The following is a 204,217-nucleotide window of genomic DNA, read 5'->3' as shown; positions in this document are numbered from 1 at the left end:
AAATCGTTCACTAACAACAACTCATAATATTTTTATATATTCCTATTTATAATTAATTACCTAGTAATCTTATGGGACGTTGAGAATTATATATGGATTAGAGTCCCTCTGTCCATTTTTGCTAATTTAAACTCTAATCATTACTTTTTCTAATTAAAAATGCATGACTATATAATTACGTTAATCTAAAATTTAGATGGTTCAATGCTCAACTACTAATGTCTGTCGCCACTTATCCCAAGACCTTTTAAACCTTGGGAACCCTTCATAGACTGAAATTTTTCAATGTAATATACTCATAATACTGAGAATTAGAAAACTATAAGTCTTTCATCACGGAATGGTTCAACTAAGATTTAAAATTATTAATTATGATCAAAAATAAAATTGTAAAGCTTCAATGCTAACCATTTCAATTATTATTATTATACCTATATAGTATATCATTAACAATTTTCTAACCCCTCCCTTCAAATCTCAAACACTATTAGTGCCTATGTTAATGTGTGATATTTACATAATAGTATAATTAAGTCTATTTTTTAACTACAATGATTTTTACTGCAGGTAAGTTATTTTCAGTTGTATTTTACGGAATTTAATATATATATATATATATATATAACTAACCATATAAAAATAATATCTCTAACAATTATTGATAATTAAATAAACAAATAGTTTACCTATATATAAAAATAAATAAATAAAAAAGTAAATGCATAGCCTGGAGTATTATTATATTTGTAAAGTATGACTGGTTTTCAATTAAAAATGCATCGAGTTTTTACAAAGTCATTAAAATCCCAATCCTCAATTTTATTAATTTTTTGAGGCCCGCTCTGACCTATATGGCCACCTATGTTATACAAACTTGCTACTCCCATTCCCCTAAATTTCATATCTCAACACTGTCCAGAGTTTTGTTAAACTTCAAAAATATTTTTAAAATTATTTTTAGTCAATGTTTAAATCATGATTTATATTATGTTTATTATAAATTATTATGATAATTTTTTCTGAAATTTGATTTGTAAAGCCGTCTTAAATTTTCGGCCACCATTGTTTATTGAACTCATTACACATTTGATTACCGCGGCTCTGGACTTTATAGATATCTGGCGATGAATTTTTAATTAGAAACCGGTCATACTTTACAAATACAAACTATAAAAATTAAATTTATTTATTTATATATTAATTTACGATTATTAACCCTTTAATAATTTTTAATATTTATTTTATTTTTGAATATTTTATTAATAATTATAACTATGTACGGACTATGGAATTCATTAATATTCAAATAACTTTATTTTAAGCAATCAAATCATAGAAATATAAGGCTATAAACACAGTTTGTTCAAAGGTCTATGAACTACAAAAAGAAAAAAAAGGTAAAGGTAAAAGGTAAAGTGCCTTTGTTGTAACCATATATATAGTGTAGTGCTATCTATGTACAAAGCACAAATGTTAATTTCCATGACCTTCAATGATATCATGAATTATACAAATAAATAATAATGAGATAAATATAAGATATAAGCACTGATATAGATATTAAGTAATTATATAATATTAGTATCTAAATCCATGAATATAAATACGATCTGAATATATATTGTAATTCTAGTTGTATTTTAATTATTGAAGTAAATTTTATCATTGAAGTATTGAATAAAAGCTGATATCGAAAAAATAAGATCTATTATGCATTAATACGTTGTAGATAATAATATGAATACTTTATCATGACTTTATTTTGATCTCTTTCATTGAATTGGTCTATTTTATATATTACTAATCATCGTTAGATTGTCACATAGTAGGTGTTTTTGTTCAGAAAAAAAAATATTCTTTCCCTTAGCCCATCAAAATGGGTATGTTATTTGGTAAACCTAAAGTCAGTCGAATAACCGACCATGATCGAGCAGTTCTGGTAATAATTATAATATCTTTCATTTTTATATTTTATTTGTCTTCTTGTATCAATATCAAATGCATTAAATTTACATTTATTCATTGACATGCCAGCCCATTGTGTTTTAATTATGTACATTGATGTATAATCTTGAAATTTTTAACTTATTTCATATCATATTTATATTTTTAGCAAATGAAGCAACAAAGAGATACTTTAAAGCGATATCAACAACGAGTTGAAAAATTACTAGAAAAAGAAAGAGAGTTGGCCAAAAGACTATTGTCTGAAAATAAAAGAGAGTATGTCTGAAATAATTTTCTATAAAATGTAATGTTCACCTGTATGTATTCTTCAGAATAGAAATCCTTTAATGATTTAGTAATCTAAATTATTAAGAATTGTACTTAAATGTCAATTAGATACAAATTGAATAAATTTTACAAGGTTATCGACTTTTTTTGGATTTATCTAAGTATTAGATCTTTTAAATTCATAATTAATAAAGTAAAATTATATATTATATATATATATATATGTTTATATCGTATATAATAATAGTTACAACTTTACAAAATATTTTAATCCATTTGTTCGTTTTTTTAATATATTTAGAAAACAAAAGCTATAATCCTGTTCTAATTTAAATTATTTTTGTATAAGTAAATTAGTAAAAACTAACGCATTGTATTATTGAGAATTAGTAAACTTAATTTTTAAATTGCATGTGTACATCCATAAACTCTGAAATGAAAACAAAAAATATTAATGCTTTTTTAAATGGTAAATAATAAAATTGCTATAACATGAAGTTATAAAATATCTATTTATCAAGAATTTACAACATAAGTTAACAGTTGTAATAACAAAAATTTAATTTCATTTAATATTTTGTTAATTTTTATTTTAGTAAAGCCAAGTTATTATTGAGGAAAAAAAAGTATCAAACAGAGCAGCTTGAACGCACTGAAGCATCTTTAGATACTGTGGAAAAATTAATACAAGATTTAGAATATTCCCAAATAGAAACCAAAGTATTTATTATAAATATTATTTTAATGATATTATATTTTATTAAAAAAAAAAATGTATTTAGGTTATTGAAAGCCTTAAAGCTGGAAGTGTTGCCCTGAAAAAAGCCAATGAATTATTAAATGTTGAAGAAATTGAACAACTTTTGGATGAAACTAAAGAAGGGATTGATAAACAAAGAGTAAATTATTTAATGATTTTATTCCAAATATGTTTTATACATTAACATTAAATGATTTATTTTACAGGAAATTACTGATTTACTTAGTGGAGCTTTGTCATCAGAGGATGAAGAATTAGTTGAAGCTGAATTGAATGAACTAATTTCTAATGAACACCAAAAGGCTATGGACAAATTACCAATTGTGCCATTGGATAATTCACCATTTAATGCTCCAGGTAATACTTTGAAAGTTTCTAAATTTATTATTATTTTATCAAATACTGAAGTTTATTTTTATGATACAGAAATAAAAGAGGAACAAAAATCACCACCAAAAAAGATTGCATTAGAAGCTCAATAAAATAAAGTTAACACTCAACAAATTTAAATTTACCAAATTATATGACAGTTAAATTATTTAACTTTGAACCCCTAATTTTTAACTGTTATTGTATATATTATTATGTATAACATAACTATTAATGTCTTTGCATTTATTTATCTTAATAAAGTATTATTAAAAGTTGATTTTTATTTTCTAAGTAGTTTTCCCAAACAAATAAACTAAAAAGGAATGAACTAGGACAGTTTATTCTAGAATGTAATATGATCAATTTAAGAACAAAATTGTATGGCATTATAATTATATGAAAGAACATAGTATTAAAGAAAAACCTTAAATACAGCAAATTAATTGTTTTTATAAATATTGATAAATTTTTATTAATTTTTTTAATTAATATATTTTCTTTCAATCTGCACAAGATGAACAGGTTTTTTTTTATTCATTTTCAATACCTATTTATTAATATTTAATTTCACACTATAATATTTAATGATAGTAAAGCCCAGTGATACCAAAATCACAAACCTTGGTGCAATTATTTAGGCCATCCCACCCACTTACCTTACAAGAATAATACATTCTCATTTAACTGTTTCAGTGCACTGTATACTATTGACCAACAGTTTTATTATATAATTATAAATACTATTTGGAAGATATAACTTGTAGATGAATTATAAGGGAAATATAAAGTTGTTGGGATCCGAGGATACCCATCCCTACCATATATTTCTAGGGCTAGCATAATTGCATCAGGTAAACATTCATAACTACACCACTGGTAAAGTCTACTTAATAGTAATATAAATTATATAATGTCAAAACTACAATTAAAATATGTACAGGAAATAATAATTCTGTTCTATGAGGTAGTTCTGATTTGTAACATTTCATATTTTATTACTTACATACTAAGTTACATTACCAGAAATATCCCATATTAGTTAATTTTATAGGACAATAAAAAGATAAATTTAACTGACAATGTATATTATATATACTGTTACCACTAATTATTATTCAGGATATTTATGTATATATTTTATAACATTAATTACAAATTTATACAAAATTCAAAGACTTTAAGTGTAATAATTGTTGTAACCACTGTAACACATAAATTAGATCCAACTTTAGATTCTAAACATAAATTAGCTGATATTATTTTTATTTTTTATTTAATTGTAGCAACTTTGTTGACTCAAATCTATTAAATTGTATCTTTTAATATCCTTGCTTATAATAACAGCTCAACCACTGTATATCAAACAAATGAATGTAATAAATAATGTAAATGTATCAACACATGGCATAAATTAATTGAAATACTCCTTTTATAGCCATTGGCACAACTAATGGATAAGTTGGCAAAGTAAAACTTTAGGACTCTTGATTTATTGGGGTCCCCTAATAATGTAAGTGATTGGTCAGCGGACAACCAATAAAATTGGATTTTTTCCCCTATATTTTACTATAAACATTTACATATAGCTTAAAATTATATATTTCTGCTATAATTATACAGTTATTGTCATTGTTATTTTTAATATCCTATGGATTATATTAACTTTTATTACTTTTATGTATTTTTATTAATATTGTTATCATTTCTAAGCTTTTTTTTTTGTAATCAGTCTTCTGCGAGCTAAATTAATTTGAATAAAGTAATATTATTACTTTTACTATTAATATATTAAACAATAAAAAAAAATATTTTTCTAAAAACATAATTTGAAATCAATTTTCTCGTAGACTTTCAAAACAACTTGTAAATAAGTTTATAAACTTAAAATCTAGATTAGAGCAAATAATTAAGATTTTTTTTATTTTATTTTTTTTTTTTTGACACAAATTAATCTAAATAATAATTTTATTATTATTATTATTATTATTATTATTGTAAGTCATATGGAAATAAAAAAGATTAATAATTGTTTTAAATACAATTTTAATGATCATGTACGTAAAAACTGATGAAATATATATAAGACATAAGAATTTTTTTAAGAAAAGTACAAAATAAAAATGAACTTAAACAAATAATTATACATATTAATACACATTAAGCATAAACATCTTCACGGTCAGCTCCAACACCATCTCCATCTTCTAAAGATGAAAAATTCAAAAAATGAGCAGGTCTATGAATTTCATGATAAAATTCTTTTGGATTGGCTAATTGTAATTCATACTTCATATTTGCATCATGTCGAACACCTAAAATAAAAAAATTTAAATTAGTTCGTTCATCAAAAAAGTTGTAATACACATATTTTAATTAATTAAGTTAAAAAATTTCAAATATCATAAAAACGTATATATATATGTAATAAAAACCAACAAAAACAGAATTCAAATTGCAGGTCTCTAATCAAATATTATGTGTTTTCTTAGTTTGCGTTTACATACTGAATATAAAACTATAATACTACAATATATAATATAATATATAATTATATACTATAATATAAAATTTTATAAGTTTTGAAGTAAATGTAATATACATTAGACACTCACATAAGATATTAATCTTTAATGACTAATTTATTATTTAGTAATTTATATTTACCCATAAAGTTATAATTCCATGATCCTTGGGCAGGCACCATAAAGAAACCAAGGAATCTATCTGATAACAGCATTTGTACCTTTTCATAATGACTAGGTAAATAGCCTTTTGGATTGTTACCTTTATCAGTATTTTGACGTCCCCATTCAAAACCACTAGATAAATATTTAAATATTTTAGAATAAATAAATATGAAAATATATAATTTAGTAATTGCCATACCTAGGAGTCAATTTATAAGCTGTCAATGAGCATGAGCCAGGAGTAAAACTGCAAGTAATTATAACAGTTTTTTCTCCATCCCACGATGAATTATCTGACATGATTTTAGCATGAGTACTTATATCCTATAATACATTAATTAGGTATTGAAAATATAATTATAAAAAACCATTTATAAATGTTAACTTACTTGTGGTGATAGTTGAGGTAATTCATTGGGTTGTGTATGTATCCAACCAAGAGGTTCCATATCAGTGAGGTAATGATGGTTATTGGGTAATTGTGATGGCACATGTATTGTTTGATGTGTTCCCCATTGTGGAGGCATCACTAGGCACCGAATTTCTTTTACTTGAGGGTTATCAGGAGGACTTACACCATACAAATATGCACATATCTATGATAGTAAAAAACACCATTAAAATATGAAAAAAATTACAATTATATTTGAATTTGTTATAAGAACAATGACAGTTAATTTGATCGATAATATTTATTTATTTTTATTTATTTAAATATGAAAATAAATAAGTCACGGAATTCTTCATACTAGATTAGATTAAAACCATTCAATGGTAAAATAGCTAAATAACCAAATTTGATATATTTAATTTGTTAATAATTATTTTTATTCTTTATATCAATTTTACACCACTTCTATATCACAGCTCCATTGATTTAAAACTTGTGATGACTGCTTAGAACTGTGACAGTTTGAATACATCACCTCTAATTATATTAAAAATTTACTAGGGCAGCGATCAAACTCCCCATCAAGCGGTAATGATTTTCATATATAAAAAAAATGTTTTACACCAACACAGAAATTGATTATCAGGATCATTCTTAATATAAATAAAGTATATAGTATATGAACCATTCGAAGAATAAATAAGAAACTTTATGCACAATTTTATCATAAAACAATATACCTGAGCACGAAGATCTGAAATGGTAACAAACTTTTTCAGAACATTTTTAGGTAATATATACGTATAACCCGTTTCTTTGATGTCATCAGATGATACATATATATGATTTGTACGTAAATGAAGATTTGTAGCAGATATTGCACGAACTCTCCATTCAGTCTTAGAACTAAAATATAGAACATAATTTATTCAAATTGATTTTTACACTAAAATTTAAATTATAATTATACCTAAAAGTTTGAGTTTCATAATTTGAAGTAGTGGAAGTAATAATATCATCCCCATGCTTGTTAACTGTTCTAGTTGTGGTTGCTGTTAATTGCGACTGCTCTTTTGTTTGTTTCTCAATTTCAGCAATTTGCTGCCTCTGTGCTGATGGTGCACTAATCTCCATTCCCAAAATAATATCACGAATTTCTGATTGTGTTAAAGATGCAACATTCACACTAAAATAAAATAATTATAATTATTAAATTCTTTAAATTAATCTTTTTATAAAAATAAATTTAACACTAATACTAATGCTTACTTATTTTTTTTCCCATAATCAGCTAAAATCAAATCTTTTAGTTGCACTTCAACTTTGATCCATTCATCATCACTTAGAGTTGGCCAAATATGATGGGGTTCAGTTATAGTTGTTTTGTCTGGTTTTAATATAACTTTGGTACGTTCAGTATTAACATGCAAAGCTCTTAAAATCAAGATTAACCGAGAAAATGCCTAAAAATAAAAATAAGATAAATAATTAATAAATTAAGTAATTTTAAGTTTTTTTTTACCGTATAAGAGGAAATTGTTTTAAGCCAATCATCATATAAATTGAAAAGAACCATCTGAGGTTCAGTTGCTTTCAATATGAGATCACCAAACTTCTCCACCTTTAAACATGCTTGAAATGGAAGTTGGAGTTCTGATCCTTTGATAACAATATTTGGAAAATCTAACAGATGCACCTACGAAAAAAATTAAAATTTTTTTAAATCAAATTTTTTTTTTACAAAGTAAAAAGTAAAAAGTAAAAAGTAAAAAAAGTAAAGTAAAAGTCATTAAAGCAAAAATAAAAAAATAGTGAATATACCTCAAGAGGATCTAACATTCCTTTACGTGTAACAATAATTTGTTTAGGTTGTTCTTCAACAGGTAATGAACGAATTAAAGCTGCTACTTCTTCGGCTGTTTTCCATTTAGCTAACTGAAAATTAATTATACTCAGATAATAAGAAAAATATTTTAATATAAACATATTTACTTGTCCTAAACGTTTTTGACCAGCCCATACTGATGTATGGATGATTTTCAAAAATAATTGACCAGTACGTGGGTTAAAAATAAATATAGCTCCATTAATAGGCTTAGTTGTTAAATTGCCTTCAAATGTTTTATGAATTGTTACTCTGTAGACATTAGTGTCATCCACAAACCTAAAATTATATTATTTTTTTTTATAATTTTGTATAAAATATATTAAACATTATAAAAATAATTTACCAAATAATTTGATTAGAAAACAGTTCACCATAGTTTTGACTAGACAAATATGGTTCAGTTGGTTCTGAAGAATATAATTGTAAAGCTTTTCTTATACGTTCTCTCAATACATATAAAGCAGGATTTGCTTTCATAATTTTTGCCATAGCTTGTTGAATTAAAGGTTTACAACCAGGAAACCAATTTCCATAAGCACTAAAAATATTAAGTAAACAAATAAATTAATAATAGTATAATATACTATATTATGTCATATAAAAGTTCTTTTAATTTATTTTTAATACTTTTCTTTGATTATAATAAATATACTTAAGGGGATAGAATGGTTAAAAGGAATATAACAAAAGTGTCAACCCAAAAATACCATTGCTGATTTGAACCCCGCCACAGTCGACTTATCTTTCTGGACGAACAACTATCCAGAAAGAAAATTACCAATCAATTTTTCCTCCTACACAGAAAGTAATGAAAAACCACTGCATACAAATTTCCTAAGTTTACAAATGTCTAACTGTTGCCGACCAATTAACAAACATAAAAAAAGAATAAAATTAAAAACTACTAAACATATTACCTATGCAAATTGTAAGCCAAATCAATAGCAATGAGTACACCAGTAGGGGATGGGTAAATAGACATATTATCAGTAGTATAATCCAAAAACTTGGCTCTTGCATAGCGCTCAACATCATGTGAATCATAATCACCCCATCTTAGTTGAACATCTAACCAATATTTTTGTGTAGTAGTATTATCCATTGTATCTCTAAAATATAGAATAATATTAATAAATGTAAGCATTTTTTTGGTATAGATAAGTATAATTACTTTGAATCTGCTAAAAGAGAGGGTCTAGAAACATTCCATTTATAAGCAGCAAAAAGTAGTATGTCTGCACAAGAAGAGTTCATTTTATACGATTTACGGGGATGAATAGTTTCTTTCTGTACAGTTTCTATTTCTAAGGCATCTAATTCTTGATCAAACACCTAAAATTAAAATGTTTATAACATAATAATACATGTAAAAGAGGGAAGTACAATAAGCTACTTACTTGACAAAGATCCATAACAATAGATTCATGAACTTTTTGCCACAAATGAGCTCTGAATATTTGAATCAGAGAAATTTTAAGAGTAGGAATTTTACCATGCATAAATATTCCGGTTAAATCAAGTTGTACTTGGAAACCAACATAAACGTTGGCACGATTAATTGTTGGTGACCACCATAATGTAAAACGACGATTAGGTATTTGATTCAAACCAGAACGCTGAGCATTTGTCAATTTTTTGTATTTCATAGATTCTTCAAAACCAGATGCTTTTTCCCTAAAAATTTAACACATATATAAATTTAAATATAAAATAATAATATCTACTAAATTTAATTTACCAAAATAGACCTTCCCAGGTTGGGAAATAGGTTCCTTTGAACAATGTATGTTCTAATATACCCTCAACACCACCCAATGCTTGAATCATATCAGTTCGATAATTGTTTAAATTCCATAATTTACCATCATGTCGTTGATGAGTCCACCAGAAAGGATTCTGTTTTAGAACCTATATTTTACAACATTTTTTTACATTTATAATAAATAAATAATATTATACTAAAAGGGCTTTTGATTTTTTTTTTTTTTTTTTGCCAAAAACCGATAATGTAAATTTTTAAAATTTTTCTCAAAAATTAAGAAAAGTATTGTGAAATTAGTAAAATTAAGTCACATGAGATTACAACTAGATCAGCGGTTTCCAAAATTTTACAAACACAGAATACTTAGAAAATAGTTTAATATGTAGAATCCTCATGGTCTAATTAGCTCCAATTTTTCAATTATTTATTGAATAACCAATATTCCAAAAAAAAAAAAAATGATTTTAAGAGTTCATGATTAATGTTTATTACAATTACTACTTTTGATATTCATATAATCTTGCAAAGCCCTTGATATAAAACCACAGAACTTTTAGGTTCAGTTTAGGTTTAGTAACACACTTTGGGAATCGCTGAACTAGATAACAATTCTTATTAGAAATATCTTATGATAATAATAATCAATCCTTATAAATTAAGCCTCAATATTTTTAATACAATACCTGATACTGTTTAAACTCTGTTCTTATTCTCCATCCTTTATCATAAGCTAATGTATGTCTATCTTTTTGGAAAAGTGTATTTATTCTAGGTATACCACGATCCCAACTATCTTCTAAATCTTCCAATGTCAAACGCCTGCAATAATAAACAAAAATAAATCATAAAATGAACCAATATATAATTATGGTGGTAAAAAGTATTTTTATATTTTTCTACCTGTTTTGGGCATTAGCTTCTTGTCTTTTTAAAGCATATTCAGCCCATACCCTTTGGGAGTCAATAAATTCTGATTCCCACGGTTGTATATAACGATATAAATTAGGAATTAACTGATCTTCATCATGACTCATACCAGAACGGAAATGAGTAATACCAACATCGGTTTGTTTTGACCACCTTAAATCGGACTAGAAAAAAAATGTACAATAACATATTTATAAAATATCTTTTTTATGATTATTTACCTGAGGAATAAGAACATGGCCCATGGATAACATTCCTAAACCACCAAGTTCTTTTGGAGTATAAAAAACCACAGGAGGGAATCTTGAAGGCATTTTAGAATTAAGGCCAATTTTAATACGAGTTTGAATTTTATTTTCACATTTTACTAAAAGATCCAATAGTTCTTGAGTATTAACCACAGCTTCTCGGAAATATGTCATGAGACCAATTAAAGCTGTATTCCACTTGTTAACAATCTATGGATTAATGTTAATTTTGAAATTAAAAATTAATTTTAATATGAATACAATAATTTTTCATCTAATACAACCTTAGTAAAAGTTGTTGATCCACTGGCCATTAATATTTGTCTAACACGATTATGGAATCTTTGCAAGGATTCATCATCAACTCTTAAAAATGATTGAGCAGTTCGTTCTTTAGTAATTTCATTTTGTAAATTCCATATTCCATCTCTATGGGTCAGTTCGTCGTGAATTGTACGACACTAAAAATTAACAATCTTAAATTTATTATATTTATAAATAGTAATAGAAACACATGTAAAAATAAACTTACTTTAGGTAAAATACGACATTCAAAGCCACTCATATTAAATAATAAATTTGGATTATCTTTGGAATATACACTCACAAAACTATTTTCCCATTGAATGGTGGTAGTTGAACGAGGTAATCTATTTTTAATGTCCCAAAACACAGCTCGTCCTCTAAAAAATTAGAATTTATAAACAAAAATTAATAATGAATAATGTAAAAAAATAATAAAATGGCTTACAAGTTAACATCATGTTTCATTAAACGCATTCTAGCATCACGAGGCCAACATTTCTTATTATTATATCCCACAATATTTTCATTATTAGGATCTGGATGTTCAGTTAAATATCGTTGAATAAGATCTTTTGCTTCTTCAGCAGTGAATCTAAATATGTATAATTAAATAATTGATAATGTCAAAAATTTTAATTTAGTAACATTGGCAAAATATATATTACATTGATTTAAACAAATAAAATGTTATATATGTATAAATATTATTAAGTATTTATAAATTTAAATCAATCTATAAAATTAAAATTATTCTAATTTAATATTTAATAAATTATATGCTCTAAAAAAGAAATTTAACTAATAAGAGTTATTATTAAAATTTACTATATTCATTTTATAAAAATATATATGTAAATATACATTACCAATAACCAATTTTTATGCTATTAATTAGTATTAAATACCTCAAGAAAATGTGGACTCGATCAATGTAACGACAATAAAGACGAACTGGATGAGCTATTTCAGTAGGGACATCTTGAAATGTGAGGAAATCATTAGGCATTTGAGGAGGCCCTGCCATTTCTGAAGATCTTTGTAATCCTAAGACTAACAGATCCAAGACCAATCCATAGTATTGAACAATAAAAGAAGAAAATTGTAAGCCTCTTACTATACCATAACTATTTGTATGATTCATATCCTGTAATTAATTTAATTCAAATTTCAAAACTAATAAAAATGTTAATAATTGTATTTATTTAATATTTTAAGGCAAACCTTATAATTAATTATAACGTTGCTTTTTGCTGTCATATAATCAGCAATATTATGATCAACAATCAATCTTAACAATCGATTAAGAAGTGTTAAGTCAATTTTTTCATAAATTTTTTCAAATTTGGATTCAAGTAATACATTACATTCACCTTCACTTACATCCCAAACATCTTGTAAATTATTTACACCTTTAAAATATTAAACAATAATAAGTTTTATAAAAATTAAAAATAATAAAAATAAAACAGCTTATTTAAATTTTCATATTTATAATAATAGATTATCATTTAAAAAATATATAAACTTACCTTGACACCATTTATAAACAAGCAATGGAGGAGGCTCAGTATCAGATGGTTTAATCCAAGGCGGAAATAAACGTCGTTTATCAGCTTCATACCACAAATATTGATCTAAATAGGCATCAGTTATTTTTTCTAATGGTTCAACATCATACACAGGTACTAAATGAGAATATAAGTCCATAAACTCTATTCCAACCTAATAAAAACCAGAATATAATTTAATATCATAGTTAATAATTTTTTTTTTAAACAGGTCAACTACAATATTAGTTTCGTATAATTATCAAAATAAAATTAAATAATTTATAAGAAATATTTTCATTCCTAAAATTTCGAAAAAAATTTTAAGTTATGAAACAAAAAATTTTAAATTTTTTACTACGATAATTTAAAAAATAAATTATATAGGATAAAAAATATTAAAATATAGAAATTAGGTTGAGACTCCGTGGTTAAGTGAAATATAGAGATAGATGAATTTTATTGGTGTTGGTTACTCAGAATCTAAAATATAAACTACAGAAATTTTAACCAAAAATCTTTTAATATATATTAAACTATATATTTACACAGTAAAAAAAAAAAAAAAATTGATTTTAATATTTAGTAATTTGTTCAAGTACATAATTGTCCAAATGATATTTATAATTATAAATAAATGTTATCAGTCCATATTCATATAAATATCAGACTACTGTGCTAATCATCACAACAAAAGAACTATGCCCAGTTAAGTGCGTATTACTATTGATTTTAAAACAGACACACCACAGATGAAATTACTTTAAAAACCAATAGTTGGGCATCATTATGCATCCAATATCAGAGCCCCTACACAGTTCATCATAGTTAATAGTATACATTTATTTTCAATTAGTTACATACAAAAATTACACAATACTATTAATTGATTATTTAACTTTCCTCACCAAGATGAGTTATCATAATAAGAAAGATTATTGAAAAGATATGGATAAAATGAGTATTATTCAGTATTACTAGTTTACTATATTTTTAAAATATAAAACTTAAGTTTTTTTTTTGTTAAATAATTGTCTAATTGTTCATAATTATCAGCGCTAAATTAAATAACTCTTAATTTAATTAGCTACAACGATTATGATAGTTATTGTTACACACATTAGTAAAAACAACAAATATTTTTTTGAAGTTTTCAAAACTTGTATGTTAGATTTTAGTCAAGAACTAAAATAAACTATCTTTTAATCTTTGTATTTAAACATTTAAGTTATTATGAATAAAAAATAAAAACCTAATTTAAAATGAACAACACTTTGCTGAAAATTACTTATAGTTAATCGTCATCAGCCGAACATTTAAAATAGGTGTAATATGTGTGATAATAGAATCTATTCTATAATCAATGGTAATAAGTAAAAAAATAAGTGTAATGGCGACCATGGGTCATCATTAAAGTGCAGATTTTTATGTAATTACATATATTTATTGAATGTAAATTTCTCAATTCTAATCAAAAATAAGCACGTTTCACAACACCCTGAATAATATGAAACCTATTTTATTTTAGATATTTTCACATATTTTGATGTAAATACATATTTTGTAAATATTTCACATTTTCATACCATTTTATATGCAGTTTTTATTTAATTTACAATTATTATATTGGAATTAAATGAAAGAACATATTTCAAATCTTGATTCAGATACTACAATTGCTATTACTTCTGATATTATATAAATTAATAACTTGCAAAATAATTTAGCATATATTTCCAAAAAAAAATTTCCTTGGTTAAAATAATAAAATATTAGAAACATTGAATCTAACAATAATTGAAAATCTCGCGATAGTGGAAAAATGCAGAAATTCAATGAAATAAGTTCAAGGAGAATTTGGAGTTATAATAAAAATTAATTAAACTACATACTAGGTAATACGTTGGTTTACAAAAAAATTTAAATTATTAGATATAATCTTACTAATATAAATAAAAATATGTTAAATTATATTGAAGAACACCATTCGACATATGTGGTATGAAATATGCCCATTAATCTAGGTTGACGTTGAATGCAGACTCAGCAGCTAGGAGTTGACTCTGAAATCTAACCGCCGTACATTAAAATTTGAAAATCTTTTAATATACGTCTTATCCAAATGTTCCGAAGAAAACAAAAATGAAGATGATTAAATGAATAATTATTAATTAATAATTAAAAATTAATGGAAAATACCGATTTTTTTTTGTTAAATATTTTACGTTTTTTATACATATTTTAGCAAAAATAAGAACATAAATATTTACATATTTTGATTTTTTTATTACATAATAATCTGCGCCCTAATCATCATCAAAAAATATAAATTATACTTATTGATTGAAATGTTTAAGTTAAGTATTAAAAAGCATATATGATTTGATCAATAACTTATGACACTAAGTCTTGGGTTTAAAATTAAACATGCCAAATATAAAAATAAAAATAATTTTTTTATAATCATAGTATATAATTTGTACAAACTTCTTTAAATGTTCTTTGAGTTAATAAATGACGTTTAATTCTTGAAAGAGCTTCGTGTGGATTATCATAAGCTTGTTCAATTAATCCTAGTTCTTCCCTTTGACTCTGATTCAAACGAGATTTCACACTACAAAGAAAGGGAATATACAAAATTATAATAAATAACTATAAATTTAATTATTGATACTAAACTTTATTCTATAGAAATATTAGAATAATATTTTATGAATATTATTACCTGTAAGCTTCTTTCAATCGTTCAAGAGCTAAAATAAGTAGTTTTGTATCATGTTTATAAGAAAGTGGAGGAAATGGTATTGGAGCAAAACGCCGTGATTCTAACCAATGTACAGTTGTTGTGTAAATAGCAACAGCTTCTTCAGGGGAAATATAAGGTCCATCCTAAAATACAAATTTATATAAATATTTAAATAATAAATATAGTGATAAATAATACTTTAAGATAATTGTGTTGACGTTCTTGTTCTGCTTTCAAATATAATCGAGTTAAGCGTCCTAAATTCTTTTTACAAACAGTTTTGTCAACAGTAGCTCCTCTACGAATACGTTCTCTATTATAATGCGCTGTATTTGTCCACCAATCAGCTTTCATTTTCACATACCGAAGAATCATGTTTTCAATTGGAGTTGGTAAACCTGGAACCTATAAAAATAAATTTTAAAATAGTTATTACTAAATTATTTGATTATGTTAACCTTCCATGGAATATTTGCTTTCCAACATCTCCATGCTTCAGATAAATGTTGTAAAATAGTTCTAGCTTTATTTTGTTTTATACCTTCTGGCATCATATCTACAATATCATGCATTACCTAGATAAATAAAATATTATTTAAATAACAAAGAACTTAAAAAAATATATGAAGATATTGCAATAATAAAATACTAACAGAAGCCCTAAGTTCCAAATCAAAATGACTCTCAACACGCTGTTTAGTAACAGTTTTGGCAACACCTTTTGAATGTCTTCCTTCAAATTGACGAGACAATAAATTACCTAACCATCTTTCTAATAATGGTGTAATACCACGCATAAAAAATAACCATACACGCCAACCAGGTGCCCAAAAACCACATCCTGGGCCTTTACCTACTGGTCCCTATACATAATATTTTTTTAAATAATTTTGTAGTTAAGTTTAGAATGTTAAAATTACTTACAGTATTAAATCGATAGTAAATAAGATGTTTTAAATCCTTACACATACGTATTTGTCTCATTAGTTTATACTTGTACCGGTACATGCCAGTTAGTTGCCCAACGTGAGCAAATACATATTGTAAACCATCTGCTAACTGAAAAGCATCAATGTTGTTTAATCTGTACTGTACGTGTGAATCAATGATCAATTTTGTCAAACGAAGAATCTCCCGACACAAATGAAAAGCTAAAACATAATTGTAATAGTTAATTTAATAATTCATTTTTAAACAAACATAACTAATAAATTACCATTTCCGAATCTAGATTTTTTCCTTTCTTTAGTTGTAAGTGTTTTAACTGGTTTCAAATTAAAATTATAATCCAAATGTAAGTAGTTGAGATTTTTACGATGAATTAAAAGATTTAACATATTATATCCTTGTCTGCATACTTGTAAGCCAGCTTCTACCCAATCTAATGTTGTAGTTTGGAAAAACTTTGTGAATTTAAATGATCGGAATAAATATCTAATAACCAAATTTAAAATAATAAGTTATAACAAAATTAATTATTCATACCATTGATTATAGAATAAATAAAATTTTTATTTTATTCTATAAACAATATTTATACTAACAACAAATGTATAATAATAAAACCTTTTTTTTTGTGGTTTAGGCGGTCGATGTTTTAAAGCATTCAATACATAATATTTTAATAGTTTCTGATAGCTAACACGCACTTTGACAGGTTGTCCTGGAGGACAATGTTCTCGATACCAGCTTTTAACTAAAGGTACGTCAATAGCTCTTCTACAACGCCCTGAAAAAACAAACATTGTATATAAAGTATATATTATGGATTATTTTTTCAATAAAAATAACATCTAACCAGAACGCATATTAAATGGTCTAGGTGCCCATAACAATGCAATTCCATTAGCCGTGTTGTCAGTGTAAACTGGAGTTTCTTGTAAAAAAGGTTGAACTTCTGGTGGTAATTCAAATTCTTCATCATCATCAAATGCAGGTTCATTAACCTATAAATGTATTAAGCTTACATAAAAAAACACTTATTTTTATATCTACAAATATTAATTTTAAAATTTGATCTGAAAATTGATATAAGTAAAAAAAAAATTATACAAATATAATAATTTAAAAATGGAGCATTATTTATTTAACTAATTTAAACATTATGGATAAAAATTGCATGCAAAATTGTTGTTAAATTATTATATTAATTATGAATACATTGATGAAACTATAATTAACTAGATCAGTAGTTCCTGTTTAGTGCGAAGCCACAGACCCCTAGCTAAAATGTATCAAGGACCTCTTCTTTGTAAATATTTACTTTTCAATTTTGTTTAAATATGGAAGTGAAAAAAAAAAAATTTATTTTAATTTTACATACCTTTTTGTAATAATATAAACACAGATTTTCTCAAAAAATACAACATAATAGATTTATTTGATTTAACACTTAACATATAATATTATTGTAATTAATTTTTACAATTTAATTATTAGTTATTATATTAATTTTTGAACTTTATGAGACAAGTGAAATCTTTATTTTTGTTCATAATCTCATTCAAGTACATCTGTATGCTAGACATTTTCACTGATAAATCAGCATTAATATTAAGTCTATTACAATATTTGTTTTTCGTGTAACAGTAGACAGAAAAAGCTTCTTCAAATTAAATGTACTTTATTTTACCCAACATACATTTTATATGCTGAGCAAAATAAAATTTTAACTGCCTATAAAACACCAGGAATTATAAATGATTATGAATTTAATAATTTCAATAAAATTAAATTAAAATTAAAAATCACTACAAGCACTTTAATAGCCCCATAACAAACACCTCACATCAACACACAAACCACTAATTGGGAACCACTGAACTAGGTTATTCATTATACTCAAAACTTTTAATTTACAGTTTATTAATTCACATATTAAGCATATTTAACCCTTATTCAATAATATTCAATCTTTGTTTAAATAGTCTTTTATATGTCAATTAATATAAAATATACAAAAATCATATAACTTGAATTACATTTAGAGTACCTTCAAATATATTTTTATGTTAATATTTAACTAAGTAGTTAGTATGTTAGAAAACTCAAATATTTAATTCATTTTATTCATGGTCAAGTAATAGTAATATTTATATAAATTCATTATTTCTTATTTTGTTAAAACGCCTTGAATATATTGGGTTTTTGCCCGTAACTTATTTAAATAAATAAATAAATAAATTTTTTTGTAGCTGAGCATATGAGTAGAACAATATGCCAAAACAATGGTATTTTATATACATATCGCACTTCCGCTTAAAAAAGTGACACAACTGAAAAAATGTGACTCTTCAATAAAGTTAATTCAAAACTTTTGATAATATTGTTTCAGTAAATTGTTATATTATTAAGTGAAATTTTAGCCATCTGTTGGTGAAAAATTAGGAATAAACTTATGACTTATTTGCACAATATAAAAATTATATTTATATAACATCTACTATAATAAGCTGGAAAATTGTGATTTTTCAGTTGTGTCACTTTTTAAGTGAACATACGATATAATCAAAATATATTTCCAAATAATAATTTTAAATATTTTAAGTATCAATAATATTATATCTCACTTAAATAAAATAAATTTTAAATACCAATTAAAAAAATTAATAAGGGAAAAAGAACATTTGAAAATCACAATTAAATAATTACCTTAACCGAATGTCTGTGAGATATGGGATTAATTAAGGGATCAAAATAAAATGCAGGCAAGTCTGGATCTTCAGTTTTAATGTAAACAACATTTGGAGCATGATACCTGAAACATTTTATGTTATAACCTATGAATACAATAGCATATTTATATTTAATTAAATGTGTACTTTGGTCATTAACTAAAAGTGAATGGAAAAATATGATAAACAATGTTCATTTTAATATTTAGTAATTTGTTCAGATATACATAATTGTCCAAATGACATTTATAACAACAGATCACTGACCACGTTATAAATAAATGTCATCAGTCCATATTCATATAAATACGGATATCAGACCCCTGTGCTAATCATCACAACAAAATAACAATGCTCAGTTAAGCGCATATTCCTATTGATTTTAAAAAAGACACATCACAGACGAAATCAATTTAAAAACCAATAGTTGGGCATCATTATGCATCCAATATCAGAGCCCCTACGCAATTCATCATGGCTATTTAAAACTTTATTGTAAAATGGATTGTAGATTTATAACAAAAAATAATATTAATTAATTATTACAAAATTGAAATATTTAATTCTGATTGATTTAAAAGGTTACTAACTTTAAAAACTCAAATGATTAATTTTTAAAGCAAAGTTTTCATACCTAAAATTACACAATTTAAAATAACATTTTAAACTATAAGACAAGATATTTATTAAATTTTTCAGCACAACAATTTAAAAACTACATTAAGTAAATTAAAATATAATAAAAAAGGATGAATCTACAAGGCCAAGTGAAATACTAAGATGAATGAATTGTATTGTTGTATTGGTTACCCAGAATCTAAAATAATATTTAGACTACAGAAATGTCAACCAACATTTTTTTTAATATATATTTACATATAAAAAAAAATTTACTATAGTATTTAGTTCAGATATACATAATTGTCCAAATGACATTTATAACAACAGATCACTGACCACGTTATAAATAAATGTCATCGATCCATATTCATATAAATACGGATATCAGACCCCTGTGCTAATCATCACAACAAAATAACTATGCTCAGTTAAGTGTATATTCCTATTGATTTTAAAACAGACACATCACAGACGAAATCAATTTAAAAACCAATAGTTGGGCATCATTATGCATCCAATATCAGAGCCCCTACACAATTCATCATATCTTCTAATATATTTATTTATAGTTTAAATTCATTTTCTTTTAATTACATACAATAATTACTCAAAGGACTATGAAAGGAAAAAAATTAATATTTCTTTTTTAATTAAATAAAAAAATATTACTTATGTTAAAAAAATATTAGTCCATACAAAAAATGTTCAAGACTTTTTATTGGCAATATAAAGGTATTTGAAGTTGATGTTTAATGTCATAGAATCTATTCTCATGGTGTTTATGCATGTAAATATTACGTCTTTAACTTTATACATCCATTATTATGAGCATAATATTCCATTTAACAGGTTGGACCTTAAAAATATTTTTAAAGTTTATAATTTTCTAGTAATTAGTTTATAATTTTTCAGCAATTTGGATTAATTAATTTTAAAAAATTACTTAATCAGTTTTTCATGAACTACGAAATGAATGGTTGTTTCAATGGATTTGATAAAGTAGTTTCATTTTTAAAAATGTTTTTTTCTTTGATTTTCTTTTATTTGTCTAGTAATAAATACATTTATACTTTATAAAATATTATAAGAGTAACAATAAGAAGATATACAAAAATTAAAAATACTGTGTTGTATACAATGTTATTCATCGTATTCTGGCATAAATGTAGAATTTTTTTTCTTTCCCAAGAAAAGATAAACATCCCAGCAATTTAAAAAGTGGGTGTCTTTTTGTTAAACAATTTTGAATTTTAATCAGGTACCAGAATGTTTTGAACAATTTATAACTGAAGATATGAATAAAACACAAAAATATAAAATTTAAAATGCATCAATTGTAATATTATATATACGTGGTAATAACTGGAGCCACTGCAAGAATAGATCCTATGACGTTATGCTCGTTAAAACGTTAAATGACAATAACTTGCAAATGAAAAGTCCAAGATAAATTTAGTTTGGACTTCTGTTTTTCTTTAATTAAGAATTTGTTGCATTTTTTTCCTCTCTCTTATTATATAAATTTATTATTTAACTTTATTATTTATATTAATTATAATATATATATATATATTAAATTTATTATTTAACTTTAATTATCCTCACCAAGATAAATGAACATAATGTGGAAGATTGTTGTATAAATATGGAAATGCAATTCTGTACTCAGTTCTTACAGGTTGTCGTATGATTATTTTATTAATATCATTGAATTCATTCCAATCTTCATCACGAACAAAACTATAAAAAAAATGTTAGGTATTCTAAATATAAGCATTTAAATTATTAACTACTAGTATTTACGCTGGATTTGAATCTTTGATAAGTGGTTCAAATTTAGGTCCACCAGGAATAGCCATGTTCAATGCTTTAGCAGTAAAAAATGACTTTGGATCGAATAGGTAAAAATAATTATCATCAACAAGATCAGTCAAAAGCTGATTAGCCAATCTATATAATGTAGCCATTTGTGGTAAAGTTAAATTCCATTTCCGATACGTAGATCCATTAACATGCCTAAACATTAATTAAAATAAGTTAATTTTAATGATGTTAGAAAGACTAAGAATTATCATACAAATAAGTGTAAATTTATTTTAAATAGTTTTATTAAGATCACAATTAAGGTAAGAGTTCATATCACTCTATAACTTTTAAGCTTCATAAAAATTACGATGTAAAATTGTATACAGAATTAATGTTCACATATAAAATGTAAACTTGTTTATGGATGTAACAAAATTATTGAACTAGTAAAAAAAATATATAATAAAATTAGACATAAACATTGATGAATTGTATACTTTTATTAATGCATAATATTTATTCAGGTGAGTTCAAAAGTATTAATGATTATTTCAAATGATTTTATTTATGTCTATTATTTAGGATACCTTGTGTTAACCAGAGGTTTATGATCATAAAACCATTTAGCAATAGCAGCATCTTCTTCTGTATCTAAATCAATCTGGATGGCTTCCAAAGGTTCAACATCTAAAACATTGTCTGCGTAATCTAATGGGGGCTCCTCATCATCAAACGGAGGGAAGCGCATCCGTTTAAAATGACGTCTGTCACGTTTTTCTCTTCTCATCATAATCCACATAGTTCTTAAAGAAAAAAAATCAGCTACACATCTAGCTAAAAAATAATATTTAATGTAAAATAATAAAATAACTTACCCCCATTGTGCTATATAAACTGGCTCAATAACCCAAGGTATTTCATTCACAAAAGTAATTGCACCAGTTATATGATATAACACTTTAACATCACGAATCTGTTCCCATGGCATGGGCATATTTTCCAATAGTTTTAAAACAGCATGTGGCATGTATTTCAAAGCTCTAGCAATACAATATTACTTTTAAAATTAAATTTATTTAATTTGACACGAAAAAGTAGATAGGAATGACTATTTATCACAAATTTACATCATATTTGAATTATAATATATACCCCAAATAAACTCTTTTATCATGACGATATTTTCGGCTGCTCATATCACCATGATCTCTGATAATTTTACGAATATGTTCAGGAGGCATATCTTCTTTTTGTGCATCAACAAAACCAAATTTTCGTTTGGGTGCAAATCTTTTAGACTGAATTTGTTGCCATTTTTGTGCTGTGTATGAAAAACATAAATTACAAATAATAATCATAGGTTAATATGCAATAATTACATTTTTCTTGTAATTTTTCTTCACTTAATGGTTCAGGTATTCTGTGTGGTGGAGCTGATGACATTTGATGCATTGCCATTTGTTGAGCAACATGCATATTATGTACAGCAGCTGCTTGTGCATGGGCAGCTTGGGCTTGTGCTTGTGCCTGCACAACAGCAATTTGTTGTTGTTGTTGTTGTACAATCATTTGCGCCCATGGGTTTCCTCCCAACATAAAAGGTGGAATAGACATGATCTATTCAATTTAAAGTATGTATTTAGAAAAATATATAATTAGTTAAATATATAATAAAATGTGTTTAATGATACTTTAAAAAAAAAAAACTTACTTTTGATATTTAACTACTGAAAATATGAAACAATATTACATTTTATCTAAAGAAAGTTAAATTCAATAGAAAAATTAAATTACACTCAGAAATATAAACGAATTACAATGTAAAACAATTGACGAAAAAAAACGCCAGTGTTGAACGGTACTAAACCGGAACGTCGGTAAACGCATAATGTAATCATCTAACCCATTTATAACCTCACTAGCCAAAGAGGTTATAAACTTAATTCCCATATTTAATTTTTTTTGTAAGACACTAAAAAAAAGGGAATTCAAATCATACAAGCCTGATAAATAATCATTTTAGTTGTCTATAATTTTTATAAATTTAAGTGAGGTTAGATTAGACAATTATAGCGAATCAAAAAAAAATTTCAAATCGAGTTTTTGTCTTAGACTTTAAAGCATTGCTTCCCAAACTTTTTTGTCCCACGGCGCCTATTATGATCTAAGGTTTTTTCAGGGCACCCTTCCTTAAATCACAGAATAACTAATTATACGGAAATTTTTAGACCAGATAGTATTCATTTATATGAATATGATAGTTTCCATAACGGCGCGGCGCCCCTGAACAAAAATCGTTGCGCACCAGGGCGTTGCGGCACACACTTTGGGAATCGCTGCTGTAAAGTTATATTAAATAGCATTTAGCAATTATTTTTAATATAATATTTCATTAATATACTTCTGCTTTCTGTATGATAATAATATTAAGTTGAAAGCGTTAATTGTTTTTTAAATCTCATAATTAAGATACATCATTTTCCAGTGGACTCTTTTTATTTTATATAGTGTAAACTAAAAAGTTTATTAGATTTATTCTAAGACTTGTAAAAAATTGCTTCCATTACAATTATGCAATTTTGAAGAAATTAGTATGCATGCATTTATTATTCAATCTATAAATAATAATTTTTCTATTTTACTAAAGGCATAAATTGATAATTTCATTACCTTAATACTCTTTGGACGTTAAAGTTTCTATGTTGTTTATTTGTGTTTCTACAATTATAACTGATATAAAAATTATATTAATATTTTTGTTAGAAAGTTATCATTTTTTTATGCATTTATATACACTTATAGATTTATAATACCTGGGTATATCCACAGATATATAAAACAATTAATATATATATATCTGTGGGTATATATCAACCTCTACTTTTATAAAAATGTGTACTACACATTTTTTAATGTTCAATGATAACTGGGCTTTTTACCCCCTTCCATATGATTATAATTTTTAGTACAATATCAGTAATAATTTTTAGTAATAGTTCTTTTTTATAATAAAATTGCACATTATTATTCGATAATTACCAATTATTATTATTTTTTAAACTGAAAATATAGTTTTGTCTGGTATAAATCGCGAAACTATTTACAAATTATTTATTTTAATGCAAAATATATAATTTAAAATGTAATAGATAAATTTAAATCCTCATCAGCTGTCTTGCTTAAACTAGTTTCTTGGAAAACACCTTCATAGTAATCTTATTTATTAGTATTTAATAGGTACACACTTTTCGAATCCGTAGTGTACACTTCCAGTTCAGGGGCTGACCTATATATATATATATATATATTTATGCAGGGTCGATATTAAAAATGTGCCAATTTATAAGAATGCCGCCCGAACACAGTTATTTTTTATTCGTGCAAAAATAAATTTAAGATTATCACAATTATATAAATATTTAAGTCTCATGTAACTTAACATGTTGTAATTATTTTAATCATTATGAGATGACTTAGAAATAATTTAAATAATTAATGGGAAATAATTAAAAAATTACAATGCACACGAGTATGACCCATGATTATGTATTGATGTACGTAATGCTTGGTGCAAATAATACACAATAATAAGTACCTATTGTGCGAACGAGTATATTATCTCAGTCGTATGTTCATAAATTATACTAAAAAATAGAAATGAAAGTTACTTAGAGTATATTTATTTTATTTATAATTTTTATTGGTATTATAAAAATAGTGATTCGAACTATTATTGAAACACTTTTCTTGTCCTGACATTTGCGAAATCATTAATATTTTCTGTTTGTTTATAATACAGTGAAAAATTTTAAATTTAAGTCTTAGTAACTATAAGTATTGAAAATAATCTCGGTCATTTTTCGGTCCTTACAATATTGCCGCCCCATACGAATACACAGCCCGCACATGCCTTCCGCCGGCCATGAATATATCGGAGTTGCCCGATTGCGGCCCGAATCCAAGTAGTCGTATTTTATCCCAAATATAAGTATCCCGATTGCGTCCAGACACACATTGGTTCACAAAATGTTTAATATTTATTTTAAAAGTATAATTACAAGATTGCAGTAACAAATAGTAAAATAGTAAAATAATAAATTGTTTACAATATAAAAAGATATGAAATACAATTATGTCAGTAAATAGTCAATAAATAGTCGAATTTTAAAATAATAAATTGTCTACAATAAAAAAATAGTTAATAGTTGTTGTATACATCTATGGAAATGGAAAGACCCTAGACATGGTATTATGTGGATAATAGATCCATTGCAGCAAACAATGAAAATAACAAGTTAAATATGACAAATATTTGGGGGGCTAAGCCCCCAAGCCCCCCCCCCCTGATGTCCGCCTATGTGCTAAATCCAAGAATTTTCCACTTGGGACACTTGCTCCTTTTGCACCTCCCCTAAACGTGCCACTGCATACATTAATAACGTATGTACAATTTACGTCAATGACAACTGTCAAACGTCAATGCAAACTGGAATAAACTCATTCTTATAAACGCGAAATAATTTTTTTAAAAGAATATTTTTTACTCCCTGACACCCTCGTATGTGTGCAAGTGCACGTGACCCGACTTTACTTTTTCGACCACAAATTTATTTTTAAGTATATCAGTTACCAACTATGAAAGTGACTGATCTTTTTTATACTAGGTATCAATGATTAAATATAAAAACCATTGTATGATGAATGAGTTAAGACTGACATCATCTGTTCTTTCTATAGACTGTATTTTGACAAGCAATGTTTCGCTTTAAAGAAATTATAAAAAAAATGTACATAGACAACATTTTTTTAAATATTTACTTGAAATCAGAAATTTATATTAAAATAAGAATAGTGTAATTATTTTCTATTTCCAATAAAAACTATTTTATAATCGTTGAATAATACTCAAGTATAAAATAATCTGTCAATTGAAAAACGATAATACAATTTAAGATACCTATTTACAATTTTTAAATAAATATTACATAAAAATTATTACTAAATTTGAATAAAAAAAAATTAAAAATAAATTGTTTAGGTGAAAGTGATTTACCAAGCTTCATTGAAATGATGACCGTAAGCGATCGATAATTCTTATAATGTACAGTTAAGTTATAATATGGTAAATTCATATGCGTGCGCAGACGATAATTTCAGGGAGGGGATTAAAATATTTTTGGGCTCTTTTCGTAATTTAAGTCCTATCTTAACAAAGTATGTACATATTTAATAAATATATAATAAATAATAAATAAATAAAAATTAAATAAATATATAAAATAAATATAATATATTACAAATTATAATGTATGAATAAGTATTACTTACATTTTTTTTAATATTTTTTTAATATACACGCCTATGGGTGAATTGTGTTAAAATTGTAAACGTAATTAAACTAAAATTTAAAATTGTGTTATTTAATGTTGAAATTTGAATATTTGTGATAAAAAATATTTCTCTAATTTTATGAACACACGATTATACTCCAATCATTGTCAGTTTTCAAATACTATATAATTTTATAGATATTTTAAAAAAATGTTCACTAGCCATGTATGAAATGGGTATAAATCTAAACTTTTCTTGTTATAGTCCCTATATTGTAGTATTAACAATTCAAATGAACAAAATTATTTTTTCTAATTTTCACAGTCGTGTTATTTTCCTATTTATTTGTATATTATATATAGATGTATACCTATTATATATTATATATGTAGTATATTAAGTAGGGGGAACTGGTTTGTGTTAACTAGGTTTTGACCTTGAATGAAAACTAATTTACAAATATTAATGATAGCTTTATTATTTAGGTTTATGCATCTGTATTTTTATTTGTTGTCAGTCTTCAGTGTCCTACTTGGCACTTACTACAGTTATCACTTAGGTATCAGTAATGATTTATAGTTCGGAGAAAGTGGACACGCTTACAGTTTTTTTTTTAATAATTTTAATTGAATACGTTTAGTTAATTATATAATTAAAACCATTATTAATATTTCATAATTAATTATATATTTTAGTTAAATATTAAACTTATCAACAAAATAATTCAATAAATTAAATATAAATTTAAAAATATTTAATATTTGACAGTGTATAAAGAATTTTAATTATTTCTGAAAACTTTTAATTTGCAACATTAATTACCGATCATATATTTATGTCAAAAATATTATTTTTAAATAATGGTAAGTGTTTTATATAGGTTTAATTAATTTTTATTTGATTTATTAGAAATATTTATAATACTTATATAAAGGTTTAAATAATAATACAACGTAGTATCTATGATTAATCTGAATTTAATACTCAGCTTGTAAATTTATGTTTTATTATAATAATTATATTACCTACTTAAAACATATAAAAATAAATAATTCTAAATTAATGATAAGAAAAAAATTAGCCAAAAATTATAAATAAATAATTTTCTGCATACAGCAATATAAATTACACATTATTAATAAATATTAATACATTTGTATTATATTATTTTCTCGTCTTCTTAACATACGGATTTGTAATTGAAGCAATCAATTAATAATATGTTAATGAGCAGAATACTTTCAAGTTTTTAACTTTTCAATTTTCATCTTCTGAAAAAAACAACCAATCACTTATCTCAAACCTACATGCATACATGTTTAATTGTTGTCCATAGAATTTATTCCAACTAAGTTTGTTTTATCAAATCGAATCGAAAGCTACTAATAATTTTTCAAGAAATTTAAATTTAGATTTGTTATACAGTTTAAAACGTAAATATTTATTCATGCGAAAACAATAATTATTTGTATATATTTTTATAAAACAATTTAAAGTAAAAATAAATAAAATTAAGAAAACTTACTTTATAGATAAAATACTTTTCTTCGAATTTCTTAATTATTAATTAATCTTTAGTAGTATTCATTCTATTGTATTTTATATTTTTTATGTATAGAATTCGTCGAATAGAAGTTAAATGTAACATAATTAATGATTTATGTACAATATATATATATATACAGGCGTGTACACAAAGAGGGGTTTTAGGGATTTAAACTCCTCCCGAAATTCTAGGAAATTATTAAATATGTTTATATATAGTAAAAGTGGTATATAGATTATATAATTATGAAAATGTACAACCTGAAACTCCTTACAAAATATTTCTTGTGTATACGCCTGTACATATATTCGTATGTGTTATTTCCATTATTTTGATTATAACAATAGATATTTATTAAATATTTGGGTACATTTAATGATTATTTATTATATTTATATCAAATTACATATTTTTAACGTATAATCTTTGACAGTTTTATTATTATTATTATTATAATATAATAATAATAATAATAATAATAGTAATAAGAATGAAAGTGCTCTTTATAATAGGTCATAAAAAAAAAAAAAAATAAGAAGATTATCCATATGACTAGTAAACCGGTTTTTGTAATAATAAATTTAAAAATAAAAATATTGTATATTGCTCCTCAAAATATCTATTATACTATATGCCGTATATGTGCAATTTGATAAAATATAAGTAAATAGAATTTTCATGCTTATAATATTGAGAAATAATTGTAAGGTGGCGATGAAGTACATACGCGGAGACAATACAAAAAAAAAAAAAATATAATCTAGAAAATGTAAGCTAGGGAAGAAAAGACCAGACGCTTCCGATCTAAAAGGGCAATGACAAATTTACGAATTTTCGATTTGTCAGTCTAGGCTAGAGGTTAGGTTAGACTAGGTTTTGAGAACAGTAATTTTCTTGATCATAATTGAATCACTGTGTAATTAGACATAATGTTATTTGTTTTCTATTACCCTTTAAAGTTTGAGTTTGAAATTCATTTAAATTTTTATTATTTTTCCTTTAATTATTACTATAATTTTCATGAAAAATATTATTTTACAGAGTTGCTGGAGTAGTAATAATTTAAAAGTTAATAAAAATTAAAAACGAGTTTATTAAATACACGTTTTCTGTCTACCGATTATCATAACGTTGAAGTCATTATTGGACGTGGAAGGCATGTCGTTTTTATCAACCGTGTTTCTTAGTTAAGATTTCGTTTGAAAATATTTTATTCAAATTTTAGTTAAGGATACTTTTTCTGTCAAGACAAGACTCATCGTTTTTCAAAACAGGTAGATGGGGAGGCATAGCTTTTTAACAATCATCGTCCTCAGTAAAATTGTTTTTAAATTATTTTAAATTATTAAAATATACCAAAAATATAATTTTTTATTGTGCGGGACATTATGTCAGAGTATATACCACAATGCATTTTAAAAATTAGTATTATGGTTTATTTATTATTTTCTTTTAAACTTTAAAAATAGCATAGATTTTTATATTTTATAAAATATTATCGATGCATTTTGAATCAGAGTAAATACTATTTACTTAATCAAAAACAAATTAATTAAATTAATTTATTCACTGTCTTAAAAGTTCTGTTTAGGTTAGAATTTATGTAAATTTAATTTTATACATTTCTGTAATATTTAATATAAGCCTAAGCTTATAGGTCTTACCTGATATTGAAAAAAAGATGAATAATTTCATTTATATTACAATTATTTTAAAAATACGTTCATAATATTACATAAAGAAGATATTAAAGTGCGAGTAATTTTAATATTAATTACATGTTTAACATGTTTACATTTTAATACCCAATCATAATTTTCATTATTTTAATTATGAAATAAAAATTAATATTTACCTTATAATAAGCACTCTAACTAATATTTATGTTATACATCATTATTTTTTTTTTGTTTTATATTTTTATACGTAGAAAATAAATATTATTTTATACTGATACATAATGAACAAACATTTGTATCTGAAAAATATTAAGAAATGTGTTTACAAAGCAATTATACTCTAAATTAAATCAATAATTGTTTTTGACTGAGGCATTAAAATAAATAAACACAAGTAGTATTAGCAGTAAAAAGAGCACTAAAGTATTAAATTATACTTATTATAAAACTATAATTATTTATAATGGGAATATATAATAATCCGTTAAATAGAGTTATAGTGGTTTCATTAAATAAATAAAATATTTTAATACAGCAAAATGTATAAGAAATGTTTTTATAAATTTAAATGATTAATAATAAGTATAATTGTATTAATAGGCATATCCAAAATCAGTTTGGTTTATTATCTGCACCGAGTTTTGTGAACGATTTTCCTACTATGGACTCCGGAGTATGTTTTTATTTTTATGGTACCTAAATAGTATTAGTTCATGTTTCTTGTTATGAAATTTCTTTTTCAGCTGTTTTAGTCTTATATCTTACATCAATATTGCAATATGACGAAGACGAATCTACTATTATTTATCACTTAATAGTTTTCTTGGCCTATTTTTCGCCAATATTTGGAGCTATTATATCCGATTCTTACCTAGGAAAATTCAAGTATGTACCAATACATTATATAGCAATTAAGATAATATAATGTAATATTTTAATTCCTATACATCAATGCCTTATAACTTTTGAATTTAGTTTAGTTTATACATTTTAATTTATATTTAAGGTTACAACTGTACAAGATATTATAGAAATATGTTAGTATAAGTAAATTATTTGATAATTATATAGTATTTATAGGTACGAATAAATAAGCATGTGGTATTATTTTTTTAAAACATAACTGTAAAATGTATATCCAATTTATAAATTGATATCTAATCAAAGAGGATAAAAATTATTACATTTCTAAGAAATTGCTTATAAAAAATATAAAGATTATAAATGATAATTTATGACTTTAAAATATCTTTAAAGTCCTTGTTTTCATTAGCAATATATGCGTTGCAACCACAAAGTATATTTTTATTGTTTCCCACATTCTCGGTAAAAAATAGATAATTTTATAAGTATAACATTTTAATTATAGACAAATTATATGATCACTAAAAACAATTTCTAAATTCGTAACTAGATAAATTATATTGGTGCCAGTGGTGTATATAGGGGGGGTTGGGGGTTCAAACCCCCCCGAAATTTATGGTTAGTACGACCCACGTGTGCATTTCTTTAACCTATGTATTAATTAAAAATTATGTTGTTATCAATGCATTTTTTAGACAAGTTTTTTTTTCGTTGCTAGAATATAATAGTTCTAATTTTGAGCTTGGTGTTTTTTTTACTTTTTGAACGGTTTTTTGGGGATTATTAGTATTTTTTTTATTTTTTTTTAAACCAAGAACTATAATGCTTATATATTATAAGTACTTATGTATTATTACTAATTGTTATATATTAATACAATCATCATTATCATTAGGTCTATCAATTATAAATTTCTCTATCGAACAATACTCACTTGCAAAGTATGTTATATCCCCAAAAAAAACCTTACGGTGAAAAAAGGCCAAGTTCCAAAGTCCCCCCCCAAAAAAAAAGTCGACCTATCAAAGTAGTGAAATCTACATTGTGGCCAAGTCTGGTATTTTTTAATTCATAATTCACTGCACTTTTACATTAAAGAGCAATTCTCCTATTTTATTTGTATTGTTTGACACTTGGCCAGTTTCTGAATGAGGCATAAAACATCATTATCGAATGTACTCATTTGTGAATAACGTGGGTGATGGGGAGAAGAGAACTTGGTTATGAGAAATTGGGTTCAGGTTTAACTAAAATGAAATAATAAATAAGTAGTATAGTACATTACAAAATCAATGGTAACAATATTTTACGAATAAGGACAAATGGACGTAGCTGTTTGTACGTGGGGACATATGGACGTCAAAAAAAAAAATTATATATATATAGGTATATTTATAAGTTATAAAACCATTGATATTTTATGTTCATAATATAACTAATGGCATAGTATCATAATGTCACACCTTATCGAATTTTATTTTTTTGGCAATAGGTACCTTTTATATCAATAATATATATATATATATATAACTTATTCGTTTTTACAACTTGTAATAATTATTACACTTTATAAAAACACCGTGATACACAAAATGTCATTAATTTAAATCGCGATGGTGAAGTTTTTTGAATGAATATTTTTGACATTAAAATTTACATCTTATAATAAATATAAATAACTTTTTTATTTTATTTACTGATTTATATATATATATATATATATATATATATTTTGACATCCATTTGTCCCCTCATCCAAACGGCCACGTCCAAACGACTGCGTACATTTGTCCTAGATCGAATATCTTATAACATGTAATTCGAAATCAACTAAAATGAATTTCAATAGTTTTTCTTAATGACATCAGAATATTGATAACTGAAGATCGTAAGTAATTGTTAGAATTATTGTTAATTAAAAAACAGTCATTATATCTGGTTGATTTAATATAAATTTGAAAATTGAACAACAACAAATAAAGACAATAAATGGAATTATTTAATAATTTAGATAAAAATGTATAATAGAGGTAATTTCTTCTTTTGTTCAATGATTCTGAATTAAAGTATGATAATATACCAGTATAATCAGTATGTCGTAGGCCTACAACTTTGAATTGAAATGATAGAAAACGGAGAAAGCGATTTTGAACTGCTTCTGAATTTTGAATTGCACACATTTTATCTGAATACTTAATAAGATATACAAATTCTCGGCGCAAACCATTTGCGCCCGAAATATTTTAAATTAAAATGTATTTAACCTATAAAAAGTTGCCTAACTGTACTCTGGAATACAAACAATACCTTTTAAAATTAATACTATAGTACATATTATTAATCAGTTTTAACTATTTTTAATTTTTACGTCACACTCTCTTATATATGTAGTGCAACTTTACACAAACAACAAATCCTAAACTAGAGTATGATACGGAAGTTGTGAGTGTATACAAATGTATTTTAATATAATAAATCAGGGTTTGAAACCACTCCCGGGAAAATTGGTTATCGGGTCTAAAAAACCCTGAAATTTTTTCGGATCCAGTTACTAGTCTTCGCAATTTTTAGACATCGATTCCCGGTTACCAAAATAACTATATGAAATGGCACTATGCGGATATCTGTTGGGAAGCGGTTTTAAATCATCAAACTTACCTATCAAACATGCTATCCTAATCGAAGTTCAAACTTAACATTTGAAAAACTTAAAATAATTAACAAAAAAATTAATCTGTGTATTCCATAATGTATTACTGTATAATGTATACTTATAAAAATAAAAGTATAAAAGTATTTATCAAAATAAAAATAATCTATATTATGAATCACAATGGCGGCTGTAACACGATTGCGCCCGTTCTACCTAACTTAACCTAACTTACCTTTTTCCACGAAAAAAACACAACACGATTGCGTCCAGCAAAGTAGCTCAATAGCGCTCCGTGAAATATAAGGTCATTTCTAACAATTTTCAAATATACTATTTAAAAATACAATTTGAGTGTAAATCTCAAAGTTTAAATTAGTTTAAATTATCATTTTAACAATTTTCCTTCCCAATTTTACAAGCTTAGGGCTGACAATTTGCTGTGCTACGTAGTTCTTGTCTAATTATTTTATTCGGTCTCGTAAAGAAGTCGTTTTCACATTTTTTTTTTATTCTACAATTTATTATTTGTTTACTAACTATGTTTTCTGAAATTATGTGGTAATGGTGTTCATTGAGCACTCTAAGATCTTTTGTCACATCATTGTCAACATAAATACTCGATGGAAAATTGATAATCTAACCTAACTTAAACTTTGAGTTTTACACACTGACCGTATTTTTAAATAGTATATTTGAAAATTGTTAGAAAGGCAACAAACCTTATATTTCACGGAGTACTATTGAGCTACTTCACTGGGCGCAATCGTGTTGCGTTTTTTGCAGGTAAAAAGGTAAAACCGGGTGCTATCGAGCTAATTAGCTGGGCGCAATCGTGTTGTGTTTTTTTCATGTAATAAGATAGGATGGGCGCATCATGTTTCACCGCACAATGGCAACGTTGTAAGTGAAATGGTCGCATATGGGCTATAAATGGGCAGGTACCTTATCTTTCGTGCGCATCTCATCCGTACACATCCCTCGAGGCGCAAATAGGTCAAATTCTAACTATGATCTCACAAATGAAAAATATAAATTTTTAAAACCATCGTATTATTGAAATTAGAACAATTACGCGTATAAAAACCTAAATTTAAGAAAGCTTTATTTGTTATTTTCTCAATATGACTGTTGAAACTAGTAAGCTAGTTCACTATCTGACATTAAAAAAAGCATGGTCTAGTTGAATGTGCTAGTAAACTAGCAAACTAGCGTGCTATTTTATCCGATGCAAGTAAAAATAGTAAGTCGACAAATGATTTAACTGATTCTATAGAGATATTATTTAGTGTATATTCATAATCATATGTTATCAAATGCTTTTTCGAAGTCTGTAAAAACAGTATCCATTTGAGAACCAGTTGAAAAAAACTTAATAATTTTGTAATAATAATAATAATTCGTAATTAATTATCGAGTTGATCTAAGACATCTATAAAATTTATAACATTAAATCATTTAATGTTATCTCAATATTATTAATACAGAAAGGTGATTCTATAGTATAATTGATTTGTGTCAAATTTGGTAGGAGTTTTTTATATACACTTGAAAAAAATTGCTAAAAAGGTCAAATATACCTTGTCCTTTATCTACGTTAAAAATATTATAATTAATATGTGTATAATTAATATAAATTAATGTGTTTTGTGATTTTTTGTCTTTAAAAAATTTCCAAAAATATATCGGATTGTTGTTAAAATAATTTTGTACATTGTTTATACGAGTATATTTAATCTAATCCCTATTTTTTATTATTTTTTTATTTTTTTCTTAAGTTAAAATATTTAATATAATCAGAAATATGATTAGATTTCTTAAAAGCTAAATGTTATAGTTTATTTTCTTTAATAATGTATTCATGGCTAAACAATAAAGAAAAGTTATAATGATTAAGTAATGTAAATTTTGAAACATAATCATTTATGATTAAAAAGATATCTGAATAAAATAAACATATTTTAGAATTTACATTGTTGTTCTGATAGATACTGTTCCAATTTAAAGCGCCTAAATATAGATTAGAATCATTATGTACGTTATACATTCGTTTTGAATAGTGTCAGATTTATTCCTTCGCCGGTCTTTAGCAAATAAGTCAGACGGGCCTAATTGGCTATAAAGAGCAAAAAAAGTATATACCTATCCTAACCGTGTAACTACACACTTTGTTCAACTACAAATTGAAAAAAAAGAAATTCAATTTTAATAATTTTATGTATGAATAAAAATAATAATAAATACATAACCGAGTCAAATGAATATTTAAATTGTAATAAAATACTAAAATATGTGTGTATTCATTATAAAATGTATCACTATCATTGTTGTAACTGTTTACTTGTCCGAAATCTGGATGTAGTTTGACTATTTTTGTCGGCCGAATTTTGTCAACGATATATGGTCGAATATATTCGTCTGTGATTAGGTATATTCGTAGTGTGGCAATCCACAATTTTTAAATCTTCTTAGTAAAAAAAAAAAAAAAAAAAAATATAAAAACTGAATTTTTTCGCGGTCATTAAGCAGTACTTAATTTGTCTATAGGTTAATCCGGCATTGGTTTTGAAATATTACGATGTACATTTTTTTCATTTTTATTTTTTTTTGCCTTAATAACAATTATTAAATTAATATATTGATTTACCATTAATTTTCCAGAACAATTTTGTATCTGTCAGTAGTTTACGCGATTGGAAATTTGGTTGTGACCGGAGCATCCTTGGCTGTATCGTTTAGCTTAAGTAATCAAAGGTAAGAATATTATTATTTATACAAAAATAAAAAATAAAAAAAATAAATAAAACTCTCTTATTACTAGGGCTAGAATTTTGTAGCATTTGCATTTTCTTTCATAGTACTCCAGGACATAGCTAATCAAAAACAAAATTCGATTCATTCATCACAGAGTTCAATATGCAATTTTATTTTTACATTTTTTGCTTTTTTTATAATTCGTAATTACATGCTTTTTTGTACTGTTTTGTCAGTTTATTAGCTTTTTAATTAGTTTTTGTTAATGATACGCATATTTAACACTTTTAATACATTTATGTACATTTTTATTTAAATTATTATTTATTAATTTATTTTAATTGTATTAATATATATATATTTCGTGATTTCGTAGTGAAATATGAAATATTATTGCCTTATCGGAAAATATTCCTGAAAATAGATCTTTCGATTTTGTCAGATTTCCGAGCGGGAAGTAGTGGTTACGTAATACGTTGACTGTCTGGACTTCAGACGCAATGAGAGCGATATTTATTGACTTGTCTACTATGTCTATCTATAGAATGGATTGACTAAACTAAATTACTTCACTTAACTACTTGACTAAATCGATCTGTTCATACATGATTAGTTACTAAAATACTCGCTATTTGACTAAATTACTGGCATAGTTTGAACAAGCCTTTAATTTACAATAATATTATTTAGTATTCACTAATTTTAGGAATTTCCATGGGGGTTTATTTTCGAGTGCCTAGCGTACGGAGTATTATCGCGATTCGCGGAATCACGATATCAGTAATCGTTAATACATTGTACCGACAAATCGTTAGTCGTTTTTTCATGTAATCGCGTGTGGTGTTACCTACTTACTAGGTAATACCTACTTAGTTTGTGTTTGAATTTATTTAAAATATTTTTAAAACTTAAAATATCTAAACTTAAACAATCGTTGGCTTGTCGTTTACGTGCATGTGTGCGCGAATTCGATGATAACATTTATACTACTGACGGGACAATACTTTATTGCAAAATTTGTGACATAAAAGTTGCAGGTGAAAAAAAATTTCATATTTCTCAACATGTTGCACGTAATAAACATATGATGGGTACAGAAAAAATAACTCATCAAAAATCATCTACTACTCAGACTTTATTAAATGGCCCATCGACAGCATCCACATTTAATTACAATCTATGCAAGGCCCTATTATATTCAAATATACCGCTTTATAAACTATCTCAACCATGATTTCGAAAATTTCTTGAGAAGTATACAAATAAAATTAAACCAGATCAATCAACAATGCGTAAGAAATGTTACAGAATGCTACACAGAAACAATAATATAAGAGCAAATGCTTCTGAAAATAAAATATGGGTATCGATGAACGAGACGACAGATATAGCTGGTCGTTATGTGGCAAACGTAATAATAGACACCTTAGAAATTGATAGCTCAGGTAAAATATTTCCTTTAAATTCGGAAGTGTTAAAGTGATATAGCTTACTCTAAGATAACTCGACAATAAGTCGATTATTTGATAAGTAGCTTTTAATTTTATGGCCTGAAGGGATTAGGCATGACAATATTTTGTTATTTTTATCGGATGCCGCACCACAGGGACGCCCGGATGGGGGGGGGGCAGTGAGGGCCATTGCCCCCCTGAGATTTTCGCGTCCCTTACAAAATTGGAAGTTATTTTACATAAAGCTGATCTTGGGTATTCAGTGACTATTCGACAATCCTTGTATCTAACAAGTATCTAACATTTTTTTTCATCAATAAATGATGATTCAATTAATTTATTTGCTTCAAACAAAAGGAGATTGTCATTACTTTTTGAATAAAATAATAAAATATGATGCGAATTCAATCAAATAAAGTTGTTTTTTGTTTAAACTTTATTATATTTTTTCTTATAAATATTAAAACTAATAACTAATAATAACTAATAACTAATAATGTAATTTTATATAAACTTAAATGAGTTTTGATTTTTAAAAAATTATTAATGATAGTAATACAAAATATGAGTAGATGAAATATGTAGCAGTAAATCTTCCTATAAGTATTTAGGTACTTACAATTTTTTTGCCTCCCCTGAACTACATTTCTGTGGGCGTCCCTGCCGCACCATATATGGTAAAAGCTGGCAAAACTATTAAAATGTTTAATCCTAAAATGGTACACATTACTTGTGTAGCTCACGCATTGCATCGAGTATGCGAGGAAATTAGATTATAGTTTCAAAAGTTGATCAGCTGATTTCAGATATGAAAAAAAAATTTTAAAAGCTCTATCTCGAGAACAAATTTTTCAAAGTATTGCACCAAATATTCTTTTACCTCCAGAGCCCATACTCACAAGGTGAGGAACATGGATCAATGCTGCGATTTATTATTGTGAACATTTTTCTTTAATTAGAAGTGTCGTTATTGAATTGGACGAAGATGATGGTATTTTAATACATTAAGTTCATGATTTGATAGAAGATTCTAATCTGAAATATAATTCAACATTTATAAAATCAAATTTTGGTGCATTAACAAGTGCTATTTTGTGTCTTGAAAAAACCAGTTGTCCTCTGTCCGAGTCAATTAAAATTGTATTGGATGCATAAGCGGAAATTTAGTGAAATTTGCGGGGGGGGGGGGCTGAGCATTATTTGCTTATTATACTTATAGATACCACTGTGCGCAATTATTTATTTCAACAAGGCAATTTACGAAGTTTGACAATTTGACATTTTTAATCAACAATTTAATCAAAAAACCAATTAGGTGCCTTATCTTAAACATTTTTAGAGTAGGTATTCTAAACAGAAATTATTAATTAATTACATTGAACAACCTATAAAGGTATTATTACATATTATTAATATTATATTAATTGCAATCGTTCCAAGTCATGACAAGAAGTTTGTAAAATCTTACAAATTTGATTTAATTTTTATCACAGAATATTTTTTTTTAATTCAGTTATTAAAAATGCATTCTACAATTATAATAATTATTGTATTTTTAGTCACTAAACAATTTATAGGGTTAGGGGGATTAAGACCTGTAATTTATATTTGGGGGGGGCTTAGTCCCCTTAAGCCCCCTCGATTTCCGCCTATGATTAGATGTGCTAAATACAATTGATAACGTGCAAAACAAAATTGGTAAGGCCGTACAACCAAAGATGGAGACAGTTTAAGAAAAAAATACTGGATTGAAGTCAATATATACAGTCTCAAAAATTTTGTACAGCGAAGAAGTTTCAAAATTGGAACTGCCAGAAGACTTAAATCTCGATGATATGACATATTTGAGATTTGCTCCGACAACATCCGTGGACGTGGAGAGATCATTTTCTTCATACAAAACTTTGCTCACTGATAATCGCAGATCTTTATATTTGAAAATTTGAAAGAATCCCTAACAGTACAATGCAACAATAGAAATGCAATTGAATATTATGTATCTATAAACATTAAATAATATTTTAAATTCTAAGTTTTTTATAGTAATTTTTTTAATTCATTTTTGTTTTAGAAACATAGTGTTGAATACAAAATTTCTTTCAAAATACAAAATATCAAAGAAAATTATAATATCTTATTGTCTTATTGAATATTTAAATAATAAACAGGTACCTAAAATTTAATAAAACAGTTTTTAATTTTTTTTTTTCAATATTTATAAATTGTGCTTAGTTGTTCTAAGAAATAATTCGTGTGAACATATAAAATTGTGTTTAGTAAATTATGTTTTGATATTAAAAATATTTTTCAGTTAAACTTAAAAGTATTTTTTAGTTGCATTTTACCGGTTAAAATGCTTTTTTTTTGTAGCATTATTGGCAATTTTTTAATTCCTTTATTGTAGGTTTTTAGTGCTTCATTTTCCTAGCTCTACTTATTACTGTTTAATTATATTGTAATTTTAATAAACATCTAAAAAAATTATTTTTTACACTTTTTATGTATTTAAGAACCAACGATTTATTTGAGTATTAGGCCTTAGGGCTTTATATACCCTAAAAACGACTCTGAGTACTATTCAGATGTATTTCGAGAGTGGATGTGGTAAATTCTTATACTTTTGGGTCATCTACCGAAAAATGAGAACATAAATGTAGGAAAGGAAATATTGGGTTCATCCAATTTTAAAGACACAACTTTCTTTTAGTCTTTATGTTACGTTAATCCGAAAGATAAATATCAGACATTAACGTATCTATGTCAATTACTAGGGTTCGATACTTCATGCATTTGCATATTGTTTAATAATGATTGCAGAATAGTCTAGTTTGTTTAAGTCATAATGGACTGAAATTCAAAAACTTGAATAGCATATTTTCGCGTATTTCACCGTTTTCTGAGCAAAACACACATTTGACAAATTTTGGCAATTTAATTGTTATTTATAGCATATTTACGCAGTTTTCATTTGATGTTAAGTAAATTTATTTTATAGGTTAACATTATTTTATTTTTTTTTTACTTTCATGCATCGGTCAATATATACAGTGCGTTCCATAAGTTTTGAGTCAACCGTTCTAAAATTAATTCTAGTATCTAGATAATTATGAATTTCTGGGAAGTTATTACGATAACAGTCATAATCATTCGTACAAAGGTTCACGTGCATAGGATAATTTCTGGCAGTATAACCGTATCTGTCGTGAATGTATGTTTGTGATCGCGGTTATAATTTCAATATGGAAAACAATCTTGAACAACGAATTGCAATAAAATGTTGTGTTAAATTAAAAAAAAGTGCTACAGAAACGTTAAAAATGATGATCAAAGCTTATGGTGAGTTAGTTATGTCCCATGCTACTGTATTTAAGTGGCATAGTCAGTTTTCATCCGGCAGGGAGTCGTTTGATGACGAGCAGAGATGTGGAAGACCAAGCACAACGAAAACTGACGAAAACATTGCTTGCGCCTTAGCTGTTCTGAACGAACATCGAAATGCTAATTGCAGGTTAATGAAAGAGTTAACTGACATTCTAAAAACGATTGTTCAACGAATCATTAGAGAAGATTTAAGGAAAAGAAAACTTTGCACGCGCTTTGTTCCTCGTGCGCTAACCACGGAACAACGACAGAGACGTGTTTCTCACGCAAAAGATTTGCTCCAAATGGTTGCCAACACTCCAACTTTTTAAAAATATTATTACGGGTGACGAGAGCTGATGTTTTGCCTATGATCCGGAAACCAAACGGTAAAGTGCACGGTGGGTTAGGGAAAATTCGCCACGACCAAAAAAATTCTGTTTCAAAAATCCAAGATCAAGATCGTGTTGATTATTTTTTTTGATTTCCAAGGAATTATACACAAAAAATTCATGCAACCGGAAATATTGTTAATGTCGAAATCTATAAAAACGTTTTGGATAGCCTCGGTAAAAAAATTGCACGCGTTAGGCCCGCTTTGTGGAAATATCGATCTTTTTTTGCTGCACGATAACGCTCCAGCACACACCAAGGCAATTGTCAATCAATTTTTGGTCAAAAACATGGTTCCAGTACTCGACCACCCCCCGTATTCACCAGTTTTGAGTCCTCCGGACTATTTCCTGTTCCCAAAGTTGAAGATGGAGCTCAAGGGGCACCATTTTGCCACCATTGAAACGATTCAAGAAGCGATGACCCAAAAGTTCAAGAACATTCATAAAGTTGACTTTTCACGGGCCATGGAAAAATTGGGCGATTGTGCAAGAAGTTGAATAGAATGTAATGGTGACTATTTTGAATAAAAAATTGCTTTAAACAATTTTTTAATTTTTTTTTTTTTTGTAACATCAGTAACCTCAGTCTCAAAACTTATGGGATGCACTGTGTACTTAATCATAGAACGAGTCGGGACAAGGCAACAAATACCTTGTTCCTACGTTTAATATCGTTTATCGTAAATCGTTTAAAGAATGTGAAAGAAAAATAAGTATTCAGTTTTTTTTCATTGTAGAAGGAGATGAAGAGAATGAAGTCGAATATACACAGTACTTTAATGTATATAGTGTTATAGTTAAGATATCTTAATTTAAATAAATAAATCAAAATCTTTTAATTATCATTAAAAAAATATTCAACCACCAAGGGAAACCACCAAAGCCTAATTACCTTTGAAAGAAAAATATTAAGAAAAATGTATGGTCCTCTACATAACAGAGAAACAGAGCAATTTAAAAGAAGTCATAATAAAAATTTACGGGAGCTATACGGAAGACCAAAAATTCTGTCCTATACAAGAAACAAAAGACTCAAATGGTTAGGATATGTATGGAGGGTGGATGGCGGAATTATTAAACAAGAACTGATGGCTGAAATGAAAGGTAAAAGATCTCTGGGCAGGCAACAAGATGGAAGGACTCAGTCGTAAAGGATCTAAGAGTAATTCAAGAAAGGGTTCAGTTAGATATAACGTACAATAGAGAAGAATGGTTGCGATAGCAGCGTTGGATCTCAATGGTCCCTTAAGCTATATGATATATGATGATTAAAAAAATATTCAGTTGCATATTTCGGTTGTTTGAAGTGCATATTTCCTGAAATGTTTGTACAATAAGTCCCGAACATTATAAATCACCATATTTTGTAAAAAAGACACATTTTTCTCAACCAAAAAAAGAATAATTTGAATATTTTAATTTGCAATATTACACACATAATCGCACAGAAATAAAAAACTGCGTCATTATTGTGAACAACACTCGTGTATGTCTGTCATGCCCTGTTATGTGAGCAATATTGGGACTTATCTAGATAATTATTTAGTTTTCTTATATTTTATTTAGATAATTAGTTGCATGTTATCTAAATAATTATCTAAGATAAAAATTAATTTATCTTAATAAATTTGTCTGTATACAAAAAAAGAAAATACAAATTTATATTGTCATTTTATTTTATTGATAATTAATACTTGAAATTTTGAATTCTTTCTTAAATAATGCCGGTAACAAAAATTACAAAATAATATACTTATATTATTAACTTTTTCGTTAAAAGACCAGGGTCCAATGTTCAAATATACGAGTAGAGTAAATGTTATTGTTTTGTTATGTTGGTGATTTATTAGTTATGCTGGTAAATTAATGGAAAAGTGATTGCAATTATTTATTAATAAGAATTACTGGTGTCTTCTCAGCCAAACCTAACCTATTTAATTTCGTCTTATATTATTACATTTAACAACAAATAACAAGGGTCATATATTGATTAATATAAATTTAAATACATACTAAAATTCTTATGAAGGTTCTCAATAATAATAATTTGCTTTGATTAGTCACATGTGTAAAATATTTTTTTTCTTAATATTTATACTTAATTTTTAAAATGTTTGTTAATTTGTACTTGTTGAATATTGAGTAAACATAATGTCTACTACCAACTTTAATTTAAACAAATACTTAGTCTATTTTCAAATAATATTTAAATACTGAGTATATCTAAGGTAGGTACACTCTAAAGAAGTTTTTTTTTTCAACGGACGTATTTAGGTAGGTGGTTACAATATGTTTTTGTGTGGCCATACTGTTGACAGCGATGGCATTGGACTAGGTCTCGTCTTATGTGTGGGGCTTCAAATTTGACTTTATTGAAACATATATTGTTTATGTTGAAGATATCTTTGTTGTTTGAGGATGGGTTGAGGTCTACAAAGAATAGTAGAAGGGGCTCATTTATTTGAGATTTTAGAATGTTAGTTTTTTACCAGAAAACCGTGTTTTTCTATTTCTTCTTTAATATAATCAGTAGGGATTGTATGATGCAGATTCCTGACTACGACTCTGTAGGATTTTTCCTCGTGTGTTTTATACGTGTGGTATTCAAGTTTGTGCTCATTGAACAATGTTATAGCGGCGCGGTAGGAACTGGCTGAGTGAAGATTTATTTTTATATTTTTTGAATTAGATTTGCAAAGGAAGCCTTCGGTTTTTGTTATTTGTTCCAGGTTTTTACACAGAGTGATGAAATCAATCGGAGATGTTAAGAAAATTGGTGGTAGAGGGGGTGGTGGTGAAGGTGATTCGTTGATTTCTGCGTTAACTTCGAGATCCATACTATCTACGTTGGTATCGAGTAGAGAGTAGCGGTTTGGTGAGGAGAAATTTGACGGCTCGTTGGTTTTTTTTTGTGCGAGGCGAGGTAGTATTATTAGGTGACCTAATGCGTTTGTTGTTGTCAACAGTTCTCCATTCTTGGTTGTTAACTGAAGTGGCAGACGGAGAGGTTACGTCCTGCGTTGTGTGAGAAGCAGTCTTCGTGAAAATTATCGAAGATAATTTCGATTTGTTTTTAAGTTTATTAGTGTCTGAGTGGTTGATAAGATGTAGGTATCGGCCTACAGCCGATTTTGCGACGATGGTGATGGGATTAGATTATTTTTTTTTTTTAAATGCGTATGGAAATTATACGGAAAATGATGATATTAAACTGAATAATACGATTCGATTTAGTACTCATTAATTTAATGATGCGATAAGCGAAGGTCACGACGATCGACAGACGTGTGCTAAAGAAGTTAGACTTTAATTTTAAAACAAATTTATCTTTTTTTTTATTACCTTTAATATTTATCTAAATATATTTCAATTTAGTTATCTTATATCTTTATCTATATACATTTTTATGTATTTAAAAAAAAAATACATAAGAAAATAAGAATATTTATATTTCGATACGATCATATAGAAGATTATTAGACCTTATAAAAACAATAATAGCGGTGGTTGAATTGAAAATCAATTAAATTTTGAAAATTAATATTACATGAAACAATTTAATGTTTTTAATAATGAACGACAGGTATCTTAGTATCTAGACACTTAAATACAAGTAGATACATCTCAAGTATTAAGTATTTTCGGATTTAAATACTTAATTATGAATACTTATAGATCATTTAGTACCGCTAAATTCATATGAGTAGATGGTAAGTATGTAGTTTTTATACACTAAATTTATCTTGAAAGTTATGTTTTAGTTTTATAATTTGTATGTAAGTATATTAATGTTATAAAATATTAATAGATCCATATATTTGAGAAATGATTTTGTGTGAACAAACCTAAAATTTATCTCTTTAAACTCAAAATTTAAACTAAGGTTTAAATTGTTTTATGTTAAAATTGTTAATTATATATTAGACATTAACAGTGGCGTAACACAACAATTTGAGCCCCCACTAAAAATAAAAAATGGGTTTACTCGCATTTTCGATATCTATATTAATGTTTTGTACATTTTTAAAATGGTTTTTTATATTATACTCTGTATTATTACATTTAGAATAAATTTAAAAAATAATGTACCTACTTTTTCAGTGAATTTCATAGGCAGAAAACCGGGGAGGGGAGGAGATTGAGGGGATTAAACCCACCCAAAAATGTAAAGTACAGGTCTTAGCCCCCTTTTTTTTATTTGAAAATTTACAATCTGTATTAACAAAAACACAAAAAGTAAGTGTGGTAGTGTGTACAACAAAACAATATAATAATATAATACAATATAATAAACAGAATGGCGTGATAAGGGAGACTATCCAATGATAGAACCCTTCAGACTTGAATTAAAAATAATTTATTAATTTTATTTTGTTATTTTAGTTTTATAATTATATATATATCATAATTGATCTCGACACCAGCGCCTTTTTAGGTGACAAGGGGGTTGTCAGGTAGTTTAAGTGAGGACAAATGGGAAATCAAATGATTTTGGTGTTGCTGCAATTTTTTATGAAATTTAATGTAATATTGTTTGGTTAGTTGTTCAACGGTTTGTGTTTTTAAGTCCTTGTGGAGTGCGTTATTTGTTTGATATCAACACCTTGCAGATGAAGGGGTGGAGAGTCTTTTTTTCTGAGTGTGAATGGAACATGAAAAGATTTGTCGGAGTTTATTTTAACTCTCCATCTAGTTGCCCAGGTACTTATTAAACCAATGTGGTTTTGGAGAGAGGAGGAAGCTATATCAGGATCTATTTCGAAAGTAAAAATGGCTAAATCATCAGCATAGGTTGCGATAATTTTGTTAAACTGTTATGGGAAAATCGGATGTATATATATTAAACAGATCAGAGGAGAGATCACTTCCTTGCGGGACTCCAGCTAATATTGAAAAATATGGAGAGGTTGAGGTGCCTTGCCTAATTGAAAAAGTTCGGTTAAGAAGATAAGAACGGATTAGCAAATAGTATAATGTTGGAAGGAATTTTTTTAACTTGTAAAGGAGACCATCATAACGATCAAATACCTGGGTTAAGTTTAGGAAAACTCCAGGGCAGTATTTTTTATTTTCAAAAAAGATTGCAATTTTATCAGTGAGACGGTGGATTTGGTGTATTGTTGAGTAGTTAGTTCTGAAGCCAAATTGTAAGTGAGATATTATATTCTTGGATTTTATTATTGGTCTTTTTATTATTTTTATTATTATTCTTTTCAAGATAATTTTTTCAAATATTTTTCCTAAAGTAGGAAGAAGACTAATTGACCTATATGAAGATATTAAATGTTTTGGTTTATGAGTTTTGTGTACAAGAATTACTATTGAGAACTTCCATGTTAAAGGAAAATAAGAGAGTCTTAACATGGAGTTGTAAATTAATGCGAGAAGAATAATTGTTTTATTTGGTAGATGTTTCAGCATTATGTTAGAAATTAGATCGTATCCGGGTGATTTTTAATTTATTAATTATTTGCTTAACTTTACTTGGAGAGGTGTGCATTGCTAGGAGATTCATGGGTAGTGGACTATTCAAAAAGTTATTTATTGTGTTCAGATGTTCAGAATTTAGATTTATGTTTGGGTGGGGAGTAAATATTTTTGAGAGATAATTTCCAAAAAGATTGGCCTTATCATTGTCTGATACAGCAAGTGCATCACTTGGATCATATCATTATATAATATAATATAAAATAATATCAAAATTACTATTCGATAAACTACAAAAATCTTGATTTAACGGAGTTATTTTTCAATTAAATTTAGCTTGTATGTTTGTCTTGAGAGAAACATATTTCTATGCTGTATATCACGGGATTGGTTTATTGGAATTTTGAGGTAAATAAATAATTGAAATCAGCTTTGTAACTTTATAGTGAAATATGAGAAAATTAATATTATGAACAATTATGAAGACTTAGTGCAATCTTTGGTATGAATTACTTTTTCTTTTTTCTCTCATTTTTTTCTTACCGACAAATGATTTCTTCGGTCCCACAATTATGAATTCTGAGACTCGTGTGCAAGGATTTATTTGGAGGCCCCAAATTAATACTACATTTTTTTACTTGATCTTTGTATTACTACAGCAATTACTATGTATTTTTAATATTATAACTTCAATTGAGTCATCTGTAATCTGATAATATACTATACTATAGTATAGTTAACTATATAATATAGTTAACTATACTATAGTATAGTTAACTATATAATATAGTTATTTAATATAAAACTCATGAAATATCCAAAATAAATTTTAACTCATGCAATTTATTCTTTTTATTGATATTAACTGTATATAAATAATATAAAATTATTAAATATAATTAATATAATTAATCATATTTTTATTTTTTAATACAACCCTTCAATTACAATATAATAATCAACAATTTATTAATTCACCTTAAATTTAAATTATTTTAAAAGTTTTTTTTTTTTAGAATTTGTATTGGCAAAGTCTGTTATAATTTTATCAATATTGAATTCTCGTGTCCGTTTGTTTTCTATATTCAAAATGCTTTTATTTTTCAATCGATCTTGAGATAAAGCATTACGAAAATAATTTTTTACTAATTTAAACTTAGAATAGCTGCATTCTGCAGACGCAAGTTATTGGTAATGTTAAAAATAAAAGACATGCAGTTAATACATCTGGATAACTTGAAGACAAATCCATTTCAATAATAAATATACATAGATTATTTATGTTTTGAAGGTTTTGAGATAAAATGATTGTTTTTAAGCATACAATTTGCCACGTGAAATCTGCAGTAATGCCGCCACTAGTAATAACAGATAGATGCGTAATTTCTATAATTTGTACGTCAATAAAGTCGTGGCACTCAAAAGTAATTATAACCGATAATAGCAACATTACAGACAACAAAACTATAAATAGGTACTAAACTACGAAATAATATAAGTAATATAACAGTCATGATCTTACTATCGCACCGGGTTTCTATGAAAAAGAATTACTGATAACTTTGATACCGGTTTACTGTAAAACTGAATTATTTATTGATCCATTTTAAAATACTAGGTACTTGCATAATATTATCATCTTCTTATGCTAATAATAAATGTATTGAAAATCAACTACAAAAAATCAAAATATTTTCGAAGCATGAGCCATGAGAAAGCAACGAATACCTATATTGGCTAGATATATTTTGAAACAGACTATTTTCAATTTTTAGTTTTTGCTTTAGAAGGCCTTTTTGAACCGTCCGTTGAAAAGGTCCGTATGCATTGCACACTTTGTACACCCAATTGTTGTAGCACTGGCCCTCCTACTCCATTCTAGATTCCCTCATTAATATAGCGCTACACAATCAGCTATATTTCTGGTATCAGTATTCAAGTTAAATATTGTTCCAAATATAGTAAAAAATAATACTAAAACATTTTTTTTTATTTTATCAAATTTTTTAAAAAATCAAATCATATTTGTAAAACAGATCTAACGATCTAATTGTTTAGGTCCCTTAAAAGTCATTATAAGTGAAATCAACCATACATATCGTACTATCAGTGCAAGAGGGCTATGTATCAAAAATATTAAATTGTTCAGGAGAGCATTTCTAATGTTTGATAATTTATAGTAGTTTGTAATTTTCTTCTGCTAAATATCAATAAGACTAACTAGACCTTATAATATTGTTATTAACAAGTATAATTTAAAGGCCAAATTTCGTATTACGGCTTTATTGTTTTCAGCTACCTCTCGATCTATCTTAGTGCAATATGTTTATTTATATATCTGACGATTTAAAAATATAATTACATAGATCGCGCACCACTCTAAAAAAAAAAAAAAAATACGAATTCAGAGATACCAAAAACGTAGATTAAAAATGTTTTGATATATGGCCCTCTTGCACTGATAGTGCGATATGTTATATACGAGTAAGTAATGTAATATATTATTACAAGAATTGTAAACAATTTTTTAATACTTTCAGCTTTTTTATGCATATATTTTTATACTTTGGATTTTTAAGATATAAACTTGTTTTAATGTAGAATAAATATCATGTCTTTTTATTTGTATGGCACTTTATAAAATAATATTTTATTGTTTTATAGATTCTTGGCATTACTGGGATTAGTTTTAATCGCAATTGGTACAGGTGGTATAAAACCATGCGTTTCCTCATTTGGCGGTGATCAATTTGATCTTCCTGCACAAGAAGTATATCTACAAAAATTCTTTTCCATATTTTATTTTTCTATCAATGCTGGTTCTCTTATTTCAACATCCATAACTCCAGAGTTAAGAAAAGACGTCCAATGTTTTGGTCGGAACACTTGTTTCCCATTGGCTTTTGGGGTACCTGCTTTATTAATGATAATCGCAATATGTAAGTATGATATAGTATAATATTTGTATATAAATTTTTTTCCTTTTTTATTATGAAATATTTAAAAATATCTATATAAAATGTACTTAGTGCATTATGAAAATATACAGTGCTATTTTTATGAAATATTTCTGTGTATTAAACATAATTTTTAAAATTTCGTTTTTAACATACCTAAAAAAGTATAAACAAAACAGACTTAATGAAACAAATTAAAAAAAAAAATTAAACCATATCCTTTTAAATGTATTCTTGTTTGATAAAAATATATTTTCTTTTATTCAAAGGTCTTATACAGTATTTAGGAAATAATAATCTTATTAATATTCAATAGATTATCTAACTTGAAATTTTATCTAAAGTATCACTTTAAACGTGGTTATGATTAGGATTAGGGACATATAGCTCTAAAAAATACACAAATATGCTTCTAAAATCATTAAAATATGCATTTATATGCATTAAAAAAAAAAATGACCACATAGTACATAAAATAAAACGTGTCCATCGAATGTAAATGTATCTTTAAACTCCGAAACAAAAGTTTGTAGTCGGCTACTCGTAGACTGTTGTACTTTCGCCATTACACAATGTTACAAAATACGTATGACGTTTTATGTATGATTCGACGTTGCGTAGTTGCGAGACGCAAAAATAACGAGGGATAATAATCAACTGAACTGAACACTAAATAAATAATCTATTATTCTATATCAACTATTATCTTTATCGACATCCGGTCCAGATACGATCGATACGGGTTTATAGTATTATTTATACTTACACAAAAATTATAACGAGATATATGAGGTAGTTTGCAGATATCATATTATTGGAAATATTAAGTACTTATTATTAAGTACATTTTTATTTTCGATCGTTTGAAACATGTATATATAGTTCTATGTATTTATAGTTAATAATTTTAAATTTAAAAAAATTGTCAAAATATGCAAAATAAGCATAACAATTTTAAAATATGCACTTTCCTGCAAAATCTATCAAATATACAAAAATATGTACATTTTAAATCTGATATCATGGCATCGAGAAACGAATTTATTTCACACTCTGCTATAATTAACAATAATTAAAAAAAGTATGCAAATGCATACTAAGCTAAGCCTAATTATGATTATATGATTCGATATGCACGACAATATTTACGAACTTATATAATTTTATCACAAATAAGCATTAAATTAATCGAGTGTTTAAATATTTTAATTTACTATAAAATATTTCGTTTTTTCATTTATATAAAATTGTAATTTATTCATGTAAATGTTTGAAACTTCTTTTCTATTTATATTGTTTAAATTGAAATTAATTTTAAAACACATCTTTAAAATTCATAAATTTAACAAAATATTGGTGTTTGATTTAAAAAATAACGAAAAAAAAATTTGGACTAATTTGGCAATTACTTAAAATACCCTCCATACTCAGAGTTTTTTCGACAATGAAATCTGATTTATATTATTGTTAATTTGGTCAATTTAACATATTTTCAGTGGTCAATTTGGAAAAATTAAAGAAGAGGGACTCTATTTACTTAAAAAAAAAGTATTCTTAAAACTTGTCTAGCATTATAATTATAAAATAATAATAGTAGGGGGACGCTAACATTTCTGAAAACTAGTTGGGGTACTCCGTTCCCCTGTGTCCCACCTTCAAATCGAACACTGCATATTTTAGTCATAAAATCACATAATTTATTTACCTACCTAAAAAGTATTTATTTTAAATTATAGTTGTTTTCGTATGTGGCAAATTTATGTATAGAATCAAGAAACCAGATTCTAATGTCATTGTAACATCATTTGCATGTATTTATGTAAGTTATTAAAATGCATAATTTGATTAAATTTAATAAATTTTTAAATATTTCAGAACACTCATTTTAAAATCTAATTTATTAACTAAAACAATAATATTTGTGAATGTATATTTATTTTAACCTTTCTTTAATAATACTAAAACCATGATTGAATATTTCTGTAATTATAAGTTAATAACTAATTGTAATATACATTATTGTACGAAATGTAAACGCATACACAAAGGGTTTAACTCCCATCCTCGAAATTCAGTAAAAACATTAAATATATTTTTATAGAGAAAAAATGTTAAAAAGCTTATAATATAATCTTTTTAACATTTTATAATTTAAGCATTAAAATTTACAACCTAAACTTCCCAAATTATACTTTTTGTGTACGCGCCTAATCAAATTAATAATTTTTTTAATAAATGCATTGTAAAAAATTATAAGAACAAAATTATTCAAATTTATTTTAATATTTTCTAGAATGCATTAAAAAATAGATTATTATTAACTACATCAAATACAACGAAAGACCATTGGTTACAATACGCAGATGACAAATTTTCAACAAAAGAAATTTCAGATGTACGTGCTGCTCTTGATGTGATGTATTTATTTATTCCATTTCCATTCTTCTGGGCTTTATTTGATCAACAAGTAAGAGTTATATCTGATATTAATATTAAAATGTATAAGTTATATTGTACCGTAGCATTTGTATTTATTATTTAAATTAATTATTCTAAAAATAACTAAAAATAACCTAATCATAGCTATTATTTTATTTTATTCAAATAACTACTTATAGTTATTAACTTATTTATTATATATCTAGTTTAAAACTTGAAAATCAATACCCATAAAAATATTAATATCCTATTCTAACGCATTTGTTTTTATTTTACATACCATTTGATATTTTTAAAACAATTCAGGGTTCTCGTTGGACATTACAAGCCACTTTGATGAATGGTAGAATTGATTTTCTCAACTGGACCATGAAACCTGATCAAATGCAAGTACTGAATCCTCTATTAGTTTTGTTATTTATTCCAATTTTTGAAACAGTAGTTTATCCAGCACTAGCCAAAATTGGTATTCGAAAACCATTGCAAAAAATTGCATTGGGTGGATTTATAGCAGCCTTGGCATTTGTTCTATCGGCTTTTGTACAAAACAAAATTATTGTAAGTAGTATTTAAAATTATTCATTAAATGTAATTTAGATAAGTATTTATATCTTTCAAAGATTAAAATATAATACCAATTTATTTTTATTAAAAATAAATATATTCAAATATTCTCTCAAATTTTATGAATAATTATGACTTTTAAATTTATATAACTAACAAAATAATAACTTAAACCATTTACTTTTTATCTTGAAAAAAATCGATAATACATTTGCCACCTGGAAATTCTGTTAAGCAGTTCTTCAGGTGGTGGGTCGTCATAGTTTATTAGAAACTTTACAACAATAACAATTTTGGCGAATTGGAACAATCATCCTCAGTCAACCCCTCACAATATTTTTTTATACAACTTTAGTTTGGAACAGCCGTGGATATTTTCCCGTGACCTGCTCCTTACAAAAATAGTGTCCTAACCACCAGTGAATGGAATGCGTTGATCGAAGGACGGCGAGATGGTCCTGAGGATCACGATCTCTAAGGTGTTCATAAAATCTGATTAAGGGGTTTCCAATAATTTAACACCAAATGAAAAGATTATATATTCTTATTTTTATTGTAGCCTTTAGACTATACTGCTAAACTCAAACTTTGCCATCTGTTTCTGTCTTCCGCTATTAATCTCCATTTGATATCAGGTTCTATATTGTTAGCGTCTTTCTTCACATAATCTTCCCATCTTAGTTTAGGTCTACCTAATGATCTTTTTTCCATACGGTATTCTACAATCACCTATTTAACTAACGCTCCCGGCTTGTTCCTTTCATAACCTGCCCACCTTATTCTTCGTTCGGCAATCAATCTAACTATATTAAATTTCTGAAAAAATCTTTGTTGTTCAACGTTTTCTTTCAAATATCATTAGTCTTCTGTTTTTCTCAGTTTTATATTATTTATATTATTTTATATAACTTATATTTTAGATATTATACAACTTTAATTTTGTATTTTTTTTTATGTATTTGATTAATTAAAGAAATATTATAATTTCCTAAAATTAACGATTTAATTTATATGAATATAATTTTTGTATGCATTAAGTAAGTATATATTTCATACTTACATAATATTGGTAAGATATATATACATAGGTCGAATAAATACATTTGAGATTAGTGGTTTAAAATAGGTTGTGCACGGCTGGACTAAACGATGTCTCCGCACCGCTTTCCTTCTCACGCACCGTGAGGGTACTATCCCTTGCCGAGCTTGTCTTTCGCGTTCTACGTCGTTCTTGGTGGCCCTCATTTCTGCCACGAAGCGGATAACTATATCCCAATTGGACGGGTTTTACAGCATTAAATATAAAAATGCAATCTAAAATTTATAATTCGTCGTAGAAAAATGTGAAAAATTAATGATTTTATTTATTTATTGACACTAGTTACTGAGCTGTCCTATATTTTTTTGACTAAAAAAATCTCCATAGAAATCTCCTGCCATCTTAACCACTTATGAAAATATTCCTGGTAAGCATAAATGGGAATAGGCTTAAGATCGATTTTCATATTTTGTTTAATATCATCAATGGTTTGAAAACGACATCCTTTCAGTATCGATTTTAACTTCGGAATCAAAAAAAAAAAAAAAGTAGCACATAGCCAGACCGGGTGTGTAATAGTTGAGGAATTACTTCGCTAAAAATTAACGAATGAGCAATTAGCCGGAGTGAAATTGCAATGATCTATAAACCAGAATGTTTTCATGATGCAACATCTAAGAACCACTTTTCCACCTTTCTGCCCTTTTATTTCTAATATTTTCACGTAATTTTTTGACAAGAACATTGTAAAATTTCCACGTCTTTTTCGACTTCTCCAATAGTTAATTTACGATTATTTCAAATAATTTCACGATCACGAGCAACGATTCCATTAGTTTTACTGGTTAAGGTTTATCCTTAATATATACCATTCTTAAACCGTTTAAACCACTCAAAATATGTTAGACGAGACAGAAAATCATTTTCATAACTTTGTTGAGAATTCAAATTTCAATTGAACTTTTCTCTATTTTAAAACAAAATTTCAGTGCCACTTTTCTGGTCGCGCAAACTTCTGAGTGACGTTGCTAACTTGGTAGCGCTTTCATGTATGAAAAAAAAACTTGTGGGTGGCGCTTCTCTGGTAGCTTCGTCTGAAAGAAGCCTTTAAGGTGTGATTCCTATGCATGTGTCTAGAGACGCGTAGCTAATGCGGAGCGATTTAATTTTAGTCGCGCATGTATAACTTTACTTGTTTTTAAATATAACCGATTTTTAAGACCGCGGCCGTCGCGTGCGGCGACGACTATTTCGAGGACAGTCAAATCACACGATCCGCGTGGCTATTCATATTTTAATTTTACAAAGTTTGATATTTTATGAACATTGTGTGACATAAAATGTCTTCAAAAGCATTATTCACAATAGAAGAAGATACACAACTGAATATCCGAAGCGCAGATTTATCACATACAAGCTTGTTGTGCGTAGTAACGTCCATACTGAGCACACACAACACACAAAGTGAGCACACATGCTCGGTCTATGTGTGCTCTAGTGTGTACGCGGCTTTAGGCGTTTCCAATATTTATCATTGCGTGGGCAATCTATGTATATTTAATCAATACTATCTTGGAACTAATCATTAACTCTAATAAACATTTAAATGTTGAAAAATCTTATGAACCACTTGTCTTTTAACACATATCACCCTGCATTAAATTTATATTAAATCACTAATATTTCTTTTCCCTGCTGTGATCGCAGTCATTTGTTCTACAATTTCAGGAAAGCTAATTACAATAGTATTCGCAAATTTATCTCCTCTTTCGATTGGTATGCCACATTTCTCCCTCACAATATTAACTCAGCTACCTACCAATATATTTTATGATGCTTTGCATAAATCAATCATCGACTTTGTTCCTCAATGTAGATTTTACGAATCTATTTATTCTCCTTAGTTTAATACCGAGCTCAAAAAATATTATGCATAAAAATGAAGTGCAATCTAAGTTTAAGTCCTCTTCCAACATATCCCATTATAAAAAATTCTCATATCTTCGTGCCAGTGGCGTACATAGGAATTAATTTTGGGGGGGTTATGAAAAAATATATACTTAATGAAGGTTATAAATTAACTTACTTTTAATAACTATGAAAATTAGAATACATAAATTTAATTACAGGACAAAGTCTGATTTTCAAGGTAGATTTGCAAAATTATTTATTACTTCTTCAGTGTTTATTGAAATACTTCGATGGTTTGACATGAGAACTAATCCTGTTGTTCGATTTTCGCTTGTACTATTCTCAAGTACGATTCCAATCTTTTCAATGTCGAAAACGATCTTTCTGATGACACTGTTGAGACTGGTCAAGTTACTAATACCATATATTTGGAAAAAAATCAACGGATAGTTTATTCGATAACAGAATTTGGACATTCATTTTGAGGAATTTTTTTCCATTTTTCTGTACAAATTTTAATTCTGCTTCAAATGTATCGTAACTGGGTAAAACATTTTCATAAAAGAGTATACATTTTTCAAAATCATTATAACTGGGTTTAAATTTGTTAAGGAGATTTGGAATCAACTTTTGTAATATAGAAATAATTTCATTATGTTTTGATAATCGTTCTATTAATTGATTTTAAAAATAATCAATAAATGGTTTAAATATCGTTTGGTTATAATACTGCTCCGGTGATTCAGCTGGCATATTACTACGAGACTATTGGCACCCGGTAATTCGAAGTATTTGAATAGTTTCATCCAATACACTACATTTTTTTTTCGGCTTCTAAAAACAAACTGACATTTTTTATCGGCATTTATACGAATAGAAGATAAAACTTCTATACAATTTGTAACATTTTCACAACATTCAGATAAATCACAATTTACTTTTTGTAATGCATTACATAATGGCAATATAAATGAAAATAATTTTTCTATGACATATAATGCTATTATAAATTGAGACGCACGATGAGTTTTAGATAATTGAAAAGCTACTTGTGATATTTCTAAATTGTGATTACTTTCGAGATCATTTAATGTATACGCTATAACTTCGCTATAAATTCTTTAAATCTTAACATACTTTCGTGACGATTTACCCAACGTTTTTCACACATTTTTATAAGAGTACACTGTTGAGTACTTGGAATATGTTTTTTTATACATTTTTTTAAAACTGCAGATCTCATTGGAGATTTTCGAAAGAAATTTATAATTGTAGAAGCTGACCCAATACAGTTTCGTATTTCAGGAATGGTACACGATTTTCCGATTGCTAAATTAAGCGAGTGAGCCGCGCTAATATACTTTTGGACACCATTATACAAGCCACTCATTGCACTCGCCTCATCGTAATCTTGCCCGATTAAATTTTCTATTTTAAGTCCTAGTTTTCCTATTTCTCGAATAATTGTATATGCCATACCTTTTCCACTAGCATCATAAATAGGGACAAATTCTAAAAAGTCTTCTCTGATACAACCATTATCAATATATGTTACACACAAAGACATTTGTTCGATACGAGATATATCACATGTTTCATCTGCTAAAATAGCAAAGAATTTTGTTTGGTTCACTTTAAATACAATTTCTTTTTGAATAAGAGAGCCACATATTTGTATAATTTCATTTTGAATTATGGGACTAATGTAAACCGATTTTCCCGATGAATTCATCAAATTGTAGAGTCTGATCACCACTTAATGCTTGAAATCTTAACAAAGATCGAAAGTTACCGTCATTATTATCTTTCTCACAATTAAAAATTGGTCCATTATCGTTGTGACCTCTCATAGCTAATTCTTGACGACCGCAAAAAATTATTGTTTCTATTATTGATATTAATTTTAAGCGATTTTCGATAACTTGAGCTTTTCTAAAAGAATCTACTTGTGTTGTTACATCAAATGTTTTATTTTCTATTATTTTAACAAACTCTTCCGCTCTTAAAGTTGATAATTTATGATAATCAGTATTTGAATGCGTTATAAAACATTCCATAGCATTTTTCCATTTAATGGACTTATCAACTAATGCACCTACTTTTACAGAGCTACTTTTCCCCGATGTTTCATTTGAAAATAATACACACATTTTACAAAACGCACCTTTTAATTTACTCGAATATACTAACCAGGAGAAACGTGTAATCCATGATAATTGAAATTTTAATTTTCTTGTTGAAACTACTGGAAAGTTGTATGAAGAAGGTGGCTGCCATGGTTTTTTCAATAAATCATATTTAAACTTATCGTCAGATATTCTTTTATTAATATATAAACCAATATCACGAATATCCGTGAGATCAGTGGTATCAGTATTAATTTCATTACTTTTTTCAGGTTCGGTTACAGGTACTTTTTTATTAAAAAAATGTAATAATGAACGTTGAGATGTCATACTTAATATTGATATCTCGTCACAGAAATCACGACAAAATACACACGCACCAAATACCGAAACAACCGATGTCCGAAAGGCGAAAACCAACTAAATAGTAGATAGTAAATTCTGTTCGTCGTAAATCATAATAATCCTAATATCACTAATATCTAATAATAGTCCCTATACCTAGAATAAGGTTGTTTATAGTTTGACGTCGACATCGCGCGACGGTCCATTATCTTAATTCATAGAAATCCGGAATAAATAATAATAATTTTACACATACACAAGTATACGACAAAATAATAATCTCAAACTCCTTAACCGCTATAATATTATGTAGATACGTATACTTGAAACAACTTTTAGTATTATATTATGATATATTAGTTTATTACGTTGAATTAACTATTTTTTTTTTATACGTCTGCACTCTTAATTTTTCCCATACTAGACAGTTTGGTTTTAATTAATACATAGATTAAAGAAATGCACACGTGGGTCGTACTAACCATAAATTTCGGGAGGAGGGGGTTGAACCTCCAAAACCCCCACCTATATACGCCACTGACTTCGTGCTAAATTTTAATTTACTTGCTAAAAATGTTTTCGTTATTACAATGCGAATGTTGAAAAACAACTTACAGACAAACCCTATGCATTTTGGAAATACATTAAAGGCAAACGTTTTTCTAGCAATATACCTAAAATTATGTCTTATAATGACGTGAACTCCTCTGACGCAAATAGGGACTAATAGACGTAGCCATTTGGACGTGGCCTGTTTGGACGTGGGGACAAATGGACGTCAAAAAAAATATATATATATATATATATTTATAAGTTATAAACCATTGATATTCTATGTTTATAATATAACTAATGGTATGGTATCATAATATTAAACTTTATCGAATTTAATCGTTTTGGCAGTAGGTACCTTTTATATCAATATAAATAACTCATTGGTTTTTACAACTTGTAATAATTATCATACTTTATCGAAACATGGTGATACACGAAACACGACAATACACATTTATAACCCTGTTAGTCGAGTACAAATTTCATTCAAGTGTACATTTAAGGCTCGATGCACACGTGCGTTTTTCGCCTCTGCGGTGCCGCTAATACGGAAAACTTTATATGTGATCAAATCGTGCAATGCACATGTCTTGCGGCGCCGCTGCGTCACCGCTGCGTTCGGTGTCTACCGCAGATAACAACGTCGCCGCAACGGCACCGCGCACGCAAACCCGGTTCAGAAGTACATTGTTGTATATCGACTCATGCATACGTTCGATTTTTCCACGCAAAATGTCCGAAATCGACGATGTTGACATTGAGTTGTTGATCGGTGAAATCAAAAGTCATAAAGAAATTTGGAACATCGCTGATAAAAATTATCACGATAGGACCAAAAAAAAAGTTCTTGGATAAGCATCTGTCAGAATTTTTTTCTAGTGGTGGTATAGAGTCTCATACACGTTTCTTGAGAGATTAGCTTTGGAGATACTTTTGTTGCTAGTTCGTCAAACGAGCGAACACTCATTCGAAAATAAGTAAAAAAATTTTCTGGATTTTCTCTTATATCACTGAATGTAGTATAAAATTCACCTCTTAATAATCTTGAATCTGTAAATGGGTGCACCCAGTAACGTCTATCGTACGTACATATTTTTTGTGCACCAAGTAAGCTAAAATTGCCTTTTTTTTGTAATAAACCTCCATAGTTGGTAACTAAATGGCAACTAAAAACTAAAGTGATGTTCCATGCTGAAGGCCGTCTCGGGCGACTGGATGACGTGCGGTTACCGCAACAAAAACGCAATGGTGTGTATTCAACAACTGCGGCACCGCAGTGGCGAAAAACGCACGTGTGCATCGGGCTTAAGATATCAATAGGTTTGTTCATTTAGGAAAAAAAATTTACACTAATTAGTGTAATGTCTGGGTGAAGTGAAAGTACTTTTTCACAACAAGTGTACACTTTTTTGTAAAAGTTTTAAAAAGTGTAGTTTTACACGTTATTTGTTTTGTGTATCATTAGTGTACACTTTTTTCGCACTGACCCAAGTGTAAGTGTAGGCACAGCGTTTATAGTGTAGCGTTGATCGTTATCAAATTAAGCCCTTATCAGCTAAAAATGTAATCTGCAATTTCAAATAAATGTAGAAACACGACTAACTAAATATTAAATATCAAATACCGACTATTATAATCGTTTATAGTATTTGGACTCACGAATACTGTGGTTGAGTTATAAAAATAATAAAATATATAATATATGATATTTTTATATTTTATTATATTTATATATATTTGATTATAAATAATATATAAAAATAATTTAAACAACTTTCATAGTCGTCATCGTTTACATACACAGCTGCTGGGATTTTGATAGGATTCCACAGCTCTAACAATAATTTGTCATCGGAAGAGTCACAAAACTCCATCACGTGCAATTTTTGTATTTCTATTTCTTTTAATATCATAATTGTTAATTATTAATATTAAATATTACACAAAAAATTTACTTAACTATTGTTCAATTCTACTACCAATAGAAATAAATTATTATTAATTATTAAAATTGATAGCAAAAGGTCAGCTGATTAATCTATACCAAAACCGTTTGTTTTGAAGACAGGTATTCGATCACACCCCTTACACTTCACCCAGACACTACACTAATTAGTGAACACTTTTTTTTCCTAAACGAACAAACCTATTAATTAGTTCAAATCGCAATGGTGAAGTTTTTTTGAATGAATATTTTTGACATTAAAATTTACATATTATACTTAATATAAATAACTTATTTATTTTATTTACTGATTTATATATATTTTTTTTTGACGTCCAAACTGCTGCGTCCATTTTTCCTAGATCGCCCCTGACGAACTTACGACTGCAAATATATTTTCTGCCTTCTTTTCTTCGGTTTACAGCACTAAGAAAAATGATCGATCGATCGACTAACTAGATATTCCCACTTTTGATCTACCTAACAACTTATACTTTAGTGTTGATGATGTTTATCATAAACTATCTAACCTATGGGGTGTTGGTTTTGTTGATCCTGACAGGCTCTCCGGTACATTTTTATATAAGATTAGGGAAATGTTGACATATCCTCTATGGATCTTATTTAAGCGTTCTTTAGACGATGGCTTATTCCCATTTATGTTCAAACTTAGCTCAATTATACCGGTTTTAAAGTCAAGGTCTCCTAGTTTAATTTCAAAATATCGCCTAATAGCCATACAATCTCATATATCAAAAATATTTGAATCGCTTATCCTTAATGGAATCCAAAGACCTACTAATAACATTTTAATGGAAAACAGCATGGTTTTCGTCCGACCTGGATGACCTGTTTAGCTTACACCTGTAATCTTATATTTTCCAACTATATTTTTAATGTATCCAAAACCAATCACAAGTAGATATAATATACAATGACTTCAGTAAAGCTTTTGACTCAGTGGATCATAAGACCCTTATTCTTGCCCTCAAACAATATGGTTTTGGTGAACTACTACTGTCCTGGATTAGATGTTATCTCAGTCACCGATATCAATGGGTTATGATATTTGGCATCAAGTCTAATATATTTTTAGTTCCTTCTGGTGTCCCTCAGAGAGTAAGTTGCATATAGATTATATTTGCTCAAAGCGTTTAAAGCACTAGGTTTTATTATGCTTTTGTCTAAAGATTTCAGGCAAGGAGTGTCTCTTAAAGTTTTATTCTGTATAATATTGTCAAACCTATTCTAGAATACGGTTGTGTAGTATGGGATCCTTCTAATGCCAATGACTCACTTCAGCTTGAACGAGTTCAGCGAAAGTTCCTACGCTTTGTCAGTTACTCACTCAATATACACTGTCTTATACACAATTATACCCCTGTTTCTAGTTTGATTGAACTATCCTCAGCTGAGCGTAGGCGCAATGATGGAATTAAATTCCTAAATGGTCTATTGAACGGTAACATCGATTCACCTGTCTTAATGTCTCATATGTTTCAAAGTACCTCAGCGGGCAACTAGAAATAACGCTCCCTTCTTTATCCCCCATTACTTAACTAACTACATAAAAAATGAGCCACTTAGGTGCCTTATGTCTAATGCTAACACGTACTTTTATGGGGCAGTTCGTCCTTTATTTAACTATGGTGGTGGGTGCCTGATGTTTGGGTGGGTGTGGGTATGGGGTGGGTTGGGTGGATAAATTTACACTCTAGTTAGTAAATCTTAGGAATGTACACATTAAGTGACCATCGATCTGTAGATGGGTAGGATAATATGATGCGATAGAGCAATTCGCCTATTAATGCATGTCTTTATACCATATCAAGTATATTACATATATTCTCATTTATATCTATTATACAGCATGCAAATACATCTTTTAAACATTTTAAGATGGATACTTAAATTATCAATAGCCCCGTGAAACATTTTTGAAACAACTTTTTTTAAATTACAGTTGTTTAAAAAATGAAATAAACTGTATTTTGTTTTACATTTCTTTAATTTTAATAACGTATTTAATATTTAAATAATTAAACCTATATTTATATACCTACGCTTCAAATTTATATTAAGTGTTTTTTCTAAAATCACTATGAAGAAGGTAGCAATAAGTTAGGTAAATATGTAATAATTAATACCTAATTTATAATTATAATTTTCAGTCTGTATGATTATTGATTTATAATAAAATATGAGGCATTTTACTCGATCATAATTTATATTATTATTACTATAATTATGCGCTGTTTTAAGCGAAACATTTAACAATAAGGGCTGGAACCCGATTGAGCACGATTGATCTTTTTCGTAATCCGATTGAGCACGGTGGCAACAAAACAATAGGAATCAAAAAAGAACCCAAAAACCACACGATTGAGCACGAAAATGGGTGCGACGTTGCCGCTTTGTACCGTAGAATATTATTCAGTGTACCGTATTACTGTGTATTCAAGATTTTTTTATAATTATTATGTAATTCAATTTTAGATTTGTAAAGATTATTTCAAAATTTAAAATTTTAACGGCTCAAGTTTTCTAAAATAAATAACTCTCCAATAGAAAAACGACAAGACACCTTTTTTTCGCATTTTTTATATTGTTAGTGTATAGAGCTCGGTGCTTCCATATTATTATTACAAAATAAAATACATTTGAATATAATTATTTATAATTAAAAATCTTTTATTGAATTTTAATCACATGTTATAATTACACTTTTTTTTTCATCTAAAAAATAGCACTCATACAATTGTCATGAAAAAGGTAAAACTTTAAATTTTTTTCCCTAAATATATATTTCCAACTTTCAATAAGTATTTAAGTAGGTTGTCAGTATTTTTAAATTCAGAGTACTCACGATAAGCCTTTATAGCGGTATTTTTAACGCACGATAAAATCAAGGTGAACGTGATAGTTTTCGAAATATCGTGCCATAATTTTACTGCGTGACACTCGTGTGTTGTGCTCTATTCATTTTAATTTTCTTTAACAAAACGCTAATGTGTTACTTAATAGTTTTCAATCTGACAACGTTGTACACAATATTTTTTTTTTACCGTGCTCAATCGGGTCGTCAAAAAGGTCGGTCGACAACGACCGTGTTCAATCGGGTATCACCGACAATAAGTACAATAGTATTCTAAAATAGATTTAATAGTGCGGGCTGTCGGTTATAATCGCCTACCTTCTCCTGGATACGCCATTGCTAAATAGTATCTACCTAATAGATGAAATTGGAGTGATAAATTGCGAGTGAACCGAGTGACTTTATGATAATTAAATTTTCAATATAATCATTCAATCATGTAACCTGTCATTATTTTGCTCTAACTTTTTGGGTGGTGGTATTAACAAATTTTTATACTTTGCCCCACCAAATAAAATAAAAGTCGGCGCCACTGACCATACCTGTAACTAAAAAAAACAAAAATTAGTCTTAAAATTACTTCTTTTACAAGAAGTAGATGAAAAACAAGGTATCATAAAATATATATTGTCAAATGAAAAAAAAAGGAATTGCATGAAATGTTTTTGACCAGGAAAATGAAGGATTTTTCAGTGTCACGATAACAAACATTTATGGCAAGTTAAAATCAAATGCCGGGAATTTTTTAGATTCAACTGGGATCAATTTAATTATGTATTAAACTATATAATTCCACATTTTTATCAAGTTCTCGGATCACACGGTTTGTGCACGTCTTGACTGCTCTTGTCAGAATCGGTTACAATTATAAACAAGTAGTACCTGTGTGGCTAAAATTAAATCGCGCCATGTCAGCCGCATATCTCTGGACGTGTGCATAGGAATCACATCTGAAATGTTTATACTGAGTATTTTTCGATTATACCTAATATTGTTAATATTAATATTTATTATTTTAGTGTGAGGAGATCCAAATACCAAAGGGTGAAGGACAACTTAGAGTATTTAATGGTTTTGATTGTAATGTGACTGTTAAGTCTACTATCTTATCGGTACATAACTTGAATTCAATGGAAACATTAGATATAAGATATACTCCAGTTTTTAATGAAATTGCATTTCCCATTGATTTTATTTTGGACCCTTCGTGTTTGTCAAACTTACCAATAAATAATTTGACGAGTAATGTTTATATTACAGAAGGAAAAGTTAGTACCTTTAATTAATTATTTTATTAATTTGTAAAACTTTTTTAATGTACTCAATGATTAATTTACATTTATAAATTACAGACAACTTCCTATTTTTTAACTCGCAATAAAGATAAACTTGATTTAAGAAGAATTGGTACTGTGGATAGTTTCAGTAAACCTAAAAATGGAAATTCAATTTTAAGGTTAACAATTTTTATTTGCATTTATACATAACTAATAAGTAATAATAATATATTTATACATGCAACTGAGTGCTAAATGTATATAAATATAAAAAACATTTTTAATAGGCATAAGCTTGCGCACGGAGTAGTCAGGGTAGACACTCGATAACTCTGTGAACCTTCTTTTCCTTACCAAAATATTCAATGTTATCACAATAATAAATAACCATATTATGTTCATCCACTTCGAAACGTCCGTAAACGGTAAATACATTTATAAGAATATTGAAAAAATATAATTATTAAGTTAAATGAAATTACCTTATCCAAATTTATTGTTAATACATATTAAATGTTAATATTTTATCTATGACTACCCTGGCAGTAATGTCTGCGCACGTTTATAGGTGTATAGAACCTAGTAATATTGTCTCATCCACTTTTTTTTAAATTGTATGTATAAATATAGGTTTAATTAGGATAATACCATACTTTTTGTATGGTTTTTCTACCATATTATAAATATTTTACCTGTATTATACATTATTATTGTTGTATTATTTTATATAATTTGAAAACAATAATTTGTATTATAAATATATAAGTGTGTTAAAAAAACTATAACAGTTTATTTTTATAGTATCTTATTAGTACGGGTATTAGTGATTTATTACATACCTACTTAAATTTTACATGAGTACTTACCAATTGGATAAACATCTAAATGATGAAATAGTTGACATAAAATAAGATCACATGGGTACAGGATATTAAGATAACACTTTGACATTTTTTTTAACTTAAATATTTCAAATTGTTTTCAGGTTAATAACCAGCGATGATTTAATTAACAGTGTTATTACACTCAAAGATAAAGAAAGCAGTAATGCGACGATTGAAATTAATTTAAATTCATTGTCAACAGTTATTGCAATACCCATAAGAAAGTAAGTTATTTATACAATTACCGTCTTCTAAATATGTTCACGTTCCTAAATAAATGTTAGGTAAAATATTTATTCCTATCACTCATAATAAAAATGTAACATTGATAAAAGACATTTAACCATTATATTAATATTTTTTGAGTAAAAAATTATGAGGAAAATATACTACTATTATGATTTAAGAGTCTTGGAATGATATACATTTTAAAAATATAACATGCTTTATCAAACCTTTAATATTTTTTTCTTAATATATACGTTTATATTATAAAAAACTTTAGCAATATTTGTTATGTTTTTAAAATAACTAATAATATCTCAATTCTAAAAACTTATTGTAAGGCTTTATGAATTATTTTTTGTAAGAAACTAAGATCATACCATACTCTTCAGTCTCCAGTTTATGTTTGTATACTTATGAATAAATGAAATCAATATTCATTACCTATCATTTATGGTTAATCTAAATAGGTAATTAATATATTTTTTAGTATCTGATAAAGTAATAAATAATTATTGATTATTATTTATAAGCTAAAAAGCAAAAAAAAAATTGTTTCTCCTATCTTAAGGTTTCAAATATAATGTTATATTTATTATTATTTATAATGTTAGCAATTGATGAAAAAGTAGAAAAATAATATTAGATTTAATCGGATAACGAGTGGTTTGTATTTAAATTCCGGTTCAGCGAATTATAATTCTTATTAGTTTTTTCCCATTTCTTTCATTATAGATTTAAACATTTGATTTTTGAATAATATTTTATAATAATTAATATGCATATAAAGTCTAAATAAGAAAACTAAATAATAATAATCACATTATTTTTCAGATATAGTATTTTCTTACAAAAAGAATTTCTTCTAGATTTCAATTTTTTACCGGCTAGTGTAAACACACTAATATTACAACGGAATTCTGGACATACGGTAGATTTTTATAGTAACTAATTTAAACCAATATTTTTATGTAATTACATTTTAACAAATTAATATTGTATAGAATTCAAAATTGGAAGTATTAGAGGAAGGAAGTTTTATTAGTTTAGCATGGCAATTACCTCAAATTATTGCAATGACTACTGCAGAAGTTATGTTCTCGATTACATCTTTAGAATTTGCATTTACTCAAGTAAAATTCATTTTTAAAGATATTATATTATGGTTTTTAAAATTATATTATTTTACAGGCACCTTCGAGTATGAAGTCTTTATTGGCAGCTGTTAATTTACTGACTGTAGCATTTGGAAATCTTATAGTTGTGTTCGTTTCCGAAGTACGATTTTTCGAGAATCAAGTACGGTATAAAAATTGTATTGTTTTATTTAAATGTCTTAACCTAAACATTTTTTTAGGCATATGAATATTTACTTTTTGCTGGTCTGATGGTAATTGATATGATCATATTTATTTTAATGAGTTTTAAGTATAAATATAAAAATATCAATGATACTGACCTAACTCTTTCATACAATGAAGAAAACAAACATAACTAAAGTAATGAATTTGTGTATTTGATAATCTGATGTGATGAACTTACATTTATTTTAAATTAATTTTTTTTGTCTATAATAATGCTTCATAATATATTGTATTTATAGTTTTGTACAAAAATAATCTTATCAATATTTATCAAAATTATACATATTAGTATTTATTTAGTTTCTACTTTATATCATATATTTTATACTTTTTTCAATTCCTTATCATTTTTACACTGAATTGGCTAAGTATTTTTTTTGTGATATCAGTTTTTTTATTCTTATTATTTTTACAGAAGCTATAGTGGCACAAAAAATTATTTTTCTTAATGTGCCGATCCGTTTCGGATGTTGGCGATTATCAATAATGTACGAGTTTTATTAGATACGTTGGAGAAGGTCATATCTACACTTGTTCCGCATATGTCCTAAGTACTGAAGATTTCTGCATTCAATTGTTACAACTAATTCCTTTTCCTTTTCCATTATACGCAATACCTCAGTATTGGTAATTTTCTCAGTCCATGATATTTTCAAAATTCTTCTGTATTTTCTGTATTCCATAGTTCAAAAGCCTTCTAGTAATCAACCAAACAGACATAATTTACATCTCTGCATCTTTGGAAGAGGACCTGTACACTGAATAGTGCTTCTATTGTGCTACCCGCATTCAATAACCCAAACTGATTAGGTGCTATTTGTTCTTCACATAGCCTATGTATTCTCTTATGAATAATCTTTAAAACCAGTTTCAGAAAATGGCTCATCAGCCTAATTGTTCTATAATCCCCACATGTTCTTGCGCTCGATTTTTTGGGCAAGGCAATAAACTGGGATTTATCCAATCCTCAGGAATTATACTTGACTTATATACTGAATTGAATATTATTGAGATTCATCTAATTTTCTCATCATCCAGTAATCTGATGAATTCGGAATGTATTTTATCGGGATCGGATACTCTGCCTTCTTTTATTTGTTTAATAGCTGCTTTCACCAGTGGCGTATTGACCATGATTTTGAAGGGCAATTGCCCGATAATTGTATAGGGGATAAGTGGGTGAGTACTAGATTTAGTGAGACATTTTTGTCACCTGATTATGATATTTAATAAGAATTATAACTTCAATAATAACTACCCAGTAAGTATAGGTACTAAGAAAAGTTATCCAATAGAGTGCCACGCAGGGTCTATTCTAAGAATTTTTATCAACAATGCATTAAATTCCCTCTACCTCTCTATCAAAAGTCACATTTATAACTCTACTCATAACTAAGTATACTAAATATAATTCTTTATATGAATAAACACTACGCTAGATATTAGGTGCACTCTCAAACTAATACTGTTCTTCAAATATGAATACATTATACCAGTACAATAAATAGAAAGCCGACGATTTGTAAAATAATTATTGGTGGAATTACTGGAACTGAATCGAAACAAACCAAGGCTCGCATACCTATTATAATGTTATTTCATAACTAGGGCTAGGGACTTCATGCCCTTAAAAACCTTAAAATATGCATGCATATATACCCTTAAAAATTATTATAAATGCTATTTAAATTTACAAAAATGCTAAAATATGCTCTAAAATATTTTTTTATTTTTCGTAGAAAACTTAAAGAAATTACAAATTTATAAAGGTACACTTATACTTCATTTCTTCTTTATGCTTGCCTTTAAAGAGAAAAAAATACAAACATTTCAATTATAAATGCATATTGTTTTAATGATTTAACAATTTTTTAAACCTTACCGAAATGAATTGCACTGCGTCACTAAAATTTGTTTTATATTTTCAAACGTAAATGATCGGTGATTATTCGCCAGTAAATTTTTGTACCTTGAAAATGAACGCTCGACATCAACAGATGTTAGTGGAGCGAATTTATAGAACTGTAAATCGTTGACTTGCAAGTTTTCAACATTTTCCATAGAACTGTCTATTCCTTCTAAAATATTGGAAATTTTTTCAATAATTTTAAATTCTTCGTTTTTTGACAGAACATTTTCCAATTTTTTGTAAATAGCCTTTCCTTTTTTCTCCTTGTGGACTTTGTAATTTTTCCTTAACAGTTTTTACGACGGAAATAGACTCAGAGAGCGTCATGTTTTGTTTTTCCAAACTTGTAAAATAAATCGAAAGAAAACTATAGTTTGAAGAAATAAATGCCAAGTTTGCTTTCAAATCTGGGTTGTTAAAAATATCTTTAGCTTTTTTTATGCTGCTCGCGTCATTTTCATCTAACTTATTAAAAATATTTTTTATTACTTCATAATTCTCACAATAATATTTAGCCGCATCCAACCATGTTCACCAACGAGTTAAAATCGGTTGAGGTGGCATTAAGATATCAGGAGCTTTATTTTTAAATATACGAGTTCGAGATGGTGCTTTCAAAAATACTTTTTTTACACTTGATATAAGTTGGTCAACTGTGTTAAAATATGAACGTACTTCTTCGGCCACTCGATGAAATCCATGTATTATACATGTTACATGCACCATCTTTGAGTAAATTGCCTTTCCCGATTTCACCATATACGGTGCAGCATCCGACAAAAATAACAAGACGCTATCATGTTGAACGCCTTGTGGCCATAACAAATTCATGGATTTATCAAAAAGTTTAAAAATAGTTGATGGTTAGCTTTTTCTAATTTTTCTGTATTTATCAAAAATATCTCACCCGGTCCGTCGGTTAGTAAAACGCCTATAATAATATTGGCTACGAAGCGACCTTCGATGTCAGTCGTCTCGTCAATAGATAGTATCTATTAGATACCCATATTTTGATATTTGATACGTGATTTCGTATTTTTTCTTAAGTATTTTTATAACAGTCTTCTACGTAACCTTTATGAAGAGTAGCTTCCTTTGGAATTTCTTTTCCAGTATACTCTTGTAAAAATTCTCTAAATTTTACATTATCTAATTTGTATAAAAGAATATTAGCAAATAACATAGCTTCACATAATCTTTGTTAAACTGACATTTTTTAGTTGGCAAGATTAAATTCAAGAAGTTGTTGACTTTTTTTTGGCTTATCAATGCGGTTAACTGACTTGACATGTTTTTCGGTTTTAAGATGTTGTAACACAGTAAAACGTTTTTGAGCACTAACTTTAACTTCACAAAGTTTACGAAATAGTACTGATTCATCAATTAAAAACACAGAACTACCGAATTCTGAAACATATGACTGTAGGCGACTACATGTATTTGTTTTTACTTTGGGCATTTTTAATTTAATCTTAAAAAAAAAACAATACGAACAGACGAACTATACTGACGCAAGACGAAAACACATATGATACAAACGAATAAACTAATTGACTTCAACTGACCGTATTCGGCATATTTCTTATCGACCGACACATACTAACAACACACAAATAATTGGGAAAACACATTACACACACACGGTATAGATTAAATAATAATTTATATTTATTTTTATCTAATTTTTCCAATTTCTAGAAAATTCATATTAAATGTTGTATAGTACATATGTATAAAATATTGTTTTTTGCCGAATATTATTTTAATTTTAATAAAATATGTAAAATATGCTCTTAAAATAGAAATATAACAAAATATGCTCTTATAGGGAAAAAACAGCTGAATATGCAAAATATGCAAAATAAAAATGATTACTTTAAACTCCTAGTACAATGAAACACATTTTTATATCACTTAGCTATGTTTAGAATAATTATTGAAAAATATGCAAACTCCTATAAGTCCCTAGCCCTACGCCATTACGCATATAAATAGTGTATTATATAAAATATACATAATACTAAATCAAATAAGTACAATTAAGGAAACAATTAAGAAACTACGTCTATGTTCGGCGTAGGCAAGTACTGATAAGGTAATGGACTTCCGAAAAATAATCTTTAAAATAATACATATAACTGGTAAAATAATTTAACATGTAATATTAAAAATTTAAAAATCACTTCACTAAAATATTAAAAATATTTCCACAAAATTATGATATCGGTGGTTTTTCAAAAATATAATTTTCAAACCATTTTACCCAGGCCCGTAGCCATGGGTTACAGGTATAGTAACACCTCCCCTTAACCGCGTTAACATTATACTGAAGTCTAATAAAGTTAAAAATTGATTATAAACCATGATGAAAACATATTTATCATATCGAAATATATACATAACAATAATGTAAAGCTGGGATCCGGCTTCTCATTACATCGTATGGTCTAATAAACCAAAGCCGTGGTTTTATGTCGTATCATGCGCGATTTAAAATAGATACATATGACAAAAATGTACATTTGAAATTTTAATATGATAAAATATTTAAATACTTAAGTATTATTGTATCATACAATAGAACATTACACATGAATAGATATTCATGTGTAATGTACTAATGTTTTTGTATTCTTGTACAATAAAGTATACGTAAAGTATTTATTTTGTTGTGTATAATTTTGAATAATACCCCCCTTTTGAAATATCTAGATGCACGACTGAGTTCACCAACCTTCTCACCCATAATATTATCATTATAACATTATCAACATAAACTTGTACTTCCAAAATCGCAAAAAAAGTTCTCGATATCCCAATCAATGCTCAACAGCGCCTTACAATATACCCTGGTGCCACGATATTGTAAATAACAACACTGATTAGGGCTATATTTAAATAGCAATATAGATAGCATTATAATTTTAGTTTTAGTATCTACAACTCTTATACTGTACTACTGAAGTAGCTTATAAATAAATAAAATCGTTATCGTACAACATGAATTCTCAATTCTTCGTGACCTGCATATGACATAATATAATTTAAGCTGTAAAGTTGTTAATGATAAATATTAGTTTATTTTTTATTTTACAGTTATTGTTACATGACCTTCATATTAATTACTAAGTGTAATTTAATATAGTAATGAATATTTCAATTATAATAGTTCAAATAAATAGATATAATATTTTTGTTGTACAAATATTGTAAGCGTCAAGACTTAAGGAGTGGTAGCATAATTGGAAATCCTGGAAAGTATTGAGGGGGCTAATATATCTGGTAGCAAACAGCTCTGTGGGGCATTAGCTTTAAATTATAAATTTGAGGGACTTGCTCACCTATCACTACCTCTGGGTAGGTCATTCAAAAAAATGAATTGCCCGATAAAATATTTCACTTCACCACGTCATTGGCTTCCACCTCATCTAATAATCTGTTTAGACCCGTTCTGTGTCCAATTTTGAGTTCTTAGTATGCTCTACCGTCATAAAATAGGTTTTCTGAATATTTCTTCCATGCATGTTTTTTCTCATTAAAAAGTAAAAAGTAAAATTAAGTAAAAGTGACCTGAAAATACCTGTTTGCCCGGTAAGAATTTTTGGGAAACTCAAATTGCTTCCCGTAAATAATTTGAAAAAGATAACTCGAATTGCCTCCCATTTGAAAATTGTCCATTAATCGAATCATTTCAATCGATATAAACTATCGATTTATGCAATAATACCATCGACCATTATAACAGTTTTTCCCTTTTTACTTAAAATTATAGACATTTTAGTAAAATAAATTATTTAATTTTACTATTATTTAAAATTATTAAGTTATAACGAAAAATATACCACAACTTTATTATTAAGATAGTTCACAAACGAATACTGACACGATAGTGCAGATATAGTACCTGGTGTCTGTAGTTTGAAAATTGAAAACCAAAAAAAGCAACATTATAGTGCTCTATCATACCCCATTTTTGTCTAATGGCAATTGGTAAAACCAATGTTAGCAACAGTAAGTACGAAAATATGGCACTTTTATCTTTATTATACTCAAGTATATATACGTACTAGCTGAATTACCCATCGTTGTCGGGTTTAAGTATAAAAATCTATGTAACCTAGCAAGATTAAATTTTGTTTAATCTATTGAAATTTAAATCAATCAAGATTGTTGAAATAATATATTATTTACACATATTAATTTATTTTTTAAGATAGTAATTATTATCATAACTAGTGCCCGATTTAGAAGGGTACCTGGGTGACTAGTCAAAGGATACCCAGCATTCGAGTCAATATTTAAAAAATCTGCTCAAAACCAAATCATATGCAGAAGCCACCAACAACCAAAACAAAATCACAGAACAAATATCAAATAACTCTTCAAAACTCATATCCAATTTAAGCTCTTTAATTAATCCATTAATTTTCCTCCTTACATCAGTCTTAAGTGTCCCATACACGGAACGATCTATCGTCAAACTTGTCGTCAAACAAAGTTTGACAGACCAAATTATCACGTGTATGAACGTGTTTGAAAGTTTGCCGTCTGATCGTCGGTCGAAAGTTTTAACGTACCAACCGGACGACCAACTGAACGATGACAGACGCGGTTTGTGCGTGTATGGAACTGTCTGACAAAGTGAACTACACAACATTGTTATCACTATTATTATCATTGATTATTACACAATGATTAACACTACATTTTAATTTTTATTCCGAAATCTGAATTTCTTTTGTGTTTGACGTTATATTTTAATATTCCATTTACGTACCGCTATAAAATGGATCAAAACAAACCATTTGTGACTGAGTTTTTAGAAACCTACAAACGTCATCCAGCTCTGTGGAATGCCAAAAGTAATGTATCCAAAAATAAACATTTGAGGAACTTAGGTATCGAAGACTTATTAAAGGTGTGTCAAGAAAAATTTAAAGATGCTAATACAGCTTTTGTAAAACGTAAAATAAACAACCTACGGACTGTATTTAGAAGAGAGCTAAACAAAGTTTTGAAATCAAAAACTACCGGCTCATCTGTTAATGAAATTTACATACCAACGTTATGGTACTACGACTTATTGTCTTTTACTACGGAAGATGAGAGTGACAGAGTGAGAATATCTAGTTTAGATGCTAACTACAATTCACGTAGCAAATTCATATGCGAATATTTTCGACGTTCTAAAAGCCACTGTTTTGACCATTTCCTCTTTTTTTGTGTATCGTCATCATCATCCATAGACAAAATAAGAGCAGTTGTTAGCAATAATTTTCTCTTTCGATCTATTTTGTTCATTGTGCGCAAAAATAAACAAAGCGAAAATGAAAAAATTCCATAAACTATAAAATGCAACCACTCGAATAATATTTCGATTATCAATTGCGATATAAACCATTTCACATTATCACAATATAAACAAACAAAACAAACTTCACCAATTAAAAAGTTAGGTTAGATATCGTCAAACTAATCATTTGGTGTATGGACTGCGTCAAGTTTGACAACTGATCGGCCGATTGGTTTGACGATAGATCGTTCCGTGTATGGTCCCCTTTAAACACACTAATAGCTAAAGGCATTATCTCTCCATAATTCTATCGCACACCGTCTCATAATACCTTTATAATCTTATCTTTTCTCAGACCTATCTTCATTAATTTTATTTCAAAATGTGTTTTGTAACTGAACTCCTTCCCAAGTGATATCCAGTTTTCTAGATGCTAGCCTATTTTTCAAATGGAACGCACATACTTGAGTCTTCAGTGGGTTAGGTTTCAGCTTCATACTTTTTTAGTATGTTGTCATGGTTTTAAGTAAAGACTCCAGTTTAGTTTCTACTCCTTCAAAGTTATTATCTTGAACTGCTATCGGTGTATCATCGGCGTAGATGAAATACCTGGCACCTGGAGTTATCGGTTGGTCGTTCGTATAGATATTAAAAAGGATCGGGGTCAGGACACTGCTTTGTGGAAGCCCATTTTTTTTTGCCTTCTCCATCTACTTTTCTTGCTTCCTAGTGTCACTTAGTATCTTCTATGTTTGAGTAAAATCTATCTATCTATTCTATCTGCGTAAAATTTTAGTCTCTAGTTAGGTTGTAGATTTTCTCGAGTAAAATTCTATGGCTGACCGTATCATAGGCTGCTGACAGGTCTATTAGGGCTACTCCAGTAATATATTTCTTTTCGAAACAGTTTTCAATAAACTGGGTCATATTTAGTAACTGTCCAGTATATGATTTACTTTTCCTGAAGCCTGCTTGTTCCTGTATCAATTTTTCGTCAATATGTTCCACTATGCGATTGTGTACTATTCTTTCGAAGGCTTTGTATAAGTGACATAAAAGTGATACAGGCCAGACATTTTTGGGACTTGTTGGTTCTTTACCTGGTTTTAAAAGGGCTATTATGTGAGCTTTTCTCCAAATTTTAGGTAGTTTATTAGTAGATCTAATTTCATTAAACAGCTCTAGTATTCATTGTTTGGTCTTGGAACCAAATTCTCTAACTTGTTCAACACACATATCATCCAGTTCAGAGGCTTTCCTATTATTAAGCATCTGTATGGCTTCGTTTAGTTCTTATATGTATGCATTTTTTGGTGTTTATTGATTTTTAAGTCATTTTTTGAAATTTTTTTTCATTTTTACTGATTTCACACTAGTTCACTAGTTATTGTTTCTTTTCGACCGTTATGCCGATAACTTAAGATTTGTCCGATTTTATTTCGCTGATTACGTTCGTAGTTGTGTTGCAGTGAATATTATTATACCTACATTTTATTATTTTTTCCTATTATTCGATTAGTATCCGAATTTATCTCGTCGATTACAGTCGTCGCCTCGTTGTCATATGACAGTGAATAATACGTATTATATCTAAATTTTATTATTTTTTTCGTACCTAATATTTTCAAAATGACGAAAATTAAAAGTCGGTTAATGTTCGTCTGTGCCTCCCAATCCCTTCAGTGTATGTGGAGAGAAGTTTTTCCAAATGTAAGTATATATAAACAAATAATCGTCGTTCATTTACTTTTGATAACATGAAATACGCTCTAATTTAACGCAATGACTTTTATTTTTGTGTAATTTGTAAGCTTTGATAAATTTATAAAACAAATTTTTGTAATTTTTTTTTCATATTTCAAGGACATTTGTTGTCATTTGTATGTCATATTTTGAGTAATTTGTAAGTTTTGATAAATTTATATAGAATTTTACTGTAAAATAGAGTAAAATATTTAAAAAAAATGTGTTTTTATTAATTTAAAACAAATATTTATCATTTTTTTAGGTCTTTTTTGTCATTTTTTTTATCATATTTACATCTTTTTATAGTTCATTTTTTAATGTTTTTAAGGTCATCAACTTCCGAACCCAACTAATTACTCATAATGTACAGAAAAATAGAGTTTTTATTGTATAAATATATAAATTTATTATTTAAATAATGATAGCGGAAGTTCGTCCTTCATCTTTTCTGTTCTTGAACTGGATAATAATAATAGGTAGATTTTGAAATCCCTAAACTTAAACCATCATATTGAATAACTCTTTTTTTATTTTGATATGAAAACAAAACAAGTATATAATTTTGTAATTTAAATATTTATTAGCTAATACAAAAATACATTATTATTGTACGTAACCATACTAACTAAATTACCATAATATAATAATATAATGTACAATATTATTCTTTGTTTTGTTATTAAATGATATAATATTAAATGTTATTTTCTCTCAGTTTCTAAGACCGGGATAAATTAATGATTGGCCAAGACACCGAGACGAGTGGCAAACTTAGTAATAAATATACTGAATTATACTGAAATTATAAGCCATTTCTTTATCAAAACAGTTCTGAGCAAAGGTTCAGTATAAAAATCAACCATTTATAAGTATATTTTACTTTTTTTAGTCTGATTATCGGTAGGTTCTTTTTTTTTATCAACATGTTTAACATTTTATTGTTTGATGAAGAAATTTTTTTTTTAACCAAATATTTATCTGTACTCAATGTTTCATTGTGATTGGGTGGACCAATTTTTTAATAAACATTTAATGTTGAAAATTGATGTAAAAACAGTATAATCCGTAAAAATTGTAGGTATAAAAATTTACTTAATTGCTTATGAAATAAATTTTAGACTAACGATTTTTAAATTTTTTTTAGTATCGGTAAATAAGTAGGTACTCGTATATGAGTAAGGTGATATTACATTTCACAAAAAATAAAAATAAAAATAAAAATGTTATTACATAAAGACTTTAAGAAAAAAATAGGTACTTTTAAAGTTCTATGTTTAAATCAAAATCGGTATTTGAAAATTTTATCAAATATGAAAAAAAATATTTTTGCTACAGGGTAAAAGTTTCAAGTTTCTAACTACAAGACTTTTGGAATTATGACTAAATAACTAAAATCTGAAAAGTAAAAGTCTTATTTACAGCGTATTTTTACCGTTTCAGGACAGTTTTTTCCTCACGCCTAGAAAAACTATTAAGATTTAAAAAAAATTATCTATCTAAAGTACCACCGCATGTCAATTTAAAATCTAAAAAGTTCCCAGAAAAAACTTTTGGACCAGTATTTCTATACGAAAATGTTTAAAAAAATAAAATACAAACATCATTATAAAACCATAATATTCTTCGATTCAGTCAGAATCTATAAGTGATCATGTGATGAAACATTTGAGTTTACAGATGGGTAATTCCGTTATATGCGCAGTAAAAATATAAAATCAAAACGGACAATTTAATTTTAGAAATATTCAAATATTTATCATATATTTTAGTAACTGTTGAATTGTACGGGTTGCGGGTATAACCATTAAGGAACATGAAAAAGATAGAAGGGATTCAGCACCCTCAGTTTTTTCATTGAAATTGCGCCTCTGATTAGTATCCAAAATGAGTTTGGATTGACCAAGTGGTTCATATAGAAAATAATATTATTAGTGTTGATAGGTGTAAAGTTGATTCAAGTTTATTCATGAAAGATAAATAATTGGATACTAATAAAAAAAAAGTTTCTACCATGCCCCCCCTCAATGATCGATAATTCAGATAACCGAATGGACCACCGCTATCGATGGTTTGTTCGGATGTCGGCGTTTACGTTGCTACACTATTGTTGGCCTCCTATTGGTCAAGAATCAAGACATATTCGATATCTGACAACTGTGCGTCTTCATAATTTGGCATTGATATAAATTGAAAGATAGTTTAGTTTGGAGTTATTGCGAGATGCTACGAAGATTATTGACGAGTTTGCCAAAATGAAAAACAGGAGAATTTAATATACAATTTAATTTAAATAAATATTATAAAAAGATATTTCATAAATATATATATACTACGAGTACATATGACTACAAAGTAGTAAGTACACCTTAAAAATAAATTAAAGTTTCTCGTAAAAAAAAAATCGTGTATCTTATACAAATTATTCTTATAACCAGGGCTCATAATTTATAGCTCTAAAAAAAGTTGTTATAAGCGCTTAAATATGCTCTAAAAAGTATTCATATAAACGCTTAAATATGAACTAAAAATACTAAAAAATGCAAAAAAAAAAAAAAAACGTTTGTATACAAAAACTATTATTTTATTATTATTATTTATTATATTATTTTATTATTTTAGCTTTTATTTTTAAAAAAAAAAAAATTTAGATACTAAATTTACGAAACGAACTAGCATGCATATAGTACGAAAAATCGGAAACGACAGCAAAATGTTAATGAAAAATAATCTGTAAATAATCTGAGAATGATGATATCGGAATATCTAGATAATGATATCGGAATACCCGAATACCTAGAAACTTTAAAAATAAAATACTACAGTACAAGCTACAATTATAATGGTTTCCTTATTGATGGGATTACGAAGTTTGGACGTACACTCTCACTACGTCGTGCGTCGCTTAAACTCGTATAGGTATCTAGTTTATCTAATATTATATAAGTTATATAAGAAGAAAAATTAATTAACACGAATTAATTACTAATATGAACAATTAATATGACTATAATTACTTGTTATTTTTAAGAAAAAATGTTTTAGGCTACTAAAAAATATTTAAAAAAAATCAACGATAAAAATCATGCAAAAAAAGAAAAATAGCACTTATACTCCGAAATATGCAAAGATATGCAATATAAAATTTTGTATTTAGCTTCTTGGTTATCTGAAACAAATTTATAGCTCACATAGGTACCTCTAAGACCTCTCAAAAAAAATATACAAATGCTAAAAGTTATGAGCCCTGTTTATAACCAAGCCCATTTTGAATGTTTACCCAGGACACGCCCCTGAATATTAACACTATCAATACAATTTAATTAAACACTGACACACGGCCTACGAAAATGTCATAAAATAAACTAACTCACGGGCAACGCCGTGTCGAGTCAGCTAGTAAGATAAATATCAATCATTTTTACCTATATAATTTACTTATTTAAAAACAACAATCAGTAATTTTTTAAAAAAAATAGTACAGGTATTATATTTATCTATAGAATGATGAATAAAGTTGAGGAGATATGCGTTTGAAGTCTTGATCACTAAGCATTTTCCAATTTTCCAAACCCAAAGACAACGCGATTTCTTCTTCTACTATTTCATATGATGTACTAGATTTTTTTAACCATTGGTAAAATTCATCAGACCAATCATTTTGACGAGGCCAATCACATCGTAGAATAACAGCATTGCGACGTACGTATAAAGATGTTAACGAATGACCATAATATGAAATTAATAATAATGTACATGTTGATATTTTTTCTCTTATCATCTGTATGAGAAATAAATAATAAATATATTGAATAAATATATTATAAAATACTCTCACCAATGTATCCAATTTAGGACAAATTTGGATTAAGTTTACCAAACATGTGTCAATACGATCCTTAAATGACGATGGTTGATAGAATTTTGGCAAATCCAGGTATCCAAATGTAAGCAACTGATCTGAGTATAGTTCCATAATTTTATTTGAGATGTCAGCACTCATCTATTATTAAAAATACACTTTTGCTGAAATTTTTACTTACGCAAATATATTTTGTTTAGCTAACCCGTATATTTGGCGACTTATATATTATGCTGGAAACAGGAGCACCGGGTTGCCATAGAATTTGTCTTTCCCTGATGGATTCTATTCGAAGGTGTACTTTAAGTATAGAATTTATTTTAGTGCAATGTTTCCAGTCAGAAGAATGTACAGATTCTATGTCAATAGGCGTGTAGCGATTTTGAAGAATATGCAAGTGCAAGAGTCTCATTTGGCTCAACATATACAATAAATCACTTCCTAGATTTTGAGGACTAATTACTAATACCTGTATAAATAATATATGTAATAATTAATAAAAAGCATTAGTGTATATAAATATTATCAGTAGGTAAACCATGGTAGATACAATTGTATAATAATCATTAGTATGTAAGAAATATTGATCAATCTTCCTAAATCCTTACCTGCAAATTTATAAAAACTCCAGGATGAAGCAATTGACATACATTTTTAGTGGTGTTAACTAATATTAGGGTTTTTAATGTAGTGCAACAGCAAAAGCAAACTTGATCCAACAATGTTTGCGCGTCTTCATTATCCAACATCAAATCTATCAATTCTAATCTCCGGAGTGACGGTAAATTACCCATCAACCTTTTAAGCGCTTCCAATAGCTTACCTGAGTATATTTATAAAACGTGTATTCGTGTGTTAAGACTTAAGAAATAATGAATAATGAATTCTATATGCCTTTAAGTTCGTGAATACAAACCTCCTGTACCGTACAGAACGGATTCATCGATACGTGATGTTGCCATGTTACACGGGAATGTATATTGCAGAGTGTTTACTCTAGATCCAATTTCTCGGCCGTGTTCCGCGTAGAATGATATCATATTCATGAATTCGTATAAGTTATAAAAATTTGTTATTGGTTTAAATACCAAAACTTTAATGTAAGTACCAATGGATTGAAGACACAATTGAACTCGTAGATGATCTAACATGTACTATATAGGATATTCAAACGTGTTTTTAATTAATATAATTATAATTATTTAAATCGTAATAGTTGGGAAAGATCGTTCAATAATTAGAGAATCGGCTATTAATTCTAGAATTCTTATTTATAAATTACATAGGTAATTCGATGAAAATATATTTTTTTTTATTTTGTTATTAATTATTCTACCTAATTGTTATTTAAGCAAATAAATAATACAGTCAAATTAATACAAATCTGATTTAATTGTATAGCTGTGTAGTTTTATTAAAAAGGGCAACAAAAAAAAAAAAAATTAAAAAAAATCTATAGGTACAGAAAATAATTTAAATTATTAATACTTTAAGTTTTTAAAAAAAATAATTATTCAATAAAATATGTCTGATAAGATTTAAAATGTAAGTTATTGAGGAAAATGATAAATCGAGGTTTAAGTTTTGTGTTTTAATAAGTAAATTACTTTTAAATTTAATTTAAAAAAAAAAACAAATCAAACCTTTTAAAATGTTAGTGTACAAATGTATTATTTATTTATTTATTTATTTATTTATTAAAATGTATGCATAAATATTTAATTAACATGTATACACACCAAATATTTTTTTAAATAAAAAAAAATAATAAGAATCTATCTCAAAACAATTACATAAATAAAATAAGTTAAATTATTAAAACTTCTTAAATAGGTAAAGGAATTACCACTAATCCAACAAGCTTACCTGCCATCCTGAATAATAGTTAAATTTTCTTCGAGTAAGGGTCGTGTCATCAAAAACAAAGGTGTGCCATGAATATGGTAAATGAAAAATTGAGTACCAAGAATGACATGTAGACGAAGCATTGTATTTCTCTTTGATATTTAAAAATGAAAATATATTTTCCAATAACAAGTCTGGTAAATTATTCCAATCTCCTTTATATTTAATGGTAGTTTTACCATTCTTCAGTTTAATTTCTAAACAATTAGTTAATAATTTACATTTATATATAATGAGCATGCAACAATCACACTAATTTAAAAAGAAATATAGGTAAGTAATAAATATACAAACTTGATTGTTGTTTTATGAAAGTTTTATAATTTTTTTCGTTTTGCACTTCCATATTATTAAATGTATTAATGCAAATACATTTAAACACCAGTATCTACACAGTACCTACTCTAAATTGGGCCAATAATTAATTTTGGCACTTGTTCAAGATGTTCCCATCAGTACAAGATGTCTAAATTTAACATGAACCTCCTAAAACTTTTGATAGTCTTTATTTTATTGTAAATATTCTATTTATAATAACAAATACATAGTATGCAGGATATAAGTAAAAATGATTAGATAAATTAAAACATATTTATTTGTCAGTAAAATTAACAGAGAACAGTAAGGTGATCAACTTTAAATAATATTAGATAAAGTTTAAATTTAATTAAATCATAGGAACTTTTATAAAACAAATGTAGTATATATGTATATATATGTAAATATTATAAACATAGTTTATTTTGCCTATTATTAAGTAAATATAAAATTGTCATAATATAATATGTAATTTATTAACTTATTTGTAAATTTCAAGTAAAATTAAATTATTTAACATTGATTCTAACTACAATATTGAGGAAACTACAAGTTTCTAGCACATTTAGTAATATTATAACATAACATTTTTAAATATGTATAGGATTTTTAAAATAATTTATAATTAAAACATAATTAACATAAAATAAATAGGTAGTCTTCAAAAGTAGTCTCTTCAAACAGTTTTCTGCTAATGAGTTTGCAACCAATATAAATATATGATCAATTCAACATTTAACAGGAACAAGTTTGATAATAGCATTATCTGGTGATGGAGTAGCCATTAAACGGCGAAGAATATAATAAGTACCCAATAGTACAAAGCCATGTGTAATAAGGCTTACCCATGGTAAGTTATTAGTATCTCCTACAGGTACATACATCACTACATCTTTGTTAACTTTAACATAACTGGCCTAAAATGATAATAATATACAAGATATTATACTTATAAAAATGAATAAATTCATTTCTTTAATTATTAATCTATTATTATTAATTTATTAGATGGGATGGTCTTGAAAGGCCTTTAACCAGAAGAAGAAGAAGAATTATTAATAGATTTTAAAATTGATTATTTTATGTAATTTTTCCTATTATTTATATTTAAAAACAAAGATTTATATTAATGATTTTAAAATACTTACAGGAACCCATTCTCCTGTATTTAATGGGAACTGTTTCCAATTAGAATTCCTTGGCCCTTTGCATAAGTATAGCACTTGGACATCTGAATAAGCATCACCAAATCGAACCTCTTTATAACGACTATCTTCAGCAGCTTTTTGGTATCTTAAATGAATTGGAAATTCAGTTTCTATCAATTTATTCGCAGTATCTGGAAGTGTGTAGTTAACAACATATAGAACAAATGGATCAGATTTATGAGCTGGTGTTTCTACATCAATGAATTTGTTATCAACATAAAACTCCACCTGAAAAAAAAGTAGTAGCAACAGTTTATGATATTTAAAATATATATTATAAATACCAACTTTTCGATTGAAAGCAATTGTAGCTAATTCATATTTGTCCACATAAATATCGGCTGGAAAGTCATATCGTAATGTAACTGCACAGTCTTTACGATTTGATGTTTCATAGTCAGCGGTGACTGTTGTATGGAGAATTCTGAAATTTATGAAAATTTAACTAATGTTTTAAAAAATAACATAGATGTTAAACCAATATTGTGAATTATAATATGAAACATATTTTATACCTATGGTAACCTTCGTTTTTCACTTGAAGATTAATGTTACCCGAATGCACTATTAGGTAATGTAATGAATCTTGACTGCCTTTAAATCCATAGTACGACACAACAGATGTGACGAAAATTAACGAATATACAGCAAACAGAGTGATCCTGGTCTTCATGTTCAAACTCATCGTCGTAAATCCGTAGTTATGATTTTTAATATTGATAACTGCTAACTATACTTTAATGAGTATATAGAATATCAATCGTCGATGTAAATAAATCAGGATATTTAGTTATTCTACTTCCAGTTATAACAAATCAGCTTACAATTGTTATCTATACTTTTTGATAAGAAAAATTATTATTTTAACTATTGACTTTTTAGTTTTGACGTGATACACGGTTTAAGACCGTAAAACTGTGATATGATATGAGTGCCTAAATTAGGGATAGTTAAGTTATACAATTAGAGAAATAAACTATTACAGTTATATTAGTAAGTCAACTGGCCTTTTATGAGACACAAATAATATGTTTCACATGGTAATTTCAAATACGAGGTCAACTACTTTTATTATTACATGTATGATTCATATATGATGTACATATATGATTAATTTACTTTATTATTAGTAATAAATTAATTATTAATTTTTATTCCATAATTATTTAGTTGTTATAATTAAAATTTATAAATCTATTTAGAAAATGTACGTTTAAGATTAATACCTAAAGTGTAGTATATAATATACACAATGGCTATGGATGAAAAGAATTTCTTTCAAAAAACCATTCAACATTTAGCTCGATCTTTAGCTTCACAAAAGGACATACCATGGAAAAAAGTAATAATTTGAAAGTTTTTCTTTAAAAAAATAAAGCATGAAAGATATTTAATTAATGGTTTGTTATTTAACACATTCAATAGGTTCAAACATTGTATTCACTATGTCCTCAAGAAGGTCATCAAGGAATTTACAAAATAGATCAAAGAGGCCAAGATTCAATAATAGCATTAGGAATTTACTTACTGGAATCAAATTTTCAGCACATTGATCAAATACTACCATACTTGTTAAAATTGCTGAATGCTTTAGGGAAAATGCAATGGATAGATGAGATTAAGTACTTTCCTAGAGAAAGTTAGTAATATTTGTTTCATAAATAGTATTTATTTTATGGATTCAATATTTTAATTTATTTTTATTAAAGGAATACCAGTTTCTGAAAGAATGAGTTTTTGTTTAAACACATTATTGACAGATGTTGCAACTCGCTATCCAGCTTCTACAGAAAAAATCATTGAAGCACAAATAAAATGTCTTAGTAAATTATCAAATATGATTAGATCGGCTAAATCTGATAAATTAAATGATATAGCTAAAAGTATGTTTTTATTACTTTTAATGAGTTATAAATTTATTTGAATCTTTAGATATTTTAAAAACATTCTACATATACATATGTATACATCTGTACAGATATGTACATTTAGGGGTTGTGACGGAATGTAAAATATTTTTAATTAAACTTAACTTAAAGCAATTTTAACAAAATAATTAATATTTTTTTCTGTATAATTAATTATTAAAATATGTGTTAATATTTAGCAACATTATGTAAAGCAACTATTCCATGTTTCATCGGCTTAGCTAGATCAATGGGACGAGCAACATTGAGTGATCCTCCATTATTATGTCGTTTGTTTCCAAAACCTAGTGCTCCTATTCAACAAACTCCAGTCCCTATTCCTGATCTTAACATAGCTAAAAAGAAGAGTTTTTCAAACTTTCGGTAATATTTGTTAATATATTTATTTTATTGATAAATATCTATCATAGTTTAATTTATTTTAGTTCAATCATTCCACGATCATTGTCTTTAAATTTGAATTTGGCTTCACTTGATATAATGACATTAAGTTCACTCGATCCAATGAATGACCTCAAGTAAATCATCTAATTAAAAATTAGAACATTAAATACATTTTAAAATGGTATTTTTATTATTTTTTTATATAGTAATAGAATGGTATACAAATCCGAGTGCAAATTGGGTTCTCAAGCACCAAGTAATATGTCAAACTATTTTTTTTTTAAATACGGATCAAGTTTTAACCAATTTCCATATACAAGATTTACTGATTCATCTATTGATCACAAATCATCTACTTTAATGTTTCCTTTGGGCCATCTACAAGTAAAAAATGCAAATTATTAATAAACAAGTTATTTTCTTAATTAATTGTATTTAGACTGTTCTATCTATTGCTAAAAAAATTCTTACCTCCGACGTACTGGAATTTGTGGATAGTTTGGCTCTTGAATTTCATATATCTGGTGAGAGTAAAACATTTTGCTATCGTAGTTTTAGTGAAATATTAAATTTGGTAATCGCTTCCTTACTAAGAGAATTACTTCAATATCAACAAGGTATTTATTTCAAAGTTTGATACTAAATGCTTATCTATTAATTGTTTTTAAATGCATTTGTTATAGATTTACCATTGCCATTTACTAAAGATGTTCAAGAGTTTATAAAAGATTTATTTTTGAATGGTCAAACTGAGTTGCAATCTGGTGTATTACAAGAAACATCTGACCGGGAAGAAAAAGAATCTCATTTAACAACAATAAATAAGTTTAAAATTAATGTTTTAGCAAATGCTGCATGTGTGGATTTATTGGTTTGGGCTACAAGGGATGAAGCTGGTATATGATAAAACATTTAAATAATTTTTTACAACATATTAAAAAAAAAAAAAAATTAATTAAAAAAATAGTATCTATATAATTTTAATTTCTTTTATTTTTTTTTAACATTATTTCATAAAGTATTAATTATTTTGTATACTTATACTATTTAGGCGCTGATAATTTATGTGGACGTTTAATGGAAAAAATAAACTCCAGTAATAATGTAAAACAAGCATTAGCACACATGCCATTGATTCTAGTTTGTATGGAGGTATTAATTATTATTTAAATTTTAATTAATTATAAATTGTTAAAGTCACATTTTTAATATGTTTATTGATTGCAGGGCTTAGGTAAATTATCCGAGAAATTTCCAAGTATAGCCAGTACCTGTATTCAGTGTCTCCGGGACTTTCTTGTTCAACCATCCCCAATTTTATCAAAATTGAATAAATTTCATTCTGAAAAACAAACACCCAAAGGACTAACAATCACAGGTAGGAAAAATAACCTACTAAATGAATAAATATAGATTAGTATCAGTTCATATTTGAGACCATGTTTTATTACTTTTTCAACACTAAAGGCTTTTTTTTTTAATATTATTTCACCATGACATATATTTGAATATATTCAATTTATTAGGATCATATTATTATTTTGTTCCATACATAAATATATAAAAAAACTGATTTATTTTTTTATTTAAATATAAAAAACTGTGATATTGTGTAGCAAACTATTAAGTATTTTTTTATGCTTCTCTATAGGATCAAACTTCTAGGTAAAATTTGACTAATAAACCAACTGTCTTTAAGTCAGGTATGTAGGTTATTACCTATATTTTTATTAATCAACTATTTTGATTTTGATTAATTCATTGCTTTTCAAATATTCCATATTAGATTTCCAACTTTTAGTATATAGTATTAAAATGTATTAGATATATTCATCTTTTTTCTTTTAATATTTAAGTAAATTAAACCCAAATAGACTACTCTGATTGAGTTAACGAATTAGAAAATATACATATAAACTTTAGTGTAAAAGTATATCAAGGTCTATAATACTAATTTGGAATTCAGTATTATTTTACAGCATTTTATACTCTAAAATCAACAAAAATAAATAAAATCTATTAGTTATATAACTAATAGCTTATTATGTAATAACAAATTATATTGAAATTGTTTAGTTAATGGTGTTAATGAGATAAAACCAATATCAGATCATGTTGAATCACAGTTTGAAAGACTTCGAAATTCATCTATTGAAAATCTTTGTATTGCATTAAGAGCAGCATATACATTAGATCCTTTTTGTGTACCAGCATTGTTAGCATCCTTATCAAATCGTTTATACACTGCTGAAAAATCTAAAAAGTAATATATTTTATTTGAACCATTACATTAACTAATTTTTTAAAATGTTTTTAATAAAATAATAATTGTTTTTAGTGATTCTTCATTAATACAGGCTAATACTATAGTGATGTTAGGCCATATTGCTGTTAGTTTAAGAGACACTGCTAAGACATCAGATACTATTTTGCAATTTTTCCAACAACGATTCTGCCGTGTGCCTAGTTCTATTGATGTACTTATTGTTGATCAGCTTGGATGTATGATTATAGCGAAATGCGATGTAAGCTTTTGATATTATTTTATTCTTTAACTTAAAATTATTTTAGATCAATAATAATATTTAATTATTTATAGATGAATGTTTATGAAGAAATAATGCGCATGTTTTCAACAATTACTGTAGAAGCAGGTAATGCTTTATACAGTCATGATCAATCAAATCAATATAGGTATTTTTAATTATAGTATTAATTATTAGACTTAACATTCATACAATTATTTGTTATTAAGGCATGTTTCCGGTGCAGTTATCAATGCCTTAGCTAATATTGCTGGCAATATTAAAGGTGAAAATGAAATGAATGAACTTCTTGTTAGATTATTAGAATTATTTGTACAACTTGGTCTTGAAGGAAAACGAGCATCAGAAAAAGCACCAGTTGCAAATAAAGTGAATAGTTGATTATATGTATATTAATACATACAATAAAATAATCTATTAATTTTGTATTTTCTTAGGCTTCTAGTAGTGCTGGAAATTTAGGAATGTTAATTCCAGTAATTGCTGTACTCATACGCCGTTTACCTGCTATTATTCAGCCAAAACCGAGATTACATAAGTTATTTAGAGATTTTTGGTTGTATTGTGTAGTTATGGGATTTACTAATGATTCTGGTAAATATAACTGTAACTATGTTTTCTAATTTAATTTTAAACTATAATTAATTGACATTTAAAGGATTATGGCCTAGTGAATGGTATGATGGTGTTAAGGAAATCGCTATTAAATCCCCATGTCTTGTTACACAAACTTCAACAAGATCACAAATGCGTGAGCTTCAATATACTTCTGCTGTTAGAAATGAAAGTGTTTCTTTGGTAAGCTCCCTATTTTGAAATTATTGACAGTGTTTCAATATGTATTTTATACATTAAGAATATAGTAGTGTTACGGGGAATATTATGTTTAAAACTACCATTTGGTTATTAATGTAATGTTCCTACATGTGTGTACTATGTAATAAGTAATTATTAGTTATAATTATGTGTATCCTTAACAGTAGTTTTTATTTTTTTACAGAATCAGTTGCAAGAACTTAAGTCTCAAATACTCCAACATCTCAATCCTGCTCCACCTGAAGTAACAGCAGCTGTTAATAAATTATCATTTGCTCAGGCAACCTATCTGTTGTCTGTTTATTATTTGGAAACTATGCGAATTCAAAATTCTAATGATCCAAGTCTACAGCCAATTTTTGATTATTTATCAGACTATGCTATACAGAAGGATAAAACTGGATTGTGGCATTGTGTTTCCAGTGTTGGGGATAAAGTATTTTCCTTATTTTTAAATGCCATGTCTACACAAGCAAAAGATGAGACTAGAGAAAAAAAATTAGAATATCATGCCCAATTATTATTGGTTAATTTTAATCATATACACAAATTAATTCAATGTGTTGCTGACAAATGGCTTTCTGGACTTGTTAGCAAGTATGTATTAATATTTTATAAAAATAATAATTATTAATGTATGGAATGTATGAATGTATGAATGTAAATAATTTATTATTAAAACCTGGAAAATGCATACCAGTACAATTAATTTCATGTTCTTATTATATATAAAAACTATTATGCATAATAATAATTAGAATATTAAATTTAAATAATTTTAATATAAATGACAAAATTAGTTATATATGTGCATAAAAATATTAAATATGTAATTAAATATATACTCATATATATAAATAGTTAACTTTAGTAATGATATGGAGATAATAATGATATGATCTTAAATGTTAGTAATTTCATTGCTTTAATAGTTTCAATATGAGCGACAAATATATTAAGCAATTGACCAATTATTTTGATCCATAATTAATGCTGCTTAGTGTTTTTTACGTTCAATAGTGGTAGAACCATGTCACTAATATATGGAGGGTAAAGAAAGTAGCTTTATATTGTTGTTATGTTAATTTTACCTATCATAGAGTTTACCTTTAGATTCTATGGATTCTATTCAATGGATATAGCTATGGGTTAAGTATTTTTTTCTGAGATGACTAAAAGAGTAAGTGCTATGTGCTGAGCAAGTTTAATATCATGATATGTATATTTGATGCGTACATCAATTTATGATTATTATATATAATAAATAAGTAAGAAATATTCTCCAAATTACTCCTTGTTAAAATAGGCTGCAACTAATTAGTATATGCAATAATATAGACAAGAGCTCCCTCCATTGTATTTAATCTTAGAATTTACTACTCTTAAGAGTAATCTGTTACTATTTATCTAAAATAATATATATTATCGATATGTATTAAAATGTATCACTTAATTAGTCAACTATGTTTTGTTCTATCTTCTATATGTCTGGTTTACAAAATTTTATGTTAATAATAATTCAAATATTTTGAATAAGATTAATTTTACATTGCAGATTTCCACATTTATTATGGAATCAACGTGTACTTTGGACTATGTGTGATATACTTCAAGTTTTATCATATTCTTTAGAATTAAATCCTAATAATGAAACACCTAGTATTCAAATACCATCTTCTCCATTTACACTCATGTTAATGGATACACTTGAAGCAAGAGAAGTAATGAATTTACCTACTCTTCCAATTAAAAAAAAAAAACACTACATTCAATATTTTTCAGAGTACCACTAATGACTTTGCTGCAAGATCGTTAGGTTTTATTCAAGAAGCAATGAAATGGGCTCCAAGTGCTACTAGATCACATCTACAACATTATTTAACTCAAATACCCAGTTCTTCATATTGGCATCATTCAGGCCTAGCATTAGCAACTGAAAGCGTCTTACAAAGCAGTGGCCTTAATTTTCATGCAGCACCATTATCAGTATACATTAATATTCATAATACAAATATTTAGTTATAATTATGATTTTTTTATTTAGAAAACGACATTGGATAAAAGACCCCGTTGTGTGAAAACTGATTCTTCCTTATACATCACAACTTTAGGGCTAAGAAGTCATTTTGCAGGTATTGTAGCTGGTATGATTTCAGCTTCTGAGAATAGCCCTGAACAATTAGTAGACAATGTGATTGCCAAAGTATGGGCTGCTTGTAACAATGACATTAATAATATGCACCATAATGCTCTATGGACTGCTACAGCTTTACTTATATCAATTTCTGGTAATATATTTAATATTTTTTTCTTGTTCGAATACATTTTTAATAAAAATTTGATATTTCTACCAAGGATGTACTAGAAAATTGGTGCATGTTGTTGCATGGTCACAAGTTAAATTATTTACCACTAAAGCAATGAGAACTGCAGTTGAATGTTGGCAATGGTTAACTACTTCTAGACCAGATCTAGAATTGCAATTTTTACAGGAAATGTTTGCTGCTTGGCAGGTATATGTATAATTAATTTATACTGCATAATTATTAGTGATGCACAATGATGTTGTATTTCTATATCAATATTGAAATATGACATTGTAAGTAAATATGCAACATTTTATCGATATCAAAAATGGTATCAATTTGAAATTTCTATTTTTTATTTATATAAGTTTTGACAATGAATCAATGTCAAAGAACGAGTAACATTAATGATAAGCAATATGATAAAACCCTTACAATAGATGTATATAACTGTGACTGTTGGATTTTTACAATTAGTGTCATTTTTTCTGTTGCCTATGTTGAGTTAGTACATCGTCTCTGATATTTACAATTAAATAACAATTATCAGTTCTATTAAGATAGTACCATTACCTCCATTATCTTGAGGTCGTAGTGACATATACTAATAAAATAATTAATTGCTAAATACTTAATAATTTTAAATGTATGCATATTTTCAGGAAGCAATTATACAATATTCGGAGTACCTATAGTACCTATAGTAGATGAAAAATAAATAATGTACTTGTAGTTTTAATTCAATTTTAATTTTTTAACTTTTTTTTATAATAGAATTTGAAAACTTTTTTATACTTATTATTTATTCTTTTTGAATGTAAGAAATATTAATACCAAAAAAAAAAAAAAAAATCATCAATCAATTTTTTTTTAGTCTATAAATTATTATAAATTAATAAATTATATCGATATATCGATTGTTTTTCGATATCGCGATATGATATTGGTATTAATAAACCGATATCGATAATGAAAAAAATATCGTTGTGCATCACTAATAATGATACATTTTATTTTATAAATATGATCTTAATGTAAAACTAAAATAAAAATATTTATGATTTACTATTTTTTTTTTTAGTTTACAATAGATAGCCGTATTGGTTTATTTGCTAAAGATTTAGAACAAGTAAGTCCACTTGCAGTCTATGAAGGTTGTACTTTAGAACCAAATTCTCCTTTTGTTAAACCTCATGATATTTGGGTACAAGTAAGATTAACTTTTTTTTAAAAAAAAAAATATTCTCAAGACTTTAATCTACAAATTTACTAAAAATATTTTTAGTATATATCTGAAGTGGTTGACAATGTAAAATCTTGTAGTCAAGAAAAAGTAGAAATGTTAGCTATGATGCTGCATCGATCATTACCTATGTGTGTTGGAACTTCAGATGCTTTCATAAGTAGACAAATAGATGCAATTGGAACACGATTTAGGTAATAAGGAGAATAAAATTTTTAATTTCTTAAAATTTATATTAATTTAGTATTGTATTTCATAGTTATTTATAAACATTTTAATATTCTAAATCAACTGATAATTTATATAAACATTGTTATTTCAAAAATACATGTTTAATTTAAATTTTATTATTTTATCTTATATTATATTTTTCTAATTTTGCATATTTAAATAATATAATAAGACATGCGTTTTGCTTAAAGAAAATTATGGGTTTGAATCAAATATACTTATAATGTACATAACTTAATATACAGTCGACTCTCGGTAACTTGAACCTTGATAACTCGAAATTCTCGATGTCTCGAATAATTAGAATTCTCCTTCAAATAACAATTACATTTAATGTTTAAATAATCTTGGTAACTCGAAAATTAATTTGACAAATTTTCGACATCTCGAATTTTCTTATCCAAATTTAGTACTAAAAATAGTTTATCAAGACGATTATTTTTCGCCTAAAAAAAATTATATCGGCTATAAATGGTAACAATCAAATCATAATAAACATATTGGATGCTATACGGCTATTCGATAATGCATGGCGACACGTAAAAAAAGGAACGATTGTAAACTGTTTTACAAAATCAGGTTTTAAAACTTCAATTGAGAACGATGAAAACACTCCTTATGAACCTTCTGATGATAATAACGATGAATGGATCAATTAATGGAGAAAATGAATATTGATGAAACCTTTACATCATATGTCAATGTCGATGCAAATTTGGATATTTGTGGAGAATGGACTGAGAACGATATTATCTCCGATATATTGGATGAAGATAACCAAGAAGAATTCGAAGACCAACAAGTACAATCCACCATTACAAATAAAGAAGCAACACTTGCATTAAAAACATTACGTAAATATATTGAAGGCAATGAAGGTATGGAAGATTTATTTAAGCCACTCGGTATTTTAGAAAATATAATTGAATACAATATAGGTTTAATTAAACAAAAACAATTAACTTTACACCAATTCTTTAAAAATGAAAACATGTAAAATTTTTTTTTTATTTCTTTAATGTGAATATTATATAAAAATAAAAATATACTTTTTAAAAGTTTTTGATAACTCGAAATTTTTAGTAAGTCGAATTTTTTTTTTTTCCTCTTGAACTTCGAGTTACTGAGAGTCGACTGTATTAATTATTGTTATTATAATTGTTATAAAAGATAATATTATTAATTAAAAATCATAGTACATTTTATTACCGAAATTATGAAATATTAGTTTGTGAATATAATTAATTTCTTGGAATTTACTCCTGTTAAATAGTTTTTTTATACTTATAACATTGTATTTATATTAAAATGTAAAATAATTATTTGTATTATAAATATTCTATTCGATCTAAATAAATATATTTGTGAAAAATGAAATATGTCTTATACTATTCTTGAGAAGTTTTACATTAAATATGTATATTTTTTATAAACAGAAAGTTTGCCTCCCAGAAATATATAATTATTATACTTTTTATAGTATTTTATCTATAATTAATTTATTTTAACGTATATAAATAAAAAACTTGATTTTTCTGAAACTTTTAATAATGAAACTAACTAATCTTATACTCAATCACATGAAGTTAATTTAAAAATATTTTGATTCTAACATTTAAAACATTTCAGGTTACTACAATGTGGATTGACTTTATTGCAAGGAGAAGTATTACCAAAGTCACTAGGAAAAAATATTCTTAGAGAGAGAGTGTATTGTGCTTGCTTTGATACATTTACTACACCTGTTCAATGTCCAACTCAACGTGGCTCAGAACTACGAGATGACATACTTGCTCTCACTAAATTTTGGCAAACAATGCATTCAGATAAGAAATATTTAATGGCTAGTGTTATTGGAGGTAAATGGGATTATAAAATACAGTTATTATATTTTAAATTGTATAGACACTGCATGGCTTATTCTAATTTTAAATACAGACCAACTGGCAAGTTATTGATAAAATCAATTAACCAGTACTTCTTACATTATTAAGTATTATGATTTTAAGGTAAACCTTAATTATTTAAAACTGTTGTAATTTACTTCATTCTACAAATCTAAACTATTGCCAATGAAATTATAATTTTGGCATACTATTTTCTGTTTCCTTAATTATTCACTAAAATATCAAATAAAATTACTAAGTATTTAATAAAATATTAAAAATTAAATAAATATTAAAAATTATTAAATAGTTAATACTCATAAATTGATATAGAAATAAGTAAATAAATAAAAGCTTAATCTGGAGTATTATTATATTTATTTTTGTTTATGACCTGTTTTGAATTCAAAATTCATCTTCAGGTATATAAAAAATCAATAAAATCATGACTGAATATGAAAAAATTTAGAATTGAATACATTGAGGAAAATGATTGTATTTAATAATACTGAAGGTTAAACTTTTATTTATTTGTGTATTTCTATTTATAAACTATTTGTTTATTTATTTATAAATTTATAAATATTTCTATAAATTTTACTTCTTTTACTATTTTTTTAGATTTTGATCTTCAAGGTGGTAGTTTACAAACTTCTGGAAATTCGAACTATGACCATCAACTAACAATTTCATCATTAAATGAATTAACAGTTTCAAGTATTGGAGCTGTTTCTGGTAATTCTGGTACTACTCAAGGCTGGATGAATACTGTACCATTATCGACATCTGCTACAAATACATTAAACAAACGTACAGCCAATAATTTACGAATGAAACGCCAACATGTTAATGCTAATCAAGATTTATATGTTAAAGATTACATAAAAAAGCGAATTCTCATATTAGATCTTTTGGTAAAACATAAGAATATTAATTATAAATTGAAATATTATAACAATTTGTTTTACCTTAATAATTAAGTATATAGTAGTATTACAGAATGTATCTGAAAAGACATACCTAATATTATCGTTGCCCAAATAAATAATAAAACAATTTTTTAAAATAAAAATAAAATAATATTTATAAGCTTAATGGTTTTATAAAAAAGTTAAAACTATAATTTTTAAATTATTATGGAAAATAATATTGCTTTAATTATTATTATCAACTAGTACTTTTTTTCATGCTCGCTTTCCTAAAGTGAAATTAATTAAATGTATAAAATGTATTTAATAATGTTATACAGTTAAGTTTAATTATGTAAGTTAAAACATGTTATTCTGTATTTTATAGCTAAATATTTATTTGTAGGCTGTTCAAATTGAATTTTTAAGTACGTGGCAAAATCCAACTGGTCTTTCTGAACTTAATGTACCCGGAGAAGAAATGGTTGCTTCTTGGAAATCAAAAAATGTTCCTGATAAATCCTTACGTGAAAATACAAGGCTTGCATGGGAAATCAGTCCTGCTCTTTGTGTATTTCTACCAGTAAGATTAAAAAATGCAGACTGTATAGTTAAAGAAGTATGTAGAATGGTTAGAGCAAATCCAATGGTTGTTTCACACATACCTGAAGCTTTACAATATTTAGTGACAACTGAAACTCTTTTAAGTGATGCTCCTGAAGTATGCGAAAACTATACACTTTTTTATAATTTATATTTTATTCAATTGTTTTTAATGTTTTAGCTAGTTTACATGTTGACATGGGCAAGGGTTACGCCTATCCAAGCATTGTCATATTTTTCTAGACAATATCCACCACATCCTATATCTGCACAATATGCTGTTCGTGTATTAGCAAGTTATCCTGCTGATGCAGTGTTATTCTACATTCCACAATTAGTGCAAACTCTTCGACATGATACTGTATGAAAAACCTTTTTTTTTAAAAGACCATGTAATTTTATTATACTTTTATTATTATTTTTTTTTAAATAGATGGGTTATGTTTTGGAATTTATTAAATCAATTTCATTGCGGTCCCAAGTAGTTGCTCATCAATTAATTTGGAATATGAAGACAAATATGTACTTGGACGAAGAAATGCAGCACAAAGACAGTAAGTTATTTGAATAATTTATATTGCAAATTTTCTTCAATAATTTAATTTTTTAGCGGCTCTTTATGATACATTAGATTCATTAACTAATGCAATCGTAAATTGTTTATCCGGACCTGCTAAGAAGTTTTATGAACGTGAATTTGACTTTTTTTCTCAAATTACTGATATATCAGGCAAAATAAGACCTTTCCCTAAAGGTAAGAAAAAAAATTTATTTTATACTATAAAATTTATCTTTATGTGTAAAATTCATAACAATAGTTTAAAAAAATCTAGGACCTGAACGTAAACGTGCATGCTTAGAAGCACTGAGCAAAATTGAAGTTCAAGCAGGATGTTATTTGCCTTCAAATCCGGAAGCAATGGTTATTGATATTGACTATAACAGTGGAACTCCAATGCAAAGGTTTATGTTTTAGTAGTGATTTATAGTATTTTTAATGATTTAATGAAATAACTTACAAGTAATATTTTAGTGCTGCTAAAGCACCATATTTAGCTCGGTTTCGAGTAAGAAAATGTGGTATAAATGAATTAGAACAAACTGCCATGGCTATATCAAATCAACAAACATCAGTTAATTATGACAAATGTATTGATTCCTCTTCTATGATGGGATTAGATACATGGCAGGCTGCTATATTCAAAGTATAATCTTTATATTTGAATTAAAAAAAGTGTTTATTTTATAACTAATATATTAAATCATTAAGGTTGGAGATGACGTACGTCAAGATATGTTGGCTCTTCAAGTTATTAGTATTTTTAAAAATGTGTTCCAACAAGTTGGATTAGATTTATTCTTGTTTCCATATCGAGTAGTTGCTACTGCACCAGGGGTAAATATTATTAAACATATTAATTTTATATTTTTTTAATGGGTTCTAATATTAGTTCATAGTTGGAAATATATATACATACATAAATAATTACACATTTATAATAATCACTAATATAATTTATTAAATATAAAATGTATATAATGAATGACTGTATAAAATTATTAATATTATTATAATACAACAGTAAACAGTGTGCAGAATTTTAAAATTTTTTACTTTAAACATATAAAAGCATTATTGCTCAACTCTATGCTATATTATTAGATCCTAACCTTATACATTATTTTTTTCGTTATTTAGAAATTATTTCTTAGTATTTAATAATAATAAACCTTTGAAAATTGTAGTGTGGTGTCATAGAATGTGTTCCTAATGCTAAATCAAGAGATCAATTAGGTCGTCAAACTGACTATGGCATGTATGAATATTTCATCAAAACTTATGGCGATGAAAATACAAAAGAATTCCAGGTATAATCTTATTACAAATTTGTGTTTATCATTATTTTTTTATAATTTATCTAATATTAATTGGAATACAGTACTTTGAAATTATACAATAAATTATCAAGTTATCTAAAGTAGCAGTTCTTAACTATTGATACTTATAGAACTAGTTGTGGACATGGAAATTTCAATGATTTTACACAAAACAAATTATAATTAAAAAAATAAATTTATTATTATTAATAATGAATATCAAATTAATAAACTTGTGTATACCAACTCAAGTAATATGTGAACAAATTCCTAATTCATAAGTGGTACTAATACGTAAACATTTTTAGAACTGCTATCCAAAAGCTATAATATTATATAATTTTGAATCTTTTAAAATAAATTGTAATTTTCTTCTGTCTTTGTTCTTAATTTGAAATTAAAGTATTTGATAAATATAATCATCTATATATATATATAATAATATTATTATAGTAATTATATGAATATGTATATAAATATATATATTCATATAATTACAATTGGTCATGAATTAAAAATAACTATATATTTGAATGAGGAAAATGAACCTTAATATACATTTTGTGTGGTTTACTAAAAAATAAAAAATATACATATTCATGTTGTTTTGATTATAATTTAATATTAATAAAAATCTAGTTTTTAATTAAACAACTTAATAAACTATACCTATATGTTTATAGTTATAACTGTACATATAGAGTTGTTCTATAATATCTTGTCTAGGATTATTTAAACAATATCAATTTATTCAAAACATGAATAAAAAAAATTATACATTATTTAGTTTGAAAATAAATTTTAATAAACTTTTATTAACAAAATAAATGTAAATGTACATCTTATTAGAGAAATTACTTTTGCTCTATAGAATTATATTTTTATTAAGTAAAAATATATATGAAGATTTAAGATTTAATGTATTACATTTTAGAACGCCCGTAGAAATTTTGTTAGATCTATGGCAGCTTATAGTGTTATTGGATTTTTATTGCAAATTAAAGATAGACATAATGGAAACATTATGTTGGATACTGATGGACATATTATACATATTGGTAAGTCAGCTTTGCATTTAAATAAACAACTTACTAATGTATATTATTGTACTAAAAACTAAAATTATTTTTCAAATTACTTACGTATAATAATAATTTAATTCTTAATTGAGTTTGTATTTAAAAATATTAAACATGATATGATAAGTGAGTATTGATACTTACTCAATTTTTGTTAGTGACTTGTTATTAAGCGATTTACCATATTATAATTTTCAATAACGTTATTTTACTGTAAGTTATTTTATTTTAAGTTATAAATTTTGTCTTTGAGAATAAAATATATTTGATAAAAAATACAACTGAATGTCATAAAGAAAAAAAATTTGAATAGTTATAAGTCAAGTAACATATATATGTATATGTTACCAACAATATGGATAATTTGGCTATTTTGCAAAATGCCTAGGCATTATGCAAATTGCCGACCCATTTTAGGCAATGTAAATAAAACATATAATTTTCAATATTATTTTACATATAACCTAGGTATTTTATAAAATACCTAGGCATTATGCAAAATATCAATTTTTTTTTAGGCTAAATACAAAAAATTTTATTATATGTTTTATTACATTATAATTCTTATAATTATTATACATTATTACTCATATTACGGACAAAATTTAATTTTTATCTATTATTATATTATTACTATTATATAAATATTTTACTTAAACTACTATTTACTTATCATAACATGTTGTAGAAAAGTGACATTTTGAAGTGCACAAAATGTTATTTTTAAGGCAAATACACTTTTTATTTTGACACATAGACTTACAAACACATTTTAAAAATTCTTGGCTGATTTTTGTGGATTGAATTTTTATCAACTCATTATACTATTCATTAGATAAAAAAACTAGTATTAGGGCCAAATTTTTAAAAAAAATTTGTAGTTTGGTATAAACATTTTACTTCCTATAAATCGTATGCATGTTGCAACACAAAAGTGACGATAAAAATTATGATATTGTAATGAAATTATTAGTATGTTCTATATTGTATCTCAGAATTATTATTATAGTAATAAAAGAATATTAATCTGTATTGCATTAAATTGTGCACTCACATTCATGATAAACGATAAGTAAAGTGTTTGGTAATAGGTGATGCCCAATTTTGTTTGTTTTCATCATATTGCCTACCCCACGTTTGGCATTATACAAAATACCTTATAGGCAAAGCTCATATTATATATATTGCCGGTAACATATATAGTATATAATATAATAATTTTAGTTTTTTTGATAATTGTAACTTATTTATTGTAGCTATATTTATTTATCATATTTGTTCTTCAGATTTTGGATTTATGTTTGAGTCATCGCCAGGAGGTAATTTAGGTTTTGAACCAGACATTAAACTTACTGATGAAATGGTAATGGTAATGGGAGGTAAAATTGATGCACCCCCTTTTCGTTGGTTTACTGAATTATGCGTACAAGCCTACTTAGCTGTCAGGTAATGAAGATTATATCCAAACTATTTATGTACCAATAATAATATTATTTTCATTATATTTTAGACCTTATAAAGAAGCTATTATTTCATTGGTATCTTTAATGTTGGATACTGGATTACCATGTTTCCGTGGTCAAACAATCAAATTATTACGAACTAGATTTGCACCTCAATCCACTGATCGTGAAGCTGCAGTATATATGATGAGTGTCATTCACAAATCTTTCCTTAACTTTAGAACAATAGCATATGATTATTTACAACTTTATCAAAATCAAATCCCATGCTAGAATATTTTATTTTTAATTAATTTATTGTAGAATTAATAAAACATTTATAAGTGAATAAAATTCTTAATGTACTCTTATAAATAATAAATCTTGTAATTTCTTTTGATGGTTAATTATTATATTAAAATAACTTTAAATGGCTATGGTATTGTTTTTATTTATTTTCATTCTTTAAAAATGACCATTTACATCAATACATTTTACTATTATACAATATGGCACATTTTTATTTATTTTTTTTCTTCTTCACCTTACATCTTTATTTTAGCTTGTAATATTAATCATTAAATAATTTCCTTTTTTAAATAATACATTCGTACCAAAAACTAATATCAAGGTTAGGCTATGGTTACTATGTATGCGAGTTCTGACGAATAATTGTTCTGACGAGTTCTGACGTATTCGTCAAAACAAACAAACGCCTGTTTTTCAATGAGATCGTTTACACTGGTAGCGTTGAGTCGTCACAACATACACGACGTCGTCAGAAACAGTTGAGCGTTCAAATAAGTTTGATTTTTTCGTCCGAAATGTGAATGTTTTGACGAGATTTGATTATTATATAATTATTATTACAATTTATTTATTTATTTGAACCATGGATCCCGATAAATTAATCAGTCTCGTGTATGAGAATAGGTGTTTGAGGGACATGAGTGAACTTTGTAATACTTTCTTCTATTTTCTCCAGTATGTATTTAAATGTTTCTGGTTTCATCCTGAAATACTCGAAAAACTTTTCCGGTTGATCCCACAATTCTTGAAATAACATTTCAAACTCTCCTTTGTCGTCTCTTCTAGAAAATAACTCGTTGACATGCTCTGTTTTTCTACCATTTAACAACAATAATTTCAATAACGGACTTTCAAAAAAATACAATTTATCAAGTTCGTCCATCTTTGCCTGGGTGGCAGAAACATACTGACCATCAGAATGTCAAAAACCGCGCATAGTGTAACTGCTTTGTTCTGACGACAAATTCGTCAGAACTCGCATACATAGTAACCGTAGCCTTAGATAGATTAAGGTAGATTTCATAAGTATATTATACTAAGTAAGAAGTGTAGGGCAAGTTAATAATAATCATTATTTATAATAAAAGGTGAAATAAATTAGCTCTATAGTCTTTTCTATGATTTTAATATTTAATGTTGTTCCTTTTTTTTATACATGATCATTTTATTTACACTCTTAATTTTTAGTAGAATTTATATTTAATTTTAAATTTTTCACCCTTAACAAAAAATGATACTACTCTTGCTGTAACTGATGAAGATAAAGCCGAAGTTTTCCGTCAACACCTTTCTGAAATATTTAAGCCACATCCTGATATATTTAACCCGACTCTCAGCGCAGAAATAACTCAGTATCTTGACTCTCCCTTGCCTCTTTATCTTCCCGAAAAAAGTTTTACACCAAACGAAATTAAATCTACAATACAGAAGTATACCCTTAAAAAATCACCCGGCTTCGACTTAATTACCGCCGAAGTCGCTACCAAAAAAAGCTATTCTATTCCTAACCCATTTATTTAACTCAATCTTACGTCTCTCATACTTTCCACTCCTATGGAAATTCTCCAATATAATTTTAATTCCCAAACCTGACAAACCACTAGACTTACCTTCATCATACAGGCCAATAAGCCTATTGCCATTTCTAGCAAAAGTATTAGAAAGACTAATACTTAAAAGACTTTTACCCTACCTCGATAAGAATAAGATCTTACCAGACTCTCAATTTGGCTTTCGCTCGGCGCATAGCACAATACATCAAGTGCACAGGTTGGTCGACGCAATTTCGTTTTCCCTAGAAAAAAATATTACTGCACCTGTGCATTTCTCGATATAAGCCAAGCGTTTGATAGAGTTTGGTATGAAGGCCTTCTGTTCAAATTAAAAAAATTTCTTTCCCCCTCCTTATACTTACTGCTTAAGTCTTATTTAACAAACCGCCATTTCCAAATCAGGGTTGGATCTTCTGTATCGGAAATTGAAAAAATTTTCGCTGGTGTCCCTCAGGGTGGGATCCTCTCACCCCTTTTATTCAATATTTATACATCAGACCAGCCTGTCTCTCAAAATAATATAGTAGCCGATTACGCGGATGACAAAGTCATAATCTCAATTGACAAAAACCCCCAAATTGCATCTTCGAACCTTCAAATTCATCTCAATTTAATGTCAGAATGGTACTTGAAATGGCGAATTAAACCAAATCCAAATAAGTCAGTACATACAACATTCACTTTATGTCACTCCATCTGTCCAAATGTCTCTTTAAATAATGTTCCTATTCCAACGTCTAACACAGTCAGATACCTAGGACTCAATTTAGATAAACGCCTTACTTGGAACGCCCACATCCGTATCAAAAGACTTGCCTTAAATGCCCGACTCCGCAGTCTACGTCCCTTGCTTACAAATAATAAACAATCAAAACTAAAAGTTAAAGTTCTCATGTATAAAGCACTACTAAAACCAATGTGGACTTATGGTCTTCAATTGTGGGGTACTGCTAAAGTATCTAATACCAAAAAAATCCAACAGTTCCAGAATATTGCTCTCAGAAAAATTACAAATGCTCCACCTTTTGTGTCCAATTATACTTTACATAAAGACCTCACAATGAAAACCGTGACAGAAGAAGCTGTAAATTTCTACAAACGCTTTCATAATCGCCTACAAACCCACCAAAATCCATTGATAAAGAGCCTCTACACTCAAAATATACCGGGAAACCCCGGGCGTCGTCTAAAAAGGAAATGGTGCCGTGACTTGTTATATAAAAAAAAAAAAAACAACGAAGTTCTAGACTCTAGACAGCGTTAATCCCCAGCCAAGTGTCACCAATAGGTGACTTCTTAATTCAAAATACTCATGTTAATATTATAATATCATATATACTTATTTTGCTACATTGTACAGATTGTGTATTTAAAAGTGTAAAATAAAAAAAAAATAAAAAAAAAAAAAAATTTCAAAATATTTTTAAATGCCAGGGATAAAATGTTTTTTCTATTCCTTATTCCCTTGCTTTTTTCTGTTATTTATAGTGGTATAGATTATCTTGTACTTGTCACACAGATATAAATATCTATGACTTAAGGCGCGTTGACAGTATTGTCATGACAGTACTATCGTATAATTATACGATAGTAAAACTGTCACGCAAAGAATACTGTTTACACGAAAACAATACTTTCATATGAGATTATATGACAGTTACTATAACATTTATTCTAAACTGGAAGAGTGGTTATGTTTGTATTTAAGTATTCAAGTGTTTAAATTTTGAAATTTTGAAACTAACATCACATTTATTTTAATTAATAATATTTAAATAACTTAATTTTTAATTATCCCATCTAAAATAAAGGCTGAAGCAGTTTTAAGTGCTATGATTAGAGCTGTTGGTGAGATGATTGTTTTGAAACAAAAACAAACCAAATAAGGTAAAAGAAAATGGATGAGAAAATGGATTGGAAGCTGCTGTCATATAACCGCGGTAGTACTGTCAACTATCTAGCACAGCTAGATATTATCATACTGTCATAACAACTACTACCGAATGATTTACACCATGGCAATTGCATGGCAATAACTGCTGTGACTGTGACTGTCAAGGTTTACTGTCATCCAAGGTAAAAAAAAAACCTAGACTGTCACCGTGTAAGCGCGCCTTTATCACTGTTGTTATCATTTATCCTTATCACTCCGGAATAATCATAAAATATTCTTATCTATTTTAACTTGTTATCTAATAATTATTTGTTCTAATCATTGAACTATATGATATAGTTATCATATAGTTCAATGGTTCTAATTTACTTGTATTGCCATCACCACGTGTTTTTAGTTTACACTATTAAGTGGTTTTATAACAGTATTTTTCTCAATCTGTGTTTGTTTTAAGTAATAAAATAATTTTCCTTCTAAAAAATGTCAGACTCTGAACATGAAAGTTTTGATGAAATGATCGTAGATGGTGAAAATGACGAAAATGATCAAGATGACCAAGAGCTTGATGACGAAGGTGGAGAATCTTCTAATTTCACCAAAAAAGAACCGCGTCAAGTGTACTTACCTGGTAATCAGATGAAAGAGGACGAATCTTTAGTATTCGACCCATCTGCTTACCACATGTTACACGATATTGATTCTGGTATACTTCAGTATTTTATTTTTTCACTATAATTTACTTGTACATTTTTACTTAATATTATTTTTATAATTATAAGGTTTACCATGTTTGAGTTTTGATGTTATTGTTGATGACTTGGGATATAATCGTAGTGACTTTCCCCATTCAATGTATTTGGTTGCTGGAAGTCAAGCAGAGAAACCAAAAGATAACTGTGTTATTGTTATGAAAGTATGAATTGTGTACATTTTTCAAATGGAAATAATAAAAATTATAAATGGGAATTATTTTTATAAAATTATAACCTATTTTAGTTATCCAATTTAAAAGCCATGAAAAACGATGATAGCACTTCATCAGAAGATTCAGATGTTGAATCTGACAGTAGTGATGAAGAATCTAAAGACCAACCTGTATTGCAAATATCATCTATTCCTCATTTTGGCACTATTAACCGAATTAGAGTATGTTATTCCTCTTTGGTAAATTTTGAAATCTTGTGAAAAAACCCTAGTATCAAATAAACATTTTATTTATTCATTTTTAGCCCCTTTAGTTCATAAGCTATTGTTTTATTGATACAGACAAAACATTCCCTAGGATAGTACAATGTGTATAATCAGTTACCCATGATAAAATAACTAATAAATATTTATATGTATACAATTAATTATTTATAGAATACTATGGTTGATAACAAAGTGTTTGGAGCTGTTTGGTCGGAAAAAGGAATAGTTAATATTTTTGATTTAAACAGCAAGTTAAAAGAAGTCGAAAAAGCCAAACGAAATCGTAAAATTGGAAGTGTAGAAAAAAAAAAAAAATTTGTTAAACCTACTCCCAAAAGGATTATATCTGAACATAAACCATTACATTCATTCTCTGGGCATAGAGATGAGGGTTTCGCTTTAGATTGGTCTACCAAGTCTCCTGGTAATAACTATTGAAATTTATTTAAAAGTAACATGATGCTTATTTTTTGTTTTTTTATTAGGATTTTTAGCTAGTGGTGATTGCAAAGGAAACATTCACATATGGAAACCTTGTGAAAATGGTTGGGTTGTTAATTTACAGTCATTGGATGGACATAAAGAGTCTGTTGAAGATTTACAATGGTCTCCAACTGAAGTTAATGTGTTGGCGTCTTGTTCTGTAGACAGATCGTAATCAAAATATTTAATTAATATTTTATTTTATCTTTCAAATATTTCTTTAACTTTTAATATGTTCTATATTCTGTTCAGTCTTAGAATATGGGACACACGGTTAGCACCTAACAAAGCAAATATGTTAACAATAGCTAATGCTCATGATAATGATGTTAATGTTATAAATTGGAACAAAAAAGAACCATTAATAGTTTCTGGTGGTGATGATGGTAAATTAATGATTTGGGATCTAAGACAATTTAAAGTATATATATATGTTTTTTACAATATAAAATGTGTTTCTAATTATTATTCTATCATTAAAATAGAAAGGTAATGAACTAGCTGTATTCAAACATCATACTAGTGCTATAACAACAGTTGAATGGAGTCCAGATGATAGTTCTGTGTTTGCTTCTGGTGGTGATGATGATCAAATAGCTATTTGGGACTTAGCCGTTGAAAGAGATACAACACATGATGTAGATGACATAAAAGTATGCAATTTTTAGTAATCCGAAATATTTACGAAATTTCATATTTATGTAATTGATATTGCATATAATATATTCATAATATTCTTATTTCTTATAGGAAATCCCACCACAACTTTTGTTTGTTCATCAAGGACAAGAACATATAAAAGAACTTCATTGGCATCCTCAAATTACTGGAGTTCTCATAAGTACTGCACAAACTGGTTTTAATGTTTTTAGAACCATAAGTGTATAAATATGAAAATAATTAAACAATAATTCAGTATCAACTTATAACAATATTTTTTTAAAATTTACAGAATATACATATTTATATACAATAAATTAATAATTATATTGTTTTTTATTTTTTTGTTGGAATGATTCTTTTTCATCATTTAGTGACTAAAATTTTATCCTTTTTTTTGTTATTATGGTTCATGTATGCTAGAAATGAACTCCAGGCTAGACTACATAGACTAACAAATGGAATTCTATTTTTTTCTGAAATCATTGTATAATTGAACACTTGTAATATAGGCCAAACAATTATACCCACCTGTGAACATGTACATGACATCAATATTTTAATTGTATATTATTTAAATTATGATGTTAATTATATACCATTTAAAATATACCATTTTTATGTAGTACATAATGTTTCGTAAATACAATAAAACATTTATACTATCTTTAAAAACAGTATATATATATTTCCATATTGTAATGGTATTTTTGTTAATCAATTGTAAATGGTAAATTTGTTTAAACTATATTAAAGCTTATAATATTTAAATTTTTGAACGTAAAATTTAATAAATATGTTTCATTTATAGATGTTGAAAATATAAATTAGACTATTAATTGACCACCAATAATATATTTAATACCTGTCAAATCTATAAATTATTTTTTTATATCCCTAAAAAAAAAAATATACCAATGGTGATTATTATTTTAATTTATTATTAATATGATAGAGTGAGATCTTATAAAGGTTTTTTCAAGTTGTTAGTACAATACATTTGAATTATTTGACTATGTTTTATCTCTTATACTTTTTGAATTTATTTTATTTTAATAAAGCAATGCTGATTAAAACATGAAAATATATTTTATTTATTTTTATAATGTTAAAAATATTAAAGCCTTAAATTTTAAAAATAGCCATTTTCTAAGTACTATTAAATTATTAAAACTATCAATATTTGTTTTTTTCTTTGTTTACAGTTAAAATAACAAACCATGTTATTAAAATTAATAATTATTATTATTTTAAAACTATATCTATTTTAAAAGTGAAATTTATGCTTTATTAAAAATGTGTTAATTTACTTACACATTAAATACCCTGCCTACTATTGTAGGGAAAACATAATTTTGCTCTTCAAACTTACCCCAACCATTATTATTTCAACATTTTATATCCACCTATTAAAATTGAAATCAAATTTAGATTACTTCAAGTAGGGTCTCCTATTAACAAGATATGGCTCCTTTACTTTTTTACTTTCTTTAACAAACTTGAAATTATTAAGAATCATTTTTTGTATTTTCCTCTAGCATGAACTTCAGTAAAAATCTATCAGTATACATAATAACTATACAGTTATTTATTTATATATTTCTATGTGTATGTATATGTAAATATTAATAGCTCAGGTGTAATGTTATTGCTTGTAGAATTTGGTAATTGTATAAGTTAATCTTATAATTTAATAATTTATTTATCATATAATTTATTATAATTAAGATCTACTATAATTTAAAAATATTTGAAAGGCAAATAAAATTTAGTTTTAAAAAAGACTAATATTAATTTATAATAGTCATTGCTGTTGTTGGTTTTCTAATATTAATTACTCATTTTTCTTAATTCCTTCAATAAAAGTGATTGTTGAAAAGTCTAACCAAATAAAAAAAAATGTGATTGATATGATACGAACTCCACAATCCTTGCTAAATTTGTATAAATTTATTTGTTATTTTTATAATGTTAAAAGGTGAAATTAAAAGCAAATAAAGAAACTTTTTTTTTTAACTATTTGATGATTTTAAGTAATATTCATATTAATGATCTAGCAAGTCTATAAATAATAACTTTGAATTTACACCTTTTTGTTTTAAAATTATTTTTACCTACCTACTGTGTTTTATTATCATTAACAAAAATTGTACTTACCTTGTATGTAGGCAAGAACTTTTTTTCTACTTCTTTTTTCGCTTCACTGACCGTCTTACCCTCCAGTAAAGACATTCCGAAATGAAAGCTCACCATAGCACAAGGTGAATAAGTTACTTGTTCTATAAGTGCCTAATAATTTTTCAATTTTAATTATAAATACTATTCGTGAGTGTAAAATGTATAAGCTCACTTTTATAATTGCACTTCGAAGATCATTCTTTGGATACAAGTAACGTGCAACAGTTAGCCAAGCATTTAAAGTTGGAGCCACATAAAATGCTCCAAAAAGTCCAAATCGAGCGGCTCTGGCAAGGTCAAATTCATCATCTCCAAATGCTACTTGTTGTATTAAACATCCGGTTGGCCATATAACTGCGTATGAAGCCATTCCTCGGGTAACTGGGTAAGCAATAGAAAACTTAACTATTCGGGAAAAGATAGTCGTCATTTTCGGTGAGCTTGACGCGGGTGTGTGGCAAAATAAAACTGATATGAAGTTCTCATTATTTTTGTACGTTGTCATTATATTTAGATGTGTTAGTTGCTGCCAATTTCAAAATTGGGTGATCTTGAATAAACCTTGAAATTGTCCAATGCCAAAAAAAAAATATATATATTTGTATACTAACTATTTACATATAGTGTATGTATTCTGTGTTGTTAATTTTCAATATTTTAAATCAAAATATTTATTTATGATTTTTTTTTACAATTATTAATGAAAAATTTATTTAATTTTAAAATAATGTTGAACTATTGAATACTTACCTACATAATTATCGAATTTTGTTGAATTAGTTATACAAGCATAAATGTAAACTTGTGTCATATTTTTTTATAAGACGATTAGTGTTTTACTATGAAGTTAGTAATGACAGTATAATATGTATTCAATAGCATAGAAAGACTAGTTAGCGTCCCTAGCAAAGTTAGAAAAAAAGGGATTTTTAACCGATTAAAATTTGATGTTATGATATTTTTGTAACCTTTTATTTTACTAATTTATTTTAAGCATACAATTTATATTTATATTTATATTTATAATATAACGGAAAAAATTCGATTTGATGGTAGGATAAAAGTACGACTTTTGCACTCCTTTGCAATTCGCGCTCCTGGCTTAGGCACAGTTCGCCATACCCTTTTTACGCCACTGTATATATTAACGATGTTAATACATATGTATACTATACTACATATACATATATACTTTATACACACATATTACTATGTATTAACGAATTTATTTAAATAATTTTAATAATTACATTTCTGTATAAATTAAAAATATATACCAGGCACGTCGTCAAAAAGGGGGCCTTAGTGGTCCTGGTCCCCTAAGAAAAATCAGTGGCCCCGAACTGGCCCCCTTGATTTTGATTTTTAAATATTATGGTGTTTAGTTGTCCCAAACCGGCTAAATCCTGAATGTATATTCCATATGGGCGATTGTAAACTCTGTTAGAATATCGGTTTGATAAAAAGATAATAAAAGGTCCAGTGTAAACTCCGCCAGTTTTTTTTCTTACCTGTAATGGGTAAATGTAAATTCCTCTAATTTTTTTTTGTTTACCTACCTGCTTAGTGCTCACATTGCATGTGCCTTCTCACTTTAAATATGTTGACATCTATTGCGATGATGTATGTCGAAATTGATAAAATTATTGTCATGGTTCGATTTATTTCAAGGTGGATATACATATATCCACATTGATTCATTTATTAATAATTTTGTCTCCATATTATCTGAAATTAGTATTTCCAATGATGATATCGGTAGTAGGTAAGGTATACGTAAAGTATACTTTGACGAACATTATCATTCGTAGTCTGTGTGTCTCCGTGTATATTTTATATTGAACTAAATATGTCACAACAAAGTAATAATATAAAATTAATTACTAGTCAACGAGGCAATTTATTGGTTTTATTTAACAACTAAAAATATTACCAAAATATAAAATATGTGTCTGGTGAAATAAAATGGAGGTATTATATTATATAATTTTATAATAATAATATTCATTTATTATTACTTATTACGTATTACTTTTAATAATATATTATATTAATTTTATGATACTACTCGATTTTCTTCACCGGCGGAGTTTACATGTAATCAGTTTTACCTGATTTTTTTTAGTGGCGGAGTTTACAGTAAAAAAAAGTACTTGTGGCGGAGTTTACATGCGCTCATTCCACATAATTAACGATCGTATAACAAAAATTAAATTCTGAGATTCTATTTTATAAATATTCGTCATTTGACAATTTGAGATAAGACAATAGTATGTGTATTAATAAATTGAAAACTAGGAATTCCAAATACGGACATTGAACGCACATTTCATAAACATAACTACAGAAAGGGGCCAAAAAATATTGGCCCCCTTATAGAAATATGTCTGGTTACGTGCCTGATGTATACGTTTAAATTTTTGTCAATATTTACATATCTTTTCCACCACTACCAATACCGTCTGAATCCTAAAAATGTACATATTCTAACACTCGTCAGCGTAGTATACTTTCAACAAAATTGATAGGAACATCACTAACAATAAACGAACAGTAATGAGACTCAAGTAAAGGCATTAGATTAAATGAAGTAGATATGTGATTAAAGAGACGAACAATTTTTGAGAGCTTTACAACAAACATACCAAGATCATTAACAGATTTATCAAGTGAAAATAAATGTAATAAATTAATTCTGTTAATATTATAATTATACATATCAAAACATCTGCTACGTGTAAAAGTTTAGTAAAACATTTAGCGATAATAAAATGTAAACTAAGTTTATTAGGCAAAAAATTAAAATTATTAAAATCGTTTTGAAAAATAGAGAATAATATAATTATTAAATTAGTAATGAGTATACAATGCATTCCGGGGGGGAAGTGACCGACCTACGTTACATGAAAGTACACCAAAAATTATGAAGAAATAACTTTGAAAAAGGGGTCTAATTTTTTTACTTTTTAAGTAATGGGTGAATAATTTATTTTATGACATAAAGATTTAAACAATCAAAATTTTAGAACATATTTTTGCATATTTAGATATTAACCCATTTATTTTTATTTTATGTTTTTAATTACATATTTTATCTCTTAGTGTATACTTCAATGCTTTTTTTTTGTTAATATTTTTGAAATATTTACTAGGTATTGTAATATAACGGGTAAATCTGTTAATAAAAATGTAGAAAAGTATTATCAAAAAATGAAGGCTACGGCATACTAAAATATTAAAATTTTTAAATTATGAACGTGAATCAATTCAAACCGACGGTATTTTATTTCCAAATTAAATGATATAAATATTTCAAACACGCACCTAATACTTTTGCAGATGCGAAAAAATAATTTTCAAGGTATAAAAATTTGTTGACTGACACACGCCAATCAATGGTTTTAGAAAATATAACTAAAATTATTGTCATACATTGCAATATGCATTTAGGAAAGAAAATTTTATTTTGGATATATTTTTGATATTAATTGATTTCTTTTTTCCTTATAGATAAAAACTACCTACAAAATGATTTTAGTTAGTATATTCCTTTAAATAATAGAAGAAAAAAAAAGTATTTACAGTTCCATAATTTTAAATGTTGTTATTTTATGTATTATTTTAATTAAATATTCAAAAATTAAATATTTTTTGCTAAATTTCAAGTGCATATTTGATTGGTTTTTAATGCATATAAATCCACGCTTCAGTAATAGCTATAACCAGCTGTTTTGTACTTATTTTAAAACAAGGTATGTTAAATATCAGAAAGGGTATTGCCCCTCCTAATTTATTCTAGGAGAGGGACAATGCCTCCTCAGTTAATGCCTATGTCTAGAGACTTATAAAAAGATAGAAACGATATTAAAAGTCAGTGGTGGTACGAAGTTTTGTGAATTAGAGCAAATATATTAAATTAACGAATTCTAACAAAATAATTAATAATAATAATATTTTATGTCAAATGCGCAAATTATGTATCAAACTTTTCTGACAAAAACACTACTTAACCATCTAATAGTGCTTCGATAAAACCCGCTTCGCGTCGCCACTTTCGCCATCTGTTAAATAAACTTATGGCATATCCTATCTTCAACAAAGGACTGTTACTGTTAACGACTTAAGATTTACAATCAGATCCTATGGCGACTGATACCGCTGGCCTTACGAGGGGAACGTTTCAACTATGTCTATAGTTAAGGTACATTTGACGTACCAGAAAGAAGTGCGTTATTATTTGCGACCTTTATACATTGCTAAGTCTGCTATTCTCTTTTATTTATTCGTCAAAATACATAAGATTTGTTATCCATATAAATCTATGTCGTTAATTTATTATAACTATTAATGAATAAATTTAACTCTCATAAAACCATGTCAAGAAACAATTTTCAAAGTAAGTTTGTTTGCCTAATTTTTCGATTTAATATACAATTACCTAATTTCGATAAAATGTTGGATTAATTTATCGCTCATAGTTAAAAAATGCATTATGCATAGTTAAATTCTCAATACAAGAAAAAAAAATATCATTATAAAAATAAAAATGATTGGAAACTAGCCATATAATCAATATAAATGTAAAAACGAAATAGACTACTCATTGCAAAATCGAATAAATATTTTAATAATTGCCAATGTGAAACAATTTTTAAATATTTCTATGCCAAAACAGAACATTAATTCGCATTTTCATCGAATAATTTTGCCAAGCAATTTTAGCAGAGAAATACCATGCATAATTATTTTCTGTACAAAATTGTTAATACAAATTTATCAAATATTTTAATCTTTTTGGTAATTAAAGTACAACAATGACAATCGACATTATTTCGGTTATATATTGATTCGACAATAACTATCTTTAAAATATTTCTATTTCACCGATTACACGATACAAGAGAAAATATAGATTTGAATTAGATTTTATGCATATTCTTCTAATATTTTACAAAAAATAAAATGTATTTACACTTTTAGAAAACCGAATAATTCAAGTGCTTATAAACATCACAAATTTGATCCGTAAACTAATAATTTGAAATTTCTCATCGATTGATTTTCTCATTTTGTTTAATTTAAAAAATAACCGTATTTAAATTAAATTTTCACCAAATGTTTATTTTATAAATGTCTGTATATAACACAATTTAAAAAGTACTTTTGATTCTTTTTGGATTACTTTTAGGCATTTGATATTTTTAATTTATTTTAGTATTATATTTGAAGACATATACTATTTGTGATTATTATTTCAGCTACCATTTTCGAATGTTCGTATTCATTGTTTATTGACCTAATACTGTAATTTATTATCGATTGCACAATAAATAAATAACAATTACCTATCTATGTTTATCTACGTATTCGAAGTATAATGTAATATATTAATTATCATAAACTTTTTTTTTTTGCACGAATTGCCTTTATTCTGCGAAGTTTGCAAGAGAGAAATGGTTAGAAGAAAAGTGCCAAGAAGTGGAACAATTGCTAAGGAAACATAGGATGGATTAAGCGTATAATATAATTAAAAAATTTTCTGAGGGAAAACGAAACATAACAGCATATTAAAAGATATGGATGGAAACTGGATACTGGCCTCGAATTAAGAACATAGTAGAAAAGAGTTAAGCGATAATCAATTCGGATTCAGATGAACATAGGTACCAAAGATACAATCTTGAGCTTGAAAATATTGATATAAAAACAAATAGAATTTAGTAAAGATACATTTTATAGCATTTATAGATCTTGAAAAGGCTTTTGAGTTACCGTAGGAAAAACTATTCTAAACTTTAGAAGGAATTGGAGCTGACTATAGAGATAGGAGGATAATATATAATTTATACAAAGACCCATCAGATACAAAAAAAGTAACGAACAAAAAGGAGATAGCGATAATTAGGAAGGGTGTAAGACAAAGTTGTCTACTCTCGTCAATTCTATTTAATATCTGTATCGAACAATCGCGCCTACCGCGCGACACATATGCATTATCGCGACTACCTCATATTATGGGTTATAGAACGCTGTTTTATACGCGATTCTATTTCTAATTCTATTTTTTCCAGTGTCGTTACAATCGCACTTATCGCAATTTTATAGACTAGCTATTAACTTTTAGGACTTTTGTAGACATTTAGTCACAATCACGTTATAGTAGCAATAACTTGTTGTACAGTTACGATTATTTGGCAATGGATCTGTGCAGGAGCGGATCCAGAGTCGGGGAACTGTGGGTCAAGCCATTTTAAGAGGCTATTTATTAGGGATGAAACAGAATTATAAATGAATACCTTGTAAAAAAAAAAAAAACACTATATGCTCATAAAAGTGTATATTTATACTACATTTTAGAATTAATGATAGCACTGATAATGACTTATTTATGATTAATAAATATAATCTAATTTTATCAGAGCAACAAACGTACGAAATAAAATATTACTTAACTTTCTACTAAAATGATATAATTTAAAATATAAATTATGAATTGAAAAATTTAAAATTTTGAATATAGGTACATGACATTAATTTTTCAAGTAACTCCGATGGGCCAACTGTCCAAATCAAGGTCTAAAAAGAGAAAAAAATTTCCAAGAGGCCAATTTTGTCAACAAATATTAACTGTGGGTCAGCTGACCCCCTGAACCCCCCCTAGATCTGTGGAGCTTGCCAACTACATTGACTTTTAGCTTTGGGTAGTTTTGTATTGTTATAAACCTATTAAAAATATGTTGCGTATAATAATGCGTTCGAAATCAAGGTAGTCGCGACAAATCGGCGGTAGGCGCTATAACGCACAAGTACCCAGGGACCTTGTGTCGTGAACTGACCTATGTACAGTTTCTGCTGGCTGGGGAATCAAATTAAATTTAATTAAACCATAAAAATGTCTGTGTCTGTGGCTTAGATTTGAGCACATCATATTTTTCACACGGACAATTTTACGTAGCGTGCTCTCGAACCATCCAGTTTGTTTGTGTTGGCGAAAGATGGGATAACAAAAATATAGTACACTCTGTTGCATTAAGGGATTGATATCGGTTTTTAGTAAAAATTATGACAATATTAGTAAAAACTTTTTACTAATATTGTCATAATTAGCGATATATATAATTTTAAAGGATCTGTTTTAATAAATTATTAAAAAAATAAATGTTTGATTTTTTTCATTTTTATATTTTGTCACCATTCACAGCACTCCATACCTCTTCCACTTATACATATACCACATCCTTACACACTTAAATGAAATTAGTTATTTTTTTCTAGCAAAATATTCTCTAGAAATAATTTATATGACAAAACAACGTTTGTCAGGTCAGCTAGTATATATATAATCAACACAAAATATTATTCAGAATTATTTATTAATGTGATGTTTTATTATTGCATTGAAATATTTACAAATGAATTTAATAATAAATAATAAAATTTAAAACAATATATAATTCAACAATATACAGTTAGTCAATATATTAATTGTTCTTAAAATGCAATTTAAACAAAAAGGTAATTACAGATTTCATTAAAGTCTTCTGCGGTTATATAATTATTATTATGAAGCTCAGTAATTTGCAATACATTGAAAACATTGCCTAAAACCCAAGCACATTCATCATTTAAGTTTATCTGTCTATTTTTTATTAATATATTTCTTATAAAAGGTCCACTGTTTTTCAATCCAATTATAATTTCATTAGCTGAATAACTACTATTATCTTTAGCTACAATATTGCCAATTGTTCTTAAAATAGCTACTAAACATTTTATATCAATAATATCTTCATCTTGAACACTGAAAAATAACTGTTTTATTAAATTTGCATTTAATAAATCACAGTCATGACGACAAGAAATTTGGTACACAATCCAAAATGATTCTTTCCAAAAATTTAAGCGTTCAAAACATACAAGAAGTAATTTATTGAGTTCTTCAATCCTAATGACAAAAATTGAATTGGTTATATATATACACATTTTTTTATAAATCATTAAATAATTTTTAACTTACTCTAATTGGTAAATATAAGTCTTAAGAAAAAGTTTTAAGGCATAAAAGGTATTTAAAATGACTTCATCACAAGTTGAATTTTTTAAGGATTCGATTAAGGTACAAAAGAAATTTTGATTTTGAAGCAGTTTACAAGACTCCTCATTAGAGTCACACAAATTGCCAAGAGTCCAAATAGACATGCACTAAAAATAATAAAAAAATTCTTTATAAATAATTATAAAATATATATATATATATAAAGTACAGCAAAAATATAACTTTAAACATTAATATAACAACTAACGCTTAAGTATCAACACTATAATCCTAGGAGTAGTACTTTCCTAGAAGATAACTTAATCATGAATTCTTTTAATTGTATATTAATTACATTTATTATAACAAATACTATATTAATCCATTATATATTTCCATATATGATATTTCTTTGTACAGTATTTAAAATATTAATCCAGTCATTATAATAACTACCACAAACATTACATGGCTGCGGATTTTCTGAGATAAATCACAGCAAACCCCGACTATAATATATCATCAAGGCTGGATTATAAGGGGGGTCTAGCCAGGGCAGTAGCCCCGGGCCCTCTAGAGTACCCAAGTGAAAAGGGCCTAAACAATTTTAAGCCGATACACATTTTTTATCATACTAAAATTAGTAGTTTTATAGACATAAATTTTATATACCTTTTAATTTTATAATTTTATAATGCAATTGACAATTTGTGAAATAGTTAAAAAAATGTATCGTTTTGCGAGCGTAGCGAGCAGCTTTGTAAAACATGTTTTGTCAAAAGGGCCCATTTAAAATTTCAGCCCCAGGGTTCAATAGGTGCTTAATCCGACCTTGTATGTTATATAAGTATATAAAAACCTATTTTAACTTTCTATAATGTTATGCTCTTGTTTGGGAATTTATATTAATTGCAATATTTGGATTAAGAATATATTATAATTCAGGCAATTAATAATTGATTGACAATTTTCGGTACCACCATAAAATTAATTTTTCAAGATAATTTACACATATATATAATACATCTAGATAAATTTATTAAAAAAAAAATTGAATAGCAAAAATAGAATAAAGAGTTACCTAAATGTGAAAGTATTTAATATAAAATAGTTAAAAACTTACTGATAAGTTAAAATTCCAACTATTAATATAAATCATCAAGTATGGAGTTATTATTTTTGTTAATTTGATACATGTTTTTTTATCACCCAATGCCATATTACAAATACATTCAATAGCAGCTAATTGTACACCTTCGTTTTTACCTAAAATGAAAAAAAATAAAGGTATGTATAATAAATCATTATTCAAATTGAATAAGCAGAAATATTTTAATAAGATAAATTATTAAATGGAACATATTAAATATGTCTTATTTTATAGTGATATGGTAAAAATTTACTTGACATAAAATGAAGTAAAGAATCAACAGCCCCTTGAATTTGATAAAATGATAAAATAAATTCTTGACCATTCAGCAAAGCATGTTTTAAAACTTTTAAATGTTTGATAGTAACTTTTCTTCTGTGTTTAATTTCTAAAGCTAAGTTTTTCATGTCTTCAATAGTAAATACATTATCTATATCTTCTTCATATACTATTACTCCACGTCTAGAATTCAAAAGAATTTGTTTATTTTGCTCACGGTGAACATTTATATCATAACGAATCTTTTCTTTTACACTGACTATTGATGATGTAGAACTCATAATAACATAAATATTATAAAAATCTTAAAATAGTACTTTTTATCATAAAATCAAAATCACGAGATAGTATCACAGTTTAAATAAAAGTATACAATAATTCAAGTTATAAAAAAAATTAAATTATTGAAATTCAAATTCAGATCTTTCATAGTTTGAAATGTTGATAATTACTTTTTTTAAATAAATCATTTTTCCATAGATAATGGACTTCTATTATCTATGAATTTTGCTAATCATACCATAGAGCACGGTCTTAAAAGATAAGGTCGGATCATAGAGTAATATTACTCTATGGGTCGGATCCATAGATAATAGAAGAATGGATAGGCCAATCATATATTAACAATACAAGGGGTCGCGGTCCGGAATGTGGATGAGAGATAGACTGCTTTTATATAGTGCACTCACTTTAGCAAGGGGTTTTATTTCATAATGATAATAGAAGATATCTATGATGATAACAAATATTTTTATTGTTAACGCATTTTATTTTAAAATTATTTAACATTTTTACAAATTGAAGTATTCCCGATTCTGTACGAATTATCATTTGTCTTCAAGCTATGGTTCGTACTTGCATTGTTTGTCATCTATCCTCTAAAGATAATACAGGCAACGTATCATTTCATTTGTGAGTATTCAGTGGCGGATTTAAGGGGGGCCTCGGCCCCCCCACCCCATTGGTATAAGTTAGGTTTTATTATTTTTTATTATTTTTATAATTTTATCTTTTATATTGTTTCGCTCAAACACATTATATTATAAATTAAGAAATATTATTATTACATATATTTTATATTATTATTATATTATCATTATATAAGAAATTTTCCCAAACATATTACTATTACGTTTATTATGCGGGTATAAAGGCATTTCGCCTTAACGCAGACGGCAGACCGGCTATTTTTGCCATGTATCGTTCCTACTGGCCATCTCCATCTTATCTTATTTTATTTGTAAGACGATTCTCACTAATCCATTTCTATATTGCTATTATCGTTTTAAAATGTTAGTAATTTTACAGTCGTCGTGTCACTCGTGTGTAATTCGTATTTCGTGCTGTACTCGCCTGTACTGCTGTTGTCCGTAGTGTTTTCGTTTGTAGTTTCGTATTCAATTATTCTGTTTTAAAATGTCACAAAAACGACAAAGTGAAATAAACTTTTTTTTTAAAAAGTTGAAAACAAGTGACGAAAATAATCCATCTCCAAGTGAAGGTATAGAAAATGTAAGCGTGTTACCAACAGAGTCAGAGCCAGCTACATTTTCTGATTCGTGTGAAGTCGATTCTAACAGTCAATATGATATCGCATTTGCTATTGAAGAAAATACAAATCTAAAAATTCGAAACGATCCAAATATGCTCTACAAATATTTAAAAGAAACGTGGTCACCTAAACAAAATTATATTTTCCCTGTAAGTATGAATAAAAAAGGTCATAAAAGAAGCTTTCAAATTGAATGGCTAAATAAGCACAACTGATTAGCTTCTAGTCGTAATAGAGAAGAAGCGTTTTGTAAAGTATGTGTACTTTTTGGACCAAAGTTTGGTGGGATTGGAGGACAAAGGCTTGGGGTTTTAAAAGAAATTCCTATGATAAAATACAAAGATGCTTTACACGATTTTAAGATACATATGGAAAGAGAATATCATAAAACAGCAATTGTGCGATCTTTAGAATTTATAAAATGTTTTAAAGGCAAACCAAAAACAATAGAAATCAACTTGATGACCAACTAAATGAAACTGTCAAACAAAATAAAAAGAAGTTAATTCCTATAATTAAACCAATTATTTTCTGTGGTCGTCATAATATATCTATAAGGGGGCATAGAGACGATGTTAATTTATCAAATCTGATTTCAAATGACCAAGCAAAAAATAATTTTAATATTGGAATATTCAAAGAATTGTTGATGTTCAGAATAGACGCGGGCGATGTAGATCTTCGCAATCACTTAGAATCGGCTTCAAAAAAATGCAACATTTGTTAGTAAAACTATTCAAAATAATTTGATCGATATATGTGGCTTGATTATCACAGACAAATTAATAAAAGAGGTGAATGAATGTAAATTTTTTTCAATTTTATGTGATGAAACTTCTGATTTATCACACATTGAGCAAATAAGTTTATCGATTAGATATGTTGATTTAAAATCATGCTTGATAAAAGAAAATTTTATTTGCTTTTTTCCGGTTAATGAATGTACTGGTGAAAATTTAGCAAATACAATCGTCCAAAAATTAAAAGAAATTGGTTTAAGTTTGGAATTTTTACTAGGGCAGGGATATGATGGTGGAGCAAATATGTCTGGTAAATACCGCGGAGTTTAAGCTAGAATCTTAAATTTGTAACCAAAGGCAACATACACTCATTGTGCATCGCACCGCCTAAATCTAACTTTAATAAAAGCATGTAATGTATTATCTATAAAAAAATTATTTTCTACAGTCAAAGAAGTATCTAACTTTGTGCGTGATTCTCCCAAAAGAGTTGATTTATTTAAAAAAAAAATAAATGAAATTTTGCCTTCATCTAAATCAGTTTTGCTAGTAAAGTTGTGTGAAACTAGATGGGTAGAATCCCACGAGGTGATTATTCGGTTTTCCGATATGCTTATACCTATTGTACAATTTTTGGAAGACATGACAGTTAATACGGATGGAAATATACTTTCCAAATGTAACGGACTTCTTCATTCAATATTGACTTTTGAATTTATTTTGGCCTTAGAAGTAGCAGTAGAAATATTGTCTTTGACTTTGCCAATATCACGTAAATTACAAGACCCTGGTTTGGATTTGACTAAATGTATTGAAATCATACAGACTGTATTAGATGTTCTTAAAAACAAAAGACAAAATGTAACATTTAACAACATTTTTAATCGAGCCGTATCAAAAGCCGAAAATTTAAATATTGAAGTTAAAACACCACGAATATGCAAACAACAAATAAATCGATCAAACAACATTACTTCAAGTCCTGAAGAATATTTTAAAATTACGGTATACTTCACAGTTTTGGACAATTTCATAACATCTATTCAATTCATGTTTTTTGACAACCAAAATCCAATATTATTTAAAATCCAACAACTGATACCTTATTGTTTACATAATAAATCTGAAGAACATATTATAGAAGGTGCCACTTTTTATGAAGCAGATTTGCCTGGATCCATAGACGAATTAAAAGGTAAAAACAATAATTATTATAATAAATCACTAGGTATTACATTTTTGAAATAAATTATAAATGCATTATTACAATTATTTACAGGTGATTGCATTGTGGCAGCTGCATTGGACTCAACCACCAGTAAAAAAGGAAAAAATAAATACAGCAATAGACGCATTCAAAGAAACTGAAGATGGGTATTTTCCAAACATTCGTCAACTTTTACTAATTTTAGCAATATTACCAGTAACAACATCGACAAGTGAGAGGTCTTTCTCAATGCTAAAACGTATAAAAACATACTTGAGAACAACAATGGGGGAAAACCGTTTAAACGGGTTAGCTTTGCTTAATATCCATAAACAAATTGATGTAAAACCTGAAGAAGTGTTAGATATGTTTTCAAAATCTAATCCTAGGAAATTACAATTATCTTTATCGTTATAAATATTTACAATATTATTATAATTTAAATATAATCTTCAACAAATAAAACAAATTTTACGTAGGAAAAAAATGGTTTATCTTGATCACGCGAAACAGCTGATTGGTATGAAATTCATAACTGAATTAATATTATTCGTAGCTAACAATAATAGCATGACGATATGGAACGTTTTGTAACGTTCCGATCAACTTTAAAACATAATAACCTTGCTCTACGATTTCTCGATAGTTGGTTGTATAATACTTTTTTTGTGGTATCACAATATGGAATAGAAGTTAAACATTTTAATTTGTAATTTAAATATTTTACTCATAAACCTAACTTAATCTTACTTCCTTATCTCCACTAAACACCTGCAGGAAATGCTTATTTTTTCCGAATTCACTAATTTATTTTGAAACGTCATATTTCAGTCATTGAGTCAAATACTCCAAATTACCAATTCGGTTTCCACATGAATCACAGTACCATTCACCAAGTCTACCAATTAGTTGAAAAAATATTATAGGTACTCATTAGAAAAAAATTAATATGCTTAGGTGTTTTTTTAGATATGGCTCAGGCCTTTGATAAAGTATGGCACCAAAGGCCCCTTTTTAAAATAAAAATAATTTCTCCGCCTTACTGCTATCTATTATTTAAACTATACCTTGATATAATATGACTAAAATGTTAAAGGTAAAAGTTAAATATGTAATCTAAAATAATATGTTCCTAAAATATTATCTAAATGTAAAAAAGCTCCACTCTAGTGTAGAAATTAGGCACGATATTATTTTTAAATAAAAAACATAAATTAATTAACAAGATTATAGTGAAATAATTTAGTTTATTAAATATACATTATATAAATTTTCAAACAAAAGCCAGAAATAAATAAATGATTCAACGAACGCTGTAGGAAAGGAATAAAACGTAATAATGCTAGGATTAAAACAATCCAGTTACCTACACCTGAAAACATAAGAGAATTCGAGATTAAAAGGAAAGAAGTGACAAAACTAATATATTAGTTATAAGAAAAGAAAAAAGAATGTCAGAAAAAGCAAGGATCGAAGATATCGAAAGGTATAAATACAATCCAAGAGAATCTTTTAAGAGGTGCAAGGCAATTAAATCTGGCTTTTTTTCCGCATATATTATCCCTAGTAGATGATAATGGTGCACTGATATCTGGTCCAGAAATGATAGCTAACGAGTTCAGAGAATATTTCAGAGAATCATTAAATAAAATGCCGGATAATGACAGTAATGACCAAGAAACTAGAGCTTATTATACAGTAGACCAGGAAGTTCTAGCCCCTAGTTTAGATGAAACAAAAACTGCAATACACACTCTGAAAAATAATAAGGCATCAGGTGAGGATTAACAGGATTAACTCAGCATTTTGGAGGATAGGAGGTCTAGAAGTAGAAAGGGAATTTCATTCAGCAATTCTACAAATATGGGAAGAAGAAAGGCTTCCAGAGAGTTGGAATGAAACACTTATCTGCCCAATATTCAAAAAAGGAGACCGAAGAAAAATAAAAAACTACAGGGGGATAACCCTATTAAATACAGGATACAAGGTACTATCATTAATAATATTAAAAAGATTAGAAAAATACGCTGAAGAAGCCGTGGGAGAATATCAATGTGGATTCAGGAAAGGAAGATCAACAACAGACCATATATTTGTAGTGAAACAACTAATGGAAAAACACTATGAATACACAAAGGACTTGCATATAGTTTTCGTGGATTATAAACAGGATTATGATAGTGTAGACTGGGGAAGGCCATGGGAGGCGCTCAGGGCATTTGGCATTCCTATGAAAATTATCAAAATGGTAAAATTATGCAACAGTAAAACGTATAGCAGAATAAAATTTGGGAATGAACTATCTATGGCTTTTAAAATTAAAAGTGGACTACGACAAGGGTTACCCATACTTTTTAACGTGGCATTAGAAAGTGTAGTCTGAGAGATGTCAAACAGAGAAGCCTGGTCACCTGATGGAAGAATGCTACTTGTGTACACAGATGATATTATAATTACTGGAAACACTCGAACAGAAATTTCAAATAAATCTGAAGAAATTAATAAAGGCAAGTAAAATTATGGGTCTAGCAGTAAATGCAGAAAAGACAAAATATATGGTAGTAACAAGAGGGCCAGAAGATAGCTCCAACCTTAAAGTAAGAAATAATGAATTCAAACAAGTTAATGAATTTAAGTACCTAGGAGTAACTCTTAACAACAAAAATATTATGCATGAAAAAGTAAATGTGAGAATGAATAAAGCAAATCGATGTTATTTCGCAATGGAGACTCTCTTTAAATCAAAAACGCTATCAAAAAAAGTCAAAGAAAAACTTTATATAAGATACATAACACCAGTACTGACATATGCATGTGCCACATGGTCCACAACCAAAGGTGACGAAGAGAAACATTGAAATTAATACATACTCAATGGTTTAATAGTAAATAGTATATAGGTAGTGTAATTTAATTTCCCATTATTTTCAATATACAAAGTTTATAGATTATATAATATACCAATAATGTATAAACCATATTTAGTTAATACTGCTTTTTTAATATTATTTATTATTGTTAATTAAATAATGTATTTTTTTATAACATTTTACTACCAAATAAAAATTGATTTCAAATTATAGTACCTACCTATTATAGTAAACCTTTGTGCAGAATATGTGTGATATATGTATAACTATTGTGACTATTACTATAGTTATTAACAGTAATTTGTTGGTATTAAATTAAACTATAATTATAATTACAAACCAGATGAAATAAAAATGTTGATTCCCCCCTAAAAAAATCCTGGGTACGCCACTGGTTCATTACCTACAGCTTATGTTCCTGTTGCTCATTTGAGTGAATAAATAAAAATACAAGTGCCAAATTGAATTAAATATTTATTTAATAAATATATTTAAACACTGCCGAATTAAACATTTGTGAGCCCCTAGGCAATTAAAATGTTGGGCCCTACAAAATCATTTTTTACATACAACTTTAAAATTACAATCCAATAATTAAAATAAATAGCTTTAATAATAACCAACTAATATTAATAAATAAAATCATGTTTATTAAATTTTTGTATTTGCAAGAAAAATGAATGAATTATTATATTATTTCTATTTTTTTTCAAAATAATTTTATTATTACTGCATATAACACCTACAATTTAATATATATTATATTTCATAACGAATTTTATCCTGTAAATTTGTAAATAAAATACAGGTATTATTATATAAAAAAAAATAGTTTTCCGTTTTCACAGGGCCTCTGAAATGAGTGAGGCCCTAAGACGGGCGCCTCCTCTGCCTAATCCCATCTCCTCGTACCTATTTAAAATCTACTGCATATACATTAAGTATTAATAATAACAACACAAATAGTTCTTATATTAAACTTGTACCTTCAGTCTGAATCTAACAAATTATCATAGTAGTAATACTATCTATTAATTATTTTTTAAAAACTTTAAAAAACAATTAAGATAGGTTACTTAATTTAACAACTATCTAAGTAGAAAACATAAGGTTGGTAAGTAGTCAAATAACAAATTCCAAATTTCTTGTTTTAGTTTTGGTAAATTTGTTTATTGTTTCATCAATGGATACAATAATATTTTTATGCACACGCAGCAAAGCCAAACCTGTTAGTCTATGCTGGCCTATTGATCGTAACCATGTTTTCAATTTTCAAAATTATATTTTTGGTCAATATTTGCAAGTAAAAGGATATGGAAACAAATATTGTCAGTTATTATGATTATTATTTGGGTTAGGGACTTCTAGCTCTATAAAATACACAAATATGCATACATTTGTGCACAAAAAAAGACTAAATACCTATGCACAACAAAAAGTACTAGATATTGCGTTGTAAAAAAAAAAAAAAATAGGCGAGTAAAATTATTAAGGACTCATATAGCTCTATTAAATACAAAAAAATACAATATGCATAAATGAACCAAAAAATGACTAACCAGTAAATATATTGTAAAAAAAGTGTTATTTTAAATTACTTTATATTATTTGATAAATACCTCGGCTATGGTCAGGGGCGTATTTATGGGGGGGGAGGGGGCCCGGGCCCCCTCCGAAATGAAAAACACCATTGTTAAAGATTGTTATTTTTAACATGGATATGACTTAATGCTGGGGGTTTACGAAAATTTGTCGCGACACTGAGAATGTTGCTTATACGATAATTTAAAATTGTATATTTATAAAATATGTTTATTCTTTTAAGCAAATATGTGGGGAATTTTGAGTGACTCTAATAAAAAATTTGTTTATTACAATGAAGTTTTTATACTTTTAAAAAATAATAAATCATTAAAAAAATTGAGTTTCTTATTTTTCTAATGGTGTAAAGACTGTCAAGAAGTCTTATAGTATTAATGTAATTTTTTTCGTAATAGTGTGCTTCCTCCTTCCTTTCCACCCAAAAATCAAATACATAATCAGCCCCCTCCGAAATGAAAACCTATTTACGCCACTGGCTATGGTTGTAAATGTCTATAACCGTAGCAATATTCGTAGAAGATAATATCACTATTCGTTCCACAACCAAAAATGTTATGATATATGACAGAGTTGGGCAAAATTTTATCTAGATAATTATTCGAATAAATAAGTAATCGGATAAAAAATTATTCTAATGATTAATTTACAATTCTTCCAATAAAAAATTATTCGACTAATTTAGAAACAATATTATTCGAATAAAAATTTATTTGACTAATTTAGAAACAATATTAATCGAATAAAAATGTATTCGAATAATTTGTGATCATAATATTATTTGAATAATTTTTAAACATAATTATCCTATCCTAGTATATATAGTAGTAGTTAGTACTAATTACTAAATATGTATCATGAAATAATGATTATAATTCTTCTAGTTTGTCTACATGTATTTATTATGTACCTTAATAGTAATTAATTATCAATATTGAAGATGTTATTATTATATCTAGTTTAGTCCAGTTTCTGTACTATATTATATAGTCTCAGATATTTTGGTACTATGTACTAACTATGTATGTTCAATGTTGTATTTCATATTTATAAGTTCAAATATATAGAGCTCTACACAAAATTATAAAGATACTAGATAGATATGGGCATGTAGCTATAAAAATTATCTGTTTGAATTTATGATATCTAAACATCGAAGACGTGATTTTATCAAATGTAGATTATCTTATGATTACTTGTGTCGTATTTGCCGCGTTAGTTCTTCTATGCGCAAGTCCGCGATAATGTGTTTGAAAATTAGTCGAATAATAATTTATTCGAATAAAATGTTATCTAAATAATCATCTAAATAAAATTTTATTCGAATAACGCCCAACTCTGAAATATGAAGATAAACAAAAAATTGATACTCGTGATCAAATTCCAATATTATTGAATTTATTATCATACTATAATAATAGACTAGTAATTTATATTCCTAAATATTTATACATTACATTTTTTAAATAAATCAATGTATTATATTCAAAAAAAATACGAGCCATGAGGGGGAATGCCCTCAAATACGCCCTTGTTTGAGCTAAGAAGTATAAGTTGTAGATTTTATTATATTATTAAAATGTAAGGAAATCTAGCTATAATAATGAATACTAAATTCATGAGCATTACTAGGATTTAATAGTTACAGGGACTAGAGTCCTAGAAAATTAAAGTTTAAAATAACCTGTGGTGGCAGATCCCCCCCCCCCCCCGATGTAAGCATCACATGTTTGTATTATTCAGTCTTATCATATTATTCCTTATCATATTTCAAAGTTTTGCCACGAGCAAAAATGTAAACATTAAGTATTATGGTTAGCTTTTTACTATAAATCTGCCTTAATATATTTATTAAATATAATATTTTTAAAGTCACTCAAGATTAATTGGTTTATCCTTAGTTACTATAAATAAGGTTTTTTTATTATGGAAAATGTTTATTAAATTATTAAGTATAAAAAATTTAAGTTCTTAATATTTGTCATAAGTCAAATTATTATGTTTTCTACACTAAAACGTTTAACAAACAAAACTTCAGACAAAGATACTACTATTACAACTACTACTCATCCAAAAGTGTTATCTCAGGATTTACAGCGATCTTTTTCTAAAGGAATTCAATACAACTGTATTATTCATATTTTATTTGAACTGTAATTTAATTTTACTAAAAGTAACTTGTAATGTGTTACCATTTTTTCAGTGAAATTAGTCATTAAAGGAGATAGAAATGTAGGAAAAACTTGTTTATGGAGCCGGCTTCAAGGAAAACCATTTATAGCAAATTATGAAGAGACCAATGAAATTCAAGTATGGGCATATATAATATAAGTGAACTTTTACTATAAATTATTTATTTAAGGTTGCTCATATTCAATGGAACTATAAGAACACTGAAGATGTAGTAAAAGTTGAAGTATGGGATGTAGTTGACAAAGGAAAAAGACAACCTTTGTCGTCCTCGAAATCATGTGATGTTCTAAAAACTGAACATAATAAAGTAAAATTATCTCCTATACCATTGGAAGATACTCCAGTTTTAGATGCCGAACTAGTTGATGTTTACAGATATACAAATGGTGTATTACTTGTGTTGGATATTACTAAAAGATGGTATTAAAACTATTTTATTTTAGCTATCTATTAAAATTATTATAATACAGAATAATCTTAATTATTTATGTTCATATTATTATAATTTGATGAGTAATGATTAAGTAAATAAATATTAATACAGTACTTAAAAATATATCAATCTATTTTTCAATTTAGTTTTACTTTTTCAGTTAAATTTAACTGGCTTAAGTATGATTTTAAAGATTTATTTTGAAGTCTAATTTCATAAATTCTTTGATTAAAGAAGCGATGTCTTATATGTAACTTCTATGTGTACAGAACTATTTTCTTAATCTCTAATTTAAACATCTTTTTTAAATTGTCTTTAATCAATCTTTAATTTATTAAATTATTTTTAGGACATTGGATTATGTATATAAAGAATTACCGAAAATTCCAGATAATATTCCAATTTTAATATTAGGAAATCATTGTGATATGAACCATCATCGTAGTGTTAATGGAGATGAAGTTATTTATTATTTGAAGACTTTAGGAAGGTATTTATTATAAGAAATTGAAATTAAATTATGTAAGTTAATTATTTAAATATTTTAGGTGTGCACCTATTCGTTATGCTGAAGTTTCAATGTCTAATGGATTTGGCTTACGACTTATTTACAAATGGATAGGTATTTCATTTTTACAACTTCAGCGTGAAAATATAATGAACCATTTAGAAACTAATGGAAGAGAAACCAAAATTATGACAATGGAGTTAGATGTTTATCAAAAAAGTGATGAAGCAAATTATGATATGTGAGCTATTTAGAAATTCTAATAATATTTAATTTATAAGTTATACTAAAAATAAATATAATAATCATCCATTAATTATTTAAATTTTAGATTTTTATCAAGGTTATCAAAACAGCGTCGAGTTGATGCAGAAAACAAATCAGCTACTCCTACATTGCCATTACCGTTGTTAAATAAACCATCACCTAATGCAAAAGAATTAAAACTTACAGTTGAAAGCCAAAATCAAAAATCAATAGATTCGAAAACCCAAGATATTGCCCAAAAAATGTTTCCTACAAAGAAATCTTATATAGTACAAAATGAATCAAGTAAGGTCCTTACTTATAATATATATTAGGGAAATAAGTTTAAAATTCTTTGGATAATATAAATATAGTATATTCATTTAATATATTAATTATTATTAGATAAAGAAGTGGAAACATTTAAAGAAGAACCTGTTACAAAATTGTCTTCAATAGGGAATATTAATCATTTAGATGATTTTGTACCTGATGATGTATTAGATAACTCATTCTTGGAAGATGCAGGTCATGGTGATATTATTGTTAGATCATCAAAAGAAACTGAAATGGATTCAGATGAAAGGTAAGTAATTCAAATCTAAGTGCATTTATTTTTTACTGTGAGAAATTTATTAATTTTATGAATTTATTTACTATTTATTGGTAAAATATTATGTTATATGGTTTAAATACTCTACCTAGGGGGTCGTAAACTGATGTGGATTTTAACTCTCAGTTTAAGGAACATTTTACAAGAAACTTATTCTGACTTTAAATATAAAAATTGTTTTGTTTACATACAGTATTCAGTTTTGGATTTATACTTTGAAGGATTGAATTTTAATGAATCTTATATTTATACAAACTTAATCATTTACTTATCTAACTTATGTTTCAAAACTTGTCCTTAAATATTTTTTTTTTGAGTTTTTCCTAGTTTATTTTTTTTTATGTTTTTTTATTAGTGATAATGACTGTGGAAATCCGATGGTAGCAGGTTATCAAGCTGATGTTGATCCTGATGATTTTACTCCACTTCCTGCTAATCTGAAGGTTAAAAATAACAGTTAAACGTAAAAAAAAAACTTTTAAGTAATTTGATTATTTTTTAGATTGTAAAGAACAATATGGAATCAACTGACCATGATAATTGGTCTTCAATTCATAATACTACTAGACCAAGGCCAGAAGGTGAAGAAGGTGAAGAATCAAAATCGCATGTTGATGGATTAAGTAGTACTGGTAGTAAAAAGGTAAAGTAAAATAATTAATTAATATTCTATTCTACATGGTTAGTAATAGGTCTTAGTTTATAATTATTATGTCATATTATTATAACAAAAGTAAATATTTTACTTTTTTTTAGTTATAATAAATGTAATGAAATACTTCAATAAAATTTCTAGATAAGAGAAAAAAAAAGCAATCTAAATAAGAATAAAAAAAAGACCAATAGTTCAAAATCTGAGGATGAGAACTTGGAATGTTTTTTGAATGATGAATAATGTTATGCAACATATGTTACAATCTTTTATGTTTTTCCCATAATAATATTGTTAATGTTATTTTGTATTAAATAAATTCTTCGATGTCAACATTTTCTTTTACTTCTATTTGTGGTATACAAACTTGATAATTTTAATTTTATAAAAATCACTTAATGATCTAGTTAAAACTTACCCAAAACATCTACTCAATGAATATTTTTTCAAAATGTGACCAGAATAATATTTGAATTAATTTTTTTATTATATATAATTGTACATTTTTCTTGGTTATGAATTTCTATTATTTAAAGTGTAGGTGTAATTATGAAATTAATTGTAGTTTTAATATTATTTGTTTTATCAGAACATCTTTAATAGATTTTGTTTACTATACAATTTTTGTTTTATTAATATAAAACAATATTTTAAAATTATTGTAATATATCAATATAATTTAAATATATATTATAAATTTAATTAATATGTATACTATATTTCTTTATGAATTCTAATATATAATTTAATTGAAAACTATAAAATAAATTTTGTTATATAATATTTTTCTACTTTAATATTAATTATGTTTTTATTTTATATTTACCTATGTAACACTGATGTAGATTTCATTATTTGCAATAAGTGGAGAAAATATGTATATGTGATAAACATTTTGATTGATTTTTCAATTCATTAACTTTATATACAAATATGTACGTTTTCTCATATGATATGCATAAATATATCATTAAATGCATAAATTAAATTTCAGATTAAACTTCATCAAATATTCACTGTGGCTGTTGCCATGGCGGCCTTAATATTATACTTAGTGTTGCTACCGCGCCTCTTTACTATAGCATGCATTATCACATTGGGTAAACTACATTATATAATTACACTCGTCATAATGAGTGGCTATGAAAATTAAAATAACAAAAATTAAAACAATAATGATAACAGACCTATATCAACAAAAATGTATCCATTACATCATCTCAATCCAATGTTATTAGCACAGCATCAAACAAGGCATGGGTAGTTCAGAAAAATAAAAGAAATCTCTCAAGCTCTTTGACATCTGATTCTCAAAATTCACATAAATCACCAATTCAATCAATTTAAAAAAAAAAAAATCATTATTTGAAACTACAAACCGATTTGAAGCTTTAAATCAATTTGACCATGTTGTTGATTTTCAAAACACAAACACTTCTAATAAAATGGAACATAACAACAGAAAATATCATAAAATCCCCACCTATTTTTATAAAAGGTGTGCAAGATTTTATTACACTATGCACAAGTTTAATTAAGATGCTCGGTGTTGAAAATGTTATTTGTAAGTGCTCCTCGGATCGAATAAAAATTCAAACTAGCAATTCTAATACACTTCCTTTAGCAAGAAAAAGGGGAGTTTCATTCATATCAACTCCAGCAAAACAAGCCAACTCGTGTAGTGATCAGAAATCTACACCCATCAACTCCCACCAGTCTAATCAAATCCGAACTAAAACTTTTTGAGGTACCTAAGTAATGTTACTAATGTTCTCCACAAAGTCAATAAACATTAACTACCAATTTTTTTCGTTTATTTTTTAGTATCTTTGTTAGAAAGAAAAAACTAAAAACACCTAAAATTAAGAGTTATACTATGCCTAAACTCAAATTTTACTGGTTGAGGTGAGTGATTACCTCGAAATATATATTTTCGACACCCTTGTCAAAAATCTACTGTCCGGGAGAAGTTGTTAATCCCCTACCAGGAGGACCAGATCCATTTCGATCGCCTTTTATGATCGATATGGACTACCGTGGTATATTCTTCCCCCCACCTACAGGGTTTTTTTTACAATCTTGTACTGTTTAAATTAATTTAAATAATATTCCAATAACAGTTGCAGTAATTTATTTCATTTCCTAAATATAATGTTACTTGTGCGAACTTTTTAAACTATTTTAACACAATAAATAATAATTTTATCTTAGTCGGTGATTATAATGCGAATTATCAAAGCTGGGGTTGTTGGGTGAACAACCCAAAAAAAATAAATATTCAAATAATAAGTAATATTTTAAAATATTTTGAAAAAAAATTCAAAATATTTGCCCCTCCAGGACTAACCTATTAGCCAACATCATCCCATCAAAAACCAGATATTCTGGATATTTTCTTAAAAAAAAACCCTTCTAATTTATCATATAATATTGATAATATTTTGGATTTAAATTTTGATTATTAATCGGTCATTTTCACGATTAATGACTATCCGCCAATCAATTACGAACCACTAAGATTATTTCATCACACTACTGACCTATTCAAATTCCATGATCTTGTCGACTGGAATCTTCAATTAAATGTTGAATTAAAAACCAGTGATGATTTAGATTTAACTGTAAACAACCAAACGAATATTATCCAAACAGCAGTTTGATTTGTAAACACAGCAACCAATATACATATAGCAAAAAATAACTCGCTTCCGACCAATATCCGTATCCTCATAGGAGAAAAGAGAAGAGCTCGAGCTCTCACAAACCAATCACAAAATATTATATAATAAACTAGGCAACTCTCTTAAAAAAGTCTTATCAAAAAACAAAAATATATCCTTTGAAAACTCTGATGAATTTATCTACAAATAATGGTAGTCTTTAGAAGGCCTCCAAGTAAGCACTCCACTACAAAATAATTAACTCGTTTATAAGAAATCTGATGGAAGTTTTACCTCGTCAGATTCTAAAAAAGCAGAATCATTTAAAAATCACCTCTTAATCTTTTACAAACTCAACAAGATACTTCTAACAATATATGCCTTTACCACATGCTTTTCTAGTTAAATCTTTTTGACCAAGCGATATTAATTATACGATTCAAAAATATTCTCCTAAAAAAATTTCGGGTTATGACTTAATGACTGTCAAATTAGCTAGATGCCTTCCTAAATGCACCATTGTCCTACTCACTAACTCACTAGTATATTTAAGGCTATATTGTGATTGTCGTACTTTCCACTCTTATGGAAGTTTTCAAAAATCATCATTTTTCCAAAACCCAATAAGCCTCTGGACTTGGAAACATCATACAATTAGTTTATTTCATTTCTTTGCCAAAGTTCCTGAAACATTTTTATTGAAGCGCATACTTCTCCTTATTAGTGTAAATAAAATTATGCCTATCAATTCGGTTTTCGCGCACAACAATCAACGAGTTACTAGTTATACTGCCAAGTCAAAAAAATACTGCACTTGAAAAAAAATGTACTGCTTCTATATTTTTCTTGATATATAACAAGCTTTTGACAGAGTTTGGCATGACGATTTTCTATTTAAGCTAAAAAAAATGGAAGGCCTTTGGTTGCATTGCATAACTTGCAAATTCATATCTTTCTTATGAAGGACTGGTATAATAAATGGAGAATAAAGGTCAATTAAGATAAATCAAATCTCATCACCTTCACTATTAAGCTTAGATAATGTCCACCCGTTACTCTCCAAAATACTCAAATTCCAATAACTATGACTGTAAGACTCTAGATCGACGACTCACTTGGGCCCATCATACACGTGCAAAAAGACTTCAACTAAATCTGCGATTTTGTAAAAATTTACTTATTAACAATAGTAATACAAACCTAAAAATAAAACTACTTATGTATAAGTCCCTTATTAAACTCATTTGAATTTATGAACATGAGTTCAATGATACAAAATCAAATGTAAATTGAATTTAGGCATTTGAAAATATTGCGTTAAGGAAATTAACAAACTGTCGCTAATATGTATCAAATCAAACCCTTTACACTGATTTAAAAATTAAAATTGTAAAAGAAACAACAATTTTTTATAAAAGATACCACAATCGTCTAGCCTCTCATTCCAATCCCCTAATTAAAGGCCTCTCAACAAATGTTATTCTTGGTAATCATTCAAGGCTTTTAAAGCGAAATTGGTGTAGAGATTTTTTTGTATCTTAATCTGAACAAGAGAACAAAATATAATAAGATTACTAAATAAAGATCTTAAAAAAAAAAAATCTTTGAATAAAAGTGATATCATTGGGTGGCTTTGTTATCAAGTTTTATTCATGTTATTTATTATTTAGCAAATACTCTAAATGTGCTAGTAAGGCACAGATTTTGTATGAATCGATAAAAATAGAAATAAAAATTAAAAAAACTAAAAAAATTAAATTTCGAACCCTAGAAATCTAGATACATAAGTTACGGATCCATTTATTATTTTCTACTTTTCACTGCTGAATTGGTATCCGTGTGAGCAGGGCCGCAGCCACACATTATTCTAGGAAGGGCAAGCTCTAATTTTGCCGCCCCTCTTTCCATCACTCAGCCCCAATAATTAACAAATAAATTTCAGTGTTGTTATTACAATATAAGTTTGAGAAAATTCTAAAATATTTAATATTTATTTGGATGTTAAGTGACAAATATGCTATTATACTGTTGTTGAATGATAAGTTAGGTTTTCTGAAAAATTAAGACATAAAAATGCATGCTAAAACTTTTATTTGTATTTCAGGCAAAATATACATAACAAAGCTATTCTTAAAAACTAAAAGTGTATATTAAATATTTATAAAAATTTGATTTTTCTTGATTTTTTGGCTGCAAATGTTTTAATTATTTCTTCAAATGAGATTGATGATGCTCTTTGATGTTCAATTGATATTATACTTAAATTGTTTAATCTTTGTTGTTTCATAGTGTTCCTTAAATAATTTTTTATAAGTTTCAGTTTACTGAAGCTTCTTTCCGCCGAAGCAACAGAGACTGGAAGTGTTAGAAATATTTGTAGGGCTATCGTAATATTTGGGTAGATCTCTTCTAGATGTTGCTCATAAATAACTTTAAAAGTAGACTGCGCTGTCGCATTTCTCAGACTTTTGTCAATTTCAAAGGCATGGAATTTAAAACTTTCTATTTCACTAACAAGCTCTTCTTTATTTAGATCATCCGGGTAACTGTCAGCTAATGTTTTAGCTCTAACTTGTAAAGTTGTAGAATCTATTTCGTTTATTTGAGAACCACTCAAAAAACCAAATTTACTATTAACATCTTTCAATGCATCAAATCTGCATTTTTTGATTCCAAATATTTCAAAATCGAAAATACGATATTTCAATTATTGAACCTTAAAAACGCTCTACTGAACAATTTAGATATTGTCACATAGAACTCTTTGATTCCAAGCCCACGATATGTAACTATATAAACGGTTGGTTTAACGCATGGCTCAAGCCACGTTTTACAACACACTTACGAATTTTTTTACCGTAAATAAATTTTAATTATTAAAAATTTTCTTACCGTATTTACAACTCTAAGATGTTGAATATGTAGACACTTTGTACACTTTCACGTTACACGTCAGTCGTCGAATCACGAATCATAAAAATAAATGATTATAGTGTGATCGCGCTAGTACATTAAAAATATAAAATGATAATCAAAACTCATGAATATAGATCTATGTTCACAAACAACCGCACGATCAAAGATAACATTAATGTACTAATTTTTCCCAGAATACGACGATAGCTGCAAAACTTCCGATAACATTATATTATTACCTATACTACAGAATAAATGAATTACAGTGACAAATATTAATTGTATTGTTATTTTGCCATATCAAAAATTGCGGCTTGCGGATACCCGACGTCGACCGTCGTTATTGTGGTATAAATAAGTCGGCGGTACGCGCGTATAATTATCGTAGCATTTCAAAGTGTTAGAAAAAAAAATGTTTTTATATTTTGCCGCCCCTAAAAATTTGCCGCCCGGGGCAAAAGACCCCCCTAGCCCCCCCTTAGCTGCGGCCCTGCGTGTGAGGACTACGTGAGCATTACTTCCTTCAGACTACCATCATCAGTCCACAATTTATAACTAAACTAAGAAAATAGAAGTTTTAATTTTTTGTCTTCAACCATTCTCACTAGTACCTATACCTTACACTATCAGCTTTCTAGGTAGTGATTGGAGTTTTTCTTTTATTCTTGTCATGGAACATAATGGGCCACTTCTTAAAAGCCTTTGATCTTCTGGCCATTGTCTCCGCGGGTGATGCCCATTTCCACCAAAAGTGTATCTTTCTTTTTTTCACCAATAGCTATTTCCACCAAATGAAATATTGACCACGTTTTTACCAAAACAATTGTATACTACGCTTAAATTAAAAACTATAGCATAGTAATAATTTTATTTAACAAATACTATTAATTCAATAAATGTAAAGGCATTATATAATATATACAACATAGGTTGGAAAATTTTGAATTTTTTTTAAAAAAATAGTCAGATATAAAAATGTGAAAAATATGATATATTATGGTATACGATACCTTAGTTATGTAAATAATTTACATTTATTTTATATATAGTTACAATTATTGTAACTATATACAAAATTAGTTGATATTTGTTAACTGATTCAATAAAAAATTTAAAGTTGTTTAGTACTAGTGTTTTGTTTCCACCTTTACTTTCGATAACTTTAACCATCATAGAATTATAATTTTTAAAATGGACATTTTATTTTAATACACAGGCAGTTGTAATGCATTATTTAAACTGTGCCATCTTTTAACTTGTTCAAAAAATATTTGATTATTTAGATATTATTATGGTTAATCTAAATAAAAGTACATACATAAGTACGATAACGGTTTAACATACAATTAAATACAATAAACGTACAATATACATTGATTACATTGTGTGTATATTTATATATTATTTTACATTAATCCGAAAAACTCATGAAAAAGTAAATGTATTCTATCTCATTTGGTGGAAAAGGGAAAGATACGCTTTTGGTGGAAAAGGGAAAGGTCTACTTTTGGTGGAAACGTGTTACGCCCGTTTCCAAAGGATATGCACAATTCACCTTGTTGTTGTATCAAAGGTATCTGATACAACCAACCAAGGTCTGACCTGTTGTCTTGTTCTCATACTAAAAGGGGGTAAAGTAATGAAGGTCTGGTCGGCCATTGCTAAACCTTCGTAGTTGCAAGATGATGACTGTAGTCAGCCCTCTATATTGAAACCGGTTTTTAAACCGAAACTACCCACTGCTGTTTTTCATCTGCAGTTTTAAAACCCATGAAATGGTAACAATATTAGGCGTAGGACAAATTATATTGGGTTTTTTTTAGGTTGATTTCCTCATTTCTGCATCTTGATTCAAGTGCCTGGGGGCTTTCCTTCCCTTTGAACGGCTGTCACCCAAGGCTGAAGAGCTCACCCTAGCCTTTATGAGAACCACTTTTATCTGCCCCAATTACGTCGACCTATACAACATGGGATACATTGTCGGTTACTAGGAGCTTATTGGAACTATCGTTGGCATAGCTCTCAGAACTATTGAGGAATATAAGCCCACCTATCACGTACAAGTGGATCCTTGCAGAGAGATGATACAACCATTTAAATATTAATCTTCCATAATATTTGTTATAGACACTGAATATAAGAGTTTTTGTTTTCGCCGATTTTGTCTAGTGTGGAAACTTAAGTTAAATGTTTCTTCTAAATTATGCAAGTTGACAATTTAAATTTGAATTTTTAATGACAACATTTTTAAATTAATTGTACACCTACAATTCCTAAATTTTGCTTATTCTTCCAAACTAAACAAAAGCATACTTCTAAAACTTTTATGATATTAAAATTATCTTATAATATTAATTAATCAATGATATAATTGAAAAAACATTTCAAAGTTTTGGAGATATTATTGTTATATTATAGACTTTATAATATGGTTATCCAAAAAGAAATAATGTAAGGTCTTAGAAATTCCATAAAATACTTAAAAATTTAGTATTTCCAACATTTATAATTTATAAAATTTTTATAAATGTTGACCATTCACGTTCGAAATTCATGATTCATTTGGTTTGTATATTTTAAAAAGCTTGAAAATTTATTTATTCATATCGATTCATTTTCATTATATTATATATTATTAAATTATCTTTTAAAATATAAAAATTTATCTAATTTTTTCTTTGTTTTCCGTTATCTATTTTTCTAAATTATTATCCTAGTTTCTTACACGAACCGTAATAAATTTAATTTTTTTTTTAAGAGTTAGGTACTGTTCTTCCTTAAGTTCGTGGAACTATCTACATGTCAAAACCTAACAAATTATCAGAAAACTTAACACAATTCATAATTCAAGAATATGGTTACACATATAATTTACGTAATGTAATTTAAAAAAACGAAAATAACCGTTATTTGTCATTAAAAAGTGCAAAATATTAATAAAGGAATGTTTCAGGTTATTACAACAAAGTTATCCCTTTTATTACAATATCTTTTTTTTTTCTCATTGATTATAATCTTAAAACTACTACAGTTAAGTGTTCGTATATGAATAAATAATTATAATAATATAAATACTTAAACACATAAGAACTCATCTTGAACTGTTATTTAAGAAAATCAATGTACACTATGAAAGTATGTTGGTACAATTGTTGTTCTTATCACGTTGGCTTCTTTCATTTCACTGCTACATGATAATATCATAACTCAAAAAAATTATTTTTCATTAATTTCCTACTTTTAATTTTAATTTTTGTTGAATTGTGGTTGTGTTTTAGGTAATTTTAATAACCATTATTAAAGTGTATATATACAAAAATATATTTGTTTGCAATGATAATTCAAGAACCAATCCAAGTAAGTAGTTTTCTCAGATAAAACTGTCGATGGTTTAATATTTTGGAAGTACCTAAAAAGTAAATAAATGTTGTTTATAATTATTATTGTTTAATGTTATAAAAAATTTTTTCGGAAATGATTTCTTTGTTTTTGCTAATATATTTAAATTAACCATTTAATAGTATGTTGAAATATACTAAAAAAATTTAAACAACTACTGTATAGTGTTACTTGTATTATTTTTTGTGTTAAAATATAATTAATTGTATAAATTAGTCGCTTAATTATTATTTATTTTAATTTTTATACTAGATTTATTATTTATGTCTATTTAAATATTTTTGAACATAATATTTATTTGAATAGGGCTCATAATCTTTATTTTAAAAGATTATCAAAATATTATAATTTACGTAGTTCTTATATCATGAATATCATTATTTTATATTCATAATACAATACTAAATTCTATTTAACTAATATTTATATATATTTCATTGTAGATGTTTTTAGTAAAATGTTCATTCTTATTCTTAGTTCAAATTAAAAATATTTGTTTTATTTAAATACATTTTAAATATACAATCATCAAGTCAATAATAAAAGTTGAATATGTAATTTAAACACTAATATATTATGTATTCTTATACAAAATTAATTTAATTTTACCTGTTTACATGTTATTTTATAAAATATAGAATTTATATTAATATTATTTATGAATTATCTAATTTGTATTTTTTTTCAGGCCGCGATTTGGCATTGTTTAAATCATTATGCTTATTCAGATGCAATATTCCTTGCAGAACGATTGTGTGCTGAATGTAATATTTTTAATATATATTTTATTCCTATGAGACTTATTATTTAAAAAGATTAAAGATATTTTTGTCAAACATTTTGGTCTTTTGAAAATAAATACATACATATTTATATTTTAAATTAAATTGTATCTAATTATATATTTGCATTTTTTCTTAATATATATTTTTACATTTGTCGTATTGTATTAGTAACAGGGTTAAAATTAATAAAAAATTTAGATAAATTTCTGTTATTTATTTATTTGTGTTATACTTCTTTATTTTATCTTCAATGAAAGTTTCCAGGTTACAACTTAATTTTTAATTTACTAGCTTAATTTGGGAGATTATTTATTATATTTATACTTGTGTATTGTGATTGGAATTAAACTCATCTAGTTCTATCTCAAAATATTTATTTACTATGAAATAATTAGTTAACATTATTATGTAAAATAAATTTTTTTATAAATATTTATTATTTTAAAATTGAATTATAATTTGTTTAATAAATTAATTGATTTATTTTAATTATTATTCTTTATGATGAATTTATATAGTTATAAACTGTAATATTCAATTAAACTAATTAAAGTTTTATACCACTGGTCATATACTTAAACTTAATATAGCTTATTACATGTTTATATTATGACTAATGCATACACTTTTGTTATTTTATCTGCCATTTAATATTTTCTTATTATTTTAGGATTATGTAGGTATTTATAGATATTAAAACTAATATGATGATTCAATACATTTTTTTTAAATTAAAAATTAAAATTAATTATTTTTCTATTACATAATATCAATAGTAATAAACCTATTTTAAAAAGACCATATTTCAAATTTATACTGTTCTATCTTATAAATAAATGATTAAAAAAACTTTTATACTAATTACCTTTGAAATGTGTAATCATATAAACAATATACTTAAATTCATTTATTTTAATAATTAATTATTTCTTATTTTATTTTTCAGTTGACTCTGATGAAAGTATATACCTACTTGCTACCTGTTATTATCGATCTGGTAAACCATCTCAAGCTTATTCAATTCTTAATGGAAAAAAAATAGTATCGGAAAAATGTAAATTTTTATTAGCTCGTTGCTGTGTTGATCTTCACAAGTATGTATTTATATGGTTTTAAATTATATTAAATTCATAACTTTTGTTTTAGTTTCATTTCATAAAATAAGCAAGTACTTATATTTTTTTTATATTTATCAATTACATTGATTTAATATTTTATTTTATTATTTTGTTCTTATTTTGTAGTGTTATTATATTTTAGTATCTTTTAGGTTTATTAATTATATATATATATAAATATATATTTTTACTAATAATTTTATTCATGAAATTAGATTATCTGAAGCAGAAACTGTGTTGACTGGCAATGTTGGTGATTTGATATCAACATCAACATGCATGTCATTTATTGAATCAATAATTTCTGATTATGGCGATAGTGCTCCATTTGCATTACAACTTATTAGCCACATATGGTGGCGTTCAGAAAGATCACATTTAGCTGCTGAAGCTTGTCGAAAAGCTCTATATTTAAATCCTTTTTTGTGGAAATCATTCCAAGATCTATGTGACAGAGGGGTCAAACCTGATCCTGAACCCACCAAAATATTTAAAGTAAATAATTTTAATTATTACAAAGAGTAAACGTTGACCAATTTATTTATTATTCTTAGGTTGACAATTTAGACAACTTTAATAAATGTTTGGGGTCAAATTCTAATGTCAATTCAACACCTTTATCGACATATAATCTTTCATATGAATCAATAAATACTTTTAATAGGTAACATTATAATTATTTAAAACTTTTATTATATTTATCTTAATAATATATTGTTACTAAATTCTAGTAGTACTCCGGCTCAAAAAATGGTTAATATGTCAGTACCAAGTAGTAACAGTTCCATTTCTAGTGGTATACAACCATTCACACCTGATATGAATAATGCTAAAACAATATTTGTCCGACCTATAGGAAGGAAAGTAAAAGTGATAAATGAAAATGCATATAGTCCATTGACACCAAGGTAAATTAAATAATGATAACTTATAAGTTATAATTGTATACTGTCTATTGACAAATAGTACCATAACTTTATATAGTACAGTTAAAGCTTCCTATTGATTTAACAATTAATATATTTATTTTATATATAATAATAATAATAAAAATATAGACCAAACTTATGATTATGTATAATAATAAATGTTATAATATATATTTATTTACTTTTTAAATAGCTTTGGAGTATTTCCTTTGGAAAATTCTGATAATTTATCTATTTGTTCATCTCAAGCAATGGTTTTAGTTCCTTCTACTGCATTAAATGAAACTAATGATCAGAAATTTATATCTAAAAGAGTAAGTTTAATAAATATTTATTTTATACACTACTTAACTAAACACACATATATCTATTTTAAATAGAGTTCTAAACCAGTATTTAGCCAGTCAGGAAATACGAGTAACATTAATAACTTGGGTACACAACAAATAACAATGCCTTCAAGTCCAATGTCTCATGTTGTAAGACGTAGTAGTCGAATAATCACCAACAATTGTTCTGTTAAAGTAATTTTAATCATCAAATCAATTAAAATGTTAATAATATTATAATTTTTTTTTTTATTGTAGGAAAATACCAAAAGTCCTAGTAAAAAATTTGTTAGCCCAAAATCAGCTACACGAAAAATAAAAAGTGGCTTGATTCCAAAGAAATCAGTTTTTGCAGATATAACAGAACGGAATCCAAAAGAGCGTGGAGTTATGGAAGTAGAAACAATGACACTTGCTCAACAAGCTTTAAATTTACAAAAAAAGACGACTGGTACTTTTTGTTATTATTATCATTTATCTTGTTTTTTTATAATTATTTATCCATCACTTGTTTATTATGATTTATTAGAAGGACTGTTATCATTATTAAGAGATATTGGAATAGCTTATCTTCAGTTATCAAAATTTAATTGTAGAAAATCAATCCAATTATTTCAAAGTTTACCCCCGCGACAGTATAAGACTGGTTTTATTTTGTCAATGATTGGCAAAGCATATTGTGAACAATCTGATTATCAACAATCGATTAAGTAATGTCTTTATTTATTATTATGAATATTTGATTTATTATTCATTTATTTCAGTTAATAGTATTTTATTCTATATTCATATATATTTAAAATCATATTTCTTAGATATTTTAGCGAAGTCCGGGAATTGGAACCATACAGGGATACTCTAATGGAGCTTTATAGTACGTCTTTGTGGCATCAACAAAAAGAGATAGCTTTGTCAGCTTTAGCCCAAGATATGACTGCTTTAGATAGAAATTCTTCATCTACCTGGTGTGTTGTTGGTAATTGTTTTTCTCTACAAAAGGAACACCAAACTGCGATTAAATATTTTCAAAGAGCAATACAAGTGAATAAATATTATTGTACAACGTTAATTGAATTTTTAAATTTTTCATTTTATAGTATAAAATTAATTAAATTTTCTTATTTTATTAGGTTAATCCAGACTTCCCATATGCTTATGCGCTTTTAGGTAATGAGTATTTAGTCACTGAAGAATTAGAAAAAGCTATAACTTGTTTCCAGAAAGCTGTTAAATTAGATCCTAGACATTACAAATCTTGGTAATAGAAATATTTAATATAACTTATCAAATGGTTTTTATTTTTTGAGAATATTTATCTCTAATTATTATGTAGATATGAATAAATTTTATTATTATTAAGTCATTTAAATCCAGACACATTGAAGCACACTAACACTGCTATAATGTTATTCTTGTTTCATTAATTAATTTACATTTTTATAAGGTATGGGATTGGTGCTATTTATCAAAAACAAGAACGATATGAATTAGCTGAAATGCATTATAAGCGAGCTCTTAGAATAAATCATAGTAGTGCTTTAATTATGTGTCATATTGCTGTTGTAAGTATAAGAAATTGAATATTTACCTATACAATTAGTTTAAATTATAATTATATTTGTCAAATTTATAAATATTTTACAATACAAACAAATATTGTTATTAGGTACAAAATAGTATGGATAAACCAGACCAAGCATTACATACTTTACATATAGCATTAACATTAGAACCTAAACATCCAATGTGTAAGTACCAACGGGCACAAATATATTCTAAACTTGGTAAATTACCAGAAGCACTTTATGAACTAGAAGAATTGAAAGAAATTGTGCCAAAGGAATCTCTAGTCTATTTTTTAACTGGCAAAGTATGATCATGTAATTAGAGATTTCTATTAAATAAGATGTAAATAACGTTGTTTTTAGGTACATAAAAAATTAGGCAATATTCATCTGGCATTAATGAACTTTAACAGAGCAACCGACCTAGATCCAAAAGGGGCCAGTAATCAAATTAAAGAAGCAATAGATCCTACCAATAATCAATCACCGTTGGATGATTCAGGTTAGCACCTTAGCTTTATTACATGATTTTTTTGTTGAATAATTTTCTAAAAAAAAAAAAAATAATAAAGATATTTATTTTATTTTATTAATTTTTTGAGGAGCTACCCAATAGGTTTAACTTTAAAATATATTCATTTGTAATGTTACTTTATTAAGTACTCAAATTGGAGAATTAACCTTTTCAATAAAAATATTATTGTTTGTTTAGTTGCATAAAATAATTTTAAACTTAATATCTAAGATATTATAATACATTTAAAACATTATACTCATTTTTTATTCTATATAATCAATAGTTACAACTTAAAAATATTTTATGTCTTATTTATTTTTAATAAACACATTTCAACAAACAGACAAACTTAATATAACTGAAAGTAAATATATTACATATTATACATGAAATAAATTTCATTGTATATACTTTAAATTGTTCATTCAATTATAAAATAACTTAATCCTTTTTTTTTCAGATGACCCTTAATGCAGTAACTTATTTGTTTTTATTTTATGTATTTATTTATTTTGTAACATTATAATCTATATTGTCTTCTTAACTAATATTTTTAAATTGTTTATTGCCTTAAAAATATATTTTTAGTAGTTATTATTAAAGTGTAAATTTAAAAAGACTGTTAAGATGCATCATTAAAATGAAAGCTGTTTTTGGGTTAAAAACTACAAATACAATTTAATGCAGCCCCAAACTTATTTTTAACAATTCCTATTTTTTTTATTTAATTAAATTTAACTTTTTTATTTTGAGTTTTGTGGCTTATAATAAAGTTCCTGATTTTTAGAGCTTATTGTTATATTAAACTATAGAATATTTTTAAATCATTTATATTAATCTAAATTTCTTGGTTTTTATTAAAATAATGCTAATAATTGTCAGTATTTGATTGTTTTTTTAATTAATTTTGTAATTATCTTATTAAATTATGATTCAAACTAAGTTTTTAATTTTTATTATATATATTTAATAGTTTACATAAACATTAAAATTAAAAATTTGATATAAATTGTTACTTAAGATTTAAAAAAATGTTAGAAATTATCATCATTCTTATGTACCTAACAAATAAAAAGTATACAGATTTATCGTAACTATTCAACAAATTTAAATATATGATAAATTTCATAAATGATTATCAACTGATATTAATATCTTTATAAATAATATAGCTCTAAAAATATAAGCCACAAAATTAGTATAAAATTATATTTGGCTATAATAAATTTACTGTTATAAGGTTAATATACAGTTTTATAATATTAACTGTCCAACCGGACTAAATATTTTCATACAATTTTAATTGAATACATTTTAAATTTATTTGTGTTCAGCTATATATTCAGAAAATGTTTACTTATAAATAATAAAAATATCTTGTAATAATTGCTATTAAAAATCTATCAACATAATTAAACATGTTGATGTTTCAGATTGACAACATTTTATTCTTTTAAAAATGAAAATATTATATATCTATCATACTTAACTCAATAAATAATTATTTATTGTTACTTTAGTCAAGTATAATTTTATATTTTATGTTATAAATTGTATTACTAAAATCATTGTATACTCAATAATTATTTATAATAATTCAGTTAAATATTGTAAACGTGTAACATTCAACTACACATATTTAAAATATATTTTATTTCAGTTAAACAAACCAAAATGTACAGTTTTTAATAAATTTACTTTCACATTTAAATTAAATTAAAATATATTTGAACTTAATATTACACATTGAAATTTGTTATTTACATTGGTATAGAACATGTAATTAATTATGATTAATTTAACTTCTGATTGTGATTAAATACTTAATATAAGTTTAATTTTATATCTGTATTAATTAATAAATATTGATTGTATAATAAAGTTGTTTTACACTTAGATAACTAGATGATATATAATTAAAAAAAAACTTGTAATACAAGTTAATAACAGTGATTTATTTTAAGGAAAAAATGTTCTTTAATAATAGAAAAATATTAAATTTCTCAATGATAAGAATAAATTTGTTCTAAGATACAATCATATGTGATAGCATTTTTTAAATAATAATATATGATAATAAATAATAAAATCATTAATTTATTTATTTTATTTATTTTTTTTAATAAATTTTCATTCATTTTTAATTTCAAATAGTGAAGCATACTTTGGTATTTTCAATAGATAATCATAAAACCGCTTCAAATGTATTAAATTTATCAATTATTTATGGTTTTGTAAATTATTACATGATTAGTATTATTATATATAACATATAGCTAGCTGAATTACACGTTGTTGCCAGGTTTAAGTATATAAATGTATGTAACCTGCCAAGATTAAATTTTGTTAAATCTATTGAAATTTAAATTAATTAAGATTTTTGAAATAATATTTTATACATATTAATTTAATTAATTATTATCATAACCTATTCGATAAGTTATAGCTTACAACTACCTGAACCTCTCTACAGTTTGGTATTCTGTTGAATACATATAGCATCTCACTCCTCCGAATATTTTACCTTTTGTCAATAAGTTCATGGTCTTTTTGACTTTTAACCGAAACACTCTTGCAATTATAACATGTCGATCATATGATCTTTGACCGGGAAGTAAGAGCTCTTTTATCTCGTCCCAGCGAGGATTACATGTAAAAGTAATAAAAAGGTCAGGACGACCGTAATGTCTAACGTAGGTCATAGCATCTTGTGTTCTTTCGTGCATGTACCTTGGCCCACCAGTAAAAGTTGACGGGAGTATAACCATTTGGCCTAACTGATTAGCTTCTATGTCTCGTCGTCCAATCGCATCTTTTAAATGAATATAACTATCTGCACGCAATTTGGCTTGGTTTTTTTTGATGTAATTTAGTCTTTCAGTTTCAATTTTGGCGTATTCATCTACCAAATATTGACTGAAAAGAGAACGATAATTAACTAAATAGTTGTCTTCCCCTTCTCTGACCATTATTCTATATGAGTAAAAACTTGATGCAGAGACAGTTTTTTTAAGCGGTAACTTGGTTTTTGGATCGCGTTGTGGTATATTGATTGCATACCCATCATCCCCCCAACAAAACATTAAAGGATACTGCAGTTCGTCGTATGCTCGATGTATCTCACTGATACGGTGAAGATCTACTAACACTAAAGCAGCTTCATTTGCCGTTGGTGCATTATACCTGCCTCTATGTTCTTCTAGTGGTTTTTTATCTGCATGTATTACAACTTTAAATGACTCTGAAGGAGGTATTTTATCGATGGTAAATTGTAATGATCAATTGTAAATTATGCGGTGGCATGCCTAGTAAATCCAATGAGTTTAAAAACTCTGTTGGATAATTTACAACTTCAGTAGCATCGCAAACTGTATCTAGATTTGTATGACACCAAGTTTTCTGGTAACAAATTTTGTATCTTGAGATTCAATTCGTTGACCTCCACAGTTTTTGCTACTAAAATTGCTCTTTCTGCCAGCCACTCATGATTTGTGTTTTGACTGTGTACACTGAGACATATCTGGTCAATGAGAGCATCTTGCGAATAAATGATTGTGCAGAAATCGTTCGGTAATTTTATACATCCCGTTTCATCTGTAGTAACTTTCCCATCTCCAATATCTAACAATTGTCTTGAGAATCTTTTGCACGCAGCTTTTTTTGATTGAATCGAAATCGAAGTATCGGAATCGTTCGCTATCTATCTTCTGATCATTCAGATCATTCGGATCATTTCAACCCTTTAAATTCAAAATTTCGAAAAATCCTTTCTTAGCGTACGTCTACATCATAATAGCTATCTGTATGCCAAATTTCAGCCAGATCCGTCCAATGGTTTGAGCTGTGCGTTGATAGCAGTCAATCAGCTTACTGTTTTATATATACAGAAGAATATATATATATATATATATATAATCTATGTCTATATCCCTATATATAATCTAATAAAATACACATCCATATTTTATTCTATTAATCACGGTCTTAAAAGATCTTATTTCTAAGACCGTGCTATTAACTATAGTAAAATATTTATTATTTTGGGAAAGTTTGGTTATAATTATTTTTTTTAATAAAAATAATTATACATTTTCTATTTATATGTGTGTATATGTTTGTCTATTCATAAGGTATCAAATAAATTAATTTGTAGATATTCTATGCAACAAAAATCAGTTTTATAAATAGTAATTTATCTGAAACTCATACAAAATAATATTCTAAAGAAAAAAATATTCTACAAATATTTGTAGATATTGTACAATACCTATTTATAAAAATATATTTCTTGATTTTATTTTATTAATCGTTATCTAAACAATGTGTTCGCGGCACGCGAGTCGCGTTCTTCATTTACCAAGCAGATACTATTAGCACGGATTATATAATATAGTTTTATATAATCTGTGCTATTAGTGGTGATGCTAGTGATGGGCGTAACCGAGATATCTCGATTATCAAAATAATAATTCGATTATATACACAAGAGATTATTTCGAGTGATATCTCGTTTATTTAAAAAACAATGAATTCTTGATCTCGGAAATCTATATCGAATGAAAAAATATTACGAATAAGTAAATACTAGTTGTTTACTTTAAGTCTTTGTATTTTCGACTCGTGCTACTCGTGGGACTGGTTGTTAGACAAATATTGATGAGTATACGGTTATACGGTGGTTATTCTTAGTTATTTATATCAGCGGTCGCCATCCGGTGGTCCGCGAGAAAATTTAAGTGGTCCGCAGAAAAATTTGAACTTTAAGTACTTACAGAATCTTTTTGTCGTTATTTCCCAAAAAAATAACACCCTAGACATGGTATTTTGTGGATAATAGTTCCATTGCAGCAAACAATGAAAATAACAAGTCAAATATGACCGAAAAAAAATACCTCACCGATTTATTTAACAGTATTTATGTAAAAAGCTATTTTAAGCTAAGAGTGGTCCGTAGAATTTAGAGTACGCATTTAGTGGTCCGTGAGGACCAAAAAGATGGCGACCGTTGATTTATATTACCTATAGCTATAATTTTTTAATTACTCCACCACAAAACAACAAAAAATTCTCAGAACGTTTATAAATAAAATTATATTATATTTATATTTCAATTGAACATTTCGTATGATTATTTCGAGATATCTCGTGATTATAAAAATGTCTCGATTACTAATATTTCGATTATCAAAATCATTCGATTATGTCCATCACTAATCATGTATCTCAATTATTAATATTTCGAATGATTATTTCGAGACATCTCTCAATTATAAAAATGTCTCGAATACTAATAATTCGATTATTGAAATTATTCGATTATGCTCATCACTAGTGAACACCACCGAGTCGCCGAGCCTAATAAAATAACAATCTAATCAGTTACAGCAGTGCTTCTCAAACTTTTTTTTTTTTAACATACTAGTATTTATAATAGTTTATTTACAAACTAATTTTTTATGTATATATATATACAATAAGTAAATTTTATAACAAACTAGTATACAGCAACTTGAAAAGACGTAACGAGGGAGGCTCACTAGCGTGAAAACCCTCTTGGAGAAGAGAGAGGTTTGCTTGTTTAATTATGCTTGTTTAATGTAAATCGAGATTCAAGAGATATCGACTCCAATATCTTTTTAATCGACGTGTAGTTTTGTCTGGTATGAATTTGCTGACTAAGTTAGATATTAGTGGATTTGTTTGGTCAATCGATTTAGTTTGGAATTTTTTGTAGTAGTTTTTATGTGCGGTAGAAACTGATTCAATTTTTAAATCTTTGTGTAATGAGAGATTGGAAACGTACCATAGTGCAGATATTATTTGACGAAGAGAAATAATATCTCTTCCCCAAATAACATTTGCACCAATTATTGATTGAAAGGCATGGATGGTACGTATTGTGAAGTTTTGGCACAAATCTATAGTTGAATATCATAGGCCCAGATAGGTTTTAGCATTTATTTGTATATTAATAATTTATTGTTGAACGAAAACTTGAACTTAAGAATAGGGCGTAAAAGGCGAAGTCTGGTATTAAAAACCTTTCTTTTAGTTTTTAATTGTAGACCCAAGTTAGACGCTTGTCTAGGATTAGACCTAAATATTTCGTTTGAGTTGTAGTTGGGATTTGGTTGTTTTGAAAATCAATTGTTGGTGGGTCACCTTTTCTTATGGCGAAAGGGATATGAAAGGATTTGTTCGAATTTATTTTGATTCTCTACTTGGAAGCCTATTTTGAAAAATCAGTGTATTATCTGATTAAGGAATGTCAGCTGTGTAAACGTTATACAGGTCTAGTGATAGGTCACTTTCTTGGGGTATCTGCTTTGATTTGAAATTGTGATGAGTGGGAATCTCCTTGACGGATGAAGAATAATCGATTTTGTAGATACGATTTGGTCAACAAGTAAAATGGAGTTCAGAGAAACTTTTTAAATTTAAAGAACAGGCCACTGTGCGACACACGGTCAATAGCTTGTGAAATGTCTAAGAATACTCTCGGAAAGAAGTTTTTGTTTTCAAACGTTGAGGCTATTTTGTCGACGATTCGATGGATCTAGTGGAGTGTTGAGCAGTGATTTTCTCTAAATCCAAATTGTGTATTTGGTATCATTTTTTGGGATTTAAGAATGGGGCTGATTCGTTTAAGTAAAACTTTTTCAAAATAATTTCCCTAATACCGGTGGTAGATTTACTGGTCTGTATGAAGAGGGTTCATCTTTTGGTTTGTTAGGATGGTATATAAGGATCATTATAGATAGTTTCCATAATAAATGGAAATTTGACAGTCTTAACATGGAATTATAAATATATGTGAGCAATGGCGTATCCAGGATTCATTTAACGGAGGTGTTTTAAAATTTAATCAACTCGGCAATGGCTTTGCGCCCCCCTCCCCCCGTATTACATTAATAAATACCATGTATTTATATAAATGATTAAATTAAGACAGTATATGTAAAAACTACAAGTTGTATACAACGTTTATTCAAATTATACTGTAAGTAAGTTTGCAATTTGGTGAAACCTAACCATAAAATACGGTCGATGGGGGGGGGTGTTCTAACACCCATATCACCTCCCCCCAAATACGCCCCTGTATGTGAGAAGCAGGCGCGTACACAAAAAAATACTTTGGGAGGGGTATTGTTGTATATTTTCATAATTATATAATCTATATATTAATTTTACTATATAAAAACATATTTAATCATTTTCCTGAATTTCGAGAAGGTTTGAACCCCTACAATCCCCCAAGTGTATGTGCCTGGTGAGAAGTATGATTGATTTTTCAGGTTAATATTTGAGGATCTTGTTTGTTATTTGATCGTGTCCAGGTGATTTTTTTATTTTTAGTTTATGTATAGTTTTTAATTCGTTATGGGATATGTTTGGTAGGGAGTGACATAGGTGGGTTACTTAAGAAATTTGTAATTTTATTTAGGTGGCTTTTTTCAGGAGTCATATCGTAATGAAGGGTGAATATTTCAAATAGATGTCTTCCAAAGATATTGGTTTTGTCCAGTGGCGTGGCGATATGGGTAATCGAGAGGCCGTCGCCTCTCAGTTTTTAGTGGGTGGGTAGGTATGACCGAATCTAAAAATTTTCTTCGGGAGGGGTCCAAAACATGTATATTGTAATTTTATTGAATTAAGATTTTAACTTTTGATATTTGGATAAAAATCAGATAGAAAAAGATTTAATCTTCTTTTATTAAAATTATTTTCATATGATATTATTATATAAAATTTAAAGCAGTCAATGATTAATTGAAGCTCAAGTCATTTTTGACTGAAAATATATTTATGTTGGTATTAAAAATTAATAAGTATTTTAAACATTCGTAAAATATTGAAGAAATTTCGGGAGGGGGTCCAGACACCCTGGACTCCCCAGGATACGGCCTTGTGGGTGGGTATCTACAAAATGTACTTGCCTCTGAAAATTGTTGAGTTCGTCATGCTACTGGTTTTGTCAATATCTGAAAAGGCAAATGTACCGTCTTCTCTTTTTAATCGTAATGTAAAGTTGGTCTTTTATTTTTAGAATATTTTTGGTGGTTTTTCATATGGTCCCATCTTGAGTTTATTGGATTATACAATATTGGTTGCTCGTATTGATGGTAGTTGAAGACTTTGAAGTGGGTAATGTTTGATTTTATTTGAGATTAAAATGGCGGATCCTTTGGGACAGTTCCATCGGCTGCATATTAGTTGCGTTCCAAAGATATCATAGTAAAAAAGTCTAATCCGAATTGCGTCCTGAATTAATTTGGATGCAGACGAGTTGCGACCTGTTTTTTCTAACTCTAGATTATTTAATCTTGACTGATAAAATATTTTGTGAAGCTTTTCATTCGAAATTCAACGCTTTGTTTCTACGGTGCATCCTAATTATTACTACAATGTCATCCTAATATTTTTGTTTTCATTGATGTTCTAAAAAATGTACAGAAGGATACCTATATAAAATTAAGAAGCACTCAATTACATACTCGCAGAACAAATATAATTGAAAAATAAGCATTTATTAGAAATGCTATGAAATGGTTAGTAGAAAACCAAATTGAAAATTTAAATTTATACACCATACAGGTTTTTACCAGTGCCATAATACCTAAGAATTTTACTTAATTATACTAACATTTTTAACTTCAATAAATATCATATAAGTTTTTACCAGGGCTGAAATTTTTTAATAAAAACAAAACATTTTATTATCATATTTTAATGTCAAAAAATTGAATCTAAATCTAAATTTATCGAATTTTTTTCCCCCTGATCGAGTTATCAAAACATTCTGTGAGTTGAATTTTCAATAATTCGAATTTTTATTTGCCTGGAACCGATTCGAATTATCAAAGTTTCACTGTATTATATAATGAGTAATAAAACATTGTTGTTTATTAATTTTTTGCATTTTTAACCCCCTCTCCCTGAAAAATTTTCCTGCGTCTGCCACTGATGAATACAGATAAGTTTTAAAAAAAGATAGATATATTATAGTATATAGTATAATATAGTATAGTAGTATAGTATAGTATATATATTTTGTTGGAGAATTTCCTCTAATTTTAAAATTGTATTGTTTAGTCAGAAGTTGAATTCAAAATTTACCACGTTATGTTGAACGAATTTGTTAAATTTAAGTTTAACATTTTGAAGTATAAAACCTGTAATAAATTAAATATAAGTACTATAAATATTTGTAGGTACAGTAAATAAAATATGTATTAGGGATGGGCAAAATTGTTTGATCATCGATATTGGATGTATTGATACATTGATTTTTAAAATATCGATGTGTTCGATGTATCGGTGAAAAACCATCGATGTTTAAGAACAACGAAAAAAAATTTTTCCCCTCTAGAGCTGCCATCTGTTGCACATCTTATATCTGTGCAGTGTACTATTTTCTTGATTAAATAATAAATTCAAGAGTTAAAATACTATTATTTAACTTATATTTTTTAAATACATATTAAATACTTATAATCAGAACTCGTAGGTTCATGCATTTACATGCTTTCTTTGCTACATCGGAAAATATGCTAATTGAGATAAAAATCCGATACATAACAATGGTACTGAAAATCTTAAGTTTAATAGAGCATGTTTTTGCATATTTTGTGTGTATTGACATATCTGGCATATAGCTGATTTTTTTTGAGTTATTAGCACATATTATTTTATGTAAATTCAGCGAAATCGTTTATGTGGAAGTCAAAAAAAAAATTAGATCAATAAATGTTTGAATTCATTCTTATTTCCTTTTCTGAACTTGTTTATAAAATCTTAGTAATTTATCAATATTTTTATTTTTTAACGACATTACATTTTATAAATCAAAAGCAGTACCACAGAAACAGTGTCATTGTGCACTACTACCAATCTCCTCTTATTAACGTGTCCATTGCATTCTATCTATTTTCGTTGCCACTTGTCTTCATTAATTATAATTTTAATAAAATGTAACCGAAGAAAAAATATAACTTTTAAAAGTATAAATGGATTATTCTTATTATTTAAAAAAATTCTTAAACGTTTTTTACCTACATAATTAAGGATTTATAATGCATATTTGATCAAATGTTAGTGCATTATTGTTTACTTATTTATGCGTTTTTACTAAAAACTTTTTAGTTCATGGACTTACGAGCCCTGATTATAACTGTATAATTTATGTTTAGTTTAATTATATGATTTTTATATACTACATACTAAAATAATACAAAAAAAAAATTCGAACATTAACATCGATATTCAATCGATTAATCGATAACAAATCATCGATGTTAAAACATCTATATATCGACCTAAAAAATCGATGTTTTTTGTCCATCACTAATATGTATATTACAATTAAATTACTTTTTCAGTTTTATTGTAGAAATAGTGGTTGAAAGGGTATTCATTAATTGTTGCGTTTAATGGTTCTCGTACAACACCAAGTATGGTAATATTTTGTAGTATACAATTATTATCATTATAATTATTCATTTCTACTATACTGAATAATGTAGTGTTCATTAGGCGAAATTGTATTTTATTATATGCATTATTTGTCCATGAATCTACAAAATAATACATAATGAATACAATTACTCGTATAATTATATTATACTTAAAAGTACATGGTCAATAGTTTTAATATTAAATGTTGGTTACAAATATTTTTAATAGGTAATTAATGCAAATATTTTACTTGTTAAAACATTTATTAATATTGATGAGTACCTAAAGATTCTCCATCATCTAAAAATAGAAAACCGGCTGCTTGGTTGCGTTTAGTTGCTACTAATAATTCATAGTAATTTTGACGACTTAAACATGAGCATACAAAAAAATAGAGTAATGCAATTATTTAACAAATAATATAATGGTATACCTCAATGTTGTAGTTATAGATGGCATTTGTGTTGGTAATATAAATCCACCACGTACCATTAAGGGAATTGTGTCTATTGGTGCTTCAATGACAAAAAAACTTCCGTTACTTAATATTATATTTTTATTATAAAATTCATACCACGTGTCTCTTGGAAGATAGACATCTACATGATGACTTTTCTAATAATTAATTTTTAACAAATGTAATAAATTCAACATAAGTAATTAAGTATACTAACCTCTTTTAAAACAGGTAAAATCAGTAAAGCAGCACCCCATAAGAACTGAGTATCAATGGCATATGTATTATCATCAAATGGATACCTAATAAAATTTAAATTTCAATAAAGGGTAATACTATACCATTTTTAAGCATTTACTCAAAAAACAAAGGTCGCACAACAGTTTCTCCCTCAATGTGGGCTTTCCAAAACAATGAATATAAATATGGTAATAATGAATAACGAGTCAACAATGATTTCTTTGTAGATAATATAACTTCAGTTCCTAAGGCTGCTGGATCTTGATCCTTAAAGAAATATAAGGAAATAAATTCAAAATTATCCCTTACTATAAAACAATTTTGCAATAGTGAATATTAAATTACTTTCATAAACTGGTCATTATGATTCCTTGCAAAAGGATAAAATGCTCCTAGTTGAATCCACCTTGAACATAATTCAACAGTTGTGTTGTGATGAAAACCACATATATCTGCTCCGACTAGTGGTATGCCGAATAAATTAAAATTTATAATATCTATAACAAATTTAGATTTTCTAGTTAATTTGTTAACTAATTTTATAATTAAAAAATTTATACGTTATAAGGACTAAGTAAATAAGTTTTTTTTTTATTAAAATTATTGTTTTCTAATTAACAGAAATATTATAATTGTTATTATTCATAGATAATGTTGTATTATAACCTTATATGCCATAACATTTAAATTTCTTTCAAATAGAAAAAGTTCACATTTCTGAGAATCATTTAGTTTGCAAAATTAAGTCAGAATGTTTATGCATTTATTTATAAATTAAATAAATGCATCAAATACCTGTTATAGATTGTTTCATATCATCCCACGAAGAATTAATATCTCCGGTCCAATGACCAGCATAATGTCCAAAACCAGGGAAAGAAGATCGAGAAATTACAAAGGGTCTAGTATTCTTCAATTTTGACAATGCACTAAGAAAATTAAAAGTAAATCAAAATAAATTATGTTTATTACGTGAAAAAATCATAAATGATTACTCATAAGTAGCTATGGTTTCAACTAGTCCATATACATTATGTAGATTATAGTGAACACCAGCGTAATGGCGTGCAGACATGCATATTGTTTTATAATTCAAATGGTTACCAACTATATTAGGGAGATATTGTGGATTTTCCCAATGATCAGATTCAAATGATAAACAACCATTTAAATCACCATCAACAAAATTAGCTGGTTCATTCATATCCTTCGCAAGAAAAACATAAGAAAAATAATTCTTGTGTTATATTTGTATACTTACCAACCATAAACCATCAAAGTTTACAACTTTAAGAAAATTCGAAATTTGGATTTTCCAGAATTCAGTGGCTTTAGGATGAGTAAAATCAATGAATGCTGTTTTACCACCATTATTCCAAACCTTACAAATAAAATAAAATCACATATTTATACGAATATATAAAAAAAAATCCAAAACATTAATTAAAATTATATACTTTTCCTTCCAATGGCTGGCCAGTAAAGTTTTTTATAAATATATCATCTTTAAGACCATCTTTTAAAGGGACAAAAAAGTTTTCATTAAAATGGCGTGAAGGAATGCCTGGATCTAAAATTATCACGTGGTGCATTCCGACCTAATAACAATTTAATATAATTTATCATAAACATTGTTCTAAAGTAAGTTTAAATATCGAAGTCATAATTTAAAGCTATATTATATAAGCATGGTCGACACGAGAGGGGTGCAAAAGGGTGCATTATCGGATTTTCAAGTAGCATTACTTAATACCTTGTCGAAAAAAAATAAAAAAAATTTTGTATTATCATACAATTTGAAAACATATTTAATTTATATAATTTAAGCATTATTAAAAAATCAGCGTATATACTATGCATGATGCACACTCTAGACGAAATTCCTGGTGGCGTCTATGTATCAGTGGCATATATTGATTTTTATTTCGGAGGGGCTGATCATGTATTTGATTTTTGGGGGAAAGGAAGGAGGAAGCACACTATTACGAAAAAAATTAGGTGAACACTATAAGAATTCTATACTGTCTCTACACCATCATAAAAATTAGAAACTTTAATATTTTAATGATTTATAATTTTAAAAAAATATAAAAATTACATTCAGTTCGTGTTCAGCGCCCGACCGTGCAACACGTTTGTGTCGCTCATTACCGCATTTATAGCTATCGATAGCAGTAACACGCATCATTCGATTCAACGTGCAGGTAATATGATTATCGTTTTTACGTTAACTATACCAATTAAATAATATCTCAAACCCAATGGGTGATAAGCCTATTTTAACAACCGATATGAATAATTCCAACAGTTCTTCACAACCTACACACAGTAATAAGACATTCGCTGAAATAACTTCAAATACTAGTTTACCTAAAATGAATCAAGCTATCGTATTTAACTCCATAAATAATATCAAACAAATCGATTATGTCACCGCAATCAGCAAAACTATTCCCGCAAAGAATATACAATTTGTTTCGCGTATTTCCAATAACAGATTTTGCGTCTTCTTCAATAGCCAAACCGTTATGGAAAATTTACTTAAGATTCAGTCATCAATTCAAGTTAATGGAATAGAAATCTCAATTCGTAGACTTATTAACACCTCTAAGAGAATTATTTTATCAAATGTTTACCCGACTATCCCAAATCAACTCATAATAGACGCTCTTCATGAGCTAGGAATCAAAACTGTTTCGCAAATTTCTCACATGAGAGCCGGATTCGCCACTGAACAATTTTCTCACATATTAAGCTTTAGAAGACAAATTTATATTAGTCAAGATAGCATGTCCAAACTACCTAGCTCCATCACTGTTACAATAGAGAACACAACGTTCAGAATATTTATCACTGATGACACGGTAACATGTTTTCAATGTCACCAAACTGGTCACTTCTCAAGCCAATGTACAAATAAACCCAATTCAATTAATGTTACTGAACAAACAGAAACTGAAATGGAAACCCTTATAGACCTATCATCAACAGCCAACAATATAATAAATGTATCTTGCCCTTTACCTATCACCAATGCTCAAAAAGTTAATTCCTCCCAGGATAGAGACACTTCATTTATAAACCTATCCGTTGAAAGTACCAATGTCACTTCTTTGGAGCAGTCTATAAAACCTACACTAGCTGACAAACTAATATCGTCAGCTAACTTAAATACTAAAGTAAAGTCTCTTCAGACAGGAAAACGCCCAGCTCCTTCTACTGTAACTAATTCTCAGCCGCCTTCACCTACATCATCAAGCTCGTCTCTCCCATCCAGCTCACCTCCAATCGTGAGGCCCCCTAATACACAAGACGGCCAAACTCAATCAGCAAAAATAACCAAAGGAATTACAAGCAAAAAACTAAAAACCGGGCCTAGTTCCAGCTCTAATGATGAAGTTCTTACAAACATCGATGAATGGTTAGAATCTACTCATGAACTCTTTAACACACACCCTGATTTTTCCTTAACCTATAACCAATTTAAAGATTTTCTTGAATGTTCAAAAGGTTGCTCCGAACTCGGGAATTTATGTATCAAATACTTAAGTAGTCCAGATAATATTATAGAAATCATTTCTACAATTTACCCCAATGTAACAGTGAAAAGCGCCAAAAATCGTCTAACCAGGTTATCCAATGCATTAAAAAAAATTCAAAACTTCACTAACAGTCAGACTTACATGATCGACTGTGAAGATTACGAAACCTTTTAGTTAAAATCCAAACCTCTATATAAACAAAATACGCTAACAACTATAATTTACCATGATTAATAACACCTTTCAAATCCTCCAATGGAATCCAAATGGATTCTATTCAAAAATTGATGAAATAAAATTATTAATTAACAAGTTCTCACCAGTAGCTCTTAGTATACAAGAAACCAACTTCACTATCAATAAAACTGGGTCTTTAAAAAATTATGTAATTTTTTTTAAAAACAGAAACAATCATAATAGGGCTAGCGGTGGAGTGGCCACCTTTGTTAGTTCTCAGTACCCTTCGGAAGAAATCCCTTTATCCACAAATCTAGAAGCAGTTGCCGTAAGAATTTCTCTCAAATACAAATTAACTATTTGTAATATTTATATACCCAACTCACAAATCCTCAATTACACAGATATTCAAAACATTATCGACCAACTACCTACTCCTTTTATACTTCTTGGAGATTTCAATAGCCATAATATCTTGTGGGGTTGCAATGACACAGATCAAAGAGGCACAATCGTACAACAAATACTCGATAATAACAATAACATAAATATTCTCAACAATGGTCAAGCAACAAGAATAAGTGCTAGCACCGGTAATCTCTCAGCAATTGATCTCTCTCTTTCGTCATCAACTATATCACCCCATATTGAATGGGGCACTATGCCAGAGCTCTCGAGTAGCGACCATTTTCCAATTAAATTAAAACTTAAGTATACCGACTCTGGGGACAAACACACTCGCAGTCTCAAATGGAAACTGACCAATATCAACTGGGATACCTATCAAACTGAAATAGAAAAAAATTTATTAAATTATGATTTTTCCTTCTTAAATAACAATAATGTGGAAGACAATACGGAGAAACTTAGTAATTTAATTTATAATACGGCTTCCAACATTTTCGAGCAAAATAGTTATTCTGGTAAACGACCTCCAGTACCATGGTGGAATAAAACCATCAAACTTGCAATAAGAAATAAAAAAACAACTTTCAATAAATTTAAACGTACACACGATTTCCACGACTTCATTGAATTTAAAAAGAAAAAAGCGTTAGTCAGATATTTAATAAAAAACGAAAAAAAAAAAGCTTGGGTAAAATTCACGACAGGCCTCAATAGCAAAGAGTCAACTACCAATATTTGGAAAAAAATTAAAACCATTAAAGGTATTCCTATGATCCAAATTAAAACTATTCTATCCGAAAATGTCATACATACTGAACCTCAGGAAATAGCTCAATCAATAGGCCAATACTTCTACTCCAACAGTAGTGACGCTTCATTAACCAACGACTTCCTTAAGTACAAACAAGAAAAAGAAAAATATATAAATACCTCAACAAGCTTACATCCCAACCATGGCCAAGGCAGCATCCTGAATGAACCGATTACGTTGCCTGAAATTGAACATTGTCTTCGTGGTAAAAAAAGTAAAAGCTGTGGGTCTGATAAAATTCCTTTTATTTTCTTACAAAACCTACCTTCAAGTGGCAAAATGTTATTACTTCATCTCTATAACCAAATTTGGGAAACGGGCATAATCCCAATCAAATGGAAAAATGCCATCATCACCCCTATTCCTAAAAAGAATCAAAATAGATTTAAACCTACAGGGTATCGACCAATATCAGTCCTCTGCAGTATGAGCAAACTGTTAGAAAAAATAATCTATAACCGACTTAATTGGTATGCAACTCAACATAAATTCCTTTCTCCTAGTCAACACGGTTTTAGAAAACACCATTCAACCACTGATTGTCATGTAAAAATCGATACTGAAGTCATAGAAACATTAGCAAACAAACAATCAATGATCTTAATAAGCCTCGATTTGCAAAAGGCATATGATACTGTTTGGCGATACAGAGTTATTAATCTACTTAAAAATTGGAACATACATGGAAACATGATAATATTTCTAACTAACTTCTTAAACCAACGATCCTTCCAAGTAAAAATTAGTGATATAACTTCTAATACTTTTATGTTAGAAAATGGAGTACCGCAGGGCTCCCTTCTCAGCATTTTTTTATTTCAGACGGCAATCAATAACCTTCCCAATATTATTTCAAATCCTGTAAAATCAATCATTTTTGCTGATGATACCCACTTATACATTCGAGGTACGCAAATTTCTGTAATGACTAGAATACTCCAAAAATGCCTAAACGACCTTTCCGAATGGTGCTTCAAAGCCGGCTTTATTTTCTCGCCTCAAAAAACTAAATGCATTCTTTTTTCTAACAAAAGGAAATTAACCAAACCGAAATTGTTTCTTGGTACTACTCGTTTAACATTTGTAGATGACATTTCAATACTAGGTCTAAAGTTTGACACAAAGCTTACTTGGAAATCTCATATTATGGCACTAAAAAAAAATACATACAAAAGCCTTAATGTCATTAAAACCTTAAGTCACTATGAATGGGGTGCCGAAGGCACTATACTATTAAATGTATATAGATCGCTGGTAAGATCCAAACTTGATTATGGTTCAATTTGTTATGGCAACTCAGACTCAAAAATCTTAAAAATAGTTGACACAATCCACAACGCAGGACTGAGATTGTCAATTGGAGCTTTTAAAAGTAGCCCGATAATAAGTTTGCTTTCCCTGACTGGAGAACCTCCACTTCATTTCCGTAGACTTAAGTTATCTCTTAATTATATAGCTCGTATCTTATCTACACCAAATAATTCAACCATTCATTTTCTAAATAAAAATCGTTTCTCCAATATATACCAACATAATCCTAAATTAAGAAAACCATTAGGACTTAGACTACAGCAAGAGATGATGGAAATTAATATTGTAGCCAATGAAATATGCCAACGTGAAAACTGCCAGATACCTACTTGGAAACAACCTAATTTCCGAGTTGATACAAGCCTAACAGTTCACTCGAAAAAAGAAACTTCAAATATTATCTACAACAATTTATTCAACGAACTTATACATAGTTCCAGTACCAGTACTCAGATCTACACCGATGCTTCTAAAACAGAAATGGGAATAGGACTTGCAATAGTTCACCTCAACGAAACTTAACAGTTCAAACTTAACATTTACAACAGCATTTATACAGCTGAATATCTTGCTTTATATAAAGGAGTCCAATTAGCTCTACAGATTCAAGATACTAAAATAGATATATGTTCCGACTCACTCAGTGCCTTAGCTAATCTGCAATCAATAACACTTTCAGAGCCATTGGCTATACTAATAAGCAACCTTCTTTCAAAATCAAGCAAAGATATTCAATTCATATGGATCCCTGGTCATTGCAACATAAAGGGAAATGAAAAGGCTGATGAAGCAGCTAGAAATGCAATTATGAGTCCAAACAGTGAATTAATCCCCTTTTCCTCACTTGTTGACATAAAGAGGAATATAAATAATTAGTGCGTTGAATGGTGGAACTCAAAATGGCACAATACCACGGAAAACAAACTTAGAGAAATTAAACACTCTGTTGAACTCTGGCCAAAATTCACCGACCTAAATAGGAAAAATGAGGTAATTCTTAATCGCTTAAGAATCGGCCATACCAAATTCACACACGGACATCTCATGGCTAAAACAGATCCACCCCTATGCCCAACATGCAACATAGACTACTCTATTAAACACATAATTGTCCACTGCCCAAACTTTGATGCAGCCAGAAGAAACTTCAACATCCCTGATAACTTGTATGATGCTATTGGTCCTTTTTCTAACTGGCGAAACACAATTTTATACCTTAAAGAAATTGAATTGTATAACAGCATATAACAAGTTGTTTATTTGTAATACTTGTTTATAATTGTTTATAATCGAATTGTCCATTAACTTATAACTCCGTAAAATGTAAAAATGTAATAACAGTTAAGCTAATAACCTTGTAGTTGATGCTTAAACAATAATAAAAAAAAAAAAAAAAAAAAAAATTACATTGTAATAAACAATTTTTTCACTAGTCACTCAAAATTCACACATATTTTTTTAAACGAATTAACATATTTTATAAATATAAAATTTTAAAATATCGCATAAAAAACATTCTCAATGTCGCGATATATTTTCGAAATAACCCTCAGCCTTAAGACATATCCATGTAAAAATTAACAATTTTTAACGATGGTATTTTTAGTTTGAGAGGGATCCTATCCCTCTATATATCCTATCCCTCTGTATATAAAAACCAACATGAATGGAAAAATGAGAAAATGATGCGATCAAAATACAGAACCTGGTAAGATACAGTATTTAGATATAATATTGGTGTTTGATAATACTACACATCTGTTCTATTCAGGGTGTTGGACATATTATTGGGGTTTTTTTTTTTTTTATTTGGGGTTTTAGTAAACTATTAAGCTCGAAGATTAAACATAAATAAAATATACATAATACATTTAAAATAAATATTTACAAATTTTTAAACACGAAAGCCACCTCATGGGTGAAAGAGATAATAAGGATAATAACGGATACAGAGTTTGAATTAGGGATGTCATAAATATTGAAAGGAATATTGAGAGACTTCAGAGAGTAAAATAGAACAAGACGTTTGGAAGATAAGGAAGGACAATCAAAAAGAATATGATTTAAATCGCAAATACTTTCATCTAGATAAAGCGTACAGAAGGAGGAATCATTAAGATTTAGTTTATAATCATGGGAAGGTAGGAGATGATGTGCACTACGAAGACGGTAAAATTTTATAATGAGGGGTCTGGATAAAGTAAGATCATTGAACTGTACTTTTTTTGTATGATAGGGACAATTGATTTAAAACTAGAGGTAAAATTTGCTGGCAAGTTATTCCAATAGGTAGATCAGAGTGTAAAAATATGGCGTCGAAGAGTCGGGGTGAAATCGGACCAGGGTATTAAGGAAAGAGAAGGGCATATTAAGTTTGAGGATGATTTCCACGGATACCCACATAGCTGAGAACCCAGAGAAACTGAATAATAAAATTTTTTTGATGTAATAGATACAGAATATACTTAATTTAGAGAATTAGAGGGGAAATCTGAAAGTTGAAAGGGTTAGAGGTAAAGGATTGAAGACATGACATTGAGTCTGTTGCAATTAAGAACTTATCTGGTAGGAAAGAGGAAATCAACGTGAGCGTTTTGACAATGGCGAAGCACTCAGCAGTGAAAGAAGAAGCCGAAGGTGGTAAATTATTAGTAAAGGATATATGCAGCTCAGGAATATAAAAAGAGTAACCAGCAGAGAGAGGAGAAACAGATCCATCGGTATACACTGCTATGAAGTCGGGAAAAATGGAATTAAGGAAATCAAAAAAGGCGTTGTTTATTACAATAGGAGAGGACAATTTAAGGTCTATAGAGGGAGATTCACGATGAAAGTTCATGAGATGTATATAACAGGGATGTTAAGAAAGTAGTCGTATGTTTGTAAATACAGAGGTGGTTTGATATGAGTAATAATGTATTGATGAAATGAGGAGATGGAATTTGCAGCCAGGGAAATGATTGGAAGATATTTAGGGACATAACGCCAAGTGAGAAACAGGGAATAAAAAGTATCAAAGATAGGAGAGTTAGAGTGTAATAAAGATTTCAGGAGAAATTTACTGGCAAGCCAGTGACATCATATGTTGAAAGGAGGGCAGATTGTTTCTACCTCGATAGCAGAAAAAGGGGTTAATTTTAAATACCCAAAATGCTTCTTAGGCAATTGCTTTGGAGTTTATTGAGTTTAGCCCAGTTGGAGAAAGAGGATGAGCCAAACAGAAAACTACCGTAATCAATTTTATAGCGTATGATTGATTTGTAAATGGATAGTAATGAGAGAGGGTCAGATCCCTACCATGTATCAGAAATCGATCTGAGGAAATTAGCCCATTTCGAGCAGTACGAAGTGAGCGACGTAATATATAGTATCCAATGTAATTTAGAATCTAGTGTGATTCATCAAGTATCATCAAGATAAATGTTCTGGGAATTTAAGTATCGGCGTCTGGTAAAAATAAAGGATTTAATTTTTCATTTGCAATTTTGAAAAAAATGGCTGTTGAGGATAAAATTTAACTCACTAAGAGCGAGATTTAGAGTTTCAATAGCTAGATTGAGAGATTTATTCGAAAAAACACTACTATATCATTGGCGTAGATTCATTAGTGTACAATGTTATATTATATATCTTGGGCCATAATTTTTATTTGAGAAACGACAAATTTATGTATCAAAAAACTACTGAAATGTTAAAATAAATTTAGTTAAATTAATTTTAAACTAAGTGTAATATTACGGACTATACATTTTATACATAATCGTAGGAAAAAAAATATCTTAATCAATTGCATTTTGGTATACTCATACACATTGTACCTTATGTGGGTGGATAGGTAGTTTTATAATAATATTGTATATTTTTAAATAGCAGGAAGTAGTAGTGTTAAGCGGAATAATTTTTCACACAATGATCTTGTAAGTTTGATTCGTGGTGATAAAATATTTCGTCCCACAAGTGTAAAATCAATTCTCATTATTCGTCTACACATTTTTGTCGTCCAATAAAATTTTTGTATGAAAAGGAAACAATAGAAAGTACGAAGAGAGAAGTAAATGCCATCGAATCAGAATTGAAAAATATATTTCCAACAGATATTTTATTAGAAGACAATAATTTACTCAAAATAAAACATACTCTGATATTTTCGATGGTTGATGGAAAGGTAAAAATTTTACATAGATACAAAATTAATTTAGATTTTTAAAGTTTTAATGATTTTTTTTTAGGTATGTAATTCAATACGAGTACATCTAGCCAATCGTGTTACATATGTGGATGTAAACCTAAAAACTTTAATGACATCGATAAAGTGATAAAGATACCGACAAACCCAGATAATTTTAAGTTTGGATTGTCCACTCTTCACGCATGGATAAGATTTTTAGAATGTATTTTACACATATCCTACCGGTTACCATTTAAAACATGGCAGGTAATTATAAAAAAATATATATTCATAAATGTATAATACAATTTTATTTTAAATAATTTGTAATCTTCAGGTAAGGTCGGATTCAAATAAAACTGTGATGGAACACCGAAAAAAAGAAATTCAGGGCCGATTTAAATCCGAAATGGATTTATTAGTTGATATTGTACTACAAGGTAACATTTTGACCATTTGTATAAATAAACAAAAAATATATAAATTAAAGGTACCTACTTTATTTGTTTAAGGTCACGGTACAACAAATGATGGGAATACATCTCGAAGATTTTTTAGGGAACCAGAGAAATCATCAGATATCACCGGGATTGACATAAACTTAATAAAAAGATTTTCAACCATTTTAGTAGTTATGGCAAGTGGAAAAGAAATAGATGTGGATGCGTTTGAAAATTATGGAATAGAGACAGCAAGACTCTTTGTTAAGCTATACCCATGGTACTACATGCCAAGTAGTGTCCATAAAATCTTACTGCACGGGGCTGACGCGGCAACCTGTCGCGGCGACAGGTCGCGCATTGGACACCGTTAGAATATTTTTAAAATACACCGTACCTTTATAATTTTTAATTTTTATATTTGTATTTGGATGTTTATAGAATTACGTCACAACGGACGACAGTTCGCGTGCACGATCCGCAACTAATCTATTTTAAGAATATTAATACGTTATGGTACAAAGGTAAAACGATGATAAATATTGAAGTATATAAATAAATAAAATATAATAAAACCAAATTATGTTAAAAGTGGGTAGACATTGTCTCATTGTCTTCTAGGATACTTCGCCACTGATTACAGGTTTATTACATTTTTTTATTTGCACGAAAAATTAATTAATTATTATATTATTTTTATTTTTTTTCAAAATAATTTTATTATTATTACTGTATCTAATACCTACAACTTAATTATATTATATTTCATAATGACTTTTGTCCCGTAATTTCGTAATTAAAATACAGGTATTATTAAATAAATAAAAAAAAATTGTCCGTTTTCACAGGGCCCCTTAAATGAATGAGACTCTAAGACGGGCGCGTACTCCACCTAATGGGTAATCCGGCACTGCATGCATATTATACTTAATTGAAATTTATACTAATTTTAAAATAAATATTTTTTGAAGATTATTTTGTACCTTGTGTAAACTATTCACATACTCAGGAAGTTGATTAAAATTATTAGACAGAGTAAAATCATCCTTATGATCCATATAATCAATATCATTCCAATGAGTGTCCTAAAATAAAATAATGAACTCATAATTATGACCCATAAATATATAATATATATTTTTATGTGTGCTTAGTTACAAATGTTATAAAAATATAAGATATATTAGAACAGTGCTATGTTGAGTATAAACATTGATTATAGAATAAATATTTATTCTATAATCAATGAAATAATAGTAGTGTATCCAGTGCTTAATTTGTTGTAATTTTTTTTTTTGGGAGGGGGCAAAAGTGTAAAAAATGTCACTAAAATAATTTAATTATTATTTAGTTATTTATAGTTAAGTATTAATAATTACTATTTTTTATTTATTAAGTTATTTTAGTTCACTATTATTCTAGGGCAAGGAACTTCTAGGAGTTTGCACGTTTTTCAATAATCATTCAAAACATAGCCAAGTAATTAAGAAATTTGTTTCATGACCATACAAGTTTATACTTACATTTGTAATTGCGTATTTTGCCTATTTGTTAATTTTTCATTTTTAAATGAATATTTGACAATTTTTATATACATATGTAAGTTTTATAAAAGAAAATTTAATTTCAAATACATTTTTTGTATCTCAGGCAATTATTAGTTAAAATTTTTTTTACTATTAATTAAAATTCATAATTTGAAAAATATAGTCTAAGTATAAAAATAGAATGGTTTTGGTACATCGTGGTTGAAACGAATTAACACTATAGTTATCAAGTCTTTAGGTTTTGTGTTTGTATAATTGTACATGCTACGGTATGATTAACTATATATTTTCTGAATGTAAGTATTTAAATATTAATAATATTTTTGTTATTGACTATGAAGAATCAAAAAACAACATTCATATAAATTACATAATTATTTTTAGTTATTTATTACCCATGGAATGCCAGCTTTTGTTGTCCTATTATAAACTTTGATCAGATCCTCAAAAGTCTGTCCATATCTATAATTATAAAATTGAATAAATTAAATAATTATATTGATATTAGAAGATCGTTTTTCGTAAAGTTTACCGACACATATGATAACCCAAAGACCAGTATGGTGGTAGAAATGGTCTACCGATAATTTTAGTGTATTGAGAAATAACATCAGAAGGTGTTGGTCCAGAAAAGAAATAAAAATCCAAAATACCACCAATTACCCGGTATGTTATAGCGGGTGCTGGTTGTAATAGAATATCTTGCGTTTAAAAAATTAATTATATTGAATATTCATTAAATGTTTTGCGGTTTAATATATAATATTTATTATTTATTACCCATGGCATTACTGTTGAATAAAAAAACTCCATGACTTTTTCCTGATTTTTCTATTAGTAGATAAAATGGATGTGAGCCATAACCGTTTATCTAAAATTAAGCATTGATATTTAAAATATAAAAAAAATTAAATAGTTCTATTTAGAAAAATATACTTTTTAAGCTAAATAAACTTACGCCAGGTTTTGGAGTACTATCATGGTTAAACATTGTATACATTTTCCAATTTGAACTTAATAATAAATTAGTTTTATGTTCTCCTAATCCATAAATATACTTAGAAGGTAGTAAAGCTGATAATTGAATGAACTGATCAGAAAATATAAAACCTCCAATATTTCGACTATCAAATCTAAATAATATAACAGATTATAATTAAGAGTGAACACTTATCGTGAGTTAATACTCGTGAGCAGAGCCGCGTCAAACATTTCAGCGCTCAGGGGCAAAAATTTTTTTACAGGACCACTGGGTACAGGTAGAATATTAAGTGCAGATAAGGGCGCCTCCTTACTTTCAAAAAATTACGGCGCCCGGGGACAATTGCCCCCTTTGACACCCCCTTAACATGGCCCTGCCGTGACTTTATAAAGTCCATATACACAAATATAAACCATTACTTCAATATTTAGTGATTATTGTAAAAATATATATACTTGTATATAATTATATATTAATATATATATATTTTTTAATGGCCGCTAGACTAACAACTGGACAACAAATCAGTGGTATCCAATAATTACTTTTAGGGAATAATTATATGTTGTTATTATTATTATTATTATTGTTGCCTTTTTTTATGTGCAGAATCAACTAATTTTTTTTAAACGGGTTACAGATGTACACGAGCGTTTAGAGACAGTCCACGTGCAAATTCCTTATCAATTATAATATAATATTTCATATCAAAATTAATAACATAATGACAAAATTGTATCAACATGAACATAGCATATTTGTGTCACAAGCAGGTAAATTAAATGATAAACAGCTTCATAAAATTAATTTATCCTTAGACTCAAATTTAAAAATGCTATATGAACAAGAATCGAATGTTGCTGTTTTATTAAATGAAAATGTAAGAAAATGTAAGAAAACAAATAATAAATGATTTGAATGAAAAAGACGAGTCTCCTTATATTCATATTGATTCACAATTTGACCATGCATATGGAAAATAAGACAAATAATATTATGCTACAAAAACAATATTTTTATAACAATTTTATATTTTATTTTATAACTATATTATACTGAAAACAACATTATTATTATTATTAATATTATTTTGAAAACTATATTTTTATGACAATTTTATATTTTATTTTATGATTATGACTATTATTTTAAAAACATAATTTACATTATAATTATTTTTTTGTATGTTCATGTTGATAACATTTTGTCATTATGTTATTAATTTTGATAAGAAACATTATATTATAATTGATAAGAAATTTGCTCGTGGGCTGTCTCTAGACGCTCGTCAGATGTACAATGTACTGTAGGATATTTGAATCACGGCTATAGTATTGTTATACAAATATATAATAGCTGTTAGGTTGGAATTATAAAAATTGTATCCATGCTTAAATAAGAATTTTTTTTTTTAATTACGATTAACTTCAAACTTTATAAAAAAAATTATTTTTCTTTATTATTTTATGTATTAGAATTACTTCATATAGACTCTATATTATAGAGTAAAAACAAAAATGCTTAATGCCTCAATATATCATATACACGGATATATAGAACAGTATTCATTCTTCGAGGTTTTCACAAAATATGTTTTATGTTGTATCATATAACATAGTTAAGGAAGATATTTTTTGTTAGACCTAAGGAACCATTAATAAATAAAAACAATATAATATGATTATATATTTATTTTTATTATTTAAGTTTTTTTTTTTTTTAATTTAAGCGTAATCTCGATTACAGTTCTTATTTAGTCCTCTTGGGAATTACTTGGGATGTCATTAAAATTAATATCTAATATTTGGAGATTACTGTGATTTGCAAAACGTACACGAAAGATTTTGTAGGATGAAGTGGCTACTTCCATGACAGTAGATATGTTCAAATCAGTATGTAGGCTAAGGTTTGTGACGTAGAAGTGAGCTATGGTAATGATTTGTAACGAAATAGATTGAAATTATTGAATTTTATAGGTATTTGAATTTTTAGCAATACCCCATACTTAGTCTCTATACGACTATATTGGTTTAGTAGAGTTTTGTACAACAGTAATTTATTTTTTAGCAAACGATTGAAGTGTTTGCCTAGAAGAAAATGAAATGATTTATGTATGGAATTCACAAAAGGCTTTTTTACTGGACATTTTAGGCCCAAGTTAGACGTTTAACTAATAATAATCCTAAATAACGGACTTTAAATTTCAGTGGTATAATTTTTGGATAGTGATCAGAGGGACAGTGCCTTTTTTTAGTGTAAAAGTAATGTGTGAGCATTTTTCATTTAATTTTCTATTTTTATTACCATACTTCCATGTTGTTAAGGTGGTTATATTGGAATTGACTGGCAGTAAGTGGATCATTGCAGGAAATAAAAATTATTTTGTCAGCTGCAAACTCAGCTATGGAAATGTGGTTTGATGATGGCTGGTCTGCGGCATACAGGTACAGGATTGGAGATAAAATAGCATTTTAGTGGAAAACATCTCGAATAGAGGATAATTTGGAGAATTCAGAGCCTACTTTGGTAACAAAGTAACGGTATGATTTAAGGAATAAGAAAAAAGGGGGTGGGAGAAGTGTTTTTAATTTAAATAGGAGTCCAGTGTGCCAGATCTTGTCAAAAACTTGAGCTATGTCTTATAAAACATGAGGAACAGAAAATATTTTTTGTTGGATCATGGAATATGTTACAAAACCCGAATTGATTATGAGGTATTACTTACTTTTTCACTAATAACTTTGGATACATGTTTGAGGATTAATTGTTCGAAAATAATAGAAGAAGTTTAAAGTTATCATTATAAATAATAGTAATATAATTATAAGACGATAGAAAAATGGAATATTGGGAGTTTTACCTAGTTTTGAAATTTATATCATTACTGATATTTTTCATTGGAGGAGAAAGTAGGAGTGTCTTAGAATATAATTTAAAATTCGGGTTTAGTGAATTAATGCTTTTTTTTATATTTGTCGATCAACTTTTTTAGTGATTTAGTCTATTCCTGCTGGTTTTTTGAAAGGAAATTATTTTATAAGGTGTAGGACTTCACTTGTAGAAAATAATTTTGAGGAAAGATAAAGTGGGAAAGAAAAAACAAGTGAGTTTTCAATAAGTTCGATGAAAGTATGATAACCGATATTTTGGTGAGGTTAGAAGACTCCCGAGAAATAAAAATGAAAAATTTCTGCTTGCTTTTTTCAAATTTGCACCAATTTTTATTGTTGTTATTAAGTGGGGCTTATAAATTTTGTTTAAGGCTCCATAGAGAGCCATTTTTATGGCAAATGACAAGATACAGTCTTTATGAGAATCGTTGTTAACTTGGTGTTAGGTCCATTTAAGGGATGAAGGATGAATAGTTCGAAATTATTTATTTATTAGTATATTTTATTAATATATGAACTACAAATACATTGGGTCTACAATCATATACTGTAGACTGCATTATAAAATAGGAACATAACGGGAATCCGTAAACAAGAATAGCACTAATTTTTTTCTAATATATTTCAATTTTACTGTAGCAAGAGCTTAGAAAGGTTCAGAAAATTAAGTGATGATATGTATGTTATATATACCTCTGTATCCATAACAATATTAATATATTTTTACCCACCTCTACATAGTATCTTACAAATTTTTTGTGCACCACCTTATGTTAATTTCACGAGTCACCACTGATCTGAGAGACGAGTGGTGCATTATCAGAGAGCCTTCGCGTATTTTGTGTGATTAGTTCACGAATGTGATCGAGAATTATTGGGGTTTCTTTAGTGTTTATGAGTTACAAGTGATGATTCCCATGCTGTTGATTGGCTAAAGTCGGTTAGGTTTTGAACAAGGCTTTGAACCTTTATGTAACCGGAACCCAAAACCCGTTTATTCAAAACCGATTGAAAAAATAAATACCTGAATCAACCCGAAACCTTAATGAAATATATGGATTAACCCAAAACTCAAACTTTAATATGACTGATTAATGTTACGTATTAATTTAATATGATATTTTTTTCATAATAGCTGCTTAAAAAATATATTCAGATTACTAAATCCAATTTGCATTGAAAATATCATGTTATCTGACATGAAATTTGGATTTTTAACATCAGCATTGACCATAATAAATCCAAATAAATTTATATTTTAACCGTAAACAGAAAAGTTCATTAACCTAGAAAATCCAAGTTCAATAACTCGAATTTTCACTCAATAACCGAAAAAATGACCCTGATGTAATGCCTTGGTTTTAAATAGCATTTTCGAAATTATTTGGAGTTTTAAGTGAGTGTTTGAAATTATATTCTGGTCAATATTCTTCTAAATTTGTTCCAGTTCACAATGGCATTCATAAAATGATCGGTTTCTATCGGACCGGAAAGCAGGTAGAGTGTTTAGAGTTATGAAAACTAAGGAGTAAATCGAAAATAGGTCACTTGTATACTTGACAATCATTGTAAAGCGCATAATTGGCGGATGATGTATTGAATTTGTTGTAATTGGTGGATAGATAGTTTTCTTCATAGCGAATGCATTTTTGGTGGACATGAGCAGTATTTTTTTTGCGTGACCGTAGTTTTGACAGTTTAAATACTATAAAATGTCTTTGCATTTGTGAGGTCCTTCTATTTTAACTTTTGTATGAATAAGTAGTGTTAAGGTAAATATGTCCTTATTAATAATTGCTGATTCTTAATCTACAAAAAATCATAGGAAATTTGTTTTTTGTCTCGTGGGTATTATTTTCGTTGCTGCCAGAACATTTTTAAATGCACTCTTACAACAATTGCATTGTGTGCAGGTGCTCCATCATGTTGAAAAATACATTATTTCTAGTCTCTAATAGTATGTCATCCATGTATGTAAGTAAAACATCAGTTAGAAACTTTAAGTATCTTATCCCAGTAAGCGTACCATCGTAAAAATATGGGCCGAGAAGTTTCCCATTAAGTAACTCATACCAAACATTACTTCCCCAAACTGTTTGGTGTTTTGTATCAGTGGTCTAATATGGATTGTCATCAGCTCAATACCGGTTATTTTGTTTATTAGTTATACCGTTATTGGTAAACTTTGATTCGTCGATAGATAGATAAATCGTATAAAACCGGGTTCGTCATGTAATTGCACCATAAATCATGCAATAAATGTAAGTCTACGATTAAAATCACCTGGTACCAAATTTTGTACTAAATCAGGCTTATATTGGTGTAATTTATTTTTTTTCAAAATTATATTAACTTTTTTATAAGAAATTCCAATTTCGTTACTTAAATGCCTTTCTGAAGATCGAGGATTTAATTGAACGTATGCTTATACCTGCAATTTGTCGTGTTCGTTTACCTCTCCAATCAACTTCTATCGTTTTATTTAGAACGTCTTTGTTTTTTGTTGATTATTACCTTGTCTTGTAGGTAGCTCACTACTATTTCTGAAAGACGATTCAATTCGGACCAGGTAATTGTGAGGAGGGTGATATCGTTCAGGATATCGTTCTGCATAAAGTCTAGCGGCTATTCTCTAAATATTCTTTACATATGTAAAATATGCTAAAAATATGATTTTTTTTAAATTAAATAGTTTATAGATTTGTACACAAGTTAAAATAATAATTATGAATTGTCCTATATTAAATTTCATAATTTACATTTACTATTAAATTGCACCTCATGTTATAAATAATAAATATAATCAAACTTGAAAATCAACCGTAAACTTAAGAATATGCATTTACCTATTATTTATATGCATAATTTTTTTGGTAAATTATTTTAACTCAGCATTTAAACAAATAATACATATTCGGGTCCGGGGTAATTATGTGATGGGTTGGGTTCTGCCCAATGACAAATGTTTTATATTATCACTGATGTGGTCCAGTCCAGTCTTTTTTGTTTACTGGTCAATAATTGATAATATTTATCTATTATATTATAATAAACAAACTTTAAAATAAAATATACTACATTATTCATATTGAATTAAATTAATTTAATATTATGTTAAAGATACAGCAGATGGTAAGTAGCATTAATAAGAACATATTTTTTCAAAGTTTTTTAACACTGAAAAAAACATAGTCACATCCATGTTGTAAAAGTCGATGTATGGATTCATCGAAAATTGATGTTTAAATAATTTTGCCCATCTCTAATTCGTACCAACCAGTGGCGTGGTGAACATCTTTCAAACCCTATGCAAATTATTTATACAATGACCCATCTACTATCCCCTCCCCAACCATCAACCCACCAAACTATATATAATTTTCTGTATGCTAATCTTGAATTTTTGTTATAAGAAGATTTCCTTATATGTAAATGTACAATTAGAAATTAGATTTTATAATGCATTAATTATATTTAAAATTCAACACATAAAAACTAATATAGGTTTATAGTAATATCATTAATTATTTTGCAGTATCACATAAATATAAATTGATTTATTTATTTATTTAAATAAAAGAGCTCTTTCTAGCATTTGAGAAGATTTACCCATTCTATTCAATGTTTCTTCTAAATTAAGTGAAATATAAAATATAAATAATTAATATAAAAATTAAATATAAAATATCTTTTTCGCAAGATAAAAGCATTAATGATTTCAATCTGTTTCGACCGATGATTGTTCTTAGTCTATTCTTTATTATCTTTACCTCAGTAAATAAAAAAAAAATCAAGTATTTTAAGAGTGTAAATATTACTTTAAAATAATTAACTATTAGGTACCTGAGTAATAATATACATATATTATAACAAATATATAATGATGATTAAGAGTTATTTTGATATAATGATTTATAACTAGTAAATACCAATATAATAATAATGATATAATACTATAATATTGTGTACTAAAGTGTAATATGTATAATTATGATTTATATAAAATCAATAATTAAAATAACATATATTATAATGTTAAAAATAGGTTAATATTTATTTTAAAAGATACAAACAATAATTGAATATATACAATTTAGTTCTATCTTACCTCAAAAAACACTCGTTCCGCAGAAGCAGAAGATGCAGAAATGGTACATATAGCTTTAAAAGCTAAATATACATTAGGAAACGAAACCATTAAACTATAACCACTCATCATTTGGACCATTCGAGAAGCAAAATCAAATTGTTTATTATTTGTATGAAAAACTTCTATATCTACACTTTCATTACCAATCTCAATATTCTCATTAATATTGTTTGACTATTGAGCAAAGATTTTAGATAATTCCGGATTAGTAACACCAACTTCCAAAGATTCAAAATTTGCCAAATATTCAGATTGTAAATTGCTTACATTTATCTCAGGAAGCCATTTATGAAGTTCTAAAAATGTGTTTGGAGGAAGAAATGAGTCTTTTGCGGCATCTTTAATACGAGCATATGATAGTCAACCGAGATCTATTAATATACCTCGACTGGATTGAAAACGACTGTCTAATGTACCAATTATTTTATCCAGAGTATAGAAATATACATTTATTTTAAATTTGTTAAGAATATTAGTGGGGGCTTCATCTCTGCAATTTTCACCAAACAATTTTGTTTTCCTCCTTAAATCGTTCTTCTTTTAAACTAGTTTCTTCTAACTTATGCAATGTAGAAAATGATTTGGCTTTATCCCTTATGTTATTAAACATATCTTCAGTTCTTAATTTTTTCATTCGATCTTGTGCACTATCAACTAAATGTAATACTTCTACAAAGTCCATGGTTGATGATTGTAGGTAATTTGAGAGTGGAGTGGTAATATCAAATACTTTTTTCATAAATATAATTATAGCAATAAATTTGAATGAAGCAATGTTTGGAAAAAGACCCTTTGCTTGGAATGCTGTGCTAGTATCAGGTGACTTAGACAGGTTTTCTAAAGTTTCTAAAACAGCCAAGTGTTTAAGATAAACTCTATTAACTCTATGATCGTGTAAGATCCAACGAGTGGTGGACAAATTTTTCATTCTTTGTACTCTATTAAGGTACAAAAATAGCTGAGCTTCAACAAAGTCTGCTGTTCGTTTCCTAGCCGATATGAATGTAGTCAAAGCTTAGATATTAGAAATAAAAATTTTAATAACTACGTTAGATTCACAAACATCGACAACCACTAGATTACTAGAATATATGCGCAAAACAGCAAATATATACAGCCTGTTGATTCTGTAATTGAATATGGAATCTTAAACCTTGGTATTCCCCTTGCATTGTACTTGTACCATAATATGCGAGCGATGAGTTCTTTTTTCCATTCTAATTGGTATTTTGCACATATATCAGAAAATAAATTAAATAAAACTTTTGCACGTATATCAGAAAATAAATTAAATAAAATTTTGCCTGAAGCATCTCTAGCTACTTCTAATGCAACTAAATGCTCTTGAATAGTTCCATAATAAGTTACAAATTTAACAACAAATGCCAATTGCTCTAGCTTAAACAAACTAACTATAATCGTGGCACTATATAGTTATAGTACTCTATAGCTAGCTACCACAGCAGTCCGCAGAGATTAAGGACCTAAATAAAAGTACAATTTCAAAGAGCCAAGGGGTAACCCCCAGAACATTTCTAGGGCTAAGCAATTGCATTAGGTAAACGTCCTTCACCACGCCACTGGTACCAACTATTGATATATATTTATAAATAAAATGATTGATACTTATGTTATAGGTTTCATATATGTTGAGCCCCACACATTTAATTACTAAATAAATACTATTAATTATCTTATATTATAAATACAAATGTTAAATAAAATAGTTACTCACAAAATTGTATCATCTGATTTACGAATAACTGCAAACCCAACACCAGTTTTGGCAAGTCTTACATTAAAATCTGATAGTTTAATGGTATTATTATTATTTTGTTTCGATTTTTCTTTGAATTCATGGATTTTTGGATATGGTGGCTTGTAACGTTTGTGATGCACATCATCAATCTATAATATTTTACATAATCCATAATAATTAGGATTTAGGTTTGAAATCATATTTTTAATTTTTTTGTATTACTTATTACATTTTTAAGTATTTGAGAATTTTAATTAGAATTTTATAATAAGACCCATTTAAAATAGTTAATCATGAATTCTGCATATCATCAGTTTTAATAAATTTTATCTCTATAGTTAAGTTTTTTTTACATCTATTCCCATCAGCGATTTAGATTCGGTCCGGTCACAATCCGGCCAACATCAGTCATGTAATCCAATGTTTTGGTATACTATTGGTCGCGATTATGTCACGACCGGCCGATGCGATCAAGAACCCCATGGTTATGAACTTTATGATAGTATTTATAAAATGTAGTGTCATTGTTTATTTACTGGTAATATAGTGTTCGATATTATTTTTCCACCTGACAAATCCGGACCAATAGGTGTACCAAAAACCGTCTTCTTCGTTTAATTTCTATTAATTCCTCATCTTCGTCAAGAATTAATGCAATTATCATTAAAGTACGTGTTGAAAACGCTGCGTATCTCATTAGAACAACAACGCCTGGTAGTAACTATGGAACTAACAAGATTTGATTGTCTGTGACCGATAATGTGGATTGAACTTTATACTGTAATGTATTAGTCAACATAGTTATAGTTGTTCGGCTCTGGCGATATATAGCAATCAGTCACACCCATATTAAAAGATAAAACACGATTAAGTCGTTCCCGTTCAGATAGTTATATTTTTAAAAAACAGTTTACCGACAACTATGACCTATGCGTTATCATTCGCTAAACCCAAAGTTAGATAAATAGAAACTAAATAAAGAATTCGCTAAATAAAATAATTAAGTTCTACCAAATTTTAATACTTAATTTATTATTAATTTACTATTAATGTATATAAATATGTAATAATGTATATAAATGTAATAAATTATTTTAATTTCCGTACATTTGGTTAAATAAACAAAATTATCTCGAAAAATAGTTATACACTTATAGTATAGTTATATAACTTATGTTATAGTAATATTGCAACAATTTATAAATATTTAGTAATTTTTCAAAATTTTACATTTATTTTCTCGGCATTACTTATCATTTTTAACAAATATAAATAAATAGTATAATAATATTAAATGCAGAAAATAATGAAACCCATTATAATTTTTTATTTAATCTGAATCTTAAATTAAAAATACAGATATCAATATTATTTATACTAGCGATTCTTAACCAGTAGTCCACGGCTCCCTAGGGGTCCATGGCAGCCTAAACACATAACATACATACGTCAATTCGTGACATTATTGCATTATTACAATATTAATGGATTACTACTATTTTCTTTCATGAATAATATATTTTATTATTAAAGTGATAGATTTTATCTTTATTACGATATTTAAAAACTTGTGTCTCAAGTGAAATGCCAACCATCACATTAAATAAATAAAAATCAAATTTTAAGAATATTTAAAAAAAAATGATAACTAAAACAATAAAATTTAAATTAAATTAATAATTAAGTGTAATAAAAATAATTATAATTTTGGTTTTGATAACATAAGATAATTTGTAAAAAAAATGTTTTCGAGAAAGAATTGTTAAAGGCGATTTCTAAAAATCTTTCATTAAGGATTCGTGAGCTACAAAAGATTAAGAACCGTTGGTTTAAATCTTAAATAATAATTTAATGTGCAATTTTTGATAGTCCAAATTGTGTACATTATTAATACTTAAAGTGAACATACGTCCTGTTTTCGTATTTTTGTCCCATTACCCCTAGGAAATTTTCGGGACACTAAAATATCTCGTTTTCAGAAAGTAGTAAAATATAAAGATAGTACATTTAAACTTGTTAATGAATTATTGTTTCTATTATATTTAACTATTATGTGTGCATGTGATACTGTATTACTGAATGGTTGACGTTGAACGGCATCGAAACTTTTTGGTTTATTCATACATCTATATACATCAGGGACGCCCGGATGGTGGGGCCAGTGGGGGCCATTGCCCCCCCCCCCTGAGATTTTCGCGTCCCTTACAAAATTGGAAGTTATTTTACATAAAGCTGATCTTGGGTATTCAGTGACTATTCGACAATCCTAGTATCTAACAAGTATCTAACATTTTTTTTAATCAACAAATGATGATTCAATTAATTTATTTGCTTCAAACAAAAGGAGATTGTCATTACTTTTTGAATAAAATAATAAAATATGATGCGAATTCAATCAAATAAAGTTGTTTTTTGTTTAAACTTTATTATATTTTTTCTTATAAATATTAAAACTAATAACTAATAATGTAATTTTATATAAACTTAAATGAGTTTTGATTTTTAAAAAATTATTAATGATAGTAATACAAAATATGAGTAGATGAAATATGTAGCAGTAAACCTTCCTATAAGTATTTAGGTACTTACAATTTTTTTGCCCCCCCCCCTGAGCTACATCTGTATTTTTACTAATAAAATATAAAAACACCTATTGCACTGAACGATAAATGAGTATATATGTATACACGAATGTATTAACCTAATGTATTATAATATATAAACAACGCAATATCAGTGTTAACATAAAATTATTTTTCGTAGTTTATTATTACACTATAACAGTTTTTTTTTATTTAGAAGCTTTTTCTTAGATAAAAAAATTGTTTATAATAAAAATGAATAACTTATCAATAAGTATAATTAAATATTTAAATTGTTTTTCTTTTTTTGAAACCCCAATAGTACGTAATTATTTTAATAATTATTAAATAAAAAAAATCTGCTTATAATCAAAATTATAAAGATTTTACTGTCCCGTTTTGATTAGAAAAATATATGGTCATATATTTATATAATTACATTTATTTAACATTGTGAAACAATTAAATAAGAAAATGTGAAATGTTAAAAACATATTTTGCATAAATAGTAAATATTTTATTTGAGGTATTTTAAGATTTTATTACATTATTTCAGTAATAAACTGTAAACTATATTTTAAAAATACAAACAAAAATAAAAAAATGGTAAGAATGCACGATTGAGTGAGATACGGGGATGATTTGATAGTATTACTATATTATTCTTTGAAAACAATGCATTGTACTATAACCCCCAAAAATACGATTCTGAGTGAGAGCGGTCGGGAAGTTCAGCTTAGATATTTAAATATGTTTGGTGTAGTAGAAGAACCAAATTTCTTTATAAAGTAGTTTGAACTTTTAATGTTCTAACATTTACACATAGAAAATTCATCGAAAATTTTATGAATTGTTTTTTACAAAATTGTATCGGATTTTCGAAATTCTTATCGTTTTGTCAAAGTTTCATGTCAACGATTATAAGAATTTTTTTTTTAATTTAATTTCAATTTTTCTATAAAAAGTTGTAGTATCAGTAGTAGATATATATGAAGAACCTTGTATAGAATTTTAAAGACTTTTTGTCAAACCAAAGTAATTTTATCTACATTTACGAAAAAAACTAAGAAAACATGAACATTTAAATTTCCTAAAAACGGCCTCAAAAAAAAAAAAATCTTTTGAAAATTATATATTCTATAACAAATGATATACATATATAGTATATAAGTTTATGAGAATTCAATGAACATTTCAAATCGTTATGATCACTATACTTTTAAACAAAAATTTAATATATAGTTTTTCGTCTATTTTAAGAAAACTATTGGAAAATCCGTAAAGTTATTTCTTTGAAAATACATACTAGAAAACATTTTCAATCAGAAGTCTCTTGCAATAGAGGTAAATGGAGAAATTCTTCTGGTCTATATCGTTAACACATAAATAAAAAAAAATAGTGTGCGACAAATATGTAATTAATAGTAGAGAGAGTTCAATATCGATTAGAATTTAAGTTCTTACAATAATTTGTTATATCTTTTAAATTATTCAGCAATATTATATCTATTAAAAAAAAAAAATAATGTGTTTATATTTTAATAATATTTTATACATTTCAAATTCTGGAACCATATATATACCGTTCCAGAATTAGAAATGTCAACTATGCTAAAAACTAACTGTTACTAATTATACTATACTATTTAAACTATACTTACTGTAATTCGTAATCGTTGTGGAGTTTCGAAAACAATATCTAAACGCAACATTTTAATATTTTTCTTATAATTATTATAAGTCATTGCAGTTAAATTATAAAATGCTATTTTCCCTGTATTGGTTTCCGATACATTGATTACATTGTAATTATTGTAACATTCTGAGTAATAACACCATGGCCATTGCGTATCCGTTTGGTTTTCAGGTGTCCAGCAACAGTTAATTTGTTCGCAAATGATTTGATCAGACTTATTTTTCGGCAAGCAATCAAACTTCAATTCATTCGGCAATGAATTACAAGAAAACATAGTAATTTGTAGTACAAATAATGCGTGCAATATGAATAATATATGTATAAATAACACAAACAACTTGCTAATACAATCATTTTGCAAATACATGTTAACTTGATAATATAAAGTATATCTATTGATTAATGAACGAAATACAATTTAAAATATTTTAATAATTTAGTAAATATATATTATAGAACCCTGAGCAGACTTAGTACCTATTAGTTATAAAATGCCGGTTTAAAAGCCACAAAAATACTATAGATATAATAAATAATATACATTTCAAATGAAATAATTTTATGAACTTTAACCGAGGTTTTATAATTACATTTTCACTTTGTTTTAAATATTATTGAATTATTTATAGATAAGCAAGGAGTTATAACCATTGATTATAAATAATTTTTATAATCAATAGTACAACGTACAACATTTTGTTATTGCAATATTGGATTGGAACCTAAAAGGGATAAAATCCAGACAATTTCTTATATGATAGTGTGACAATGTTAAAAGCGAATACCACAAGGCCGTAGCCAGGGGGGCTAGGGATCAGAACCCTCTACATTTTTTCTTGCAATAAAATCGAATAAATTCAGATGCCTATAACATTTTAAATTTTAAGTTCGCTAGTTAACAAAACATATTTATACCCTAGATCCCCCACCAAAATCTTTTGCGCTAATCATAGCCTTTTAGTGTGGTATTTTATTATCTAACACCGCATTTGCGGCGCAGAACTAAGTAAAAAAAAAAAGAAACCAGCGCGCGACGACTGTATATTATACAAGAGAACTAACTTGTATTTAACCTATGTTATTTTACGAAAATCATGTCGGCTACCCTATAGCTTGAACTAATAAGCCAATTGACTCGAAACTTTTACGAATAGCTCAGTTTGGTGTGTAGATGATTCTGTGAAAATTTCAAGTTTATCGGAGTATTATTGCCTTAATTATATGCTAAAGTATTGGTATAATTATTAAAAAAAATGCTATTTTTTTCGACAATTCCACAATGTATGTGCTTGTACTGGCCGCCCATTTTTCCTCTTCCACGCATTGGTTGCAATCATTCGTTGCATAATCCGTCATCACGGCACCACAGAATAAATGAAATCAGAATGGTTACTTCTTAATGTAAACAAAATTCAGCCGCCATATTTATGGAGTAATAATTTCTTATCACACTAAAATATCGGAATATCGTTATTGGAATAATGATTGTTCGTGGCATCATAATTTTCATCAGTCATATTCGGAGCAAATGAAATTTGTAGTACCTAATTTATTCGGGGTAGTACTATATTCGAAGAAATAACTTTTCTTGGCTATGGTGTTACCCCAATAATCATTTATAAAATAAGTTATCTTTTCGTCGAAAGTCGAACATTTCCGCAGATTTACCATTATATTTATATTATACCATTATTATATTTATACTCGCCAACAACATTATATCAGAAAGTTTTGCTAATGATCGCTATTAATATGTTGAATGGAAATTATGATTTATGAATAAGTGATGATGTAGTTTAAATGTAAATAAATATAATATGTTGTATTAAATTTTTGTTACAAGAAAAAATTAATTGAAAAAAAATTAAAAACGCAATTTATACATAGTTTAATTTTTAAATAAATACTAAGAACCTAATCTTGATATTTTTGGAGAGGTAATGACCTAACCCCCCCCCTTGGATCAGCGCCAGTAAATTCGGGCCGTTAACATATTATCAACCCTTTGTGTGCGTGGCATTAATAAGTATTGCTTCTCATTACGATAGTTAAACTATGATATATAATATATTGTTATGTACACCCGTGTGCTAACAATGTATGCATACTGATATTAATTGTATATTTCAGCACAACCCTCAACTTTGACCTTCAAGCCACTCGATTTTCTACAACCAATTTTCAAAATTGTATAACTCAAAAACTAATGATTTCAGTCAAATTTTTTTTTTTTCATAATCATTTTTAAAACTTCAGAATATCTAGATTTTTAAAAAAAAAAGATAAAAAAATAAGTGTGTAGTAATGTAACAAAGTTCTTTTCTTTTTAATAAAATTGTTTTACGTATAATATAGAATACAAAAAATGTGGTTATGAAACGTAAAATTGGTAATTAAATGGTTCAAATAATTTTTTTAAGCTAAGTAAAATACATTTAAAAATTGATAAAGTTATGGGTGAAAACTAGGGAGCTAATACCATCTCCTACTGTGCCTATGATTTTCAGGGTATAATAAAATGTCATCAATTATACACACAGATGTACTTCAAAATGTAATAAATTATTATAACCACACTCAATATTAACAACAAATAGATTGATAGATTTTAAAATTTTATTTAAAATAGCAATAATTTAAATAAATCCAAGAATAAGAACATTTTTAAAAAAATAATGACAACATTTGATAAATACAAATAAAAATTTAATTATTTGAAATTTCAGTCCATGATATATTGAAAAACATGTTCAAGTCCAAGTCTAAAGCTGAAAAGTATAGGGCCTGTAAAAATAAAAAATATTAATAACATCAATCGTATTAAATATTTATTATCATTACAATTGATTTAAACTAAGTATGGCAACCCTACGAATTTAAAAACTTTTATCACAACAATCTTATTTATATAAATTATAATTAAACTTTAGAAAAAAAAATGTAATAAAACTATTATGAATATAATTTAATAATATTTTAATATTCTTAATTACATAATATAAATACATAAACACAAATATATACAGAATGGTATATTAATAACTGTATACTAATATTGTAACACACAACCCTAATTTTAAGCGTTGTTAAAATATTAGTAAATTAATCATATTTAATTTGAATTTGAGAATTAAACAATATGTAAAATACTAATTATTATTTTTTAATTATTAGAATTATGAAAACTTACTTTTTCAGTTGTATTATAAAAAAAATTATTGTGTATGTTACCATTCACTAAAATATTGTTAGGTTCATTTTGAATACCCATGATTGTAATATGCTGTAGAATAATTGTTTCATCTGAATAATTATTTGTGATAATTTTATTTGATAATGTTGTATTATAAAGCTTAAAATGGATTTCGTTGTAAAACCCATTTTCCCATACATCTTGAACACAAAATTATTATTAAAATATAAAATAAGAGATGTAACACATTAATTATTTACTTAATGAATTGCCATCATCCCAAAACAAATACCCAAATGCTTCTTTATTTTTATCAGGAGCTACCAGCAAGCCAAATGGATTTTTACGGCTATAATTTAAATAATAGTTATAACAAACTAGGATTAATATATTTTTATGCTAACCAAAACTTAAAATTGAACTTGCATAAATTAACTAAGACTTTGCAATTTAAGTAATAAAAGGATACCTTGATGTAGTAGTAGTAGCTGGATCTTGAATTGGTAAAATATAACCGCCACGTATTGCAAGTGGAATTGTATCTTTAGGGGCATTGACAGTAAAAATGGATCCATTACTTACTGTCATATATTTAGAATAGTAATCATACCATATATCATTTGGTAAATATAAATCTAAATCCACTTGATTCTAATTTTATAAAAGTTAAAATAGGAATATTATTTAATCATTCTCATAATAAACTTATTAAAATTGTTAAAATGAAAAATGGAATCAACCAATTAATATAATAAAATTATCTTAAACCAACGTGATCACATTAAGCAGAATTTTGTTCATAAAAAAAACTGTAAATATCAACAGTATTGAAAAATATTATGTATATCATTTTGAAGTTCAATTTTTATTAACTTACCTCTTTCAAAACTGGTGAAATTAGTAGAGCAGATCCCCATAAAAACTGTGTATCAATAGCATAAGTACTGATATCAGATGGGTATCTAAATAAATTGAAGTTAATATTTACATTATTCGACAATCATTAATTTGATAGCAAATATATACACACTCAAAAAATAGAGAACGTGCAACTGTTTCGCCATAAATATGTGATCTCCAAAATAGTGAATACAAGTATGGAAGTAAGGAATACCGAATTAACAATGCTTTTTTAGCTGATTCTGTAACAAGTGGTCCTAAAGCAACTGGATCTTGATCCTGTCATAAACAATTGTAATGAAATGAGATAAAGTGCATATTTATTAAAAATAAAACTCACAAAATTCTCATTTGAATTATGATTTCTTGAAAATGGATAAAATGCACCTAATTGACTCCAACGTGAACAAAGTTCAACAGTGGTATTTTTATTAAAACCGCATATATCAGCACCAACAAGTGGAATACCAAACATATTGAAGACAATAATATCTGGAATCAAATCGAATACAATAATTCAACAAGAAACTAAAATATTGTTTATTACCAGTAATTGATTGTTTCATATCATCCCAAGTTGAATATATATCACCAGTCCAATGGCCAGCAAAGTGTCCTAAACCAGCAAAACTTGATCTTGATATCACAAAAGGTCTTGCATTTTGAATAACTGACAATGCACTAAAATTATACTCAGCAATTATTTTTTGTAATAAAAATAAATTCTTTATTAAATCTTACAATTGAGTTGTTATTGCTTCAGAAAATCCATAAATATTATGTATGTTATAATGAACTCCAGCATACTGCTCAGCAGACATGCAAATAGTTTTATAATTTAACTTTCCTCCATCAACATTGGGAATATATTGGGGATTTTCCCAATTATTAGAATGATTAAACTTGCAGCCTTCCCAATCACCATTTACAAAATTTGATGGTTCGTTCATGTCCTAGAATTGTAACAAAAAAATAAGTTAAGAAAGGGCATTTGTGAGTATTCCTAATTTCTGGTTTTCAAACATATTTTAATCAATTGTTTAAAATACTAAAATAAAATATGGAATTATGGTTCATTAATAAACCATAATTCTATATTCATATAAAATATAATTAGGTAACTTGCGTATGTTTATATACAAAATTATAAATTAATATAAAGAAATATTAATTTGTAAATAAATTATTATTATATTTTAGTACCTATTTTTAATATTGGCTAATATAATAATAGTTTAAAATATTAATATCAACAATTATCAACATGTGATTTAAATATTTGTTTGGAAATATAATGCTAGTAGCTCTACACTCTCGCCAAGGCAACATGAGGCAGCACAAGCACGAGAGTGTAGTCAGCTCATTTCTGTCATCTTGTCTCGTCTCGCCTTGCCTTGTGCACGCTCTTTTCGGTGTCTGCTTTTTGATCTAAAGTCAAAGACCACAAGACATGAGGCGGGGCTTACTAACTACATTCTCACTCTGACTCAATGACCAGTATGATGATATTGTCGATCCAACAACCGTTTTGTCTTTTTCATGTTTTGGTCTTTACATGATTTTTTTTTGTTTTAATAATAAATTAATAATTAAAATGTCTGACTGGAATAACGAAGAATCAATAGAATTTATGGAGCTTTATCAGTCTCAACCTGATTTATGGGATCTAAAGCATTGTTGGCATAAGGATCAAGTCAAAGTGAACGATGCTTGGAACACAATTAGTAATATATTAAAGAAACCAATTGATGAACTAAAAAATAAAAAAATTCCATCATGGTGATGTGGATACTTCAGGAAAAAAAAAGTCTCGACAACTGAATAAAACAAGAATGTAGATGGTTGCCTCGTTCAACCTTGTGATAGGCATACTCGAGAGAATGTAGAATAGCGTAAAAATAAAGAACTATAATTTTAAATGAATAATTTAAAACAAAATACAATTTTACTTACAATCCATAAACCATCAAAAGGAAGAATTTTATGATAGAAGGATACTTGATCTATCCAGTAATCAATTGACATAGGATTAGTAAAATCTGGAAACACAGTACCCCCATTCAGGTTCCAAACCTAGAAAGTATAATTGTAAAAAATATTGTATGTTACAACAAATTTATTAAAATAAAATATCTTACTTGGCCTTCAAGTGGAAGACCAGAGGAATTTTTAATGAAAAGTCCTTTTTTTAAACCATCATCATAAGGTGGATAAGTTCCTTTAGGTTCACGAGATGATATTCCTGGATCCAATATAACTACATGATGCATACCAATCTTTAAAAATAGAAAGAGAGTAAATAACTAAACCAAATTAATAAAAGAAATATTACTACCTCATGTAAAAAGTTTATATATTTAGGAAGTTCTATAAAATCATCACTTAAAGTAAAATCATTTCTATTTTTCATATAATCAATATCATTCCAATGAGTATCCTACAAATAAAAAAACATTAAAAGTATATGTTAGGAAGTAAAAATTCAATATTAAAACTTACCCAAGGGATTCCTGCACTAACAGTTCTATTATATACATGAAGAAGTTCTTTTAACGTTTGTCCGAATCTAAAAAATCAATTAATCACTTAATTTCAATTTTTTAAATTATTAAAAAAATACCTACCGACATAAATGGAAGCCTAATGTCCAATAAGAAGGTAAAAATGGATTACCAATTATTTCTGTATATTGAGATACAACATCAGAAGGAGTTGGTCCCATAAAGTAATATAAATCTAATATACCACCAATGGTTCGATAAGTGATGGCTGGCATTGGTTGTAATATAATATCTAAAAATAAACATAAAATTATAAAAATATAATAGGTTTAAATAATAAATAACAAAATATTGAATAGAGAGACTACAATAAAAATGTATATAATTATAAAATATAAAAATAGCAAAACAATTACTTGTTTTTGTCAATTTTTTAGATATAATTAAATAGTATATGGGTATATAATTTATCTATTAACAAACTGAAATAAAAAGCAGTAGCCATTAAATAACTTAGAATATTATAAACATTTAAATTTATTTTTTATAAAATATACTAAATTACAAAAGTAAAAACTAGAATTAAATTTAAAAAAAAAAAAACTATACAACAAATATTACAGTATTAACATAATTATCATACTGTTTTGAATAAACTAATGTGTGACCTAAATAAAATATGTAAGGGCTATGTGTTATAAAGTACTGATATATCCAGTACCATTCCAACGATTAATCAGTGATTAAGAATTTAAAGTTCACTCCAGGTTTAAAATACATACTTAATATTTAGAAAACTATTTTGGTATTTTAATATTTCATACTTATACAAATTATGTAATTTTGGTCCAATACCAAATATTTAGAACTACGGATAAATATAAAAATATTTAACCCATAAATCAAATATTATTATTTTACATTTTACGGTTTACAATCAAACATGGTACATTTATGTATTTTAATTATTTCATACCCATTGCATTACTATTGAATAAAAACACTCCATGGCTTTTTCCTGATTTTTCTAATATTAAATAAAATGGATGTGAACCATATCCATTAATCTGAATAAATAATATAAATTATTAAATTAAATTTTAAACTAAACAATAATAAGCTTACACCATTTGCTGGAGGATTATCATGATTAAAGAAGGTATATGTTTTCCAATTCATGTCAAGCATAAGATTAGATCTATGCTCACCTAAACCATACATATATTTGGTCGGCAATAATGCTGATAGTTGTATAAATTGATCAGAGTAAATAAAACCTCCAATATTTCGACTATCGAATCTAAAATATAAACATTTTATTAATTTATTTTTTAAATAATTATATAATGAGTAAAATTTTCAATTTACATACATAGTTACATTATCACTTTTTCTTATAATTGCAAATCCAACTTTATTTTCAGCTAATTCAATGATATAATCTGATACTAAAGGTACATTAATATTTGATTTATCTAATTTCAATACTGGTACTTCTGGGAATGGTGGCTCATAGCGTTTATTTACAGGATCGTAAATCTAAACAAATAAAATTAAAATAAATTTTAAAAAATAATATGCTAAAAATTATATTTATATATTACCTTAATGCGTAATCGTTGAGCTGTTTGGAAAAAAACTTTCATGCATAATACTTTTATATCATTTATATAATTAGTATTTGATGTTAAATTGAAATATGATACTATTTCATTTCTCGATTTGGTAACATTAATAACTTTGTAATTAGTATAATTAGAAGGATAATAACACCACGGTATTTGAGAATTTGGAGTACTGGGCGACCAACAACAATTTCTTTCTTCACAACTATTTTGATTAACCTTGCCTCTTGGAAAACAATCAAATTTATAATCATCTGATACAACTGAGCAGTAATTAATAAATGAACTATTGTAAATATAAATTTGCTCTTTTGGACGATAATTTAAAATTTCAATGTATGATGAGTTGTTCTTATTATATTTCAAAAATAGACATAATAAAGTAGCTACCAACAAAATAATACTTAGCAGCAAAAAAATTATATTCATACATTTTGTTGATTTTAGTACTGTATTTTTATGCAAAATTGGAGTTTTCACATTTGACTTTATATCACATTTATATTTCAGTTTCATTTTGAGGCAATGATTGTTGTAAAATAAAATTTCACTATATAATAAACACTTTTATTTACATATACATATTTAACATATATATTTGCCTTCCAAGTTCAAACTGAAAAACATTGAAAAGTTCATCTGGTTTAATAATTTGCGCAGTACATGAGATTTTGATTAGATAAAAATAATTATATTATTACTGTTAATATGCCCTTACTTATTTTATTTAAAAATGAGAACTGTTTGTTGTCTGTACTTTGTAACTTAATACCTTTAATTTATGATCAACGGAGCAAAAAATACAAACACTCTACAACTTTCGTACAGTGAATTTATAAAATTCTAATTATTTGGATAACGGATAACTGGAGGAATAAAATGAAAAAAATTCAAAACCTTCAAAACAATATTATTTATTATGATAATTATCACAGTAAACATATAAAATATAGCTACCATGAATTATAAACCATAGTTATCAATAAGATAACAAACCCTCAATCATAGATAAAAAATTCTTAAATACCAAAACGTTTAAAATTTAAACGTTTTTGGGAGTCTTTGCCATGGGCAGTAGCGTATCTAGAATTTTTTTTTTGGGGGGTTATAAAAAATGTGACATTAATTTTTTTTTGAATTTTGTATTTTTATTATAATCAATAGACAATAACCCCTCTAACCCCTCCTGGATACGCCACTGGCCAGAGGCGTATTTAGACTTACTTCTAGGAGGGGAGGGCGACTTAAATTTTTTCTTTAATTCAGACTCGAAATTAACAAGTAAAATTGTTGGTAATATTTAAAGCAGGTGAATCCTTAATATTTGTAGTTTTTTCAATCTAATGCCGAATCCACTTAGAATGGACTGTGTAGTTCTTTTTTAATACCTATCTGTGTTTTGAAAGTTTCGTTTATGTTTTATTTGATTTTTTCACTAAGTATGGACCAGGGCTTAAATCAAAATAATATATATTGTTAACCGTTATGAGATATTTAACCGTTATGAGTAGAGCTGAGATTTCGTTGCACTTTGCATTTTTTTTCTGAAGCTTTCTGTACGATGCTCGCTTTGTTACAAATATGTTTTACGTATTTTTAAATAAGAATAAGAAATTTTATTTTCCATTTTTTTCACAATTTTTGATTTTAATGTCATTTTCCTCATTTTCTAGGGAATTTTAAGGGTTTAGAAGTCATTTTTGGTATTTTTGAATTTAAAATTAAAGGTTATAGATTTTAGATTTTTTCTTTCGACGGATTAGCGTTATTGTATAAGGTGTGCAATGAAAAAATTGCTACTGAAAAACGTTTTCATACAACAACATATATTAAGAAACACACATATAAATGGAGTTCAACAAAGAGTTAATTAAATTAATTTTAATTTAATTAATTGAAGAACAAAAAAAAAAAATATGTCACATAGTTTTATTGCCAATACATCATGTCATACAAATAGGTTAGAATACTTTTTAGATTTAACTCGTGCCTTTCTTTCATGTAATATTCCGTTAAGTAAGCTCGATAATTTTAAGTTACGTTCATTTTTGGAAAATATTTTAAACAGACAAGAAGGTACACAAAATTAATTTTCGGATGATCTTACAGCGAGTGACTTTACGTACTTTAAATACTCACCTATAATTCAATAGATGTAACCATCCGTCCAACTACAGAGGATGTCAGATTCATAAGCAACTGCAAAAACAACGCTACAAACCAACATATCTACCTCCCCTCAAAATGTAAGCCCCTCCGAAACACAAGCTAGCACTCAGACGACACTCCGACCCTCTCCACCCTTAGGCCCTCACCCACAAAGATCTTACTCTCAAGCAACCTCTGGCATAAAACAAGACTCCTCACACCCTAATATAAATCAACAAACCCATATTAACTCAATTTTTACTTACAACTTCATATCAGAATTTAGGTCCCTAATAACCCCACTTATACGAGGTCTGACAATAAAGTAATGAGACTAATTGAAAAAATCACATATACTTAAAAATGAGGGCACATCGATATGGTCCCCTTCAATATATTCTCCTTGGACAGCTACACATTGAGTCCAACGATTTTTCCAGTTTTCATAAGATTTCTAGAAGTCATTAACTGGAAGCTCCTGTAGTACCCTCGTCACAGACGTTTGTATGTCTTTTACCGAATCAAAATGTGTTCCTTTTACGACTTATTTGATTCGGGGAACAGAAAAAACTCACACGGAGACATATCCGGGGAATATGGTGGCTGGGGCAATACTATAATATTTTTTGAGGTAAAAAATTGCGTCACACTGAAAGCACGATGACAAGGCGCATTGTCATGGTGAAGGATCCATCTGTTTGTGATGTCTGGACGGACTCTAACGATTCTTTTTTCGCAACCATTCGAGTACTTCGATATAGAACTGTTGATTAACGGTCTGACCAGGTGGCAAAAATTCCTTATGCACCAACCCATTGCTGCCAAAAGGAAATCATCATTATTTTGACTTTTGATTTGCTCATTCTTGCTTTTTTTGGTCTTGCTGAGCCAGGAGACAGCCATTGTTGGCTCTGTCGCTTTGTTTCTGGATCATACTGAAAGAACCAACTCTTGTTTCCAGTAACTACACGTTCCAAAAGTTTTGAATCATTTTCTAGCTGTTCAAGACAGACCTAAGCGACAGTCATTCGCACATGTTTTTGTTCCTCTGAAAGATTTTTTGGAACCATTTTTGCACAAAGCTTTTTCATGCTCAAATCTTCAATCAAAATCTTTCTAACTGTTTCACGGTTAATGTTTAACTCATTAGACAACATTCGAATAGTCAACCACCCAACTTGACTCACAAGTGCCCGCACCCGTTGAACGTTGTTGTCAGTTCGAACTTCAACTGCCCTTCCACTTCGCGGCTCATCTCCGACGCTTTCACGACCATTTTTAAATTCTTTGTGCCACCGAAATACCTGTACACGACTCATGGCTTCATCACCGAAAACTTTAACTATTTTATCAAATGTTTCCTTTGCAGATTTGCCGAGTTTAACACAAAATTTTATCGCATACCGGTGCTCGATATTACGTCGTTCCATTTTCGTGACACTCACCCGTACACTAACATAAATGAAACGATACTAACGGTGAAATAATAACTATACAGATATTCCAAATACATTTATAAATAGATTTAAATTTAGAGATTAAGGACCCGAAGTTTCAGATTCGCAGTGCTGCCACAAACACGGCGAAAAAATCAGTCTCATTACTTTATTGTCAGACCTCGTATCTCTCCTTACTACTGTTATTACACGTCTTGAAAATAACAATGGTGTTGATCTGATAAATTTACATCAGTTATAAATTTTATCGTTAATGGACTGTATGAAATTAAGGAATAAAATATAAAATATAAATAATTAATTTGATGTTTATTAATAAGTCTTTTATTTTAAGTGCGGAGTCGGCACCTTTACAATTTAGAATACTTTTCCCGACTGAATATAATAAAATCAAAGGCCCGTCGGTACACTAGACCGGTTAGGCCGGTAATGATAACGACGCGGAACACAATCGATATCTATAGGTAACAAATGGTAAATAACTCTTTCACATCAAACTCTCATATTATTCTCTTTTGAAACTCCAATGTCATTCTAAATCACGTAAATGAATTAATAGTCGAGTTACACGAGAAAAGAATAGACATAGCTCCTTAATCCGAATCCCATCTTACCGAACGCTCCAAATTAAACATACCTAGCTATCACCTAACCACATCTCATCACCCAGATGGTATTGCACATGCTGGCTCTGCAATACTAGTTCGAACTTCTATACACTTCAACTCTATTCCAAATACAACCGAAAACTATTTACAAACTTGCACAATCTCTATAAACTTAAACCACATTCCAATAACAATAGCCGCGGTCTATTGCCCTCCTAGACACAACATAACAACACAGCAGTTCAAACAGTTTCTCACTTCGCTTGGCTACAACTTCATTGTTGCGGAGATTGTAATGCGAAACATCCTCATTATGGTTGCCGAACAAGCACCCCCCCGTGGTAATAAACTATTATTGCTCATCTCTCCCGAACAATACCAAGTGTACTCTCCTTCACTCCCAACTTACTGGCCTACATCTCCAAACAAATGTCCAGATATACTTGATTTCAAAAGCTCCAAATCACCTTTTTCACCACGTAGAAAACTTCAATGATTTACACTCCAACCACTCAGTTGTACTAACCACCAATTCCTCACCTCCGATCAGCTCCAACAACCCTTATTTAGTAAATAAAACCACTGACTGGGTGAAGTTCAACGATTTTCTCCTAAAAACCACTAAATTTGATATACAATTAAAATCTCCAGACGATATCGAAGACGTCATAACAAATCTAACAACGTCTATTCAGTTTGCTGCATGGAATTCTACCACCCCAACTACAAACATCCAAAAACCCTTTCAATTAAACTCACCCACATATATACGTTAACTAATAACTGAAAAACGACGTTAGATCGCTATGGCAAGCCAATATATTCATCAGATAAAACACGTCTTAATACGCTAACAGAACATTTAAAGAGGTTACTAGCTAAATTTAGAAAGGACTCATTACAAACTTAAGAATCTCTCTCTATCCAGGACAGCTCAATCTGGAAAACTACAAAAAAAAAAGTGCTTAGAGACAAACCTTGTTTCCCTCATCTTAAAAATCCTGATAGCTCATGGGCCATTAATGATTCAAAAAAAAGGCGAACTCTTCCAAAACCATTTAACCGAAGTTTTTAAACCACACACCAATATAGAAAATCAACTTATATCTAATGACGTTACAAACTACTTTCTATCACCGCTACAAATGTCCCTACCACCAAAAGCCTTTTCACCAGCCAAAGTCAAACATTGCATATCAACCTTTCTCAAAAAAAAAAAAATCTCCTGGCTTCGATCTCATAACATATGAGGTCGAAAGACACCTACCGAGGAAAACTCTAGTTCTTCTTACATATATTTTAAATGCCATATTCTATCTCTCACACTTCCCACTTCAGTCGAAATTTTCTATTATAGTAGTAATTCCAAAACCTGGAAAACCCCCAGATTCCTCAACTTCTTACAGACCTATAAGTCTTTTTCCTTTTTTTTTCAAAAGTTCTGGAAAAACTAATCCTCAAAAGATTAACTCTAATAATATTTAATTCAAGAATTATTCCAAATACACAATTTGGGTTCCGTAATTTTCATTCCACTATCCACCAAATCAATTGCATAACGGACACAATCACAGCTTCGCTGGAAATAAAAAAAACAATATTGTACCGCAGTCTTTCTTGACGTCGCGCATTCATTCGACCGGATGTGACATGCCGACCTTCTCTATAAACTTAAAAAGATTTTACTACCTTCGTTTTACTTAATTTTCCAATCGTACCTCACTGAACGTCAATTCGCTGTTCGATATCGCACAAGTTTATCATACTTATCCACAATCAACGCTGGAGTTCCACAAGGAGAGATAGCTGCCCCTCTTCTTTTTAACATATTCATTGCTGACCAACCGACCTCATTAAACACCTTAGTAGCTGAATACGCTGACGACAAAGCCATTCTTTCCGTTCACGAAAATCCTCTCATGGCTTCTGAAAATCTCCAATCCCACCTTTATGAACTAGGATCTTGGTACAAAAACTGGAAAGTTAAAATTAACGAAATAAAATCATGGCATATTACCTTTACACTCAAACATGGAATCTGCCCACCAATAACATTAAATAATATTATAATACCAACCTCGAATACAACAAAATACCTTGGAGTACACTTTGATAAAATCTGAACTGGTCACACCATATCCACTGTACACAATTTAAAGTAAACGCCCGTCTACGCTTACTTAGATAAATCCTGCATTCAAAGTCGAAACTTACTCTTCACACAAAACTTCTTCTTTCTCTATAAGATCCTCCTAAAACATATATGGACATATGGCATTCAGATTTGAGTATTTGCTAAAAAATCAAACTTGAATAAAATCCAAATATCTCAAAATAAAATCTTCCGTCTAATTACTAATGCTCCATTCTATGTAACAAATCAAACATTACATTCCGACCTAAAAATGAAAAAAATCGAACAAACTGCTACAAATTATTACTCTCGATACCACAACTCTTTAAAAAATTATCCGAACATCCTCACAACATATTTGACTTTACCTATCCCTGGAAACCCTCTCAAAAGAATGAAAAGAAAATGGTGCCATGACCTTCTCTTAATTAATCCCATGCTTGTATAATATAACACCCTAAGGAGTGACGTCGATGAGTTGCTTCTTCAAATCAAATTCAATGTCTGTTTTTTCTATTTTATCATTTACACTTATTGTAATCAAATTGTATAGATTGTGAAACGCAAATAAAAAAATAAAAAAAATAAAAATTTTTTTGAGTATCCCGTAAATTAGAAATGTTACAAGATTTTATGAGCAATTTAGCGTTTTGCGTTATTTAAATTATTGTAAAATTTGAAACGTATTCAAATGAAATATTTAGCAATCAATACTATATAAAATAACATTACATATTTTAAATATTATATTATATATATTACCTTTAACCAGTGGTGTATTAGTAAATATATTTGTGGGTATGCACACTAAAAATATATGGATATTAATCCTAAAATAAATTTTCTTGCTTCACTCGACAATTGTTTTTTCTCGATACGTTCGAAAAAATTTAACTAATCCTTTATAACTACATGTTTATAACTTCTATTAAGACTATAAAATATAACATCACAATATAAATATTTGCACCGCGTCATAAATCGCACGGTACAAATTTAATAACCATGGGCTGAAATGTTCACACTCCATACTATTTTATTCAATGTTATTCACTACAGTTAAAAAAATACATTTAACACAGTGTACATTGTTATCTTTAACAAATAAATATTTGAATCAATTTCATACTTCATAATGTTTTTCGATGAACTATTAAATTATTATTATTATTTTTTTTTTTGTTTTCTAGTTATTTTAGAAGCGTATACCTGTAAAATAATATTTTACATTAGGTATACGCCGAAAATCGAAAATCTGTTGATGTGTATTCGCCATATACTCTCGAATACGTACCAATAGCCCCTGCCTTTAACGATGTTTTCTTTTTTGTAAATCTCATAACTCATAACTTATAAATAAAGCAATCATATTTATTGTATAACAACAATAAAATGCATATACGACGTAAAATATGTAATTATTGTCAATTTATAACTTATGTATGGTGTATTACTGTAGAATAGATAAATCTATTCTGTGGTAATACTACTAATGTTTCATGAATGTTCACCGAAATTATTTTTGATAAGCCATACGGATTCCGCGCCAATATCCGATGAATTTTCAGAAAGCATATTTATAAATTATAATTGGTAATGTTTATTTATATATTAAAAGTTGATAAATTTATAGCTGTTTTAAATATCCTTTTTATATGTATTTTATTTAGATTACCTACTAATTTAATTCAATTTTTTAAAAATAACTATGTTTCAATCGTTAACAGTGGTTGAATTGGAAAAAAAAAATAAAGGTGGACTCTAAATGTAGCTGAACAATTAGCGTTCCAAAGCAAATTAATCTAAAAAAAAAACCGTGGGGGACTTAGTCCCCCCCCTTAATGCATCTACAATATAAATAATTAAATATATCTAATGATTAACACAGATATCTATAACAAATAATAAACAATACTAATAGGTATTTATTTGTATTAATTCTATCAACACAGCAACACGTCTAGCAAATTTAAAATCTAAAATGTAAATATATAGCCACATGATAAAATTAATTAGTCAATTAACTTTCAATTTAAAATAATTCATGTATTTTACTGTTGCCTACAAAAAGTAAATATTAAATTTATAGATTATAAATGTTACTCTTTTATTAGTATATTATTTTTTTTTGTCAATATTAATTTTAATATTTGAAGTTTAATATTAGTGAAATAATTTATTTCATGCCGTCACATTATTTTTAGGACTAAGATTTGCTGAGAGTTAAATAATAATTATTTTTATCATAGGTATGTATATGTATTGCTTTAAAATGTATGACCAAAAAAATTAAAATGACCAAAAAAATTAATTTCTTAATATATTGTTGAATTGTAAATTTTAAATATTGTGTTTGTTTTTCGAATTGTGTATTATTAAATTTATTTAACTTTTCATGTATTTAACTATTTTAATTTAAATTTAGCAATATATAAAATTATTATAATAAAAATGTTATCGTTTTATCAATGTTATCACATTTTGATAGCTGGAAAAAAAGGGGCTAAATGTTGGCATTTACGGACACAAAAAATTTTAAATTATTTTATATATTATATTATTTTATATTTTGGTACATAAACTTCTCAATGTGCCAAATTTCTCATCAGAAGGTATATATATATATATATATATATAAGGACTCGAAACACAAAAACGTAACAATATAGACAACCGTTTTTATTGAATATATTTTCTGTGAACAACAAATACAGTTTTACGTAAACAGCGTGGTATTTAGTGGTGTATTATGGTGTACAATACTGTACATAATATGTATTCATGTTATAAAATATAATAAAACAAATGAAAGAAAGTATTTAGATGATGAAATTTATCCTTTATTATTAAAGTACTTGATTGATAATTGATTAATAATAAAACCATGAAAACTAGATATTTATATATATATATATATAACTAGTCTTCATGATTAAAACAATAAAACAATGAGCTTATTGATAATAAATTATATCCATATTAGAAATACGTCAACAATTTGAATTGGACCGATAAGGACACGACATTAAAAAGACGCGCAGTGGCGTTCTGGGTAACTTAACACACAACAGGGTCGAGGAAAGAATAAAAAAAGAAAAGAAAACCTCTTCAAATGAAGACATTGGCAACACAAAGCCTAACAAATTGCTTGGATATATTAACGTAAAGCATCAGAATTTTCAAAAAAATTTAAATGAGAAATATTTCATCCATGTTATGAATAACAAATACGCTATATTGATCCTTTTATTCTCGCACACGCTAAAGAAAAATAGTTAGAAATATTTAAAAATAAATAAATCGAAACGATATTCAAGTAAGGGTAAATAGAAACTATTAAACCTACAACAGACCTTAGTATTAAGTTGGTTAATGTCTTTTTATAATTAAAATAAATTGTTGTACCTAAATAAAGACTTCTACATTTAAATAATATTCCGCGGCACACGGATTAACAAACCGTAATGGAAACAATGATGAGACAGCTAATCTATGTACAATGTTATTTGTCATATTCTATTTCGGTTTGTTAAATCATTACATTCGTACAAATTACATTTTTTTATGATTACTGCCAAGAGTATATGAGTATTAATATTAATAACAAATAAATTAAAAAACTAAGCCTTTTTAAACGTACTTCTTTTATGGCGATTGACAAGTATTTATAAATATTATTTATTGTTATAAGACACAATTTTTTAATATTTAATTCATATTTCAAATAACAATACATTGTTATATCCTAATATGAGCTATAGCCTAATAATTTTAGTAAAAATCGTTTTAAACTTAAATGAGAGTGTATATAAACTATTACAACCTTAACAGACCACAGTATTCCATCGATTAATGCGTTAAAATAATTTTTTGTAAATAAAAAACATTTAAATTTAAATAATATTTTTTGGCGCCATACTGCGATGGGAGCAACGATGAGACAGATAATCTATGTCTAATATTACTTGTATTATTTAATTCACGTTTGTTAATTATTGTCATTCTTACAAATTATGTTTTTTATAATTCCTGCCCATTGTATATATTAATACTAATAAAATAAAAAAATAAATTATTATTTATTTTTCTTTAATGATCAAAGTATAATTAATTATTGAAATATTGTATTTGTTCTTTGTATTAGAGTAAACAGCCGAAATCTAGAAGCCGATCCAGAGTAAAACAAACTTACGAGTGACAACTTATCTACTTACTCCCAGGAATAACGGTAGGTCGTTTTTATTTTGAATAACAACTGTAATTATAACAAAATTGATTAAATTTATGTTTTTAAGCTTTGACTTAATTTTTTTATATTTAATCCATTAACTTATTAAACTTAAAATAATTAAGTATTCTCCGTTGTGTAAATAATATTTTTCCATTACATAAATCAATTTTTCTCCTTTCTATATTTAGTTAAATTATTAATATTCTAAATTTATAAATTAAATTTCAATTTATTTGAAATGGTATTTGTTTTTTATTATGAAATATATTTTCGTGTTTTAACTGCATGAGTAATCTCTTGACCCCTTTACATTTTTTCTTTTGTTATTAAAGTATTCATTTTTATTAACAATTTAAATATAATGTTTTTAATATATTTATTTATATTTTTTCAGTACATAATAATGTTTAAAATTATGACATAATTTATATATTCCCCGGCCGCGTATTACCAAACCGGCTAGAGCGGAGGTTCCCAACTTTTTTTGACTCACGACACCCTTTATTATTTTTTAAAAATTTGGAGGCACCCTATAGCCAATGCTTTATACTCTATAGTTTATACTGAATACACAATACTAATATATCATATATTTAAATTTATATTTTGTAACTTCGGTTTTATTTAGCATTAATAAATAATAAAGATAAGACAAAGTAACAAGTATTTGACTGTAAATAACTCTAAAACAGTTCACATCAAATCGATAGCAATCGAACCAGTATGAAAATTAAAATAAATTGAACATCTCAGTATTACTATGTAAAAATTATATGTTTTAATAATTAATTCATTAAATTATATTTTATATACCTAATTAACTATACACAATAGTTTTTATACTATAGACATAGAGTATAGTCTGTTTTATTACTCACAGTACTATATTTTTCATGAAGGCGCTTAAAAATAAATATGTATTTCAAATATTTTTGCCGCACCCTAAATTTTATATCGCGGTACCTTAGAGTGCCGTGGCACCCTGGTTGGGCACCTCTGGGTTAGAGCCCCATTGTCGAATACAAATACGCTGTTTTCATTGGTTTATTTGAAAAAACCGCGAAAATATATTTTACTTTTATCAAATAGGGTTTAGCCAACTTTCTTAAACAACATAAAATAAGATATAAATAAAACAATTTCTGTTTTGAGTAAAAGACATTTATAAATTATAAAACATTCTTACTTCACTTATTGTTCTTAAAAATGTCAAAGTATTACATGAGTCAACGGTAGGATTATGAGTCCATACAATTTTGATTAAAGCATTTAGTGGTGAAGAATACTTTAAATAATCATCATTCTTCCTAGTATTTTTTTTAATAAAATATCAATCGAAGATAAGCAACCAGTAAATTGGTTAGTACTTTTTTTTTTTTTTTTTTTTTTTAATTATAGTGACTGATAATATTCTTGTGAAAAATTACCCTACACAGTATAAAAGTATTGTTTTTAAATATATCTCACAACTTATTTAATTTGCATTTAAATAATATATTACTTGATTTGTTTTAATATATCTGACTTATAACAAATTAATGAATAAACTTAGGTATATATCATCAAATTATAAATTAGATATTAATTAATTACATTAAGAATTTGGTTATAATGTATAGGTACATTTTTGTGATATTGTTATAGCTATTAATTTTAAATGACATTATGATAACGAGTATGTAACATATCAACCTGGACAAAATCGTATTTCTTTAAGTTACAAAATACCCTACTCTCTAACGTTATTTCTAACGTTTTACTAAAATTTTTTTTTTAAGAAATTAGTATCTGTTTATTTATTTATACGAGTTATTATTATA

The 204,217-nt window shown here is 27.3% G+C and overlaps 15 protein-coding genes across 29 annotated transcripts; 7 read left to right on the top strand and 8 right to left on the bottom strand.

The window, feature by feature from the left end:
* Positions 1 to 1,654: 1,654 nt before the first annotated feature.
* Positions 1,655 to 3,546, top strand: LOC112687670 (charged multivesicular body protein 6-A). The gene is made up of 6 exons (XM_025560519.1): positions 1,655 to 1,939; positions 2,114 to 2,223; positions 2,832 to 2,955; positions 3,018 to 3,134; positions 3,202 to 3,352; positions 3,422 to 3,546. Exons 1-6 carry the CDS (start codon positions 1,877 to 1,879, stop codon positions 3,475 to 3,477), a joined length of 621 nt encoding a protein of 206 aa, XP_025416304.1. The 5' UTR covers positions 1,655 to 1,876; the 3' UTR covers positions 3,478 to 3,546.
* A 1,902-nt stretch (positions 3,547 to 5,448) lies between these two features.
* LOC112687743 (pre-mRNA-processing-splicing factor 8) lies at positions 5,449 to 23,846 on the bottom strand. Its single transcript, XM_025560639.1, has 41 exons — positions 23,682 to 23,846; positions 23,350 to 23,587; positions 23,123 to 23,291; positions 22,846 to 23,010; positions 22,558 to 22,773; positions 21,968 to 22,180; positions 21,770 to 21,904; positions 19,521 to 19,626; positions 17,668 to 17,815; positions 17,436 to 17,598; positions 17,086 to 17,303; positions 16,794 to 17,020; positions 16,523 to 16,732; positions 16,328 to 16,444; positions 16,068 to 16,274; positions 15,849 to 16,012; positions 15,611 to 15,737; positions 13,106 to 13,298; positions 12,798 to 12,985; positions 12,482 to 12,720; positions 12,022 to 12,168; positions 11,803 to 11,953; positions 11,555 to 11,731; positions 11,244 to 11,480; positions 10,996 to 11,186; positions 10,779 to 10,914; positions 10,072 to 10,241; positions 9,731 to 10,007; positions 9,505 to 9,665; positions 9,251 to 9,442; positions 8,677 to 8,871; positions 8,438 to 8,609; positions 8,267 to 8,380; positions 7,968 to 8,141; positions 7,715 to 7,908; positions 7,416 to 7,631; positions 7,186 to 7,351; positions 6,444 to 6,650; positions 6,254 to 6,378; positions 6,032 to 6,186; positions 5,449 to 5,679 (listed from the first exon to the last, which is right to left on the bottom strand). Exons 2-41 carry the CDS (start codon positions 23,582 to 23,584, stop codon positions 5,525 to 5,527), a joined length of 7,152 nt encoding a protein of 2,383 aa, XP_025416424.1. The 5' UTR covers positions 23,585 to 23,587; positions 23,682 to 23,846; the 3' UTR covers positions 5,449 to 5,524.
* Positions 23,847 to 28,024: 4,178 nt separating this feature from the next.
* Positions 28,025 to 68,148, top strand: LOC112687622 (peptide transporter family 1-like). The gene is made up of 15 exons (XM_025560424.1): positions 28,025 to 28,164; positions 31,127 to 31,199; positions 31,270 to 31,411; positions 36,702 to 36,794; positions 50,092 to 50,366; positions 52,121 to 52,203; positions 52,678 to 52,851; positions 53,130 to 53,381; positions 65,203 to 65,451; positions 65,536 to 65,639; positions 66,446 to 66,568; positions 67,404 to 67,500; positions 67,574 to 67,702; positions 67,761 to 67,868; positions 67,927 to 68,148. The coding sequence occupies exons 1-15, from the start codon at positions 28,162 to 28,164 to the stop codon at positions 68,065 to 68,067; spliced, it is 2,046 nt and encodes a 681-aa protein (XP_025416209.1). The 5' UTR covers positions 28,025 to 28,161; the 3' UTR covers positions 68,068 to 68,148.
* Positions 68,149 to 80,033: 11,885 nt separating this feature from the next.
* LOC112687642 (F-box/LRR-repeat protein 21) lies at positions 80,034 to 83,245 on the bottom strand. The gene is made up of 7 exons (XM_025560473.1): positions 82,940 to 83,245; positions 82,607 to 82,842; positions 81,657 to 81,894; positions 81,349 to 81,563; positions 80,946 to 81,209; positions 80,717 to 80,881; positions 80,034 to 80,659 (listed from the first exon to the last, which is right to left on the bottom strand). Exons 1-7 carry the CDS (start codon positions 82,989 to 82,991, stop codon positions 80,372 to 80,374), a joined length of 1,458 nt encoding a protein of 485 aa, XP_025416258.1. The 5' UTR covers positions 82,992 to 83,245; the 3' UTR covers positions 80,034 to 80,371.
* A 295-nt stretch (positions 83,246 to 83,540) lies between these two features.
* LOC112687756 (phosphatidylinositol-glycan biosynthesis class X protein-like) lies at positions 83,541 to 84,978 on the bottom strand. Its single transcript, XM_025560671.1, has 4 exons — positions 84,687 to 84,978; positions 84,460 to 84,595; positions 84,112 to 84,399; positions 83,541 to 83,880 (listed from the first exon to the last, which is right to left on the bottom strand). The coding sequence occupies exons 1-4, from the start codon at positions 84,854 to 84,856 to the stop codon at positions 83,692 to 83,694; spliced, it is 783 nt and encodes a 260-aa protein (XP_025416456.1). The 5' UTR covers positions 84,857 to 84,978; the 3' UTR covers positions 83,541 to 83,691.
* An 86-nt stretch (positions 84,979 to 85,064) lies between these two features.
* Positions 85,065 to 101,777, top strand: LOC112687755 (phosphatidylinositol 4-kinase alpha). 5 transcript variants are annotated; one of them, XM_025560669.1, is made up of 37 exons: positions 85,065 to 85,164; positions 85,374 to 85,513; positions 85,597 to 85,810; positions 85,881 to 86,054; positions 86,279 to 86,462; positions 86,525 to 86,617; positions 86,690 to 86,867; positions 86,923 to 87,100; positions 87,167 to 87,379; positions 87,535 to 87,635; positions 87,711 to 87,861; positions 88,560 to 88,746; positions 88,822 to 89,008; positions 89,083 to 89,177; positions 89,239 to 89,398; positions 89,467 to 89,623; positions 89,688 to 89,827; positions 90,030 to 90,442; positions 91,401 to 91,566; positions 91,628 to 91,831; positions 91,890 to 92,133; positions 92,201 to 92,358; positions 93,233 to 93,361; positions 93,437 to 93,588; positions 95,255 to 95,484; positions 96,133 to 96,425; positions 96,826 to 97,140; positions 97,204 to 97,383; positions 97,456 to 97,576; positions 97,633 to 97,776; positions 97,856 to 97,985; positions 98,056 to 98,227; positions 98,293 to 98,418; positions 98,769 to 98,891; positions 99,835 to 99,958; positions 101,266 to 101,425; positions 101,490 to 101,715. In XM_025560669.1, the coding sequence occupies exons 2-37, from the start codon at positions 85,424 to 85,426 to the stop codon at positions 101,713 to 101,715; spliced, it is 6,312 nt and encodes a 2,103-aa protein (XP_025416454.1). In that variant the 5' UTR covers positions 85,065 to 85,164; positions 85,374 to 85,423. The 5 variants fall into 5 exon arrangements, with proteins under 5 accessions (XP_025416454.1, XP_025416451.1, XP_025416450.1 ...); XM_025560666.1 differs by having other exon boundaries at positions 85,109 to 85,251; XM_025560665.1 differs by having other exon boundaries at positions 85,117 to 85,211.
* Positions 101,778 to 105,526: 3,749 nt separating this feature from the next.
* On the top strand, positions 105,527 to 107,773 carry LOC112687720 (glutamate-rich WD repeat-containing protein 1). The gene is made up of 8 exons (XM_025560600.1): positions 105,527 to 105,880; positions 105,957 to 106,090; positions 106,174 to 106,323; positions 106,540 to 106,792; positions 106,854 to 107,022; positions 107,104 to 107,272; positions 107,337 to 107,504; positions 107,602 to 107,773. Exons 1-8 carry the CDS (start codon positions 105,658 to 105,660, stop codon positions 107,737 to 107,739), a joined length of 1,404 nt encoding a protein of 467 aa, XP_025416385.1. The 5' UTR covers positions 105,527 to 105,657; the 3' UTR covers positions 107,740 to 107,773.
* Positions 107,774 to 107,784: 11 nt separating this feature from the next.
* LOC112687722 (PXMP2/4 family protein 4-like) lies at positions 107,785 to 110,220 on the bottom strand. 3 transcript variants are annotated; one of them, XR_003149001.1, is made up of 4 exons: positions 109,862 to 110,218; positions 109,669 to 109,800; positions 108,826 to 108,917; positions 107,967 to 108,042 (listed from the first exon to the last, which is right to left on the bottom strand). XR_003149001.1 is itself a non-coding variant. In XM_025560601.1 (3 exons), the coding sequence occupies exons 1-3, from the start codon at positions 110,117 to 110,119 to the stop codon at positions 107,878 to 107,880; spliced, it is 555 nt and encodes a 184-aa protein (XP_025416386.1). In that variant the 5' UTR covers positions 110,120 to 110,179; the 3' UTR covers positions 107,785 to 107,877. The 3 variants fall into 3 exon arrangements, 2 of the variants coding, with proteins under 2 accessions (XP_025416386.1, XP_025416387.1); XM_025560601.1 differs by lacking the exon at positions 108,826 to 108,917 and having other exon boundaries at positions 107,785 to 108,042; positions 109,862 to 110,179; XM_025560602.1 differs by lacking the exons at positions 107,967 to 108,042; positions 108,826 to 108,917 and adding an exon at positions 109,335 to 109,392 and having other exon boundaries at positions 109,862 to 110,220.
* Positions 110,221 to 117,151: 6,931 nt separating this feature from the next.
* Positions 117,152 to 132,687, bottom strand: LOC112687677. 4 transcript variants are annotated; one of them, XM_025560532.1, is made up of 5 exons: positions 132,593 to 132,687; positions 119,128 to 119,336; positions 118,848 to 118,990; positions 117,707 to 117,891; positions 117,152 to 117,634 (listed from the first exon to the last, which is right to left on the bottom strand). In XM_025560532.1, exons 1-5 carry the CDS (start codon positions 132,658 to 132,660, stop codon positions 117,193 to 117,195), a joined length of 1,047 nt encoding a protein of 348 aa, XP_025416317.1. In that variant the 5' UTR covers positions 132,661 to 132,687; the 3' UTR covers positions 117,152 to 117,192. The 4 variants fall into 4 exon arrangements, with proteins under 4 accessions (XP_025416317.1, XP_025416319.1, XP_025416318.1 ...); XM_025560534.1 differs by lacking the exon at positions 132,593 to 132,687 and adding an exon at positions 119,606 to 120,041; XM_025560533.1 differs by lacking the exon at positions 132,593 to 132,687 and adding an exon at positions 119,414 to 119,502.
* Positions 120,785 to 123,100, top strand: LOC112687678. Of its 3 annotated transcripts, none has more exons than XM_025560537.1 (3): positions 120,785 to 120,854; positions 121,728 to 122,640; positions 122,725 to 123,085. In XM_025560537.1, the coding sequence occupies exons 2-3, from the start codon at positions 122,055 to 122,057 to the stop codon at positions 122,811 to 122,813; spliced, it is 675 nt and encodes a 224-aa protein (XP_025416322.1). In that variant the 5' UTR covers positions 120,785 to 120,854; positions 121,728 to 122,054; the 3' UTR covers positions 122,814 to 123,085. The 3 variants fall into 3 exon arrangements, with proteins under 3 accessions (XP_025416322.1, XP_025416320.1, XP_025416321.1); XM_025560535.1 differs by having other exon boundaries at positions 121,666 to 122,640; XM_025560536.1 differs by lacking the exon at positions 120,785 to 120,854 and adding an exon at positions 121,276 to 121,499 and having other exon boundaries at positions 121,666 to 122,640; positions 122,725 to 123,100.
* LOC112687675 (cell division cycle protein 27 homolog) lies at positions 128,942 to 158,025 on the top strand. 3 transcript variants are annotated; one of them, XM_025560526.1, is made up of 24 exons: positions 128,942 to 129,249; positions 129,325 to 129,431; positions 129,484 to 129,734; positions 130,097 to 130,237; positions 130,296 to 130,496; positions 130,587 to 130,807; positions 130,907 to 131,087; positions 131,470 to 131,557; positions 131,617 to 131,757; positions 141,430 to 141,505; positions 142,473 to 142,620; positions 142,860 to 143,139; positions 143,199 to 143,308; positions 143,376 to 143,552; positions 143,767 to 143,887; positions 143,954 to 144,097; positions 144,161 to 144,353; positions 144,432 to 144,612; positions 144,718 to 144,943; positions 145,033 to 145,160; positions 145,347 to 145,464; positions 145,569 to 145,772; positions 145,831 to 145,969; positions 157,941 to 158,025. In XM_025560526.1, the coding sequence occupies exons 1-24, from the start codon at positions 129,120 to 129,122 to the stop codon at positions 157,985 to 157,987; spliced, it is 3,753 nt and encodes a 1,250-aa protein (XP_025416311.1). In that variant the 5' UTR covers positions 128,942 to 129,119; the 3' UTR covers positions 157,988 to 158,025. The 3 variants fall into 3 exon arrangements, with proteins under 3 accessions (XP_025416311.1, XP_025416312.1, XP_025416313.1); XM_025560527.1 differs by having other exon boundaries at positions 129,120 to 129,249; positions 143,379 to 143,552; XM_025560528.1 differs by lacking the exon at positions 157,941 to 158,025 and adding an exon at positions 146,445 to 146,484 and having other exon boundaries at positions 129,120 to 129,249.
* LOC112687676 (lysosomal alpha-glucosidase-like) lies at positions 155,098 to 184,012 on the bottom strand. Of its 2 annotated transcripts, XM_025560529.1 has the most exons (18): positions 183,566 to 184,012; positions 179,299 to 179,471; positions 170,499 to 170,673; positions 170,321 to 170,411; positions 170,073 to 170,241; positions 169,936 to 170,002; positions 168,977 to 169,078; positions 158,594 to 158,734; positions 158,398 to 158,517; positions 158,132 to 158,343; positions 157,932 to 158,065; positions 157,482 to 157,633; positions 157,255 to 157,403; positions 157,114 to 157,198; positions 156,873 to 157,054; positions 156,722 to 156,807; positions 156,356 to 156,558; positions 155,098 to 155,157 (listed from the first exon to the last, which is right to left on the bottom strand). In XM_025560529.1, exons 1-18 carry the CDS (start codon positions 183,965 to 183,967, stop codon positions 155,098 to 155,100), a joined length of 2,703 nt encoding a protein of 900 aa, XP_025416314.1. In that variant the 5' UTR covers positions 183,968 to 184,012. The 2 variants fall into 2 exon arrangements, with proteins under 2 accessions (XP_025416314.1, XP_025416315.1); XM_025560530.1 differs by lacking the exon at positions 155,098 to 155,157 and having other exon boundaries at positions 156,467 to 156,558; positions 156,690 to 156,807; positions 183,566 to 184,011.
* Positions 167,122 to 169,550, top strand: LOC112687680. Its single transcript, XM_025560538.1, has 6 exons — positions 167,122 to 167,550; positions 167,615 to 167,820; positions 167,891 to 167,993; positions 168,066 to 168,362; positions 168,435 to 168,517; positions 169,416 to 169,550. Exons 3-5 carry the CDS (start codon positions 167,918 to 167,920, stop codon positions 168,479 to 168,481), a joined length of 420 nt encoding a protein of 139 aa, XP_025416323.1. The 5' UTR covers positions 167,122 to 167,550; positions 167,615 to 167,820; positions 167,891 to 167,917; the 3' UTR covers positions 168,482 to 168,517; positions 169,416 to 169,550.
* Positions 184,013 to 186,264: 2,252 nt separating the features above from the next.
* LOC112687705 (lysosomal alpha-glucosidase-like) lies at positions 186,265 to 192,729 on the bottom strand. Its single transcript, XM_025560576.1, has 19 exons — positions 192,538 to 192,729; positions 191,799 to 192,435; positions 191,567 to 191,733; positions 191,320 to 191,494; positions 191,171 to 191,261; positions 190,318 to 190,486; positions 190,193 to 190,259; positions 190,029 to 190,130; positions 189,832 to 189,969; positions 189,647 to 189,766; positions 188,435 to 188,646; positions 188,241 to 188,374; positions 188,034 to 188,185; positions 187,824 to 187,972; positions 187,671 to 187,755; positions 187,263 to 187,444; positions 187,054 to 187,142; positions 186,791 to 186,993; positions 186,265 to 186,384 (listed from the first exon to the last, which is right to left on the bottom strand). The coding sequence occupies exons 2-19, from the start codon at positions 192,333 to 192,335 to the stop codon at positions 186,307 to 186,309; spliced, it is 2,850 nt and encodes a 949-aa protein (XP_025416361.1). The 5' UTR covers positions 192,336 to 192,435; positions 192,538 to 192,729; the 3' UTR covers positions 186,265 to 186,306.
* Positions 192,730 to 194,767: 2,038 nt separating this feature from the next.
* On the bottom strand, positions 194,768 to 195,397 carry LOC112687600 (protein GVQW3-like). The gene is made up of 2 exons (XM_025560392.1): positions 195,035 to 195,397; positions 194,768 to 194,980 (listed from the first exon to the last, which is right to left on the bottom strand). The coding sequence occupies exons 1-2, from the start codon at positions 195,395 to 195,397 to the stop codon at positions 194,768 to 194,770; spliced, it is 576 nt and encodes a 191-aa protein (XP_025416177.1).
* Positions 195,398 to 204,217: the final 8,820 nt, after the last annotated feature.

Source organism: Sipha flava, unplaced genomic scaffold, assembly GCF_003268045.1.
Source record: "Sipha flava isolate LNK unplaced genomic scaffold, YSA_version1 35a_pilon_pilon, whole genome shotgun sequence".
Classification (NCBI taxonomy): domain Eukaryota; kingdom Metazoa; phylum Arthropoda; class Insecta; order Hemiptera; family Aphididae; genus Sipha; species Sipha flava.
Note: the sequence above shows the minus strand (reverse complement) of the source record. Positions and strands in the feature narration are given on the sequence as shown.

What these genes read in the sequence shown, in the direction of transcription:
- LOC112687670 (XM_025560519.1), top strand. Translation starts at nt 1,877, where the DNA reads ATGGGTATGTTATTTGGTAAACCTAAAGTCAGTCGAATAACCGACCAT. An exon ending in ATTCCCAAATAGAAACCAAA is followed by an intron (nt 2,956 to 3,017) that starts GTATTTATTATA and finishes AAATGTATTTAG; the next exon opens with GTTATTGAAAGCCTTAAAGC. An exon ending in AAGGGATTGATAAACAAAGA is followed by an intron (nt 3,135 to 3,201) that starts GTAAATTATTTA and finishes TTTATTTTACAG; the next exon opens with GAAATTACTGATTTACTTAG.
- LOC112687743 (XM_025560639.1), bottom strand. Translation starts at nt 23,584, where the DNA reads ATGTCTATTCCACCTTTTATGTTGGGAGGAAACCCATGGGCGCAAATG. An exon ending in GAAGCTAATGCCCAAAACAG is followed by an intron (nt 10,915 to 10,995) that starts GTAGAAAAATAT and finishes TTATTATTGCAG; the next exon opens with GCGTTTGACATTGGAAGATT. An exon ending in TACCTCAACTATCACCACAA is followed by an intron (nt 6,379 to 6,443) that starts GTAAGTTAACAT and finishes AATGTATTATAG; the next exon opens with GATATAAGTACTCATGCTAA.
- LOC112687622 (XM_025560424.1), top strand. An exon ending in TTGTACAAAACAAAATTATT is followed by an intron (nt 53,382 to 65,202) that starts GTAAGTAGTATT and finishes TTATTATTTTAG; the next exon opens with TGTGAGGAGATCCAAATACC. An exon ending in TTTATATTACAGAAGGAAAA is followed by an intron (nt 65,452 to 65,535) that starts GTTAGTACCTTT and finishes TATAAATTACAG; the next exon opens with ACAACTTCCTATTTTTTAAC.
- LOC112687642 (XM_025560473.1), bottom strand. Translation starts at nt 82,991, where the DNA reads ATGGAAGTGCAAAACGAAAAAAATTATAAAACTTTCATAAAACAACAA. An exon ending in ACTATTATTCAGGATGGCAG is followed by an intron (nt 81,895 to 82,606) that starts GTAAGCTTGTTG and finishes TATCCTATATAG; the next exon opens with TACATGTTAGATCATCTACG. An exon ending in ATAAGTCGCCAAATATACGG is followed by an intron (nt 80,882 to 80,945) that starts GTTAGCTAAACA and finishes TTTTAATAATAG; the next exon opens with ATGAGTGCTGACATCTCAAA.
- LOC112687756 (XM_025560671.1), bottom strand. Translation starts at nt 84,856, where the DNA reads ATGAGTTTGAACATGAAGACCAGGATCACTCTGTTTGCTGTATATTCG. An exon ending in AAAAACGAAGGTTACCATAG is followed by an intron (nt 84,596 to 84,686) that starts GTATAAAATATG and finishes CATAAATTTCAG; the next exon opens with AATTCTCCATACAACAGTCA. An exon ending in CAATTGCTTTCAATCGAAAA is followed by an intron (nt 84,400 to 84,459) that starts GTTGGTATTTAT and finishes CTTTTTTTTCAG; the next exon opens with GTGGAGTTTTATGTTGATAA.
- LOC112687755 (XM_025560670.1), top strand. Translation starts at nt 85,424, where the DNA reads ATGGCTATGGATGAAAAGAATTTCTTTCAAAAAACCATTCAACATTTA. An exon ending in CAAAGGACTAACAATCACAG is followed by an intron (nt 87,862 to 88,559) that starts GTAGGAAAAATA and finishes GAAATTGTTTAG; the next exon opens with TTAATGGTGTTAATGAGATA. An exon ending in AAACTCTTCGACATGATACT is followed by an intron (nt 97,384 to 97,455) that starts GTATGAAAAACC and finishes TTTTTTAAATAG; the next exon opens with ATGGGTTATGTTTTGGAATT.
- LOC112687720 (XM_025560600.1), top strand. Translation starts at nt 105,658, where the DNA reads ATGTCAGACTCTGAACATGAAAGTTTTGATGAAATGATCGTAGATGGT. An exon ending in ACTGTGTTATTGTTATGAAA is followed by an intron (nt 106,091 to 106,173) that starts GTATGAATTGTG and finishes AACCTATTTTAG; the next exon opens with TTATCCAATTTAAAAGCCAT. An exon ending in ATGATGTAGATGACATAAAA is followed by an intron (nt 107,505 to 107,601) that starts GTATGCAATTTT and finishes TATTTCTTATAG; the next exon opens with GAAATCCCACCACAACTTTT.
- LOC112687722 (XM_025560601.1), bottom strand. Translation starts at nt 110,119, where the DNA reads ATGACGACTATCTTTTCCCGAATAGTTAAGTTTTCTATTGCTTACCCA. An exon ending in TTCGAAGTGCAATTATAAAA is followed by an intron (nt 109,801 to 109,861) that starts GTGAGCTTATAC and finishes AAAAATTATTAG; the next exon opens with GCACTTATAGAACAAGTAAC. An exon ending in AGTTCTTGCCTACATACAAG is followed by an intron (nt 108,043 to 109,668) that starts GTAAGTACAATT and finishes ACATGTTCACAG; the next exon opens with GTGGGTATAATTGTTTGGCC.
- LOC112687677 (XM_025560531.1), bottom strand. Translation starts at nt 119,434, where the DNA reads ATGAGTTCTACATCATCAATAGTCAGTGTAAAAGAAAAGATTCGTTAT. An exon ending in TTTACTTCATTTTATGTCAA is followed by an intron (nt 118,991 to 119,127) that starts GTAAATTTTTAC and finishes TTTTCATTTTAG; the next exon opens with GTAAAAACGAAGGTGTACAA. An exon ending in GTTGGAATTTTAACTTATCA is followed by an intron (nt 117,892 to 118,847) that starts GTAAGTTTTTAA and finishes TATTATTTTTAG; the next exon opens with TGCATGTCTATTTGGACTCT.
- LOC112687678 (XM_025560536.1), top strand. Translation starts at nt 122,055, where the DNA reads ATGCTTATACCTATTGTACAATTTTTGGAAGACATGACAGTTAATACG. An exon ending in ATCCATAGACGAATTAAAAG is followed by an intron (nt 122,641 to 122,724) that starts GTAAAAACAATA and finishes AATTATTTACAG; the next exon opens with GTGATTGCATTGTGGCAGCT.
- LOC112687675 (XM_025560526.1), top strand. Translation starts at nt 129,120, where the DNA reads ATGTTTTCTACACTAAAACGTTTAACAAACAAAACTTCAGACAAAGAT. An exon ending in CCAACAATTGTTCTGTTAAA is followed by an intron (nt 144,098 to 144,160) that starts GTAATTTTAATC and finishes TTTTTATTGTAG; the next exon opens with GAAAATACCAAAAGTCCTAG. An exon ending in GATTATCAACAATCGATTAA is followed by an intron (nt 144,613 to 144,717) that starts GTAATGTCTTTA and finishes CATATTTCTTAG; the next exon opens with ATATTTTAGCGAAGTCCGGG.
- LOC112687680 (XM_025560538.1), top strand. Translation starts at nt 167,918, where the DNA reads ATGGAACACCGAAAAAAAGAAATTCAGGGCCGATTTAAATCCGAAATG. An exon ending in AGTTGATATTGTACTACAAG is followed by an intron (nt 167,994 to 168,065) that starts GTAACATTTTGA and finishes TATTTGTTTAAG; the next exon opens with GTCACGGTACAACAAATGAT. An exon ending in CAGGTCGCGCATTGGACACC is followed by an intron (nt 168,363 to 168,434) that starts GTTAGAATATTT and finishes GGATGTTTATAG; the next exon opens with AATTACGTCACAACGGACGA.
- LOC112687676 (XM_025560529.1), bottom strand. Translation starts at nt 183,967, where the DNA reads ATGTATTTGCAAAATGATTGTATTAGCAAGTTGTTTGTGTTATTTATA. An exon ending in TTGGGTTATCATATGTGTCG is followed by an intron (nt 170,003 to 170,072) that starts GTAAACTTTACG and finishes TTATAATTATAG; the next exon opens with ATATGGACAGACTTTTGAGG. An exon ending in CAAAAGCTGGCATTCCATGG is followed by an intron (nt 169,079 to 169,935) that starts GTAATAAATAAC and finishes ATTTTATTTTAG; the next exon opens with GACACTCATTGGAATGATAT.
- LOC112687705 (XM_025560576.1), bottom strand. Translation starts at nt 192,335, where the DNA reads ATGAAACTGAAATATAAATGTGATATAAAGTCAAATGTGAAAACTCCA. An exon ending in ATAATCCTCCAGCAAATGGT is followed by an intron (nt 191,262 to 191,319) that starts GTAAGCTTATTA and finishes TTATTTATTCAG; the next exon opens with ATTAATGGATATGGTTCACA. An exon ending in GAAGCAATAACAACTCAATT is followed by an intron (nt 188,375 to 188,434) that starts GTAAGATTTAAT and finishes GTATAATTTTAG; the next exon opens with TGCATTGTCAGTTATTCAAA.
- LOC112687600 (XM_025560392.1), bottom strand. Translation starts at nt 195,397, where the DNA reads ATGGAACGACGTAATATCGAGCACCGGTATGCGATAAAATTTTGTGTT. An exon ending in AAAAGCTTTGTGCAAAAATG is followed by an intron (nt 194,981 to 195,034) that starts GTTCCAAAAAAT and finishes ACTGTCGCTTAG; the next exon opens with GTCTGTCTTGAACAGCTAGA.